Source organism: Podarcis bocagei, assembly GCF_964188305.1.
Source record: "Podarcis bocagei genome assembly, chromosome: 2".
In the NCBI taxonomy this organism is placed as follows: domain Eukaryota; kingdom Metazoa; phylum Chordata; class Lepidosauria; order Squamata; family Lacertidae; genus Podarcis; species Podarcis bocagei.
Genome location: NC_138126.1, coordinates 90604130 through 90891589, shown reverse-complemented (window position 1 = coordinate 90891589; position 287460 = coordinate 90604130). Strand labels below are relative to the sequence as shown.

At 42.7% G+C, this 287460-nt stretch overlaps 8 protein-coding genes and 2 long non-coding RNA genes across 21 annotated transcripts in view; 4 read left to right on the top strand and 6 right to left on the bottom strand.

Annotated features, from left to right (window-relative positions):
- The window catches only part of DNAH9 (dynein axonemal heavy chain 9), a gene marked incomplete at its 5' end in the record, with an annotated part of 196859 nt that extends 137867 nt beyond the window's left edge, over window positions 1–58992 (bottom strand). The window contains 35 exons of the mRNA XM_081183892.1: window positions 3119–3266; window positions 3837–3945; window positions 4584–4711; window positions 8120–8330; window positions 8919–9206; window positions 9739–9877; window positions 11120–11277; window positions 14290–14394; window positions 15902–16058; window positions 16504–16664; window positions 18022–18261; window positions 21545–21670; window positions 24756–24908; window positions 28749–28875; window positions 29751–29881; window positions 30999–31869; window positions 33739–33905; window positions 37238–37460; window positions 38049–38473; window positions 38574–38770; window positions 39253–39388; window positions 39946–40187; window positions 40503–40758; window positions 42828–42954; window positions 43287–43355; window positions 45685–45799; window positions 47489–47639; window positions 48947–49063; window positions 49239–49406; window positions 52152–52385; window positions 53061–53272; window positions 53715–53845; window positions 54171–54329; window positions 55028–55224; window positions 58600–58992. Coding sequence (XP_081040018.1) covers window positions 3119–3266; window positions 3837–3945; window positions 4584–4711; window positions 8120–8330; window positions 8919–9206; window positions 9739–9877; window positions 11120–11277; window positions 14290–14394; window positions 15902–16058; window positions 16504–16664; window positions 18022–18261; window positions 21545–21670; window positions 24756–24908; window positions 28749–28875; window positions 29751–29881; window positions 30999–31869; window positions 33739–33905; window positions 37238–37460; window positions 38049–38473; window positions 38574–38770; window positions 39253–39388; window positions 39946–40187; window positions 40503–40758; window positions 42828–42954; window positions 43287–43355; window positions 45685–45799; window positions 47489–47639; window positions 48947–49063; window positions 49239–49406; window positions 52152–52385; window positions 53061–53272; window positions 53715–53845; window positions 54171–54329; window positions 55028–55224; window positions 58600–58992 — 6971 coding nt within the window. The remainder of the gene's footprint in view (window positions 1–3118; window positions 3267–3836; window positions 3946–4583; window positions 4712–8119; window positions 8331–8918; window positions 9207–9738; window positions 9878–11119; window positions 11278–14289; window positions 14395–15901; window positions 16059–16503; window positions 16665–18021; window positions 18262–21544; window positions 21671–24755; window positions 24909–28748; window positions 28876–29750; window positions 29882–30998; window positions 31870–33738; window positions 33906–37237; window positions 37461–38048; window positions 38474–38573; window positions 38771–39252; window positions 39389–39945; window positions 40188–40502; window positions 40759–42827; window positions 42955–43286; window positions 43356–45684; window positions 45800–47488; window positions 47640–48946; window positions 49064–49238; window positions 49407–52151; window positions 52386–53060; window positions 53273–53714; window positions 53846–54170; window positions 54330–55027; window positions 55225–58599) is intronic.
- Window positions 58993–61695: 2703 nt separating this feature from the next.
- ELAC2 (elaC ribonuclease Z 2) lies at window positions 61696–80960 on the bottom strand. 2 transcript variants are annotated; one of them, XM_081184461.1, is made up of 24 exons: window positions 80658–80960; window positions 79667–79717; window positions 79508–79578; window positions 79220–79284; window positions 78504–78561; window positions 78086–78154; window positions 77043–77195; window positions 76139–76197; window positions 74845–74903; window positions 74685–74757; window positions 74102–74214; window positions 72578–72676; window positions 71707–71845; window positions 71530–71618; window positions 70250–70359; window positions 69200–69296; window positions 67870–68008; window positions 66762–66800; window positions 66495–66604; window positions 65421–65520; window positions 64737–64857; window positions 64514–64592; window positions 63665–63809; window positions 61696–62757 (listed from the first exon to the last, which is right to left on the bottom strand). In XM_081184461.1, exons 1-24 carry the CDS (start codon window positions 80885–80887, stop codon window positions 62515–62517), a joined length of 2511 nt encoding a protein of 836 aa, XP_081040587.1. In that variant the 5' UTR covers window positions 80888–80960; the 3' UTR covers window positions 61696–62514. The 2 variants fall into 2 exon arrangements, with proteins under 2 accessions (XP_081040587.1, XP_081040588.1); XM_081184462.1 differs by having other exon boundaries at window positions 71530–71615; window positions 80658–80959.
- A 1976-nt stretch (window positions 80961–82936) lies between these two features.
- FN3KRP (fructosamine 3 kinase related protein) lies at window positions 82937–90923 on the bottom strand. The gene is made up of 6 exons (XM_081184491.1): window positions 90681–90923; window positions 89417–89568; window positions 87691–87782; window positions 86825–86907; window positions 86113–86235; window positions 82937–85416 (listed from the first exon to the last, which is right to left on the bottom strand). Exons 1-6 carry the CDS (start codon window positions 90819–90821, stop codon window positions 85078–85080), a joined length of 930 nt encoding a protein of 309 aa, XP_081040617.1. The 5' UTR covers window positions 90822–90923; the 3' UTR covers window positions 82937–85077.
- An 8115-nt stretch (window positions 90924–99038) lies between these two features.
- RAB40B (RAB40B, member RAS oncogene family) lies at window positions 99039–115368 on the top strand. Its single transcript, XM_081184493.1, has 6 exons — window positions 99039–99914; window positions 110794–110854; window positions 111462–111522; window positions 111848–111925; window positions 112815–113037; window positions 114283–115368. Exons 1-6 carry the CDS (start codon window positions 99773–99775, stop codon window positions 114552–114554), a joined length of 837 nt encoding a protein of 278 aa, XP_081040619.1. The 5' UTR covers window positions 99039–99772; the 3' UTR covers window positions 114555–115368.
- A 3538-nt stretch (window positions 115369–118906) lies between these two features.
- On the top strand, window positions 118907–131001 carry WDR45B (WD repeat domain 45B). The gene is made up of 10 exons (XM_081184490.1): window positions 118907–119117; window positions 123142–123216; window positions 123969–124070; window positions 124738–124825; window positions 124943–125037; window positions 125788–125978; window positions 126761–126846; window positions 127921–128022; window positions 128915–129036; window positions 129516–131001. Exons 1-10 carry the CDS (start codon window positions 119051–119053, stop codon window positions 129620–129622), a joined length of 1035 nt encoding a protein of 344 aa, XP_081040616.1. The 5' UTR covers window positions 118907–119050; the 3' UTR covers window positions 129623–131001.
- A 3229-nt stretch (window positions 131002–134230) lies between these two features.
- Window positions 134231–166385, bottom strand: FOXK2 (forkhead box K2). 2 transcript variants are annotated; one of them, XM_081184472.1, is made up of 9 exons: window positions 165962–166385; window positions 149181–149375; window positions 142837–142984; window positions 141098–141244; window positions 139681–139874; window positions 137962–138137; window positions 136956–137252; window positions 136569–136763; window positions 134231–135707 (listed from the first exon to the last, which is right to left on the bottom strand). In XM_081184472.1, exons 1-9 carry the CDS (start codon window positions 166357–166359, stop codon window positions 135511–135513), a joined length of 1947 nt encoding a protein of 648 aa, XP_081040598.1. In that variant the 5' UTR covers window positions 166360–166385; the 3' UTR covers window positions 134231–135510. The 2 variants fall into 2 exon arrangements, with proteins under 2 accessions (XP_081040598.1, XP_081040597.1); XM_081184471.1 differs by having other exon boundaries at window positions 136554–136763; window positions 165962–166382.
- A 19568-nt stretch (window positions 166386–185953) lies between these two features.
- On the bottom strand, window positions 185954–189099 carry LOC308581814. The gene is made up of 2 exons (XR_014005303.1): window positions 187868–189099; window positions 185954–186668 (listed from the first exon to the last, which is right to left on the bottom strand). It is a non-coding gene; the product is annotated as an uncharacterized lncRNA (long non-coding RNA).
- Window positions 189100–189129: 30 nt separating this feature from the next.
- WIZ (WIZ zinc finger) lies at window positions 189130–254667 on the top strand. Of its 10 annotated transcripts, none has more exons than XM_081184434.1 (13): window positions 189130–189269; window positions 199199–199659; window positions 221581–221641; window positions 230998–233546; window positions 233792–234157; window positions 242849–243016; window positions 244294–244800; window positions 247516–247998; window positions 249547–250074; window positions 250665–251174; window positions 251863–252318; window positions 252765–252957; window positions 253226–254667. In XM_081184434.1, exons 2-13 carry the CDS (start codon window positions 199281–199283, stop codon window positions 253380–253382), a joined length of 6357 nt encoding a protein of 2118 aa, XP_081040560.1. In that variant the 5' UTR covers window positions 189130–189269; window positions 199199–199280; the 3' UTR covers window positions 253383–254667. The 10 variants fall into 10 exon arrangements, with proteins under 10 accessions (XP_081040560.1, XP_081040559.1, XP_081040558.1 ...); XM_081184433.1 differs by lacking the exon at window positions 189130–189269 and adding an exon at window positions 189884–190082; XM_081184432.1 differs by lacking the exon at window positions 189130–189269 and adding an exon at window positions 190184–190245 and having other exon boundaries at window positions 230998–232052.
- A 2662-nt stretch (window positions 254668–257329) lies between these two features.
- On the bottom strand, window positions 257330–260621 carry LOC308581811. Its single transcript, XR_014005300.1, has 2 exons — window positions 258716–260621; window positions 257330–258104 (listed from the first exon to the last, which is right to left on the bottom strand). It is a non-coding gene; the product is annotated as an uncharacterized lncRNA (long non-coding RNA).
- A 151-nt stretch (window positions 260622–260772) lies between these two features.
- On the top strand, window positions 260773–282474 carry AKAP8L (A-kinase anchoring protein 8 like). Its single transcript, XM_081184470.1, is given in 14 exon segments — window positions 260773–260896; window positions 260899–260934; window positions 266103–266135; window positions 267626–267863; window positions 270691–271150; window positions 271610–271727; window positions 272562–272605; window positions 274004–274058; window positions 276192–276300; window positions 276731–276872; window positions 277258–277363; window positions 278333–278463; window positions 279462–279557; window positions 281266–282474. Coding segments are annotated over 14 exon segments (2037 nt in total). The 5' UTR covers window positions 260773–260787; the 3' UTR covers window positions 281626–282474.
- Window positions 282475–287460: the final 4986 nt, after the last annotated feature.

Sequence of the window (287460 nt, the reverse complement as noted above, 5' to 3'; positions counted from 1 at the left end):
AAAATAATCCCTTTCATCTCATATTTTACATGGGTTTAGGCTACATTTACAGATGTGTGAAGCCTGAAGAGACCTGCAGTTTGCTAAAAAGTAATTATAGTTATTGGAACGGCCGGCTGTACAAAATATACTTGTATTTGGAACCATCGGCTGCTCACCCTGAAATCTCCACGTGAAGCATACACAAGGCATCAAGCGGCCCTTTCCCCCTCTGCCTACACTATTTGTGGCTATAATACAGCCTTACTGACTGTAGCAGTTAGAAAACATAGTGATAACAGCTGCAAAAAAAAAAATCCACACTTCTTTTCAGTCTGAACTTTAGTGCACTTCTAGCCTTTGGTTTTATTGCAGGCATAGGCGAACTCAGCCCTTCAGATGTTTTGGGACTACAACTCCCATCATCCCTGACCACTGTTCCTGTTAGCTAGGGATGATGGGAGTTGTAGTCCCAAAACATCTGGAGGGCCGAGTTTGCCTATGCCTGTATTATGGCCTGGGCAAGTGACTGTGTGTGTGTGTGTGTGTGTGTGTGAGAGAGAGAGAGAGAGAGAGAGATGGTCCCTGTTTTACCGAACTGGAAAAGCAAGTTGTTACTCATTCATCTAAGAGTGCGGTGGAGGAGCCTTTCTGCCATCTGATATTCTTCTGCATAGATAGGCCCTCCGTTTCCAGCCAGGTGATGGCATATATGAAGGATGGACAACCCTATGGTTTGTTGAGAGCCGCATGCCTTCAGGGTCAAGCTGCCAGGGGGCATTTACAAGCAATAAGTGGGACAGCCATCCAAATGTGGACAGGGCTAGGATCAAAAGTGGATAGGTCCACCCCTTTTTTCTCTCTCTCTCATGTCCCCTTCTTGCCACTAGAATAAAATTAAACCAAGAGTCACACACACACACACCTTCTTCAGCATACAGGAACCTTCACATGCACTAGACAAGCCACTTTTTTGGTATTACTATGCCAACTGAATCCCACCTTGATCTGTTCTGCAGATTGTATACACATTTGGTGGGAATGTTATAGAAATTAATTTGGGTCAAGGCCTTGAATCCAATGTCCTACTCAGAGTAGACTCACTTAAATTAAAAGACTTGACTAACTGGGGTCCATTCATTTCAATGGGTCTACTATAAACAGGATAACCTGCTGTAATTAAAGTAATAGAAGAAATCAAGTCATTAGGAAGGCTTGGTGACTAAATTTAAGGGGGGAAATGTAGGAAGTATGTAAGTTTCTGCTCAAAAATCAGAGACAAAATTTATCAGAAACAGCTTTTATCAGTAGAGGATTGAAGGAGTATATGATAGTATAGGATAATATACTATAAGAAAATATGGGAAGGATATGCAAGAAAAATAGATTCATTAGGTTGTTGGTACTGGAACCAGGGAACAAATTATCAAAGGTCCTGTTGAAAAGAGGTCTTGGAAATAATTTAAAGGATTAACATGAGAATAAGACAAACCTTACTGCAATAGCATAATCATTAAAATAGTTAAAAGATAATTGAAGATTTATTTTATCTTTTTTGCTAATGCCTCTGCAGATACTAATTAAAAAGTGGATTCTGTGCACAGTGGTGCATGCAAGCACTCATCTCCTCCCTCCTCCTTTTTTATATAATTTATTTATAATTTTCATTTATATACATTTCAATAGTTTAACCACAGTTCTAACATTTCAAACCTCAACTTTCTTCCTCCTTTTTCTGCGGTTCCTTAAAATTATTTTACCATTTCCTGCATATTCTAAATTAACTTATTCTTTAATTCATCTATTTTGATTATACATTCTTTTGAAACTGCAGGTTATTACAGTAATCCTGCCAATGTCTTTATCTGTTTACAATTTGTTTGTAGATATTCAATAAACCATTTCCATTCTTTTATATTAAAAAGTTTGTTATCTTGATTTCTTATTCTTCTGGTAAGTTTCGCCATTTCTGCATAATCCGTAAGTTTTTGTATATATTCATCTCTCATTGGGACTTCTTCTTTCCATTTTTGGGCAAGTAACATTCTTGCAGCTGTAGTTGCACACATAAATAAATTTCTACATTGTTTGGGTAGTTCTACACCTATAATTGCTAAGGTGGGAAACCCAGCCAGATGGGCGGGGTACAAATAAATTATTATTATTATTAATTATTATTATTATTATTATTATTATTATTATTATAGAAAAGCTTCTGCTTGTTGTTTTTTACAAATGTTATCCTGTTCCTTCTCCTCCCCAATGCTTATTTATGAGGGAGCCAAGGACTTCTTTTTAAAACTCTCTTTCTTGGTATGGAAAGCCTAATTTTGACAGCTCTTACTGCCTCCTCCTTTGGAGAAGGCAATTGGTGGCTTCTTAAAAGGGAAACATTGATAAATGTGAAATGGGGAAGTACATGAATGGATGAAGCCCTGCCCACCACTGGAATACAGCCGCTGAGACGGTCACTCATGAGGGAATGCAGCCCTCAGAATGAAAAGGTTTCCTCAGACTGCTTGTATAGTATACTTGTGCTTGAAGATTTTTTTCTGTTACAGTTAAACCTCGGTTGTCAAACGTAACTGTTCCGAAAGACCGTTCGACTTCCGAAATGTTCAACAACCAAAGCACAGCTTCCAATTGGTTGCAAGAGCTTCTTGCACTCAAGCGGAAGCCACGTCAGACATTTGGGTTCCAAAAAACATTCAAAAACTGGAGCATTTACTTCGGATTTTCGGCGTTCGGGAGCCAAAACGTTCAAAAATGGAGCTGTTCAAGAACCAAGGTTTAACTGTACTAGGTGTCACTGTAGTGCCTCTACACAGCAAACAACCTTAGGGACACACCTAATGGCAAAATATTATTTACTTATGACACTTGTACTCTGCTCTTCCTCCACAAAAGCCTTAGAGCAGCTTATATGATACAAAGAAACATCCTTTGAAGGCAGCCATTCTGCATTCATCTTCTGTGACTGGAAGAAGCTCTCAAGTCCCATAGGTACGATGCTGAACTTATTTTAATACAAAACAAGAAACCAGTTGGGGAAGCTAACATGTAGTACTTAGGACAAATGGTCATAAATTCACATAGGGTAAGCAAACCTGTGTGAATTGTTCAGTGTGCTCGACCGTACCTGGTTCTAAGAGTGTCCAGACAAATTGGCAGATACTTGTCAAACAAAATGGTCAGGTTAGCTCGCTCTGACTGGATTTCTCGTCTGTCAATCCAGCTACTCACGGGAGGATTCCAGCCCAGATCAGCTGGATTGATGTAAAGGATCCCTGGGAATGTGAAATATCAGAAGTCAACAAGAGAGTTACTCAGTTTTTCCACATCTAAGTTGTTAAGTTGTGGGTGAACATATCAGACGACACAGCGATTCTTCAAGCAGCTCTTGTTTACTCACAGACCAGGACAGAACTGAACTGAAGGGTTCAGTCAGCGTGCTTATATAGAGCTCCAGTACAATGTAACTGTAACAATTTTCTAAAACTATCCAATCACTGAACGTCACTTTCGATCCCTTATTTGCATAACTATCTACAGTATCCTCCTGCTGGCCCAGGGTGAGAACTTCAGTACATAACGTAAGTTATAGGTAGTTGAAAGATAATAATCTGGTATGATTATGCAGCGACAGCAGCAACTGGGTCCTTGGACAAGGTGTCTGCCATCACTAGCATTGAGGCCATGCTAGCTGGGGCTGAGGAGGATTGCAGTCCAAAGCATCTGGAAGGCAGCTGGTTGGCTACCCTGGCTCCCTTCATGAATCTTAGGCCAAAGCTAACCCCCATTCACTTTCTACCATGCCAAAATGAAATGCCACCCTCTTCCTCTCCCTTGCCACCTACCTGCTCTAGAGACAGTGGCAGGAGTGGCAGTCCGCAGGTGACTGATTTCGAACAGCAGCCTCATGGTGGGATTGAGAGGAATCCTTTCATTGCTTGCTAGTGTCAGCACCTGCAAAAGGATAGATCCAGTCAGGTTGGGAACACAAAGAGAACTGTGATCTGCAGAGACTTCTCAGAAGCATACTGATTGTATGCAACCCAGGACAGTACCTTTCATGAAACACCAAAACTCTTTATATGGAATTGCAAAGGTTTCCTCTAGTTTTTTCCCGACTGCTCATTTATTTAAAGCATGAGAATAACTCCACTTACATAAAACCCTGTTGATACTATGTCAAAAAACAATAGGGGGCTTGGTTGTTGCTTCTGCTCCTACCAACATCCCAGGAAGAAAGTGTGCATTCTGCATTAAAGATCCTTTCAGTTTCTGGAAACAATCTTTTGACAACTCACAAAAGGCGTAGGGCACCCACCAAGTCTCTACCCTGGACAATCTTCCCAAACTGCATTCAACTAGGTGCAGGAACCATATGTGGGGACTGCACAAATACCAAGCGGTAACATTTTCTGGATATAGGTTTGTTTGTTTTTCTGTTCCTGAAATTGCAGGGTTCCCACCCTCAGATTCTTGAAACAAAAAGAGTTGTGAAAGTTTGGTCCTATGCTTTACATCCGTGTGCCTTTTGGCAAAGGACAGGTTATTCTATGTACCCGAGAACAGTTGTTGCCCTCAAACTTGTGTCTTACCTTATTATCATCCATGACAGTATTAAGAGACTCAATCCACATCGGATCAATATCACCATCCAGCACAATCCATTTGGGGCCGTCATGTGTAATATTAGCTAGGTCTCGCATAATTGATGAGAACAATCCTAAAGAGATCACAGGCACTGATTGGGATTCTCAGAGGACTCTGCACGCTCCCTTTAAAAACGTACGAGTGTTTTTGTCGCTGTCGTTAATTCAGCTTGCATTCAAACAAGCAAAGCGAAATCTAGATGCAGTTAGTTAAATTTGATAATTACAAAAACAACAGGGTATGAATAGAATCTCCTTCAGGAGATAATGCATAAGCGTGATCAAATAATCTCATTGAAAATAATCCCAGACCACTTAATACTGCTGAGAACGGTTAAGGACAGAGAAGAAGAAGCAACAGCAACAACAAAAAATCTCGGCAGCCCATTCAGAACGAAAAGGGGAAGAAGAACTGTGATTATGAAAAGCATTTGACTATGACTTTGCTGTTCTCCCTCTCAAGATGACACCATCTTCAAAGAAAGAACATAACCACAGCAAAAGTTTCAGAAGTTTAGATGACAGTATACAGTGGGCTGCCTTTTTCCTATTTGTCCAATATAATTTCCCTGAAATTTCCCTTATAAATGCAGGTACAAACCAAAGGAAGCTAAGGTGCGTCCGTCCAGATGTAAATGAACTATGCCCACCAGTCCTGGCCAGTATGGCAAGTGATCAAAGATTATGGGATTTGTAGTACCTCTGTTTTAAACAGTTAGGTACTAGCAAAAAGTTACAAATTTAGCATGTACTTGGTTCTGCCCTACACTCTGCTCTCATACTGCAATGTAAAAGCAAGTATACCATGCAATGTTAAACATATTTCCATGTCTCCAGGTCCACATATTAAGTAGTTCAGCACCATAGCAAATTTCTTGTTTCAGAGTATCTTGCAAATATTTTGCATTTCCAAGATAACCCAACTGCCTTTTATGAGTATGAGGAAGATTCCTCAATATTTTCATTGCTAATCAAGGGAGTGAATGTAACACAATAGTATATATATTCTCATAATCCACAGTTGAAAATCTGAGCCACACCCCAGCTCTCAGTCAGTCATGCTCCTGAGCTGCTTTTCACTCACACTTGTTAAAATTATAAGACACATCAGGGATGCCAGCTGGCAAACCCAAGAAGATAACAAAGCTTTCGCCTATACTAGTAAGTCTGTCGCTGAGAACAATGGCATGGTTATATAGTGCTGAAAAGATATACCGTATTTTTCGCCTTATAGGACGCACCGTCCCATAAGACGCACCTAGTTTTTGGGGGGGAAATAAAGGGGGAAAAATTATTTCCCCCCCAGGCGCGGGGCTGGGGCAGCCCGAGCTTCCCCCGACCCCAGCCCCCAAACAGGCAGCTCTTTGCAAGCCGTGGGAGCCCAGCGGTGGCTCCCGCTGCTTGAGGAGAGATCCGCGAAGCCTGGACGCGCTGAGATCAGCGCACGCAGGCTTCGGGATGCCGGCAACTCTCCCCAAGCAGCGGGAACGTTCCCGCTGCTTGGGGAGAGATCCGCGAAGCCTGGACGCACTGAGATCAGCGCGCGCAGGCTTCCGGATGCCGGCAACTCTCCCCAAGCAGCGGGAACGTTCCCGCTGCTTGGGGAGAGATCCGCGAAGCCTGGACGCGCTGAGATCAGTGCGCGCAGGCTTCGGGATGCCGGCAACTCTCCCCAAGCAGCGGGAACGTTCCCGCTGCTTGGGGAGAGATCCGCGAAGCCTGGACGCGCTGAGATCAGCGTGCGCAGGCTTCGGGATGCCGGCAACTCTCCCCAAGCAGCGGGAACGTTCCCGCTGCTTGGGGAGAGATCCGCGAAGCCTGGACGCGCTGAGTTCAGCGCGCGCAGGCTTCCGGATGCCGGCAACTCTCCCCAAGCAGCGGGAACGTTCCCGCTGCTTGGGGAGAGATCCGCGAAGCCTGGACGCGCTGAGATCAGCGCACGCAGGCTTCGGGATGCCGGCAACTCTCCCCAAGCAGCGGGAACGTTCCCACTGCTTGGGGAGAGATCCGCGAAGCCTGGACGCGCTGAGATCAGTGCGCGCAGGCTTCCGGATGCCGGCAACTCTCCCCAAGCAGCGGGAACATTCCCGCTGCTTGGGGAGAGATCCGTGAAGCCTGGACGCGCTGAGATCAGCGCGCGCAGGCTTCGGGATGCCGGCAACTCTCCCCAAGCAGCGGGAACGTTCCCGCTGCTTGGGGAGAGATCCGCGAAGCCTGGACGCGCTGAGATCAGCGCGCGCAGGCTTCTGGATGCCGGCAACTCTCCCCAAGCAGCGGGAACGTTCCCGCTGCTTGAGGAGAGGTCCGCGAAGCCTGGAGAGCGAGAGGGGTCGGTGCGCACCTACCGCTCTCGCTCTCCAGGCTTCAGCGAAAGTCTGCATTCGCCCCATAGGACGCACCCACATTTCCCCTTCATTTTTGGAGGGGAAAAAGTGTGTCTTATAGGGTGAAAAATACGGTAACATCCAGTATCTCTTGATATTAGGGGGTGGAGGGGAGGGACAGACAGAGGAAGATTAGACTTGCAGAGACTCCAGAAGGTCTTGATGCACCATAGATGGTCCTGGAGTTTGACAATCCCACAAAGAAAATAGGGTGTTAGAACCAGGGCAAAGATATTACGCAAGGTTCATTCTATCCTGCTTACACACACACAGTGGGTAAGAACAGTGAAATGGGGCTGGGGAAGCCCCAAACCTCTATATAGGAAGCCTGGGAGGGAACTGGCACGTCAGCAAGTCAAAGTTCACATGTCTCAGAGAGTAGAAAAGAGACAAGGAAGCTCTGGAAAGGCCATTTCCATTTAGATATTATGGGGTGGCCAAGGAACTCCATAACTGAACAGAAGCACAGAAGCAAGACCAACTTCCATGAAAGAGGACTGGGAAACATACCCTGGTAAGGTCGCAGGCTGCTGTGTTCTCTCTCTCTCCCTGGCACCTCAAATTAGATTTTAAAAAAAACATGCCTTGCCTTCTTTCCAGGTCACAAAGGCCACCTTCTTGCAATAGTTACATTTCAGGGGGCAGGCACTGAAAGTGTGGAACCATACAATGCATTCCAAAGATTACATATCCAAAGATCTTTTTCTTGCAAAAAAGTTGAGTAATATGCGGGGGGGGGGTGCTTATGAAATACAAGGAAATTAAGAAAACAAAAGTGCCTCTGGAGAAGTCTGCAAGAAAGTTCAGATGAGAAAAGTACGCAAGAACAATAGCAGCCGTACTGCACAGCACACTAGAGAGAAACACGAGTTATTACTTTTCATGAAAGCCTCATCTATGAAAACAGAAAGCGCTAGAGACATGCGAGAGAAAACGCTGGAAAAGTTCTAATGTGATGAGAAAAATCTCATACCTGCAATGAACTCTCAGAGCACACATTCTGGATTAATTTTTTGGATTTTTTTATTTTTAATTTATTGCAAGTAGCAAGAAAAATGTCTCTCTTCCTAGGTTTTGAAGATGTGAGAACACCCTTACCATCCTTCCACTCTCTTGTAGCAGGGTTAATGATGCCAAAGAGTTCATCATTGGTAACCGCCTTTGGATTGAGGTCCATCCAAACAGGCCGCCGCTTCATGATGTGATAGGTCTTGTTGAGAGATTTCAGCACCTGTGACTTGCCTGTACCTGCATTTCCCACCACAAAGACAGAGTGCCGAACTGCCAGGAGTTCTTCCAGCTGCACCACCTACATACAAAAAAGCCAACAAGATAAAACCACCGCATTGTGGAAAAAAGTACCCACATCCCATTTTACTAACCATGCCAGGCTGCTCCCATAATGTAAATTCAGAACAATGTATATGGTTCTCAAGGCCTGCAAAAGCAGTCATCTTCAGAAGAAAAAGAAAGGTCCCTTGCAATGTGATGTGTGAATGGCCACAAACCAAGAACAGGAAACAGGCAACAAATGATAAAACAGGTGTGGGAAACCTAAGGTCCTCCAGATGATGCTGAACTACAGCTGCCATCAGCCCCAGCAAGCATAGCCAGTGGCCAGGGATGATGGAAGTTGTAGTTCAGCAACATTTGGGGGGGACCAAAGGTACCCCACACATGCAAAGGAGGTGACAAGTGAAAAACCCGAACATGCAACAAAAATGCACCAGGGATGCCTTCATGCACACACACCCTTAGCTAAGTTCCTTTTTACAGGAGACAGAGAAGACTGTTTCACAGAAGCACAGAATTGCAGATTTGGAACAAAGTTAAGTAAAGAAGATCCCAGAGGACTCCTGAAGCCTAAAGCTTGGGTAGATGAAAGCCGCAACCTTACTTTGAGCACAAAGTTGTCCTCTGGCTGCAGCTTGAGTTCCAGCACAGCTTGCTTGACAAAAGATTCGAAACTGAGATCTCGCTTTCTTGGAACATCCAAAGCAGGAAAGAGGTCCCCAATCAGACCCATGAATACTGGCATGTCATCCGTCACAATCTTAGGGATGTTGAAGTCCCGAAGAGAGCGCATCAGCACCTGGTCTTCAGGGCGGTCTGGGTCTCCTCTCTTGAGAGATCCAGCAACAACCAGGACTGACTTAATTGCACGTAAGCCCCAGTCATAGTGATCCTAATGAGAGAGAGGAGGGGACAATGTATTTTTTACTTGGACTACACATCAAACACTGGAAGTGTACCTGCAGATATCAGCATGTTATCAAAGGAACACAAATTAACTTTCCTCTAACTCTGATCCTCAGCTTCGTGCTGGAATGACTTGAAAGTACAGCCTCCCTAGGCAATAAGCAGTCAATACAGAAACAGTCAGGTGGAAGAAGTGAAGTGAGGAGGTGGAAACCCAAGGGGCCTGACCCAGAAATCATGAGGACCAGTGAGGTAAGTAGAAGATCCCAGGTCTAGGAACACCAGGACTCACACTAGCCCATCACCACACATCCCATGCATTTAGCATGGGAATGTAATCCCAGGCAGAAGCCAAATAATAATGGAGAGCAGCAGTTCACAAATGTATATTTGATTGTGAAAAAGGAAGAAAAATGTAGATGTTCATGAGATGCATCATGGAGATGTTCACAAAAGTAGAACATGGCAATACCGTGTGATATCGGATGATAGAGAACAGCTAATGAAATGCAACTTACCTGTTTTGACAACAGTTCTTTGCATAACTGGTAAAGGGTGATGAACTTCCTAGCTAACAGCCGGGCCTCTATGAATCCTTCTGCCACCAGCATAATTTCACAGATCAGCTCAAAGTCTGGCACAACCATTGCACAGGGCCTAGGATAGAAACTCAGTGTACATAACCAAGCCACGCAGGAAGGTGCCTTATACAAGGTCAGGCCATTTGTCCATCTAGCACAAGACTGTCCTAATCCAGACATTGGGTGGGGGGTGTTTTATTTTTGCCCCAAGGGCCTCAGGCAAAGCAACAGATGAAGAGTTCTGCTTTTGTGTAAGAGGACTGCATTTCAGCCATACAAAAGTCACATGCATAGAATCATAGAATTATGGAGCTGGAAGGAACCCTGAGGATCACCAAGTCCAACCCCCTGCAATGAAGGAATATACAGGTGTCTCATACTGCCGAACCTGCAACCTTGGCATTGTCAGCCCCACACTCTAACCAACTGAGCTATCCACACACACACACACACACACACACACACACACACACACCTGACCCTCCATCACAATCTAGGGGCACATTAATTAGTTACGGTACTTATTCATTATACTTATCATCATCCAGTCAGTCAGCCAGCCAGCCAGCCAGCCAAAGAGCTGGTTGTGGGATTTTCTGCCTTAGGGACCAAAGTAACTCTGCTGGCCATAGATAAAGTGCACCTTGACCTTGGGAGGGGGCATTTGCTGCTCCACCTAAGGCAGCAAAATGTTGTGGGCTGTCTAGGCATGGAACTGAGGATCCTGAACAGGAGCACTCAGTGAACCATTTTGTCCCAGGCCCCACTTATAGTGATCACATTCAAAATACTATGACTTCCTATCTCCACCAGCTCCATAAGCACAACTTCAGAGATACTATGCGACTCACACAGGTGTTTCCTGGAATTTACATAGAGAAGCAAGAGCCTTATGTGCTTGCATAGTCAGGACCTGGATGAAAGGCTCGGAATGATATTATATCCTTATATAGCCTGCGTATTCCAGAGCAGCCCAGACTGGTCACTTTCACTCATAAACCAGAAGACTAAGCACTGGGCTACACCTTGGAGGGAAAATACTGTGTCTGGTTCATTTGCCCTTGCCAAAGTAGAATAAAATACACATGACAAAGGGAGATATCATGATGAATAGTGTTGGGTATGGAGCAGGGCGTCCCAGGTACAATTTCCAGTGCAATGACAAGCTGCCAGATTGTATACTGAAAACCTCAGTTGACGGTCCATAAAATGGGAACAACAGCTACTCACCACAAAACACTCTTGCAGGAAAGAATGAGGCAAATGTTTTAACATACTAAAATGTCGAAAGCTAAAAGGAACGTGATCCATATCTTACCTGAAAAGAGCTTTCAAATTCTCAGGCAGCTCCGTACGACCGGCATAGCCTGGATTCATGGTGATGAAAATCCCAACAGAAGGAACTAGTTTAATGTCTTCACCGAGGAAATTAAAATTCTGCTTTTTGTCCCTTATGGCATCCTGTATGCTTTTCACCTGAAAATGGAAGAAGGTGGGGCTTTTCACTCTCCAGCTCCATGGATTTTTTATAAAGCGTGCTTAATAAAACGTGTGCTAAAAAAGTTATGTGATATTATGGTACATACTAGAATCGAGCACTTATCTACACTGCAGCATATCTAAGCAAGAAGATGTCTTCTGTGGGTTGAGAGGGCTGCATCATCTTTTTTAAGTGATTGCTGTTAAAACTGCTGCCACATTATGAGCAAACTGTATCTTTATGAGCCTCTGTACTCCCTTTCCCCCCCAAAAAAAAAGAAGGGGGGAAAGGCTGCTCCATGGCTCTGTCAGTGTAAATTTTATCCCCTATGAAAGATGACCCCTTCTGCGCCAAACCATTAGGGCTCCTCCAATCCTGTTTCAGACAGTGGCTAACTAACTGCATCCAGGAAGCCCAGAAGAAGGGCACAAGAGCAGCAGCCCTCCCTAATTTTTTGTCCCCAGCACCTGGTATCCAGAGGCACATTGCCTCTGAAGAAGATTTTCCACTTGATTCCAAGGTTAATGAGCAATTGATGACCTACCCTTCATGAATTCATCTCATTCTCTTTTAAAGCCATCTCAGTCAGTGGCCATCTCCACCTCTTGCATCAGTAAAGTCCATAAATGAATTATGCTTTTAGGTGAAGAAATACTTTATTTTGTCTGTCCTGAAACTACAGCCAACTTCATCAGGTGGCCCCCAGTTGTAGTGTTATAATGGGGCAGAGTGGGGTGAATAATTTCTCTCCACCCTCTTTTTTTCCATGCCACATGTAAGGTTGCATGAACATTAAATTTAGGCCAGAAAGACCCCTGCCTACTATTGACAGAACCTGACTGTTAATGTGAGCTGTTCCCATGCAATCCAGGAACAAAATTTAGGGTGGGTCATGGAAGCAGGAATGAGGAAGCCTGTGACATATCATCACCTTGCAAACCAGGACTATTCCAAACCAGCCAAGGCAGGAGCAGCTATATAGATTCATTGATACTGGGATAAAAGAAATGAAAACCCTTCATGCCATGGAAAAATGTCTATAGCATACATTTATCCCCCTGTGTGATGGCTCTGCATAGCCAACATCATAGGAATATATTCAAGGCTAAGAGCTAATTAAAACAGAACACCCACTGCTTTGGGCCAACAATGCAATATCTATACATGCTAAGCTATCCAAGGTAGAATTTTAATTGACCTGGAAGTTAAGTGAGATTTTGCGAGTGGCTGCCTTGAATGTTTAATAGCAAGACTAGCACATCTACTACAACATACATGACTTGCTAACTTTATGGCCTGCTTTGTTCTGCTGTGTGGCTTGCACCTCTGAAGCACAGATTCATCGTCTTGACTATTATTCTTTGGAGGGCTTAATGTCAAGAATGTTTTTCCTGTTGTGCTGCTTTCTGAGAGGAAAAACAGATCATCAACGCCATGTTTACTGGCTCAAGATAATCTCTGTATTAACAGGCTGTCTTCAAACACAACCAACACTTGACAAGACACTCAACACTTGACAAGACAAGCATCTGATTAGGGCTTTCCCCACCATCACATTAACATTCCAAATTGTATTTAAAACTATGATGATAACTTTACAGTGGCTCTGCTTATTTTATTTCAGTAGTCTAACTAATGGGCCTTCTTATCTGAGGATACCGTTTCTCCTTTAATCAGATAATACCCTTTTGTATCTTTTCCTGGGCAGTGCACATTAACAAGCTCAACAGTGTCGAATGATCACTACGTGGGCTTTTTACACACACAGCACTTAAAATGCACAGGCCTCATATTTTCACAGAGCGCTTCTGTACACAGCACTTCACAACTGTACATACCTTTGCCAAATAACACTGCCTAAACCAGAAAGGAGGAGAGGCATATAGCTATGGTACAACTGCCATAGAAGCATGATGTTCTCTATTTCTACTGAGTATCCCTACAGCAAGATCAAATGCCCCTCAGCTACTGTTCCTCTCAGTACCCTACAGCTTCCACGTTCTTAGTCCATTTATGACACCACTTCTGCACCTGGAACCAGGCAAAGCTGATATACAGAATTCCCACCTCACCCAACAGCTGTCAAGCACTGGAACTCAACAAAAATAAAAGAGGAATTATGCTTATAATGGGACCGAACTGCATTTCCAAATAATACAACCACAGTACGTTAAAAGCAATATTAAAACCAGTAAACCAAGCCTCCCCCCACTTCTTCTGGATCCAGGTAACCCTATCTTGAAGAAATTTGGTAAGTGGCAACCAGGCATAGGGCTTTTTCTGAGGTGTTGCCCCATTCATGGAATACCCTCCCAAGAAAGATTAACTTGACATTAACTCTTATGTTTTAGATGCCAGTTTCAGACCACATCGTCCTCTCCAGCCTTTGATGGTTACTTGCTTTTCTGCTCTTGTCATTGTTGTCCTTTTCCACTGGATTGTGTTTGTATTTTATTGTTAATCTGTTTTTATCGTTAGCTCTCTTGAAGACTAATCAGTGGAAAGGTGGAAATAGAATGAATAACATAAAACAGTGACCATTTCTGGGCATCACATTAAAATATGGTTTAGCAAGACATAAAGGAGCCTTGCCTCCTTCTAGGCTTGCGCACACTCTCTCCTTTCCATGCAGCCAAGAGGAGGAATGGCTTGAAAGCCCTTGCTTCCACTTTTCTTTACCCACAGCATGACACATTATTTGGACTGCAACTGTGGTTAAGATTTACTATGGTCAGTTTTAACAAGCCTGCTTCAGAAACCGTAGTTTGAAGTCGGCTTATTTTAAATGAACCATAGTTAACGTTGCCCACAGTTTGTCAGTCTGGACACAGCAATAAACCATGATTAATTGAAAGCAGAAACAGAAGGCCATGCAAGAGGGAAGAGAGGAGAGCCCGGGAGGAGGTTAGGCTCATTCATGTCTCACCAAACCATAGTTTTGTGTGACATCCAAATGCAGCCAAGCTCTCACATCCCTGCCTTACACTTCTTTCCTACTTATTACTTACCTGTACAGCCACCACTGACAAGACTTCAACAGAAATTCTGTTAAATTCATCAAAACAGCCCCAAGCACCAGTCTGGGAAAGGCCTTTGTAAATGTTCCCACAGGACTGCAACAAAAAAGGGGAAAGGACAGCAAAATTACCCACCTATTTTGTTTCAGTGAAATGTGTATACAACCTATTTCCAGTCTCATGAGCAATTTGTTCTGTAGGCACTTTCTAAAGAGCAAGGGAACGGAAGGGGGAAGCTAATAACAGCAATGATGAACTTGGATGAGTTTCTCAATTGTACAGTTTTATTACCTATATGCAAACCACCCATTTAAAGATGATTGGTACTGGCTGACAGCACTCCGAGCTCAAATAGATGAAGGAATAATTCTAGGGTTGCTTACTTAGATCAATGAGAAGCAATGAAGGGCCATTTAGACAAGGGCTGGGGAACCTGCAGTCCTCCAGAGATGGTTGGACTACAACTCGCATAAGTCCCAGAAAGCACTGTCAGTAGTCAGGAAAGATGGACATTGTGGATTAGCAGTAGCGGCAGAGGCAGAGGCAAGGGGGAAGAGATGTTCTTCACCCCTGCTCTAGTTTAATGAAATGTTTCTTAAGCTTTGATTTCAAAACAGGATGCCGCATACCTATGAAACTGTGACTTTGTGAGGCTGTTGTCTCAGCACCTGACTTGAAAGTGAAACAGCCCCACCTACTTTTTGCTGTGCTGCTGCAAACACACAATGCTGACTGCATTGAAGGTAGGTGCACTCAAGTCTAGCATTGTCTGTTGGCCACAATATAGCAATACAGTGGTACCTCAGGTTACATACGCTTCAGGTTACATACACTTCAGGTTACAGACTCCGCTGACCCAGAAATAGTGCTTCAGGTTAAGAACTTTGCTTCAGGATGAGAACAGGTGGCAGAGGGAGGCAGCAGGAGGCCCCATTAGCTAAAGTGGTGTTTCAGGTTAAGAACAGTTTCAGGTTAAGTACGGACCTCCAGAACGAATTAAGTACTTAACCTGAGGTACCACTGTAGTAGTTAAGGCAGTTTCATTTCCAGGTCAGATGCTGAGGCAATCCCCTCAGAATGCCACAACTCTGCGGATGGATCCTGAAAGTGTTTCAAATATTTTGGGAACTTTGTTCTTTAAAGCAAAGTACTGGATACAGCCCCACAGCTGATTTTCCCACAAGAGGGAAAATAGTAAGCTTTTGGGAAATGGAACAGAAGTGAACAAGGAGAATAAATCTGCCCTGGGGAAAACTGCAAAGCTTGAGTGCGATCATGCTTCACCACAGCACTACTCTGTTTTTATGCAAATCCCATTCAAATCAATGCAGATTGTGCAGAAAAAAACTTCCCAGTGGGACTGCACCCCAAAGAAAGTGGAATGAAAATATGTCAGAACTAACTATAAATGCAGTTTCTCCAAACAAACAAAAATGTGTAGCAGTAATTATATGTGTTTAGCTTTCTGCAGAGTTTTGGATTTCTAGTCTTCACCATACCTTTGAAGAGAAACTTCCCTAATGAACCAGCATTTAGTTGAGTTTTCTCTCTACATAGAATCTTACTAGTATGCTATTATTCTTGACAGTTTCTTAAAAGTTACCTTGTAGTCCATTTGCTCTGAACAGTTGAAAACATACACCATAATGCCAAGAGCTCGCCCAAGATCCTTGGTAGTTTCTGTTTTCCCAGTGCCAGCTGGCCCTGCAGGAGCCCCACTCATGGTTAGGTGCAAGGACTGGGTGAGGGTGATGTAGCATCTTCAAACAGGAAGGAAAATATCATTATCATTATTATCATCATCATCATCCTGCCTTCTTCCCATATTGGAACTCAAAGCAACTTACACAAATTAAAACAAGACAGGAAAAACACACAAAAAGCCTAAAAACATATAAAAGATAATCATTTTAAAAAACAATTAAACTGTAACAGAAATCAAAACAATATGAAAACAAATATATTGAAATGTAGATAATAAAAACAGCAAAAACAGCAGAGCACTATTAAAAACCCTGTCCTTAAAAAAAACCAAATTCTTTAATAAAAAAAAAAGCCTGGAGCTGCAAAACCATCAAGGCTTTGTGAATTGCACATCAGAAATAGCAAATTTCTGCAAAAACAAAATGGGAGGGTGAGGAGAACAGATTCTGCAACAAGCTGCCAAACCAAAGCTCCCTTGTCTGAGCCCTTCCAGATACCTACCTGTCTGTCAGAGGAGTGATGACCAGGCGGGGTGTGTTCCCAAGGTATTCATAGGAATATAGAAACTGTGCGTCACAAATGTTCGCATAACAGTGCTTCTCCTCATCTTCCCACCTGTGTCGGAGTTGAGACAGCCAAAGAAACACCTGTGCATTGTCCACCTTCAAGAGCAGAGAAGAAAATCAACATAAAACAGCTTATGGAGGGGCAAATGGTACAGCTGGAATACCAAGGTGATCTACATGCTCCACAGCGATCGTGAGTGTACTTGGGGGCAATGACATCACACATCTCACCATTCCACAGTGAGGCAAGTGCCTTGACAGGAGTGCCAGTCAGGTCGGGTAGAAAATTCCCCAGAGCAACACAGTAGGTCCCCCATCCCTGCAAGTGGAGTAGCTACATTCAGGGCAAACTTCTCCAGGGAATGGTGGGCTCTCCAATCAATGGAGCATTAGCAATCCATTCTATGGCAAAGACCAGATCATGGGCATGCCCAGCTACACGGATTGGAACATTAACATACTGAGAGAGCCCCATGGTTTTCATGGAGACTATGACGTCCCAAGCTGGTCCATTTGAGGCAGCTTCAGCATAGATACTGAAGTCCCCCCCCCCTAAAAAAAATCCACTGTGGTAGGGTTTTCCAACACCACATGCAAGACTTCATTCACCAGCTCGGCCAGGGAGGTTGCAGAGCAGTGGGGTAGATGGTACATTAGCGACATCCCTGTGCTGTCTCTTTGGCCAAACATTCACAAACAACCCCTCAAACCCACACACATTGCCAGTTGGTATCCTGGTAAGGACGATGAAATTCTTCTGGATGACTGTAACACCTCCTCCCTCCCCCTCTGACCTGGAATGGTGCTGCACTGAGCACCTGCTGGGTCAGCATAAGCTTCCCAGCGCATCTGCCAAGGTTGAAGTTATGCATGACAAGTGTGCTCCATCATACACAATCAAATAATGGATGATCAATGATGTATTATGGACAGACCTGGCATTTAGCAACTACATGACCAGGCCAGGGGGCCAATTGACCAGTGTCCCCAGATTCTGAAATACAGCAGCTAAAGCAGAGTGGGCAAGGGCTTTGATTTAACTTGCCTTCCTCCCACCTTTATATTTTTGCCCACTCTTACCTGCCACCACCAATCCCATATCCACACTACCTTAGCTAAGACACATAACGCCATTGACCCACCTCAAAGACCCAAATCAAAAACTAGGCGTGACTCACACCCCAGCTCTCACCTGGAACAAGAACCAAACATTCCCTCCTATATCCCAGGATGAATTCAGCATATTACCATCCTAACTTTGAGAAAGCTGGCCTGAGGAACCCTGAGTTAGGATGTAAAAAGGGCAAACAGCAATGACAGCACGGCTTCAAAGTAATCCCAGTGCTGGTTTAGCCAACTACTCGTCTTCCCTAGCAATGCACAAGCTCCCTTCTCAGTAATCCTGAGAAAAACAGTATGGAAAAGATCCGGCTGTTTGTGTTGTGTGACAAACCTTCTGAGCGATCATCTTGGCCACCACATCTCGAGCATGCACATCAATGGTGCAGATGGTCATGATCTTCTGCCTGTCACCCTTTGAGAGATGCCCTATGAGCATGGTGATGAGGGTGTTCAGCTGGGTCACTTGCTTCTTGTAGTACTCCTTCATGGCATTCTCATAGCCTTCTTCCAGCCTGGCAAAGGCAATCCCAACCTCTGTGGTCCACCAAATCTGAGTACAGGTGAGTGCCACCTCGGAAAGAGAAAGAAACTCTGAATACCTTGCAAAGTCAGAAATAAAGGGTGGATTTCTAGGCCACAAAGAGTCTAAGGGGTGGGATTCAGCTAATGAGTGCCGTCAATGGAAGCCCTGTGGAGGGGCTTCTGCTTCAGCAACAGAGTTTTCCTTCCCTCTCCTTCTGCCCCCCCCCCACATTGGAATTGTGTCAGAGGGGTCAGGAGAATCTGTGGAACAGCATATGGGGTAGGGGAGGAGATGGGGGGTTATTCTGTCTAGCAACCCAAAATATTTGCCCTAACAGAGGGATCTCTGTGTATAGGGTGGTATATAAATTCAATAAATAATAATAGTAATAATCTTCTTAGCACAATGCTGAATTCCTCCCAAAATGATTTTTTTTTTCATTCATAGAAGAAGAAACATGTGGTAAAAAATTGCATCAGGAAACAAAGAGACACCAAAAATACATGTGTGGATAATTCCTGAAAAGGCTACAAGGATTTCGTCTTGTGATACAATGCTTTACTACAGGAGTACAGTGGTACCTCGGGTTAAGAACTTAATTCGTTCTGGAGGTCTGTTCTTAACCTGAAACTGTTCGTAACCTGAAGTACCACTTTAGCTAATGGGGCCTCCTGCTGCCACTGCACCGCCACTGCACGATTTCTGTTCTCATCCTGAAGCAAAGTTCTTAACCCGAGGTAATATTTATGAGTTAGCGGAATCTGTAACCTGAAGCGTATGTAACCTGAAGCGTATGTAACCCGAGGTACCACTGTACTGTATTCTGCCATTGTATAAAATTGCTACAGATGAATAAGTCCAGAGATACTTCAGGAATTTTCTCTGAGACATAAACTGGGACAGATTGGTTTTTTCCATCACTACACCCTCTCCAGCATTAACCAGTGTTTCCCAATTTAATGGGCAAATGTTCCCAGGAGATGGCAACTCATCAAATGAAAAATCCACCAAAGGAAGAAGATAAATTGCAATTACCCTGAAGTAAAAAGATGCCTCAAAGGCCATACCTTCCCACAGGGTTATGGCCACAAAAGATCATGCAGTCATGGCCTAGAATAAAACCTGGGATTTAAACATTGCCAATCCCGAAAACATCCCCACTGGCCACCTACATTAGGTAATCTATGAGAAGCCATAAAAATGTGATATATAGAATTATTGCCACTTAAAGGTCAAAAGATAGAAACGGTGGGTTAACAAATATTGCAAGTCAAAATAAATCATCAGGAAGGGGTGCTTTTTCATAAATGAGGGTAAGCAAAAGACCTAGGCCATAAAGCTTTGCAAATGGTTCCGAAGCAAAAATATTTCTAACTTCTTAAAAAAACAAAAACTGGTGAAAATACCACCCATATTTTTCTTCAGTGTTGAAAGTCTTAATAAAATTTTGATTTCCATATTGGAAAAACAACCACCACTCAATATATATATATTTTTAAAAGGCAAAGCCATGTCCTCCAAGCTTCTATTTTTTACATATGGAGAAAATGGATTTTCTTTCTTCTTTTATAGCAAAACTAAAATCCTCTGAGCTGTAAAACCATCTGATAATCTTTAGTCACTGGCAACCCAATTCTTAAAGCACTTACCCAGCTCAGAAGCTATTAAACTGGAGCGAGTGTTTGCAGAGGGTGGAAAATTATAAAAAGTTCAACTGTTAATGCTTTACTGTTAGCCATCGTTTTCTTCCAGGGCAGGCGCTGCCTTTTACACCCAGTTTGCAAAGATCTGAGATATGCAAGCTCCTCATTCTCCCACTGGCTTTACCCCACAGCAATGCTCATGTGCTAATGTTCTTTTCAGACTACAGAAGCCTTTTTTTTTTTCCAGGAAGCTTCCATAGGACTCCTACTTCCCAATGATCCATTAGGCTGCACTTCAATTCTGAACTCTGGTAAGCAATCAAGGCTTAACAACCAGAAGCAGCATCTGATGAGAATTTCACAGCCAGGGTGCAAGCGGATGCCCCAGAGAACTGATAGTGCTTTGAAACTCCCATTGTTCTAGGGACATTTTGCGATAGGGAATTTTGTTAGGGTGAGCCGTTTCTGAGCTCTGGTCGCTGTACTGGCCTAAGATTTCAGATTAAAACTGCGGAGTGGGAGGAAATGAGGACCTGTTTCTGCCTCCCCACTTCCAGCTACTCTCTGAAGACTGGAGAAGAGACCCTCTTAAGAATATTCTAGGGGGGTGCGCAGGGGAAGGACTAGACCATATGAAAAATGAATATTATTTCAGCCGCAGTTCATTCATTTTCAGCTTTGTATTCTGATTATTAAAAAAGTGTGCCTAGACATTCCGTTGTGTTTAAGGTGTCATTTAGCTCCTAGCTTTCATACCTCAGTTTCTAACACTGCCCATCAAATCTGGAAAAAATGCACTAGTTGCCTATTATCTTCTGGGCCTAATTGAAGGTGTTATGGGGTTTAAAGTCCTAAATGACCTAGGTCCAAAATACAGTGGTACCTCGGGTTACATATACTTCAGGTTACAGACTCCGCTAACCCAGAAATAGTGCTTTAGGTTAAGAACTTTGCTTCAGGATGAGAACAGAAATCGTGCTCTGGTGGTGCGGCGGCAGTGGGAGGCCCCATTAGCTAAAGTTAAGAACAGTTTCAGGTTAAGAATGGACCTCCGGAACGAATTAAGTACTTAACCCGAGGTACCACTGTAACTAAAAGAACGCCTCCTCTCATACTGACCTTCCCAAGTTTTAAAATCTGCAAGGAACCTTTGCTGAGGGTCCCTACACCTAATGAGATAAAGACCTGTGAGAAGATTCTCTGTGGTGGCCCCTCATCTTTGAAATGTCCTCTGCTCTGAAGTGTGTCTCACCAGGATACTGCTGTAATTTCAGCAGCAGGTGAAATTTGCCCAGGCCTTTGGGCTTTTCCATTTCTGTCACTGTTGCTTGTTTTACCTGCAACCAAATTCTGTGCAAGCAACTCCCTGTTTGCTGATGTTCAGAGAATGGCTACCACCGGTCAGTTATCGCAAGACTGACCAGGGCTGAATCTACTCATATATTTTAAAAACGCTGTGAAATGCTTAAGAAGAAAAAAAGGAATTCACCATTAGCTCACCATCTAGTGTCACATATGTATAATGCACTCAAAGCATTATATTTGCAGCTGTATAGCTGAGTCCCAGGTGCAGCAGAAATGACAGCTACTCAAGCTAAGAAGGCATAAAATGGGATTTGCCCCAGAACCATGCTTAGCCCACCCTACACACCACGGATTGTTCATCTGAAGAGGAAACAGAGCAGTACCTGTGCTGGGTAGTCAAAAAGCCACTGTTCCCTTGCCTTTTCCTCATAAGCCATCACAGCCTCTGTCATCTCGTGTCTCACAGTGGCCCGCATGTGGTCCAACACACGGTTCAGCCAGCTCTCCACCTAGGGGAGAAGAAGAATCCAGGAGGCAATTACCTTCAAGCGTTACTTACCCTGGAGGTGGTGGTTCTTCCTTCCCTGAAACTACAAAAAAAAGGATTGCTGTTCAAGGCAAGAACCAACTTGTCTTTTCCCCTGTTGTCCCTAGAAGCACCTCACCACCATTCTATCTTCATGCCATGCTTAAAACAGCAATATACAAAGAGGGGCATTCTTCGTTATAAAAACTCTCCCACTGGAAAGTGCCCAAAGCGTGAACCTAAGCACGTTTTAAAGTCTGGAACGCTAGCTCATCCAGCTCAGTATGACTGACACTGACTGGCAGTAGCTCTCCAGGGCTTCAGATGGCTCTACCTGGAGATGCTGGGGTTCAGCCTGGGACCTTTGGGGTGCAAGGCCTGTGTTCTGCTACTAAGCTGCGGTCCTCCTTCTTCTGAAAGACTTGCCTTTTGGGTGGCCAGAAGGGCTAACTTGCAGGATTTATTTTCCTGCTTGAAGTTGACCTCTTGCTTTATTCTATTTATTCTATTACAGTGGGGTTTTATGCTTATTTCCCGCCCACAAAATTGTAACCAGACCCAACCATTCGAGATGAATCGGGTTATAAATAAATTACTTTTAAAAGCAGCCTTTCCTCTTGCATGCTCACCGTATAATATTAACATCAGGGTCACTTCATACATAAATGCATTTTTCTACCAAGAGACAATATCACGGTCGAAAAATACATGTGTATTAAGGGTATTTACATAAGTGAAGAGTTATAGGGAAATTGACTTTATAGATCTAAAGATATGTTATCAGAAAATAGGTTTTTATCAAGCAGCGAAATTAAAAAAGGAGAGTGAACATCTCTCGCGGTTTAAATTTTAAAAAATCAGATGGTTTGTCTGCTTTTCGTGGAATTGCTCACTGGTCAGTTAAAGGAGGTAACATAATTTGAAAAGAGGTTTGATAAACATCTCTATATCCATATTACACACACATATATGTATAAGGTATTATGGAATTGTGGTTAACTGGAGCAAGTAAATGAATATACGGTGTGCTGGGTTCAGGATATAAGTGACAATATTCATAAACAAGTTTCGGAATATTTATTAACAACAGTAAGGAAGCTTTCCTTTTAAGAAGGTGCTACTATTTTCTTGATTATAAAGGCTGTTCATACCAAGTCAGAGAATTAAGTCCACGTAAGTTCAGTATTGTTAACACTGACTAGCAACAGCTCTCCAGGGCTTCAGGCAGGGGTCTCTTCTGGAGTTGGCAGCTACTGCTTTGCAGGGTTTCTGCTCTACTTGGATGGCCAACTCTAGGAGGTTTTGGATAGTACTACCCAGTCCTGCAGACTCTCTGGTGTAGAGTTCAACAACAGTCTATATCTTCTCCTCCTTGCTGCATGACACAGGAGTCCCCAAACTAAGGCCTGCGGGCTGGATAAGGCCCGAGGGACTCGTTTATCCGGCCTGTGGCAACCCCTGCCGTTGCCCGCTCTTACCGGCGCTGCGCTGCGCAGCTGCCCACTTCCGGGTCAGAGGAGCACCAGAAATAGCTTGTGTGCATGCGCAAGCGTTATTTCCGATGCACATCCGGGTCAGAGGAGGCCCGTGCACATGCGCACGAGCTATTTCCGGTGCTCCTCCAACCCTGAAGTGCTCCGGAAATAGCGTGTGTGTGCACATATGGGCACGTGCTTCCCCGCCCTCCGGCCCACCACACAATCGGTGCTGGAGACACAGGCCCAAGGCGCGGTAAGTTTGCTGACCCCTGGCATAACATCTAACATGGAACTGCTGAGTGGGGTAATCTGGAGTTTGGAAGTGCACTGCCATAATATGCTGATGACACATAGCTCTGCTTCTCATTTTCTTCTTTTACAGGTGAAGCTTTGGTTACATTGAACCAGTGCCTGACCACAATAACGTTCTAGATGAAGGCCAACTTACTGAAACCCAGTCTAGATGCTGAGTCGGTGGGTCTTCTGACCAAACGAGTGATGTTCAACTGGTCCTGGATGGGGTCAAAACTCCACCCTGAAGGAATAGGTTCATAGCTTGGGAGCTATCCTGGATCCATTACTGCCACTGGCCTCAGTAGCCTCAGTAGCATGGTGTGCCCCCTACCAGCTTCAGCTATCCTATGAGGATAGGGATAACTTGGCTTCAGAGGTAAACTTGGCTTCTAACCTCCAGGTTAGATTACTGCTATGTGTTATATGCAGAGCTACCTTTAAAGACTGTTTATAAACTGTAGCTAGTGCAGAATGCAGTGGCCAGAGTAATAATGGAGATCAGACAGTATGACCATAGTGGAGTAATAATGGAGATCAGATAGTATGACCATCGATCCTGGTCCAGCCTCAGCAGCTGCCAACATGTTTCCTAGCTCAATTAAATTTAACCTATAAAACCTTATACCACTCAAGACCCCCAAATCATTCATAGCGCCACTCTGACAAGAGCCTGCCCAGACTCAGAAATGATCAGCTGATGTCATGATGATGTGGGAGAGGGCCTTTTCAGTGGTGGCCCCCTGTCTATACAATGTTCTTTCCAGTGAGGCTCACTTGACACTGTCACTAATATATTTTCAGTGCCAGATAAAGACCTTCCCCTACTCCCAAGGCATTTGAAGGTAACTGTTTTGTTGCTCACATGTTATATTCTCTGTTGTGCATAATTCATCAGCTGTTGTAACAAAATGTTATAGGTATTTTGAAGGATACAATACGTTTTAAAATTGCATTGCTTTGTTCTTCTGTTTCAGCTTTCCCGTGCTCACTGTTTGTAAGCTGCCTTGTGAGTGCTCAGGTGTAAGGCATCAAATATAAAAGTAAGTAAGTAATACTGAATCTAATGTCACCTCAATCCATGCAGAAAAGGCTCAAATTGTACAGAGAACTCTTAGGCTGATTGAACTTTCATTTTTGCTTGAATCATGTAACCAGAGTAGGTACATAACAAGGCAACCTGTTTACAGCACCCATTCAGTGTGCCAAATAGGAAATGCTCTGTTATAGTCTGAACAAAAACCACAGGCATAGACCTTGTTCACAGAAAGAACATGGGTTTCTTGACATCACCCTAACCTGTCCACTGCAGTCACATGGCTCGCTGAAGTTAACATATTCCTCCTCTTTGCTGTACATCCCTAAGCCAAGCTTGGTCGAACTTTGGTCTGAATCCACCTGAAATTTCATCTTGGCCATATTATCAAAGAGTTTTGAAAGATGTCGCTGGACCTGCAAAATATATATATGTATACAGTTAGGACTGAGCACCATGCAGCTAGAGAACACAGCACTTTTCCATATTGCTTCCAAGAATAATGGGCCACCGTTAGGAAGACACAGGAGGATACCATCTACGAACCCACATTCTCTTGCTGCTGCCTTTAAAAATAGTACCATTGGACCCCTGCGTCAAAGAGAAAGACATCTTACATTTATTGTTCATTGTCTTTAGTTAATGCTCTTTCCCTTGGAGACCTAAGTTTTGTGCAATGCCCAACAGCCATTATTGGCATTCAGCAGCTTACAGAACCAGCTCACTTCAATCCTGAAAGCTCCTTTTATGTACAAAACATCCCTCCTTCCATTTGATAAACTGTATATAAAGCATTCTCATTCTCTACCAACTTGTCCCCTAAAGCTTTCAATTGCACTTAAATCATTGCGAGTCCAACACTAGGCCCACTAAGATAAAATTGTTGTGTATTTAATCCTCCTCCTGGAATCAGCAGACGGAGCTCAGAGACAACAATGGAAAGGCCACAGGTTTATCCATATTTGATTCTACTTGACATTTATTTTGATTTTACAGCAAATCGTTTTAAATAGGAATAACAGACACAGCTCAAATAATTCCTCCTATATCAGTGAGCTTTTCAAGGCAATATTTTCCTTTGTGTTTTCCCGTGTTTTCTGCTGTGTTCGAGGCATTGATCAAATTGAAGTTCTGAGCCCAATAAGTAGCTGAGAAGGATTCTGCGCTGGAAGAAATCAATGCCTTTTTTTGCTTTTTTCTGTGTGCAGAAGCAGTTAGTTATATAAAGCCTGCAATTGCTTAGAATCCAGTTTAACAGGTGCAGACCTCTAAACGGTGTAGGCCTGTGATATTGATGGTATAAATGTGTTAAGTATGGTGACATTTCACCCAATCCACCATTCTTCTCTCATCACAATACACTTTTTCCAGGTGTACTTTGACAAGCACTAAACAAGTGGTACTCAAACACAGATAGGGCTCACTTGGTATGCTACAAGACCAAATTCCTTCCTTTTTCTTTTTAATATAGTTTTTGTGGGAGAAGGGGATTCGTCCACAGTGGCAAACAAGGAATGGACTTAGGACTCTGTCCTGCATTGTCATCTTGAAGGCCTAAAGGGGTGGAGAACCTCAGAGCAAGGGGTCTTTACCCGACCCTCAGGACTCTCCTCAACTTACACCCCCTCTTTCAAGGAGACAACACCTCTGGTTCCAATCTGCACTCCCCCTAAGTGCTTTTCCCTGCTGGAATATGATTTCCTCAAACTGTGATTGTGCCTCATTTGCTTTGATTAACACTGAAGATGTGTGTGTATTGGGTGGGGGGAATATAGAAACTTTTGAATTTTGCATGTAGCCTACTGTACAAAAGTAAGAATCACATCCCTTGCCACACCCACTTTTTCTCCTCTGGCCCCTATCCGCCACTGGAATGCAGCCTCTGAAAGGCTGCCCTCTAGAGTGTGCAGTGCTCTGGCTGAAGAAGATCCCCACGCCTGTGTGAAGCAGAAGAGACATTCATAGCACTTGAAAGAAACATGAGTCTCAGTTCTCCGAATTCTCAAATATGTTCTGGCTGTTTGCACTGGGTAGCCAGAGAGGCCAGCACAAATGTAACTGGCAGGTCATCTGCCAGGAGTGGAAGCAGTGACTGGATTAGCACCATTGGAGTTCCTTGCCACCTGTATGTCCTCCTATACCTTCCAACGGGTTTTTACTATGTGTGTTCTGCATATTTCTATATGGCAGAAGGAGAGTCACAGCCTGCAGGGACAGAGGCACCATCATCAGTAAAAACACAGTAAAACACAGCAAGCATGGAAGAAAAGGCCAAGGGGCATGGGGACAGTGTTGTATTTTTATTTATTTATTATTATTACTGTTATTGTTGTTATTATTATTATATTATTATTATTACTATTTCAGGGGGCAAAAATGTCATTGGATGAACCTCATGGATATATGTACAATCAATACAAAGAGAGAAGCAATCTTCTGCTCTGTGCAATTCTCCAAGAAGAGACAGCATTTTGTGATGAGCCATTAGAAATTGTTAAAACGGAAGAAGACAAGCAGCCCTTGGGACATCCTGTAAGTACAGGTAACTCATAGCCTACGTGAGGGTTCGGTTCTGAAGGTCCACTAATAAACTCAAAATTGCATAAAGCCAGGAACCCCTGTGTCAGGGAACTGACATCGGAGCGAGAGGCGAAGGGGAGGCTCCCAGATGATGCTGGCGAAGGACCCAGCAGCAGGGGGAGAAACATCTCAGTAGAGGGGGAAGCCAATCAGCGCAACACCAGGGATAAAGGGAGGCAGACGGGGGAAGTGGAGAGAGGGCTCCAGGACTCTTCACTCGACATCAGTGAGGAGAGCCCAGGTCCTCCACTACCCACGCCTTCCCTGCGCAGAAGAATCCCGCGCAATGAGAGGAGGAGGAGACTGGGTGTCAAACAACTTTTATGTTGGAAGAGGTTCAAGAAACGCCCACTGACGGATTCTGCCAGTGACTGAGGCAGCCACGATGAGAAGGGGCTGTGCAGTCAGAAAGGTTTAACAAGGCAAATTAACCGAGAAAGGCACCAGTTTACGCACGAGTAACTCATACCTATTACACCCTGGAACCAGCACCTCTCCCACTCATGCCCCACCCCTACCTGTATGAAGCAGGCTTTGCCCTGACCACCTCAGGGAAGTACACAGAAGGGTTCTGAGAGCGTCCCAGAGCCCCATAAGCAAGGCAAAGGGCTTTAAAAGCTCCTTCCACAACAGGTTTCCCCCACTCTCTTATTTTTCTGCTGCCCGTGTAAAGTTGCAATCGCATAAGTGAAATCAGCTTACACTGCAAGTTACCCTGTACTTTAACTGTTTCAAAATTATTGTTTCCTCTTCAATAAAAGCGCATTGGGTTTTTAAAGGATGCTTCCTTTAAAAAAAAAAATCAAATCAGAAAAACGCCACTCCGAAACTGGATGGAACTGCAGGTTAACACATAGCAAACAAGTCACAAACCAGCTCAAGACCATCCTTGTCTATTCCTTGCTGCTTTAGCGTCTTCATGTTTTGTATTGCTGTATGCTGCATATATGTATTTGTGTAAAGATTCCTTTAAAGTAAATAAATGAGAACAACCATTCTGAAGGGCCACAGGTTTCCCCCACCCCCCCCCCACCCCTCCACCCCTCCATTACGTCTTGAGGGTTCTTTAAACAACAACAAAAACCTTAAACTGCTCTGCTCTCCTTCAATATCTGTGAATTCCTTATTCTTGACCAGGCAGAAGCTCTTCCTACCCCACCTGAAAGGAGCATGAGAAAGCAATGCCAAGGAAGAGGCACCCCCAAAAAGTGGGGATGAGGGAATCACAATGTAATTTCAGCTTTGGACTTTGCTATGTTGATTCTGCTACTTCAGTCTGGACTGGCATCAATCATCAGAAAGATCGGCAGAGTTCCTGTGAGGCTTGCAAGTATTAGGCAGTTGAATCTTTGCACCCAGCACTCAATAAAAGCCTTCATCTGCAAGCATTCTGACACCTGGGTAAGCCCTTTGCCTCTCTCCTTTTGTGAAAAGGATGCACAGATTATACTTAACGGAGTTCTATAAAAACCAGTACAGGATGTAGATGCTGCCATCTAGTGGTGTTTCAAAGACTTGCTGCTTCTCGAAAGGAAGGCTTATATGGTCAAGGTCACAAACTAAGCACTGATAGAACCAGTCTCCTTTCTACAGCAAGTACCTAACAGTTGAATCAAGCACATTCTACCAAAACAAAAGCCATTTCCATAGGTAGAAAAGAAGCTAAGGTGTCTTACCAGCTGCGGGTTGGTGCCATTCGAAAGAATATCCAGTAAGTCGGCAGAAGAAATAAAGTAAAACCTAGGAAATGCCAACCGCTTGGTGTCCAAATACTCTGCTAAAGCTTTTTCACACAAAGACAACCTGGCAAAATCAAGCACAGAAGAATGTGCATACACTTAAAATATATAAAAGTGCAGAAAACTAAGAAAAGCAAAGATACCTTTAGAAGAAGCACATACTTTTGTCTTGCTAACTTTGGGAGGGGAGGCACTTTTTGGAGAAGCTTCACTGCTTTCATGGGTTACAAACACGTGTTTTCTGCCACCTGTGCACATCAGAGCCGCAACCAATCCCTGTTGGCTGGCATATGCACCTTTAATATGCACACAGTGGACTGCTTGAGATGGTTGCACACATATTACTTTCTGGCAGCGCCACTGCATATTTTAAGAGCAGTTTCAGAATATAACATGTGAAACAGCTTGAATGTCCTCAAAATGGCTCTCTCTTTTTTACATTTTTATTGAGTTTCTTTATTACAACAAATTACAAATACAAGTATCCAAATTTTATATTTTACAATCCCCACCCTCCCATTGACTTCCCTCATCTTCCCTTTCTGGTTTATTACATTACTTGTTATCTTCTGCATGTTAAATAACTATACCTGTTATTGCTATCTTTCATCATATTCTACTTAAATAAAGTTGTGAATGTTTATTCAAAGCCTGCCATTGAGTCCATCTCTTTTTGTTGTTTCTGTAAGTAAATTGTAAAGGGTTCCCATTCTTTTTTAAAGTCACTATTGCCCTTTTCATGTAATTTGTCTGTTAACTTTGCTAATTCTGTGTAATTCATCAATTTAATGTCCTCAAAATGGCTCTTAAAGAGATGTAGAACATTTATGATTAACTAAAACCAGAGTTTCCATTACATACATGCAAAAGGAACTTAAAGGATCCATTCCTAACCGGGAATAGCATTTCAGAAGCTTCTGCCATGCGAGTCCTGCCTACCTGCTTTGGATATCTTCCAGTTGCTCATAAAGGCCAGCCTTGTTGGTTGCTTCCACTACATTTGGGGTTCTTTCAGCATCATATGCCAGCTCTTTGAAATCAACATCAATTCCTTCAAAACGCTTGGAATCCTATGGAAGACAAGAAAGACAGAAGGTCCGGCTGCCTTTCCATATATCCCTCAGCTTCCATATATCCCCTTTCAGTAGCCAGGCAGCTAAGTGCAGCCAGTTTAAATTTGGGTAGAGTATAGTGCCCTAGGAAAGTTGATCTGATGGTTGAGGAAGAAGCCCGAGGTCAGATAATAGAGGATTTCTGAGATTCAAAGGCTCTGGGCCCTATGTGGGGCCTTCAAGGGGGGCATGGCTCTCTCCCCACTGACTTTGTGGAGCACTCTGGACAGGAGGGCCAAGGTGGGTGAGAGCAGAGGCATAAAGGAGGCCTGGAAGCAGAGGGGCCTTGTAAAAGACAGGGCAAGAAGCTTAGGGTCACAAGGCTGGTCCAAAAGTTTGTTATGTATTCTCTGCCTTCCTGCATGACTGGAGGATATAACCCAGCATATCTGAATACCTCATCACTCCTCTCAGCCCCGGTCATTTCTCATTAGCACAAGAGATTTCTACAGAACCATTCAACATGGTATACCAACTTTTTTCATTCCCATCCCTTTCATTAGCAGGAGTGAAATACACTATTTATATTACCTTTATGTCACTTCCGTTACATTGACTTCCCCTAAAACAGGGATCACAGGGATAGCTAAGCTGTGCCCCATCAGATGTTATGGGACGCCCATTAGCCCCAGCCAGCAGGGCCAATAATCAGGGGTGATGAGAGTCGCAATCCAGAAACTTCTGACAGTAACACGTTAAGTCACTCCTCCACTAAAGAATCCTGGGAACTGAACTTGGGTGGAGTGCTGATACTTCTTTATTAGAGATCCCCAACCATGACACAAGTATCAGGATGCCCTTGTAAACCAGCCTGTAGGCGGGCTCTCCCCTAAATAATAAACAGCAGCAGTCCAACACATGCTTTTGGGGGTCTGTACGGAGGGGAGGGAACTATTCTGTAATTGCAGCTCACATAATCTGTACTGGGAGCCAGTGCCATGGAGTACCTTGAACAATTATGCAACTGAATAAGCAGGACTCCCAGAACAGCAGCCTCCCTGAGGTAAATGCTCCCTAAAGAATGGAGAATCACCCTCGGCGCTTTCCTGTAGAAAGCAGATAGGATTTTTATTACCTCCGGAAGTTGTGCCCGGATATCTTCCGACCCAATGAATATGCTTTCCAAATGAGACCAAGTCCGCTGAACCTCAAACCAGATGGAAATGACGGAGTCTGCCGTTGACAACTTTCTCTGCCAGAAAGACACTTCCTCCAAGAAGAAAGCGATGTATTTGGATGTCATCAGGTTCTGCAGCTGGACTTGGTTGTCTTCAAGGGTCTCAATGAGCTCCTCGTCAGATTTCAGCAGGGGGACATTTGTGCGGGGGTGAGGTTCGTACTGGAATTCCATGCTGGCCCAGGTTGTCTTCAGCTCTTTCACAACCTTCTCCATGCTCATCTCTTTAACTGCTTTGTCCACTATGCTTCTCACCTCATCCTCAAAGTTATGCAGGTTGAGTTTAAGCAGGTCTGCCAGGGTAGTGTCTGCATCCATGGTGAACTGCACACCTGTTGCTTGCATCAGCTGGTTCCAATGCCTCTCTCGGATGGCCGGATTCTGCAGTTCTGACACAGCCCTCAGAGATGTCAGGATGTTTTTCACTTTGTTGTCCAACCCGGAGAAAGCATCCCAGGCCCTCATTTCCTTATCCAGGCTCCGCGTGTCTTTGGCGAACTTCTTGCACTCCAGCTCCATGTTTTCAATGTTAATATCCCTCCATTTCGTAGTCTCCCAGTCATTCACGCTAGAGATCACTATGGAGATCATATCCCAGAGTTCTTTAAGAATATGCACTTCCCTCCGGCACTGCTTGAGCTGTTTGTATTCTGGAACATTGACTTCAAACAAATCAGCTGCCTCATAAATTGAGGTCATGGTAACTTCCATCTGCATAAGCTCTGTGTGGGATGCATCCAGCATTTGGTAGGGATTTGTTGCGTCAAACCTAGGAAGCAAGTTTTAAACTGCATTCAGTCATGACTCTTTTACACCTTTGCCGCGGCTCCGGGGCGGATACTAGCGAAGGGAGGAGGCGCATTGTGCGCCCCGACACTCCTCACTGTGGCAGGCGCTGTACTGGCTGTGACATCACATGGGGGCGGTGCGTGCGTTAGTCACGCACCGAACCGACGTCACCTTCCCGCCCGCCCGCTACATTGTAAGGGGCATGTACGCTGGTCACTGCATTGAAAGGGGGCATGTACGCTGGTCACTGTTTTGAAGGGGAGTGAAGAACACACACACAAAAAAAGGTAACTTGTTAATTTAACGTTTATTTCTATGAGGAGGAGTAATTCTGAGGGGTCAAACAAAGAAATAATAAAAAAGTGACAAAAAAGTTATTTTTATAATGATGAGTTTTGTGGCTCCCAGTTGTTTTTTCTTCGGAAACGGGTCCAAGTGGCTCTTTTTGTCTTAAAGGTTGCAGACCCCTGCCCTAGACCATAAAATGAGAGACAATAAAAGGCAAAAACAAATTTTAAAAAGGTCACCCAAAAGTGACATTCAGCTTCTATAGTCTCTCATAATCTAACACAGGCATAGGCAAACTCAGCCCTCCAGATGTTTTGGGACTACAACTCCCATTATCCCTGACCACTGGTCCTGTTAGCTAGGGGTGATGGGAGTTGTAGTCCCAAAACATCTGGAGGGTTGAGTTTGCCTGTGCCAGATCTAACATGACCTGAAGCAAGCTGAGCTGTGCTGCTCAACCCTTCTGGTAGGGTTGCCATATTTTAAAGAGCAAAAAGGAGGACCTATTTGCCGGTGCCTGGGGTGGGGGTGCAGTAGAGAAGATGCTGGCCTACATAGCCCTATGGTTTGGTCCTGCAGGATCCTTTGTACGGCCCTGTGGGCTTAGCCTAGAAACTCTAAGCACTGTGTCATGTTGGCTCTCAGCTTAATTGTTGAGATAATCCTCTAAGGCCCTGTTCCTCCTCCATGCTGTGGTTGAGCCACAGGATATGGCAGGCATCCCCAAACTCGGCCCTCCAGAAGTTTTGGGACTACAATTCCCATCATCCCTGACCACTGGTCCTGTTAGCTAGGGATGGTGGGAGTTGTAGTCCCAAAACATCTGGAGGGCCGAGTTTGGGGATGCCTGGGATAGGGGCTTTCTGATGTTGACGTTAAGAAAGGAAGCTCAGCCTCATCACAGCACTCCCCCACCAGCATACTGAATTCCGAGTTTATTGTTGTTTTAGTCTAATTGCATGCATTTTATTGTCTGATACTCTTTTAATTTCCTATCATGTTGTTTGCTGCCTTGATTTATTTTTCTTTTATGGCAAAGTAGACAGCTGTTGAAAATAAGTAACGGAATAGCCAAACACGCATGTCTGAGAAGAGAAAGGGGAAGAAGTTTTTGGCTGAGAAGGCAAAGATGAGGTGGCCGCCAACTCAGGTCATATCATCAACTTAGAATTTTCACTTCAAGCAGTGGCTTGAAAAGGTCAAGGACAGATCAATGTTTTCACCAACAATGCATCATACTTGTGACCTCACTGTAGGGTGCAAAAAATGGCAGTGCAAACCATCCATGCTACAGGCTTAAACATACATAAATATTCCCTCTTCAAAGGCTCCTACTGAAAAAAGGGTAAGCAAATATTATTGTTTTTCACAGTCAAGAGTTGGGCACCAAGGGCACAAGAGATGTCATAATAATAGTATGCTACTGTAGGGAACTGTTCTATTAGTGGCCTTTGTTATTTGGATGATTTTATCTTTCCTTGGTAGCCAAGATGAAACGGTAAACACTGCCACTGAAGAACACACAAGTCCTCTACCTTTTACACCTGCTATCCGCTCTAACCTGAATGGTGCCTGTTGGTGAAATCGTTCCCTGAATTTATGTTGCTCCACATCAAACACAGCACACTTCTTGCGGAGAACGGTCACTTCATTTCCCTGCAAAGGAGCTACATGATGCTTCACAGTTATTGCCAGCTTCTTCACGTGGCTCCATTTTTCTGGCAGCTCCTAGAAGCAAATTGAGATTACAACAAAGAAAGATGCTGGCAGAGAGCAACCTCAACTTGAACTAACCTGTCTCCAGCCTGTTTGTGTATAGCGTGTACACACTGCTGGAACACACCAAATTTTAGGTTTGCAACAGCAAGACCGTGATAATTATTTTGCCAGGATATAATCAGCAACATTATCCCTTGCTAATCAAGACATTGTCCTTATTTGATTATTGTTCCTTCCCCTGCTCCCCTGATTTGGAGACCACTGGTGACATGCCAAAAGAATTATTTTCGTCCTATATGAAGATGAGGAATGTATTTGTCATGGTCTTGAGTTATTAAGGACCATACCTGCATTCTCAATAGTAAAGGGGTAAAGGGGACCCCGACCATTAGGTCCAGTCGTGACCGACTCTGGGGTTGCGGCGCTCATCTCGCTTTATTGGCCGAGGGAGCCGGCGTACAGCTTCCAGGTCATGTGGTCAGCATGACTAAGCCGCTTCTGGCGAACCAGAGCAGCGCATGGAAACGCTGTTTACCTTCCCACTGGAGCGGTACCTATTTATCTACTTGCACTTTGACGTGCTTTCGAACTGCTAGGTGGGCAGGAGCAGGGACCGAGCAACGGGAGCTCACCCCGTCGCGGGGATTTGAACCGCCAACCTTCTGATCGGCAAGCCCTAGGCTCTGTGGTTTAACCCACAGCGCCACCCGTGTCCCCATGCTCAATAGGCTAGTACAATTGAAGCTTCTGAATCCCCAACCCACTTAAAAGTTGTCAGAATGCTAATGGGTGAAAATGCATGTTTCAAGAAGAACACTGAATAAAAATAAAATATTGCATTAATATGTGAAAGCAAGTGTTTCAAGAATAGTAATAGATAAAAATAAAATACTGAGCCTAAGCTAAAATTCAGCCGTGTCTGTACAAAATATTTTTAAAAGCATCTCAAGACAGGCTTAAACAGTGGCATTCCAGCAGCTGAAGTGCAACAAAATTAAATGGACAGCAATGATTTGCAGTCCAATTCTAGGCACATTTCTCAGAAGCAAATCTCACTGATCTCAATGGTACTTATTTCCAAGTAAGTTTGCTTTAGGGCTCCAGACTCAAGGTGTAACATTCAAATTGCTTATTCCAGAATACTTCCCAAATACTTCAGTGGAGCTATTATGTGATGTAATCACACTGAGGTGTGCAACTAGGATTTATTATTTTCATATAAGTACTATTTGGGAGTGCCCAAGCACTGCCTGAGATTGTGTAGAAACCAAAAACTACTGTGTTTCATAAATAGATAATATAATTTGCAAGCTTGGGCCCATCACACCCGAAGTCGGGTAAAGTCATGTTTCTGTCTGCCATCTTGATTCAAAATGGCCCCTGGCATCCAAACATCAACCAAAAACCCCACCCCGCCTCTGGAACCTTTGTGCCGAATTTGGTAACAATATCTTTAGAGGTAGCTGAACCTAAGCCAAAAAACGGTGAAGACACACTAAACCCACATTTCAGTTAGCTATCTTGATTCAAAATAGCAGCCAGAGTCCAAAGAGCTCCACCCTAACCTCAGGAACTCTTGTGCCAAGTTTGGCAATTATATCTCAAGAGATGTCTGAATGTATAGAACACAAATTAATGGACAGACAGACAAACCACTTTACCAAATATATAGTAGACTAGTGAGAGAGTTCAGCAGTGCCCAAGAATTTTTAGAAACCAAAAATTTTAAATGGATTGTATAATTTGTGAGTTTGGACCAGTCATGCCAAAAATTAGGTGAAGTCACATCAAAATTACATTTTGGTCCCCATCTTGATTCTAAATGGCACCAAGCATCCAAACATCAAAGACCCACCACCCACTCCCCACTTCAAGTACTCTTGTGCCAGGTTTTACAACAGTATCTTGGGAGACGGCCAAATTATAGAAAACAAATGTACAGACAAAACGTTTTCCCCCAAAATAGTAGATTATGGATTGTATTCAACAGTGTTCATTCACAAGTGAAAGGGACTTCTACCTATGCAACAAAACTTCCCTTTCTTCTCTCCCTGTGTGCTCTGCAAATATTCTTTGGAGGGTTGGGGAATCCTCTGGAACAGATTAGGAGGGCATGGGAGGAGGGGAAGGTTGTTTTGCACAACACTGCATACACTGTAAGGTAAAGGGACCCCTGACCGTTAAGTCCAGTCGCGGATGACTCTGGGGTTGCGGCGCTCATCTCGCTTTACTAGCTGAGGGAGGCGGTGTTTGTCTGCAGACAGCTTTCAGGTCATGTGGCCTGCATGACTAAGCAGCTTCTGGTGAAACCAGAGCAGCGCACAGAAACACTGTTTACCTTCCCACCAGAGGGGTACGTATTTATCTACTTGCACTTTGACGTGCTTTTGAACTGCTAGGTTGGCAGGAGCTGGGACCGAACAACAGGAGCTCACCCCGTTGTGGGGATTCGTACCGCCGAAATTCTGATTGGCAAGCCCTAGGCTCTGTGGTTTAGACTACAGCACCACCCGCGTCCCCACATACAGTGTATTTCTAGTCCATTCTTCCTGCAGAAAAAAGCTCAGAGAGTTGGTTACTTCCTAACCAGATGCTGATCAGTTCCACCTCTTTATAGTTCCCCCAGTGCTGTAAGATTGAGTCTTCCCTGAAAATTTGCTTGGGTCATGTAAATGAAAAATATGAAACTTTACATTATGGAATTAGACTAGCCCTCCCAACGGTTTCTTGCATCCTCCATCTATCAGAGTAATCTTCCTACATGTGCTGCATACCCAGTGGCGTAGCGTGGGGGGTGCAAGGGGGGCCGGCCGCACCGGGCGCAACATCTGGGGGAGCGCGCTCGCTGCCTCCGGAGTCGCCGAAGAGCCTCGGGCGCAGGCTGTAGCAGAGCCGCATGTCTCGTGGAACCGACGAGCTGTGCGCACGTCCGGGCTGAAGGCGTCCGGCAGGCAGTGGCTCTCAGCCCTCCCCGCGGTCCCCGCGCGTCAGGGCCGCGGAGGACGCGCCAGGCAGCCCCTCCTCACAGCCCCGCCTCCACCGCTGCTGCTGCTGCTGCTGCTGGGCCATGTTGCATTTTCCTCGCCTCTCTGCCCCCCTCCTCCTCCGGGCAAGTGGCGTCGTTTGGGCAGCAGCGCCAGCGGCAACTCGCCTCAGATCAGCAGGTTAGGGGTTAGGGGGGCGCAAATTACTTGCCTTGCCCCGGGTGCTGACAACTCACGCTACGCCGCTGTGCATACCTAAAGAGCATGTGTTCTGAGGATAACTCTGTTCACAGATGAATGTAGTTCAGTTTTTAATCTGTCCACACATTTGCATATTAGCAGCATGTTTCCACCTACCTCCAGCTGCTTATAGACTTCCCCTGGCAATTCCTGCTCATAGATCTTCAGCAATTCAATTGTTTGTTTCAAGGGCTCAAACATCTCATCAGTGCTGGTCTGTCTATCTTTAACGGCCAATAGGTGGCCCATAACTTCCACCAAGCCCTCATAATCTCCACTCTCCACCGTTTTGCTCAAACCAATCTCGGCAACTTTTACGAACTCTTCAAGGTCAGCCAAACTAAAGGCAGTGAAAGAGAACATACACTGAAAACATGTTGAGGATTGTGAATATTAAGCAGCCCTACCACTTAAAAACAGGAGTGGAGAACCTGTGACCCGCCAAATGATGCTGCACTCCAACTTCCAGCGGCTACAGCCAAGAAGGCCAATGGGTGAAGGATGATGGAAATTGTAGCGCAGCAACACCGAGAAGGCTGCAGGTTTCCAACTCCCACCCACAATTTTTAAAATGGGGTTTAAAATGGCTAACTTTAATAACTTCACTGTTGTGTGGCCTTTCTTCTATCCTTAAACAGGAATCACACAAACCCTAAAGACTATTTACCGTATTTTTCGCTCCATTAGACGCACTTTTTTCCTCTTAAAAACTAAGGGGAAATGTCTGTGCGTCTTGTGGAGCGAATGTGTGGTCCCTGTGGCTGGGGGGGGGGGACCCAGGCTTCTCCCGCCAGCCCCACAAGCTCTGCTCAGCACTCCCTTTAAATAATATTTTTTTTTCTTGAATTGCCCCTCTAAAAACAAAGTGCGCCTTATGGTCAGGTGTGCGAAAAATACAGTAAGTGGTGCAACAGCGAAACAATGATACCTGTGAGTCACATGATCAATGAGGTGCTGCTTGAACATAAAGCTCCACTTCTTAATTATCTTCAGAAGGGACACCTTGAAGGGGCGGGCATCAACTTTCATCCAGCTGTCAAATACAATGACTGGCTCCAGGCATCTCACTTCCTCATAGAGCTTCTCGTAAGAGTCTATCTGCTCTTTGAACTGCTGCAGTGTAGGGGGGCTCTCTGGGACGCCATCCTCAGCATGAGCCTCTATCTCCTCTGCAGTGAGGACATGGCTGTACAACAGGAACTGGCGCATGAATTCTTTCCTGTCATCCACATAGAGATATGAGTAGTGGTCAAAAGAGCTGCGGTAGTCACAACAAGTTGACATCATCTTCCGGACGCGATCCATTAGGATGTGGCGCATGTCAGCAAGTTCAGACATCTCCTCCATGTCATCCTGAAGAGAAAAGAAGTACAAAGCTGGGTTATTAAACAGGACTGAAAACAATCACCCAGATGCAAAAACAAAAGGACAACAGCTGGCCAAGGTTAAAGACCTGATAATGGCAGAAAGTGCTGTGGTCTGCAAGCCTGGGAACCAGGGAAGACACTCGATATATATCATGGACAAGAGCCTCAACCAAATCATAAAAACCATCAGAGGCACCAGCATCCAAAGAAGGACGGAATATCATCTCTGGAACAGACAAATCCAGCTGCACTTTGAAGAGAGGAGCAAGGCCTGCCTTGGAATCTGTAAGACAGCATAAGAAGGTGGACTAAGTTTCAGACAGTTCTTACCAACCTCCCCAATGGAAATTACTAATGAATATATAGAAACAGACAGACACCAGCATAATAGCAATGATAGAAACATACTTTTTGGTTTGAATGCATTATTTTTGCCATCAGCAAAGTAAATTAATTTATTTGTGGCATTTCTAGTGAAAGATCCCAGGGTGAGAATACAACATCCTTAAAATGCAACAGTAAATAAATCAAGATGCAGAGGAAGGTCAGCAGCTTTTACAGGACAAATATCTTACTTGCTTTCAGTGATTGTATAATTGTGTCCAATCTCTCTCTCTCTCTCTCTCTCTCTCTCTCTCTCTCTCTCTCTCACACACACACACACACACGACTTCTGCTACTCCCACATAATCCCAATAGCAACAGAACCACCCTCCTACCCTAGATAAATTGATAAGTAGCTTGCGTGAGCAAGGACAAGTTCACCTGTGTTTTCCAAAAGGTACTTCAGTGAACATTCAATGACATTAAAGAATCCATCAAGGACAATCTCATCCACATGCTCCAAATAAGCTTTCCAAATATCAGAAGTTGGATCTGCTGCAAATAGTCTCAAGTTTTCCTAAATATATAGAAGCCACAATCAAATGAAGGTGATCTCAACATTTCAGCATTAACAAAAGGTCAGACAGTCCCATCAGCTCTTTTGGCAGTAATAACCAGTCACTTGTATTTCTCCTGTCGTCTTACATCGTTCTAATATTCTCAGCCTATGTGCAGCTTACTAAGGCTACACAGACTTCACAGTTCAAAAGGTTATTACTATTTATAAATTCTGGGAGAATATACCAGTTCTAGTGCCAACAGCTTGCTGGAACACACTACCTGCAACATCTGGAGAGGAATTCAACATAGCTGCACATATCGGGCATGCCTAAAACAGTCACTGCCTGTACAGACTGAGCAACATGTTGAATGCAGATGTCAATGTACAGTAAGGTGACAGCAATTTAACAGTCTGACTTATTCATGCCCCTAGGGAAAATCAGACAGCCCCTTTGACGCTAGCCATTTATGGCCAATTCTGTAATGATGGAAAATAAATAATTGCAGATAGCATTTCCTGGGAGAATCCCCATTATAATTTATGTCAAAAAACAAAAACAAAAAAAACTCAACCTTGATTAGTAAATGGATCTTATGCCCCGAATCTGTGATGAGTCGATAGTGCTTGTCCAGTCGTTCATGTCGACCATCTAAGTACAACAGAGATTCTTTCTTCCCATCTTTTCTTTCAAAAACTGGGAAGACCCAAGTTTTCATGATATTCTGAATTTCCTCAATGTTGTCCTTGGTTTTCTGGATTCTTTGCTCAAGATCTCGCACACTGTCAACTAGTCGTGAAACATGTTCCCAAAGCCCTTTCAATACCAATGGAGAGAAGGTCAACAAGCATTTAATTGACAACCCAGAAACAAACCAGATAATTTTAAAAGTGTATTGGTTACTGAATTGCCATAGAGAATCCAGGTAGCATTCCTACCATGAGTACACCTACAGGAAGAAGACTGCAATTTACAGCATTCAAACCAGAGTGAATCAGTAGGATTTGGGCCAAGAGATGGCCTAGATGAAGGAAGAGAAATCTGGGCCTCAAATTATTTTATTTATTTGCTTTTCTGTACACCTTCATCCCTGCCAGGTTCCACGGAACCTATTACAGAGGTACTTCTTACCTTCTGTTTTCCAGTTCAATGTTTCTTCTGCCTCTCTCAACTGACTATCAATCTCCTGCAGCTGGTCCTGTACAAGGGGGTATTCCACCTCCAGAACTGTGAGCAGGATTTTATTGTACCAGGTGACCATCAAGTCTAGGTTGGCTACCAGCTTCCGGAAGGACTCCTTGGAAGAAAAGATTTCTGCTGCTGCCTCTGGTATCTTCCCAGTCTGGCTTGGCCCAAGGTAACTCACTTCTCGCAAAACTGACACCAGCTGCAAAACATATTCACACAAACCTTTGGATTTCTTTTTTAAAGAGTCCTCTTTCTTCTTCTTCTTTATAGCACTGTTTCCTTGTCTAGAATTGCTCTAATCTCAAAACTGGAGGAAAGAAAAGTTCCTGCTAGAAAACTGATGTTGATTAGAGATGATATTGGCGCAGCTCTTAAAGCCAGTCTGTTCCTTTAACACCATACACCAGCATGAGAGTAAAACCGGGATGTCTTAGTTACTGGGACGTGAAGGAAGGTTATGCTCTTCTAGATAAATTTATGGAGGATAAAGTGAGGGTGCAACCATGCTCCTTCTGTTCAATCTCTCAATGGTTTCCTGTACCATTCAATAACCATCTGGACTTACTAAGTGGAATGGGTACCAGTGCCACTGTGTGGTAGTGACTCTGTTCCTACTTGAGGGATCATGTCCAGAAAGTAGCAATGGGAGTGTGCTCTTTGGACCCTTTCTGTTTTCACTATGGGGAGCCACAAGGCACTTTTTGTCCCAAATGCTACCCAACATCTGTAACGAAGACAAAGGGAGCAGTCAGTTGAAGTTTTGCAGCAAGCTGTCATCACTATACTGATGATATCCAGCTCTATTTCTCCATTGCATCTGATTAAAGGAGAGACTGTGCAAGTCCTGGACTTGGTGGTGGACTGGATGAAAGTCAGTAAACTGAGATTGAATCCTGGAAAGATGGAGGCCTTGTGGGTGGGTGGTTAACTGTGACCGAAAGATAGGTCAACTGCCTGTCCTGGATGGGGCGGCCCCACTGTCCGAAGAAACAGATACATTTTCAAGGGTACTCCTTGGCTCATCTCTCTCACTAGAGGCCCAAGCGACCTTTCTGGCAAAGTATGTGTGTGTTTTTAGCAGCTCCAGCTAGTGCACCAGCCACTGGCGGAGGAAGGAGGTGCGGGGGGGTGCAGTTCGCCCCGGGTGTCATCCCTGAAGAGGGGTGACATCACCATGCTGCCCCCATGGGATACTTGCCCTGCCCCCAGGTGCACAGCATGTGTGCCGCTCCAGGTGCTGGAGCAGCTAGGTCCGCCTCTGGCACCAGCTACAATCATTCCTAGACCATGACAACCTGACCACAGTGGTCTAAGCACTGGTAACCTGAAGGCTTATTTACTGTAACACACTTTAGGTGGGGCTGCCCTTGTATTTGGTCTGGAAACTTCAACTACTGCAGAATGGCATGGTCAGACAGCTCACAGAAGCAGAATACAGGCAACACATTATTCCACTGCTGAGAGAGATGCACTAGCTGCCAATTCCAGGTTCAAGGTTCTGTTCTTCCTGTTGTTTTGCCAACTCATTTTTACTGCTTTTCAAAAAAATCAAACAAACAAATGAATATAAAATTAATTCAAATTTAAAGGTTGACTTCCCACCCCCTTCCATGATGTTTCTCTTCCCTCCCTTACTCGCTGCTCAGTATAACATACTTTTCCTTATTCCATTTCAATACTTAAAATATTTTAGTATTTTATCATTAATTCCTTTCCCATTTCTTTGAGTCACAAAGCCTTAAACAACTTGGGCTACCTGACTCCTTATGCCAGGCATAGGCAAACTCAGCCCTCCAGATGTTTCATGACTACAACTCCCATCATCCCTCACCACTGGTCCTGTTAGCTAGGGATGATGGGAGTTGTAGTCCCAAAACATCTGAAGGGCTGAGTTTGCCTATGCCTGCCTTACACTCTACCTTGATCACTGAGATTCTCTGACAGGGTACTTGTGGTTCCAGGTGCCCCTGAGGTTTGGTTGGTCTCCACTAGGAATCAAGCCTTTTGTGAGGCAGGCCCTGCCATGTGGTATTTCCTTCCAGCAGAAGATAAGCAGATTATCCCTGCCTTCTTTTAGATGTCTTTTGAAAATGATTGTTTAGATAGGCCTTTGAAATATTATTTTTTTCTCATTTTAACCAATCTATTTTTATTGATGTTTTACCAAAGTTTTCAATCATGTTTTTATGGATGCTTTTTGCCCATTTTATATAAGCACAGGTTATAAATGAAGAAGTAAGTAAGTAATAAAACGCTCTCACATCTTACCTGAGGGTCAAAATTTACAGCAATCAGCTTACTTTCCGAATGCCTTCGGATGATCGGTCGAGTGAGGTTATACTGCGATTTTTCAGACACAGTTTGGAACCACTCCTTATAAAGTTTCTCTTGGTATCTGCCATAAGACCACAACCACCATGTCAGGCTCTGTAAACTGTTAGGTGGCAAACTAAGGCTCGGGGGACGGATCCGGCCCAATTGCCTTCTAAATCCAGCCTGCAGACGTTCCGGGAATCAATGTGTAGAATGTGTCCTTTTATTTAAAATGCATCTCTGGGTAATTTGTGGGGCATAGGAATTCGTTCTTCTTTTTTCCCCAATATATAGTCCGGCCCCCAACAAGGTGTGGGCCAGCCCCCTGCTGAAAGTTTGCTGACCCCTGCTATAAAGCATGCCTTAATAAGGACTAATATATTCTCAAATCATGTCCTAAACAAACAGACTTACTTTTCTAGCATCTCCATCAGATCTTCATACTTTTGCACCATTCTTTTGCCTTCAGCAGAGTCCAGGCAACTGCCAAAAAGAAACATCAAAATAAATATTAGGACTATGTGGTGTAATATGTTGGTTTCTGTGTGTTGCCACTGTGCAGTGCTTGTAGTCACAAGGCTTTGTTTTCCATTCCAGAGATTCCAGACTGTTGGAAGTCTCACGGAAGACAGGAGATGGATGTGATGTTACTGGTTTCCTGTTCCTTTGTTTCAGTTGCTCTCTGCTTTCACAGAGAGAGCATGTCTATTTCTTTTCCGTCTAGTTAGAAATAAAACACTCTTTGCAATGTAGCTCATATTTCTCGGCTCCTTCCTTGCTGCTGGAAACTCTGCGTAATGGGGAAACATGCCTGGAGCCTCATCAAAGGCTCAGGTCGTTACTGTAATCATCGTTGGAGGACTCGACCACAGGAGTCGCTTGGTCAAACGCAAGGTCCAACATAATAGACATTATATGCATTACTCTCTCTTGTTTTTAAGTAGCTTTTTAAAAAGTGCATATCACATTCTAGTCTGAAAGCCCTGAAATGCCTAATTTACATATACCTTTCCTGTCAAATATTTTTTCTGTCTGACCTCTCAATTTTTCTCCTGTTTCTCAAAGCACAGCTTCCTTTCTCTGTAATTCAGAGACCTGAATAGCGGTCCTCATTTTCATTCATTGTCTGGTTTTAAAGACCATGTTTGTTTGGAGCCATCTTTCACCAAAAACTGGCTCCCTCAGCAATTAACAATTGAAATTGGCCTGAAGCTATAAGTGATCAGGTGTGTGTATGTATACTTAGATGCCAAACATCACAGGACATGAACACAGGTGTAGACTTACTATATGTTAGCTGAAATAGGCTGGTCCTCCCATACGGGAAAAAGAGAAGAGAAAGTACAAGGAAATGCCATAAATAGAAAATAGTTTTCTCACAATCAGCCAACCAGCTATTTCAAAGCATATAAAATCCTGTTCTCACCGTTACCTCATCCAAGCATCTTGGACAGAAGTCAATATTCTATGAAGGCAATTGTTCTGTCTGTGCAAGTATTTCAGCTTGCCAGATGGAACAATCTCTCCTCTCCCCTATGCTATTGTGTGGGTGCTCCCAACACCTTTGGGGCCAGTTTCAGGGGTCACGCATGGGGCAAGAGAGGGGGGCAAACTCTCCATTGAGCAAGTACAAGTCCTTCCACAGGCCTTCCACTGGCAGGGCTTATTAGGTGAACTCTGCTTGCTTTGGCTCCAGGACTAGTTGTAACATTTCATCTCATGTCAGCTTCCTTGTTTCTGCCTCTTCCATTCTGGTTCCATTCACTAACCAGAGCAGACCACAGACTAATCTAAAGGGGCTTATAGATGGATCAGGACTAGCCTTAACCACCAGTATTTGAATGATAGTATCTGGAAATTCAAAATATGCTGCACTTAATTCCTTAGGCAGGATATACGCATACAAACACACACACACACACACACACACACACACACACACACACACATCTTTTATTCCATTTATTCTTCCTTCTATCCTGCCTGCTTTATCAGCTGAATTTTTACCAGTGGACTCTTTGCAAAACAGTGGTACTGCACGATTCTTCCTACTGTGACCTCTGACTGTGCACTGGGCATCTATTCTTTACACTCTGTCCATGGTATCCTAGACCTAGTTCTGCTTAGCAAGATTAGATTGTCCTTTAGGAATTATGTAAGGTTTTATCTAAATGCAAAAGCTCTGCAAGCTACCGCTTTGCCTGCCTTATGAAAGCTAAAGATATCCCAGTTCATCCCTAGAAACCACTGTGCAATGTCTTCCTCAGACTTTTGACTCTCTCGACAATCCATTGTCTATGAAAAGCCTGCTTGCATCTTACACAGCCTTGCTAGGATTACCGATGTCAAAACATAGAATTAGGACAAGCCAAGAAACAATTTTCAAGCTTAGCTTGTAACGTTAAGGCCATGGAGACAACCTTCTCAATTTTCCTTTAAGCCCCAACATCTCTGTAGTACAGAAAACAATGCAGCCCACTGATTCACAGGAGCCAATGAAAAAAATAAAATGCTTATATCAGTGGTAGAGAACTACCGACTGGCCAAATACTTACCTTCTTACACCCTCACAGGCCAAGTTTGACACATGGGTCAATATCACAATGACATCAGCTGATTATCAGTGCTTGTGACGGAGCTTTGCAGGCACTGGTGACTAGCAGGGCCTACAAAGCCCCTTTTGTCCAAGTCCTACCTTTACCTGCCCCACAGCTGACATCATGTATGACATCGGGTGTACAGAAGGTAGGCATAGATTAGCTGAAGATCAGAGGTTCCTCACCCCTGGCTTAAATGAAATAAAGATACTCACAGCTGGGTGACATGCCTGAAATTACTAAATGGGATCTGGATCCTGTCTTTTAATTCCTGGGCCCAGCGAATTCCTCCAGCAACCAATGGCATATTCCTGTGCACTGTAGGATAACCTGAGAAAAACAAATTCATCCCAAAGTGAGAAGCATGAACCAGTGTACTGCATGGACCCAGCAACAGAGATTCTCTGATGTAAAACAGCCAACCAAAAAATATGCAAAATACCCCTCCTGGGTTGTACTAGGTCAGCCTGCAAGCAACTCAATTTTTGAATGCTCTCACACTGAGTGGGAGAGGGGAAACTTCTCTGCACAAAGAAAGCCTACTAGAAAGAAGGGTTTTAGCCTCCCAACATGCTATGTTTTTGCATGCAATGGTTTTTTTCTTCCTATGGGCTTGGAAGAGAACAGTCTCCAGCACAAACCATCTCTAGCAGCTCAGCTCCTTCACATTCTGCTCAGGACTCAAGTACAGAGAAAAAGGTTAATAAGAACTCAAATCTCTTTTCCACTCCATATGCAGAAGCTTCAATAGAGGTGGGCAGTCACATGACATAAGAAGAATCTGCTAGATCAGGCCAATGAACCATCTAGAGCAGCATCCTGTTCTCACACTGGTCAGCCAGGTGCCTGTGGAGAGCATCCAAGTAGGACCTGAGTGCAGCAATGCTCTGTCCACTTGGGATTCCCAGAAACTCAGAGGCATACTGCCTCTGGCAGTGGAGGTGGAGCACAGCCATTGTGGCAAGTAGCCACTGATATGGCGTTATCATCCATGAATTTGTTGAATAGTCTTATAAATCCATTCAAGGTGGTGGTCATCACTTCCTCCTGCAGGAGGAATTTCCATTGTCTATTTACGCACTGTGTGAAGAAGTATGTTGACTAGCAGAGAGCAATAGGGCCAGTATCCCAAAAAAAGCATTTGTGATAGATAATATGGCGGCCCCTTCTCAGGTCCGGTGTCTGTTTCTGCCTCTCTGACAGGACTGAATGACACATCAACCATGAGGCTTTAAAGCAGGGGTCAGCAAACTTTTTCAGCAGGAAGCCGGTCCACTGTCCCTCAGACCTTGTGGGGGGCCGGACTATTATGGGGGGGGAATGATGCAAGAGCACCACGAGCCCTGGTGGCTGCTTACCTGTCTCTTGTGAGTGGCAGGGGCTGGCGGCGGGACGATGAGCGGCGTGCGAAAGGGCTCCAGAGAGGGGCTGCTTAAAATGGCAGCCGCTTGAGCGCTGCTGCTGCTGCTGGCATCAACAAAGCCCAGCCCACTTCCTCCTCTAGGCAGGGCAGGGAGAAGCCAGGAGGGAGGGAGGGAGGGAGGAGGCACTGCCGCTGCCATGTGAGGGAGAGGGAGGGAGAAAGAACGTGCGTGCTGGCAATCCATGTGGCGATTCCCAGACCGTCCGCAAGCCAGATCCAGAAGGCAATTGAGCCTGATCCGGCCCGCGGACCTTAGTTTGCCAACCCATGCTTTAAAGTTTATTATTGTAGACGTAAGGGGGCACAGGAAGCTCTCCTTTCTCAAGTTCTGGAAAGGCTTGTAGGTATCGTAACGAAATGACCTAATATGCTGTAATTTGCACAGCGATCTTGCTTTAATTAATTTATTTATTTATTACATTTTTTAAAAATATAAAGAAGTCCATCCTACTTAAACAAAGATTTGCAATATTAATTATTGCAATTATGCAATATTAATTATTGCAATTATGCTTAAAATAATTGTGCACTTCCTTGCTTTCTAAAGGCATCTTGTTAACTGAGCATAAAGCCATTCTGAAGTTGCTAACAAATACCTAGTTCCAACTCCTCCTGAATATGTTTCAGGTAGATCAGTTTAGCATCGTCCAGGTCTCTGTCGAACATTGTGATGAGAAGATGATATTTAGCATAGGCATCAGCTGCTATCAATGGCCGTTCCAATAGACTCCCAAATATGTCTATCAGCTACCATACAGAAAGAAATGGGAAATATCTGTGATTCTGTGTACATGCCTTCGGTCCAAACAAGACCAGCAACCCTTTTCCAACACCCACATATTTCTTCAATGACCCACCTAGTTACTGCAGTTCACCAATCTATCTGATGAATGTATGAAACAGGTTTTAATCATAAGCCATGTTTGATATCAGTTACACATTGTAACGGTTGAAATCAGTTGATAGAATGATTCCAATGATGTATTTCCCATCCCCAAAAGACAGGACTAGGTTCATTCATTATTCCCCCACCCCACTTTTTTTTTTTGCAACAAATACATCCCTTCACTACAATCATTACCAAAGACTGCTTCCGCCTCCCATCTCCCTATGTTTTTATTGTTCTTTTCCTTTCTAACTAAATGTTCTGCATCTCCCACTTCACCCAGTTTTAACTAGTCCGTCCTAAATCTCCGACCTCTTGCTGGTAAGCAGCAAATGAATGCTACTAGCCTTTCCTTGAATAGTGCAGGAACAAGGATGGGGAAGTGAGGGAGGCAACTCCTGCTCTCTGAGATCTAGCAATTTGAGGTTTTAACCTATCTGGTAAATTTCCTTCACCAGATAAAACTGTGGCCACAAATCATTTTATCACAACTTGGAACTAATAAATCCAGGCTAAAAGGTGGCTTCAGGCCTCCAAATCAATGTGGCTCTCCCTCCCTTTGCAAGGGATCCTTTGGAGCAGCATCTAGAACAAAAAAAAACGAGCCAGCACTGTGTGCTTAGCGAATGCAGATAAGGTAAAGGTAAAGGACCCCTGGACGGCTAAGTCCAGTCAAAGGCGACTATAGGGTTGTGGCACTCATCTCTCTTCAGGCCAAGGAAGCCGGCGTTTGTCCACAGACAGCTTTCCGGGTCATGTGGCCAACATGACTAAACCACTTCTGGCGCAACGGAACACCGTGACAGAAGCCAGAGCGCACGGAAACATAGAAAATACATGCAACTTTTTACATGGCCATATATTATTTGTTGGATTTTTCCTTTTTATTATTATTAAAGTAAAATTGTTTGGTTTTATAATCTCTCTCTGAATGCTCAGCAGCTGCAATTTGAACCCATGGAGCTCTACAGCTCTGAAGGTCACCAACTGAAAAGCCTATTCACATGATTAATGGAATGCAACTAACATCTTAAAAGTGGTAGAAAGATATAAAATACCATTAACTGGCAACTTTTCAAGGCATTTGTAAGAAAAGAAAAGCTTTGTGTATAGAAAAATAGGGCACATTCACTACACACTGCATTGTCCTAATACAACAAATACAAACCTTGAATGCGTGCTCTATGCTAGCTGCATCATCGAAAGCCTGGGCAAAAACATTCCCTAGCCTCCGATCCATATCCTCCACTTTCTCCTTGAAGTCATACACATCATCTTCAAATTCCTAACAGAAGCAAACAACAACCCAATGAATTCATGTCACAGTTGATGCAGCAGTTTCTGGAAACAACTCTCCCCAAATACCAGACTCTTCAGTGTTAAGCTCGTAACATCCTCTTTTGGTATAAACGTTCAGCGTGAACGTAAGATGAGTTATTATGGAATCCAGAACCACCTACCATGTTGGCCACATCCAAGCAGTCATATGTACGATCGGAAAACACTTTATAAGCCTCTTGGAACTCTTCATACATGCTCAGGACTTGCTGGCTCAGAGATTTCCCTTTTATGCCACTGAATTCGAGCTTCTCCAGTTTCTCTATGTCCAACGCAGTCACCAGAAGGTCCTACAAATTGGGATAATTAACAGTTATTACCCACAACAGATTATGGCACTGCTTCCCAACAAATGGACTAGGCCAGGCTAGACCCATGACTGCCTCACGCTGGTGCCTGAGACAAAGAGAAGATATAGTTTATTTTTCATACTGTTATAGGTCAACCCTAGCCATACCACCTTCATTATCATCCCTAAACTTAAGACATATATAACTTACATATGCATATTTTTAAATAGTTAAGTGACCAAGACTGTTGTTGAGCTAGTGCTGGTGTGGGGCAGGCGGGGGCATTAAACTCAATGAAATACAAATCGCTAACATCTCTGTTTGCCTTTCTCTCATTAGATCGGCTCCTGCCTAGGCTACAATCATTTAGATTACTTCCTAGCAGGACTTATTGGGAAATATCAATATGGCTTTAAAAAGGCATTGATTATTGCTGTGCTTTCTGCAAGGTTAATTAAAGGGGTGTATAAAAATGCAGCAGGCCTCCCCTCCAATCAATACTACTTTGCATTCAACTGAGATTCTGTGCTTTAAGACAAGAAGAGACAAAAAAAAAATCTAATTGAAGCCATTTTTCAAGGGAACTGGAGCATGTGTCAGCCGCCTATATTATGCTTCTGAAGTCTTTCAGTTTGGGGTAGGAAAGGAATGAAAAACTCGCTTTTATTGCAGCCAACCAAAAATCTTCTTAACCTGTGAAATCCCGTGGTGTTTGAAACTAATGGAAAACCTGACAAGTGGAAAACAAATTGCAGCCAAAATGCTTATATACAAAAGTTGTATAATCTGAGGAAATTGTGAGCCAGGAATTCTTCTTTACATTTTACAGGGAGATTCAGGAGCCCGTGTAAAGCCAAAGAGATATAGAATACCCCACAAATACCACATCTGTCAGCAACAGGTCAGCATTGGGCTTTCTGTCACATTTCACATGTGCTGATTCAGTGCATCATATCCCTGCATGTCTCACACAATTGTGCTAACCTCTAGCAGTCTACATGGCTGACCAACTAAATTGGGGTGGGTGGGGAATGAGTGCTGGTTTAGCATCAGATTATATGCAATTTGACAAGGCTTCCCCACGTAATGTACAGCACATTGACTTCTCAGATCTGATGGGCAGCAGATCAGCATTTGCTTCTTTTGAAACTATATTGTCCAGCATATATTTCACTCTTCTTAACAGCTGACAATGTTGAGACCTACAGAAACGTTCTCTTGTTCTAAAACCACGCAAATGGAACATTGTGCTTTATTCAGACTTGGATAAGCAAAAGTCTGCTCATGCAATGGGGGTTTCTTGACCTCTCATTGTGCCAACGCTTCCCTCAAAAAAAGTCAGAGGACTCTAAATAAAAGTTTGGGATGGGGGCGTGGAGGGGCAAGAAGAAAGTGGTGAAATTGAGCAGAAGGACTTCTGTTGAACATCTCTAGATCTAACTGTTACAGTGGTGCCTCGCAAGACGAAATTAATCCGTTCCGCGAGTCTCTTCGTCTAGCGGTTTTTTCGTCTTGCAAAGCAACCCTATTAGCGGATTAGCGCTATTAGCGGTTTAGCGGCTATCAAAGGCTTAGCGGCTATTAAAGGCTTAGCGGATTAGCGGCTAAAAGGCTATTAGCGGCTTAGCGGCTTAGAAAAAGGGGGGACGGAAAAAAATCGGAACACTTACAAGACGTTTTCGTCTTGCAAAGCAAGCCCATAGGGAAAATCGTCTTGCAAAGCAGCTCAAAAACGGAAAACCCTTTCGTCTAGCGGGTTTTCCGTGGCATTCGTCTTGCGGGGCACCACTGTATATCCTAACTGTCCTTATGCCATAAATGTCATGGGCTACATACCACTATTGTCTCTCTACACCCAATTCTCCATACCCTGGAAATGTCTGTTTTGTACACATATATAAATATCAGAGTTAAATACAATTATTTAGGAAGTTGGCGCATGACTACTGCAAAAAAAAATTTGGTTGGGGGAGGTCTTAATACCTGAGAAAGAAAAGGGGCAATTTCCATGTTATATTTGAAAAAAGAGAATCTGAGCCTGAGAAATTGGGTCATGCCTAAAAAAACAAACAGCCAGGGTAAAAGCTGTAGAACAAGATGCCATTGTAAGAACAAAGCAGATTCTGATTAAGTGTGGGAGGCATGCCCTATAAATGCACACAGCATTGGGCTGCTCTGGGGATCATTTAATCTGTATCTAGCCCCATTTTATCAGTGTAGCCTTAAAGGATGAGGAAGAAGATAACAATAAGGTAACTTGAAGGGTGAGGAAGCCTATGCATCAAGAGCATTGCCATCAGCTCTTGCTCAGAAATCCTGACAGCTTTTGCAGATCTCCTGTGGCAGAAATCTGCATTGGTGAGGCAAATGCCTGAGAATTCAGGAACTCCTTGGGTGAAAAATTCAACCACATATTAAACAGTAGTGTTGTTTATTTACCACATTTGTGTCCCACCTTTCTTCAAAGGAGCTTGGGGTAGCCTATATAAGGTTTATCCCGTTTACAACCCTGCAATACAGAAAAGGCTGAAAAGCAATGGCTTGATCAATCATGCCTGCAAGCTCCATGACTGAATGGAGTGTTGAACCCATGTCTTCCCAAGCTAAATTCCCTAGACACCAGGAATCCTGACCCCCTGGAAGCAAAGAGTCAAGGGAGGGAGACGAGTTACAGTAAATTATTTCTGACACTATATAAATTGTTCTCTATATACATCAACATTTGTAATATTCCATGGTACTTACATTTACCATGTGGAGCCTCTCTAGAAAATTATCCAATCGTGCAAAAACCATTATAGAAGGGAAATCCCACTCCTTTGCCTCTAGGCCTGGCTGAAAGTAAGTGCTGAGATTGTCTCTTCTTTCCTCAAAGGTCTGCTTGAAATAGTTGAAAATATCAAAAGTTGTCTGCACTTTGCCCAGACTTTCTTCAGTTTCCGCTTTAAGCAGATCTTCTGCATTGAGGTAAGTCCTAGCCTAGGTAGACAGAGAAGAGCAACAAATCTTGTCATTTCAGTGGTATGGTTTGCTTGTTTTTTAAAAAAGGAAGCGAAAATGAAACAGGCACAGAAAGACAGAGTATTCAATATAAGAGGCCTAATCCTAACTTAAATTGGTCATTTGGAAAACTGACAATGGTTCATCGGGATTGGTACGCAACCCAATGGAAGGGGCACAACTGTCCACATATCTGTCAATGGGAAGAATAAGGGACATGTGCCTCTTTTATAACATTTCCTACAAAAGCAAAACACTGCCAAAGTGTCTTCTAAAGAAAAGGCAGCATTCTCTGAGATTTTCAGAGAAACAGGGCATCTCTCTGGATTTCCATTTTGCTGCCCCACTTTAAAAGGCTCCATGTATATCCAGGGCAGTTTAACATGAGGTCCTCTCATCATGCCACAGTACTCCTCACTGTCAAGGCACCTCTCCTCTCACTTACCACTGCACTGGAATGACAACTGTGGGAGGTACACATGCCCGCTGAGGGCAACCGAAACCCAAGGGCTGAAGCTTTACAGTGACAAAGTGAGTGCTGCAACCTGTAGACCCCAAAGCATTATTGGAGCCCTCATACTGTGTCTGCGTGCAACAGCAGTATATTATTTTCTCCATTTTGCAGGGGGTGAGAAGAACCACTACATGGCCTACCTGCTGAATGAGGAGACTGCAGGTTTCCTGAAGCAGCACAATTATCCTTGCAGGTGTGCTGTAATATTTGGACGTGGCCCAGATTAAGCACACCACATGAAGCACTCGGTTTAGTAATGGCTTCAGCTCGTTGAATTCCACATTTTCTATTTCCTCTAGAGGGCGCTCTAGGGGCTTTAGGTGCACATTTATATCGTGGGCCTCAACCAGGGCTGTGATTTTGAAAGAAAAAGAAAAGTTTCACACAAGAGAAGTTAGGGAAAGTTACTCAGGAGATCTTAAATACACTTCTGTGGAAACAATTTTGGTTTAATTCAACTGGGCTTATATATATTTCTGAATTACAGTGCACATTAAACTCATTTTACACACCACAGAGCAAAAACTGAAAATTAAAAGTATGACAGAGGAAAACCCTAAAGAATACAACAACACATAAGACAAAATATGGCGCAGCTCCCTCCTTCTGTGACATTTCTGTCGTTCTTCAAAGTCCTTCAAAAGCTCTAAACAACCTTATAAAATGACTGAACCTTTACCCTGTCACATCCACTATTTCGACAAGAACTGAAGAAGCTGATCTCCACATAGGCCAACCAGGAGAGGTTAGTGATCTGTGAATAAACACTATAGCACAAATTTTCAAAATCTCACCTGCTTCTACATCTCTGAAAATGGACCTGAATGCTGGAAAGTAGGTGCTCTGCACTCTGTCAAGAAGCTCCATCATGGTCAAAACCCTTCTGGCTTTCAGCTGGCTGTAAATGCACTGCAGATCTTCAAATCTACAAGAAACACAAAATGGTAAGGCACTGAGCAAGGACACATTTCATGTCAAATATCCAGGCAACATACTCCCCCTTACAGCAAATCCAGGTTATGCATTTGCCAGTTTTTAAGATATTCCTAGGCAAAACAGTTTCCAGGGCGGAAATTTATTTATTGTGCTAATCAGAAAGTTAACTGTTGTACAAGTGACGTCAACAGCAGTGGGGGTTTCCACATCAACTAGAGTCGAGTTCAAACCAAAGTTCTGCAATTGCGCACTTATCGAAGCAGCTCTCGCTACTCTGCTTACATCTTCAATGCAGAATGAAGCTATAAACGTACCTGCTTTTCCAAAAATCCAGCTCCACCTTTGGACTGGGATCTTGGCCTTGCAAAAGTGGTTCTGAAGACTCTCTCTTTAGAACTCCCTGGATCTGGTGGGTCCATTCAATAACAGCTGATTCAATTGCATGGACAATAGATTTATCCACGAGTTCAGTGCTACAGAAAGCAAACATATCAACATATTAGTTTTACCTCCCATCTGACAGTGGTAGATAAAAAGGCAGATCTAAAAAACAAAAACAACATGAAATTCTATCTTGCAATGAAGCAATAGGATGCTTATCACAGTACAATTATGGTTCACTTTACTGACCCACATTATTTCTATTCCTGATGTGCCATACATTTCCACACTTCTTTCTATTACAGTAACTACACAGTGTGAAAACCTTTACATAAAGCACCTCAGTACAATTGATTCAGCACCACATTATTACCAGCAATAACTATCAAAGCCTTAATATGGAATGGTGGAGATATATATTACAGTGCTTTGAACAAAAGATCAAGCAAAAATGACAGATACTAAAGTTTTAGTAAGAGACTAGCTAGCACCTGGTATACCGGCAAGGAAAACACACAATCATAATGTCCAAAATTGCACTGAAGACAAACATCATTTACCAAAAAAGAAGTTCATTCTAACTAGTAAAAAGAACTACCCAACACAAAACACAAAACAAAACACCATGGTTTAAATTGGGTGTTCTGCTAAGTTACAGCAGAAAGACCAGTTGTTAATGAAAACTCAGTTTTTGCTTTATAACACAATGCTTAGAATAAAAGCAATACTGCAGTCACAGAGTACATTAAAAATGACCATTCATGTCAATAACTACAATATTGCTACTTACGTCTTCTCATTGTCAGAATCTATATATGGGTCTCTTTCAGGGTCAGCAGGGAGCGGCAGCAAAGTCTTGCCTTTAATTTGTCCAACAACTACAAAAACACTACTTTTCAGATTGCAGATGTGGTGGACGATATCCTGTGACACCACATGGGGCCAGTTGGGATGGTTTTTCTGGTTCCCCAAGAGTGGCACCACTACCTGGAAGATTAGGTTGAGAAGGAGAGAAAACTTCAGAGCCCCTGGTTTGCCAGGTTACATCAATCACAACAAGACTTAAAAGTTTTACTTGTAAGTTTTATAAGTCCCATATTAATTCCCGAATCCTTGAGAGATGGTTGCTCTGATGTTCCCTGAACTAAAGAAAAAGGGTCAATTTGGAGAGCCTAGAAATCACTTCAAACCTCTGGCGCTCAGATCATCACTGTGAGTCATTGTAAGGAAAGAGGTCTGGTGAGCAAATAAGGCACTTATCCATAAAGAACAGGAAGCTAGGAGTCCATCTACTTTCATTTAATTTGTTTCCAGCATCTCTCATCTCTCACCTCTTTCCTTTATTCAAGGTCAATTTCTTTAAGGTAACAGGAGCTGTAACTATGTTTTTACAAATAACCTAACAAAACACACACAAAACGATGTTGAGAAGCAGGTATGTCATTCCTACAAAGGACTCCCAAGGCATGCTACCAACCTGTTGCAAATATACATAAAGGGATCGATTTTTTTATTTTAAAAATGGCTGAATTTTTCAGACTGCCATTTGTTTCTATCGTTCCAGTGGCAGACGAACAAACTCTTTGTATACTTACAGACATGAGAATCTGTCTTGCACCAAGTCAGACCACACTGGCACATCTATGCCCAGTAGTTCTCCAGGCCCAGGGAGAAGCTGTTCCCATTACCTGGTAACAGAGATCATTTAACTGGAGGTTCTAGGGATCCATGCCTAGTTACGGCCTCTCCCTTTCACAAACAAATTTGGATGGGTGCCATGTCTTCATTTTGCATTTCCTCATTTTGTGGGTTTGGGTTTTGCATTCTTGTTCCTCAGCAACTTTCTGAATAAAAGTGGATCACCTCCTAAGTGTAGGCTAGGTTTATTATTATTATTTCATTACTATTGTACTGTCAGTCACCACATTACTGCCATCAATAAAGGCAGCTCTTTCCAAAGGTAAACACACCATGTTTATCGAAGGTGACCTGCGGTCTCCAGTTTTTCAATGCTGCACTGTTGTAATGTGATTGTTCTATTTTTTATTTTAATTATGTTTATATTTTAATGTTTGCATAACTGGTTGGTATACTGTGTAAACTCCTAATTTAGTTACGTTGGTACTAAACAGTAGATAAATTTATAAATGATAATGACAATTTCCTCCCCTGAGTCTCCTCACAGGGCTGATATACAGAAACTAATTCAGATTCTTTTTACCTTCAACTTACAGAGTATGTTTATATGCTTGTGTCAGGGGTTCAGAGACAGAGGCACAGGTGAGGGGGGAGACGGAGAGCGATGGGGAAGAATCACAGGACAGTGAGGAAGAGGATGACAATGACTTGAGGTCTTCCATGAGTCTCTCAAGTGAATCGGAGGATTCCCAGAAGGGGGCGCCCCTAGTCAGGCCAAGGGGGGGTCACAGGGGGGACCTGCCAGGAGCAGGGAAGCAGCAGGGAAACCCCGAGTGGGAGTGGGAGATCGGGGCCGGCTTCCCAGCAGGAACGAAGTGAAGAGAGTGGAGTTCCCAGTGTGACACACGGAGCGGAGCAGGAAGGAGACAGGGGAAGGAGATCGGGGCAGGACGTCCTGCCAGAAGAGGCGGAGAGTAGTACAGGGAGTAGTGTAAGTGTCAAGAGGAAGGTCAGGGGTAGCGAACGCGCGCCAAGTTCAAATGTGGAGGCGCGCGGAAATGGAGAAAGCCCGGAGGAGGAGCCTGGCCCCAAAGCACGAAGGAGGGGGGAACAGGCATCTGAGGAATCCGCTTCAGGAGAGAGCAGGAGGGAAGGAACCCAGGGGGGCAGAAAGATCCTGCGGAAAAGGAAAGACAGGAAGAGGTGGACTAGCACAAGCCTCTTAAGCTGGTGTAGGGGCGGGACCGATTCAGAGGGGACTTAAAACGTCTAGGCTAAGAGACTCGGGGCTGCACGCCTCGGTTGTGGAACCAATAATGAACTGCAATAAACATCCTTGTATATAAGAAGAACCTGGCGTTGGTCTTTTGTGAGCTGAGACCTGAGGCAGCCCTGACAGCTTGCCTCTCTCTCTTCCCCATACAAGGCACTGTGTAGTTCTCTCTATGAAGAATTTGTGAAGATGAACCCTATATTGCATGAGTTTCAAACATCTGTCCAAGCCCAGGAGCTGAAGTGCTTGGAAAACAGATGACCAATGAGCTAAGGTGGGAGCAGGAAACTCAAATTATACTGGACCTGACAGCAAGGGACACTCCAATACTCACCATGACTGGGATAGAAAAGGAACCAGGCGCTTTTTGGCTAGCTGCTCACCTACCTGGCACTCCCCCCTCCCTTTGCAAACCAGTAATAAAAAGAGGATGATGAATGTTCATCACTCTGATGAAAATTATGATGAAAACGCTTATTACAAAAAGTTGAAGGGACCAGTAGCATAAACATGCAAAGCTACCTTAATAGCAAGCCTGACCCCAGTCATCCAGGTAGCTCCAAAATGTCCACTTCCACAGGCAACAGCTCTCCATAGACTGTAGAATTGTACATTTGGACGGGACCTCAAGATACATCCAGCCCAATGCAAGGCTAGAGGCTTGTTTCCCAGACAGGTTCTCTAAAACCCTGTTAACAGAGGGTGCTGGGGACCAAACCGGGGACCCTCCTGAGGGCCCTGAGTTATATAACCCATTCCTGTTCAGAGGGCCACCCCTCTTCTTACTGCATGCTGCTACCCAGTACTTTTTTCTGGGGGGGACGCAGACCCCTAAACATTTTGTCAATCTTTGTACTTTTGTCCATTTACTCTATTTATTTTCCCCGATTTCAACTATAAAATGGGTGGTTTTCTTGAATCAAAATGAGATTTATTTATTTATTTAGTTATTATTTTAATTATGGATGTTTATATTTTAATATTTGCATAACTGGTTGGTATACTTCTAATTTAGTTGCATTGGTACTAAACAGTAGATAAATTTATAAATAGCGATGACAATTTCCTCCCCTAATTCAGATTCTTTTTACCTTCAACTTAAAGATTATGTTTATATGATTGCCCCTCTCTCTTCCCCACACAAGGCACTGTGCAGTTCTCTCTATGAAAAAAAGCACTGCTGCTATCCTGGGTCTTGCCACTCAAAGGAGGCGATGCCTTCTCGCCTGTCCCCCCTTTTTTCTGTCAGGGTCCTAAGTTTGGCAGCTTCTTGGCAGATCCAAAAAAAAGGGGGGGTCAGCAAGGGAAACTACTCACCTGCTGGACATACAACTAGTATGCAGCTGCTGCTACAGCTACGAGGTGGGGGGGCAATGCCCACCCCCTTATGCCAGACCTCTGACCCGAATTCAGCCCTCCCCAGAGCGCCCGGCCCCTTCGAGCAGCCCTACCTCCTCCACGAGGGCTGCGAGGTGCTCCAGGGGCGCGGAGGACAGGTCCCCATAGAGCAGGTGGCCGGGAGCCGGCGGGGAACGCAGCGGCCCGGGGGCGAGGCGCAGCAGGAAGACCCCCTTGCCAGAGCGACCGGTGCCGGGCGCCAGAGCCAGCCGGTCAGCCAGCGCCAACTGGCCCCCTGCGCCCGGCGTGACGAGCAGCAGCCGCTTGGCCGGGTCGCCGTCGAGGAAAGCGCGCAGGAGCGGCCGCGCTTCGGAGCTCCCCGCGCAACGCTCCCAGCGCTCGGGCTCCACGCGCAGGCTGCTCGCCACGCGCGCGCCCAGCAGCCGAGCCCGGGGGTCCGTCTCGGGGGCGCTCTCGAAGTCTGGTTCGGGCTCCTCGCCCCCCATGCTGGCCGCCGGCACTTCCACCGGCCACTGTTTGAGGGGCGGAGCCGCTGTTGCTTTGGGGACGGAGGACGCCGCTCCGCCGCCGCCTCCTGAGAGGAGGAGCGAGGGGACTTGGCGCGCCGCCTCCTTGCGCTCCGCCCTCCGCTTCCACTTCTGATAAAAACACGGCAACGCAACGGAAAGTGCGAATGGGCTGCAGCTGGCGACGGATTTAGTCATTTGAGCCCCCTGGACTCGGTTCCGAAGCGTCTGCAGCCCATGCGAGGCTGCGTTTTAGCCGTTTAATCTTGAATGCATTTTAAGAACAGGCACCAAAGGCTTGCTCCGCATTCTCGCTTCCTTTCCAAAGCCCTGTTATTAAGTAATATACACCACTCGCAAGCGATAATTTTGAGAATTAAAACCATGAAGTCTACTGAAAGCAACAAGTCTTTCTCTTTTTTAGAAAGGGAACTGCGTGTATGTGTGTTATCAACCCTATTTCACCTTCCTTCCTTCCTTCTTTCTTTCTTTCTTTCTTCCTTTCTCTCTCTCAAAAAAATGTTATAATACCCAACTGACATTTGAACAGCCTAAAGGACATCAGCTATAACCCACTATTATGGCTAGAGGAGGACATGGACCAGTGGGGAAAGCTTAGCGTCACATACTTATTCAAGTTCTACCAGCTTGGCTTGATGGAAATATCCTTGTTAAATGGCAAAAGATGTTGGATGATTTCATCGATGAGGGCAAAAGGTATACAGGTTCAATGGGTTGGAGGTTTAGGGTTTCCTAACTTGCAGTGCTATTACCATGCCTGCCAGTTTAACAAAATGATTCACATGATGAGAGGGGACCATGAAATTTACTGGCGCTCCATGGAAATTGAAGCAGATCAGGAGTATTACAGAGCTCTCCCTTTCTTGAAAATAGCACCAGTGAAACAGAAAACTCTTTCCAACCCATTTTATGCAACCACTTCCAAAACAAGGAAAAAATGGTCTTCACACTGGATATCTTCTCAATCACTGCTACTGCCATTTTTGTTACTCTTCCTTTCAACACAATAATGGTATATTTTAAAACTTGGGCAGCAAAAGTTCTTTATCAGCTGAAAATACCTTTTAAATGATGGGAGTCCTGTTGACAAAGGAATAAATAAAAGCCCAGCTTGGTGACGATCCTCTTATAGTTTTTCATGAATTTCAAATTTGTTCTTTAGCTCAACTTGGCCTGAGACATTGAGCAATCTTGTTCATAAATTTTTGATTTTGTTCTCTTAGCAGGCAGACTAGAAGTAGCAAGACACTGGTGTCACAACACTTCCTTCTCTGCTGGGTCGGTAGTGCAAAGTGTGGGATACTGCTCTAATGGAAAAGCTGACTGATGTAAGCAGGACTGGTAGAGTAATAAATAACTACACAACCTTTAGAAGACACCTGAAGGCAGCCCTGTATGTTTTAAATGTTTTATTATGTTTATATATAGGTTGGAAGTCACCCAGAGTGGCTGGGGCAACCCAGTCAAGGTACCAATAATAAAATTATTATTATTAATGAGTTAAAGAGTCTACCTGCTAACAAATGCATCCGCTTACTGTGTATGCTCTTTGTGCCAGTTTCTCAATTCACGTTTTCCTTTTATTGCTTTTGCTCTGTCACCCATGTATCGTACCCATTATGACAGGCATCCCCAAACTCAGCCCTCCAGATGTTTTGGGACTACAACTCCCATCATCCCTAGCTAACAGGACCAGTGGTCAGGGATGGTGGGAATTGTAGTCCCAAAACATCTGGAGGGCCGAGTTTGGGGCTTGCCTGCATTATGATGCGCATAGCATGTTGTAGCTTGTTACTTTCTTTTGGACAAGCACCTTTAGTAAAAATTTAATGCTTAAAAAAAGGAGGAATATTGTACAGATTGGAAAAATGCAGTACAGTGGTACCTCTGGTTAAGTACTTAATTCGTTCCGGAGGTCTGTTCTTAACCTGAAGCACCACTTTAGCTAATAGGGCCTCCTGCTGCCGCACCGCCGGAGCATGATTTCTGTTCTCATCCTGAAGCAACGTTCTTAACCTGAAGCACTATTTCTGGGTTAGCGGAGTCTGTAACCTGAAGTGTATGTAACCTGAGGTACCATTGTAAAGGGCAAGAGCAAACAATGATCTGTCCTGTGAGGGAAGGTTGGGGGGGGGGGTAAAGTAAGGGAGGACATGGTAAAGGGTACAAAATTATGCACAGTGTGGAAGAGTGGACAGAAATAAGTTTCTCCCTAATAATCCTAGAACCAGGAATCATCCACTGAAGCTGCATGGTAGGAGATTCAGGACAGACAGAAGGAAGCAATTCTTCACACAATGCAGTTAAACTGCGGCCATTGCACCTGCAAGATGTGGTGCTGACCACCAACAGATTTGTAAAGGGAATTAGACAAATTCATGGCGAATAAACCTACAAATAGTTGCTATTTCCAGGATCAGCACCAGCATGTCTCCGCATACCAGTTACAGGTGAACGTTGAGTGAGAGATGGCTATTGCTCTTATGTCATATGTGGATTTGGATGCTGGGCAATATGGGCTTTTGGTCTAACCCACCAGAGCTTTTCTTCTGACATGTTTACTCCAAAATGAATCAAAAAGGTAAGTTTGTAAGTTACAATAGTTCTGCTTCCAAAACCTTGTCATCCAGGACAACATGCGCACGCACACATGTACACAGGTAATTAGTAAATATGATTTACTGGTTCCCTTAATTTAAAAAAATACAAGGAAGAATGACCCACAGCATCAATGCTGCAAATACCAAAGTGGTGGTGAGTTCTGCAAGATGTATCCTAGGTATCTTGCATTACTGCTGCAAGCATGCATAGCGGCAACACATCACATCACATCCTCTTCCATAGTGAGGTATTTCCCCACTAAAAATGATAAATATTTATGAAGTCTCAAAATAGAGAGAATCACCCCGTATTCCAGAGGTCCTATCCCCATTTGTTAAAATATCCTGATTTCCCTTTGTCTAAATCGGTGGTTGCCAAACTCCCCTGCTTCCACAGACAACTTGAAAATTGCTGAGGGTCTTGGTGGACCACTTAGTGATTTTTCTGCCTGTTGTAGCAATTGTAACACACTGTGCTAGACGATGAATGTTTTTTACTGCATTTTTAGAGACGCACCACAGATTATTTGAATGAAGCTCCATGGACCACAAGTTAGGAACCCTGTCATTTGCTGCTATCTGCTTCAAAGTTTATAAAAAAGGAAAAATAAAATATTTCTAGCAAACAATCAGACAAGCCATTAGACTAGATCTGCACGCTGTAGCCAGGAAGCACATTCTGCCAGCTGTGCTAGTCATGTGTCCAGCAGGAATTGCACCTGTAGAAACAGCACAGGTAATTTACCAGAGGCCAACCAAGTTTGGCTAAGCTCAAGTGTGCAGCTGCCTCCCAGAATCTTCCGTGCTGTGCATACCACATGTCATGCATAAGTCACTCTCCCTGTCAGAAAGGCACAATGGCAGCTGTCTGCTGCTGTGCTCAGCTGAGAGTTTTTAGCTTTTTGTTTGGCACTCCGTGAGAATCCTCGGTGTGTTCCAATTTCATTTTGGCTGGTGCCTTGTTCTCAACAACAGTCCGGGCCTCAGAAGCTTTAATTGCCTCTTGGAGAAGACGCAGCTCCCGCTTCTCCCTCCGCTCTTCCATCTCCCCAATCTCATCTGCGAACAAGGCTTTCAGCGGCAGGATCAGTTTTGGAATAGCAGCAAAATCGCCAAAACGCACCTGGTGATGAAGGCAAATATTAGAGCAGCAGGAATTATGCAGTACTGTACAGTGGTACCTCCGGTTAAGTACTTAATTCGTTCCGGAGGTCCGTACTTAACCTGAAACTGTTCTTAACCTGAAGCACCACTTTAGCTAATGGGGCCTCCTGCCACCGCACCGCCAGAGCATGATTTCTGTTCTTGTCCTGAAGCAATGTTCTTAACCTGAAGCACTATTTCTGGGTTAGCGGAGTCTGTAACCTGAAGAGTATGCAACCTGAAGCGTATGTAACCCGAGGTACCACTGTATCTCCCACTCACCCACAGCCAATAATAAACCAGGAATAGCTAACCTGTGGCCCTCCAGCTGTTGTTGGACTACAACTCCCATCATCCTGGATTACTGGCCATGCTGGCTGGGGCAGATGGGAGTCCAACAAACATCTGGTGGGCTACAGATTTTCTGTCCCTGCTATAAACTACTGTAATAGAGGAGATATGTGCATAGAATTCTCTTGGTTGTGGACAAAAATGAGTTCCTTTTCCCAACCTTCAACTCTCCTTGACCTGTGTAGGGCACACGAAAGGAAGGTTCAATGCAAGCCAGCACAGTGCTGGACTACTGCAGTCTCTGGAGCCCCAACATACTTTTCTAATGTAAGTAAGTTGGGGTCCCCAGCAAAGACCACCCAACAAAAGCTGACATATGACTGGTGAATGCTAGGAGCCAGCCCAATGTGGGTTTGATAAAGGAAGGTGAAACAAGCATCTCTGATCCCACTTGCTCTTGTTCTGTATGGTCCGCCCTCTTTGCAGATGCTAAAAGCCTGATTTAGTAAACATTTTCAAGGGAGAGAAAAACTTCTCTCAAATTAGCTGAAAATTTGGAGCTCTCTTATACCTCAAAGCTCAAGTTCTTCACTCACCTGCATGTGATCGAATGCAATTCCAACTTTCTCACTGAAATCCTCACTGAAGAGAGGGATTTTGGCATAGCGCTGGCTGAAGTGATTGAGCATGATGAAGTCTGCATTCATCTTCATCCCAACTCCAATTGCTTGGGAGGTAGTACTATAGAAAGGAATAACAGTAAAACAAAGGACTATACAATATGAATTGCAAAAGGCTCCCCTCAGGTATCATAATAGCCAATACCCAGCATAAAATAAAATACTAGGAGGAGTGGAAAACATATTACAACACTGCAGGAACAATATTTTATGAGCCAAAGCTTCCTACACAGTTTAATTCTTTCAGTTGCTATTATATATAACAAGCAAGCAGAAACACCCATGTCAACATGAAATGAAATGAGTTTGGGTCTTAGTAGTCCATAGCTTCCCTCCTGAATTATGCTCTGGAACAGACTGTCATTTCATATTGTTTGGCTTCAATCTGTGGACATCCTGCCAAAATGCCAAAGCTAATTCTGCTAGAGATTGGGAAAAGCTGTAACTTTTCACTGCAATTATTTACTTTCCCAGTAGAAAGCTGTATTATTTCAAAGCACATAACCCTATCATTCACCCTTTTTTAAACATTTAAGATAAAAACAAGATAGGTCCAGACCTAAATAAAGCCTGACCCACAGAAGTGCCGAAGGCAGAAACAGCCAGTTGGTATCTGCACCAATCTTACACAACTACTAGAGGAACACAAGGTGCCTCTACACATTTCCCATTAATTACTACTTCGATTCAAGGAAGTACTGCCTTTTCATTTCATTTATGCCACTCTAAGAAAATGCCAGTACCACTCCCCCTTCTATAATTTACCTGTGCGTCTTCTCTATAGCTTCCTCTTCTAACCCATCTTCCAGTGTAGCTTCATGTATCAACAGAGAAGCATTTTTCCCTGTAAAAATGATTTGTCACATTTTAGGGGGAAGGGGGAGAAGGAAAATAATTAAACAAAGAGATATTTGGCTTTCCACACAGCATTGCCAACAATTATCAGATAATCTAGGACCATTTGGAAAAAAAAACCAAAATCACTTACCCATTTCGACTAAAGCATCACATGGCATAGTGTCACCAGAATATACTATTTTCCACCCAGATTTGTGAACCATGGAACAAGCAAAGGCATTCTTACAGTGTCGGACCTCACATGTCTGAAACTGAAAAGCACAATATGCTGGTCACTGGGATTCTCCTGTAGAGGAAAGAGCTTGGTTCCCTCACTGGAGGTCAATAAGACAAGGTAAAGTAATCAATCACATTTACTTGTATGTACAAAGTAGCACCCCCAATGCAGAAGTCGCTACAAGGATTCAAATGCAATACAAGCATAGATACGATGTAAAAATCATCAAACCCACCCCTTCATTATGTTAGTTTAACACAGCTAAAAAGCATCATTTAGCAACACTAACCAATTAGCAGCTGACACCTTTTGACACGTGCAATTTGTCCACTTTGTTGCTACCCTAATTTTACAGCAACAGCTATTCAGTAGTGCTTAATCTGCAATTCTCTTTGAAGCTTCTACAGCATTATTTGTTGCATTCCCCAGGCTGTCTTATCTTTAGTCCCTATTCAATCACACAAATTGTGGCCTTGTTTCTTTCAAGCTGGCTGTTTCCAAGAGAAGACAATTTAGCTAAACAATTTAACTCTTGCGCTCTCTACACTCCCACAGGAGCTTCCTTTCTACCCCCATCCCACCACGAACCTGCCTTACCTTTGCAAAGTCGTATTTCTCCAGAAGCAAGCTAATGAAAGCCTTTGCTTTAGGTTTAAATACATCACAATCTTCTATTAAGAACCGTGCAGGAATCAAGCTACAAGGGGGGTGAAAGACGCAATATGATTATGCCAAGATTTTCCCCTCCACCCCACAATGACCAAAAGAATAAGAACAGCAGTACCACCTAGTGCAGTCAAGGAGCAGCAATTAACCTCTTGAAATAGTACACTCCCCCATCTGCCTTCATAATCCCCTATTTGCCACTTGCTCCCAGATTTTGTGAAGGTGGTGATGACCGGAATCAGATGATGGTCAGGGACAGGGGGGGTTGAATCTGGCTTTCTTCAGGGATCAACAGTGTGAACAATTATCTGATTGACAGATAGGCAGTACTTTGGGGAAATGGCCTTGTGGCCTTTCCCATTCCTGTGCTACGGACAAAAATCACTCATCACAGAGTATGCAGTGCTCTCTGGAATATGTAATATATGGTTCTTATTGGCCAATACAAGAGAGAAACAGAGCAAGTGATCAGACTCAAAAAAAATCCAAGCTTTAAGGCCGCTTGCTAGTGGGGCAGAAACACCAAGGAAATCCCATCTCAATAAGCCTGCAAAGAGTTCATCATTTTCACCTTCATGGGTAAGAAAAGATGGGAAGCGTGCATTAATATAGATTGAAGTAAATACATCTTAGCCTATAAGCAAGCATGAATTGCTAGACAATCTGGACCAGCAATAAATCCTTCAAAATGGACACAAGCATCTGCTATTAAACTAGCAACTATGACAGTCTTGAAGGTTTGGATGAATACTTCAACCCAAACTTGACCTCTATCTAAAAACATTTCCCACTTTAAGAAAGCTTAAAAACAGACTCCTTCAGAGGCAGGACAGTGAGACACAGCAAAGGACAGCAAAAAAAGCAAAACAAAAAACACATTTCTGCAGCTGCACACCACGAATTGGGGTAAAGCATGGCAGCAGCTGCATCTGAGAGTAGAAGCAGTGCATCTGAGGGCCCTGCAGTGTTCCATAGCAAAGCAAGACACCTGGTGTATCTACTCACTTGATGTGCCTCAAGATTTCTTGGCAATGGTCATGGTACTGGTGCAGCCATGTCATGATCAATGTGGGTGCAATCAGCAACAGCGGGCTGGAGGGCTGACCCAGGGTCATCTGAGGTAAGAGAGAAGCAAAGGTCGGAGATGTTGCAAGGCTAAGTAAATAGGAAGCATGCATCAGATCAGATACAAGGCAAGGACTGACTCTGTTAATGTGTCAGTGCTGCCACCCTCACAAAGTTGAGCTCTAGCTTTAAGGCTGACATACTTACAAACGCTCGATGTCTCTGCAACAATATATTCAACAAGCCCTAGGAGAGAGGAGAGTCCCATTGTAAATAAGACATCTGGCTGTACACTTGTCCATAAGCAACAAAAACTGAAATGAAGTAAAGTGGTACCTCTACTTACGGACACAATCCGTTCCAGGGTGCTGCTTGCACCCCAAAAAGGCCGTAAGTAGAGCGTTGCTTCTGCGCATGACACAATAGAGCACTCCTGCGCATGCGCGAAGAGCGGTTCTGCACGTGCGGCGAAACCCAGAAGTATACACTTCCGGGTTTGCCGCGTTCACAACCCGAAAATCCGCAACATGGACATAACACAACTAGAGGTACGACTGTACTACACCAATCTACAGTGGTACCTCAGGATGCGAACGGGATCTGTTCCAGAGCCCCGCTCGCATCCCGAAGGGAATGTAACCGTGTCTGCGTGTCTGCACGTGCCACATTTCTGCACATGCGCGTGACGTCATTTTGACGGTCTGCGCATGCACACGTGGAAAACTCCGGAAGTAACACACTCCATTACTTCCAGGTTGCCATGGAGCACAACCCAAAAATGCCTAACCTGAAGCGTATTCATCCCAAGGTATGACTGCATTTGCTTTGGGGGGGGGGACTACTGCTTGAAAAATGAATGGAATGTTGCCTGTAATGTACTTCCAAATATGTAGAGACTGCGCACAGGAAAGATAAAGTAGCTTTGCCCAATTTTAAATGTCAGGTAAGTTTTTTAAAAAATAAATATAAAAAATAACAATAATAATTGAAGTGCACTGCAAATTGTTCTAACTTACTACACCTCAAGACAAGGATTTGCTTTCAAACATTTATTTTATGGAAAGAAAAAGGTCCCTGTAGCATTTCAAAAATGTCAACAAATTGGTTAGCTGCTCAACCACACAGTATCATCGTAACTTCATAATGACTTGTCACCAAGAAAGAATTAGCTACACCAAGCCACCTTTTTAAAGGTTGATAGAAAAAATGAAGGTGCAGAGGAGGACATAGGGTAAAAACTAGACACTTCCCCTGAGGACATTAACATATAGGGGGGGGGAGAATGCTATAGTGCCCATCCCTAAACAATACTCACTGTATGATGGTCAGCATGTATATGAGACACAAACACAGCTGCAATGTTACACAGGATTCGGTCAATTTCATCTCCATAATGACGGCAAAGCTGGCCAAATGTTCCTTCACCACAATCCAGAAGCAGAGACTGGGTAGGGCTAGCAAGAGAGTGAGTGCAGGTTTGTACCACATCTACTAGCATCAGTATATTGAGATATCTGTCCAGCACCCAAGGAAACAAAGGCCAGCAAAAGCTTCTGATGCTGACAGGATACAGCATCCCATGATACAACTTCAGGGATAAGGGCAAAGACAGTGGTTCCCAATTAGCTAAGTACTGCCCCGTTTTTCAGAAGCCAAGCCATAGGCCCCCTACTTTTGAAAATTTTGATATCTCTATGGTAGTTCTTCTTATGTGAACAGTGCCACAGACCCCCTGGGTGGGTTACATGGACCACATGGGAACCACTGAACTAAGGTATCAAGTGAGGAGATGTTGCTGCATGTTCTGGCACCATCCAATTACGTGGTACCTCTAGATACGAACGGGATCTGTTCCGGAGCCCGTCGCTTTTTACCGCTTCTGTGCATGCGCGTGACGTCATTTTGAGCATCTGCGCATGTGCAAGCGGCGAAACCGGAAGTAACGCACTCCGTTACTTCCGGGTTGCCGAGGAGTGCAACTCGAATGCACTCAACATGAAGCATATTCAACCCAAGGTATGACTGTAGTAGGAAAGCACAAAAGGGCTTTCTCCATTGTTGTGCCTAGGCTGCCCTTGGGACATCCATCTGGCCCACTCCTTCCTCATGACTTTTCCATCGTCAACTCAAGACTTTGTTTCAGCAGGCCTTTGGCTTGGCCAGGCCTGACTTTATGCCTATCTCATGCGTCTGTCTTTGTTCCGTTTTTCCAGTTTCTCCTTTTTTTAGGTTTGTGATGGAAGCTGCTTGAGCATTTCAATTTGACACAGAAAGGCAGGGTTCTAAACTGATATAATAAAAGTTTCACACGTGCAGCTTGCTCAAAATGCAACAAGCAGCATGTGCTACAGCACGAAGATAAAAGGAGACTTAGAATAAGCAATTGCTCGTCACATACTAAGGAGCCATCTTCAAAAAACATCATCACTTGAGTGAAAAGTCTCAGGTTAACTTCAGAGAAGGAATGTGGTGGTAAGCCTATAGGTGTGATTGCTGGATACTGCTTGATGGCTACAACAGCTGGGAACACAGTTAAAAAGCGTTTGGGTTTTTTTAGCCCTCGCCACTTGGGACTGGGTGTTATTTGTCAACGATTCCTTATAAGAGAACCTGCCTCCACAGGACACTCATGTGTTTGTACCTACCTAAGGTTTATCAGTGTAGAGCTAACGTTTCGGATTTTCATTGGGACTGCAGAGCCTGTTCCTAAGAAAACAACTTCTGGGTAGGAGCCAGCGGTTCCTAGAAACAGACAGAAAAGAACATGAATCCTGCAGACTCCTGTACTGCGACAGCTTACAATAATTTTATTATTTATACCCCCACCCATCTGGCTGGGTTTCTACCTCTACTTCACCTAGAAAACAAAGCACAGCCCTCCGGAAGGAACAAGAAGTTAAACCCCAACAGTGTTAGAAGGACTGGATTCTGGCCATTTTCAGGTCAAGTGAAATAACTTTCTAGTGAATAAACGGTGTGATTTTAAATGCATTTTTAAACTTTCCCAATAAGCTTTCTCTTTCAACTGAAAACACAGCCCTAAAAACATAATGGCAACTGATATGCTGCACAGCAAATAGTGAGAAGTGGAGGTGTCCACTCTACACCCCACTAGCTGCAGCCCAGCCCAGCACACATTACACCTTAAGCAAAGTTACACTGTTTTCTGGCAAATGCCTGTTGCGGTACAATCAAGCACTGTATCCCCCAACCTTGCTCAATTATTCATTCTGAAGTTTTATCCTCCGCCTTTTCATTTAAATGTTTCTCGAAATGGCTTACGGCAGGCTGTAATTAGACAAAATGAAATCCCACTCAGACACACAATCTAGCAGTCCCCTGACTGTTGGCTGTGGTCATTTGCTGCTAACTAAGCAGTAGACACTTTACAAGCACAACTCAACAAACAGGATCAAGAAGAAAAACTTAGAAAGGGGGCCCGGCGGGAGACAGGAAGAAAACATCCCATATTCCAGATGTTCTCAGAGGATGTAAACATTAAAGAAAATCAAGGAAGTAGGAATATTATGTCTAACATCCCTTCAAAGACAATGGCCAACTTTCAGACATTGTCTTTAAATAGTTCTTATTTGTTGCTGCCTTTAGCCCCCAAAACACATCAGGAAAAAGAAGGTTGTATCACCCTCCCCTGAGCTTTCTCATTAGCCCTTTCCAAGCACAGGCAACCTATTCACCTGATGAGGCTGGTAAGCTCTCTTTGCACTTCTGCACACAGTCCTGGAAGTGAGGGAGTTCCAAGGCTTCAGCTACAAACTCAGCAGGATTACAAGCAAGGACAGCCTCCCTGAAAAAACAGAAAGTCAAAAGTGGAGCAGGGGAGGGGGAAAGAGAAAAATAACAGCCATTAATTTCCCAATCAAAGTACCCAATTACTTCTCCCAAGCATCCCGATTGCTCTTTCCGTTCAGTAAAATTTACCAGCACCAAGAAGGCATTTTTATCTTCCACCTGCAAACCCCAGGTGCTCTGGACCAAATCCTTGGAAGTCCACTCACCAGACGAGCATCAGCTTAAACCAAAGGAGCCCTTTGCAAGCTGCCCACCCTTCAATGCTCCTTGTCTCCCTCGTCTCAACCAGCCTACCTCACAAAGCTTTATTCCCCATTGCTACTGAAACCACTGTCTGAGTTAACAAGTAGCACTGGGGGCAGAAATAGACATTAGACAACATGGAGTTGCCACTTGCCTCTAACCTCACACCAGGGGGAAACCCATGAATTATGTACTACAACTCCCATCAGCTTCTGTTGGTCATGCTGGCTGGGGCTGATGGGAATTGGAGTCCACACTACCTGGCACCACATTGGCTACTCCTGCTCTGGTTTAATATTAGACCAACACACCATTCCACCCCTAGAAGTCAATGATTTGGGAAGGACAGGGTAACTTCCTGCACAATAGTGTTATGTCATGCACTGTGTCAAAACTTTTTTTTTTACTGACTTTAATATTAAAATTAACTAGGCCTTATTTGGAATAGGGCAGAAAAAGAAACGGAAAGGCAGTAGCTCCATGGCTCTCATAGTATCTACTTCTACAAAAGCGAAGAAAGGCAGGATTGTTATTTTAGTATTTAAATATTTAGGGGAGGGGGGGAAATCACAGGATTATTTTTTTAAAAAACTAAGCAGTGTACATAAAATAATTACAGTGGGATCTCGGTTTAAGAACAGTCCTGTTTACAAACTATTCGGTTTACGAACTCCGCAAAACTGGAAGTAGCGTTCTGGTTTGTGAACTTTACCTCAGTCTACGAACGGAAGCTGAACGGTGGAAGGGCACCGGCGGCGGAAGGCCTCATTAGGGAAAGCATGCCTCAGTTTAAGAACAGATTTGGTTTAAGAACAGACTTCAGGAAAGGATTAAGTTTGTAAACTGAGGTACCACTGTATCTGAAAGTAATTTTGAGAGCCTTATGTCCCTATCCAAGGACAAGTTGTAAGGGCTCACCAACCTCTGCCATTCTGGTTTGGGCCTCAGCTGGTACTTGAGGAGGCACTCTCCGCGTGTGACAGGTACATCGAATGTGGTTTCTTCTTCCTGCTGGGCAGACGGGAAAATATAAAAAACTGTGCTACCAAAACAGTTGTGCAAAAGAAAGGCACACTCTGAAATCAAGCAGAAACTTCACCTTGCTATTGTAGCAGGTAAGCAATGGGAAGATCTCTGGGTGGATGAGGTTGAGCTGGGCCTGAATCTTGTGGCTGCGGAGTTGGTGCACCGAACGGCAATTCTCGTTGAGTATCAGGTGCTGAGTACTGGCTCCAAATCTGGTGGGATAAGAAAAACCAAACGCACGGCTCTAGCGGGTCAAACTTGAGGTTACTATTAGAATTTGTAAATGAGGAGGGCTGTTTTGAGTAGAATTGTGCCTTCTTGGTAGAGTCCCTCAATGTTCTGCACACTAACACAGGTCACATTACTTACAATGTATTCATCTTGTCAGGTCTTGCTCCTTACTGTGTTCCCAGTCTGAACACAGTTTCCCTAGGTTTAGCCCTGCTAGGATACTTGACCTGTCTCTCAGGCTACAAGGACAGGGTTTGTTTATCTTGCCTCCCAGATAATTTTTTAATTTTATTTCCCTGCAAGTTGTGTTACTGAATACACACAAAAGAACAGCACAAATCACATCAGCAAGAAAAAAAACCAAACTGGGGAAAGGAGTGCCTAAGAATATGACAGGCTTTGCTTGCAGACAGGAGTTGCAGCTAATTCACAGAATTTTTATCCAGGTAAGATTTGCAAGAGGAGCAGATTTAAGCAAGGAACCTTGAAAACTGATATACTGTAGAGACTTTAAAACCAAGAGCGAAGTGGTTCCTTGGACTTAGAAGGCAGTTTATCTTCCACAATTTAAGCCCAGTTATGTGCCAGCTGAGAGGAATGTAGCTGGCATGTGCACCAGCATCTAGGAGGTGGGGCTGCCCCATATGTTCAGTACCCATGGGAACATCTGAACAGGGCTACAGACAGTATATAATTCCAGCCAACACACATACCTTTCTAGCCACTGCTTATACCGGCTGTCCTTCAGAATACGTTCTGGAGTTATATGAACGACTAAAGCCACAGGAGTCTCCTGTTTTCCTTCTTGATACCTGCAAACAAAACGAACAGTTAAAAGCAGTGGTTCTAGCATGTGGGGACAGACCAACCAACTCACATGGAGCTCACAGGGCAGGGGGTGGAGGTGGGCTCCCAAGGGCTCCAGGGAGGGAGGGGTGGGCTCCCAAGGTAGATGATAACGTCTTATAAAGAGCAGACCTGCTGGATCAGGTAAAAGGATCCTCTAGTTCAGCATCCTGTCCTCACAGTGGACAAGCAGGTGCATCCTCAGGTAAACACCGCTGGCCGTAGGCCCTTATGACAGGGTTTCTGGGAATGGCTGCATTGTTAGTGCCATATCACGCCAGTGTGATTTGGGAAGATGGGAGTTACTGTTTTGCTCTTCTGTTTTCCCATATATGACTTCAGAACGCAAGCAGAGAGATCTAATGCCAATATGAGATTACCATCCCACTCTACAGACAACTGTATGCACATGACTGCACGCAATCATCTCCAAACACATTGGTGGGGCAGATGGCTGGGTAGCAGCCCAGAAGGCAGAATAACTTTAAAGCGTGCACACACAAAACTGGGAACTCAAGTAATTAAAGAGGCACCAATAGAAAGCATCAGCTGCAACATTTCTGCAACATTTCCTCTATGATCAGCAACATGGGGAGCAAAGTGAATACAGTGGTACCTCGGGTTACAGACGCTTCAGGTTACAGACTCCGCTAACCCAGAAATAGTACCTCGGGTTAAGAACTTTGCTTCAGGATGAGAACAGAAATCATGCAGCAGCGGCGGTGGGAGGCCCCATAAGCTAAAGTGGTGCTTCAGGTTAAGAACAGTTTCAGGTTAAGAATGGACCTCCAGAACAAATTAAGTCCTTAACCCAAGGTACCACTGTACTTGACGCAAGCCCAGTGGAAGCTTTTGACAAGTTTCTTCAAAGTGGATCAACTACTTCTGGTCAGACAGTAGAATACTTTCATACCACTTCCAAGATGGCCAAACACAGAAGGGGCCATGGAAGCCACGGGCATCTGTGCGAGGTGCAGTAAGCCCTTAGTTGAATAGCTATTATCGGTAGCCACGGTGTCAGAGCAGAAGAGCGATGCTCACACGGAAATATCCTTCAGACACCTCAGAACAGTGTGCCTAGGCTGTTCCACTCTTACAAGTCCATCTGGGCAGAACCACTGGCTATCTAGAACAGTACTAGTGATCTCCTAGCAGTTTCATATTGCCAGTTCCCACAGAGCACTGGTTTCTAGCCAGTTGCCCACTATTTTGTTCATGTGCACTGCATCTTTCTGTCCTACACACAAAAATTACTTCTTGCTAGATCTCTTGCAAGTCACACGACAGCTCCAATATGTTGTTGGCAGGAAATGCCAACTGCACAGGAAGGCACCCCACCCCCCACCCCACATACTGAATATGAAGGTAGACATGCACATTCTTAACCATACCTTCGCAGTGTGTCGTTTTCACAGACTGCATCTATAAAACCTTCATGAGGACACTCCACTATTATGAAAACTGCTCCTGGGTCTGTAGGTGTGCAAATTTCTTCAGCCAAGATCTGGAACAATCACACATCTCAGTATACGCTATTTAACATGTACGAACAACACAAAATTCAAGGACTATGTATTTGGTGTCCCAAGCTGACAATTTGAAAGCTACACCTAAAAAGTCAAGAGATTGGCATGAAGCAATTCTTGTCATCTATGCAAATACTTCACAGGAAGTATTGTCTTCAGAAAGTCAGTCACTTGAATCCACCATGGTGAAAAGATCCAATGCTTCCCTCCACCTCTAGCCATTTCATGACATTTCTGACGTTATAAGAACAAATCAATACACCCATAACCAGTGTAGCTTCATGTGCTAATCAGAGATCACCAGCGATAAAAGACAGAATGTTTTAGGCTGTGCTCCCTTCAGCCAAACAACAAGTACACAAGTTCAGTTTCATCCAAAAGGCAGCGACTCACAACAAGAAGCAGGGTCAGACCACGCGGGTGAAAGAATTTGTCCTAAGAGCCATACCTCTCTGCCTTCAAATGTGATGTTCTCTCCATCTTTCACGGCTGCTATGATGGGAGCAATTGCTGCAGTGCCCCTAAAAATAAATTATAAAAAGTTAGTCACCTTAATCAGAGGGATTAATATGTGGGGGGAAACTCACTAGAAGCCTTTCTGTACTTACACAGGTAAGCCAAGCTCCTTTGCTTTCATCACCAAGAAGTTCCCTTTCTTTGGATGGAGCTGAAGTTAAACAAAGCACATTTAGTCACAAGTTGTTACATCAGAAAACTCCCTTCAAGACATCTACCTACAAATTGATATTAAAATACAAGGGAATGAGAAAAAGAGACTTGTCTGACATGCCCCCAGGCAGAAACTGGAGGGGTGGAAAGTCTCCTTTGGAATGAAGTCAACATCTGGAGTGAGGTGTATCAAAAAATACTGAATCCTCCAACAGGCAGCCAGCTTCATAAGAAAGCAACCTAAAGCTTTAATCCTAAAAAAACTTACTAGGGAGTAACACCACTGACCACAGTGGGACTTGCTTCCAAGCAGGCAGGCATAGACTTGTGCTGCATGTGTTTTAATAACCACAACTTTGAGGCATTTCACAGGCAAAATTATCCCTAGTCAATGTGAAACATTTCCAAGGAAGCCAATCAAATATATGTTGGGGGGGAGGGGTGTGTCTCGCACACATATAATAAATCCTGGTGCAATACAATCGTAAGAATATCTATTAAGAACTGTGCTTAAGCCTGCAATCTTAAACATTCCTCAATTTTCCATAAGCAGGAAAAGTGAGAAAAGCAAATGACCACTTACTCAGATAGGTCCCCTCGTAATAGCAAAGCACCAGGCTAGTATTCAGCCTCAACTGTTCTCCACTTCTGAGCTGTTAAAGCTGTGACACAAAGTCTTTATCCAGGAAGTCCCAAGTTCCTGGGAAGCATCATTCTGTACAAAGGTGATGAACCTGCAATGCCACTTATGGTGCCCCCTCCCTTAAATCTTCCCCCATTTGAAATAAGGTCCTAATGTTCAGGAAGTGGGAATAAGGGCTTCTTGTGATGGCACACTGCCAGAGGAAGAAAAAGCACCTTTGCGCGGTAAACAGAGGGCTTTCTATCCCAATCTGACACCAAAATCAGAGGAGAGATTACTCTCTTTCTACCTAGCACTGGCATAGGGAGTAAAGACAGTGTGTGTGCTTGCACATATGTGCACAAGAGACTGAAGGCATTAGTGGCGAGAGTGTTCTGTACATGCAAGTGTGGGCTGTATATGTGTTCTATGTGCAGCCAGGTTTGCGTCTGAGTGTGTGTGCTTAAGATACTTTGACCACACTGCTGGCATGTGGCCCTCAAAGGGTTAGCCAAACATCAGTACCACAAAAGGTTAGCTACCCTTGCTGTACATAGAAGCCAGATGTAAAATAGCCATTGAGGCACATTATTATTCAGGGCAATTCTTACCTTACAAACGAATGCAACGACAAGTGATGGGTCCCTCTGACCGATACGCCAGCTACCATCTTAAATGCAAAAACAGAAACTCTGTGTTTAAGATTCAAGTAGTTTGCACAACTTTAAAATAATGCACGTAAATTCTCTGCCAAAATTAACAAGCTAGCATGCCTTGACAATGGGCCATAGCTCAGTGGTAGAGCAACTGCTTTGCTTGCAGAAGGTCCCACGTTCAGAAGGTCCCCTGCATCTCCAAATAGAACTGGGGGAGACTCCCTATCTAAAGACCTGGAAAGCTGCTACCAGTCAAGTGTAGACAGTAGCAAGGTAGATGGACCATTGGTCTGACTCAGTACTAGACAGCGTTCTATGTTCTTATGACCCCATGATATTCAGTTGACATGGTCCCCAATACTGAAAAGCCCAGCTATCTACCTGCCCTTGGAGAACCCAAGGCCCAGTTGCTGCCCCAGGCTTTTCCATTTCTGTTGGAGGGGGCAGACACAACATCAGTGTTGTCCAATCTGGTGCCAGGTTATGGACTACAACTCCCATCAACCCAGCCACTACAGCCAATGGTCAGGGATATTAGGACTTGTAGCCCAAAACATCTGGAGGACTTCAGAATGAAAAAGGTTGTTGTAGTGTAAAGCTCCCCAAGGATCCTTCCGGCTCAAAACAGGAATAATAAAATCAAATAAATAATTAAACTCCAGAGAGAAACACCTTAGCCTAATTTAATATTAGTTATACCAGAAACAATATTTTGCTTTACCCTCTGCTACCATGCAGCTTAAACTTAGTGCTGGACTTAGTGCTCCTAATTTCCAGGCAGCCCTCCTTCAATATATCTGTATCTAACTGGTGGGTCCTGACACATTCTTGGAACCAATGAGTAGCAAGGCTTCCTCACCCATTTTCTCAGGGGATTCTTTACTCCTGCCACCCTGCACAGACTGCTGCTCCACAGAGGGAGATCCCCGTCCTGCGAGGCGCTTTTGTTCAGCCTCACCAGCTGGTGACTCAGGCCTTGGATGTAGTCTTTGCTCAACTTCTGGCTTTTTGCCTGTTCCAGAAAATAAAATGGGGAGAGGGGTTAAATAAGTGCACATGCGCGCGTGCACACACCCACCCTTCTACCCTGGGGACACTATTTAAACTGGAAATAAGAACATATTCAACTGTTTTCATGTATCACTTTGAATATCTTTATGAGGAAAATTGGTACTCAACTTGTTAGCTGCTGCAAAATATCATCAGCCAAAGTTCCCTGCTACCATCCAGAAATAGTCCCATTGATGCTCCCAAAGTATCTGGATTCTCACAACTACCCATTTGACAAGACACCACTTCAATGGGGGATATTATAGGGGAAAGACAAAAGTAGAATACAGGACAGGAAGGCAAAGAATTAACTGCTAGAGGACGTTTTTGTGGGTCAGTCTTACAATTAGGGAGCAAATACTCCCTGTTAAGACATAATGGTGCAGTTTCAACTGACTGGTCCTCTTAGCAGTGCCTGCACAAGGACTTCTGCTACTGCAAAGGGGCTTCCCCCACCTTCCTCCCTTCAAAAAAGAACTGGCTCAGGGGTGCTGGGAGAACCCCCAGAACAGCACATGGATGGAGGAGATAACTGCATTAGGCAAAAAGAAATGTTTGTGCTGTCAGAGCAATCTCCTTAGTGCTACACTAAAACCTCCTCAGCATTCTGTGTGGCCTGGGTAGATCTGTCTCAGTCATGTCTACCCTTTGCAAGGAAGTGTGGAGATGAATGAAATAAATCATTCAGCACTCCATATATTATGGAAGCCATTAAGCAGCAGGAAAGTAACGTTATAGAATGAAATGAAAAGTGCAAAGTAAAATCCCACATAACCCAAACCAGAGCCCCAAGGCCGTTCTCAGCTCATGTTCATTCCTTCTTTACTGTTAAAATTATGACACTGTACTCACCTACCAGGGGAACCTGATATACTGTCATTGTCTCATCCTGATATTCCGGATCAGAATGGGGTCGTACAGCTAGTAACAAAACAGACAAAATACTATTCAGTTTGATGATATTGTTAGTGCACATTCTTTCTACAAATAAGAGAACATAAGTAAGATTATTTCAAAGTTGGATAAAATATGCCCAAATCAAAATCTATGGAACACAAATGCTGTCCTCAGACTTCAGCTGGCTCCTTGCTAGATGCCTCTGAAGATGGTGAGGTCAACAACATGAAGGAAGTTGCTGCAGGGGAATTCAGCATCAAAGACAACGACAAAGATGTGGAGCAGGCTTCTGCTCTAGCTAGACAAGCCTTCCATCCAATCAGACAGCAGCTATTATGTATTTTAAGCACACACACAAACCTGCAGTACCTACCTATGTCAATTCCTTTTAATGGACCAGAAAATACTTTGATTGCCTCCAAGTAGTTTTGCTGGAATATATAGGGGGGCGGGGTAGAAGGGAGTGAAGGGGAGGGAGGGGAGAGGGAGAGAGAGAGAGAATGTCAAAATTACAGCATTGCACAGGTTTTTTCTAGCAAGACAATAGCATGGATTATTCTTATGTTTCCTATTTAACCATATGCACCCCACGCTGCACACACAGCTTTTAGCAGTTCAAGGAATGTAACTTATACAAGTGGAGAAGGGCAGATGGCAAAACTCAGACTAGAATCAACTTAGTTCAAGTTGCAGGTGTTAGGAAGGAAGCCTTATTTCCTGAAAGTAAGGAGTAAGTTTTAAATTCTCAAGTTTGTCCTCCTGACAGTCCACACAGTACCACAAAAGCTTAAAGCTGCAATCCTATACAGATATATTTGGGGAAAAGTCACACTGAACACAATGGGACATACTTCTGAGTCAACATATACAGAATTGCACTATTATACAACCTCAGGGCTCTTACAAACCTTGTTGTTCCCTGTCGCAGAGCACAGCTCTCAGGTGGGATGTGTTTGAGCCCACCATCACCCCTGACAACCAGGTGACCGCAGGGATGCATTAGTTCAAACAGTTTATCCAAGAATACTGTAATGGCAATAAGGGATGAAAGGTCTCACAGGCAAGCACTGTAGGAACAGCATCACTCACCAGCTGTGGTGGCCCAGAAAGCACACACTTTGGAACTCCTGTTTCTTTTAAGGTAAGAATCATTCCTGGAAGAGAGAGCAAGAGCTAGTTTTCAGTAAGAAACTGCAAAAGACCCCTGAATGTTTTGAAACCCAAATACGTCTTCCTACTTCTACTACAGCACTAGTTTACTTTTCAGAACTACTTGCAGCCTAACCATCTATAACATCAGCATTATCCTTCTACTGAAGAGCTCAAAACAGCCAAATTAAAACACAATTAAAACACAGAATCTATAGTTGAACTCACCTGACAAGCCACCAACATTTGCCCAGTTCATTCTGGTGATGAAGATATTGTCTAAGCGAGCCACTTTTAACCTGTGGCGAAGACAAGAATTAGAATAATTTGCCTGCTAGGATTCTGGCCACCTGTGCAACCAACCTCAATCCCAATTATTATACTTACTTGTGTTCTTGCATAAGGCGCTGCACTCCTTCCCCACAATTAAAAAGATACCTGGAATGTAATATTTTAGTTTAAGGAATTTTCAGATTTCTGAAAGCAACAACAAATCTAAAACACCCAGGACTGGCCCAAGAGGTGAAGTATGAGACAGCTCTCCCTACAGTAGCCAACTGATTGGCAGCTGAATCTAACCATGGTGATGAGGCAGCAGATCAGTTTAGAGCAGGGTAGGCAACCTACGGCCAGGGGCCAGATGCGGCCCAATCGCCTTCTCAATCTGACCCGCAGATGGTCCAGGAATCAGTGTGTTTTTACATGAGTAGAATGTGTGCTTTTATTTAAAATGCATCTCTGGGTTATTTGTAGGGCATAGGAATGCTTTCATTTTTCTCTCTCCAAAATACAGTCCGGCCCACCACATGGTCTGAGGGACAGTGGACCGTGGCTGGAAAAGGTTGCTGACCCCTGGTTTAGAGGACCCAGGACAGGCTGCATGGTAGCAGGGGGAGCTCAGAGCAAACAAAAAGGGGACGCTACTGCTTCCCCACAGCATGAGCTGTCACCGAACTCAGGCTAATGAAAGGGCCTAATTGCACCTTGTATCCAAGGCAAAGCCTCGTGAACTGGGTGCGTCTACCTCTGACACGCATCATATGCGGCAGACTGGAGGGGCGCTCCTGGGCGAGGGCTGCGTGTGCCCTGGACGTCTTGCCTGCTCCACCGCTATGCAACTGGGCATGGCCACAACTGCCAGTCCTAATGCAGAGGACGATGGGGAGAGGGCCCAGGTGTGCTGCCTGGTGGGCCACCTGCACTAACTGGGCCGAGATCGACAGAAAAGGAAACGTCATTTAAGGAGGAAGCTGCGCTGGAAAGAACAACCGCGATGGACGAAGAGAAGCGTCGCTCCTCTTCCATGAACTAAAAACCGGGACGAAGGGAAGGATGCGCTTTATTTAGGGGCGGCTCAAGGCCTCGGGACACCACTAACCGGTTATACTCGGAGAACACATAGAGCGCGGCTCCCGCGTCCCGCGTCCCGGCCGCCGCCACTTGCAAGAAGACGGTCCTGGGCCCCGAGGGCTGGAAGGGCCCCGTGGCTCCCTGGCGCTTCTCTCGCGAGCGCAGGTGCCGCAGCGAGTCCTTCGGCGGGCGCTGGCGACGGAAGGCGCCGCCCCCGGACATGGCTCTGGCCGTCACCCGCAGGAGACCCCGCCACATCCAGCCACCACGCTCCGCCGCTGCTCGGGAGACGCAGCCAACTGACGGCTAGCTCCACTCCACTCCGCCGCCCAGCGCACGCTGCCCAGACTCCCCGCCCACTTGGCCGCTCGCGGGCCAATCCGGACCTCGGCCACCGCTCGCGAGCGTCGTTCTAACTCCCAGCAGCCAATAGCCAGAAAGAGAACCTCGCACCATGTGAGGCAGCCCGGCCAGTAGGAAACTAACTGTAACCCGATTTCCTCGTTTCATGTGACGGAGCCTTGGCCATAGAGACTTCGTATATCCTGACAGACAAGAAACCATCGAGATGATTGGATTTTGCTCCTAGTCGCTGGCGCAACACCGCGATCCTTATTGCGTTTCCGGTCTGCATTTTAACTATTTCCGCTCTAACTTCCGGGGTGCACATTGCATCCTGCGCGTATTGAGAATTATGGCCAATGGGGTGTTTGGTATAAAGCCGGAAACTGTAGCAGTCCAATATATTTCTCTCCGTATGAGTGGGACATGTCCCACTTCACATAATCAAGTTTTTTCTCCCTATTTTGTCTTCCATTTTACGAAGGAAAAAGTTTCTTCACACCTCGGAAATACTGAAGCTGTATTTCCTAATGTCAAAACCTGCTTCGTAAATTAAGTTAAGGAAAAGTTGTGAAAACAATACAACCCCAATATAGCTAAACCCCTTGCTGGCGGATTTGCAATATGAAAGGTGGTTACTATCCCGTGTGGAACAGTGTTTATGTAAACAAATTTTGTTATTTATTGATTTCCAAACTCGGCACCCTCACCAGTACAAAAGACCTCTATACAGACCCTATTAATGGGGATAACTCCCAATTTACATAGCAAGATTCTGATAACTCATTTGGGAACAGCTGCCCATTTAGTCATAGCTCAAAGTGGGAAGGGCGTTTGTGGGTGGATGGCATCCATCTGTATCAGGAGACAACAGTTACGTATTTGCAGGTTAAAGTCAAACTGTTGGAACGTTTATAGGGTCTCCTGTACCTGTAGAGACAGATACGGGAGATACATATTTTGTTGCAGCTGGAGCAGATGAAGGCTATGGTTGGGCTGCTGCAGATGCTCTAACATTTTAATAACAGCACAGAAGGCCTGTTCAATTCAAAAGACACACTTCAAAATTCAATGGCATCTGCTTGTGAAATATTTCAGTGGTACAGTCTAGTCCAGGTATAGCCAATGTATTGCCCTTCAAATGCTTCACTACCTCCCATCATCCCTAAAAATTTGCTAAGCTGTTTGGCACTGATGGAGAAGAGTCAAATAACATCCGGAAGGCACCCTGGTCTAGTCCCTTGAAAGCAGTCAAAGCAACTTACAACTCACTGCACTAACAGGTATTTAAGAACCTGCATTTCATAAACACACTGATAGTAGTAGTACCTGTGTGTGTATTGGAGTATAAGCTATTGTCACTCATCTCCCAAATCAGAAAAGGAAAAAGACAGGTGGTGTAGGAGGAAAAGCCCAATTTGTCAAGATTATCAAAGAGAAATTCAGTGCTATTGTTTTACTGTTATGTGACTGTGCCATCTTGGTTAACACTGTACAAGCAGAAACTGTTTTTCAAAATTTGAAGAACTTTTATATTCTATTGGTTCTTCATTGTTTCACAATATTTACAAGCAGAGGTGCTTGAAAGGTTTTGAAGGGAAGGTATCATTGTTTGTAATCTAGGCCACATATAGAGAACCTTGACAGGTACAGGAAGCTTCTTCCAAGAAGACTTCAGTACAGAAAGCAGCAGCAAAGTCCAGCAAATGGGTCAGGGGAAGCTGAGTTTTTAAAGGACACAGAAGAGGGGCAAGAAACCCACAATGCGGCAATGAATTATTTTGTGGCTTAACAAGCCAATTGCAGAAACACTGATTAACTTTATTGATGAAACAATATAGTATGCATTGCCTATTTGTGAAGGCTGATTCACAATGTTTACACGATGCAAATATTTGGAGGTCATAATATTTTGTGTTTACCATTACAGATAGATAATAAATAAAAATCCAAAGAAAACTAATCTGTCCAGAAAATATTTTATTCAACACAACCCAGAAAGATTACCAATTACACTCACGAGCAATGCTTTGCTTTAAACCCAGAACAGCCACGGATACTATTAGTAAAAGTAAAAGTAGCACACACACACACAGCTGAAATTAATAAATAAGTTTATATCTGTTTGTTTTTAGTGTAAAACCAATTGAAAAATATCAGGAAACACTGTAGAGGAATGTTAAGTAAAAGCTAACAGAAAGAATTCAGTGTTTGACATGAGCATGCATTCTAGGAATCATGCCCCTCTCACCTGGTAATATTAGGCATAGTGTTTGTTCATATGTATAATTCCATTGTAATCCCATTATTATTAGACATATCCCAGGAGCTCTGGATCCATTAGCAGAATTCACAAAATGCTGTAACTGAATAATTATGTAATGAGAACAGGAAACTGACATGCATAATGGCCACAAGAGGGAACCTATTTTCCAAATGCAATGTTAAGGAACCTCCAGTAAGAATCCAGGTACATGTATTCAGCATGAGTACCAGCAATGAACCAGAAAGGAACAGTGACAATACCTGCAGTGGACATGTACCAGTCCAAACCACCAAACAAGAAGAATACTAGAATAAAATAAAGTCACTTATGCATGCTACTTTTACATGTGCCTCTTCCTCCGCTTCCAATTTAACCCTGCATCACACAACCAACAAGAGGGCAGCTGCCACCTGGACAGAGAATTAATGCTAGAAGTAAACTCTTTAATATCAGTTAGGTGTGGCAAGTCACTGTCAGGCTGGTGAAAAAACTGAATCGCGTCAGACAGAATTTTACTGCAATATTACTTTGAGAAGGATGTGCTGCAACAGCATTTTGGGTAGAATTTGGTTAGATTTTTTTCTGGCTAGGTTCTTGTGCCTTAACAACTATAGGACACGTAAAAGATCAACAAGAAAACTTTTCCGCAGAAAGATGCTGCACTGAGGAAAGACGCACCATCTTTTTGCCTGACATTTTACACTTAAATCATGAGAGCCCTGTTGGAAAAGGAGTTTGCAATCCAACACAAAAATGCGGTCCTAAAATGGAGAACAGCCTAAGTGTTATGATGCCTTCCTCAAAGTGTGTGTCACATTCCTAAACCATTGCGTAAGGGGAAACACTTTAATGAGAATGCATTTTCACTTCATTACTATCTGCCAGAAGGCATTTCACTTCATTTTACCAATTGTCAGGTGGAGCACAGGAAACTCTTAAGGAAGAATTAAAAGGCAGAGAGTCCAGCAAGCTGCCATAAGAAACTAAGTTTGAGACAGCCATATATGCCTATAAATGCACAGCTAGTTCACCAGGGACTGGAAACACATTATAAGTCAGCAGACTATTCAGGGAGGCAAGATCATGCTGGCTAGCAATGGACTCTAGCTGGAGGCTATAGATGAAACTTAATGGCATGGAAGCAGGTTACCATAAACTGTGTTCCATACAGACTGTTCTGTCCAATTGCTACAGATGTACTAAGACAAACTTGCAATGCTAACTGGGGGGCTGGGGGGGGACTACTGAAGCCACCTAGACTGCAACCCTCTATCTTCCCATGTGGAATGAAGTCCCCAGAGACTCAATATATGCTTCCAAATCTATTTCCAATTCCAGTTTTATTTAGAATACGGCTGCTATATTCCTTTGGTATCTGTCACCAAAATACTAGGTTGAAAGCTAAGCAGGAGGACAAGAAAAATCTTTCCATTCAGTAAGACTGTAAATTTTCCTTTGAATGTATATGTATGAACATAGCTAGCAAGTTGTTACCTGTTCTAATGCCTTGCTTGGATTTCTCCCTCTCTTTGGCATTAAAAATTTATTCCAAACTATTTGCACAGAAGGAATTTTTCCCTAGATCTATGGAACCACCTCAAAACAAAACCTCTTTCGTGCAAATCAAAGGTTTGTTACCTCCTTGGGCATCTCTCTGATAAACTGCAAGAATAGGACACCAAACCCAGGGCACAGGATGACTTGGCCTTTAGCTGTGGAAAGAGGGTGCAAGCTCAGGTTCTATTACAGCATATACACATTAGCACAGTTGAAACCCCATGGTGTGTGTATATGTGTATATATTTTCCAAAACAGGGAAATAAAAGCTACAGGTAGGAATTCACTTGACCAAATTCCTCATTATATTGATAGATGAACCTCTGTACCCTCCGCCAAAATGATTCCAATGGTTCATATAGTGAAATAACTGGTACAGCTTGAGCCGTTTATCAAACCCTGGAGCTTTGGGGATTTTGCTGTGGTAGGCAGAATAAAATGAACCACTGAAGCCACCAAACATCCCAGCAATTGCTAACTCATACTCAGAGTGACCATAGAAAGCTGCAGGGTCAAAGATAACTGGCCCAGAGTCATCTTCAGCTACATTTCCTCCCCACAGATCCCCATGTAGAAGAGCAGGAACTATTTCCATATCGCCAAACAAACTGGGCATCTTCAGCTGAAAAAGAAAGCAGGAGTTGCTAAAGTTAATTGTAAGGGGACTGGGTGTTCTAATTTGTGGCTTTAAACAGTAGACACATCAAATCCTGATACTGTATAGAGAAAAAGAGACAAACCTAGGGTGTGGACAACCTAGGTGCATACGATTCGAATTAAAGTAACATGAACAGTAGGGGGCACATCACATCCAAAAATTAAGTAACAAGATTTTCCAGAGTCTTGTTAGCATTTAAACCAGATATCTGAGGTACTACTTTATCAAAAGGCTTAACGAAGATTTTTAAGCCTTTTGTATTTAAATTTTTAAAAATTCTCAGACATTCCTTCACACATTATATAGCCACATATCAGTGTTTATTTCAAGGAACAGAATGCTTATTTTAGTCTTTAATTGTTTTTAAAAAGTACTATTGTGTATTCAAATAGCTCCTCCTCTCCTTTCAAATATTATTTGGTCTTTTTCACGTGAGGGCTCTTTTATGCTGCTATGGTATTGCTCTTCCACAATTAGTAGAGACCTCAGAGAGATGTGGGTGAGAGGACTCTTTTCCACTAGTTTATTAGGTTCTGGGGAGAAGAGGATCATGACATTTGCACAGAGAGTGTAGGTATTTCAGAAACTCTACACAATAAGAACAACCCCACATATACGAATGTAACAATTCCCTCTATGGTCCCCATGGGACATCGTTACCTGGAGTTTTGCCCAAAGTTCTCTTGCTTCCCTGTCTCCAGAGTTCTTCTCAATCATGTCCATCTGAGGTTGAATTCGTTGCCTGGCAAAGAAAGTCACCCAATCCTGTTGCCAGTCATTCACCTAAACAAGCAAGTAGTCAAAAATTCAGCCAGTTTGTCTCTATGAGAAGATGCCTTGAAAAAGGCCCTCCGATGAAAAATGGAAATAAGACAAGCAATTCATAAACCAATTATGCCATACCATTTGTATGGAGGCTCATCTAGACCTATTTACTTCTCTGGTGCTGAAATAGATTTAAATGGTTTGTGGATGAGACTTTCAGACTTTTACACACTTTACAAAAATATGAAATTATACACTTATATATAAAAAGAAGACTCTTGCTGTGTTAATTAGCTATTAGCTACTGCTAACACAAACTCTTGACGCTGCATAAGGCACAGCAGTTGTTTTCAGGGGCATTCACTGGTGCAGCTGTAAACACCAACATCTACTGTTGTGTTAGCTGAAAGGTGAAGATTGGTTACTAATACCAAAAGTTATGACAGTAGCCCTGGAATCTTCATACCTAGTTACAGTTCTCTGAATTAATATTTAAAAGTCCTCCTATTCAAACATATTCAGCCTTTCCCAATTAAAGGAAAACTAGAAGTGAACAAAAAACTAAATGGTTTCCTCAGTGTGGAAGAGCCATTAGTCCAGATCATACCTGTGGAAGATAGCCACAACATGTAACAGTGTGGAACCCGAATTTATCCACAAACTGGACCCCAGTTTGTTCTTCACCTTTACCTATTAAAACAGAGAGAAGTGGTGACTGTCTGTTCTGAACAGAGTAACTTTCTAAAAATAGGAAACTTTATTATGCTATCATTTAAAAACCTATTCTTATTATTATTATTATTTAATTTATATACCACCCTATACCCGCAGGTCTCAGCTGCTACTAGCATGAGTACCATAAAGGTTGCTCCCCCAAATCTTAAAAACCTTTAAAACACATAGCTCTTACTAAGTTTCTCTGTTTTCAGTTTTCAGCTACAAGAAGAAGAAGAAGAAGAAGAAGAGTTTGGATTTGATATCCCGCCTTTCACTCCCCTTTAGGAGTCTCAAAGCGGCTCACATTCTCCTTTCCCTTCCTCCCCCACAACAAACACTCTGTGAGGTGAGTGAGGCTGAGAGACTTCAGAGAAGTGTGACTGGCCCAAGGTCACCCAGCAGCTTAAGTAAGATTCTGAGAAGTATGCAGTTGCTACTACTGGAGACAAAATCATGATCTGAATCAGGGGTGAGAAACCTCAAGCCTGGGGGCCAAATGCAGCTGCCCAGTGCTTTTCCCCCCAAGGGGTACTCAAGGGTATGCAGTAGCAGCACCTATTTTTATTGTTTAAAAGTGTGACACTTACTGTAACAACTTCATGGGGAGCAATTTTCAGGGAGAGCTGACTTGCCCCAGCTTGTTGGCATTTTAATATCTCTTTATGCATGCAATGACGAGTTTCTAGGGGTTCTGCTACAGAGTTAGAGCAAAACAGCTGGGGGAATTGGCAGGTCATGGACAGCTGGGTACTTTACCAACAGTGTTTGCATCTTTCTTCAGCTTCTCCCCAAGTTTTTGATTGTGAAGATGAAGATCAGCCAACTGTGTTCCAAGTTTTTCTGCATGTCTAGTGGTGTAAAAAAGATACGTTTACACAGCAACAAAAATTTGATGGTTTCACCATGAAACAGCATCTGGAAGGGCACATGTTTTATCCAAACCCAATTTAAGAGGTACCTATCTCTAAAGGACAGCAAGAAGGTTGTCTCATCCAGCACCTCAACACATTCACTGCATGCATTCAAGACACTATAATCCCTTATAACACTAAGCCTCAGTGTTGCATGTGCTGGAAGCCCAAATATGGTGTTGTTTACCATACAGTGGGCCTATTAAGTTACCTTGGACTTTGGGCAAGTGACTATGAAAACTCCAGGTTTGGAGTTCTTGAAAGAAGTAGTATGTGTTGCATCCAACTTTTGACCTGTTGGAAACTCAGCCAGCAATAAAGGAGGAATTTTGGTCCAGTGAGATGTCCCGTGATGACAAGCTGATCTGGAGGATTTAGGTGCAATTTGGCTTTGAGTGTGTGTCTTTGAAGTAATATGGGTTCTATATCCAAACTGATAAATTTCTAACCAAACTGATTTGTTTGATTACAATAAAAATTGATTTATTGCATCAACTCCGAGTTTCCATTCCAAAATAAAGGATTAAAAGACTGTCAAGCTGTTACCAGCAGTCCAACAGAATCACCTACTGGGAAGTTCCCAAGAAAATTATAATGGCACACTTTGAACATAAATCTATGCATTCAAAGTCAATAAGATCCTATACACAAGTAAATGCATGCATAATTAATTAATATATTAACAATGAAATCTCACCAAATTCTGTATATTAGAGAGCAAACACAGTAACTTGGAAAATGTTGTCTGTGCCAAAGTTCATAAAGGAAGTTCAGTAAGATCAGGGTAATTTACCCTCCAATCCATAGTTGTCAACTTTTCCCTTTTCTTGCGAGGAATCCTATTCAGAATAAGGGAATTTCCCTTAAAAAAAAGGGGAAATGTTGACAGCTATGCTCCCATCTGAGACAAAGTTATAGCTTCATTATTTAGAGCAGAACGCAGCTCTCCAGGCTTTTCTGTTTGGCCCTATTTGGACTCTCCTGTCATGCACCTTCCCAGTCCACAACCATGACGGGGCCTGCTCCACACTCTAATGTGCTTTTGCCTGGCTGCAAAGTCCTTGAACTGTGATAAGGCCCCTTGTCCACCTGGAAAAATGGAGAGGTGAGAAATGGTCTGAGTTTTGCATGGCTAGCACATAGCCTACGCCACAAACCTGAACGTCATATCCATGGTTCTACCCACTTTTGCTTCTGTCCCCGGTCACCACTGGCATTCAACCTCTGGAAGGTTGAGTACAATGGAATACAGCTGTCAGGCTGAAGGAGATACCCCAACCCCAATTTAGAATACATGGCCGCATGCTGGTTGCAGCTCAGACTGAAGCAAAGCAATAATAAATTTAACATTTTTGAATGAACACTTGGGTCCTCTTTCTCCTCTTTATAAGTCTTCATAAAACACTTATGGGCCAAAATGTTATCCAACTTTAGTTCACATCACTGCAGAAATGAATAGTAAATATGATTAATTTGTATTAACTTGTTTTCTTCAAGGTGGTTTACATGATACTGATTTTCCTCCTCGAATATGCAAGTAAATCACAGCAAGAAAATGAGACAGAGATTACCTGTTCAAACCCCTCATATCCAAATGCTCCATCACAAACAGATTACCACCAGCCGGGAGATCGATAACTTTTATAGGTTTTGGAACTTTCACAGTCTTCGTTTGCAGGATAGCTGTTAAACTTGCCATTTCTCCATCAAACATTCTCCTTGCCTGTCAGATAAAATAGCGGGTGGGGACTTCTGTAAACACTTTCACATACAAAACTTTCCAGCATATGTCAGATTTAAAAGAAAAATAATAATCTTAGGAGCCTGCATACACAGCACATTTGCCCCTTTCTGGGCACATCTGCCCTTTCAGCACTAAATCAGAGAACAATTCACAACACAGCAGCTATTATGTAGCAAACTGCCAAGCCATGTCTGCTCATTCCTTCGTTAACACTAGCTATCAAAACCTCTGCCAATCATGCCTCACGTGGCCATTTTCTAAGAGGAGAGACAGCATAAAAAGAATGCCTAGCACAAATCCTGTTACTTATGCAAGTTAGTTTCCTAGCGGAAACAAGGCACCCTGCATGTGATCACGGGTACTCTCATTTCCTAGTTCACACGTTTCACCGTGTGTACAAAACCATTGCTTTTTAAATGGGCTCCTAAGGCCCTGGCTCAGATTAAAGCCCTGCCAAGATGTCCTGTTAGACCAGGCATCCCCAAACTCAGCCCTCCAGATGTTTTGGGACTACAACTCCCATCATCCCTAGCTAACAGGACCAGTGGTCAGGGGTGATGGGAATTGTAGTCCCAAACCATCTGGAGGGCCTAGTTTGGGGGGTGCCTGTGTTAAGACACTTCCTCAAAAGTAAACCTCCACCTCGCTGCAGTGGTGGGGCCCACGAGATGGATGGCGAGAAAGCCCCTCTCCAGCTCCGACTTTAGCAAGTCCGCCAACGAACACACAGCCAGGGGCACCACAACTCGTCCGCAGGCACTTTCTTTCTTTCTTTCGGCCGCGACACCATTGCTTTTAAACAGCTGCCTGCAGGGCAGGAGAAGTAAACCATTGACACAGCCTCGTCGTCGCGTCACTGTGACGGGGTACCAGCTCGCTCTGTGCATTTGCGCCTATGTCAGGCCACTTTGCAAAAAAAAAGCAAACAACATGGGAGTGCTATTCAGCAAAGGGGAGTAAACAGCAATTCGCCTTCTTGCAGCACGGCTTTTATTCGACCCTTTGCACTTCACTCCCCATCGCCCACACCCGCCTTCCCCACCGGGAGTACTACCCGCCGGTGCTTTTCCCCTCCGGTTCTTTCCCCCCACCTCTGCGCGGGAGTTGCTTTTCACGAAGACGCGCCCGTGGTCGGTGTGGTAACTCTCGCCGTGGCTAATGCAGCCGCCCCCCGAGTGGCCCGTAGGCCGGAGCGCCGAAGTACCCAGCTCGCGCCGCAGAGCTTCCTCCATCGCGCCGCAGAGACCCGGGGAGAAAGAGGCCGGCCGCTAAGAGGCAGCTCGCCCCTCCCGCCGAACCACAGGCCCCGCCCCCCCGGAGGCCTCCGTGCTCTTGGCCGCCCGCTGAAATGGCGGGATGGTAGCAAGCGCCCACCAAGGGAGAGAGCGCGCCTCTTGGCAGGGCGGCGCCTGCGAAAGGGCGGGTCACTGCCTTTGAGGGAAACGGGAGCAGTGACCTTTTCCTCCCCTTTTCTTCTGCTTCACGCGTGTCGTGTGGGGAGGCCGTATTTTAAAGGAGTGGCTTGGTTGCTATTTGAGGTCTGCGCTTATCTCCGCACCTGTGCTGGATAAATATGTAGAACTATAAAGCGCATGTATATATATATATTTTATTTTAATTGGAAGGTCATATGTATGTATGCCTCAGTCAAACGCATCATTAAATGGACTCAAGGGTGCCACCTTAAATAAAATTATTTGGGGAGGAGCAGGTAAACCTCCCCCTGCATAATGGATCATAAGTCTCAGCCCATGCACACCAAATGCATAGCAATGCCCATCAGCATATGTGGGGCTCAAATATTTTACTGAGGGGGGGCAAGGGACCTTGGACTCTAGGAGTTGGTTTGGGGGGAAATGGAGTTGCAGGCCAACTGGGAAATGGAGTTGTTGGCCAAATTTGAACCAAAATGGTGATTCAGTACAGTTGCAAACTTGCACAGGTAGCCCCCCTAGATCCTGTTGTGTACCCATTGGCTTGCCAGTGAGTTAAGAGATGCTGTGCGGCCTGCCCTCCACTAGTAGGGGGGTATTTGTCAAGCCTTAGGGCTGCTATATATCTGGAATTCCCCAGACATTACCAGGATGTAGTGATATGGGGGGGGGGGTTCTGGAAGGCGGCGGTTTGTCCTGGAGTGTCTGGGGGTGTCTGGATTTTTACTTCTTGAAATAGGGCAACCCTGTTAAGCCCAACATTCTAACTCCTGCCTTACACTTAAATACACACATACACACAGCACTATTCAGTGCTGTGTTGAGCTTCAGATTAATATTTGGAATACAGTCCTACCCTGTCCTTTTTCTACCCTAATGAGGATGTCTTTCTAGGACACAGTGACATTCCAGGGACATCCCTAGTGGTCAACTTTCTGTTTAATTAAGGTTTATTTCTGTAGAGCAGCTGGCTTCCTGGGCTGGAATTATTTGGTGAGTCATCAGTTAATACATACATACCAAAATAAAAAAGGACAGCAGCTGTGTACTGGCTGACAATATCTACCAGAAAAGAGAAGGTAATTGGTATGTGCTGCCTTTCATTTGCTAGGTTTAGATGTATAAATGGAAAATACCTCTTATCTTTTTCTACTGGAAGCACCACTATAAGTGCATGTTCATGTCTCTGGGTAGGTTGAAAGTTAGTTCAGGAAGGATGCAAGCATTTTTACAAGCCATCTCCCAAACCTGCTAGTTTCCTGTGCACAGAGAGCATTCAAACATAAAATCCCCCATCTCCTTTCTAAATTGTACAGTGACATACCCTTTAGTAATGTATAAATCATTATTCCGACCAATGAGATGTTAAAGATCAGTGACTCAGCTAGTTTCTGATAAAAGATAGTCTTGCGAAACGAAAAAACACGACAATAACAAAAAAATGCTGTTTGTATTTTGTGACTTCATGTTGTTCTTATCTGCTTGGATGTGGATCTTTCATTCCAAGTCTTCTTCTCCTCAGTCCCTCTCATGCCTGTTGACAGCACTATTTACCTTACTGATAAGGGACACAGCCTAGCTTCATAGGTTATTTTTTCTTTTCATTTGCTGTTAACATTTGTCCCATTGCCAAGTCTTGCTGCTTCTCTTTTATAAATATGCCCATTCTTTTCAGTCCCCTCTAGCTCATGCTAGATTACTTCGTTCCCTTACTATTGCCAGTTTCTCTTCTCTAGCCTTCCTCTTTCATTCTTCAATTCTTACCTCTAGCCAAAATTCGACTTCCAAATATATTCATCTCTATTGTATTAAACAGCCTCTTCAAACCACTTCTGACTTCTCATACTTATCTGCTATGGGGGTGAAGGCCTTGAGGAGAAGGCCTTGCCAGAAGAAAGTGCCATAAGTGTGTGTGTGTGTTTCATAAAATTTAGTCACCGCTTGATTGTGGGCTTAAAAAAAAACAAACCCCAGAGAAGTAGTTTACGATAAAACAGTAAAATAAAAATTCATAACTATACTTTAAAACGTACAACAGTTAAAATACCAAAACGGGTTAAAATTACCTCAGCTTTCTAATGTTTACTCATTTATCTGCTAAACAGATTAAAATGACTTCAACTTTCTAATAATTATTCATTTATCCGCTAAACTCTTCAAGCACAATCCTGAGGAGATTTGGGGGGTTGGAGGCAGATTGTACTCAGTGAAATTTAGCCGGGGTGAAGGATTAGGGGAGCTGGTCGATGGCTGGCGTCAGTGAGTCACTGCTATTAATTTATTTACTACATTTATATGCCACCTTTTGTGCCAAGGAGCTCCAGGTGGCATCAAGGATTTCCAGGGGTACACATTGTCACATTTATTGTGGCCCTTTGGGCCACCACCACATAAGGAAGTGTCTAGTGATGGACACTGGGGCAAGAGAAATCCTAACGTCTTGCCCATGTTAATGGGTTGGCACTCTGCAGGTGACAGACTCCTGCAGATTTATCAGGAGCTCTGTGCCCCACAGTGTAGTAATCGGCCATCTAGTGTCATGACCCCTACCCTTTGGAACTCCTCCCCTTGAATATTGGGCAGGCGCCATCTTTATTTTCTTTGGCACCCGTCCTCTTAACATAAGAATGTAAGAAGAGCCTTCTGGATCAGGCCCATGGCCTGACTGTTGGAATGTTAAAGACAGTAGGGAAGAATATACAGTGGTACCTCTGGTTGCTAACAGGATCCATTCCAGAGCCGTGTTTCTCAACATGAGCAGAACGCAACCCGCGTCTGCATGTCTGCACATGCGCGGGTCGTGATTTGTCGCTTCTGCACATGCGCGTGACGTCATTTTGAGCGACTGCGCATGCACAGGCGGCGAAACCCAGAAGTAACCCTTTCCGGTACTTCCAGGTCGCCGCGGGACGCAACCTGAAAAGATTTAACCGGAAGCAAATGTAACAAGAGGTATGATTTTATTGAATAAGTATTATCCTTCCTTCACTCACACTAGTAAGTGATGTTGTGGTAGTGGGCCAAAGGGCCACAATAAATATGATAATGTGTACCCCTGGAATTCCTTGAGTGCGCTTCTGATAGAGAAGCTATGGTAACCTGTTGCTTTATGAAACTGAAGATTTTGCAAGTTGCAGGCAGGCCCCCCCTGCCCCCGCCACATCAAGGCAGAAATATAGCTAATATGTGAATCACAAAGATTCAGCTCAAAGCTAGAACATAAGTTGCTACATGGTGCAAATGGCTATACAGTGGAACCTCTACCTACGGACGTAATCAGTTCCAGATGTCCGTCCATAAGTCAATCTGGGTTGCTGGTAGAAGTGCCATTGTGCGCAGGCGCGTTCGGCAGCAACACGCTTCTGCGCATGTGCAGACGGTGGCAGCCACTTCTGTGCGTGTGTAAATCATAGCAAACCCTGTATTTACTTCCGGGTTTGCTGCGGTCGCAACTTGGATCAGGCCCAAGTAGAGGCAGTCGTAAGCAGAGGTTCTACTGTACGTAGCACAGGTTCCCAACATGCATACTACCACAATGTAACAGAATATGGTGGGAAACAGCAGAAATTGCTAGTGATTATTGTGCATGTGTATTAATCATGAAATGAGGTAATGATATAGAACAACTCCAAGTGATTTAGTAATTTTAAAAATCACATATGAAAACAATTCAAACAACAATGATATACTATTCCCATTTTTACAAATGAGAAAACTGACCATGATCTAAGGATCTAGAAGCTTAGGTCTTCGGGATTAAAATACAAGAGCTTTCTCATTAAATTGCACTTGTTGTCACCTCAGGATGATGGCTCCAATTCCATTTACAAACTTTCCAAGTGTATGGTCCTATCTGAAGCCCTCTTCGGGTCCTGCTTGTTGTTAAATAAAAGGACAGATGGAGCAGAATAATAACTGATGTCATAGATATATGGAACCCAAGTTCTGAAGCTTCTAGAACAACCTGGTAGTTATTAGCAACGGAAAGGAAGGAACACATTGGAGGAAGGCAGCCACACTCAGAGTGAAGCACTAAGTCGCAGGGCTTTTAAATATAAGAGCCATTAATCCATCTGGGCCTCAGGATAGTTTTTGTAAAGAGCAGCCCTGAATAAAGAACAGAAGTAGGAAGGAAAAGAGCATACTACTGGAGTAGTTAACAGACACCTTGGGAAACTCCAGAAGGTCCTGCTCTGGAGACTGAACAACATAGCATAGCCATATTGCATCTGGAAAAAGAATGGATGAGCCTGAGGAAACTCTTGAGAGCAGTGCCGCAAATGAAGGTCGGCTAGATACTGAAGAACAGGGAGATAATGATGGAATCAAGGAGGAAATTGTTGAAATTAATGAAGAAGATGCACATGAAATCAATGAGGAAAAGAAACAAAGTGATGAAATCAAAGATAGTGAGGAGGAGAAACATAATGATGAAATCGAAGAGTTGACACCACACCAGGAAAGTGGAGATAATGGCCTAGCAATGGACCAAGATGTCCCAAAGACAACAAGTTCTGATAAAGGTGAGGTAGAGCGACCTGAAAGCAAAATCAGCATTATTCAGCATAAGGAACTGATAGAGGAAAACCAGCAGCCTGACTTGCCTCCTGGCAGCGCAAGTGCTAGCATGTCATCTCTCAAAAAGGAACTTGGTCATGACTCCCATCGTGGCAGCCAGCATAGCCAGCACCTCCCGGGCCATGAATCCCGCCGAGGCAGTCAGAGTCAACCTTTAATAGGCCAGGAATCCCAGCATAGCCAGAAGCTCCCAGGGCATGAATCCCACCGCGGAAGTCAACAGCTCACGGGCCAGGAATCCCGGCATAGCCACAAGCTCCCAGGGCATGAATCCCACCGCGGAAGTCAACAGCTCACGGGCCAGGAATCCCGGCATAGCCAACAGCTTCCAGGACATGAATCCCACCGCGGAAGTCAACAGCTCACGGGCCAGGAATCCCGGCATAGCCAGAAGCTCCCAGGGCATGAATCCCACCGCGGAAGTCAACAGCTCACGGGCCAGGAATCCCGGCATAGCCAACAGCTTCCAGGACATGAATCCCACCGCGGAAGTCAACAGCTCACGGGCCAGGAATCCCGGCATAGCCAGAAGCTCCCAGGGCATGAATCCCACCGCGGAAGTCAACAGCTCACGGGCCAGGAATCCCGGCATAGCCAACAGCTTCCAGGACATGAATCCCGCCGAAGCACTCAACCAGTTGTAGGCCAGGAATCCCGACACAATCAGCAGGTCCCAGGACATGAATCTCGCCGAGGCAGTCATCAATCCATTAACCACCAGGTCCTACAAAGCCATAGACCTTCCACAACACAACCTATAAATGAAGTTGAAGCCAAGGAGGACATGACATGGATTAGCCAAAGGACAGGAAAAGTTATGAAATGCGAAAGCCAGCAGACCAGTAGAATTTGGGAGCCCAAGCCACTCTCTGAAATTCTGCAACCTCTTGGTTACCCGAAAAGTGTAGAGAAAGCAGCAGGAAAACCACCTGCAGTAGCTCGTGTCAGCAGCCAAGAGTCAAAGCAGCAGCAACCGACAGAGGATGGGTCTTGGATCAGCAAAAAAACAGGGAAGTTATTGAAATGCACAGGTCAGCAGACAAGTCAAATCTGGGAGCGAAAGCCTCTGGCAGAAGTTCTTCGTCTTTCTCGCCAACCAGATGCCGATAGTGATGCTGGAGAAAAAGTGAAAACTGCCGAAGAAGTGATTGCTGCTCCCAAAGATTCAGAAGCTAAACCAGTAGCTAAACCAGTAGAAGTGGCAGAGGTTCAGGAATCCCAGCAAGGTGACCAAGAGGTGGAAGGAAAGGAATCACAGGTGGAAGGAAAGAGAAAAGCTTCTAATAAAATGTCTGTAGACAAAACACTGCAGACTGATAGCAAAATAAGCGTTTTTAGACATAAAGAACTGGTGCATAAAAATGAACAGACAGACTTTCCTCCTGACTCTTTACCCAGCAGTAGAACCTCTCTCAAAAACCAGGATGAATCCTGGCATAGTAATCAACAGGCAGAAGGACAGGGATCCAGACGTGGTAGTCAACAGGTAGAAGGCAAGAAGTCACAGCAGGAGAGTCAACAACCAGAAGGGCAGGAATTGATGGATGAAAGCCAGCAACCAGATGCTCAAGGATCTCAACATGGAAGCCAACAGCTAACTGGACAGGAATCTCGGAGAGGCAGCCAACAGCCACAACAGCCAGATGAGAACAAGCCAGCACAACTTGAAAAGGAGCAAGAGCAGCCAGAGGACCATCAGAAACTTCCTGAAGAGGAAACATTCTACCTGGAGAGAAAAACTGGTGTAGAAGTCAGATCTGCAAGTCAACAGACCAGCGAGAGTTTGTTCATAGACTACCTAACAAAAATATATGGCCCTCGATATGGCGAAGCTCCTCTTCCACTAGGTGATCAACCAAAGGCTAAAGAGGATCAGCCCCCAGAGAGTGATGAAATCCAGGGTGAAGCTAAGGTAGAGGAGGAAGAAAAACAAGAACCAGCCCCTGCTGGGGGTGAGGAAGCAGAAGTACAGCAGCCTCCCCAACCAGAGGCCCAAGAGCCCCAAGATACAGAGTTGCAAACAGGTGGGCAACAACCAGAGGGTCCCGGGTCCCGGAGAGAGAGCCAGCAGGCAGAGGGTCCCGGGTCCTGGAGAGAGAGCCAACAGGCAGAGGGTCCCGGGTCCCGGAGAGAGAGCCAACAGGCAGAGGGTCCCGGGTCCCGGAGAGAGAGCCAACAGGCAGAGGGTCCAGGGTCCAGGAGAGAGAGCCAACAAGAAGAGATGCCAGTGTTCCCGAAAGAGAGTCAACAGGAGGAGATGGCAGGGTCCCCAAAAGATAACCAAGATGAGGAGATGCCAGGGTTCCCAAAAGAGAGTCAACAGGAGGAGATGCCCTGTTCTTAACTTGAAAATCTACTTTGACCACACCAAGCTCTTGACCCTGGCTTTTCCTTAAATCTCCACCTATAACCTCTGCTTCTCCAACTCCAACAATCTCATCCAGCCAAAGGTCTCATGCTTCTTTCAATTACATGCCCATTCTTCCTTGCTGCCCCCACAACATAGGGTGAATACATATGCCAGTTGTCCATTCCTTCTAATCTTTCTTAGATCTTATCTTCCATGTGGCCTTTGATTTATCCTTTTAATATACATTCCCAACTGCAACCCAGTTTTAAGTACATGCAACATTTGCCCACACATTTCTCTCTCTCAGTCCTCAGTTTCCTTACTTTCTGTTTTAGATTTAAGCATCTTGGAAGCAGGTTGCTACCTGTGTTATCCATGTAATTATGTATGTACTGTACAGCATGTGCACAATAACAGGGTATTAATAAATAACAACTGCTTCCTTTAAACTTTAAACTTGTGAGGTGTAAATCCATCCAACAATCCTGCCAGGTGAAGGGCATATGGTTTGCCACTATTGGAGGCAGAATTTACGGTAAGTCATGGTTGATCTGATTCTACATTTGTCCTTATGAATGTCATTCTAGAATAGTTTGTTAGCAGAATCATATACTCTACTGCCTCTGAGACCTGCTCTGACATTTCGTTCTGTACGCTGCAGTTCCATCAGTCGTCACCCTTATCCAAAGGCGACGATTTTCTCTATTTTGTAAGCCCCAGTTCGACAGACGTGGGCTGGAGGCTGGACTCCAACCGGAGAGCGCTAAAGCGCGCTCACGCGTAACTGCACAGCAGCACATGCCTCATCCTCCGATGTGTAAACACAGCCGCGCAGCGCCCACCGCCCAGCGCCACAGTGACGGGCGTGAGCGACAGCCAATACCGCGGAAGAAATACCCCAGCAACTGAATTGTTGGTGCCTGAGGGGGCGGGTGCGCGCCCGCCAATGCCTTCGGAGAGGTGGCGTTCGGAAGCCCACCCGTACCAATGGGAAAAAAGGAGTGTGGGGGCGGGGCCCTTTTCTTCCAATGGCAGCGGCGGAGGGCGTGGCCTCGGGAGCCGCGCCCCCATGGGCACAGGAGGGTAGGTGTTGGTTGGAGAGGCTGTCACTGGGTGCTGCGCTGGGAGCGAGGTCGGTCGGTGGGGAGGCGGCGGCAGCGACGGCAACGGCGCCTCTCGAGGGGCTCGAGCAGCGGCGAAGAGTTGTGGCGACGGCAGCCGAGAGGGTCCCCCGTTGCCTTCCTCGGCAAGCACAGATCCTATTCCCCCGTTCCTCGTCGGTCGTGACGGGCTCTCCCCTTCTTCTCTTTCGCTGCGACTGAGCGCGCCCAGCCAGGCAGGTTGGACGGGAGCGGCCGCCTTCGGTTCTCTTGGTCGTCGGCTGCGCCAGCCTAGCTCCACGCATGCCGGCCTCGTGGGTGCGTGGCCGCGGATGGCGCCGTTGAAAAGTCCTCCTCCGCTGTCACGGTTGTGCGGGGACCTCGCGGCGCCCACTGCCTCTCGCCTCCCACTGCTGGCAACGTGAGGCGACCCCCCCCTCCTCATCCTCCTCCTCCTCCTCTTGGCGGCAACCCACCCGAACCTGCTGCGAGCTCCCCCCGCAATCTCTGCTGCTGCCCCCGGCGACGCGCTCTGCGGGGCGGCTTCTTCGAACATGCCTTTGCGCCTGTGCTGCTGCTCGCCGCCGCCGCCCGTGACGCTCTCGGTGCCGCCACAGCTGGTCGTTGGGTGCCTCTCATGGGCGCTGGGAACTGACTCCCCGCAGGGACTTCTGTGAGGCCGAAGGGAGAGAAGGAGGAGCGGGGAGCGGTGGCGAAAGAGGATGAACCACGTGGGCAGCCCTGTGAAAGCTTATGACTTCTTGCTGAAATTCCTGCTGGTGGGCGACAGCGACGTGGGCAAAGGAGAGATACTAGCCAGCCTGGAGGATGGAGCCACTGAGTCGCCTTACGGGTACAATATGGGTAAGCAGCAACGGGGTTGTACCTGCGGCCAAGATCTAGGCCAGCCTCGGTTACTTGGCGGCAGGTAGCTCTTTCTTACACCTGTAGACTGCACGGAGGAAGGTAGTGTTTGTGCAGGGCTGCCTTTCGCGATTACTGAGTCACCACAGACACCTCCCACACCTTGGCAGTTATAGGGCAGGGCTTCCATGACAGGGCATCTGCCTTCCCAGCTGCCTTGAGCTCTCTGGTAGCCTTCTTTAGAAACTGTGCAGTGGCAGGAAAGCCCATCGGCTACTGGCTGACGTGTTGTCGTCATCTGCTTTGATTATGCTTCCCACAATCCACCTTTAGGTTATTGCAAATAATCAGGTTTCACACACCTCCCTTAACGTTAAAAGGTTGCCCATTCCTGTCAACTGAATTACAAGGTGTGAGCACAAATGCACTGTAAAATTTCCTCGTGAGTCAGTAAAGTTTATGTTGTCATGTAGATGTAATGGCCATGGTCAGACTAGCTTGGTGAAACTGAGTGTTCTGTAGACTCAGCAGAGCTACAGGCAGAGGAGACCACAACCCAAAAAGAACCAAAGCACATACAAGGATACAGCCAAACAATTTTATTTGGGCCTCTTAAAGTCATTTAATCCTAGTGCTAAAATGAACTGCTGCCTCCACTTGAAATCATGACAGTGATGCTCACATTCACACCAAATTAAAGGATGCACACTAAGTGGAGGAGATTAACATTTTGCTGTGCATATATCGTTGAAGAAGAGGAACAGTGTAAGTTTGTATTTGGGGTTTGTGTTCTGTGCCAGGCCAGCAAGCTTGTGCTGTACAACTGCTTTGAGAAGTTACAAAGAATACCTCTTGTTAAATAGAGACTGGAAAGGTTTGCTATACAGGTCTTGTGCATCTTTCAGTTTTCTTAGAGTGACCATCGGGAATGCTGAGTATTGGTGGAGATTTTCATTTTTTTAAAAATTAATCACTTTTTTTAGTTCTTGCAGGTAGCTGTCTGCTGTTTTAAAAGTATAAACTATATGACCATATGCAGCAAATTGGGAAACCTTTTTTAAAAAGGTGAGGACCACATTTCCTCAGGGAACAGTAGTCTCAGGCTGCCTGCTTACTGGCAGTAGATACACTGTTGGAGGAAGAGGGGTGCAGTGGGTGCGATTCACCCTAGGTGTCATTGGCGTGGGAGGTGGCATCGCCATTCCACCCCCCTGGGATGCTCACCGTGGCTGCACCCCCCTGGGACGCATGTGTGCCGCTCCGGGTGCCGGAACAGCTAGCTCCGCCTCTGAGTGGATAGGTCTGAAGCCAAAAGTGGCTGGGGATACCTCATTCACACACATCCGCGGTGGACCTCCCTTTTAAACTCTACCTTACATCCACCAACGCACTCATTCATTCATTCTCACACTGCCCCCATGCATGTACAGCTATGCACCTTCCTTTCTCAGCATCTGGAATGCTATCTCTACCTCCACTGGTAGCTCACATGGTTTCCGTGGTAGACACTGAGAAACATGCATTACTTTATCAGCACCTGACAGGGAAATGGTCATGTGATCATTTCTTCCATCAGGAGCTTGTTTCTAGAGTAAGGACCAAGGAAAACAATGTACATTACCCCAATGTAGCATACAGTGGTACCTCTGGTTGCGAACAGGATCTGTTCCAGAGGCCCATTCACAACATGAAAAGAGCGCAACCCGCAGCGGCGTGTCTGTGCACGCGCAGGTTGCGATTTGCCGCTTCTGCGCATGACGTCATTTTGTGTTTCTGCGCAAGCGGCGAAACCCGGAAGTAACCCTTTCCGGTACTTCCGGGTCACCGCAGGACGTAACATGAAGCGGATGTAACATAAAGTATGGCTGTATATCTTCTTGCTGCAAACATGGTGACTGGCTGGCCCATTTTTCTGTCTGAGGTGGAAGAGCAAATGCTTCCAACTCACCCACTGCCAAGACAAGGTGTCTAGTACTCAGAGGTAGTCAATCTATTTTGCACATGAGGCAGAAAATCACACAAGTGTCTCTCCCCTTCTCAGCAGTAAAAATACAGCAAATTAAATAACTTTTGATTTACTACCCTTTCATGACACCCCATAGCTGTCTAAGGCAGCTGTCTCTGCCTAATAGTAGAGCTGGCTCTCACAGGAGGTTAAGCATAGGCTCCGAATGGTATTACCCTAATAAACAGAGAGTGAAGAATTCACATGTATTTTAATCAAGATGATGAATCTTTTTAGCCTGCTGATATGCAAAATATTTAGAACAGTGCAAGACATCTGGACATCCGCCTAAAAGTAATAAAGGTGGATAAGGGTCTGAATTATGTTTTTTTAAAAAGGAAAAGACAAGAATAAGTATAGCACAAGATTATAATAGCACTACCAAGTGTTTCTGAAGAACTGATATGGATAGGATGAGTATTTTTGGCATTAACACTGGAACATTTATTTATAGTTCATTCCTTCATTGAACCTGACAAATGAGAGGCTCAGACCATGTCAGATGCAGCTGAAAATCTGAACCTATGCATCTCTTTAATTTGATTTGATCCAAAGCAAAATAAAAACTTCCTCAGAATATGATTCCACATCAAAAATTTAATGAGTTCATTTTTGACGATGGCTGCACCATCGAATGGCAGACTTGTCACTGACTTCAGTAGCAGCAGGATTGCACCCATGCAGTCCAGTTCTAAACATTATTCAAATGTAATTAATGGGACTAACTTCTTTGTAAATAAGCATGGAATTACAGCATCATGGTATGTGAACACCATGTTGCCTCTTCCCAGGAGAGATGGGGACTCACTTTTTGGTCATTCTTCACAGCATATTTTTATTGTAGCTATTTGCAAATATTCAGCTAATAGTTTCAGTTAATGAGATTCTTGTGAGTAGATTCAGCCTGCCATTTGAAATTGAGTCCTTCCCATCAAGCTGATCTGCCAATTGGTACCAAATCTGCTGGTAGCTGAAAAGGTAGACATTTCAAGTTGCAAACTGCAATAGACTTTAGTTGTGAACAGTTCTAGCTTTCCTTATGTCTGTTGATAAATGGTAAAATGAACCCATAGAAATGGAGCAGTAATCATTGACTCTGCTCAAGGAAAAAAGATGATACAACTTTGTGTGCACCATTTTGCTGATAATTTCAGTCTCCTTTCAAAGTGAAACCTTTTTTCATCTGCTTTATGCTTGAGGGAAAAATGCTGCCTGTGCCATTAAATAAAAATAATTATAACTACTTGGGGCAAAGCTGGTAATTATTTTCTGCATGCACCCATTCCTATTGGGTGCCGGAAGCCTTGAGGCATGGGGCAATGGTAGGGTCAGGGTGGAGATGTCTGAAGAAGAAAAAACACTTCAAGAAATGTGCTGTGTTTCTGTACAACACGGACAGCAAATATGTACATCATACACCGCCCAGTAGAAAAGTTCATCTTGGTTATTTCTGTATCCAGAACAGTGTATTAGGGAGTAGAGAGTGTTCAAGAGATGAACTGATTCACAATGGCTCAGTTTGGATGCCATATTTGTAATGGTTTGGAGAGTCAGGAACATGCCACAAGTTCACTTACACCCTCTCCTTTCTCTGTTGAGCGCCTTCATCTGTTCCTGGTTTACCTCATTAGAATTGATTGGTTTTGAAAAAAATATATCTAAAGACTCTGCCTATCCCTTCCTAGGTACACACGTCTAGTTTTTTTTAAGGGAACAGTAGGTGTAACAGCTATTTTTCCTATTTATTATACAGACTATAGCACTAAAGGCACTGGAAAAGAATGTCAAGCAGTATCACGCAAAGGCTAAACTGTTGTCGGGGTACATGTCAGAAATGTCCTTGGTCTCTGGGTTAGAAACAAAACAAAATGGTCAGACATCACTTAGGCCCATAATGCTAAAGCCTTTTCTTCCCTAATTACCACAGTTCCTTTGTAGATGACTTGCTTTTTTGAACCTAAGTTATGTGGTAATTTTTTGACCGTTATCGGGCCTAGTAAACACAGTGCATTGTCATCAAATGTTAGACTGCATTGGCAGGTTTTTCAGGTTTAACTGTTGAGTAATGTATGGGAGAGTTAAGAAGTAAAATACACTCCTCACAGAAAGCATATTCTTCTTTTGTGTGCAATGGGTTCACACAGGTCTTTTATAATTAGAAGACTGACAATGCAATCTGGTACATGTCTATTCAAAAGTAACTCCCATTTGGTGTATTTATTATAACTATTTTAATAATTATGAATATATTGTCTTCTGGCTTTCCATAAGGACCCTGTGCATTGATTAAAACAATATACCATCCATAAAATAATAAAGACTAAACTAAAAACTAGAAGCCATATGTTAAAATATGTGGGGAAGGGCGGAGAGAGAAAACCAAACTGAAAGACATGGCAAAACAAACAAGGTTTTGTAGCACACTGAAATGCAAATAGATAAGTCAGGCAGGCATCCTAGTGCTGGGAGCTTTATAGGCAGTTACAACTACTTCAAATTGTGCTACGAAACAAACTGGGAAAGAATGCAGAGTTCTGAAAGGGAAATCCTAGATGCAATCTAGGCTGCTGTGTTTTGCACCAGCTGACATTTGCATGGACGGAATGTAAACTACTAGAGAAATGTAAGAATCCACATCCATTGCTATGCCTACTTTTACACCTGGTTCCACCCACCAATGGGGTGCAGCCCCCGCAGGGGACGCATGAGGGAATGTGATCTTCAGGCTGTGAAAGGCTCCCCTTCCTGCAATAGGACATGATCTCACAAACTGTCAGCTTAGACAGGTATCCTTTACCACACTGTGCAGAAAGCAGGATTCTATCCTACACCTTAAAAGCTACTTGATCATAGAATCAGAGAATTGTGGAGTTGGAAGGGATCCCATGGGTCATCTAGTCCAATCCCCTGCAATGCCAGAATCACAGCTATCATGGTATATAAAATTTGTATACGATAGAAATTATCCAAGGCAGTAATTCTGGGAGGGTCAAAGCAGGGTAACTGTTGTCTTTGCCTGGTAGCCATTATGAATTCCCAGAAGGATTCTGAGATTTTAAAAGAAAGCACTGGGCATAGTAACATAGTAACGGAGGGAGCTGCCTTATACTGAGTCCATTTGTTTCAGTACTGTCCAAATTGTCTGGCAGTGGCTGCAAAGGGAGATGATTTCTGGAAACACATGTTCCCCTCATACAAGGGGTATAGAGCCTGATAACTAGTGATTTACTGTCACAGTAAAAGTGAGCTTCTTTCTGGCAGCTGAGCACAGGCATGGGCATGCTATTCTTAATTTTAAAAATGATTTTGCTAGTTACAGCACGAAGCAAACACCTACTTGCTCCTCATTTGTTGTTCTGCGTTGGGTGTTGCAATCTATTACAGATGCAAATTGTCTCATGCTAGGCATAATTGCCAAATGTGGCAGAATTTTGGAATAGGTGCAATGAATCATGCTTAAAACGAGATAATGACTAATAGCTTATGAGCTCAGGGAAGGAAGAGAATAAAACAACAGAATTTAAGTCTGTAAAATCTGTGCACAATATTTGAAGGAAGCTCCATCCTCAAAACATGTCTGTTAACATATTTCAAAGAATGGAACTTGCATCACTGAAAGCCTCTGTGGTTGGTCTGCGGTAATTTTATACCTCAGTAACTCTCTTCTTTTTGAAATTAAACGTTTTGTGTCTATTCAAAACAACTGTTGAAAAGTCCAGTTCTTCCTTCCCTTTCTGATGGCACTTAGAGTCATAGTTATCAAAAGTAAATTTACTTTGTAATTTTTTAGTTATAAAATTATTAACATATGCTCCTAGGCCATTGTACAGATATAAGTCCCTGTTTACAGGTTCAGAAGCTATGAAGAAACAAAAGGGAAGGGAAGTGGAGCTGCACTATCTGAAAGAAGCAAAGTGTTAAAAGACTACAATAATGAACTTTAGGAGTAAGGAAGAAACAAAAAAAAAAATCCAAATAGCACATCAAGACAGAAGTTTTTAAAACTGTTTCTTCATGAGATGAAGGGCCTGGTCAAAAATGTAAAGGGAAAATAGTGCTAGACATAAGAAAGAAAGCATGGGGATAAGAAATATAACCATATAGTAGAGATTTAATTAAAAACATCAGTGCTTTATTAACAGAAGGACCAAAGAGAAAAATGGAAAGCAACAGATAGAAAAAGGGGCAAAAACATGAGCAGATGTAACCTTCATATCTAGTCATATTCTTGCCCCTTTTTTCTATCAGTATTCCTTCCTGTATTGCTTTATGCGAAGTTTAAACTTTTATTAACCTTTAAGAAGTTTAAACTTCATGAAGCCTGTGAAGGGAAATACCGGTATATAGAGAGGTATAAAATGACTGAAGAATTAGGAAAGAAAGCAGAAAAGAGAAAACAGAAATAATAGGTTTAAACTGAGAAACAGGAAGATCAGTGAACAAGACATTTTAGTAGTTAACACAACGTAGGCTGTAGGTCTGAACAAGAATGTTAGCTGATATTAAGAACAAATTTAGAAATCTTATAGAAATAAAATTGGCAGAACTTAGGTAGATATGTGAGCGGAAATAGAAATAGATCAAAGATAACACCAAAACCCTTTAACTATAGAAAAGACTGAAGGTTGGTGCCAATTGGAACTTTGGAAGAGAAGGCAAAGTATCTTTTGCACAGTGACATCCAGGCAGATACAGACAATTTGAAATAAAGTATTGGTAAAGGGGAGGGAAGGACCAAACAATAGCGCTTGAAATCATTCGTATAACAGTGGTACATTGCAAGCCACAAGAATAAATTGGATTGCTAAGAGAAAGCATATAAAGAGTGAAGAGAAGAGGGCTTAGAATAATAATTGAGGAAGACTTAAACGAAGCTTTTATGACACAGGAGTGAAAGCAGGAGTGGATGGTACTGTCCAGTCCCAAAGAACTGTAAAAGAAGCAGATAATGATCACCTGTACCCAAAGCTGATGAAAGTACATATAGAGAATGCTGGTGTATTTCAGAATATAATACTACTTTAGATTTTCCACAGAGCAATCTCACTAGAATGTTTGAGTCAAAAACCAGCTGAAAAGAACCATAAAAAAATAGATGAAAAGAAAACTGTCACATTTAGATAAGATTAAGAGGAGTTGAGTCCCCCCGATCTAAATCAATTTTAGTAAATATTGAGCCCTCACCACCACACACAATTTACCTCTTTTGTTTTCGTCAGGCGTTGTCTCATCTTGCTTTAAAAATGCTAGCTTCCCAAAGCTGGGGGGGGGGGGATATATGTGGACAATTTTATGACTGTTGGAAACTAGCATATTCAAAGCAAGAAGAAACAATGCTTGAAGAAAGGTATAGGTAAGAGAAAAACAAATCAATATTTACTAAAATGGGAGAGGGAATTGGATCAAGAAGATAAGCAGTACATTGAAGTGAAGAAAAAATAGAAATAGCATCAAATGTTCGAAAATGAAGAATAAAACAGTGTCCACACTATACCTTTAAAGCACATTCCCCTCCCTCAAAGAATTCTGGGTACTGTAGTTTAACCTCCAAAGAGTTATAATTTATAGCAACCAATAACAAACTTCAGCACTCAGAATTCTTAGAGGAAAAGAATGTGCTTAAAATGCACTATAAAAGTATAGTGTGTATACTGCCTAAAGAGATACAATAAAATTGAAGGAGTAGGAGGAATAATAGAACAGGAAGAAACAGGAGGTGATGAAGAACAACAACCAACATAAATAACATTTCTGTTATTCGTTCCTCTCTCTTCTTCTGACTGTAATATACCTCCTACTCCTTCCATTTTATTAAGTTACTTATTTGGTACTTAGATTTACTGAAATCATTTAGAGTTGTTTCCAGGGAACTAAAACTTTTAAGACGGTGGTATTGGTGTACTTTTGATCATAGTCTAAACTGTTTGAAATCGCATCATAAAAGGCAAAACCCACAGCATTTCATAGTGCATGTGAATGATTAAACAATACTATCTTGCAGAGAAGCTGAAATTTAACAATGTTCTAATAGGGAATGCAGAACAACTATGTAGTACTTTGGTCAAGCTGGTGAATGTTAAATCTCGAGATCCTTGTATAATGTCATTCCTTGCTAGTTCAGAATGCTGTTGTCTAGCTGCTCTCCCTTCACATGTTGTCTTTCCTTAACTGCTACAGGACAGCCCAGTCCTCGAAATGTATTTAAGCTGGGCCAACATAATCAGTTTGTATGTACATATTTTAATACTGAAACCAACTTGCGTCCTGTTGCTTTAGTAGAGATCCTATAACTTTTTTGATTTGCACAGAACTCATGTGAAACAGAGGTCCCACCCCTTTTGCAAATATAAATATTTATGCTGGAACAGGGAGGCTGAGGGCGTGGGCCAAGTGAGCAGAGAGGAAGGATCTGGCACTATGCGGAATTCTCTGGTCAGTTGCAAAGAACAGGCCAAGCAAGGAGAGGTGGCAGACATATTATCACAACAATCCCCATCCTCCCTCAGTCTTAGCAAGGCCTTTTGCATGTTTGGTATTTTTAAATGTCCCAGGGACTGATTCCTCAATGCCACCTTTTCATCTTCCTTTCTTCATTCCATTCCTTCATGCAACTAGTACTGTGAGATGTGACTGACAGCTCAAAGGACTAGGCTACTAAACCCTACTAGTTCGGGGTATGATGCCAGAAATAAATGTTGTTCTTTTTTAACTTTGCATGCTACAAGCTTAATGGTTGTGTAATTATACACTTTAAATCTGATAGACATACATAACTGTAGTAGAAACAGGTTATCAGAATTAAGAACTGCCCTCCATGGTTCCTGAAAATAATCAGATTGTGGTTGGACGCTTGGCAGAGTAAAATAAACTTGCCAAAACAATTACATTTAATTTCTTGACTTTTAATGATATTAACTGATATGTTTCCACACAGTTGGTTTTTGATGCTTAAGTGTAAGCCAAATAATTTCAGTTAATAACCTGCATGTTTGCCTGATACCTGTAAAACTATTAGATTGTTATAAAACAAGGGATGGAGGATCTGTTACCATGGATATTGAAATAAAATCAGATATTACTTGATTAGCTTCTTAAACAGAGGCTGAAACAATGCCAAAATTTCAACTAGGGGAGGGCTACAATGATTACTTAGTATTGGAAAAAGATGCTGCAGTGCTCTTTAGTTTCCTCCCTAAATGCTACTCCTGCCAAAATGAAAAAATGTGAATATGGAACTATTTGTCTGCCTTGAAGACAGCCACTATCTTCTTCCTTCCTACCCAAGCCCTGTAGCTCTCCGTGTCCAACAGAAAACATGGTAGTTTTATGCAACGTGTTAATTTAATGTAGATAAATTAATGCAGATTAGCCCCTTGCGTAGGCACTGTTAATCCATACTAAGAGACTTAATTAAATGCAGCCTGTTTGGAGCAAGGTTAAATGTAAATGAGCAAACAACATTTTCTCTTTTTTTAAAGAGTATCTACCCAGGACCTTAGATACTTTTTGCAGAGGATTTGTGCCTGTTTGAAGAGAGATACATTTATACAATGTGAGAATAGGAGAAACCAAGTACAAAGCCATTTATCACGCATAAATATCAGAATGTGATATGGAAAGAAAATTATATAAGCTATTACAATGTAAGAAGAAAAATGGAAGGCTTGGCTTTTGCATTTTATTGATTTTAATGATTTACAGTGGCAAAAAATATACAAATCTGAAGATACTTTTATGTAGTCTCTGGGGTCTTCATGAATTCATGAAACCAGATTTTGTCCTTCAGCACTGGACAGGTAGTTTTAAAAATGTGATAGTCAAAGTACTATAAATTATAAACATTTTAACAAGCAGATAAATTAAAAGGTTACATTTTGAGTGACTGTGTATCAAAATCTATGAGTTTTAAATATGCAATTATTACCCCAGCCCGCCCCAAGAGTTTACTTAAGTGTCTCATATGAGCCCTTAATAATCCCTCTCTGTCCCCTGACCTTTACAGGAGGAAAAAAAGGGCCACTCTACTGCTATAGAAGCCCTAGGTCTGAAATTCTGACTCAGTCGCTAAATAAGCATGCAGACAGAATAAAAATGAGTAGTCATCTTGTTCAGAATCGGGGGAGAGAGAGGGGAAAAAATGCTACAGGGAAGAAGAAGAAAAGTTGTTTCCTAAAATAAAGATTAAAAAAACCCAAGAAATAAGAAGAAGAAATAAGGCGATACTGAAACAGCAGCATATTGTGTAGCTAGGGTACTGGTGGGTAGCCTGGTTCTATTTTGTTGTTGTTATTAAAAGAACTACATATGCATTCCTCATCTACAATTGCAAAACTGCTTTAATGATTGGAAGTAGGAGTCGACTGCTTAATCCAGAGATGTCATTGGCACAAGCCAATAGGCAGCTGAAGTATGCAACATTTTGGACAATTCTAATAAGCCCTAGAAATAATCAAGTGCAGTGCATAACATGTAATATTTCTCTCTGTCTCCTCTGAAAAGTTTTTTCACATATAGTTTGAAGCCTGTACAACGAACACTGCAAAAGCAGTCTGACTAAAGCCCTCGTGGATAATCTTAGTAATAATAAAGTACACATGCTATACTACTCACCACCCATTGCCCTAAAAATCTGGTGCCCATTTAAAAAATGGGGTGGGGTGGGGGCATGGCTGTCCCTAGCAGCTTCTGCATGCAAAGTGGGTGCTTTTCCACTGGCCCTTCCCTATATATTGGACTTTTTAAAAAAACAAAAATCGGTTGGTACTATTAAAGTGATTTAACATAGGCATTTCTCGCTTGGTCGCTTTCTAGAGTGAAAAAAATAGGCATGCTTTTAGTATTTTAAAATTCTGCCTTACCTCCTCCCATCCCTAGGTATTGATTACAAGACGACAACAATACTCCTGGATGGCCGTCGAATAAAGCTGCAGCTCTGGTAACTTTGTATTATGTTCTCTGTTTGGATTGTGCCGTTGTGCTTTGAAAACAGTTCATAGTGGACGTAATACTGCTTGTATTTATATTTACTGTAAAGTTGACTACAAATATTTAATTCTTATAACAGTTAAGAAGAGGTCATACTACCCACTAGCCTTTTGTACTAAAGAGCTATAGTTGAGGACAAGGGAGCAATTGTGAAATTAATGGGTTTCTCTGTATATGTGCAAGAAGCCTAAGTAATATTAAATGATTGGTGAATATATTATAGGAGTACATAATCACCCATGTAGATTCAGTGAATGATCCTGCTGAAATGCATGATGTCCATGTGGTTTAGTGGTTAAAGTACTGGACTCAGACCTGGAAGACTAGGGTTCAAATTCCCAGTTACCCATGAAGCTCACTGGGTGATCTTGGACCAGTCTCTGTCTTTCAGCCTCACATACCTAACATACCTAACCTGGACTGCTTTCCCCACTAAGGCAAAGGGTAGAATACTAATAAAGAGAGCAAAACAGAAAGACCAGATAAGAATTCAACAAGAACACTGTTATTCAGAATGGAAAGGTCTATGTATTTTTAACTGTATTTTACCTCCACAGGGACACATCTGGGCAAGGCAGATTCTGCACCATATTTCGTTCCTATTCCAGAGGGGCCCAGGTAATCACAATTCTGCCATCTAAAATATGTCACTGTAAAGAATTAACTAAAAAGAAAAGAGCTACAATAAGGGGTGGGGGAACTATACTTACTTATTGTACTACTTGCTTTCAAGAATTGTTATACAATTTGTTGCTGCTGAATAAAGGGAGCATCCTTTGAGTCACCAGAAATAAATTATTTTAGAGAAATGTTCAGATTTGTTAAGTCCTCAGTCTGCTCCTCTTTTTCCTGGTTAAATAAAGGAATGGTTACACAAAATTGTGTGATGTACTGTGTACCTTATATATGTGTCAGGCTGATCTAATCTTCTTTATTCACTCAGGGCGTGATATTGGTATATGATATTACAAATCGCTGGTCATTTGATGGCATTGATCGATGGATAAAGGAAATAGATGAGGTAAGACACATCTCTGAATGTTTCATATAATGCCTAAGAAAATGATTGAACTACATGATGACTGAATGAGATGGCTAGAATGTGGGTGGCTGAAAACTCATGACAAATCCACTTGAAGGTGGCCTAAAACCCATTTGAAAGAGTTTGCAGTAGCAGGGAGCTTTCTTTTCTGCCATCAAAAGACTGTGTCACCTTAGAGTTGCTGTGGGTGGCAAATGGATACCTAACTGCATGTCTTGACTATTGAGGGAAGTAATTGACAGCTTGCTGTGACATGTGAGACATTTTGCAGATAAAATTGCTTATATCCTGTTTGCCTTAAAGTCATTCCCTTTCTCAAACACTATATTTGGACTTGGATGACACCAACTCTTGTCCAGTTCCTGATCTTCCTCTTATAACATGCAGCAGGTGGCCTGTCAGATGATTCCAAGCATTCCTGGTGCTTATTCTACCTTGATCAATAGCAGTTTGACTTCTGGCTTGGTTTTCAAACTGGGACTGCTGTAGTTGCCTTGGTGAATGATTTTCATCTTCAGTTGGTTGTGGTAACTCTATCAGACACATTTGATATGATCGACCAGAAAGTTTATTCTTGAAACTTTTACATACCCATAATTCTATGTTGAAGGGTTGTTTTTTAAAAAAAATAAAAATTCTGCAACTTATATTTGGCAAAGCAGTACATTTTTTTACCACCTGCTGATTCTGTTTGGTTATTATATTTTCTTGTATTGGGTTTTCTTGATGGAATCCACCTATAGCACAGCACTATGGACAAAGGGAATTAAAGAGTTTGTTGTTACTGTTGTTGTTAATAATCAGTATTTTGTTGAAGAAGAGGGTGAGAGACTTCTAAGCTAACATTTTGCTGTCTATCTTTACTTAGCATGCTCCTGGTGTACCCAAAATCCTTGTTGGCAACCGCCTGCATCTGGCCTTCAAACGACAAGTATCTACTGAGCAGGCACAGGCCTATGCTGAAAGATTAGGCATGACATTCTTTGAAGTAAGCCCACTCTGTAATTTCAACATCACAGAGTCCTTTACGGAACTTGCAAGGATTGTGTTAATGAGACATGGAATGGACCGGCTGTGGAGGCCAAACAAAGGTAAGTAACACAAAATCATTTGCTTTATTGCAGCGGGGCGTCTAACTCATGAGCCAGCTCTGGGCCAGCAAGCCACAGGAAGTGGTCCACTAGCCCCATAAAGCTTTTATCTCCTCATATCAGTGTTGTGACGCTGAGCACAAGATGAGGAGCTAATCTTTAAAGAACAGGCAGAGAGAATTGAAAAGGAATAGGAAGACTTTTGCCCCACTCAAAGAGAGAGTGAGAGAGTGCTGTGTATGTGTTTGCGTGAGAGAATGCTGTGTGCTTGCAGATGTGGTGAGTGTGGTGTATGTGTGTGTGAGAGAGTGCTCTGTGTGTGCACACATGCAGCATAAATTTACATTGGCCGTGCTGGGGAGCTATGTTAAAAAACTAATGGTGTTGAGCAGTATGCAGGTTGTAGATTAGCCACCCTGCTGTAAACAGTATGACAATTGAGCGCCAAACTTGGGAGCACCCTTCCTCCCCACTCGCTTCCCTTGTCTGCTTTAACCATGCTTAGCATTACATCTGTACTAGTACTGGACATGGTTAATATTTACAATTTCCAGAGAGTGAGTCATGCTAGTCTCTTGCAGCAAAAACAACAGAGTCTTGAACAAATTTATCACGGCAAAATCTTTCACTTCATCAGATGCACAAAGGAAACCGGTGCTTCATATTACCTCAGGTGTGATGGATATGTTGGAAAGGCTTATAAATTGATAGCTCTTCTTCTCTAAGGTGGAAGGAAGGAGAATTTCTACCCCTAAATAATTTGAATAAGTACCTGCAAGCTATACATGGGTTGTTAGAGAAAAGGAGGTGACTAAAGTGGATGTTCAAGCACCGTTTACCTAAAATTTACTTCAGTGGGCCCCTGGAATTATGCTGCCATCTAGAGCTGGAGGTTGTAGTATTGCTTCAATTCAATTTAATTTAATTTAATTTATCTATTTATTTATTTGGCTGTTTTTCTTTTCAGGGGGAGGGTTGTGTGTTGTTAGAATTTTTTGTATTTTCTTCTTCCCCATTTTCCCCTTGTTAAATCGTTGCAACATCACCTTTATTCATGGAGGCAAGCCATAGTTATGGGGATTCAAGGTAGAATTAGGAAGGAACTTCAGGAGCAGTGAAAAGAAACAGAACCCGAGAGCTCTGAAAAATACAGTGAAGTCAAAGCTGTGCACTCGTGTCACCTTGTGGCTATTTAGAATCATATTATGACTAATCTTAATTCATGTTTTTGTTTCTTGTTTTAAGTCCTGAGTTTGCAAGATCTTTGTTGCCGCGCCATAGTTTCATGCACCCCAGTGCACCTTGTGGACAAACTTCCACTCCCTGTTGCCTTAAGAAGCCATCTCAAATCGTTTTCTATGGCCAATGGACTTAATGCTCGGATGATGCACGGACGTTCCTACTCTCTCACTGCCAGCAACAACAACAAAAGAAATAGTCTGAAGAAAGCCAAAATTATCCGTCCACTCCAGAGCCCTCCGAAACACTGCACCAGAAATAGCTGTAAAATCTCCTAAGCCTCTGCTTGGAAAGGTTTGGGCCAGAGCCTTTAACACAAGGACTCATAGTCAGGTCTGTTGTATGTATTGCATTACAGAAACAGAACAAAAAAATTTGCTATTTTAGAGTCATTTGTTTTAAATAATGCTGCTTCCAGATGTGTGATGCACTCTGTGCAAACAAAGGGATGTGAAACTTTGCTGTTGGGTTTTTTATATATCATTTTTTTGATGTGCATGAAGACTTTGTGTGTTTTATAAAGGGAATAATTTATCACACTACTCAGCTTTCGATGACACTAAATCTCAGAAGTGAGTTGTTTTAATTGCTCAAATATTGTTTAATCACTACATTTTATTAGCAGTTAAATAGGAATCAGTGTCAGTCTGTAGATGCAGGCAGTTTTTTAAACCACAATGTATTGTATACATTGTAAAAGCTACAAATTCTGTAGTGAAACAATTATTTGTGATGTTGCAGTAGAGCATCTGAAAATGGTTTTGTACTGTTTCCTCAGTGATTTTGAAGCACTGCTTTGAGCTACCAGTGTGTAAATGCAATATACACAAGATTTTCTCCCATCCATGTATAAAATATTTGATAAAAGTTTTGCTATGTTGTTTAGGGATTAATCTGTGGTTTATATGCTTATTTTTCTGGTAAATCTACATTTTTGTAATGGATATTCTAGTGATCAGTTATATTGCAAAATAAGCCAAAGACATCAGATGTATTTGCCACATAGCAGTAAGAAAAATGTGATTTGAAAAGCTGCTTTATCGGGGAAAGGATGCTATTTAAAAATAAAACTCTTTTTAAAAGCTCTAAAAAGTGCTGGAGTGGTTTTTCCTAGTTAAATATTTTCCTGGTCTCCCAAGACTTGAGGTAATGACTTTCATTTATAATTTGTTCAAGACTTAATTAAAGGGTCATCTCCTACCAGTTTTATCTGTGAAGTCAGGAAGATGCTTACATTGAACAACTGCCCAGAATGGTTGGGGCAACCCAGTGAGATGGGTGGCGGCAAATAATAAAATTATTATTATTATTGGCTGATAGTTGGTTTTTAAGTAAACTGGGGGTATTTTTCCACTGCTGTGCTGTTCTGTTTTCAACTTATTTTGTTTTAACATGGTTTTGCTTTTTATTTTATATTGTACAGTTTGATTTGAACTGAAAACATTTCTGATGGTGTATTATTTTATTTTTTTACTCTGTTTTTCCTTTACTTGGCAGAGTTCTCTTAAGAACAACTGCCCTCTGTTACCCCCTTGGTTGCCCCCACCATCTTCCAGGTGAACAACCAGACACCATCAATAACACCTGTTGTTTCAGAGCTGCTACTGCAAGGGCAATATCATCTGCCTATGAATCTTAATTTATTATTGCAATCTACTATAGGAACATAAGATGCTGGACCAGACCAAAGGCCCACCTGTTCTCACAGTGACCAATGAGATGCCTCTGGGAAGTCCACAAGCAGGACATTAGCACAATAGCACCCTTCTTCACTTGTGCTCCTCAGCAATTAGTATTCAAAGGCATACCACCTTATGATACTGGAGGCAAAAAAGGCCATTACATTGATAGAAAAATTATGGAGAATAAGGCGAAGTTAACTCTTAAAGTCATCCAAGTTGGTGGCCATTGCTACATCATACAGTAGCTAATTCCACAGTAGCTAATTTTAATCACCCTTTTTGTAAATTGAAAAGCCCCAAGTGAAGTAAGCTTTCTGCATAGAGTTGTTCCAGCCCCTTGATCTTATTGGTTTCTCTTTTCTGCATCTTTTCCAGCTCTGCAGTATCATCTTTGAGATGAGCAGGATTTCAAGTACAACACACAAGATTTACACTTTCACAGAGTTATCCACCACAACCTCAAATATATTTCCTGCTCAATCACCACCGGTTCAGTGTAAATGAGAAATTAGGGTGCTGTTGTTTTTTTGCTCTAATATACATCACTTTACACTTGCTTACACAGAATTACATTCACCATTTTAATGTCTATCCAGTCTGGAGAGATGGTCGCGAGTTCCTAACAATCCCTTTTCGTTTTTACCAGCCTACACAGTTTGCTGTCATCAGCAAAATTGTTGACCTCATTGCTCACCCCCAATTCAAGACTGAATGTCTTAATTGGTACCCCTAGGCAAAGGTACTCAGAGCTTTTCTTCTCTTGTCTTTTTAAATTAAAAAACCAAAACAAATCCAGCCTTTAGCCCTCCTAGAAAGTAAGTTATGAAGCTGCCAGTCAGTATTTTTAGCCAATGAGTGAAGTCAAAGCTGTGATTGATAAGTGATTTGTTTGAAAACCAGCAATAGGAATTCCTGGAGTCGGCAGGATCTGCTGTTTCTCTGTCTCATGTTTGAAAAGCAGTATTCAAAAATAAAATTATTGCCAAGCATAAGCAAAATACACTTGCCAAGCCAACACACCACACCTCCATGTCACTTCATGTTCCTAATTGTGAAAGTGCTTGATGAAGAAGAAAGGGAGGAAATCATTTCCTAAGCACAGTGAACCACAAATGAAACACCAGAACAGAAATTGTAGTACTGTGTTGTTGTTGTTTAGTCATTTAGTCGTTTCCGACTCTTCGTGACCCCATGGACCAGAGCACGCCAGGCACTCCTGTCTTTCACTGCCTTCTGCAGTTTGGTCAAACTCATGCTAGTAGCTTCGAGAACACTATCCAACCATCTCGTCCTCTGTCATCCCCTTCTCCTTGTGCCCTCCATCTTTCCCAACATAAGGGTCTTTTCCAGGGAGTTCAGGGTCTTTTCCAGGGAGTTGTAGTACTGTATATGGTAGTATATACCATATACTACCAGTGTGTTATTGAAACCAGCAATGTTCTTTGATTATATATGCCTTATGAAAAATCTGTGGTCTGAGCACTTGAAGGTTTATTCCTCAGCACATTGTCTTAAGCACAGCAACATGTGAAGCATACTGTTATAGGTCTTTAGATGCTAAATGCCCGGGTTTAATATATGTTGGAATATAATTAGAACTGGGATCTTAAAATGTGTATTAGGTTCTGCAGACACACTTCAAAGCTCCTGACACTAACATGTGAGAAGCTTAATGAAGGCAGACCCTGTGTGCTAAGTGGGTGCCAGCCATGGCTAACCCTGGAGAATCAACAAGTGTAAAAGTTAATTAACAGGTAATTTCCTTGTGACAAGCCTGGGGACAAGCCATTTAGGCGACACAAAGGGGTGAAGAGGTAAGCCTCATTTGCAAATGTGTGGCCCAGGGCTGGATTTAGGTTTGATGAGGCCCTAAGTTACTGAAGGTAATGGGGCTCTTTATATGTCCAGCTGTCCTTTGTCAACAACAAATTGTTGCTGTTTTTTGTTTCAGGTAGGTAGCTGTGTTGGTCTGACGCTGATGAAATAGATATAAAAAATTTAAAAAATATCCAGTAGCACCTTAGAGACCAACTACTGGTAAGTTAGTTCAGGGTATAAGCTTTCGTGTCCATGCACACTTCTTCAGACTTAACTGTAAGGGGTCCTTTACCTTTAAGGTGCAACTGGGCTGTTTTTTGTGTTGAATATATGCTATATGGTAATTTATGGACCTAATAGGTATCTAAAGTCATTTGCACACACAAATACCTCGGGTTACAAACACCTGCTAACCCAGTAGTACCTCGGGTTAAGAACTTTACCTCAGGATGAGAACTGTAATTGTGCTGCGGCAGCCGGAGGCCCCATTAGCTAAAGTGGTACCTCAGGTTAAGAACAGTTTCAGGTTAAGAACGGACACAAAACACTGTTGCTGTATGTAGGTGCTGTTGTTTTTTATATCTTATATTTTGGAAATGTACATCCAGTCCCCCCCTTTAATCTCCCCCCCCCAAGAGAGGGGGGCCCTAAATTATAGCTTGTTTATCTTATACGTAAATCCGGCACTGGTCGTGCCTCATTCCCGAAGGAAAGACCAACTCTGGAGTAAGAAGCGCGTTTGCAACCTCTGGAATGGTGGTGACTTTACTGGGGGCTTTACTGGGTCCAACGGGTCTTTTGCCTCCTCGTAACCCCATGTAGGATCCCTTACCTCTCTTGCAAGGGCAGCGAAGGCGACACGCGATGGAGACCGTGAGAGGCGCGAGAAGAGAGCGCAGTCCGTTGCCCACCTTTCCCGGTGGCGCCAGCCAGGTGAGAGTCGGGCTGCTGATCGTTAGCTTGGCACTCCGCCGGGCGGCCTGCCTTGAGCGACGCGCTCTGCGCTCGCAAAGAGGGGGACGGACGTAGCAGGCTGGGGAATGGAAAGAGCCAAGCCGAGGAAGGCGGCGGCGGCCGGCGTTCGACAATTCGGCTCTCCTCTGGTCAGCCTGGGAAGGCTCATTGGACGCGCTCGGTGCTCGGCGCGGCGCCTGTCTAGTCCGGAAGGAATCGTGGCGCTGCCGCCCCCTCAGGCCAGTGACCCTCCCCCGATGGTGTGAAGGACCCCCCCCCGTCCGCGGCTGCGGCTGCGGCCTTCCCCGGAGTCCGGCGCCATGAACCTGCTCCCAGCCAACCCGCACGGGAATGGGTTGCTGTTCGCCGGTTTCAACCAGGACCACGGTAAAGACCCTCGCGAGGCGCCGGGGGTGGGAGTCAGGGGTCCGCCTGTCCGCCCGCGGGGGAGGCGTTCGGGCTTGGCGGGTTTCCTTTCCTCCCCCGTGTTCAGCGTCTCTAATGGGGTGAGGTTGGGAGAGGCGAAAGTTGAGTTCTCGCCCCCACCCAAATAATTCCAGGCCTTCCGAGAGGAGGGAGGCGCAGGTCTCGAACCCGCGGCCAGCCTAGACGGATGCCTGGGCACAAAAAAGTGCGGGCGGGGAGGAGGGCTTTACCTTCCCTTCTTGGGGCGAAGAGAGGAGGCTGCCCTCTCCGGGCTCAAACACATCTCTTTCCTCCCAGCAGCTTGCCTTTGTCCCTTAAGTTTGCGTTGCTTGGCACTCTCTGCTAACGTTGATGGGTCCCAATACTTCCCCCTTCGGCCTCGTCTCCCCCCTTTCCGTTTTCCGGCCTCTGAAAACGCGCGCTTGGGTGTTTATGGGGCGCAATCGGAGTCTGGTGTTTTGCAAAATGCGCGGGGAGGATCGGCCTCTGCCCAGAGACACCAAGGCAGGGGAGGCAGTTGCTTCCATTCTCCTCCTTGCCTTCTCAGGCTTCCACGCGGAGCCTTGTTTTGTCCTAATACAACAGTGCTTGGCCCAGCCCAGATGCTTTACCCCTTGTACATTGCCTCATCCTGTTCTCCTTTAGTCTTTCTCTTTAAAAACCTGCATATATTGAGCTCCTTGTTGGGCATGAGTGTCAGGCTTGCCCTCCTACTCAATGCCATTTCCACTGCAACTGATGCATAATTCAACAGTTCCCACAAGCAGATGCCAAAGCTGGACTTAGGGCTAAGATGTGTGTTTTGGCCCAGTTTTGCACTGAATCATTCTATTCCTCAGATTGCCTTGCTTGAATTCTCATCAAACTGCAGCTCTTTCAGAGGTAGCTGCTTTCTTGGGCATATGAATTTGCATGCAGAATTGAATGTCCTGAACAGTTTTATTGCTTTTAATCAAAGGGCACATAGCAGCAACATTATGACCTGCGGTATCTCTTCTGTGTCCCAGTCACAGTAAAGAAGCAAAATTTCTAGATACCCTAAATGACTGTGCCTCTGGTCATGGAACCAACTAGAAAGTCAGCAACCCTGAGGTTAATCTTGAGTAGCGCCCAGGACCTGATGCAAGATGTAATTGTTGTCATGCCAGTTGGGAGCAGTGACCATAGCACTATTAAATTAAATGTACTTTGATTTCAAAACAGGAAACTTCCCCAAAGGGAGGAACTTGGTAAAAAGGAAGTTGAAAGGCAAAGTCAATTGGGTTGGATCACTCCAAATTGCTGGGGACTTGTTTAAAAATGCAGTATTAGAAACTCGGCTGGCGTGTACACCATAGATGGCAAAAAGTATCATGAGGGCCAAGAGAATGCCAGTTTGGTAATGTGCAGAGTCAAAGAAGCCGTTAGAGGCAAGAAGGCTTCCTTTAACAAAAGGAAGTTTTGTCCAAATGAAGAGAACAAAAAGGAACACAAAATGGAGTCTCACAAGAATTGGTATTGGTATTTGTGCTTTATAACTTGTTCACAAATGATCAAGAGTTAGGAAGGGGTGAGCAGTGAAGTGCCCACATTTATTGATGATACTGAATTGTTCAGGGTCTTTAAAATGAAAAGAGATGGTGAAGAGCTCCAAAAGGACCTTTCCAAACTGAATGAATGGTTGGTAAAATGGCAAATGCAACTCATTGTAAATAAATTGTTAGCACTAGGAATAATAATTTTACATATACGCTCATGGGCTTTGAACTAGTGATGACTGACCAGGAATGAGACTTTGGGGTAATAGTGGATGTCAGCACAGTGTGCAGCAATTGTGAAAAAAAGCCAAATTCCACGCTAGGGGGAATTAGAAAAGGAACTGAAAATAAAACTGCCAATGTCACAATGACATACAAATCTGTGGTGCAACCACATTTGGAATATTGTGTAGTACAGTTCTGGTCAGCTCACCTCAAAAAAGGATATTGTAAAGTTGGGAAAGGTTCAGAAAAGTGCAACTAAAATGATAAGGGGAATGGATCTTCAAGGGAAGGTTGCAGTGTTTGGGGCTTCTTAGTTTAGAGAAAAGGTGAATCAGAGGTGACATAGAAGTCTATAAAATTATGCATGGCATGGAGAGAATGGACAGGAAAGCCCCCCCCCCCCATCACACTAGAACTGGTGGACCTTTAATGAAGCTGAATGTTGGAAGATTCAGAACTGATGAGAGAAAGTACATTCACGCAGTACATTGTTAATATGTGGAACTCACTTCAAGAGGAGGCAGTGATGTCCACCAACTTTTGGATGGCTTTAAAAGAGGATTGCACAAATTCATGGAGGATAAGGCTATCGATGGCTACCAGCCATGATAACTGTTTCCCCAGTTGGAGGCAGTAATGTTTCTGAATACCAGTTACTGGAAAGCACTAGAGGGAAGAGTGATTCTGAGCTCTAGGCTTTTGAGTTTTCCACAGGCATCTGGGTGGCTGCTGAAGTACAGGACAATGGACTTGATGAAGCATTGGCTTGATCCAGCAGGCAGTTCTTATGTTCTTACAATTATCCCTAATTAGTAGCAATGACAAATAGTTTGTCATTTTAATTTGATAGGGAAGCTAGTTCAAATTGAGTGACTACACCAGTCATGTGCTTGCAAAATGAAGAGTGTCCTATGTTTATTGTGCTGCTGTTCATTTCATAATTGTTTTTCTAAGAAAATCACACTTGTTTAGGTGCACATTTAACATTTCATGTGTTCCCCTAAAAATACAGTGTGTGAGGCATCCCAAATTGATGTGGCCCTTAGTGAATGAGCAAAAATAGCCATCCTAGCTAGTGTTCTTTTTTTTCTGCCAAGAAAATAGGCTATGACTCACTAGAGTAACACAAGTTAGGGATCAACTTCCTTGTAGTAAACCTCACCCCAGAAAAGCTTATGCTTTGCTGTTCTTTACCTTGAGAATATTTTATTGCAGTAATCTGAGTAGTCACTTCAGTGTAAGCTAGTAAAATGTTCACATTCTATTTGCATCAGAAACTTTATATCATGTGGGTTGTATGGGCTACACCTACAGGATGCAGTTTCCCTAGGTGTTTGTTTATAGGCTAGTAGAGTTGTTGGAATTCCAGCTTTCATCTTGGCAACAAATTCAGATGTGCTGGTTTTGACTTATAAAGCCTTAAACAGCTCAGGACTGCAATACCTCAGGGACCACCTCTCGCCGCATGAAATTATTTGTCTCCTGCGATCATCACCCGAGGCCCTTCTTTGGGTGCCTCCCCCACAAGAGGTCTGAAAGGTGTCAACGCAAGAACGGGCATTTTATGTGGTGGCTCATAAATTCAAGGTTCATTCTAAACCATTATAGTGAATAAAGTTTGAACTGGCTGAAAGGAAAAAAAATATTTAGATTGATGTACTTGATTGTGCTTCTTGGTAAATAAATAAATGGGAAAAATAATATGCAGTTACTATAAATGCTGAGGTAGAGGAACAGAAGGGGGCGGGGAAAGGGAAGACACATTTTTCTCAATAACTGGCATCAACTACAAGAAACAGGAAATGTGTGGTTGACAGAGCTCTCAATTTAAGCCTGTTGTGGGTCAGCCTGTTCAAAAACAAATTACACTTGGCAGAATGAGGACTCCCTAATCCCTATAAACAGCTGTGTAGGTTTGATCCTAAATAGCCAAGAAAATACATCAGGTTCCAGGCATCTTTACAGCTTTTAGTGCCAATTGCTTTACTAAAATGTTCACAAAGCCATTCTACTGCCATGGACACAACTGAACCACTGTAATGCATTGGATCTGTACTTGCAGTTAGATTCCTGTATTGCCTGTTGTGACTAAGAGCATCTCTGGCAGGGAAGAGTCTTACTTGACCCTCTTAATGGGAGATGTCTGGGACTTCTGTACACAGAGCATGTGCTGCTACTGAGCTGTCTTTTTCCTGTTGATACAGAGCATATATACCTGACGTAGTAATCCTCTTCTTTTTTAGGGTGCTTTGCATGTGGGATGGAAAATGGATTTAGAGTGTTTAATGCAGATCCGCTCAAAGAGAAGGAGAAACAAGGTGAGATTCTTCCTCAATATACATAGTTGTTCTGCTGTGCCATTTTTTTCATCTTAAACCACGTGCTGTGCAATCCTATACCCTCAAGTAGCTGTGCATAGAACAGAGATTTCACTTGCCAGAATTTGAGTACAAGTTTCTAAAACTTTGATCCAGTATAATATTGCTGTGTCCATAATGTGTGGTCAGAAGAAGGCTCTGAGCAGGCTTTTCTGATGATGAAGCATTGTCTTGAAACGAGGCACTCCAGGAGTAAAAAGTAAAAGAGGACTGACATCAGCTCAGGGACGCGGACTTATAAAAAATATTGGGGGGGCCCGGGAAAGCTCATGAATAATAAATAAGCTCATGAATATGCAAATAAAGTGGCGCCGCCTCCTCGTGAGCAAATAGGGGAGAGCGTGCTGCGCCTATTAATCAGCTCCGGAGCGGAAATTGGGTGGAGCTTTTGCTCGGGAGGGAGGGCAGGAGGCATGCAGCCTGACCCTGTGCATTTTGGGCTGGGGGAGGGGCGGCAATGGCGCTCTGCTGGAGGGGCGCCGGAGATTATTGGGGGGGCGGAGCCCCCCCAAACGAATTTTTGAGGGGGCTCGGGCCCCCTCAAGCCCCATGGAGTCGGCGCCTATGCATCAGCTGCATTTTAACTTGGAGTCTTTGGAGAGAATCCTCTTGATACACAAAGATGTTACAGCATTAATAAACTTTTCTTTGCCTTGAGTGTTTAATTAAAAATGTCCCTTTTCCCTCTCCAGAATTTCTAGAAGGAGGTGTTGGCCATGTTGAAATGTTGTTTCGCTGCAATTATTTAGCTTTGGTTGGTGGAGGAAAAAAACCCAAATACCCGCCTAATAAAGGTAAAGTATTGAGCAGTAAGTAAGCAATAGCTTAGGGCTGAGTTCAGCACTAAACATTTCCAAGCAGCTTTAATGTAACTGGTGTTCAAGCAGATTTTATTGAAAACCTCCTGGGTAGTTTAAAATTTGAATAAATGTGGACTTAGCTGTCACCTTCTCTAGTTGTGATATGAGGTATCATTCCTTTTAATGCCAGGTGCTAGCTAGAGCAATCTGTGACCTATTGTTTCCCTGTATTCAGGATAATTTGTGTTTTTCCAGATGGTCAAAGGATAAACAGATTTTGATAAGCAGCTATGATACTGCACTCCCACATAAATAGGAATAAAAAGCTGTTGGCAGTAGCAGGTGGGGAGGGTGAAGAAGAGGGTGGACTAAGCTTCAGAATGCCATCATATAAGACTTGTTTGGATGTAGCTGATTCTTCTATTTTCTCCTGCCCCAAACCAATTGTAACTTAATGCTAACTATACAATGTCTAATTTTGAAGATCTGAACTTGGGGTATGATTTTTGGGTTTTTTGCCAAGTGAACCAGTGCAAACTGGGTAGTCTGGGATGCAGTAGTTCCTCATGTAGCTAGACTTCCAAAGTGGCATCTCTGGAAGCACTTTATAAGATTGCAAGGTGTTATTTTAAGACTAATAAGGCCATTTCCATTTCTGCAGTGATGATCTGGGATGATCTGAAAAAGAAGACCGTTATCGAAATAGAATTTTCCACAGAAGTCAAAGCAGTTAAACTGCGAAGAGATAGGTGAGTCTGGTCACACTCTGTTGTATGGAGAGCTCCTTCTGTTTTTTCCCCAGTTTGGAGTTGGACCAGTGTAACTGGACATGATGCTAATTGGCCTGCCATTGCCTTCTCTTTCAGAATCGTGGTAGTTCTGGACTCTATGATTAAGGTTTTCACATTCACGCACAACCCTCACCAGTTGCACGTCTTCGAAACCTGCTACAATCCTAAAGGTAAGTGTTATCCACTACATAAAGTGTAAGAGGAACAAAGAAAGATTCTGTGCTGTTCTTCTTCTGTTTGCTATTGTACTCCTTATGATAACTGATGCTGTCTATTTTGCACACCCTAGGACTTAACTATATAAAAAAAACTACTTGGACCTTTCTCATGCTTTGCAAGTGCTGTGGTGCTGAGCCATAGCATCCTTGTCATCCCCATTAAGTGCAGTGGAAAAACTTATGAAACCATTTGTCCTCCATCTTCCCATAGTTTTCACATTGGATTTGGAAAAAAGAAAAAGCATTGTTGGAAAATGCATTGTTAGAATATGGCATTTCAGGGCTAATTGTCAATTTAGGGTGGGAGTCAACTGTATGCTATGATGAACATTGCATCACTGCGAGCATTGCAGTTTGTCCGACAAAACAGTTTCCCATCTCCTCCCCCGTGTGCTGTTCTGAGGGTTCTCCCAATCACCTTGAGCCAATTTCAAGAGCCATGGAAGCAGGAAAAGGGGAGAAAGCCCTATTGTGCAAACAGAAGCCCTGTTGGAGGGTTTGTGCTGATGGGACTCATTCGGTAAATCCTGCCTTTTGCTTATACAGACATTGACACTCATGGCTATGTGGTAACATGAAGCTTCCTAGCTTGCTTTTTTGAGTATTCCAAGTACTCTCAAAACTTATTTTCAGAAGGAGGGTGGGGAGGACGGAGATGGTAGTAAAAATTCCTATTCCTCAATACTTTAAATTGTATTTCAGGTCTTTGTGTCCTGTGCCCAAACAGTAATAATTCCCTACTTGCATTCCCTGGAACACATACTGGACATGTGCAGATAGTGGACCTGGCAAATACAGAGAAACCTCCTGTAGATATACCAGCTCATGAAGGGGTCTTGAGTTGCATAGCTCTTAACCTACAGGGAACAAGAATTGCCACAGCATCAGAAAAAGTAAGTCAGTGATTTTACTCCACAGTTGGCTAGAAAACAACACAAGAGCCCTTAATGGTTTAGAATGAACCCTGAATTGTGTCATCTTGAGAATCTGCATGGCATTTTAATAGCTGCATTGTATAGTCTTTAATTTACTGTCAAGCCTACTGGGAAGACTGTATCATCTAACACAGAAGTTGAATTTATGAAAGTCTTGGCTTTAAAGTTTATACAGAAAGTTGGCAACCTTTGTGGTTGTAGTGATTACTTTTGAAAATATGCATGCTGTTATTGCAAATATTGGTCAAGAGATAAACTCTGCATTCTTTGGCAGCCTGTAACCTGCATTGCTTCAAATAGGTTCCCTGGCTATTCGTTCCTCACTCAGACCTTTCATCCTGCTGCCTCACTATTTGCGTGCCAGAATCTTCCAAAATATGTAACAAATGTGTTATATACTAGGTTCAGACTACTGTATACGGTATAAATCCAGTTGATGTAGACTTTCTCAATTTTCCTGTCAAAATACTGACTTTAGTGGCACTGATCTTGGATATATTCATGCAGATAAACCTGAGAGGATTTCCAAATATGTGGGAAGGATAGCACCGGATAACAAAAATAATTCCATATGGGAAGGGCAAAGATGTGCAGCTACGATAGTGTAGGGTGGTGGAAAAATGATGGAGCCATCATCTGGGAAGTGAACAGCTGTATCCTAATGTTGTGTTCTGGGAAGTACTTGTGTTGTTTTTGAAAGGTTCCCCTCACATCTTTAATGTGTGCTGTTGCTTTTCAAGGGGACCCTAATAAGAATATTTGATACATCATCTGGGCATTTAATCCAGGAACTGCGCAGAGGGTCTCAGGCTGCCAATATCTACTGGTAAGGTTTATTGTTTTGTTAATGTGTTGGGGGGATTGGAGGAATCATGCTTTGCCTTGATCATCAGCAAGATGAGGGAGTGGCCGTTATACAAATGGGGGTTTCATGCTTTAAAACTACCCCCCCCCCATTTTCCAGTTAAGAGACATGAACTTCCTGTGTGTGAATAATTTTCTTCCATCTGTGACCTACTAATCATACAGCTGATACTGTCAGCTGGCTTTTCCACATTAGCCAGTTGAGTGTTATGTGTAGCACATCAGACAAATATAAACATTAGCCTTGGTATCTGAAAATTCTTTGGGGGGAAATGTGACATCACATAGGTAGAGAAATCAGCAGCAGTACAGTTCAAGAGGAATTTAATCCAATTGAGAGTTGAGCATTGGAAAAAAAGAGAAAAAAATGGGAGTGGGGGTTAAGTCTGGGAGGTAGCAGTGTCTGAGATATACGATAAAGCATCAGTTCAAACATGTGAACTTTTCTATAGCTTTAAAAAGTTGGGTAAACAAGGATCCCTTAGTTCTATGTCCATAGGATCTTTGATGTCTGGACCTTTTCTCAAACTCAGAATGAAAACTCAGAATTAAAGTAGCATTCATCCTGCAACTGTGTTCTGTGTTGGTTTATGGAGGAACTAAGATACTAATTAAGAAGTAATTATGCCTCACCAATATCTGTGTGCCCTTTTCTTCAGCTACATGTATTATGGAGGAGTTAATGCTTTTTAAAGGTGTGAATATATTTCCCTTCCTCCCGTCTATGTCGTTTACTTCTGGGGTGAATGCTCTTTCACTTTCTACCACTTCAGTTGCTGATGCTGCTTCACTCTGCATCAACACCTGCTGATAAAAGGTTAGCATCTTGCTGGGTATATTGTTGCAAGGTGGCATTGCTTTAGATAACCTCCCCAAAACCTACAGTTAGAAACTCTTGTTTTTAAGATACTTGGGAAAGAGGTTGGCTTATAGTGTTTGAAAAGTTGCAGTATATACACATAGGCATTTCTTTAAAAAGTAACTTATTCCATGACAGTGGTGATATAAGCAGACTTGTTTCTGACTTCTCCTTTAGCATTAACTTCAACCAAGATGCTTCTCTCATTTGTGTGTCAAGTGATCATGCCACAGTGCACATTTTTGCTGCGGAGGATCCTAAGAGGAACAAGCAGTCGAGGTAAGCAGCTGGGACCAGAGTGATGATCTCTAGGCAAAAATGATTAGGTAACTTCATACAGGAAGAATGTATCAGTAGCTAAAATAAATAATTTAAATAATCACTGACCTAGCCACTGTGATCCACGTAACGGTCACCTCCAGACTGGGTTATTGTAACTCGTTCTACGTGGGGCTGCCCTTGAGACTGACCCAGAAACTCCATTGGATGCAGAATGCGAGACTTCTTACGGGGTCCTCGCTGCGGGATCACATTCACCCAGTGCTATACCAACTGCACTAGCTCCCGGTGGAGTACAGGAGCAGGTTTAAGGTGCTGGTATTAACCTTTAAAGCTCTATATGGCCTAGGACCCTCGTACCTACGGGACCGCCTCTCCTGGTATGTCCCACGGAGGATCTTATGGTCTTCAAACAAAAACACCTTGGAGGTCCCGGGCCAAAGAGGTTAGGCTGGCTTCAACCAGAGCCAGGGCTTTTTCAGCTGTGGCTCCAATCTGGTGGAACGCTCTGTCACAAAAGACTAGGGCCCTGCGGGACTTGACATCTTTCCGCAGGGCCTGCAAGACAGAGCTGTTCCACCAGGCCTTTAGCCAGGGCACAGCCTGACTCCCTCCTTCGGCAATCTTCGTGGAGCTCTGGCCCAATGGTTGCCATTAATCTGATTTGAACTGATTTTATAATGAAATGATTTTAGAATGTTTTATCATTTTACTGTTGTTAGCCACTCTGAGCCCAGCTTTGGCTGGGGAGGGCGGGATATAAATAAAAATTTATTGTTATTATTATTCAAATAATTGTGAACCTTAATACGTGCTGCTAGGAGTCAGTTTGCTTCAGTGCCTGGACTACCGGGTTGAGATGATGCTGAAGAGAGCTTTCTTTCTTTTTCAGCTTAGCATCAGCCAGCTTCCTGCCCAAATACTTCAGTTCCAAATGGAGTTTTTCCAAATTTCAGGTTCCCTCAGGCTCTCCCTGCATCTGTGCCTTTGGAACAGAGCCGAATTCTGTCCTAGGTAAGAATTTCAAGTTGCACCAAAAATCAAACAAGGCCCCTCACTATGCATATCCCAAACATAGCCTATGAATTCAAGCAGCTGTGCTCACAAACAAGCTTTTTAGAGGAATCTCCCTCTGTCCTTGATGGGAGTGTGATTTATATAAATGGGTTTTAACTCCAGATTAATGTCATATGATTGCAGCCTAAGATTGTAAAAATGTTTAGATTACAAGGAATGTTGAACGCTCAAGATTGTTGCTTGAGATCCACACGGAGGGCAGCTTAATGATTCATCAAGAACTATCTGGGATGGGGCAAGCCAGGCGCTAGAATTGATTGGCGTATATAGTGCAGGTCTTATAGGAGAATGTTTCTTAGCCTGCAGGTAATGTGGCGTCTCTTGCTGCTCTCACAAGCAAAAGCTGTGCAGTGAAACACAATGTGTAAGCAACTGACTTCAGTTGCCAAACTGAAAACAGTATCTTTCTCTTGCAGCGATCTGTGCAGATGGCAGCTACTACAAATTTTTATTCAATCAAAAAGGGGAATGCTCCAGGGATGTCTATGCTCAGTTCCTAGAAATGACTGATGACAAACTTTGACTGAACTGATGGAAATTTGTAGGTAGGGGGGAAGGAGATCTGGAACCCCGTCCTGCTTATTCTCCCTTTCCTGAAGAGATGGCCTCTCACTACCTTCAGTCAACTGTGCTGCTCAAGATGGGACAGATGACTTTAAGAAGCCCAAACCAGTATGGACAGAGCAAGGCAGAGGACTACTACGTTAACTGTCAACAGCTGGTTTTAAATGTTAAGTTTTGGCTGCTGTTGTTCCTTCAATTTCCCCCCCTTTTTTTTAAAAAAAATGTTTCAATAGCCTGTGCCTATTGGGTTTCTCTCTGTAATTAAACTGTGAAACTTAGTGCCTGCCACTCCATAAGAGTGAAGGGGCAGGAAATTACTAAGGTTTAAACAGTGAATGGGACATGTCAAAAGTACATACAGATTTGAGTTCTAGTACCGTGCTTAAGGGGGTGGCAGGAAATCTATACCAGCAGTTTCTGCCTTTGTAAAATGTCCTTTTTCTCCTATCTTCTAATACACAGAAAGGAATATTATAGCAAGTTGGCTCTTAGTTGCACTTGCTCTGACATAGATAGAATGCTCAAGGTCCTTGTTTTCATGCTGTTATAAATAGATATTAACTTGTTTGTCATTTGTCAGAGGCGCCAAAAGAAATCCATAGCAAACATCATTAAAGTACTGTTGGCCTAAATAACCATTCTGCAGAGCAGGAAGTGGCATAGGACAATGTTGAGATGCTGGGAAAGTGACGGCAAACAGCTTAGATATTGGAAATAACCATTCCAGACACTTCAGTTCTTGATCCATTGGTATTTGCACTTAGGTTGTGCTGGGGAAGTTCTACAAGTACAAGATAATCTGTAATGGCCAAGAGGGTAGTATACTGAACAACAAGAAGGGGGAAAGTGTGATCCTCCAGATGTTACTGGACTTCACTGCCATCAGTGCTAGCCAGCATGGCCAAGGATGATGAGAGGTGTAGTTAAACAGCTGGAGGGCTGCAGCTTCCCCACCTTATAGCCTGTAAGAAATCCCTATCATACAGCAAGCTTATTATGTGTTCAGAACAAACTAAGCCGCTGTCTCTCTGAACACTAAGTAGTACATCAATCACAACACTATATTTTGGGAAATGAGGTATTTGGACACATAATTTGAAGTTACCAATATCATCCCCTTAAAACACAACTTCAGTTATTAGCTCCCTTGATTTCATGCATACTTCAAGATTAACTGAAGTCTTGGTTCAAGTTGAAAAGTATTGGAATTTGTCATTTAACTAAAACCTATATACAGATGTCAGTTTGCATGTTGCTTTTAAATGTGTATTTAATCATGGAAATTGTTTTGCACACCTTTTGTAATTTTCTTTAATTAAAGTGACTTAATTTGCTGTATTCATTTTATGGTAACAGAAGTTCGGTACAGTGGTACCTCTACTTAGGCACACCTCTGGTTACGTATCCTTCGGGATATGCATGTGTCAAACCTGGAAGTATTTTTCCGGGTTTCGCCACATGCACAGAAGCGCTCTACCGCGCCACAAGCATGCGCAGAACAGGGACCTCCAGTTGCGAAAACCTCGGGATCTGACCGGAGCTCCGGAATGGATCCCATCCGCAACCGGAGGTACCACTGTATATGGGTGCTAGTTCTGTTCTTTGTTTTAGTTAAATTGCCTAAATAGCTCAAGATCAATTAGGAGTAGGATGCATGTAATCTATGGCGCTAGTAGATTGTATCCAAGAATGTTGCTGAGATTTTTAATTAGTGGACCAGTGAAGGGAAACGTGTTTGTTGAGTCTAAGTGGACAGTCTGTATAAGGTAGTTTTCTCTTTCCTATCTGTGTCTCTGGCCAAATCCTTTGACACCAACTTCCAATTCTTATCATTCCCTTTTGTTCTAGGGGTACACTTTTATCATATAGTTTTTAAACAGTAATGTTATCTTTAAAAAACAGAATAAGGGGGGGGGACATTTTGAAAAGTGTTGTTTCTTTGCTGAAATCCATCACTGCAAGTCCCTTGCAAATCTCATAAAACTCAGGTAGAGAAGTAATGTTTGCTGAATTTTTCAAGGAGGATAGGTATGCTGAAGCAAAATAACAGGAAGTTCAGTTACATCACCCACAGGTTGAAGTAAGGTAACATTTTTTAAAAATCCCAGTAGTTATTATTAACACTAGTTTGTCAATTGTAACAGCATTTACTTCACACACATTTAAGAGTTAAAAATGCTCAGTCTTCTGTATTTCACCTTCCATGACCCTCACTGTTATGCATATTGTCTATAAGGATAGTGTGTGTGTATACACACACACACACACACACACACACACATGCCTACCTCTGCCAACCCTAGGATAATATTATCTACCAAAGTAGACTTGTTTGAAAGCTTATAATGTAATACACTTTTGCTCCACCATCCTATGAATGTTCAGGAAAAGAAACTTAAATGTAACATTTGTGTGCATGCATGTCTCCTTTCTCACCAATGCCATATTCCCACTTGACAGATTAATCTTCTCCTGTCACTGTTAAAATGAGTTGAGAGATCTCCTCCAACAGCACATGAAACAAGATTGGATGGACCTTCCTCTCCAGTAAGGGCTTGTCTGACTGGTTTTGAAAGAAATGCCGATTAGACTACAGTGGTACCCCAAGTTAAGTACTTAATTCGTTCCGGAGGTCTGTTCTCAACCAGAAACTGTTCTTAACCTGAAGCACCACTTTAGCTAATGGGGCCTCCTGCTGCTGCTGCTGCCGGAGCACGATTTCTGTTCTCATCCTGAAGCAAAGTTCTTAACCCGAGGTACCATTTCTGGGTTAGCGGAGTCTGTAACCTGAAGCATATGTAATCCGAGGTACCACTGTACTTACAAACACAAGTACAACCTAGAACAGCTATTAATAGTTAAATGCATAAGCCATTTCTCTGCACCTGAGCCTTGGCCATGGAAAACACTAGCTAAAATCACAATAATTCATGCGTAAAGGAAAGTCAAATTCTGATGAAAAATAAGCACTGCTCAGTGCAGAAACAACTTTTAGCAACTATAGTAATGGTAGTATAATCCAAACACTAGTAGGTACATCGGCTAACTACAACATTGATATGGTAAGAGACTGTGCCATGCTGCTCAGAAATTACCCAGAGCTCCTTTTCTGTGCAACACCGTTGGGGAAATATATAAACCCAGATGTTGATAGATAACTAGCAGGCATTTGCTTATGTGACTCAAATTGCTCCGGGGGGGGGGGGGATAGACTGATTTTGCATTAGCTATTTCATCCAGACTATTGCCCACTTGGTCCAAGTGCCTTCGGAAACCTAAAATGGACTTGTATGAAATTTTCTTCTGCAAATGACATCAGCACCGGTCTCAAGTAGCAGTCACACAAGGAGACAGCTGCAATGTCAGAGAGCCGTAATATACATTTCAATGAAATCCTAGTATTTTTGTGCAATTACTTGTTTACAAAGGCGACTGAAGTAAAAGCTTCACGTATTACATATAATAAGGGAAAGTGAGTAAGACAAGCAAAGATAAGACACCACTGGCAGACAGGGTAGGGAAGAATTTCTGTATTTGGTAATACTTTGTTTATGTTACTACTTCCGATGCCTATCCTACTCATGCCCTCCTGTTTCACTTGTCTGAACCCTGGCAATTGGCATTTTGACACTCTAAAGTTATATCTAAGCTTTCCCCAGTGCTCAAATAGCATAGCATTACTTAACCAAGTTTATGGAATGGAAATGCAAGCGTTTCTAGAGTACCCTGCCCATGGAAGAAGGGGTAGGTCAACAGCAGGTAAGTTCAAAGATTCTTATATTGAAGGCTATCATTCTATGCACCCTTACCTGGAACCATGGCATTCTGACAGATGTGCATAGGACGGCAATGTAAATCTTGCTCCAAGATTCTGTGTCCTACACTGACTATATTGGGTGCATAAGAAAACTTCCAAGTGTGAATAAATTTTGACTGACTTAAGAATTTCACCAGATTTTTTTATTCAAAAACTTGCAGCAGTTTGCCTAATACTCATGAAATAGTAGGTTTATAACCAAATGTTTTGCCAATAATTCAGTTTAATTATTTCTAAATTAAGTGACCACAGCACAAAAAGTAGAATGCTGCAGTTACATAAATTCTTTTGCTTTACCCAGCTTATAGTGGCTGTTATAAATCCAGCTAGTGTACAGCATTTTTTCATAATCTTTTAATATGTATTATCCAGATTGACACTGTGACAGCTCTACTGTGTGGGTTAACATGATACTTGGTACAGATTTCTCATATTTGGTCTTCAGATAAACAGTTTTCAAAAACTGACTAAATATAAGCCATTCCAAGCCATTTCAGTCCATCATGAAAATACAGATTCTTCTCAAAATGAAAAAATATATATAAATAATGGTATTGCCAAAAAAGGGCAAATCAAAGGTTCAAGCCAGTCTTTACCTTTAACTCACCTTAATATGAAGGGACAAGACAGCATGTGAATGAAAGACAAAAAACAGTCTTAGCTTTTAGTTCAGTTCTGAAATGTAAGGTGGATTCTACAATCACAACTCTGAGAAGTATCCTTTAAAATGTTCAACTGCAGAACACACACTTTAAAAAAAACCACATTTATTATAGTATGGTAGCCACTGTTAGAAAACCTCAATAGCTACTCTTAATGCAGACCCCAGAAGGTCTGTGCAGGACATCAAAAGTTAAAGATAAACTCATCAGATTAATTTCTACCGGTGGGCGCTTATGCTGAAAAATATTGGATATACCTCTGACAAGTTTTTTTTCTCTTTTTAAAAGGACTTGTGATAAAGAATTTTCTCTTTTCTAAATGAAGAACAGTCTGCCATTTTAAACATACACAATATTAAGCGAGACTCTTGTTTTACTTTAGACTGGAAAAATAAGCCAGGGACAATCAAAGTCAACACAAAGTAACAAACAGCAAAAGGTAGCAAGAAAGAGAAACAGATAAGTGCAGCTCTGGTCAAATTCATCATAGCAGTTCTTTAACGTCAGTTAACGGCTCATTTACACTGTATTTCTAATCAGTAACATGCAAGCCCAAAGAAGCATTTGATCACTACACAAGGTAATAAAATCTGATTAAATTTTATCAGGCAACTGCTAAAATATGAAAATTTGCAGATGTAACAAAGTAGCTTTATCTGAACTTTAACAGGACAAAATTAAATCATTCCATTGGTTAAAAAACCCTACATTCAGTTTTACCAAACAAAATTTCACATGAAAAGTACTGTGTGATTCCAAAGTTTCTGGAGTAGAAATGGAGTGATTTGAAATGTCAAAGACCCCATTATTTTGAAAATAAAATGAAAGTACACATCAAAAATTTCTAATTCCACATGTGAACAACAAAATACTGCATATCTACCAACAACTGCATTGGGTAGGTCATTATGAAAGGCTAGCTGCCAAGATGTAGGAAATGGCTCCTTGCCTCTGTTCCCTTTGAGGAATATACAATCGTTTGAAATCCAGTCACATGAAGTACTTATCATGCTGTGATATACTGAGATACTCAATCCTTAAAGTAATCAATCCAATAGAGCTTTTTAAAGTTGCAGAATTCCAACTTTTGTATCTCTCCTTATCTATAAAGAGTCACTTCAGAACGGCAAGGAGGAGTGGGGGGAAAGGGGTCACAGCCTCTGGAACAAGATGTTGGACAGTTTGGTTTCGATTTTTAAATTAAGGAGTTCTAAGGCCACCTGTGTTTTTTTTTCTCAGTGCTGAAAGTTGAAGTCACAGGGCCCCTTTCCCCACCATGTGAGAACATGTTCAATAGTTTAGGTGTTTCAATGTCTCCTTTTGGCACCACGGAGCATCATTCTAAAAAGAAATATTCCTCTTAAGTTCCTAGTTCTGGCTGCCTTGTTCACTCACTGCCACAGGTGGAGTTTCCACATTCACAGCTATGACTATGCTCTCTCCATCCTCCGTTTTGATACGTTTCAACTCTTGCTGATCAGACTGGTCTCCGTTCTGACGTTTTGTTGGAAGAGAAGCTGATGCAGATGCATGGGTTGCTAACATGTGTAGGGGACTTGCAGCAGCTGTAAAAGAAACAAATGGAGAGACATTAAACGCAGGCAAGGCAAGAGGAAGCCCAATTCCACGAATGGCTTTAGTATTACATGAAAGCTTGATGCGGCACACATTCGAGAACGACCCTAGGATGTTCTTGCATGGGTGAAAATATCTGCAGTGGCTGACCTCATGGCTAAAGAGGAAGAAAAACATTATTGTGATAAAGGGAACTTCCTGCCAGAAAGTGTGAATAGGATAGCAGTCTATATTCTACCGGGAGCAGATGGTCCCAAAGGATTGTGAAACGACCAAGAAAAAAGCATGAGTAAATATAATATATTGTAAAGAACTGCATTTTCAAGGTTCAGGGCAGCATGTGGGGGGAGAGAAAGAAATAAAACAACACCAAGATAATTGAGTATCTAAAGCTTAATTAAACCATGAATCAAACCAATGCGGGGATCAAAAGAGTTACTTTAGGCATGCCCAAAGCCTTGAGCATAACTAGTGGGTGTTTCCCGACTCTCCCACAGAAGAATTCCCTAACTCTCAACAGAAACATCCTTTTGATTTTAAAAGCAGACTGCTATCTGGGATGGGGAGCTATTCCTCCAGAAATACTAATGCACAGCACAGTTACACAGGTCTTTGTATCACAGATCAGTTCCTAACTTAACGTGAAAGGGAAAGGATGTAGACTAAAAAACAAACAAAAACCCCCTTAATTTTCCAAGGTAGTAGTTACCTCAAAATAAACTAAAGAATTAAGCACAAATCTGTAACAATTTTGAGAATCAAGAATCCACAGATACTGGACATCACTGTGACAAAAGAAAATTTGTGACACTAAAGACACCACTCCAAATGCTTACCAGTGTTGGCCTGACCTTGGATTGCTGTGGTGATGGGTACTAGATGTGTTCCATTCTGAGTTACAGTTTTTATTGGTAGCTGGTGTTGACCTAGAGGTGTCTGTTGCACTAGAGTAACCGTCTGTAAAGGTGCCGTCTGAGATGTCTGAATGATCCGACTAGCAGCTCCTATGGTTGTATGGCTAACGGCAGGTATAGGCTCCACTTTAACTGGGGGCGGGAATAAAAATAAAAATCTGTTAGAATAAGTTTGAAAGCACTGAATAATTCATGGTTAAAGCATCAAAATTAGCACTTCTTAAGAGAAATCAGTATCATGTAGTTGTTTTCTCTACTTGCAACAAATGCAAATAAATATTTGGACTGTATTACTTCCAAGGGGAACCGGAACCAAATTCTCACCTTTCGTTTCATTGTGGTCTCCATTCTCTTGAGGTTCTCCCTTAGGTTGGGCCACCATCGCTGCCTGTGTGACCACGGCTTGTCCAGCTACAGTGAAAGTATTTGCTGGTGCTAATCCAGTCACATTTGTGACAGACACAGCTGGGATCTGATGAACAACATGAACTGTCTGTACTACAGGCTGCTGGGATGTTGATGTTGTCACAGGAGTTGCAACAGTGTATGTGACAGGTTTCATAGTTTGTGGTAGCTGCCTCTGTACAGTAATTAAAACAGGCTGGCTAGATAAGGGTGATCCTATCAAAAAAAGGCAGGGGGGGGAAATTAGTTAAATCATCCGCTTTCCAAAAGTCTATGAACATATTGTTTACTTGAATTTTTAAAAAAGCCTACTCCTTCCTTCAACAGTTTCTTCAGCTATCCTAAGAGTAAATCCAGTTAGTTCAGTATTACTGACACTGTTTTCAGCAGTAAAAAAGTAAAAAAACACACGTTGCTGTGCCACAAGGAGAGGGTTGCAACTACTGGCAACACTAATAGTTAACATAACTACATTTCAAAATAAAAACAAAAAAATGGAAGTGTTGTAGATCCATAGTTCAGTGGCTTGAACACATTTTGCAGGAAGTCACCAATGTAATCTCTGTGCTCCTATGAAACAATTTGGTTTGCTTTCCCCTTTGGAGACCTCCTAACACAGCATTGGGGAAATCCAGAAGTTGTTAGACTCCCAACTTCCATCAACCCCACCCAGCACCATCAATTGTCATAATTTCAGCATGACAATTCCATTCAACCCCAACTCATAAATCTTAAAAGTATTTGGAAAAGGGGGTTCTATTAGCCCTTCACAAAGCATAGAGTACTTATATTTTTAATTTTCATTCATAATTTCTTTCTGCAAACAAACCTGGCTTTTGAAGTGAAGCCTACATTATACTTTCCATTAGTTTGGTACAGTTTTAATATGCATATTAAATACATGAACACTATATGAATATTTCACCTGGGGCACTCTGTGCAAATCGTGCTTCTTGTATTACTGCTAATTTTGGCTGGATAGTACTCGGCTCAGGTTCCATTGGGACAGGTGACCCTTCCCTTGACAGGCTCTCTGGGGTCTGCACACCACTGGAGTGAGCAGATAACACTCCAGAGTGATTAGGGGAAGCTGGGGCACTTCTGCAAATGAAGAACAAAAGCAGCCACTTTCAGATTGAGAATTGACAGCTACGATGAGTAGTCAGCCTCAAAAACCATTTAATACATATACTTTCCACAAGGAGGAGCTCTTTGACTGAGAAGTACTACCAATTCCTGACTTCACAGACTTTTGCAGAGGTAATTCAAAAGCAGACTATGGTTGCTATAGTAGCACAGAACAAGGAGTAGGATGTGGGGGGCATTGAAACAAATGTCAATAAAAATGAATGAGTTATTCAGCATGCCTTAATTTAGAGGTTCAGTGTGCTGAAGCCCCTGTGTGGGCACCAAAGCAGACACTGGCAGGCACACAGGCACCCTAGACGATCAAAAGTTATGGAATTCCCTAACCTTGATCTTTGTTACTCTGTCATATACGTTCTCCTTGGATTTCCCTACTTCTCTAACACACAGGATCTGCTTTAAATATTTTTAGATACATCATTTTTGAGACAATACCTAAAAAATGAATGGAACTGTTAAAAATTTACATTTCTGTGATTTCCATCTTGGTTTAAGCAGCACCAGAGTATCCTCTCTATTAGGAAACTACTAACTGTTCATGCTCTATTCGGAAATGCATGCCTAGCCACTATGAATTTTAGTTAAATGATGGAACACATGAAGCTCTTAAGGAAAACTTTCAAAATCTGTGCTTAAGTTTCTGCCCCCTGCGCCACCAATACAATCCCTGTGGAACAAGGGAAGATTTTGGGGGGAGGGGTGAAAGAAGTCCCATTGTACAAGCAGAATTCATTGGACAATTGGGGGAGCACGGCTGGGTGTCACCCATTTAAAATATTATATAATGTATTATACACACCCAGATTTAAGCAGAGTGGGTTAGGTCCAAAAGGTAAATGGATACTTCTCCAGAAGGCTCAAGCCATGGGGCAAGCCAATGGTTTAAAAAAATGCAATCAAAAGAGCTGCTTGCCATGTAGAGCTGATTGCTAGCTAGCTACTACAGAAGAGTGAACAGATTGAAGGGAAAGAAGAGTGTGCCCTTGCTGGGCATTATCCCTGAGCAGCAACTGTGGAGCAAGAGGGCAGCTTGGCAGGTGTTATGTTAATAATGCAAACTGACAACATTCAATGTGTGAAAGTCGATTCTTGTGACACTACATTACCTGCACTGTGTGAATCTAGCCCTCCACAGCTATTGTTTTGAGGTAACTGCAATGCACTCGAAAGGGATACAACTGAGAAGGAACAACATTACTAGCCAGCCTAAACTTTGGAGGGGGGGATTTCAAGCCCCCAAAATGGCAACAGATCCTTAGTATGAAGCAAAACCCACCAAGTCTCCTCAAGAAGAAATTTTAATGGCTCCTTAGTGCAGTCAATTACAATGAACACCCGTTCTCTATTTAGGAAAAGTCCTTTATAATTGTTATACATATAGCTCTAACAACATTGCGATCACTTAGGACTGCGGTTACCCTATGCCCAGCAGAACGAGTCACACTTAAGGTGAAGCCTCTGAAAGTGTATTTTTAAACCCTCAACTTTGATTCCTTACCTAGAAGAGAGAGGTCCCAGTGGGGTTCTAAAGCAAGGTACTCCTCTCGGCCGCCTTTTCCTAAAAGCCTGCTCTATTAATTTGCTTTCAGAGGCAGGGTCTATCCTCCAGAAGGAGCCTTTGCCTGGTTCTTCCTGGGAACGTGGTACTTTGATGAAATAACGATTCAGAGAGAGATTGTGACGAATTGAATTCTATGGAATATAAAAAATATATAGAAATCATCCATCTCTTCAGCATCAAGCAGGAATATGGCCTAATGCAAAGGTTTCCGCTCCTTGTGAAACCAGTCTCCAGTCACCACATATTCATTTGACAGCAGTCACCCTTCCATCATAACCAACTTTTTCAGCGGTGGAACTATCACTAATATAGCCCCACATATTTAGGTCTTGCAGTTTCTCCCTCTTTAACACATGGTTTTGCCTTTTCCTGGTGCTTCAACTGTATTTTTACCTTCTGTCACCTGAAATACTTCAAATTTTGCTTAGTACAGCAGTTTTAAATTTTACATGCTGAAAAGTCATTTGACATTCTGGTGGCCTTCCCTGACTTGATCTTTCAAGCTCTTCACATTACACTCCTAGGATGTACTGAACAATGCCTTCTAGTTTCTTAATAACCAAAACATGAATTTTCCTTTTAAAAAGCTTGGAAATATTCAGGCAACATATGCTGTTCAGGCATGAACAAATACACGAGGATGGCCAAGGATTTTGGTAATAAAGAATTCTCCTCAAACTTCACTGTTTCTCTCCCATTCCATGTCCTCTTTTTTCCTCCTCCTTAAAAATTCCTGCCTCTTTTCCTCTCCCATCCCCTGTGTCTCTCCAGGCTATACTGGAATATCCCAAGTTCTGCAACCTAACAATAGCCTACAGACTACATTATAAAAACTAAAGCACATGTTCAAGTTGGTTTTATTAGATGAAGAGGATAAGTAATCCAGTTTGGGGGTTTCTGGAAATAGCATTTGGAGAAGCTGGCACAGAATTTGTGACTCCTACTTAAACTGCTTTGAGGTTTTTTACAATCAAGCGATGTATAAATTTTATGAAATAAATAAATACATACATACATACATACATACATAACATTCATCTACCAGACATTTAGGGATTTCTCATTTCTCAATTACAATTTTGAAAAACCCTCATCCATTACTACAAATACATCCCTTACTAACCTTTCTATGTGGAAAAGGGTCATGGGAAAAGGGTTAGTTTTACTGAAAGAACCAGTGTACCATTTTAGGTTACTGAAACAGCTAATCATTTTCAAAGCTCCAAAAACCTATTTCACAAAGTTAAACATATAACCAGGGCAGGAGGGGGGCTGTGAAGTCCGTGTCTGAAGTAGTAACTAAACTAAGTTGTTTTCTGTTTATTTTACTTAAAACAATACTAGTTGTGTTTACCTGCCAGCCCTTGTCTGCTGTCCTGTAGTAAGGATAGTTTTTAGTTATGTGCGTATAAATTCCATTTAGTGTAAGTTGCTTATCAGGTGCCATCGTAATTGCTTGTACTATTAGTTGTGCATAGGAATAAGGTGGCTTTGAGTCATCCTATAAAAGAAGATGAAAATGAATACAGTAAAGTTTTCTACAGCATCTTATCCATTCAGTAACGTAAGAAATACATCAGTTGTGTATTACAATAAAGCTTGAAAATATCAGACAATTCTGGAATAGATTTGCATTGGGAGATATTATGTGTTTGAGAGTTGGGACTGATGTTGATCACAAGTGGAACTTGAGTCAACAGTGTGATACAAAAAAGGCTAATGTGAATATATGCTACATTAATAGTTTCCATAGTTTCCAAGTCATGGAAAGTAATCATTCCATATTATTCTGCACTATTATTATTCAATCTCAAGTGGAACACCATATCCATATTAATAACAAAACTGGAAGATACACTGGAAGTCAGCCCCCCACTCAACGTAGGATAAAACTACATTATAGCATAGCTGACAGCTGACCATCAAGTCTCTGCTTAAAAACCTCCTGCAAATAAAAGCCCTCTTCAGACAGTTATATTCCATGATTAGGTAGTGCTCGCCAGTAGAAAGTTTCTGCAATGTTTAGCAGACTGCATTCTACTTCCCTGCAGTTTCCATCGATCGTTTGCAGTAGTGCCCTCTAGAGCAACAGAGAACAGGTCTGCCCCATCTTCTGCATGACGGTCCTTCAAATATTGAAAACTGCTATCTTCTCTTTTCTTGGCTAAACAGATCCAGCTCTTTCAAGCATTCCTCATAGGATGGTTTCCAGACATCAAAATTCCATTAGCGTGCACACACTCAAGCTTGTCAATACAGCACCCACAACTTTAAACTACATTACTATGGTGTACTGAGATGTTTTTAAAACGAACAAAATATGAATGAATGAATGATCCAGTACAGAAGTGCTCAGAACAGTGACTTCCCATGATATATAGACATATTGGAATGAGTTCAGAGGAAGGCAACAAATACAGCTGCTGCTTTGGAAAACAAGTCCTATTATTATAAAGAAAGGTTGAAAGAACTTGGCATGATTAGACTGGAAAAGAGAGGACTGAGGGGTAACAAGATAGCACTCATTCAGATACCTGAATGGCTGTCACACAGAAGAGGACAATGACCTGCTCTCTATTGCTCCAAGTGGGCAGATCTAGGAGGGGTAGTGGGCTTTTCTTCACTGAAGGTCTCCAAGCAAAAGCTAGACAGCCATCTGTTGAGGATGTTCTAGCTCTGGATTTCTTGCATCAAGCAGAGAGTTGGACTACATTGCCTACATTGCCTTTGACTCTGTGGTTGCATATTTGATGCCTTTCCTTTTTGAAACTAACTTTTATAGGCTTTAGCATTTTCAATATTCCAACACACAGAATGGATATAATTTGAAAGATATTTTAGAAAATCACTTGACAACAATAAAGAAAATTGTGAAAGTATAATCTTCTAGCTTTATGATACTTTCACAGCATTCTGTAGCATCCAAACTAAATACAGCACAGATATACAGGATACATGTTGTTTTCTATTTCAAACTACTAAACCACATATAGTTATTATTGCTACTTTTGCTTTTTCCAACCAATACATTTCCATTAGTGTAACACAGAACTCAAGAATCAATGTTACAATATTGATTCCAATCAAACTTACCTTTGGGCTATCTCCACCAGATGCTTCTTTGTCATTTTCTGACTGTGAATTGTCAGCCACTAGATGTAGGTCAGATGGTATTACACGGCCCATTTTGTACCCTGAAGAACCTGCACCACGAGGGCTAGATGGGCAGGAATTTGCAGCACTGTAGAATAGGAAGAGTATATCCATTACAGAGTATATCCACCCACAAATTAAAAATATCAAACACCCCTGGTTACAAAATAAATCATGCAGTTAAGAACCTCAATCATTTCCACAATAACCCTTATAAGTCTCTCAGCATTATGAACTTTAGTAGTTATGGGGGAAGGGATCACTGGGATCCCTATTAACCGCTATTTTATGAATGTGATGTTTCTCTAACGGAATGGAACTTACATGTAAACATTTTTAGAAAACTGTTCTTCGGAGTCTAGTGCTTTACTTGTGTCTACAACAGTATATATGAAAATGGATGGACAAGCCTTAAACAAGGATGTGGCATCTCAAAATGTAGAACTACACAAGTAGGACAAGAAACTGCTCAGTTGAAACACACGGAGTACAAAATTCAATGCGGTGAGACAAAGAGCCTTGACAAAGCCTGGGTAAAAAGATCACACTGTCAAATCCAGTTTCTTTTATAGGACATAGTGCTTGGAAAAAGATATGGAGGCTAAATTTGCCAATTCACTGGTGCCTTGATGAAAATACTCCATGTAAACAGTGGTTACATCACAAATCTGAATGCTCTTTTTGAGGGGAAAAGAGAGGGGTCACTCACCAATGAAGGCAGTAGTGAGTGACATATGGAAAGAAGCAGGCTTTACTTTCCTGTTACTATTAGATTAGGAAAATGTTAACATCTTGGCAGAAGTCTCACATGCTCTCAATATAGCGAAAACAATCCCTCTTAAGGTCAAGAAATGTTTGATTCTACCTAGTTTTTCAAAAAATGTGGTGCTGCCCTCTAGCAAGTGTGAAGAGCAGCCAGCCTTCGTTTCAACTTGGAAGCTGCGAGGTCTTCAAGCAACATCTTCCAACAGCACATGGGAGGCTTGACAGGTTGAGGGAGGGAGGTAATTATTGTTTTAGCGGTAAAGTGGTCCAAATGCTGGTTTTTAATGCACAGCTGCATCCTCCTGCATGACTGAAAGACTGTAAAGAGACAGAAGAGTCTCCAGGCTGCAATCTGGCAATCTTGCTAGATGCCAGGCTTGCTTGTTAAATATGGAAGTGGTTGCATATAGGTGCCAACTGTCACATATTAGTTTGGAATAGATATCTGTACGCGTAGGCAAATCTCTCACATCTGTCCAGTGACTACAGTCAGATCAAATGAGGAACTGCATTCAGGATGGTAACTTTAGGAATGCAGAGAATTGTTTTAGGTGCATATCCCTATCTTCAGTAGATTAGATTTGAGGTAGCTGAGGACACACCAGTAATGCACACCAGTTACAAAAGAAACGCTACAATGATCTAAATCCTCTTCAGGATATAGTGGGCAATGGTGAGAAGGGCAGTAAACCAATCCAAAAGATTTCAAAAAAAGGATGATATAAGTAAACATATAATTTGTTTATTCTTCACAATGAACAATACCAAAAAATTTGTTAGATCAGATAATACAACAGAGACTAAAGATCAACCTGTGGAGAAAAGGGAACCAACTGACTCCTGAGCTACGGTTGTTAAGAAGAAGAAGAAGAAGAGTTTGGATTTGATATCCTGCCTTTCACTCCCTTTAAGGAGTCTTAAAGCGGCTAACATTCTCCTTTCCCTTCCTCCCCCACAACAAACACTCTGTGAGGTGAGTGGGGCTGAGAGACTTTAGAGAAGTGTGACTAGCCCAAGTTCACCCAGCAGCTGCATGTGGAGGAGCGGAGAAGCGAACCCGGTTCCCCAGATTACCAGACTACCGCTCTTAAACACTACACCACACTGGCTCTCGAAGTCTGTTTTGCTGCATGCCCACAATAGTACTGGCTTATAGGCCTATTTCAGCATTTCAAACTGAATACCTATCAACTTTATTTGTGGAAGTTTTCAGAATGAACTTAATTTTTTAAAAGCATTCAAAATGTTGACTATATAGCTTCTAAAATGTACAACTGATAAACAAATCAGCTTTAGAAAAGCACCTGCATGACAAAGACACACCCACCCCTGAACAGGATCACTATCCAGACAACAATCAACTATTGCCAACCCAGCTATTAGATGGAGAATAAGCCCACATAATGGCTCCATCTTCCATTTAATTTTCAGCAAACACTATGGTGAGATCCAAACACACTATCTACAGGTGTGAGTGGAAAGAGCTTCCTTTCATGTGCAGGGGGAAAGGCAGTATCTCCGTTGACAACAGTCCCTCGTGAGATTCTGATCCAAAAGATCTTCAGCCTTTGGATGGGATTTTCTGGGTGGAGGCTGACACTTAATGGAGTGGAAAGCTTAAAAGTTCCTGTGTGCAAAAGGAGCAGGGCTTTATATATATTTTGACCCTTGCCTACAGGTTCTCAATAGGGCCTCCACCCAATTAAAAGGAAATTAACAGCATGCGATTTTAAATTAATTAAATTTGTCTATGACAACAAATAGTTTTGAAGAGAACAAAAGGTCATTTGATGATACATGTGCATGTCATAGAAGATAATGTCTTAGAATATTACGGTAATTCTTTTTATGTTAAACAAAGAAAATGAATGCTTTTTCTAAGATGGTGCCTGCCATGTGTAGGTGGTTTTTTAAAAAAAGTACTTATATATAATTATTATTTTTACATGTGCTGCCCATTTAATAAGGGCACATTTTAGTCAGCCAATTTAAACTTACCTTCGACAATTTAGCTTAGTTTTTAATATAGATCTTATCTGGTAATATAGTTGGAGTCAATAATTTATGCAGCTCCAATCAGTACTGTGAAGATGCTGTAAGGAGGAATCTTAAAAGCCTGATTTACACTTGATCTCTCATAATTAATGCATTTTGAGTCTTTAAACACAGAAGTTTGGTATCAACATTGGGGGGAAAGTTCCATGAAAAATATTTGCATCTCTGGGTCTTCCTTTTACCTTGTTCATATAAATGTGCAGGGTAACACACAGAAGTTCTAGTCAGTTCTCCCTTGAGAAAGATTATATGGTCACAATTGCTTCTCTTGAGATATGTTGTTTATGTTTTGTTCTGATAGGAAAGAATTTGCATGGATGAATGTTTGTTTTGATACCAAGAATCAACCAATGTGATTTTATATTTATGTGCCTCAGAAGCTGCTGGACATGCTTTATTTTGACAAAGCAACTGGAATAAAATGTGTAATGTATTATAATTTCCCAAAAATAACACATGCACAAAAATGTAATTTAAAATAAAACTCCAGGGTGCCTGTAAGCAACCACACTGTGTGATTCACATTTTAGCTACAGAACCTCACTGCCACTCCAGCTCCCCATGACCTCCAGGAGTAGCTTTTTCGGAGGCAGGGCAGTGATGAGAGATTGTGGTAAGAAGAGGAGTTGGGAACACACACAAAAGTCACAGCATGTGCACAGAATGCTGCATGGACAATTCTTTAGATTTCAGCATTTATAATGTAGTGCCTTTCCTAAAAAAAATTCAAAGCAGCCATGACTATTATTTTTAGTGCTGTAAAGCTGAAAAGCCTTGTAATGTTTTCGAAGTTATTTTGAATACCATTTTTAATGCTATAAAGTTGAAAAGTCCTCCCTCTCCTCCCTACAATCTGCTCTGGAGTTTTGGGAAGAAACCCAGAAAAGGTATGTGGGGTGCACAGGAGCACATGGGGAAAGGCAAGGCAGGGGAAATTCTACTGCATGAACAGGGATGATCCTTTAAAGTCAATGACTTCATTGGATACAGCCCACATACTCTAGGCAACACAAAGACAACTGTAATAGATCTACAGAAGCATTTTGATTCAATACTTGTTATGTAGACACAGCAGTCTGAGTTAAAATCAACCACACACATTTTTCACTGAACATACTACTACACACAAATCATGATTCCAAAGTCTCAGCTCAAGTCACAGTTTTGCCACCTTTGTGGTGCAAAACCAACTTAAATATTCTTAAATGTACTCTGCACATTCTAGCTGCTTAAAATATTTTGCAAATGACATCCAAATTGCCTTTGCATCCTTGGTAAAAATGATTTAGTTAAATTGCAATTAGAAATGCCTGTATACCCAACTTTTCTCCCCAAAAGAGATCAATTCTTTGCAAGTGTTCTAAGTGAATGCTCACAAAGGATCAAGACCATACAAGCGATCACTTTCAGCTCTTGCAAGGAACCAGAGTCCTCTGCCATCTCATCCCCTTTTCCTACTTTAGGGTCTCAAAACTTACCCAGGGCAGGGATGTGGCAGACATTTTCCCACATCCCAACCCAACCTCCAACTGGAGAAGGCACTGAGGGTCAGGGACACTGAGAAATCCCACAGAACAAAAACAAGAAGGACATGCAAGCTGGAACTAATACAGTGGTGCCTCGCAAGGCGAAAAGAATCCGTTCTGTGATTCTCTTCGTCTAGCGGTTTTTTCCTCTTGCGAAGCAAGCCCACTGAAGGATTAGCGGATTAGCGCTATTAGCGGCTTTTAGCGGCTTATCTGCTGATCGGTTCAGCTGATAAGCGGCTTAGCGGCTTAGAAAAAAGGGGGGGAGAAAAAAAACCAGCAGGAACTCGCAAGACATTGTCGTCTTGCGAAGCAAGCCCATAGGAAATTCGTTTTGCGAAGCACCTCCAAAACGGAAAACTCTTTCGTCTAGCGAGTTTTCCGTCTTGCGAGGCATTCGTCTTGCGGGGCACCACTGTACTTTTCTTAATCTAATACTTTTGATTTTAGTATTTTCTTTTTGAAAGTGTTACCATAAAACACAGCATTGCACTGCATCCAACTAAGTCACTGCTTAAACAGAATGGCACAGTGGAATTTCCCTTCCGTTCCTCCCCCATGTGCTTCCCCTTCAAATCTCCAGAGTAGATTTGGGGGTACAGGGAAGACGGAGAAGTTCAGTTGTATTGTTTGACTCATGCAATTGCTTAACTGAATTCATAATAAAGATGGCTTATTAGAGAGATGGTCCATGTTGTTAAGTGACTTTGAGCATGCCCACCACCCATATAAAACCAGCTATTAGGTTACTACATAGTCAACATTTATCATGGTTCTTAAACTCAATCTAATGTTCCCAGGAATCCCAGCAGGTATGAATCATTGGTTCACAAAATGTTCCAAGTCTGACAATTTCTAAACACTCACATATTGAAAGCCAAACTAGACACAACAGCAGCAGACCTCTCCTTTTACATGCAGATTTCCCCCAATCATGTAGTTTAGGAGCAAAGGGGGCATGTGAGTGGGAACTGCAGAACCTTCCTTCCACTTCCACCATTAAAACTCCCTGCTCTCAACCATTCCAATTGTTCTCTCAGCCAGGCTCCAGTAGCAGAAGCAAGCCTGGCTGGGAGAAAAAGCACTGGAGGGTAGTGGCTGCAGGAAGTTAAGTGATCCTGGAAGGTATTCAGACCACTCACCAGCATGCCTCTCTTCCTCTTAAAATTGAACCATCTGTCAGCACCCACACTCTTGTTAGCGTCTTCCTAATCCATCAAACTAGCAGATCCAAAGTAAAGGTGCTGGAGACTGGCCCAGGCCACAGTGGTTTAGATCTGGCACCCTTGAACCAGAAATACTTGGCTTGGATCCTCCAGAGCCTGAAACTCAAAAGCCTGAACCCACCCAAGGAAGTAACTCTCTTCATGACAGGAACCCAAATCACCATGTTGGCCCACCCATCACTACAGGCAGTTAGCCCAGAGAAAAGTGTTATGAGTGGAGAAGGAAGAATGCTGGGCTTCAAGCTAAGAGTTCTGCTGCTTTAAGGTCTTCTACACCTTAAGGAAGAGAAAGTGCTTTGGAAGCTGATCTGCAGACATAAAAAGATTTAGTTCAATCCTAGCTTTTGTAGTTAGTTTGCTCACTTGGAGCTTTCCATGGTACTGTCTTGCCCCATGGGCGTACTATCAAGGTAAGCAAAGGGCATCCTCTCTTACCTACTTTATATATAATTGGGGCAAACCCACAATGAAAAATATGTGTCTGAAACCATCTCCTCTAGTTTGGCCTTGAGTGATCCATAGTACTGTAAATTCAAGTAAGACCAGCACAATTAGGTGGCTGAAGAGAACGTGCAAGTCTACAGTTTATTCCCAAGTTGAGCTGAGCTCCAGGTTTTATTGCACAAATGAAAACTTCAAGTGATGTATTACTTCGTATTAAATTCTGTGGTCCTATATTAATTGTGCATGCAGTATCACAATGTCTAAATACCTGATGGTTCCTGTGGGAGAAGGGAGAGGGCTGATCAGGTGAGCCATGTTGTCTGGAATGTTTATTGTTAGGGGAGAGATCTGGGGTTGCACAGGTTTCACTGGGGACTGCGGGGACTCCTGTTTTTCTCTTTTTTCATTGGATAAAGCTGTAAATGTTATCTTGATGTTTGTGCTGGGAAACCTGAATGTACATCTGCAAAATAAAAACAAAATGCACTTATTAATTGGAAGAGTATAAATTTTTATTTGCATAATTTCATCAGTATTACTTTACTCTAATAAAATGTTAATTGTAAAGTGTTATTTCAGGTTACAAAATGAGCAATTACTATTTGCAGTTTTTAAAAAGTCTTAACACAGAGAACTGAACACACATATAAAGACCAAAACTAGCATTCACAGAAATAGCATAGTATCATGAAAAGCTAGGTTTGAATCAAAAGCCTTAGTCCTACACACTGACCTAAAATTGGTTAGGAAACGATCCATACTTCATAAAAGGGCATACATTAAAAACCTCAAGAACTCTTCTTTTTCTTTCTTTTTTTAGGTTACTGTCCTTTTCTCTAGTTTCTGGAGAAAATTTCAAAATGCAGTACATAGCGTCTTGGGGTGTGTAAGTTATATTCTGGGTGGAGGGGTAGTGTGTAAAACTGAAATCACATCTAGTCAGAACAACCCCCTAGAACCACTTCTACATGAAAAATCTTACCTGCCAGAGCCAGTGTGAGATCTCACAGGGTCACCTGAGATATTGCAAAAGCATCCATAGCCCACACAAGAGTTTCCCAGAGTCTAAGGTTGAGAAATTAAAAGCTTTTTCCATGCAGGAAAATTCAGCAAGCAAACAGCTTTTAAAATCTCGCCTCACATGCATTTAATTTGTGTGATATCAGCTGGCCAGCTGCCAAGCACATAGAACTGTGATTGTGCAAGTTAAATGTGTGCAAGTTGTGATCCTACAGTATGGCAGGATTCCAACCAACTTGTTCAGCTGAGATAACTCTGACAACCAGGGGCTGCTTCAAACAGTTGAATGTCATGGGGTGGAGGAAGAAATAACTGTATAGAAATGCTGTGTTCTTTATTCCTGATACATTTTGAAATCTGCTCTTTCAGGGACATAAGCCTAGTTTGTTAAAGCTATAATTAATTGTTATCCACATTAGTCAATAATATAAATATATATTACACAGTTACAAAGGTACAGAAATCAGAAATCAAAACAATCCAGTGATTGGAACACCTACGAAGGTAACAAATAATGAAAAGCATACCCCACCCCCCAAAAAAATCTCCTTCTCATAGTACTAGAACTCTGGGTTACTCAGTGAATCAGGGTAGGTTCAAGATGGATGACAGTGCTTTTCACAGTGCTTAACTACGGCAATGGTAATACTGTGTCAGATGGCTTTAAAAGGGAATTAAGACAAAATCGTGGAAGTGAAGTCTATAAAAAGATATTAGCTATATTTTCCTAGTGGTGCAACAATAAAGCTGCTAGCACATTTGCAAAACCAGCAGGGTTGTGAATGTTTTCAAATGGGATGGGGGACCATGTGTTGAGATTCCTGCATTGCAGGGCGTTGGGCTAGATGACCCTCAGGGTCACTTCCAACTCTACAATTCTATGATTCTATGACAAGCATACGGACTCAGGTTCAGAGGCACTATACCGGATGTTGAGGACAGGCAGCAGGGAAGGGTAGCCCTAACTGAAGCCCTAACTGTGAGCTTCCTAGAAACATCTGGCCTCTGGAAGCAGAATGCTGGACTAGATGGAGAGTTGGAGTGATCCAACAGAGTTCTTATTTAGACTGAAAATAAGATGGACAACCAACTCCTCCATAGACTGGACCAAATTTCCTCCCTACACTATATGTATTTATTTTTACAAGCATTGACACCCCACAAGTTTCGCTTATACCAATTTTTCAATAAAAATAATTTCAGGCCAACAGCAACTAACACCAATTGAAGCCACTTCTGGAAAACATACTTCACTTGCAATTACAAATCCTACCATACTTTGCAACATTAAACCATATAAAATTTAAACCTCCAAGGCTACCAAAGAAAAGAGCTCTAAAGAAACCAAACACAGCATCCTTGCACAGACTGAAAGGAACCCTGAAAGAAATCTGCCTGCAGGCAGTAGTTACTGTAGAAACCAAGCTCTTCATCGTTTTCCTCCAAGCAGAAGACACAAAAGAGCTGGAAAGCAGGGATCGATGGGAAGCAGCTTATAAAGCTGCTTGTCACATCAGCTGCAGGAAAACCAGACACTAATTCATTAAAACTACCCATGTAATGCCTCTGGAATTTGAGGCTCCATCGTCTGCGAGTACAAAAGAAACTCTGCCTATGGAAATGCTGCACTTTTAAGTATTTGGCATCTTTCAACACAAAAGCGAAACACAGGCTGGTTGTGTGGTCTCTAAATTTCATCTTCAACCTTAAGAACATGAATGAATATAATTTGTCTGGAAGAAGACTGCATGTCTACACTTGCTTCAGATTTATAAATGGCTGTTTCAGCATCTTAAACAACTTACGCCACTTTGAAGTAATAGAACAGTTGCTTCAAAATCAAGCCAACTTTCCCCCTTTCAGTTTATTATTATTTCCTGCTGTTAAATTAATTCATATTGTAAGCAGAAAAGGATTTTCTATTCTATAACCACTGTAAGTATCTATGTTTCCATGTGAGAAGGTCAACAAACAAAAAGCTGTGCCCTTCTATTAGACCCTTACCCAACTTTTCATTCATATGCAAGCAGGTAGGTGTCTCTTTGGTGTAGTAACATTTAGCCCACATCACACCATTCAACAGCATACATTTCAAGCAGCCACTTGTAAGTTTTGACTAAATTTCTGGATAAACACTTTTTTCTGTCAGAAAAGTTCTCATAATACCAAAAAGAAGACAACAAGCCAGATGTTTTTAGGAGTATGAAGGGTGCATATAACTTGGCATCTTCACCTGAACACAAAATTAAGGCTATATACTGAGATAATGTGGCTGTGTTTACTGTGATTTGGAGAGTACATTATTTATACCCCACCTTTTTTCCATGTATGACATACATACAAAGCATTCATTAGTCAAAAAGTCATCTGAGAGAAGACTTTTTTCCTTTTGGTATCTGTATTTTATCTTTTAAAAAAATAGTGATCAGCCACTATTTCTTGCCAAAGGCATCTCAAAGCAACTTACAACCAACCAACCAACCAACCAACCACCCACCCATATAGATACGTTAAAATGAAGAAGAAGGAAATACTATTATACACTACCCTAATTTTCAAGCAGTGAGAGATTCCAGGTTACCCAAGGCTTGGTTTCCTGGAAATAAGAGACAGCAGAGACTGCGGTGTCTTTAGGGTATTTGGTTTATTTACACATATATGCAACCTGAACATAAGCTGGAGAGGCTTACAGCATTAACAACACCCCAAAATTTATTGTTTCTCCCATAGTCACAGGCTTGGATTCTAGCAGAAATCAAGCATGTCTCTCTCCCAGCTTCTGCTGCTGCCAGGTTCTGCCCGTATTGGACGTAAATTGCTTTTATGTATCTGCTGGTGCTTTAAATTGTTTATATATATGCGGTTTTAATTGCTTTTATTATAAAAGTTTTATAATAAAAGTTTTATACATGTAACTGTTCTGGTGTGTTTTATACAAGCAATTGCTCCACATGTTTTTATTGTATTGTAAATTGCTTTGGGGTGTGTCATGGGAAGTGTTCACAAATGAAATAAATAATAATTAAAAAATAATGAACACATCAGATTTCAAATGGTCTCCCATCCAGGCACCAGCCAGATCCAGACCTGCTTAGTTTTGGATGCCTGCCTTGAGCGCCTTTCAATTAGTGATTGAAAGATCAGTCTTTTTCCAGTCAGTATCACTTTCATATGTATTCAATCATAAGTCCATTCTTTTTTTAAAAAAAAAATTGCACTAAAATCCATTGACAATATACATTTTGTGTGAATTTTTCTGAACCAAAACTGCACTGCAAAATATGGCAAAGTATGCAATGTTCTGATTCATGTATCAGTGAAAGAATGGCAAAATAGGCTGGTTCACTCTGAAATGCAGACCAAACATAATTCTCCCCATCCAACTTCCAATGCATGTATAAAATGGGAACATAAGAAGCCAAAGGCTGGTAGGCTCATCTGTTCTAACTCTTGATGCTAATTCCATCTAGCCCAATGTTTTATTTAGACATGCTTACTGTAGCTTCTGAGGGGAACAATAAAATTAAAAATCTGGACTATACTTCAAAATACTGTGATTCTATAATGTGACTATATTGAGCAATTCTTATGCAAGCCATTTTGAGAGCCTTTTCTTACTACAAAACGAGATATATCAAATCAAAAAACACACTGTTCAATTCATGGAATTGTACATTGTATGCACTCTTACTTCTGAAGGAGGAGGAATCTATGAATGATGCAAGCTGCTGCAGTAGCCAACATAACAACAAAGCAGTGTTGTTTTCAGCAATATACAGCACAGGTTATGGCCTAATTAATCTGTAACCTTTTAGTTCCACACTCTCCTAGACAAGCCCAGTCAGCATATGGTCCAACAAGATCAGCATATCACTTAAACTTAACAACCCATGAAGCAGTGCACCTAAGCATTCTTCAGATTAACTATTAAGAGCATCTACTTTTCAACAGTTTTCTAAGCACATCATTTTTGACATTTTCCTGTAGATTTGCTACTTTGACATACTATACTTAAAAATTGCCCCGATGAAATCTGATTAATGCCTGACAATAAGAGCAGATGAACCACTCATTTTCAATAGCCACTCAAGTCCTATGCCACTGTCTCCCAAACCTTGATCTTATGCCACCCTCGTGAGCTTATTCTGTATTCTACCCTCACCCCAAATCCAGCATTATTAAGTCTGTTCCACAGCTGGGTGTGCGGAGATCCCTGCATACAGTCATGTACATGCAACTTGCTGGTGTTCACAAAAATCTGTGGACTGCGGAACTAACTGATTACTAGCATTAGAAAAGATAGCAAGCCACATCTGATACTTCCTAAAACAGGAGCAGGCAATGTGGTGCCCTCCAAAAGTTTTGGACTCCAACTCCCATCAGCCACAGCTACATGGCACAAACGGTAAGAGATTATGGCTACTGTAGTCTACAATATCTGGAAGGCACCACACTGGCTAGCTCTGTCCTAAAACCATATATATTAGAACACCATTAGAACAAAGCAGGTCATTAAAGCAGTCAGAGGGGAAGCAGCCATCCTCACAAATCCAGGGAGAATCCTCTAAAAGCTCTTCTAGCATTAATAATATTAATACTACTACTACTACTACTACTACTACTACTAATAATAATAATAATAATAATAATTTGTATCCTGCCCATCTAACTGGGTTGCCCCAGCCACTCTGGGCGCCTTCCATCTAATATAAAAACACAGTAAAACATCAAACATAAAAATCCACCCATGTCTTGACACTTTTTCCAGGCCAAGCCCACATTGGGAGAATCACTGCTTTATGAGGCAGATAATATCAACCAAAGCACAAGAACCTGCTTCCTTCCCTGCTAGACCTCCACACCAGCAGGTGTGCTGCTAGTGTGGCAATGGCAAAATGCAGCTGACTGGAAGTGTGGCTGGCAAAGGATAAAGCAGTGTTTCCCAACCGGTGTTCCGCGGCACACTAGTGTGCCGCGAGACGTTGCCTGGTGTGCCGTGGGAGGGAGTCGGGCGAGTCGGGCGGCGAGAGGCGGGGCGGCGGCGGCGAGGAGAGGCCGCCCAGCGCGGGGCTCTCGCCGTCTGCCTGCCTGGCTGCCTGCGTGGCGCTGACATCACGGGGCTGTAACGTGCCCCACATAGGCACACGCGGGGCGGCGAGCGAGCTCCCTCCCACATCCCATCGCTGGCTCTGCACCAGGCGGTAGAGCTCGGCGAAGTCGCCGCGCTGGAAGGCCAGCAGCGCACGCGCCTTGGCCAAGCTCTCGCCCGCCTGCGCCTCCAGGCACGGCGCCTCGGCGTCGGGCGGCAGCGAGCCCAGGAAGCGGCCCAGCCGGCCGGGGTCGCCCGCCTGCAGCAGCGCCTCGCACACGCACGAGACCTGCTCCTCCGCCGCCGTCCTCTGGCTCTCGGCCGGGAGGAGCCTGCGGTGACGGGGCGGGCGCCGAAGTTGGCAGAAGTTGGCGCGCCTCCTCGGCAGCGCCTTCGTCCTCCTCCTCCTGCCTCTGCTCTCCTCCGGCGGCGGGGTGCGCCGCCCTCCCCGGCCGGGGGGCTCGGCGGGGACCGCGGGGAAGGAGGCCATGTTCGCAGCGCGCGGGATCGCGGCCCGCCTCCGGCCCGCTCCCCTCCCCCTGCGCGCTGCCCTAGCCGTGCGGGTCTCCTCCCCCTGCGCCGCCGTCCCCTTTCCACATCCTAGGAGCCGCGGTCCGCCTACCGCCCCCGGGCCGCGGCGCGGCTCCCAGCCCGGGCTGGCCTCCGCCTCCTGGGACGCGCGCCCACCCCCGCGGCCCCCCAAACTTCGGAGCAACTCTCCAGACGCTTCTCCCCCACCTCGGTCTCCCTCCTTTCCACTTCTCTTCCCCCCTTCCTTCCCTCTTTCTTTCTCTTTCTCTCCCACCCGCCTTTCCTTCTATTAACTTTCCTTTCCCCTCCCTTCGTCCTTCCTACTTTTACTCCTGGGCTCCTCCCCCCTTTGCGCAGCCACAAATCAATCTCTCTCTCTTTTTTCCCCTCTCTCTCTTCTTTGCTCAGACGCAAAAAAGCGCCGCTTTTTGGAAATCCGGACTGCTGTCCCCGCTGAAACGATACTTTAAAAAAGGAAGAACCCACTGGCTCTTATTTCTGTTTAAAGCAGTAGATCCCGAACTCTTTTGGCCCACTGCCCCCTTGGTTCCACATCCCCCAGTGTCCCCTATGCTTACTCTATAGAAAGCATTACAGGGGTTAACGCGGCTCGCTAAGGAAGATATTAATAGAATTCTGCATTTGGGGGGAGACCCTAACAGTCATCTACCATTACCTTCTATGCTGTTACTATTTTTTTATTTTTTTTTACATAAGTAAAAAGTGACCTTTCCCCATCTGGCATGGTGGTGTGCCTCGAGATTTTTTTCATGAAACAAGTGTGCCTTTGCCCAAAAAAGGTTGGGAAACACTGGGATAAAGTCCTACCTTGCTGAAATGGCAGCTTTGTACCTCTAAGATGGTACAAAGACTTACATTCAGTACCTCAAACTGCTGTCTATACAAAGGATTGGTGTGCAAGAATCTAAGCACTTATGGTTAATGTTAACCAAGCATATAGTACAGTCAATGAGCCAAGTTTTAGGCTGCCCCAGAAAAGGGGGTTGTATGTATCTAACTTATTTATGTTAGAGAGGTACAAGGTACTCACTGGAGAACTATCCAAGGTTTAACATGAGAATCCAAGTAGAGAATGTAAAATTACTTCGCAAAAAACAATTGAAATTTCAAGTAAACAGTGCTTACATTTATCTTAATGACAACTTGTTGAAACAAATGAGGAAATCAATTGTTATTTTTTTAAAGAAAAAAATCAGTGACACCATCTACATTCTGTTAAGAAATACAGATGGACATCTTATGTAGGGTTCAGTTCCAAGAGATTATAGTTAAGATTAACCAAAATTTGTCTGGGTTCAGACAAAGCCTAATAAGCTAATAAAAGCAAACAACCAGGGACAGCACCATAAAAATCCAGACACAGTAGGCAAATAAACAAAATTAAAATGATATTTAAACACTCAGGAAAACAAAAGGGCCTTTGCTCCAATTGAAGATAGGCACAAGTCAAGCTTCCCTGGAGGTGTGATTCATTGAACAGGGCACAAAAGTAACCCATTCTCCAGTTGCCACCTACTGCATCAGTGACAGCAGAACTACCCCAAAAAGGACCTTAATGATGACCTTAAGGCATGAGCATGCTCATATTGAATAAAGGTAAGCATCAGTACTTTGACTCGTGTCCAGTAAGGACAGGGAACCAGATATATGTCTCAGCATCAACAAGGTTTCAGCCCCAACACCTGGTTTTCAGTTAGCACTCTCATAGCAGTATTTTGCTCTAACAGCAGTTTCTGAATTCTCTTCAAAGTCAATGTTATGTATAATGCATTGTGATAGTCTAACCAGGAGGTTGCCTGGCATAGTTAACTGAGCTAGATTCCCTCTGTACAGGAAGAATTCAAACTTGTGTAAGGCACTCTGTGCCCCTGCCTCTCCAGTTACAAAGCTGGATGGAGGACCAGAACACAAACCTGCTCTTTCAGAAGAAGGGAAAGTTCACCCAGAACAGTTTCTACATCACTAAACTGGACAAATGAATCACCTACCAACAGCACCTCCATCTTCTCTAGACTGAGGACCATATTAGTTGTGATAGTTTCAGCCAGCACAATGAGTTCCAGTAAAGCAATGAGGCTCTCCCCCACCCCCTCTGCAAGACCCCAAAACCAGCTCTTGGGGGTCAGGAGAACAACAAATGGGGGGGGGGTTGTTCCACTTGGCAAACAACATTGAATTCCTCCGAGATTGTTTATTGACTCTCATTCAGTCTATAATCAAACCCAGATGCTGATCTGGTACTTACATTGCCTTCCTTGAATCAGCTGAAAATGAAAGTAGTGCTGGGTTTCACTCACTTATTGATGGCACTTAATATATAAAACAGCATGTGGGACAAGATGGAACCCTGCAGGACCCTATAACATAAATGTCATTGAACCAAGCTGTAGCACCTCAGCCCCACTTTCTAGAACTAGCTGTTCAGATAGGAATAGAAACACCATAACATTGTATCCCAAATTTCCAAACTGACAGTCTGAAAAAAGAAATTGATTTCTTTTTAAAAACATAAACATAACAGTTTTTCTGGAGGAAAGAAATGTAAATGTGGCTTCATTGAACTCAGTGGGACTTTGTTTCTGAATCAAGATGCTTAGGATCATGCTACATAGTTTCTTGGATTATTGAAACAAGCTTAAACAGACTTGCATTCCACAAAGCAAACTGCTCTTTGAATTTGCAAAATTCAGTATGTGATCATCAGAATGTTGTTGCTTTCACACAACTGAAACTATAGATTTCAAGACATACAGAAGCAAACACGTTAGGGAGAAGTCCGCAAAGTATGGTCTGAAGACATGTGAGGCCAGTACCTAGCTGAAGCTAAGGTCAGTGCCTGCATGGAAGTTTGGTGATATATAAATGCAAATAGGGAAATAAAAATTGTGTCTACATTTTTGTTATAGTATTCACAGAGTTGATAGCAAGTAGCAATACCTACCTTTACCTTTATAGCATGCTATCTATAAATAGAAACCCAGGACTGCATAAGGAATGTTGAGATAAGATGCAGATTCAACAGCTTCTCCTTTCAAAATCACCCCAAAACCAGAATCACTATTTTCTTCTTTGGAGGGAAACTACAATGACTACAAAGATAGCTTAATAATTATTATCTCTTCATTCACTATGCAGTCTGTGTGTCATCTACTGATTATTATGTGAATGTCAATGTCTACTCCTCCCATGCAATGCTGCAAGTCATTCCAAGACACAGAGGCAAGCCCAGCAAAACTATAGTCAACAGGTATATCCCCACCAATCTAAAGAGTAACTGGAGAGAAAAATTAATTTGATGGAAAGAGAAAAGAAGTATGCTGCCACTATATTATCACTCATGCTTGTTTACAAGCTCTGTTTACAAAGTTTCTGTTTACCAGAAACAACACAAACACATCCATGAAAGTGGCTGCAAAACTAAGTGGGACTATAGTTGCCAATGCTATTTATTGTATTTAACAGAAAATTTCTGCTCATGCTATGTGACATAGTGCAATGGGCAGAGCTACAGTGAAGGCCGCCATCATGTAACCTCTCCTATAATTTTCAGGATCCAGCTACAAGCATCAAAAAAACCCAAGTTCCTCCTTTTAGTAACACTTCCTGCTGCTGCTTTTGTTGCCCCAATTTTGTTTTAGTACACCAATCCAGCATTAGTAGCCTCAGTCATTACCCACAATAGATTAAGTAAGGTGGTCGTCTGTAGCTTATCCTCCACCCTTGTATGTTAATAGGGTTGATGTGAACCCCAGCAGCACTTTGAAATATTTGCAAAACATCTTAGCAAAACCTGAATCACTTTACAATCCATGCTGCCTTCATCATGACTTAGTTAACACTCTTATAATGCAACCCTGTAACTCTGGTTTCTTATTTATAATACTTTTTGAGCGGGTGGGACTCTGTTAGGCTACTGGGATACATTGGGTCCCTTCCATTACAATATTTACTATGTAATATTTCAACTAGGTATCTTTTGTTTTCTGTTTTATTTTCTTTCCTGTTAGAACTCAGTGCTTCACCAATGCATCTCTTTTGTTTTCTCCTCCAGGGCTCTCTGATAGCACAATAAGGAATTTAAATTAATATTGTGGGGTCCCAATTTACCATATGTCTTTGAAAATTGGAAGCTCATAACATTTGTTTATAGCTAGAAGCTGAAAATGAGTCTTCTGGATCCCGATAACAGATTGATATATTGTATAAGAAAGAAAGTAAATAGAGGTTTAAACTATACTGTGAATGAAAAACTAAATAAACCAAAAGGAAGAAAGACAAGGAGGCACCAGAACAGGAAACCAAGAGAAGAAAAGACCTCAAGATGCACAATGATGCCCAATGCATTTTAAGTCAGAAGAGCTTTACCTTAGAACAACTAAAGCAGTTTCTTCTGAGGAACTGTTTAAAACTGTTTAAAAGAAACTTGTTCAGTTACCATTAGGAAAATACTCTTGAACTGAAATCCACTGGACTCAGATTGATTATAGCACACCCTTGATGTCAAATCTACCGGTATTCTTCATATGCTTAGAATGTAAGTGGCATATGAAAGGGCACAGAAGTCAGTTATTGCAGTTTGTAGAATACATGCAATGGCAATGTATTAACCAGCAAGCATCTCCTATGAATTGTGCCAGATGTCAAAAAGTAAAAGCATTTTATTTTTTTTACTATTTAGTAACTACATTTTAGTTGATGCACAGCAGAAGTTATTCCATGGGATTCATAGTCAGTTACAAGTTTTTGATCTTGTTTATAGCAGTTGAACACCAATGCTGTTCTACACATGCTGTTCTGTCTTGGGAACAAAACTGATGCCTAGTGTTTTAAACAGAGTATTCACTAATGGGTTTAGATCAGATCTCTTGCCTTCTGTAAGTGTCTAATGTTCAAGAGCAAGAGGCTATCACCAGCTGTTTCTGTTTTCAGCATGATAAAGGTTTCTGTTCTCCTGTATTAGAAACTTATTGATGTACTACTCTTTGGGAATCCTACATTGTATTTGTTAAGAGTCAAGCTACACATTTATACTGGATTTTTGCGATTGATTTTTCTTTTTTAACTGAAATGAACTTACAACTACAAGTTCATTTTGTATAGAGTAGCATGTGTGTTCTTTCAAAGGGGTGTTTAAATCTTCCCTTTGTAATTTTCTCATAATACCCACTCCTAAACCCATCGCTGCTGTTTATCCAATAGGGGTTGGGGGCAAATTAGAAGCTCCCTGCAGCTTCATTTCATTTTTAAAAACATTTAATAAATCAGACATGGATTTCCCATTTAACAGGTGGTTTGACCCCAAGACAAGTAGTAAATTGAACCTTTCTTCAAATTCTTAAGCAATCCGTCCTAGAGGTTCTATGGCTTACTATATCACAAGATTAGAATTCTCTGTTCATACTACCTATGTTGAACCAAAACAAATCTTATCTCAGAAGGAACCAAATTTTAAAAATCTGCCACAGTATAGTAAGATTTATTAGTGATTCACTGGCAATTGTGCCTCTTCCTTTTCTCAATGAACAGAATTTGGAAGCTAATAATTCATAAACCGACTCAGGTCAGTTTGTTTACATACAATATTGAACAGACATGCTAGTAAGGGCTAAATCAGAAGTTGTCTACAGTATAGAACTGGATTAAACGAAGCAGGGTAGAGACTCTTCATCTGAAAGAGGTACATCTTAAGCTAAGCATTTCTAAATATTATTATTCTTGAAAGACTCCTTATTGTGAAAATATTATTGCTATTTGTATTTACTGCTTAAATGTATACGTTTGCATGTATTTAAAGTGATAACTACTCCTAAAGATAAGACACAACACATCACTGAGACTTCAAATAAATACCATCAAAACCAAGAAGCAATCATTGACATCATTCTTTTATTCCAGAAATGTGTGTTTATTCTGAAGACATGTACTGTATAAGCACACAATATTTTAGAGACTGAAACATGGAACACCAGTTTCTTATTTCTACTAGAAGACTACACATAACAGTATATATAGTCTGACTTGGACCACAGCTTTGTAACCATCTGAAAATCCACTCCTAAGCACTGGGGAAGCCTCTGGAATAGTATTGCATCTGGACAGCAACAGGGAACTAACTGACAAAAATTGAGGGGAAGCAGAAGTGCTGTCCGCCATGTTGCAACTTGAGATCCCAATCTCTATCTAATGTTAATTCTACAGCAGTCAATAGATATCAATCATTGATGTTTTTATTACTAATGCTCAAAGCAGTGATGGCCAACCTTTGGGGCAAGTGTGTCTAAAAGTCCAGTTCACAGTATAAGAGAGTGCTACTCTATTACACACTAATGAATAGATGCAGTCCTCCTGGACTCCAATATAATTTTGATTCTAAACTACAGAGAAACTGTTGCAAAGAGGAAGCTGGCTGGAGTGCATATGGCATAATCACACTTGCAATCTTTCTGCTCCTGTCCAGGTGTGCAGATGTCTGCTACTTGAGCCACAGGTTGGCCACTTCAGCAATAAAGGATACAACTTTAAACAATTCATTTATAAATAGAAAAGTGATCAATGTGTATACCTATTAACTGCAAGGCCTCCACCTTAACTTTTGCTGTGCAGTCAACAACTACTTACCATACTTCTCAATACTTACACATTTTAGATATGTATATGGATTGAAAGAAGGCTTCCATCTTTCTGTTTTAAACTATAGTTTCAAAACCTAGAATGAAGACACCCCAAGCTGTGTTTTAAAATTTTATTATTTCTAAGCTGACTTAACTGCTATGAAAAATTAATCTGAGCAAATTTTAAAAAATATTTTAAGTGGCCAATACTGGGTTTCTAAGGTATCCAAACAGGAGGAGGGAAAACACCTGAATTTGCAATAGGGATTTGTCAGATTGGGGATTTGCCAGTATACAAACTGCTTCCTCAAAACACAAACACTAAGCAAGATAAACGCCACGGCTTGTGTGTAAAACAACTACAGCTACAGTCTGAATCAAAATTTTCTGTTTAAGATAAACAAAACCTGCTATGTAACCACGATAAGGATACATGTAACTCACAGCTAACTATCTCCATTATCAATTTCTGCTAGTATTCCGGCAGATAGAACAATTCCAGGCTACTCATTGGTAGCATACACATTTGAAAATAAGTATTTTTACTATAAAGAGTAAAAGCAACTGAGTTAGCCCAATATGCTAACCAATATGTCACAAAATAGATTTTTACTATACCTTCTTTAGGGTGTGGGACAACCATAACATTAATTAAGGTCAAATCTCTGAGTGTCAGACCAAAAACTCCCAAGAAAAAAGGAGGATTGGTGGAACAACAACAAAATAAAACCCCCCAAACATGGAATGTAACACAGAAGGTTAATGTGAATTTCAGATACGTAACATATGAAAAATATACAAGCTAATTTAAAGCTCCCTAGTTCACAATAAATTTACAATGTGTCACTTTAAACTGAATCTCAAAGCAGGATTGCTTGTCTACAAAGAGACTTCAAGTGCGTAGTACACTAATGTAAAACATTGCTTTGCACTGTGCACAAGTTGCAAAATGAGCTGTATGACTAGAAGTAACGAGAATTAAAATCCAGGAGTTATTTCTAAGTAAACATGGTAAGAAGCAAGCTACAAAACATAATTTGGAACTCTTGCACAGCTAAGCTATTCAAGCTCCATTTTCATAGTTTTTAAACCAATGATTATTAGATTTAAACAAGATCTATGTCATACAACTTTGTAAAAACCTTATTTCTTGGCAACAGAATTCAAGGTTTCTTTATATGCCTTCACATTATAAAAGGATTTGATTCTACAAGCTGAAACATGAGGTTTACTTTCCTACTGAAATGAAAATAAGTTTTGATCAAACCACCAATATTTGTAAGCACACTCTTTTTCAGCATCAAGATATAAAGACATTAAAAGCTGTTGAGCCTAAATGAAAGCTGGACTAACTACTCATAGCTAAACAGGCTTTTTCAAAGTCTAAGTAAACACCACTGATGAAACCCTGGCAAAGCTCCTAACTGACTTCAGTGGGGTGGAATTTCACTCCAGGTCCCTTGGTAAGCAGATCTCAAGATTACCTAAGCACTCATTCTGAAGTTAAACAAGATTAAGATCCCTTATTATTTACAATATTCTACAAGTCTGTCCAGTACCACATAAGAGACTTTCAATGTTTTATTGTTTTGCCTATTGCCCTCAATCCACTTTGAGTAACAGAAAGATGCTAGAAAACTGCTTAAAAGTGATGAAAGGATCAAACAAGGAAATTGCACACAGGCTGAGCTGTTCAAGATGAACATAACTAATCACACACCAGGTTACTGGACCAGACCTTGATTTTAATTCTAAGTCCATCTACTTGAAATTTTGACTGAAATCACCAAGGCTTGTATCCAATTAAATACATTTGGAATCAAGTTTATTGGGGTGGAGGGAGTTAAAGAAAGAAAGAAAGAAAGATGAAAATCTCAAATAAACTATTGACAATAAAATCAGCTGTAAATTCCACATAATTACACATTATAAGTTAATAACTAGTTATTTCACATAAATATAGCATTATCAGTGTGCTGCTTAAAACGGAATCAGTCTTAACATTTGCATATTATTTCAAAAATTATTTTGCAAATGGTAACTCAGTGTAGGTGATGAACTATGTTACACCATTCTCAGACACACCACAGATTGGAATGCTGTGACATGTCACTAACACAGCTAGCTACATCCTGAAATTAACATTTTAAACAGCGTTTTTTTTCCTTGAGGGTGATCTAACCATTTAATGACTCTGAACTTTCCCAACTTTGGGGGGGGGGCTTGCTATTTGTGCATATAATGCACTGAAGGAAATCATGACAACAATAACAGATGTAAACACAGAGCAGTCTTATTTCAAACCACGTGTTACCTGACTTCCTATATTCCTAGATTTGTAAGGTCTTCTGAAAACTATCACAACCCATTAAGCTACAAAATTAAATAAAGTATTCTCTCAAAATCATCACAATGAACAGACCAAGTTCACAAATGTAATGCTTAAGAGAATTTTCCTCACAAATGAATATTCAGATTCACAGTGACAAATCATCAGGTGTGGATTGGAGGAGAAAGTATCATTTCAAATTTTAAAATTAAAAGTTACCTGCTCCCATCACTCATTATAAAACTGATTTTTCTTTTACATTACAGTATATTAAGTACATGAAGCACAGCCATGGTTAAAAACAATGTATTTGTGCCTTCCTAACAGATTCCTTTCAGTTTCAACAAAATAACTCAACAAGGCAAAGCAGACTATTTGCTTTGCTTTTCTGCATCGTTGCCAACAGTATGAATGGAAGTCACGGTTGACAGAGGTCAAACAAGTCATTTAACTGTATTGACAATACAGCATTATACACAGAAACATAACTAAGCAATGGTAAAAAGTATTGAAGTGCCTAAAAAGAGCTGACTTAAAACAAGTGTTGCTGGGGCTTTTTTTTATTTAGAAAATTGGTTAACAAGCAGTATTATTTAAATACCTCCGAAAGCGATTGTGTTTCAAAAAGGGTGTTCCATTAATATTTCCTAATCGATATCATTTCAAAGCAGCACATTTCTAAACCATACCACACTTTCTGAATTATTATTATTATTATTATTTTTAAACCCCGGAGTGACATTTTAGCCACAAGGCTTTTGTATCACGAGGCATTCTTGTTCAGAGCACGGAATGGAGGTCTGTAGTGCTTCGTTTTCCCCTTGGAAGACACGGAGCCTCCTGTAGCATCGAGGGAAATACAAATCGATAAGATGACAGATGTGCGTGGCTTGAAAGGAGGCTCTCGCCCCGATCAACGTTGCGGGCAAAAGGGGTTATTTGGTCGAGGGCTGTGCAGCCTTTACGACTTAAGCCTCGAACCAACACGAGTTACATCCAAATAAATACACCGCCCGGTGGTGGAGGGGGTGGGGGCTGGGGTATATATATATAAATCATCACGGCTCCAAAAAGCGCTAGGAAACCGGGCGAGCGACCACGCGCGATGCCCACGCCAGCCGGGCAGAAAAGAAACCGGGCTCAGGTGCGGCTGCTGCTCCTTTGCTGCAGACACCCTTCAAGCCTCCTTGCCCGGGTGCCGCGGCCAGAAAGAGCCTTAAGGCGTGGTGCCGTCCCTCCCTTTCCTCCGGAGCGCCTGGCGGAGAGGCCTGAACCCGCCTCTCTCACGCCCCCCTGACTGACACACCGGGAACGGGGAAAGGGGGGGGGGGAGAAAGAGAGAGAAGAAAAGAAAAGGAGGTCACAGTGGCGCCGGAGCGCGTGTTTCTTCCACCCGTCCACTTCGCACGCACCGCCCGGTCGTCCCTCCCTCTCCGCTCCGCACTTACACTCGGGGCAGCTGCAGCGGCGGCGCCCCCCGGCGCTGGAACACCCCGTCCACGAAGACGCCGTTCTTGCCGAGGCAGCGCAAATAGAAATCGCCCCCGCCGCCAGACTGTACAGGGGCGGCAGGGGTGGCGGCAGCAGCACCATCGGGCTGGGGCCCGGTCCCATCGGCGGCGGCGGCGGGGCCGGCAGCGCTGTTGGCGGCGGCCTGGGCGGGCGGGGCCGTGAAAATCTCGAGGTGCCTCCTGGAGATGAAGCTGGAGTGGCCCATGCTCACGTCCACCGAGCCTTGCGAGGAGTTGCGCCCGATGGTCACCGAGCGCTTCTTCATGAGGTATTCGAACTCGCGGCCCTCCAGCCGGGCCACGGCCGCCGCCGCCGCTGCCGTCCCCGCCGCCATCTTGGCCGAGACAGCGCGCGGGACCGAAGGGGGGCCCCCCTCCGTCAAGTCCCCCCCCCACCCTGCGCGCGCGCGTGCGCGCCCCCCTCCTCCCCCACACGCCGCCCGCCGGGCCGGCCCCAGACACCGACAGACACAAGCAGCGGAGTGCTACCGTGCAACGCACACTTTCACGCAGCCCCCCGCGTCCGCCCGACGGGCGGCCGGCTCGGCCAATGGGAGCGCTGCACGCCCATGGAGCTATTCCGCACATGCCAATCGCAACCGGCGCCGGGACCAAGCGCAAGGCAGCAAGGTAGATTGTTCCTCAGAACAGACAAGACAGCCAGGCAGGCGGTAGAAAAACGCGGAATGGATTATATATGGATATATGCACACTATATGTTTTAATTGCTTTGAGCGGGCGGTGGGGAATCAGATGCCTGTTACTCCCTGCTCCGGGAACTGCTGTCCAGAAAGAGTGAATAGTATCTTACGCTTGTAAACAGATATATAAATTCTAGAGACAACTCATATCATCTTCAGCACTGTACATACATAAGCATGCAAATCTGAAATAAGCAAAGGAGGCAACTTTCACTGTTTTCTTACTCAAAGGGGAAAGTCCCATTCATATATATTTATATTTTTGTAGCCTTCAACTTCATATACACTACACCCTGACAAATGGGATGCCTACACACAGTGTCATCTCCCCACCACCACCACCACCACCCACTGATTATTATTATTGTGGGAAATATAAGGGCAGCATTTGTGTGTCACCCTCAGCTCCATTACCATTCTGATAGTTCTCAATGGAGGCAAATAACCAAACAGATTACGGTATTGGTGTCTCATTATACACCGACTACTGACAACATATTACCGTTCTTCTTTTTCAACCTACTAGAGATCAATTCTATTTCAGGCTAGCTGTAGTGGAACGCATGATTGTCATGCAAAAAGGTCTGAAGTTCAAGCTAATGTGACCCTAGAATGTGCCAGAGATCAGGCACCTATCCCAGGTCACTCACTGCCTGCTGTAGCCGGAGGAGAAACTTACAAGAGAGAGAGAGAGGTTTTGATAAGGGTCTTAATAACGGCAGATGCATGCAGGTGGTGATTGTCCTTGAGCTATGCTGATCCACTCCTAAACCTTTTGAATGTTAAAATTTAAGACTAGCACCTTGGTGATGAGTTGTGTTCCTTATATACCTAACCGCCACTTTAGTCTCAAACTTGTAATGTTCTACATACCATTAATACCGAAGTTTTAAATAATTTTCTCACTCATTCGAACACTTTCTCTCTGCAGGTTGCCCAAGTGTAGCACATTTTCTGTCAATATTTTATTCAGCAAATAAAAATGCCTTTTGAACTAAATTTGCTTCTAAAATTTTTATATTTTGTAATGGGTTGTTTTAATTATTTTTAGCTTAATGCTTAGTTTTTTATATGAACCCTAAACCAAAATACTGAGGGTTGTTGGGGTTTTTTTTGCAAAAATAAAAGAATCTATCTTCAAGAACATAGCTGTGCATTTTAATAGCTCTCCAACCTGACTGGGTCTACAGAATGCATTAGTGGAACATTGGTAACACAATCCTAGCAATGCAATCATACACATGTTGACTCAGAAGTTAGTCTCAATGGGACATTCCCAAGCAAGCAAGTTTAATATTGCGACCTATTTCTACATAGGATTTGGATACATTATACCCTGTTGAATTCCATAGGTCCTAGGCAGGAGATCTCATTCTGAGTATTTCCAGGGCAGCAGTGTGATGTTGCAATCCGAGGCATACTTCCTTAGAATTGAAATCAATTTAACTTACTGAATTCAGATTGCCTTTACTTGCAAGGCCAATTAAAAGGAATAGAGTTGAATCTTCCCTAAATATTAAAAACAATTCAATTAAAAACAATTCAAAGTCATATTACTGAATTCCCAACACCTATCTCCTTTAGTATAATGGAAAGGATGTTTAATTGTGGGTTTAGCTCAAACTAAAAAGAAAATTATACAGCTCTTGTGTATTCTAATACAGTCATACCTCGGGTTACAGACGCTTCAGGTTGCGTTTTTTCGGGTTACAGACCCGAAGTGCCAAATAGCAACTCACACGTGCGCAGACGTGCCACTGCGGGTTGCGAACGTGCATCCCACACAGATCACATTCGCAACCAGAGTGTCCACTGTATACAGTACAAGCAAACATTTCTACTTCCCTGACCAAATAATTTTCCATCCCCAGGCACACTGTTCTGGGGGTTCTCCTGATCCTCTGCAGCTGATTTGGGGTGGAGCACATCAGGAAATAAAAATAAAATAAAAAGCCCTTTTGCATTAGCAGAACTCCTTGCACTGGCACCCACTAGTGCAACTGTTTTGTTAAATCAGAGTCTAGAGATGCTGTGACTCAGTTCACCTGATTTTAGAATTTCATCAAGGTGTCTGAAGTGTCCCATGATTTCTGCAAACTGAACTGGAGCTCATAAAGTGCTCTCGCTCAATCCCAAAGACCAGTTTGAAATATTCTGAATAATGCTAGTATTCCCAAAAAGCCATTCAGATTTTAAAAGCCTCACAAAACAATCTGCTTTGGCGCTGTCATTGCACAATTATAAGTTAGTTGTATGATCTAAGGATTGCATTTGCAGGATTTAGGTTGCAGTGAGCGCTGGGATATTACATTATATTAGACAAGCTCACACCTAGGGAGAAACCTACCTGCTCTGTTTTTATGTTCTAAGAAAGGAGGAACCACAGCTTAAAAGTATTTGTATGTGCAAGAGATTAGTCTCAAATATGTTTTAAAATGGGGCTCTTTATCAAACATGGGCCATGTTTGCCAATAATGGGATTCAAAGGGCTTTATCCTGATTTGTTTCCACAAAGTTTGCATGGAGGCTAGACTGTGTCTGGTCTTTATTGGACATTCCTTTTAATTTGTTTGCAAGGCAGATATATAACGCAGCAATCATCCTGATTTGCTTGTGAGGTACTTATTCATCTTCTCTGTAATCATTCATTCATCCGTCCCACACTTTATGGTGCTTTCCCACTCACTTTCCTAACTGCAAAAAAGCCTCTCTCTGTATTTTTTTTAAAGTTTATTTGTTGCAGTAGGGTGACAAAGCACATTGGATTAAATTGCACAAACCTAATTTTCTGATGTAGGCTTATATCCTTCCCACAAAATAGTGACAGTCTGGAGATACCAAAATATTATGGGGGACAGGAGCAGGAAAATAGAGCATATGAGACTTTATACTAAGTCAAACTACTTCTCTATCTAGTGCAATAAGGACTGGCAGCAGTCCTTCAGAGTCTTGGGCAAAGGCATTCCAGTCACCTTCACTACATGATCCTTTAACTGGAAATGCCCGGGATTTTCTGCATGCAAAAGCGTGCCCTCTGCCACAGAGTTGTGATCCTTGACCAACCCAGACTGTAATCATTTGGTATGTCTCTATATAAACTGTAGAATCTCTTATTGATTCACATAATGTACAACCAGTTTATTAATAAAATACATTACAGATTGTTATACGTATGTTCTCTGTCACATCCTTCGTTTCACAGTTATCTTTGTTGGGCAAATTCCAGTCCAGTAGTCTGAAAAAATCCTTGCCTGTTATTTTGTCCAACACAAATGTCTGCAGTTGGTTTACAAACCATGCTACCCACAATGCTCTGGGCGTCAAGCTGCTTATGGAGGTTGTAACACGCCGCCGTGAATAATCTCCGATTAACTAAATTATATAGTCTTGGCGCCCTGAATAATATACACAAGTCAGCTATTTCGCTTTCAGGAAGCCCCCTCCTTTGCTTCCTGTTCAATCTGCACTTTACACAGCCCCCTTCTGGGAGGAATTAACAAACCTCGATGCTGCAGCAAGACATGTGCTTTTGAGATGACATCATCCTCAGTGTCTGGGCAGTGACCTAGGCAGAGTGTGTTTGTAAATACAGAAAAGGGCCTTGGGGGTGGGGCAGGCAGAACAATTGGTACTGGAACATAGGGCTGTTAAATCAATGAAATGCCATTTCAGGGACTAGATTAGGCCATTTTGAGTTGACAAATGTTTCAAAGGCAAGACTTTGCATGATACAACTGAGCCAAGGGCAGGTTAAGGAACAGCCTCGACTTGAAATCCAGGCAATTTAAAATAATTGTTGAAGTCGTTTCATGTGCCGCCCCTATTATTAATATGGAAATTGCTGTATGTGCTCTACTAAGCAAACGTTTCTTTAAAAAATTAAATACAACCGTGTCTCATTTTTTGCTTCTAATACATATGTGAAGAATAACGATTGATACACATCACCACAGTGACCTCAGGAATATCCTTATTTGTTCTGAAATGTAGCAGGAACCCCCCCACCCCAATCATTCTGTTTGTACAAACTTCACACACACTCACACTCACACACTACATATGCCACATTTCTCTTATGAATTCATAGAAAATCAACCATACACCGGATTTGCACTGTTCCATTTTATTTTAATATCAAAGGGGGGTGCTTGGTTTCTGGTCAGCCATAATCTCTTCAGCATACCAGCACATCCACAGGAGCCCTGCCCAGTTGCTATGTCAACCCTGATAATCCCAGACAGAAGACAATCAAAAAATCACAAAGAACAGTGGATTCACCACAGGCTGAAACAAAGGACAATGATCAGATCTTCCCTCTGGGGGCAGGAAACTGCAAACTCCCCATTGTCACCTGGAAAGTACTCATGGGGAGGGGGAAAGGAGGAACCAGCCAGGTGACAGGACACTCAGGTTACCACCACAACTCCTCCCTCATCACCTCCTTCCTGAAATGTATGCATGATGTCAACCCCTTCTGAAATGTATGCATGATGTCAACCCCTTCTGTAATGTATGCATGATGCCAACCCCTCCTTTCTGTAATGTATGCATGATGTTTCTGGGGGTGGGCTTGACCTAGAGGAGGGGAAATTCAAAAGTTTTTATAAGGTCTTGCAGCCCATTGTTGGGGGTCTTTCCTCTCTCCTGCAAGTGAGGGGAACACCCTGATGCATCAGTTCAATAAAGGCCAAGCCTACAGGCTGCTGTTTTGCTCCAAGTTATCCTGGTTGGTGTCTTTGTTTTGTCCAAGAGAGCCCTCAGATTTTTCCTATAACAGTTGGCGACCGCGACTCAGGGACACTTGGTTCTCCTGTAAAGGTGAGAGGGGAGATAGAAGGGATCGGGCGCCACTGGGCAACCTTAGCCCAGGGATCCTTCTTCCTCTCCCTGCCTCCTCTTTGCGGGCGGTAATCAATCGTCACCAAAAGCTCAACCAGGGGAGCAAAGGCGAGGTCAAGCCGGCTAAAAAGAAAAGGATCCTGGGATTTGCGGGGGGACATCTTCGAACGTGAGTATGGTTTGAAGTAAATGCATTGGGAGGGGGGTGGAAAAGTAACGACCCCACGACAGCCAGACTTTCCTTCTTTCATTTCTGGCGTAGCCCCTCGGAGTCGGCCGGGTGCGCTCTAACTTTACCCTTTTCTAACCCGATTCTCCCCTTCGGAAAGTGGCCAGGGAGATCGCGGAACTTTACTGTGTGGCGCATACCTCTCGGAGTCGTCTGGGTACGCCAAAACCTTTCTCTTTCTCTCCCCTCAATTTCTTACACGGTGTGTGCCCGGGGAAATTGTGGTACCTTTTGCTGTTTTCCGATGTTCCCCCCCGGGGTCGTCCAGGAACATCTTAATCTCTCTATCTCTTTTCTCCCCCGTTTTCCGTCTTGGAATTGAGTCCGGGAAAGCGTGGCTCTTTTACTGTTTCTCTGACATCCCTCTCTCGGAGTCGTCCAGGGGAGTCTTTCAAGTATTCTCTTACTCTCCACCTACCCTAACTCTGCAAATGAAGCTGCCCCTCCTGCCTGGCGACCTTTGTTAGGGATGACCTGGGTATGTGAGAACGCAAGGTCGTTTGCTCCCCTTTCAAAACTTTGTTTTCTCGGACCCCCAATCTGGCACTGCACAGCGCAGGCGTCCAGTAGGGAGTTCCAAACTTAGTCTCAAAGGCTAGGCAGGAGGCTGTCGTGGAGGGAAGAAGGGGCGGTTCACGAGGTGGGGCCCCGCACTAGGACCAGTTGTGTAGGCAGTACTGCAAAAAAAAAAAAAAATTCCAGGATCCGTGCTTGTGTATCGGGTGAAGAGAGAGACCCGGAGGTTTTGAGGCTGATGAATGAGGTTTATTGAGGATGATTTGATCATGGTTCAGTGGTAGGAAAGGCCACGTTAAAATAGAGATAAACAGAGGTACCTTAAAAAAAAAAAATTACTGAAAGAATACTATTTTCTCTACCCACTTCCTCTCTTTGTGTTGTGTTTCTTGTTTTCTTCTCTTTGTCCGTCCATCTTTAAACTTTAGTGCACACCGCCTGCGAATTACCCCTCTAAATCACAGAGTAATGGGGGCCCACTCTTCTCAACACTCTGATTGGACTCCTCCTGGCAACAAAGCTTCCATGAAGCCTTTTTGCCCCAGAGAGGATTCTAATATGCCCCTCCAGCTTGTCATCTCCAATTAGAGAAAAAATAGAAATAAAATAAAGGGGGAAAAAATGGTCAAGTTTGTGTTGTTAAACTGTAGCCTAGAGCTAGAACATGAAACTGTAAACTTAATGGTGCTCAGAAGGCAGTAGATATAATAACAGCCCAGCATTAGAGATCTTAGTTTCTCTTAAAATAAATATTTCAAGGGTTTGTATTTACATTGGCCTTGGCATCCACAGACTGTTCTTAAATGCACATAGTTTTAAATTGCAAGCTTGCTTCAAAATTTTAAATCTATGGAAGCCATGTTGCGCCTTATCGATCTTAAACAAAACAAAATGGAAAATGGAGTGTGCAAATGTTTGTTATTTGAGAGAGGCTCTAAAAGAGAGTTTCCCTCCCAAGTGGTGAAATCCTGTACACGTGCTACTTGTGCTCTGAAAGGGGGATTACCCCACCTCTTTCTTCTAGTTTTAAGTGAGGAGGGTGATTCTAAGTCTAATGGCAAATGATGTTTGTTGTAACTTTTGAGTTTGTGAGAAGGAGAAGTTAACCTAATGTTTCTGCTGCAAAAGCCTAGTTGAGCACAACTGCTCTCTCAAGCTAAAATGCAGTGTATGTATTTCATTAAGCGTATGCCTATAAAAGTATGGTGTTCATTCTAAGAAAAAATATTTGAGTCCAGTTTTAACTTCGATTTGATTGGACAGAAGAGTTATTGTAAGGCTCCTGATACCAGTCTCTATAAGACTTCATGGCCTCTTTTGTTAGAAAATGCCCCCCCTCCCCCTTGTTTCACTCTGCCTCTTTTAGTTGGTTTCTCCCTTCTTACTTCTGTGCTAGGTAAATTTACTCCCGAGCAAGCTTCCCTTAAAGGAAACTGCAAAGAGGGGAGGGGGCAACACTTGTGTATTCCCTTTAAAAAAAATCAAATCTAGGGCTGCTTTAACTGTGCTTTATAAGAGATCCTCTCAGGAGTATAGATGTTTCCTTTCCCAGCTATAAATCTGTACTTAAATGTGTATGCCTCTTTGGTAGTACAAATCTTGCTGTGAAATCTTGCTGTGAACCCTATATTTTGGAGGGTTGGACTAGATGACCCCAGGGTCCCTTTCAACTCTCCCAATTTGTGGCTGTGTGGAAGACCATGTGTCTGCAAGCATTGGAGGGTAATTCTTAAATTCTGGTGTGGTAATGGAGTTGAAATTCAGCCTAGCTTTGCTTTTTAGTTTTAAAAGGTGCGAGATGAAGCCATGATGTTTTGAAGCACAACTGGTAACATCAAGCATTTGGGTGATTACAGTGTTTATCATTTTGTCTACTATTTAAAAATCAGACCTCAAAATCAACTCAATACATAGACGCCTTGACCATCCATCCTGTAAATAAAGGGCAGAAAAATTTGTCTGCAAATGGTAAGGCTAAAATGACTAGGAATGTTAAAAAATCCTATGAATTCTAACTCTGGCCATTTTTACTCATAAATAAGAGAGCGGTTGATTGTTCCGCGAATGGCCAGAGGGATATTAGCCCTTTCCTGTACATAAAGGAAGCAGTCTCAGTTTGCTTGGGCTGAAATTGCTAGCTTTGGTGAATACTTAAATTGCTGAGTTTCTCTTTTTGGTTTAAAATCAAACCCTGTTCTCAAAATCTACTCCTTACCCTTCCCTTCCCTTATTCAAATGGTAATTTAGCCAAAGGATGCAACATTTTCAATAGTATAAAAGGTTTGCTGAGACATGAACTCTGCACATGCACAGAGGCTAGATCAGCTAAAGAAGAGAGAGAGAGGAAGGGGGGAACTGTAAGGGGGGAGAGGAGGTTTCTTCCAAATGTAAAAGAAAACTTGGAACCACTGAGGAACCATTGAGGGAAATCACCCTTAATCTGTCTTTCCTCCAGGGGCTACTTAAGACAAAAGGCTAAAAAAAAAAAAAAAGCTTTCCAGGTTCCAAATCTTAACATGCCAAATTCTTTTCACAGGTAAATATCAGAGCATTCCCCCCCCCTCAATGGGAATTTTAGGAACAGCATTTCCTGACAGGCTTCTCACATGAAATAATTTTCCCTTTTAACAGGATATGTGAACCCCGATCACAAAGTGTTTGTCCCTTTTTCCTCCCACAGCAACTTTCTTTCTGTTCTGTGAAACAAGTCTGAATCCCTGCTACAGTTTGACTTCCATCTCTTTGTGGCTTTGATACTTTTTTTAAAGTTACAAATAATCTGTTTTCATTTATTTAATCTGTCTCTCCATGATGTCTATGAAGTTAATCGAAGCACAACCAAACATTGTTTGTGGAATGGTATTTGTTTACCTTTTTGCCTGAGCATTTCTTATTAATTCTGTCATTTTGGCTAGTGCAAGTTATTTGCACAACTTAAAAATTGCCATTCATTTTTTATTGGTATTAACTCATTTCCCAGTATTAACATTACAGCTGATGTTGTCACATCAAGAAACACTCTTTTATTTTCATTTGGGATGTTAGAATGCCAAAACAGATTACTTCAGGTTACTTATTGTGTGCCTTAGCATTTATTTATTTTTGGTTCCTCATAGCTCATTTTGTGTGCGTGTTTTACTTTGGGGACATGTTCATCACATGTTGAAAGTCAGTTTCATGAAGTTCTTTTATCAGATAGCACATGGTGAATTTTAAGTTTTCCCCCATGGTTTTCCCTTTTTTTTCCAGTCTAGTAATAATCTGCGTGGTTTTGATAATATATTTAATAATAATTCTTTTCTAAATCTGATGTCTTTGTGTCAAGTTTGTTTTCATCTGACTGGTAATAACCTTTGTATTTTCTACAGTTCTCTTTCTCTCCAAAGTGAAGGAAAGCAAACGAGCTTGGCAGATAATAACAGTAGTTATAGGAAAATGTAATAATAATATTGGAATGAATGAAACGCTTAATTCGCTAAGATTTTTATTATTTGCAGCTTCCAACAGAAACCGAAGGACATCCTTTTTGCCTTTTGCCCCCTCCCTTTTCTAACTGTCTTTAAGCCCCAAAACCCTGCCCCTTACAGGATATCACCTATACAGATGTGCAATGATGAAAAGCAGCAACAACCCCTCAACTCAGTTCTTCCGTCATCACAAGACACCAGAGTTTTCAAGTGCCCACAGCTATCTCTTTCAAAGGATATAGACTGCAAGGGGGGTGGAGTTGACTTGCAAGGACATCTTTTCACTTGAACCTCAAGCCTCTGTGCTCCAGGATTCAAAAGATACATGCGTAAAAGATCACAATTGTGTCAAGATATGCAACTGATATTTAATTAGTTTGTTTTGTATTAAGCGTTATTATGTAGGAATGTTGAAATGTGTCTGACAGTGTGTTATTTCCACAAGGGGGGTATTTTTGTGTGTAATTTTATGTTTAATGTCTTATTGCTTGCACACCAATTCTCATGCATTTTATACTTTCTGATAGCTCACACTATTGTGTAGTCCAATGTTTAGATAACCACATTTCATTGTCCCACCTGGCACTCTGCCGACTTTCCCTACCCATTTTAAAATGTGCTAAAACTCGCTTTACCAAAGAGAAGCTGATAAGATACATGAAGGTGCATATGCTTTGGTTTAGCAGGAATGATCCCTTATAGAGTTAAATTGTCTTATTTGGACAAAGTGCCCTTTTAAGAACGGTTTTCCTTTAACAGACTGGTTTGAAAGGTTGAGAACCATGGGCACATAAATTCAAATTGGACTCAGTTTGAATTGGGCAAGTGTATCCAGGCTGCAATTAGCTCTCTGATCCTTAAAGTGCAAGTGAGCAACTCCCATGACTGCAAGACCAGAGCCTGTAATAATAATCAGAAATCCCATGGATTTTGGCCAAGGCAAAGACATTTCTCTCAGGACGTGTCCGAAACCTGTGCCAGCTGTGGTGGGTACCAGGCTACATGATAAATATGAAAGCCCTAAGTGGATTCACCAGGGATTGCCACTACTGCGACACCATGCCGATGTGAGACCACAGAAGAGCTACCTTGACACCTGAGAACACACAAATGGCGGGGGGGAAGCAAACTGCACTTTTCAGTCATTAGTGGACCTTCCTGCCTAAATGTAAAGCATAGATCACTATTGAGAAAATATTTCTTCCAAGGTGCTAGAATACCACAAGTAACTGAGCAACAAATTATTAATTTACGTGATATCCTATGTCTAACTATGTGCACTGTTACACCATTATATTTCTATGCAAATATCCTTAAAGTAGCATGATATCCAAGTCCCTTTCAGGTTCACATGGACACACACATCTGGGACGGAGAATACCAGGTTATTATTTACCACCTTAAATTGTGCGGAGAAAAGGATTGCAAAGTAGCCACCTTTGCAATCTTATCTCCGAAGGGGGGAACTGTAGCAGGAACCCCCCCACCCCAATCATTCTGTTTGTACAAACTTCACACACACTCACACTCACACACTACATATGCCACATTTCTCTTATGAATTCATAGAAAATCAACCATACACCGGATTTGCACTGTTCCATTTTATTTTAATATCAAAGGGGGGTGCTTGGTTTCTGGTCAGCCATAATCTCTTCAGCATACCAGCACATCCACAGGAGCCCTGCCCAGTTGCTATGTCAACCCTGATAATCCCAGACAGAAGACAATCAAAAAATCACAAAGAACAGTGGATTCACCACAGGCTGAAACAAAGGACAATGATCAGATCTTCCCTCTGGGGGCAGGAAACTGCAAACTCCCCATTGTCACCTGGAAAGTACTCATGGGGAGGGGGAAAGGAGGAACCAGCCAGGTGACAGGACACTCAGGTTACCACCACAACTCCTCCCTCATCACCTCCTTCCTGAAATGTATGCATGATGTCAACCCCTTCTGAAATGTATGCATGATGTCAACCCCTTCTGTAATGTATGCATGATGCCAACCCCTCCTTTCTGTAATGTATGCATGATGTTTCTGGGGGTGGGCTTGACCTAGAGGAGGGGAAATTCAAAAGTTTTTATAAGGTCTTGCAGCCCATTGTTGGGGGTCTTTCCTCTCTCCTGCAAGTGAGGGGAACACCCTGATGCATCAGTTCAATAAAGGCCAAGCCTACAGGCTGCTGTTTTGCTCCAAGTTATCCTGGTTGGTGTCTTTGTTTTGTCCAAGAGAGCCCTCAGATTTTTCCTATAACAGAAATAAACACAGCCACCAGCACAATATGAAAACCCAGTTTACATAGCAGTTGTATTCAGTGAATGCTGTTTAAATGGTTAATAGGAATCACTGCTTTTTTCCGTTTTGCATAAGTAGCAGACAAGTCTGGGAGCACAGAAGTGGAAGAGAAACTGCAGCATTTTCTGAGATTTGATCATTGTGACTTTTCTGCTCTCTATATTAGCAGGAGTCATCTCCATCCCAATCTGCCTTTGACCTGAATAGGAGTGGCTTGTAATTTCCTTTAATCAGATCTGGGCTCCTGTGAATTTGTAGAATAATAGTGTACTGCAATGTCAAAACTGAAATGTAATGGTGGCAGGCATTATTTGCTTAACCTTTTAACAGTTCACCACTCTGCTCTACAATTACATTAATTTAAATAGAATGTATATTGTTTGCCTAGTTTTTAAAATGTCAGAAATTGAATAACTGCATGCTCTTGTTTCAGGGGCCTGATCTTTTAAGAGTTATCACCAGTCTTGAGGTTGCCTAGCTTTCTGCCAGTGTTGAAGTGGCACCGCTGGGGAAATACATCACCAGAGAACGTAGACCCCAACTCTCAGGCAGAACTGCCTGCCAGAGGGCACAAATTACTTTTTAAAATTGTGCTAGTTTAGAGTTCAGAAAGCACAAATATAATACTCAGTAGGAGATATCTTTGATGATTAAAGCAGATCCTTAAACAGTAGGTGAAAGAATCTAGCAAGTATTTCAAATGAACTTTTCGCTATGTACATTTTGTGAATTAAGCAGAGCTCCAACAGTTTATATAAGCATATACAAAATGATCACATGCACATTCTATCTCCGTACGGATTGTTGAAGGCCAGCAGAAAATGCAGAAAATCTTGGGCTGCATCATTGGCATCTCCTGTTAAAAGGATCATGTAGTGTAGGAGGAGATTACACTATCAAAGTGTGGCAAACAGACTTAAAGTGATGTGTAGATTCTTTAATTAGCCAAAGACCTGGGAGAGTAAAGGTAAAGGGACACCTGACCATTAGGTCCAGTCATGGCCAGCTCTGGGGTTGCAGCGCTCATTTCGCTTTATTGGCCGAGGGAGCTGGCGTACAGCTTCTGGGTCATGTGGCCAGCATGACTAAGCCGCTTCTGGCGAACCAGAGCAGAGCATGGAAACGCCATTTACCTTCCCGCCGGAAGGTACCTATTTATCTACTTGCCGGAAGGTACCTATTTATCTACTTGCACTTTGACGTGCTTTCGAACTGCTAGGTTGGCAGGAGCAGGGACCAAGCAACGGGAGCTCACCCCATCGCAGGGATTCGAACCGCTGACCTTCTGATTGACAAGTCCTAGGCTCTGTGATTTAACCCACAGCGCCACGAGGAAGGTTTTTGCCTGATGTCTAAAGATACGTAACAAAGGTGCCGGGGAAGCCTACATGGGACAGCATTCCACAAGTGTGGAACCACTGCTGAAAAGGCCTGTTCTTGTGTTGCCCTCCTCCAGATTTCTCACAGAGGAGGCACACAAAGAAGTGGCCTGGAAGCTAATTGTTAGCCAGTGCAGTTGGGCCAGGATTAGTGTAATATGCCCAAACCTTCTTGCCCAGTGAGCAATCTGGCCACTGAATTCTGCACCAGCTGAAGTTTCTGAACCACCTTCAGAGGCAGCCCTACACATAATGTGTTGCAGTAATCTAACCTAGAGGTTACCAGAGCATAGACCACAGAAGTTAGACTATCCATGTCCTGATAGAGGCGCAGTACGGCCACCAGCCAAAGCTGATGGAAGGCAGTCCACACAACCAAGGCCACCTGGGTCTCATGCAATAGCAAAGGATCCAGGAGTACCCCCAAGCTACATACCCGCTCCTTCAAAGGGAGTGTAACCCCATCAAGTGCAGGCAACCTCCTACCTTCAGTCCTATCTGGATTGAGCTTCAGTTTGGTGGCTTTCATCCAGTCCGTTAGTGAGGCAAGACAACATTCCAGCATGTCCGCTGCCATACCTGCAGATGCAAAGGAAAAGTAGAGCTGTATGTCATCAGCATATTGCTGACAAGGTACTCCAGAACTCCAGATGACCCCACTCATTGGCTAATATGGGAAAGATAAGTTACTATCAAAGACTGCAGGGCTCAGCTGGGGCCCCCTGTTATTGCCCAACAAACTTCATGTGTTTGGGTCAGGTTAGGTGATCAGATGTACAGTATTGGAATTACTGTGGGTCAATGGAAGACCACAGGTTCTGCGTACAAAAGCCTAGGTTTAATCCCCAGCATCTTGTGGTAGAACTGGGAAAGGCTTCTGTCTGAGACTCTGAAAAACTGCTGCATAGTAGACAGTTTTGAGCGAGATGGATCTGTGGTCTGACTAGGTATAGGAGATAGCTTCCTATGTTCCAATCCCACCTCATTTACTACTCTTGAGGTTTGCCATACATCCTTCTTCTGAGCAATTTATTGTTGAGACAGACTACAGGCTGCTGCTTTGCATTTACCAGACTGCTCCTCTGTCTTCATTGACACTTGTCCCTCGTTGTTGTTGTTGTTATGCCGCTCATCTGACTGGATTGCCCCGCCACTTTGGATGGCTCTCAACCAAAAACAGTAAAAAGACAATAAAACATCAAACACTAAAAACGTCCCTGAACAGGGCTGCCTTCATATGTCTTTTAATAGATAGCTTCTTGGTCTGTTATCTGACTTGCCCACTCAAGTTAGAGCATGCCCTCTGTCTTAGAAATGAAGGCTCTAGTCATGGTTCCTTGCTTGTTCACCTGAGTGCCTTCCTTTCTCAAGCCACCTGAAGTCTTACCAAGCCCTCGATTACTCATACTCAGTGCCTGACAATGATTCAAAAAGAGCTACCACAGCTTCAGGCTTGAATTAACTTACTATTGTACCCACCAGCTGTGAGGATGGCTACCTGTGGCTTTTGAATTGGAAACACTACATTCTATAGCCACAGGCATTACCAAATGTAACTAAATTTTTGCCTCACTCCTGCCTGAAACTCCGGAGAATCACTGCCTGTCAATGTCAACAATACTGTGCTAGATGGACCAATTGCCTTACTTGGCTTACCACAGCTATTTCAAGTGTCCCATCTCAAGAGCACAGAGTCCATCACAGCAGAGTTAGGCACTAGATAATGTGTTTTAAATTTACAGTACCATTACAATCCACTCTACCACTATGATCTACCAGCCGATGGATCACGTAGCTTGCTAAATATGTAGTACCTGTGAGCATATTGGATTAGAAAGGGGTACATTGCTCCCCTGTTATACTGGTGCTTCACATGGGATCTCTTTATATCATCAGTAACCTTGAGATGGCAAGGGAGCTTTCCCTGATCACAGTGTCCTTGACTCTCTTATCTGTGGATTTGTCCCATAATTGTATGAAAAGAATTAAGGTATTAATTAATTAAGATAACTAAGATAAATCAGAGCAATTGGCCATGAAAATCAGTCTCAACTCTGCAGATACCATCAAACCCTGAGGTGACATTGTAGGATTAGGATATGAAAACTGAAAACAAAACAGCCGCACAGTATTTCCGTTTCAGGACAGGATATGTAAGTGTAAAGCCCTTTGGGCAGCCACTTGGTGGCAGCATAACTGTGTTTACACCTGCAAAGAGCTGTTGTTGCTGCACCAGCACTTGTACCTCCTCTCCAAGTCAGCATCCAATGGCTGTTTATCAGCTTTTTGATCATGTAGCAGAAAATATAGGACTGGGCTGTAACTTAAACAGAATGGACAGATGCTGAAAACCTTATCAGTCTTCTTCCCTTGGTTCTGTGCTTACTAATATTGCAGCAAATGAGACAATACTACGGCTATGCTTTCTCCCTTAGTGGTTTTCATATTTTTAATGCCTTTTTTTTCTAGATCAAAACATTACTTTAAAAAGCAATAAAGAAGATGTAGTCTGTATGGTGTCAGTAAGTTGATTACCGGGGCAAAGTTTTCAAGTTTATATAGGGTTGCAGGGGCAATATGTTCAGCCCCTTGATTTCATTAAGTTGTCCATATAATGTACACTATAGAAAAGGAAGAAATAGCACTGTGGAATTTCAAGAGCCTCATTAATGAACTTATGTGTATGTGTAGTGTGAGGCTTTGTCCCTAATGCCAATTCCTCTCTCTAATTAGGCTAACAGGTAGCTGTGCTCTCCTTCTGTCCTAATTCCAAATGCTCTAAAAAGGTGAGACAGAAGATACATGTGTTGCAGACTCAACCAGCCCACTCCTATGCATGTTTACTCAGAAATAATTCCCACCGAGTTCACCAGGACTTAGTCTTAAGCAAATGTGCACCTAATATGCCATGGGAGCATATTCATCCAGTGCTTTTCAAGCTGCACTGGCTCCCGGTGGAGTACAGGGTCAGATTTAAGGTGTTGCTTTTGACCTTTAAAGCCCTTCACGGCCTAGGACCCTCGTACCTACGGGACCGCCTCGCCTGGTATGCCCCACGGAGAGCCTCAAGGTCCATAAATAACAACACCCTAGTGGTCCCAGGCCCTAAGGAAGTTAGATTGGCTTCAACCAGAGCCAGGGCCTTTTCAGCACTGGCCCCAAGTTGGTGGAACGCTCTGTCTCATGAGACCAGGGCCCTGCAGGATCTGATCTCTTTCCACAGGGCCTGTAAGACAGAGTTGTTCCGCCTGGCCTTTGGATTGGAGCCAATTTGATTCCCTCCGCCCCCTTTTTCTTTTTTCTTTTCCTTCTCCTGCAATGAGGCTCCATTTTAATATTTTAATGTTCCATTATTTTAATGTTGTATTTTATTTTTGTTTTTAAGTTGTAATCACTCATCTTGTTTTTATTATTGCTTGTAAGCCGCTCTGAGCCCGGCCTTGGCTGGGGAGGGCGGGGTATAAATAAAAAATTATATTATATTATGTAATACATAAATTGACTTTCTGAAAGTCCTAGAATCATAGAATCATAGAGTTGGAAGAGACCAAAAGGGCCATCGAGTCCAACACCCTGCCAAGCAGGAAACACCATCAGAGCACTCCTGACATATGGTTGTCAAGCCTCTGCTTAAAGACCTCCAAAGTAGGAGACTCCACCACACTCCTTGGCAGCAAATTCCACTGTCGAACAGCTCTTACTGTCAGGAAGTTCTTCCTAATGTTTAGGTGGAATCTTCTTTCTTGTAGTTTGGATCCATTGCTCCGTGTCCGCTTCTCTGGAGCAGCAGAAAACAACCTTTCTCCCTCCTCTATGTGACATCCTTTTATATACAGTATTTGAACATGGCTATCATATCACCCCTTAACCTCCTCTTCTCCAGGCTAAACATGCCCAGCTCCCTTAGCCGTTCCTCATAAGGCATCGTTTCCAGGCCTTTGACCATTTTGGTTGCCCTCCTCTGGACACATTCCAGTTTGTCAGTGTCCTTCTTGAATTGTGGTGCCCAGAACTGGACACAGTACTCCAGGTGAGGTCTGACCAGAGCAGAATACAGTGGCACTATTACTTCCCTTGATCTTCTCCTGAGGGAGAAGTCTGTATTTGCGGGATGCGTATGTACCAATTATATTGAGAAATGTAGTATAGAGCAAAATTTAAACCACTGGATAGATATATCTAAAAATATAGGTTGTGAGGGCTTTGCATCAGTCTGCACTGCAGAAGATGTTGGAAAGGTACATGACGTGAATCGCTTTTTTCAGGTTATTTCCAGTGTGATAGCCTTTCTAAAAAGTGCCACAAAGACCCTTTGTGTACCTTAGGAGCTATTTAAATAGAGATGACAGAGGGTGACGTTTGAGGGGGAAATGGCATATTAAAAAGTTATATATCTGGAGCTTGATAGCATTAACAATATCGTTTTTAAATCTTCATAATAATGCATTATTTATGAAACCAACGAAAATGTGTTAGGTGCTATATGTAAATAAAATACCCATGGTCCCTGCCACATGCTCCTGATCTAAAATTAAATAATTCAAATCTAAGTACAGAATAGAAATGTTATTATTTAAAATGTTAACACAAGAAAATATTACGGGAAGGGTCAATTTCAGCTCAGATTATTACTACTTGGTAAAGTATTTTTGAAATCTGAATGTAAACTCTTACCAGTCAGGACTATCATACCCTACAGTGCAATCTTATACATATCTACTCATATATAAATCTAACTTTTTCCTGCTTGGCAGGGGGTTGGACTCGATGGCTCTTGTGGTCTCTTCCAACTCTATGATTCTATGAACTTAGTTTCAATGGAGCTTACCGCCAAATAAGTAGGTATAGAATTGCAGTCTTAGCCAATTAACTATATGGCTTTTAATGAATAAGTAATTAGATGGTTATATTTACCAAACATTTACACATGACATCTAATTAAAAAGTAATACTGCATTTTTAAGGATTCTAAAAGATAATGACTATGCATTAGAAAATTTAAAGAAAATCTAATGACAAGTATTTTATGGAAGAATGCCTTTTTTTGACTATTTAATGAAATATAGAACAGTCGTACCTTGTTTTTCGAACAGCTTAGTTCTTGAACATTTTGGCTGCTAAACACCACAGACTGTTCTGGTTTGTGAATTGTTTTTGGAAGCGGAACGTCTGACGGGGCTTCCATGGCTTCCGATTGGCTGCAGGAGCTTCCAGGAAGTCAAATGGACTTCCAGAACAGATTCTGTATGAATTCCAAGGTACGGCTGTATGATGAACTCACGAGCAGGATTTGAGCTATGAGCAACAGAAGTGATTAGATTAGGATATTGTGGTTATGATTTAATAGATTGAAGACGTGGGGGAGCAGAAGGGGAGAAACAACAACTTCATGGAAAATGGGGTGGGAAGTCGATAAAAATAAGAAAAACGAAGAAATTGTGTTTTGATTGTATATGTTAAAAATGTTGAAACTTAATGAAACATAATGGAAAGAATAGAAAACTTAAATTTAAAGATATTTAAAAAACATTACCTTACATTGTTTAGAGAAACTTTATTTATTTGATTAAATGCACAACATATTGAATGTACATCTTTCCCACCCGACAAGCCGTTAACTGCAGTTTATGTTCTAGAAAGGTTCAAGCTCCAGTGATTAAAGATTGCTTCTCTTTCTGCAACAATTTCTTATAAAGAGCTTTCATGGAGCTGTAACATTTTATATGACACGTGGAGGGAAAGGCTAAAGATTATTGTTTGCTGGGTTGGATATAAGTTATATAACAACCGCAGACCGCACCACTTGCACTATGCAAGTCAAAATCATTGGATTAGTGCACATGAGAGCTGTCCTCAAGAAGCTCATTTGATCCATTTGGTCAGCAGACAAAGATGTTTAATGAGGTGTAGGGAAGTATACTTATCAGATAATTACTGACAGACTCTAGCTTTGACAAGATGCCAAGATCTGTACAATACACCCAGGCAGCAGCTTTAGATCACCCACCATCTTTTCTTAGAAAAATTGTGTCCTGGTGTTTGTCCACCAGCAATATATTAAATTATGATATCTATGATAGTCATTGTATGTAAAATGTAGGGATCCCTTTGCCTATGCTAGCAGGCAGTCTGCATCTAGAGGTTCTGAGTTCAGATCACTGGATGTTGGAAGGAGATGAGGAAAAGAACATGAATGTTTCCTAATGATGAAGGCAATGTGCCTTATTATCGAAAAGGAAACACAGACCCTGGTAAGAGCGCTGATACCCCTGGAATCTTGCACTGTGTGTAACATTATGTTCATACTGGAAGAGCTTCAGAAGGAGTATGCAATGCGAGACCAGAGGAGTGGACAGTGTAAAAAGAAACATTAATTTTAATAACCATTACTAAAAGAACATCACCAAAAAAAAGAGCAGGTTGTAGACTATTACATCATTGTCAGTTGCACAATAATAAGGTTATTCTTCAAAATGCATGCAATAGCACTGTTTTTGAAGTGGAGGTTTCAGGCAGGAAGGAGGGTGAGGCTGAGTGAGTGCTCAGGCAATTGCAGTTAAGGGAGAATACAGTGGTACCTCAGGTTACATACGCTTCAGGTTACATACGCTTCAGGTTACAGACTCTGCTAACCCAGAAATAGTACCTCGGGTTAAGAACTTTGCTTCAGGATGAGAACAGAAATTGTGCTCCGGCGGCGCGGCAGCAGCAGGAGGCCCCCATTAGCTAAAGTGGTGCTTCAGGTTAAGAACAGTTTCAGGTTAAGAACAGACCGCCAGAACGAATTAAGTACTTAACCCAAGGTACCACTGTATAGAGAAAGAAAGCGTGGGGCAAGGTAAAAGCAGAAATTTTGAGTGCTGAGAACACATAATAAATCAGGGTAGATGAAACTCAATGATTAAAATGTTGATTTAAATCAGACTTGTTTAAAAATATCATGCTATAAATTTGAGTGCAAGCAAATTTTAAAACTAAAATTTAATTGCTCTCTTACCAGATTTATTAGCTTCACTCCAGGTAATGTTGAGCTGCAACCCTATACACACACTTACCTAGGGATACACAGCTGAATTCAGTGGTACTTATAGTATTTCTGAGTAGACATGCATGTGGTCTAAATCACATGAAAAGCAAAAGGGTTGTGATTTTCTTTCCATTGCTTTCAAAGGTCCTTAGTCATGACTGGCTATAGCTGGAGCAGAGTCTGTTTTTCTGTGTACATGAAGAAACAGTTTGCTCCGTTCTCAGATTATGAATGTTTAACTGCTGCCTACCAACCACCCACACATTTGGCCATTTCCTTTCACCTTGTGAAGATAAACTGATTTTCTCCAGTAATTACCCACTTTCTTTTCTGGATGGTTCTGGGTCCTAATTTACCTCAACAGAATGCTATGCAATAAATGATTTTTTTTTAAGTGTACCCACTTTATTTGAATCTCTTTGAATCTTTATTAATATTTAAATGCATATGGTTTTATATATCAGTAGTGTGCCCCAAATGACCTCACACAGCAGTGCAGAGGCACATCTCAGTGGTGGACAGCCCCCGCCCCCTTCCCACCTTGTGCATCATATTCACCACCAGAACTGCACTATCCCCAGCCTGCCAAACAGCTGCTCGGCAGGCTGGGGAAAATCTTATATACTGTATATGGAAGCCCAATCATGGCACAGAGATAGCAACATTCAGCAGTAAAGGCTGCTTGGTCACCTATGCAAGACACACTTGAAGGCCCCCAAGGGCTGCATGTGGCCCCCAAGTGGTGAGTTGAGCACATGAGGTCTAAAGACTTATTTCATTGTCACAAAATGGGCAGATTAAAGCTATTTTAGGTTTATTACAAATTATATAAATACTATAAAATACAATAAACTATTTATAGATACTGTACAGCTCCGGCCACTATGGCCCTAACAGTTACTATTTAGTTTGTAACAGTATGGAATGGGGATGTCAGTGGTATAAAGACAGCAGAGAGTCAGGCCAGTCAGTGACCTGCGGCTACAATTAACAGACTCCCTTACTGACTTATTTTGGCATTTGCCCTTGCACATTACTTTTAACTGAACCAAAGCACTGTACTATAGCTATGGAATTGCCTCTGAAGATGGTTTGGAAACTTCACTGGTGCAGAATTTGGCAGCCAGGTTGCTCACCAGGGCAAGAGGTTTGAGCATATTGCATCAATCCTGGCCCAACTGCACTGGGTGACAATTAGTTTCCAGGCCCAATTCAAAGCGCTGGTTTTGACCTATATTGTGAATCACCTTGTGATCCTTGGCTGAAGGGCAGTACAGAGATATAATAAATAATAATATCTTATTCTGACAAGTATCAGCTCTTCTAAGGTATCAAGCATCTATGAGGTCTTTTTAAGCACAGCAGCCTGGGAAGCAAGGTCACTTACATGGTGTGAATATCAGTTTACTTTGCCAGTACCCACTGAGCGTCTTGGGCTTGCTGGTTGGAAGGTCAGCGATTTGAATCCGTATGACAGAGTGAGTTCCCGTTGCTCTGTCCCCGCTTCTGCCAACCTAGCAGTTTGAAAGCACACCAGTGCAAGTAGATAAATAGGTACTGCTTTGGCAGGAAAGTAAAAGCGTTTCCATGTGTTACGGTGTTCCATTGCACCAGAAGCGGTTTAATCATGCTGGCCACAAGACCCAGAAAGCTGTCTGTGGACAAACACTGGCTCCCTCGGCTTGAAGCTTTGACTGGACTTAACTGTCCAGGGATCCTTTACCTTAACACTTTGCCAGTGTTCTTTTCTTTTAATGACTTGCCAGACTGTCTGAGGGAACTTTATGATGACAATGCAACCCCATATTGTAAGGGCAATTTGGGTCTCTCCCCCACCCCCCTTTTCCTGATGCCGTCTTTCCAGTCCAATTACTGGAGACATTTTCAAGGAGAGAAGTCACAAAAAGTTCAGCGGGTGTAGGATTGTAGCGTCTCAAAGAATTCAGTGGGACTTCTGAGTAAACCTAAATAGTATTGCAGCGTGGGTTTCATGAGGATCATAGAGAGACAAAATAGGAGATTGGAATCATGGGCTAGATGTTTGGAAAATGCTGGATGGTGTAATAATGTTGGAGAAATGTACAGAGGGGAGATCTGCTGACTGGAACAAGCCCTGGTAATTTTATTATAGGAATCACAGTCTCTTGGTTGTGCAGGTTTTCATCTGGCCAGGCTTGCTTTTTGTTCTGTTAATACTAAAGTTGTAATCCTATAATTACATAAGAAGCTGCTGGATCAGGCCAAATGCCCATTTAGTCCAGCATCTTGATTTCACAGTGCCTGTGTGAAGCCCGCAGGCATGCATACTTGGCAGTCAACTCTGATGATCTTTTATTTTTATTCAATTATTTCTGGATTAAATGAAAGCAAAGTGAAACAAAAAAATATATCCAAAATTAAGAGGGTGGCGTTAATGCACAGCTTCAAAGAATGAACGTCTAGTTCCTCTGGTCGTGGAGAGTAAATACGTTTTCATTATCAGTATTGTTGATTGGTGTTTACAAGGGTGGGGTGAGCTGTCCCGCCTTCACTTCGGAACACGGACGTTCGCCTGCGTGGCGAAACATCCACTCGCTCTGGATGCTTGGGCGCCTGATGGGGCCGGATCGCTCCCTTTTAGGTTTGCCACCCAGCTAAACCCCACTCATATCAAAGGCTGAAGAACTTGTATGTATGGGTTCTTCTGGCGCCCTTTCGCTTTGATTTCGGGACGCTGAGGGGGTTAGCAATAGGACTCTCCGATAGGGAGCGCGCCTCCTTCCCGCCATGCGTGCTGGACCACGTCAGAAGTAAGTGTATTCGAGGCTAGCGCTTCTGGACGTCGTGTGAAAGGAGTCATGCAGGTTTCCCTCCTTCCTTCCTTCCTTCCTTCCTTCCCTCCCAGGGCGACTGTCCCAGCCGGTCTCCTCAGGCGTAACTCCAGACAAGAAGCGCCAATACACCTGCCCTCTCTCCCTCCTCCCCAATGGCCACGGGCTTTTGGACATAACGTGGCCCGCCCCTGGTTCTCTTTTCCGGGGACAAGTGGCCACCAAGAGAGAAGCCACGTTGCCACAGTTCGGAGGGTATTCGCTTTGACCCTGGGCAAGTTGAGTCACCACAGCTGTCCCAGTGCCCCGGCCCGTTAGCTAGTTCAGACACCCCACCCCAGCCTGCCCCGCGCGCAATATAGTTGCCTGAGGCTCTGGCCTCGGCGGCCCCATGACGTCATCCCGTGGGGGGGAAGAGTTCGTTTTGCCTCTCCCAACATGGCGCCGCTGCCGTCGCGTTGCTAGAGACGCTCTGCGGTCGCGACTCGGAAGGAGGAGATGAGAGGGGAGGGGGGCGCGGCGGGAGCGGCGCAGGCAGCTGGGCTGGCCGGGTAGAGAAAGGGAGGGAGTTGGTGGGACGGAGCGGGGAGTGGTGGCGCGGGGGGAGAAGCTGAAAGAGAGGAGGAGGATTTAAAGGAGCCATGTCCCCGGCGCGGCGGCCTCGGCTGCTGCTGCTGAAGAGGCCGGAGCCGGGTGGAGGGCAGAAGAGGAGGGTGCAGCGGGGCTGCCGAGGGGGAACGAGAAAGCCCTGAGCACCCAGCGCGGGGCGGCGGCAGCACTGGGCGCAAGATGGTGAGTGCGCCCCGGCGAGGCTGGGAAAGGAGGACCTGACCGGAGGGGATGGAGCCAGGAGGGGACGAGGAGGCGGTGCCTAGGAGGAGGGCAAGTGACAGGGAAGGAGGGAGGAGGAGGAGGAGGGAAGGAGCGCCCGTGAATGAGCCTTGCTGTCAGGGAGGTAAGTGACAGGTAGGCCACGAGCCGGGCGGGAGCTCCGCTTCTCTTCCCCCCTGGAGCGGAGTGGGGAGGGGAGGTCAAGTGGTGGGGAGTCCGAATGGGGCAGGTGGAAGGTGGCAGGTGCCCGGTCTCGAGGAGGCTTGGGCAGCGAGGCACACCCGAGGGGCTTGCAGGTGACTGGGTGGAGGCTCCCGGGAAGGCGGACAGGTGCCGGGGAAGGGGGGAGGTGTCCGTCGAAGGACTTCCGAGCGGCAGGCGGGTCACAGGTGTGCGTGGAGTGATGGGCATCCGGACCTGGCATCAGGTGATGAGACTGAGTGGGATGCTCATGAAGGGACACACACCCTCTGCGTGGGTGAGTGGGGTGGTGGTGCTTAGGGTGGGGGCATGAATGACTCCCGGGGTTCTTCAGCAAGCCGGTAAGTCAGTGTTTCCTCTGGGAGGAGAGCAAATGAGCCTCGAGGTGGGTGGGACAAGAGAGGACACCTGCCTTTTGCTTGACCCAAAGATCCAAGAGTTTGGGGGCTTCATTGTAAAGAAGCCACAGTCTTCTCCTTGGCACAGTTCCTCTGTGTTGTCATGCGCTGTTACATGAAGTTATACTTGTGAGAGAAATGGATGTGCTTGAACTAGTGCAATACACGGAACTGCTGCACCCATTAGGATGAGGGACTCACAGACATAGGTCTACTTTGTGTCAGATTTCTGCCTCTTCTCCCCCTCTTTAAGTTGCTGTACTTGATTACCTGACAGAGTGAGCCCCATTGCACTCTGTGGGACTTGCAACACAATCCTATACATGTCTACTAAGAAGTAAGTTTCCTATCCATTGATAGTGGCAATTTATTTGGTGCGTGCTCTCACTTGGGCAATTTGCCAAAAGTTTGCTGCTGCAGCAAATCAAAGAATCAGTTAGGACAGTGCTTAAGACTATTATCCTAAACCTACATACTTGGAAGAAAGACCAATAGAAATTATTTTGACTGTGCTGAGTAAGCATTGTTTCTATCAGGTTGTGAAATATGAAGCCTTGGACAATATTGGTGCACTTTAAAATGTTTTGAAGTTAATATGGGGTGAGGCATTTTTTGCTTAAATTATTATATTGTGTTTATCTTTATCATACCTGGATGTCTTCCTGTGTTAAGTGGTTATGTCATTTGCAGACCTTAGTTTCCATATTTTCAGCTGGCACTGTCCTTTGGAAAGTAGTGGGATGCTGAAGGTGAAATAGAGCAGGTAGTGCCAGAACTGTTGAGAGTACTTGGATGCATCTTAAACCTGTGTACCGTGAGAGTGAAAGGCTGGATGGTGACGGAGATAGAAGAACATGCAAAATGAATATTTTGTTGGGGAGGGGGGAGAGGTTGTTCGTAGATGTTGAGATTAATTTTTGGGACCAAATGTATATGCATTGTGTAGTAATGCAGTGAGACAAATGTAATACCTCTCTTATAAAACAAAAAAGACTTAATAATCTGCAGCAAAGGATTGCTTTACTGAACATGGCCAGAAGAAAGGTTCAGTGCTGCCTGTTGGAATTTGGAAAAGTTATAACATTCAGGATGAACTATTTGAACCTTAAAATATATAGTCCACCGCATTACATGCGTTTGCCTATGTAGTTTTAGATGAGTTTCAGGGGTATGGCCATGTTAATTTGTGGCAGCAAAATCTATGAATAATCTTGTGGCAATTTAAAAGACTAACATCTATTATAGCATAAGCTTTTGTGGACTAGTCCACTTCATCTGACCAGTCTCTGATGAATATTCGTTGCCATTGATTAGTTCAATTAACCAATTAATACTTGTAGCTGTGATAGCTCAGGTCGGTAGAACATGAAACTCTTCATCTCAGCGTCAGAGGTTTGAGTCCCACATTGGACAAAAGATTCCTGCATGGCAGGGGGTTGGACTAGATGATCCTCATGATCCCTTCCAATTCTACAATTCTGTGATTCTATGATACCCATATAATGCTCAGCTAAAAGACACAGTGACCTGGTTTAAGCCAAACCATGACTTAATGTGATCATGTAGGTGTGTCGGCTTCCAGAGAAGATAATGTGACTGCCTTGCTGCTCTTCCAGTCTTCCTGCTGCTATGTTGAGCTAAGCCATGGTTTAGCTTAGTGTGATGTGCAAGTCAGGCCAGTGTATGAGGACTGCTGTAATCCTAAAGGAATGAAAACTCTTAAAAAGAACTAAAACAGGCCTTTACAGGGCATCCTATATGTAAAGGTTTGTCAGTGGTGCCTTTTTAATTACTCCCAACAGACTGATAGTGAAGAGTGACTCCAAGTCTCCCTTACTGCAGGCATGTAACTGTTTGCCTTTCTAGAAGTTACAGATTTGGGTCAAATAAGAGATGAAAAGTCCAGCTAGGGCTTAGAGTTTACTAAAGCTATCAGGTTCCTTTGCTCTGCTCCTAGCTTTCATGTTTCTTATAGAGACGCAGGCAGGAAAACAAGTAAGCTGTAGGGAGTCTTTTAGGAATAATGTGAGATGAGATGAGTGGTAACTGGAGAGAGATCTCTCTTGGTTGGGGAAGCCCTCCACTTATGGAGTTCTCTGCCAAAGAGTTTTGTCTAGTATGGATATTATTATTTCTGTTGGATAGTTTTGACACTAATTGTTTTTAGTATATGGTTATTTTTATTGTTATAAACTAACTTGTGGGGGGAATAAACTGAAAAGCAGTACTGTATAGAAATATTAAAAGATAAGTACAGTGGTGCCCCGCAAGACGAATGCCTCGCAAGACGAAAAACTCGCTAGACGAAAGGGTTTTCCGTTTTTGCGTTGCTTCGCTAGACAAATTTCCCTATGGGCTTGCTTCGCAAGACGAAAACGTCTTGCGCTTTTTTTTAAAAGCCGCTTGAAGAGGCGCAGTTGCGACGGACCGTGCTTCCCAAGACGAAAAACATCGCAAGACGAAAAGACTTGCGGAACGAATTCTTTTCGTCTTGCGAGGCACCACTGTAAATTGGTGGGGACAGGTAGAAGCAGAGTTTACTATTTGATTGCACACCTTGGATAGTTGCTTGTTGCCTCTCGTGGGTGGTAGATTGCTTGACTGGTAATGGAAAACGGGGCTTCTTTTGCCTGCTAGTATTCCCTAGGCCTCTAACAGTTGCTTATTGGTTCCTCCATGATGTGTTACTGCAGAAATGTATATAATGGGAAGATCTGCTAAGTAATAGTTGGAGGCTCATATGTATGCATGCATTTGGCACTGTGGAATTAACTTCTTTTAAAAGGCTTGTTTTTTATTAAATTTAGAACTCAGTCTGCTTGCATGTTCAGGCAGTTGTTGATTAGCTATGCCTTGTGTATTTGAAGGCTTGTGATTGCAGCTGAAAGACTGAATGCATGGTATTTTCATTGTGACCAAGTTATTAAAACGCTTCATAACATTTTACTGTAATAGTAGCTCTGTTAATTGGTTTTTGATGAAGATGGAAACCACAGGAGGGGAGGATGCTTTGTGCTTGAATCCTGCTTGTGAGTTTCCCACGGGCTTCCAGTTGGCCACTGTAAGAATAGGACGCTGGACTAGGTGGGCCCATTGGCCTGATTCAGCAGACTCTCCTAATGTTTTGAAGATGAATTTCTGAGCTGAAATGCAGCAAGGTATAGAACAATATAGGCAGGTTATTTAGCCTCTTCAGAAAAATAATATATGTGGAAGGGTTTCTGTGAACATGGCCCTGTGTATGGTGCCAGAGAAAGAGAGCCCAAAGAGCACTTCTTTGTGTAAATTATCATACTTTCAGAGGGGAGAGACCACAGCTCCTGAAAAGATTCTTTGGAAACTTTTCTTGGATCTGTTAATAGTCTCTCTCTGCTCACCTTGCCTAAGCCACAATGGGAAAATTCAGATTGTAATTTCTCTGGGGTTGAGGCATATTTTCCCAGAGTAATGTCTGTAAAGAAACTTGTACATGGATAGTGTTACTTATATAATTTTCCTCAAATTCTTCATCAGATTGATTTTTCTCTTTCAAGTTGCATTGCTTCTATATACTGTACCAACAAAGTATCTTATCACTAAATTAAACTGTCTAGAGGTCACTTGTGACAGAAAGTGGTACATAAAGGCATTCAACAAGACATGACAACTGTGGTCTGCTAACCAGGAAGTTTTACACACAAACACACACGCACAAAGTTTGGGCACTAGAAACAGAAATATCATTCCTAGGCTGCAATCTTGTGCACTCTAACCTGAGGAAAAATATAACAGGCCTAACTTCAGAGTAAGCTTACATGCTATTGCAGTTTAGTTTCATTTAAATGGTTTTGATAATTGTACTGCTCCAGCACGTTTTGGTGGATCCAGACTATAATAATCTTAAAATTGTGAATTTGTATTGCTGTGTGAAACCTTTCTGTGGAACTAATCCCATTCTTTTTCATTTTTTGTGTCTGTGTTTTTCTACAGTATCTGTGGCAAATGATGAAGTTTCTGTATTATATTTCTGAACGTAACCCTATAAAAGGCTGCTATGGCAATTTTGAGTGCCTGAACTGTGCTTTTAATAACTGCCACTTTAGAAAAATTAATTACTCAGTAACTGCCAAAATAATTTCCTCCTTGAGTAATTTGCTCTGCTTTCTCCTGGCAAAGGTGCACAACAGAAGGAATTCTGGCAGTGCATCAGTCCACCTTGGCCAGTATTTTCTGTGCAATGATAGTTATCAGAGGTAGCTTGTTGGTGGCATGGCCTGTTTAGTTCTTCAGCCTTAAAACCAGAAGAAGTACCTAATAGGGCAGGCAGTTTGAGAACCAAATTGCCTCTGATGATTATGATGATGATGCTGGGCAAAGTATTTATGTATATAGACCTAATGTTATTGCTGCTCTTCTTCTGTAGCATCTTTGTGAACTAATATTGGGTTTACAAGGTCACTCCTGGCACATGCCAGGAAGACATGTTGGGAAGACATGTTTCAGGGTGATTGTTGTGGCTCGTCTGGTGAATGTTTTCATCCAGGAACAGCCTGTATGGAAGAAAGGTGCAACAAGTTTGTCACCTTAAGGAAAAAGACTTGCTAAGCTGTTGTCTCCTGTATTTTATCTTGCACCTCTCATGCACAAGCCACATGTGTTTACTTAGATTGCCATAGCCTCACTTATCACCACTTTTGGGCATCTATCTCCTCCTAGTGGTAACTACATTTGTTGCTCTGTTGCTTGCACTGGTTTGTGCACACTCTTCAGTGCTCACTGCTAAGTTACAGCACTTCTTGAGGTTCCAAATGGGCATTCTGCATCTTGGCTCTAGATTCTAGCTAGTACAGTACAGTAGAAAGAGAACAAATCTGGGCTCTATAGAAGTAGCCAATAAGATAATAACATGATGCCTGTGGACCAGGCAACATGTAAGGGCCTCTTATGTCTGCTCTGCTAAAATATTATTAAATGAAGATAGTTCTCTGACTGATGAATTCATTTTGTTTTGTAATTAGTTAGTTCTTTCTGATTTGGGGTTTAAGCTTTTGAAGCATACTGTGGTCACTTCTTTTCCATTGCTAAATTTCTGGCTTGAATTTTAACCTAAAGTTCTTTCACAGTTTCATTAAGTGTATTTTTTTTTGGGGGGGGACCCTCTCTAAGTATTGGGAAGCCTGAGAGAAAAAAAGTCTGTATAGAATTCTTAGCTGCCACTGTATGCACATGTATGTGAAAACCAATGTCTACTTAGAAATACAAATCCCATTTCAAAGGAGCTTGTTCCTAGATAAGTGAGTATAGGCTTTCAGCCTGAGGCCCATTTACCTGTAAGCAAGCCGCGACAGGGTGAGCTCCCGTTGTTCGGTCCCAGCTCCTGCCAACCTAGCAGTTCGAAAGCACGCATTGCAAGTAGATAAATAGGTACTGCTCTGGTGAGAAGGTAAACGGCGTTTCCATGTGCTGCTCTGGTTCGCCAGAAGCGGCTTAGTCATGCTAGCCACATGACCCGGAAGCTGTACGCCGGCTCCCTTGGCCAATAAAGCAAGATGAGCGCTGCAACCCCAGAGTTGCCCGCGACTGGACCTAACGGTCAGGGATCCCTTTACCTTTAGCTTTAAGTCGCGGTGAACCCAATGGCTTGAATACAGAGGAGTTCCCTTCTGCTGGTAGGATCATCCTGTGATTAGGGTTCTTGCTCATGAGACTCTCTTGCAGGTGGATGAGAGGTAACCTTTGCTGATTTCCCTCTGAACCCTCTACTGAAGGGTTGGGGAACTACCTGAAGGAAAATGGGAGTGGGAAAGATACAGACAGACCGACAGACCAACTTCGTACTGCCAGCAGAAGACATCCTGGATCAAAAGCCTTCCGTGCATGGAAGGGACACTTAGGGATTTGAGCTGATGGGTCCCATATAAACATGAAATGGACTTGGCTGTTAACAGTAGATTCCCAAATACTGTGATTCATTGACATTGTCTTGTTTGTTATGTGTCCTTTACCTGAGGATTGTGTGTATGTGGTAGTATATTTCATATTAATTGCTGAGGAAAGTTGTGAGGTAATCCAGAATGCAAAATAATGATTTTGAAATTAAAGTTTTATAGAGAGCAAGTTGTATGTTCATGGCATGTGTTCTCCCCAGTCAGTTTTAATGTAGAATGACATTGGAACTGATAAATTTGGACAAAAATAATTTGTGTCTCACTGGTAGCTAGTTTAACTGGTCAGGGTGTGGGGTAGTTGAAGAGATAATAGGACTCGTAAGAGGGGCCCAATGACAAGAGCATGTAGTGGATGTGCGTGAGAGATAATATATACACAGCCAGTTCTAGAAGAAAGGTGGTTTCTGTGCTAAGAATTAATTGGGATCTCTGAAACAAATAGGAGTTCTTGTTAATAAATATATAAATATATTTAAACTAATAGGACATATCTAAAATGCATTAATGAGTTCTGTATTTCTTGCTGTGTATGAAATTGGTTTCAGCATATTATTTTGTTCAATGTGACAGTGCCAGTTTGAAGGAATTGCCTGAACCCACAATGAACTCCATTATGTCTTGCTTTAAAATTTGTTTTATGAGGGTTTAGCTCAGTTCTGTAGGCCTGAAACTAGAAAGAGCAGCGTTGATAAGAAATGGCATAGTAGCTATCTGGAAAACAGAAGATTTCACATAATTCGATAACAAACGGTGTAAATCCTGTGTGTAGGCATAGTCATTATGAGTATATGGAGGAAAGTAAAGGAAAATTCCCAAGAGCACATCCCTTGAATTATGATATCCCAAAGGTGGATTGCATCAATATGCTGTGAATGCTGTTTGGGGAAGCTTTTAATGTTTGATGGATTACTGTATTTTAATATTTTGTTGGAAGCCGCCCAGAGTGGCTGGGGAAGCCCCGCCAGATGGGTGGGAAATAAATAAATAAATAAATAAATAAATAAATAAATAAATAAATAAATAAATAAATAAATAAATGTTCCATTTCTGTTGATGTTGATCTGAGTTGGCTTCATTGTTGCAGACCAGCCCACAATTCAGCAGATTCCTCTCTTTCCCATCACCCCATGATGGTAATGTCTTTTGCTTATTTATGTGGAACGCTTTGCCCTTGCATCTCATTGCAGCTGTTGAACTGTGGATCCTATCAGGTGTCGTGTAAGGCAGTGTTCTCTAAAGTGAGGTCCCCAGATGCTGTTGGACTACAACTCCCATCAGGGTTGGTGGGAGTTGTAGTCCAACAGCCAAGATAAAAGAAAACTGTTGTAAGGGAAGTAGGGTATCCCTATAGACCTGGTGAACTTAAGTGTCATACAGTTACCCCTCCTTGTTTTCACTTGCACTCAATGCAACCATTCTCCTCTGAGGAGATGACTTGATTTGTGAGCATAAATTGCAGTGGTACAATTTAATGCTTGTGCTGCAGCACTATTAGTGCCTCTAGTTCCCATTCAGAAACATCTTGGCAATGGCTAAAATGTGGTTAAGACACATTTTTCATTAAGGATGTGGAGAAGTCTATAGAGCTCATCCCACTGTTATTTTATAGTGAAGGTGTGGACCTACTCTTAAATCCCAAACTAGATAATTCATTGTGGACAATCTTCCTGGCAAGTTCCAGAGGGATAGTCATGCTAGTCAGTTGTAGGGGAAAAAACCCCTATGACTCTTTGATTGTGATAATAAGAACATTTAGAGATCAGCTGGATCAAGCCAAAGGACCACCTAGTCCAGCACTCTGGCCAAACACAGGGGCCTATTCTGGGAAGTTTAGACTCAGGATCTGAGTGCAGTAACGCTCTCCCCACCGGTGGTTCACAACAACTGACATTCAAAGCATACTACCTCTTGGCAGTGGAGGTAGAACATGGCAATTATGGCTAATAGCCACTGTTGCCAAATAAAGAGAAAGCCCAAAGCATGATATAATACCACTTAGAAGTGGTGTGAGAAACCTGTAGGCTTCCACATGATGTTCAGGTGCCATCACGGCTAGTGGTCAGAAATGAGGAGACCTGTAGACAAACCACATTTAGAGGCCCACAGGTTTGCAATCCCTCACAAAGGTTATAGTGGCTTCAAGGCTGCTGAGTCAGGGACTGAGCTGGCACCGCAGGACTGATTCAGACTTGTTACTGGGTCATGGCCAGACCTGACAGCCTTCCTGTCCAGTCTGGGCATGCTACAACCTACTACTACCTGTTTCACATGCTGCAGGTTGGCCACCCTCTGTCCTACAGTGAAGTTGAGGTTAATATGTTTTCCATTTTTCATATTTTTCATTTTCTTGTAGCATGCTAGTCTGTTGAAATAGGAATTGCTGTGCTCCACACCAGAAATGTGAGCTGTTCTTAGGCCTTAGCTACAATTTTTAAAGCATTTGTTATATAAATTCAGAAGCTGTTGAGTGTACTGCATCTTAACCAAAATGTCTGAAACGGGCTTGTGTGAAATTCAGTCTTTTGAACATTTTGTCACTTTTTTATTATAGGTTGTCTGGCAGTAATTGATGCAAATCCACCCAAAGCCTTGATGTTTGGTTTGTCAAATTGACACGGTGAAATCCACAAGGAATGGAGAAAGCTATTCCCACTACTTTATCAGAACAGCAGAAAGAGCACAAGGATGATGGAGAAAATACTGCGCCAATGTCCCTGGTGTCAAAAAAAGAGGATTTTGCTGCCCTTGAGTGCCCTCAAGGTGAAGAAAGAATAACTGCCTTTATTAAAGATGCAAAAACATCTCTGGAAAATGTGGCTTTGGTGGGGGCGTCAAAGGAAGGGGGGATTGTTCTCAAGAAGATGGTCCCTGGTTCTTCAGAGAAACTAGAAGCAACGAGTAGAGAGGGGAAAGTGACGGATGAGATGTGTAACCGTAAAGAGGAGCCCAGCTTTTTGACACCATTTACTCATCAACAGCCAGATGCTGCTTTGGAAGCCTGTAAAGTGACTGGTAAGTCCACTGCATTGTAATGACAGGCACTTTCTTAAAAAAACAAACAAAGCAAAACAACTTTTATAGGTTTGTTTCTTTCAAAGTAGATAAAAGGTAGAGGCCAGGCAGGCCTCTGAGATGAAAGTGAAGAAATATCAGCCTAGAGAATCGTCTGAAGCCACTGCGAGATGGTTTTGTTGCCGTGACTAATTGCATCCAAGTAGAAGACTGTGCACTTCCTTCAGTGCAATGTGTGAAGTGGCCTGTAATATGTTTGCTTGTGACATATAGGAAGAGGATGAAAATGGATCTCAAGAGTTCAGCAGCCTAGTTGTAACTTGTGAGTTCAGCACCACAGACAGGGGTCTGAATTTAAGTGGTGCATGGCAGAAAGCCCTAGCCCATTAACTGTTTTATGCAGACTAATACTCTGAAGTATTTATATCATAGGTTTGTCAAAGCTGTGATGCTAATAGTATCCTTTGACTTCATATGCCAACTGTGCAAGTAAAAATGGCTGTTTTGCTGTTTAGCCATTTGGGCATGCATGTTTTAACTGATAGTCCTCTTTATGCCTATTTAAGGTAATAGCCTCTAGCACTGTGCAGTGGTACATTCCAAGGAAAACTGTGAAAAACAAATGTTTAAAAGAAGTACATACAACAGAAATTGTCCTTATCCCGTGTATGTAATTGAGACTGTGAGAAGGCTGCAACAGGTGCAATGCTTCCTGCTCCTCCTGAGCTTTGCCACTTTCCTCTCTGCTACAAATGGCTGATTTGCCATTTTCCTCTGCTGTTGTTTGTGTTGTTCTTTGTTTATGAGACACGTGCACAACATAGGAATATGCTGAGGTGGCATCGGACACTTCTGTAGTTCCACAGGAATGCAGGAGAATCTGCTCTCATTCCGACTGCATTCATTTTCTAAAAGAACTTAGACATTGGAAGCACTTACTTACAAAGAACAAACATACTGTACAGTAAGTAAACGTGACTCTGTAAACACAGCATTTCCCCCCAGAGAGTGCCATGAATTGCTGTTGTGACCACAGTGCGGAATGTGTCAGAGGCATTCACTGAATGTTGTTACTGATGAGCAGCATAACGCCTTGACATCCACTGCGCCTGCTGTTTTGTGAATCATTGAGTTCGTTGGAGGCTGGGTACCCATCTGTACATTTGAAGTGCTTAAAAGAAAATCAAAACTCTGCTCAAATGTTCCTTGTATTGTATGCCAAGGAAAGCTGAATCCTACATCTTGTATGAAATTCACAAATTTGGTGGTGTTGGCTTATTCTTGGTTCCTAGCTTGTTTTGTTTCTGTTAGTCATGAAGGAGGACAGAGAAATATGTATAGCATAAAATAACAGCCTCACCTCAGCACTGTACAGTGGTACCTCTGGTTAAGAACTTAAATCGTTGCAGAGGTCCGTTCTTAACCTGAAACTGTTCTTAACCTGAGGTACCACTTTAGCTAATGGGGCCTCCCGCTGCTGCCACGCAGCCGGCGCGCAATTTCTGTTCTCATCCTGAGGTAAAATTCTTAACCCGAGGTGCTACTTCCGGGTTAGCGGAGTCTGTAACCTGAAGCATTTGTAACCCGAAGCATCTGTAACCCGAGGTACCGCTGTATCTTTTTTATTTTTTTTGTCTGTACTGTGGTTGCTCTTGGGGGTGGATTTTTTTTGGGGGGGGTGCAGTCAGTCCTGTGGGTTAGGAGTGGGTCACCTCTGCACAAGACATTCTGTTTTTGATACTTCAGTTTTATATCATCTTCTTGTGCTATACAGCAGTATTACCTAGCGTGGACATGGCTGATGCTGTGACCTGCTCTTTTCTCAACAACATACTGTGTTGCACCACTGGCATTTGTTTGCTAGGAGATTGCCATGTTCATAGGTTCCTTTCAGGGATAAATATTGTCAAGGTCCCGATGATAGTCAGTACTGCCATCAGTGGTGCAGTGGTAAATGATGAAGTGCATTCCCTTCACAACAATCCCTGTAACCAATGCTGATATCAATTCCAAGCTAGCTTTTTATTCGTAACCACCCTCCAGTCTTATGACAATTTCTGCTGGACTTGGAAGGTTCCTTGCTATTTTATGACCTACCAGTTGGCTATAATGAAGGGACTTCAGGATTTTCCAAAATAAACATGGCAGCTTAACCCTTAGATGTTTGTGCTAATACAACCCACCTCTTTCTATGCTTAGTTTCTTAGTTTCTGAGAAGACTAGAGTGTATTTATTTGGCGTGCAGAGGATTGGCAGATACTGCCCCAGGAGATGATATCGTCATCCCTGCTGTGACATAAGTGGCAGTGTTTTTGTCCTTGCTCCACTACACCACTGACTGCCACCCTGGTATTTCAGTTATAACAGATATCTGTCATGGATGGTATCTCAGTTATGACAGATGAGAATTAATCTGAACACATTAGATGAGTTGGGCATTGGAGAAGAAAACAGTAGGCCAGTTGTGCTTAAACAAAATATCAAGTATGATGTGAACCCTCCAGAATAACAGTTCTAGGAAGGAAATGGTCACTGGCAAAATAAGGCATCTTAACTACTGAGTGTTTGGTGGCCTGCAAGAAGCAGGTTTGCCTGGTCATTATAGCTTTTGCTTTGACTGCTCAGTAAACCTGCTGGGCATGCTGTGGAGTTAACTGCTAGGGCTTTGAAGTAAGGCAAGAAACTTCAGCACTCCATACAGGTGACAGCATATGCACCGAGTTGGGTCACACAAAGGTGTGTAGCGTTCAGCCTTTAGTTTCATTATCTTTTATTTTTAGGCTTGACATATTTCAAAAAGTAATGATCTTGTTACCTTTGCTAGTACCTTTCCCGGGAAAATCAGAGGCTCACTATGCCAGGCTCCTATTGGAAGACGGGACAAACGCTAGAACATTAGCAGTGGCAAAGTTTTTATCGGTGGTTGCAAGAACCAATGATCCCTATCTTTAAGTCTGAACAAAATGCTTGTTTAACCTGGAGGTAGGCTGTCTGAATTGTGCATTGCTTTGTAACGATTTGTTGGGTCTCTAGACCGTAATAAAGATTGATTTGATTTGAAAAATCTGGACATCCCCCCCAATACCCACCCTGGATTCCCTGCCTTCCCACTTCCCTCAGCAGGCACGTCTCGCCATTCCTTCACTTGCACATGAGCCTATGTTGCCTCCCTTTTACCTGCAGGAGACAGTGGGAGTTGTCGGGAGGGGCGCTCGCACCTTGTGGCTGGGTGGGCAGGCTCAGAGACGTAAACAGTGGGTCCAGGCCCCTGGGAAATGCACATAAGGTGCTGGCACTGCGGCCACAGCAAGAGCCCACTGCGCTCAGGACACTGCGCCACTGCCGTCTAGTGCACCACCCACGCCTCAGAGAAGCAGTTCCCCGACAGGGCAGCCACGCACAGCCAAACAAGGGAGGCAGCAGGCAGTCCCAGCAGCAGCGGCACCATGGGCAGCTGGAGCCCTTGCTGTGTGCCCTGCAAAGAAAACCCAGGAAAAAAACCCCAAAAAATTGCCCCAGACGCCATTTTGGGCATCCGATTTCTGGGCATGTTCTGGGCATGTTTTCTGGGTGTATGGCAAACCTATTTATTTCCCCCTTTTCTCTCCAGTGATGGGTCTGGTCATTTTGTCCCCTGTTCTCTCAGTGTCTTTATTACCACCATCTCTGGATGAAGTAATTCTGTAGAATTGTAGCCTGCTTTCAGTAGGAGTTTCTAAGCTTTTGTTGAGAGGGTTTAGAAAAACCTGATCTTGTTGTCTCACTAGTATATTAAAACCAGCAAATATTTTGGGAACTGAGTAGCTTCTCTGGCAAATTGCCTTGCCCCTAAATATGGGTTTCTAGTAGTAATTAAAATTAATAAATTTACACGAATATGCATCTATATAATATAACTCAAAAAGGTCGGTGGGTGGTGCATTGATTCTCAAAATTTAGAAACTCTTAAAAATGGCTATATAATTTCCAGAGCAATACTGTGGCTCTGAAGTCTTTACACAAGCAATCAATTTAGCTAGGAATTTTCCAGATAAAATAACTCACATGTCCTCCCTTGAGCTGTATGCATCATGTAAACATTTAGAAAAACACATCACAAGCCTGGCTGTTGTGTTGGGGACAGGAAATGTAGTGATTTTGAAAATCCTAATCCTACTCTTTTCTGGACGGTTACATTCAACAGGACTGAGCAGTCACTCATACCCCTCCTCATTTAAGCTTGTTTCTCGCAGAAGCTCTCATTTAACTAAGACGGGCATACTCTAACTTTGACACAACTAGCTATTATCCAGTCACTGGAGTGAGCCTCTGCCCCTGCCCCACCATAGCACAGACCTCACTCTCTTCTCAGTCTCCACATCAACCAGTCCTGCCCCTGCGATTTCCACATCTGCCAGAAAACTTGCAAAATTGCTGACCTGGATCTGGCTCCACTTGCAAGATTGGGTGGGAGATGAAGAAAGCCAGTGGGGAAAAGAGGTGTCTGCATCTTTCACCACTCATCTCCCAAGTAAAAGTGTTGCTGCCTGAGCCAGTGCTCCAACCACTGCCACATCTTCCTGCCTCTGCCCCATGCTTACAAACATGGAGCAACAGCTAATCAAGGGACAAAGTGGCATCACACGTAACTTGCAAAGAAGGAAAGAGTTGCCTAGGCAGTGTATTACAAATCCCAAGTGGCCTCATGAAAACTAATCTACATCTCAGAAAGGAATCTTGCACATACATTAGTTATAAGAAAATTTAGGACTTTGAGAGGGGGAACATAGTAATTTCCAAATGACTTTCATAATTATCAGCCAGTTTTCCAGCTTAGGTTCCCGTCTGTTTCGAACTGTGGTTTGCAAAAAATGAAAATCTGGCCTCTTTAAGAGGCATACAGATAGTTCGTATCTGATGCCAAGTATACGTGGGTATTTTTTTTTAAGGGGGCGGGCAGTATTGTGATGCTGCAGCAGCACAGAAAGATAGGGTTTTTACAATGAACACACAAGCTAGCATATTGCATATTCATGTTGTCGTTTCTTTCCTTTCATGCAAGTTTCTAGCCCTTAAGACTGCAAAGATAGGCTCAAAAATGTGTGTGAGCAATGTCTGAAATCTCTGGAGCCAGAGAGAGATTAAACAGCACTTCCTGTGGACACAGAATGACTCTGCTATATATAGCTTCATGTCTCTCACCAGATATACCAGTGTCAGAATAAAACCCAAAACAAGAAAATAAATACAAATTTGTTCAGTTTGCATAGGCCGGGATTCAAAGAACAACTTTAGGGATGTGCCCAGTGGCATTTTTGTTTCCCCATCTCTTCTTTGAACAGCAGGCATCCATGTCATACCACAAACTCTGGCAATTAAGCAGTATGTAAATATATATTTTTTAAAAAAATTATTGAAAGCCCCTTCATCTTCAGAAGGAATTTGTTATGATGTCATTGATAACAAAATGCCAGTCCATATTTTTCCCCACCCATGTAATCCAGATTTACCCTTTCTGAATAAATCCAACATTTATTTATTTTTAAATATTGCCAATAATCAATTTGTGATATTCCATGACCCATTTACAATATTAAGCCCCTGTCTGGAAGCACCATTATGAAGTTCCCTTATGCCAATTTAGGCAGACTGGAGATTTCTACTGCATAGCTGTGGTCAATGAGAGTTTGTAATTAAGAGGTTGTTTTATAAAGATGGCAGACAATATTCATCCTTAGACTAGCCTTATAACTAGCTTGAAAATGTATGGTCAGCTTCTGTTTAATTGACTCAGAAACTATAGTTGTCACTGGGGTTCTTGTCTATCCCCATATCCTTTAAAATGAAATCTCATCCTGTCTATAGTGGTTGATGCCATATGCATTTATTGGCAAGCCACTTTGTGAAGGCATTTTGCCTTGAAAAAGCAGGATGCAAATACCAAAATAAAATGGTTTCCCCCTTCCTGGTGTAGCACCACTACCTACCATAATTTTTAGTTGTGTTTAAACCCCAAAATATTGTTAGCAATAATGGACTTGTGCTTGGCATATCCTGACAGCAATATTCGTGTTCTATTTACTGTAGAATTTGATATCCTCTGACCACCTCCACCCTAGGTTGATTGAGAGTAAAGATTTTGGCTCAGCTGTACCTTTCTATAGACTCAAATGGTCATTCAGTTGAGTGACTACCTCTGCTCCAGTTAATTTCAGACAAATACTTGGAAAGTACAAGATGGCGTGAGATGGCTCCCTCCAAGCTCATTTTGTAAAAGCTTTGGGAGTCATTTAAAACAGTTGTTATTATGTTGGCAGACAAATGTGAACAATACTGATCCAGGGTTGGATTGCACATTTTTCCCAAATAACATAGGAAATGACTTGTAGAAACTGGTGGCAAATCTGCTCCTCCAAAACACGATCTCAGTGGGAGTAGGTGAAAGTAGAAGAGTCTCAGTTGCCATCTGATGGTGAGGGAGGTATTCAGGTTAGCTTGCTGAAGTGAAAAGAGTGGTCTTATAATATGTGTTCTGCTGCCTGAAAGAACTTTTTTTGCTTTTATCCTGATGTCACACTGAGTCTGCTTCAGATCTGCCAGCCTCTTAAAGACTCTGACTGTCAGCGCACAAAGGTCTCTTTCATAAACTCACAGCTCTTTCTTCTGAGCGGCTGTATCTGTAGCTTCCTTCTGTGAGGAACTTGCCATTATGTTTCTGAGTTTGTTATGCTTAAGTTTTAAATCTGACAAAGGATGTGCTCTTTGACTGTGGAGCAGCAGGAAATGGAGAGAGCTCTGGATGCCAAAAATCACCAAAATGTTCACTTGAAGTTGGTGACCAATGAATGTTGAAGCAAGCATTCTCAGGGGTCCAGAATGTGAAGCAACTGCCCCCTAACATTTAGGCCACATCTTTGGATCCAATTCTGAAATCTTACAGGCTTTGTAAAACCAACAATGAGGGAGCTTGAGATCTGTGGGCTGAGACAGTGGATAGAAGGGATGTTACTAATTATTTGTGCGTCTGGTTGTTCAGTTTGTCCACACACTTACAGTACCCCATGTCTGGCACTATTGTGGTGGTGTTGTTTTCATTGGGGTCATAGCAATGTCTCATAAGCACACCACACAAGCTCCAGGAAATGGACTTGTGGTTTTGACGTGCCTTGATTATGAATGGTTGGGAGCCCCACCTAAAGATGATAAAGCATTTAAGCTTGCAATTGATTACTGCAGTGTTCCAAGACCTAATGGTTTCTGTGTCGGCCAAGTGTGAGAAGATGAACAGTAGACCCATCAAGCTGGAATCGTAGTTCAGTAGGAATGACTGCATGATTGCAATAGCGTTGTATATTTATAATGCATGCAGCAGCACTCGTAACCGTGTTTTAACAGTTTGTGTTTAATGAGCTCCACTGAGATGTTATGGAGGGGATGGTTCAGTCCTATGAAAGAATGGAAGGAGTTTGGGGAGTTGGAGCTTGATGACCCAGGGAGGGTCCCAGCAGGTTGGAGGAAGCAAAATTGTGCTCCCACGAAATGTCATAATACAAGGAAGGGGCCCGTGATCCAAAGAGTAAGCATCTGGATCCAGAGGAGATATCAACTGGGTTGACAAGGAAGTGTTCCTCCCCTGTGGTATCTGATGCCTCTCGTCAGACTTCTCCTATTGTGGAGCTGCCTTTGGTGCCGCCTCCTGTCAGTGAAAAGCTTCCCCCTTCTATGGAAATGACTGAGAATAATTCAGGTGCTGTGCTGGTGTCGACTCCTTTTCTGCCTCCATGGAGATGCCAGCACAGACAAGCGTTGAAGCCCCAACCCACTCATAGGAATCTGAGTGCCCATTTACTTACCCTGTCCCAGGACTGCAGCTGTTTGCTGTGCTAAGAACTGTGTTCACCTTGCTGTTCAAAAGGAAGATGCAAGGGGCACATTGCTTGTTGGATCAAAGTCTTAGCTGGTGCTTAACCATGTCGCTATAATTTCCTTGCACCTGCTAAACCTTGTAACCAGTGCCTTGCCTATGTACCAATCTGATTGATGACTTTGGAAGAAACAGAGCTGGGAGTGTGATTTCTTTGACTGTCACTTGTCAGTGAGGGCCAGGATGTTTTCTATTCGTTTCATGTTTATACATTTCATGTTTATACCACTTTATATTTTTATGAAAAAAACTCAAGGCGGCTAACAACGCATTAAAACATCAAAGTATACATTCAAGGCAACATAATTAATAGAAAACTAAAATATTATCTTAAAGATTTCAAAATAAAACATTGCAAAGGAGGTCAACTACAGAATGCCCATCTAACACAGCAAAGATAACAAAAAAAAAAATCAAAAGAAAACATTACTAAAGGAAGCCAAGTATAAAATGTGCATTTAAAACTGCATAGTTAGCAAGAAAATTAAATATTTTCATAAGCATAGAACATATCTACTGGGCCGTGGCTGTGGAAGCTCAGGCTCAATGACCTGGATCTGCACTCAGAGACAGCCAAGATACCATCAAAATCACTGCAAGTCATGCTCGATCTCCTCATCCCTTTTAAAAGCTTTTAGTTGCATATATCTGGCACATTTCTGATTAATACAAATATTTCTGATTTTCTGCAAGACTTATATCTTTAAAAATCCTTATGGTGATGCAACGACGCCACTGGATGACCTTTTGGTAATAGCTTTTTTGCATGCATTTCATGACATTTAGAAAAATTATCTTGACCAAATTTTAGCTCTACTCACAGAAAAAAGTTAATTCAGCAGAGAGAAGAAATACCAACTTGTTCCCACCAGTATTTTTGAAGGCCAACACTTTCAGGAGACGCTAACTCAGAATGCCTTGACTTCTGACCTATAACACCAGGCAAATAGGTTTCTTCTGTAATTCCAGACATGCACATTCCAGAGATGTTGTGACCTGTTAAATCTTCAAATCTCAAGGCTTATCCAGTTTTCTGAGGCGAACTGAAAGTGGTTTCTTACATTAGTTGTTGTATAGGATCCAGGTGCCCTCCCTCAAAGAGCGTTTCTGTGGGGAAATTATATTTTCCCGGTACTGCATTTTCTTCATTGGGAAAATTCAATCTTTTTCTTTCTACCCCCATCAGACAACTAGTGATGTGTAAACTGCCATCGAACAAGAATTGTAGACAGCTGTTGGATTGTGACCTTGACTTTACAAATGAATGTAGCACAAGTTCATCTAATACCTCCCCTCACTATTTTGTCTGCACTTTTAGTTTCATTTTGCTTTGTAAAAGTGCTTGCGTCGCCTTTTTGTTGAAGATTTTCTCCTGACTTTGTAGATTATTGTTATGTCTGAGTGTTCCCCACTTCTAGGGCTGAAGTACACAGCCTGCAATTTAAAAACAAATCCGAATCCTGCCCCAACCTTGGCAAGGCTTCTTTCCCTGCTGTAAGCCTGTTCCTCCCTTAGCCAATCTCCTCCATCCATTTCGCTTGGCCAATAAATGATGCCATTGTCTCAGCAAATGGCCAAATGTAGCTAGAGCACATTTTGAATGATTATTTGGATATGTGTCTCCTTTGATCACCTTTGCAAAATAGAGTCTGGCCTGAAGATGTCCAGATACGCTCAGAGAATAAGTACTTCATGCAAATGCTAAATATTCTTATTTGGTCAGAAAATTAGTGCCTTTGCCATCGCCATTACCCTCAGAAAAACCCTGCAATTTGGATTTTCTTTGTGGTCTGTAGCATTTCAGGTGCTTCTGTGGTCATAAGCATTTAAAAGGTAAAGGGATCCCTAACCGTTAGGTCCAGTCACGGACAACTCTGGGGTTGTGGCCTCATCTCGCTTTACTGGCCGAGGGAGCTGGTGTACAACTTCTGGGTCATGTGGCCAGCATGACTAAGCCGCTTCTGGCAAACCAGAACAGCACACGGAAATGCCTACTTGCACTTTGGCGTGCTTTTGAACTGCTAGGTTGGCAGGAGCAGGGACCGAGCAATAGGAGCTCACCCCATCACGGGGATTCGAACTGCTGACCTTCTGATCAGCAAGCCTTAGGCTCTGTGGTTTAGACCACAGCGCCACCCACGTCCCGAGCATTTAGATCATACTTAATCAGGGTAGTTGTCTACTCTTGCCTTCTGGCTTTTCTCTTTGCACTGTCCCTTAGGCAGGAAAGGTGTGCTGTTACAGCTGAAAACCTGAATTAACAAAAATTGCTGACCGGATACTTGGCACCAAGCCTAGCTCGTGCTTTTGACAAACACCTGTCCCCATATTCCCATGTGGTGTGTGTGTGTTTTTTTTTGGGGGGGGGGGAGAGACATTGTTGTGTTTATGATTTGTCAGTACAATTCTGAGTGCCTAATCAGTTTACTAATACTGTACTAATCTGAGCCTTCCCATGCTTGTGCACAGGAGAAGTACTGTCACAGAATTGAAGTAACCCAAATATACAAAAAAAATCGGGGGGGGGGGCCTCCAAAATAGCCCAGTAATAAGTCAGTAGCACAGAATGTTGAGAGACTGAGAGAGAGAGGGAAATTGAGAAAAGAAGAGTGAGGAATAGATTACCTATTTATTAAGCATTCACCCTTATTTGCTCATATAAAGCTGACCCAGCAGTTAAATCTGGGTTTTATTGAGCATTCATTCTGATTTGTTTGTGGTGTAGTTACACAACAATGAACATTCATCCTGCATTTAACCTGACTGCTTGAGGGATTTCTCCGTCATTTGAAACCTAAGCGCCAGACTGGTTTGATAGTGCTCTCATCAGAAGCATTCTTTATGGTTGGTCCTAATGGAAACCTGCAGTGTACCTACTACTCCAACAGCTTTCTGGTTCTGCAGAAGACCTCTGGACTCTTCTCTTTTTTTCCAATGATCCATTTTAGACAACTAGACAAGTCTGCACATTAGAGAGTAGCAGGGAAGTTTCTCCAAGATGAGGAACCAGAAATAAATCAACCCTTGTACACATGACTCCACCCCCCCACCCCCAGCCAAGCGAATGGAAAGTGACCTAATGTAAAGTATTCCTTTAAAACATAAATAATGGACAGACAAGATCCTAGTAATTATCTAAATTGTACATTCACTTGGTGGATAAAAGATGTAGGCCACAAATATCTGAAAGACCATTATGCGGTCATAAACTGTGTCTGGCGGAAATCCAGATGTATGGCAACCCATGTCGCTCAACAGCTTTCCCAAACGTTGTTCAGATTTTCACTTTTTGAAATACAGTGGTATCTCAGGTTAAGTACTTAATTCGTTCGGGAGGTCCGTACTTAACCTAAAACTGTTCTTAACCTGAAGCATCACTTTAGCTAATGGGGCCTCCTGCTGCTGCCATGCCGTCGGAGCACAATTTCTGTTCTCATCCTGAAGCAAAGTTCTTAACCTGAAGCACTATTTCTGGGTTAGCGGAGTCTGTAACCTGAAGCATATGTTACCTGAAGTGTATGTAACCCAAGGTACCACTGTATGGCAACCTCACCCCTTCCAGCCCTACAGACCTTTTAAGATATGCAGAAGGGGCTCTCATGGGAGTTCAGTCACTCTCAGAAGTGCAGAATATGTGGCCTGGGACAGGGCTTTCACTGTGGCATCCCCTAAACTGTGGCACTCCTTTCCTACAGAGGTATGTCTAGCACCTTCATTGTGTAGCTTTCACTGCACCTCTTTACTCTGGGCTTTGACATTTAAGATACAGTGGTACCTCAGGTTAAGTACTTAATTCGTTCCGGAGGTCCATACTTAACCTGAAGCTGTTCTTAACCTGAAGCACCACTTTAGCTAATGGGGCCACCTGCTGCTGCCACATCGCCAGAGCACGATTTCTGTTCTCATCCTCAAGCAAAGTTCTTAACCTGAAGCACTATTTCTGGGTTAGCGGAGTCTGTAACCTGAGGCATATGTAACCTGAAGCATATGTAACCTGAGGTACCACTGTATTTTGTTTTGTGGGACACACCACTTTTGCTGAATTTATATTGTTCTGTTCTGGTTGGAATGGGTTTTCTTGTTTTTGTAATTGTAACAAATACAGTCATACCTCGGGTTAAAGACGCTTCAGGTTAAATTTTTTCAGGTTGCGTTCCGCGGCGACCCAGAAGTACCGTAAAGGATTACTTACGGATTTCGCCGATGCTCAGATTGACGTCATGTGCAGAAGCAGCGAATCGCGACCCACAGACGCAGGATGCGTTCTGCTCAGGATGCAAACGGGGCTCCGGAACAGATCCCGTTTGCATCCAGAGGTATCACTGAATTGTTCTACCTCTACCCCACCTCTCGCGAAACTATGGTGAAGGATGGGTAAGAAATATTAGAAAACATTGAAAAACAAACTAACAAATGATACTTTCACTTGTTAGTGGATGATAGAAGGTAAAGGGACCCCTGACCATTAGGTCCAGTCGTGGCCGGCTCTGAGGTTGCAGCGCTCATCTTGCTTTATTGGCCGAGGGAGCCGGCATACAGCTTCCAGGTCATGTGGCCAGCATGACTAAGCCGCTTCTGGCGAACCAGAGCAGCGCACGGAAACGCCGTTTACCTTCCCGCCGGAGAGGTACCTATTTATCTACTTGCACTTCATGCTTTTGAACTGCTAGGTTGGCAGGAGCAGGGACCGAGCAACTGAAGCTCACCCCGTTGCGGGGATTCGAACCGCCAACCTTCTGATCAGCAAGTCCTAGGCTCTGTGATTTAACCCACAGCGCCACCCGCGTCCCTAGTGGATGATATAAGCCCTTAATTAAATGGAAGTTAGTTTGCTTCATTAGATTTTCAGTGATGTGATCTGATGCTCTCCAAAGAACGCCACAGCAGTGCCACATCAAGCTGGTTTCTTTCAGCAAAAAAGTAATTGGTGCGACTCCAGCCAAACACCAAAGTCAGAACTTTTCTTCACAAGCAGCTTATTACATAATAAATGCACATTGTTGTTGTTTTTTCATTGCACACAGGTCCACATCTCTTCCCTCTAGTCTGTGTTTTTCCATCATGGAATGTCATATTATCCCAGCACTTGAAACTCAATATTTTGCAAAGCCTCCCTTCAGATAGAACATTAATTCCTAGCATGATTGCTCTGCCGCTGTGGAAATGCTGCAGGCCTCTGTTGGGTCGTAGTTTTTGTGATGTTTAGAATGACAGATACTAACTTTTCTTTCTCCATGCCTGCATTATTTTTATTTTATTATGTATTTGCAAGAAGGCTTGTAAACATATTGCACAAAGGCTTTAGGAAGGGCCTTGAGGAAGTTCTTGAGTTTCATATCAAAGTTATTTTGGCATTCAGAGTACCCAGGGACCAGATCTGCAACTCAGCCATTCAGAGCTGCAGTGTGCCATTGATATGCTTATGTTTAATTTCCTCCGTTCTGTCAAATCCTGAGTTTACTTGAGGTTGGGACACTGTGAAGCACAGATACCTGTTGTAACCGGTGGCAAAATTGCAGTGACTGGTGGAATCAATAGCTATGGCTTCCAGCCAGATGGCCATAAGCCCATGCCATCTTATTGCCTAGACAGGAGCTGTTCAGAGTACAGCGGTACCTCAGGTTACAGACGCTTCAGGTTACATATGCTTCAGGTTACAGACTCCGCTAACCCAGAAATAGTGCTTCAGGTTAAGAACTTTGCTTCTGGATGAGAACAGAAATTGTGCTTCGGCGGCGCAGCAGCAGCAGGAGGCCCCATTAGCTAAAGTGGTACTTCAGGTTAAGAACAGTTTCAGGTTAAGTACGGACCTCCGGAATGAATTAAGTACTTAACCCGAGGTACCACTGTACTCCAGCATCAGGTGGTTGCATGGCAGCTGTGTATATCTGGGGTTTGCAAGGACTTTTGCCCCTTGTGGTGGCATGGAAGGGGAGTCACACCCATGCACAGTTTATCTGTGCATTGCACCCTAATTACCTCTCTAAGGTGCATTTACATTTAGATAAAAGGCTTGTGTTTACAGCAGTTTACAAGAAGTAATCAAAGGCATAAACCTATATTTTAATAATTGTAGAAATATCATACTTCCCTTGTCTTAAGCTTTGGCATATAACATCCATAGTCTTGTCCCTGCCTGTACGTCTTTAACCCTTGTTGTATTTTATTGTGTTTCGGTTTTTGTGTGTGTTTTTTTAACCATTTACCGGTACAGTAGTTGTTTACTGTTTGTAAGCCCCTTGAAGTAGTGGGTTAGAAGTTACCTTTGAATTAGGAATAGTGCAACTGCCCAACTGAAATGTAGCTGGAAGCACGCTTTGATTGGTCGTCTGGATAAATCAGAAGTGATGTTGTCAACTGCTTGCCCCTTATGTTAGGGATGGTTAAGTGCTCATATTCACTGCTGAGTGAAACATTGAGTAGTGTGACCCCCCCCCCATCCAATGGTGGATCCTACTCAGAGTAGGCTCATTAAAATTAATGGACCTGAGTTAGTCATGGTCATTAATTTCATGGTGTCTACTCTGAATAGTACTAGCATTGGATAAAACCCAATGAGTTTATATTTCAGGCTGAAGTTACTGTTGTGGAATCATCCTGTTAAATACAAGCAGATATTCCCCATTGGGGAGACAGATAAATTCTGTGCCTGCTCATGCTATTTATTTCTGAGGCTCATAATTCTGAATTAAGTCTCCCTGGTCCAATGTGCCATGCTTTGATTGGATAGAACATTACCTGCACATTTTCCTTTTTAGTAAGCCAATTGCCAAGAGCCTTGTCTTTATACCTTTACACCAGATCTTCTTGTGGCCTGTTTTGTTTAGTTTTAAAACACAGCACACCAGATGATCTGGACTCAGGAAAAGATAACCCATGTTACTAATTAACTCATTTTTTTTGCATTTAGCTCCATCGTATTTTTGGACACAGTCATGTGTATTTAGGTGAATAGAGTTCCCCAAAAGGGCTGTACACAGGGCCCCACAGACCAGAAATATTTCACTGAATCCATTACAGAGCTTTTCTATTGGCTAAACGTGGCTCTTTTTTTCTTTTACACAATAAACTAAGTTAGTGAATGTCAAATGACATACATGGGTTTGTGAACTGCCCTTTCTTCTTTCTTTCTTTCTTTCTTTCTTTCTTTCTTTCTTTCTTTCTTTCTTTCTTTTTTTCTTTCTTTCTTTCTGCAACATTTGTTTAAAATGTGTTTGTTCTGGTGACATGTCCAGTATTATACATTTGAAGTGTATCCCATTTCTATGACCCCATTTTTGAGACTGTAGTTTTCTAGGTTATCTATAATTGCTTGTGCTGTTGCTGGCTATATAAATATAGTATTTATCACATTTGAAGTCACGACACCTTTTTTCCTGGTAACTAATAAAATTGTTTTACTTGCAGCAAAATACTTGACTTTTCCTTGTGATTTACGGAAAAGGTTTTTTTTTCATTAAGGCTAAATCTCTTGGAATGAATGGCATATTGTCAGATTGCACTTGAGGAAAGCCAATGTCCTGCAGAATTTATAAAAGCTTGGGGGGAAAGAGCGGGTGCCAAATGACTACTTTGAGTCCTTAATCTATCGTCTCCTCTGTTTTTATACGTAAAAAGGAAAAGACAGAATGCCGTCGCTATAGAGGCATTTTGTTATTACTAACAGCAACAAATGATATGGTGCAGCAGCAGATTCCCTTAAAGAAGATCATGCTGATATGCCCAGCAAATGATAGATTAGGCCGAACTAGATGTGACAGCAGCCGTTCTGTACGTTTAAACCTGGAACAGCTTCAGTCACATAGAAATAGGGGGTCCAGTCTTAAAAGGAGAAGGAGCAAGTGGCTTCTCTCCTCAAACACTTTTCTCTTAGCGAGGGCAACTTCTAATACCGGAAATTCTGCTGGGAGAAAAGTTCCCAAAGGGACAGTGCAGGGTGGTAAGCTCTGTGTTTTGGTGGGGTGAGGATTCAGTAGTGTTCATTCATCCCCCCCCCCCTTCATCGCTTTTAAAACCAGATTCTCCCACCCACCCCTCTTTCCATGCCATTGGGCCTGTCCTGTAGTCAAACACACAAAATTGTTGATGTCATCTAGTTTGATCTTCTGGGGTAGCTTTCCAAAGTTCCAGTTAGGCTTGGATGTGATCTCTCTGTTGCCATCTGCTCTGATATTTTATAATGTGAACAGTTTATAAATCTTTTAAAATAATAAAATATATCTTATGGAAGAAGGACAGTAAGGTAATATGCCAGTTCTTTTGAGCATTTAACCAGTGTTTTACATTTTATGCTTTTAACATATGTTATCCAAATATTTATTTATTTATTTATTATGTTCAAGGCATAGTATTTCATGTATCTTCATGTAATAATAATGGTAATTCATGTCCAATGTGTTTTGCATGAACCTCAATCCTGATCCTTCATGTATCAGTATTAAAGCTGGCTTTAGTAATTTTATTTTCAAAAAATATACCTAAGAATCATAAAATTGTGGAGTTGGAAAGGGACTCTAGGGTCATCTAGTCCAACCCCCTGCAATGCAGGAACCTCAACACACGGTTGCCCGCCAGTTTGAAACCTTACTGGATCCTGCTTAGCTTTGTAAATCTGCTAGCAGTTTTATTGCTGCACCACTAGGAGGATGAATGAAGTATAAATCAGAGGAATACCCTCAACCCCACCCCCACACTAGTCAGAGTAGCTATAATGGAGATAGAGTTATGTGTGTAAAGTGAGGAAATGCGTTTCTTGTGTTTGCAAAATGTACAGTGGTACCTCGGGATGCGAACGGGATCCGTTCCGGAGCCCCGTTCGCATCCAGAAGCAAACGTAACTAGTGACGGCATGTCTGCGCACACACACATCGCTTTTTGACGCTTCTGCGCATGCGCGTGACGTAATTTTGAGCTTTTGCGCATGCACTAGCGGCAAAACCCGGAAGTAACGCGCTCCGTTACTTCTGGGTTGCTGTGGAGCACAACTCAAACGCGCTCAACATGAAGCATATTCAACCCGAGGTATGACTGTATGTGAGAAATCTGAAGGAAGATATTAAATCAACTACGTATACTTAAAAGGAGTAAAGGGTTTAAACAATATATATTTCTAATAGGATCAATCATAATACATGTTTAAAGAAAATGGTAGGCTTGAAAGTGCATCCCAGCAACATTCATGTACTCTTAAACCACATCAGATTTTATGGTTATGAAATAAGTGTACAATTGGAGGGAGCCAAAGCAACTACTGGCCATTGAGAATAAGGTTTTGATTAAAATGTTGCATTATCAGGTTTGTAAGATCGTGATAATTTCCAGCTCCTTTGTGAAAATGGAGAATGCGAACCAGTTTTTTCCCCCTGGGTGCTTAGAACCACATGAAATGAATGCAGGTTGATATAGTGTGAGCTGAACGGACAAAGTCCAAAGCAGTGCAGGCTGTTTTTCTTGGTTAGAGGAAGGTAAACTTGGAATTGTTTGATGCGTTAGTGTCTTTTGAAAAGAATATAAGGATTACCAATACAGTGGTACCTCGGGTTACATACGCTTCAGGTTACATACGCTTCAGGTTACAGACTCCGCTAACCCAGAAATAGTGCTTCAGGTTAAGAACTTTGCTTCAGGATAAGAACAGAAATTGTGCTCCGGCAGCGCGGCGGCAGCAGCAGGAAGCCCCATTAGCTAAAGTAGTGCGTCAGGTTAAGAACAGTTTCAGGTTAAGAATGGACCTCCGGAACGAATTAAGTACTTAACCCGAGGTACAACTGTATTTTCTTAAGCAACACAGCTCTGGATCTTATGAACAGCTCAAGACTCTGAACCTGATGGGGGCCTGGTAGGGTGGTTTGTGCTAAGCATCAGAGCAGACTAGAGGAGAGGTCAGTTGGAGGACTGTAGCTGTTACTTGGTTCACAAAAAACAGTAAAGCATACACCAATATAAATGGCAGATAAGATAAGTAGCACTTCTGCATCATTTTAAAAACTCGATTGCTATATCTATTCTTTCATTGAAAAAATGCATCGGATTGTACTATTTAGATTATGAGGATGCTTTGCTAGCTTTGAAACTGTGGCTGTGATTAAAGGGAAAATCTGCTGCCTGCTGTGTGTGTGTGTGTGTGTGTGTGTGTGTGTGTGTGTGTGTTGTTTTTCTAAAAACCCACGACTCCCATTCTTGAATATTCAGAAGCAAAGTTTATTTTGGATTACCAGAGAGGTTAAAATGTTCACCTCCTAAGATCAAGACATTAAATTCCCTCATCTCTTGCTGTTTCCAAGAAATGAGGTCTTGCAGCACCAAGTACAGTTTTGTGCTCATCAGTAAGAAGATAAATCGTTCTGTTTTTCCTCTAAAGGAGATGGTTTCTAAAAATAGAAATGCTAGAGTTCTCATGAACAAAAGAATTCCTAAGATCCACCTCTGCCATTGTCCTTCTCTCTTTATCTGTACTTCTACTGCTTTTTCCTTAACAGCTCCATATTTTTAATACTTCAAAATTTACCTTTCTTTGTCCCTTTATAAAGATTGCAGTTCTCTCCAGCTTCTTTTCTCCCTTTCAAGTGAAACTAGCCTACTTGGTATCTTTCCCCCCTGAACAAACAGGACCCTGCTGTTTGTCCACCAACATATTAATTTCATTTTTTTGCTCCCTTGCAAAACACTCTAAAAAAATGCGAAGAACTTTTGGACAGGCAGTGTTCTAAAACTTCAGAGATGTTATCTCTTTTGGCCTGGATTTCCATCAGGTTTGTAACAGAAATCTGGAGATACTCCATGTCTTGGCATGAAGATGGTGTATAATAGAGTCTTTCATTCTCTTTCACGGACGTACTGAAGCAGAGGCTGTTTGGAAAAGATACACTTCCATCCAAGTTACGGCATGGCTGTGCATCTTGAATCAAAGTCTGACAGTGATGATAAATGTATTATATGCACAATTGTTGCATGCATGTCCTGCTCGTGGTTTTCCCATGGACATTTGGTTGGCCACAGTGAGAAGAGAATGCTGAACTAAATAGGCTTTTAATGTGGTCCAAAAGAACTCTTTGTATGTCCTCAGACTAGTGGGAGAGCACTCGGTCTGTTCAGTCCAAACATAACCGTTTCTCCTGGGACAGGTTTTGGAAAAGTGTTCCATTCTGCAGTTGTTCAAAGTATTTCCGTTTAAGTGTGGGAGAGAGATTCATCTCTGGATGCCACTGATTGCCTTGTACACACCTCCTTTCCAATTCTCAGATTAGTTTTCCTATTGGTTTGGGTGGTTTTTTTTTTAATCTTTGATCTCTGTTTTATCTGTATGTGCAGCTTCTTCTTTTTTTAAGGGAATAGCCCACATGAAGCATAACTGGCAAGGCTGAACTTTCTGTTTGACTGGCTGTTATGTGTTACATGTGTATACCAGGCAAGCTGAGAAGTTGGCCTGAAGGCAAACTCACACTGATAAAATGCTACATCTGTCTTCGGCCCGGATTGGCATGGGCAACTTTTCCTTCCTAGGGTCTTTGCAAGTGAATATCACATTGAATTGTAAAGCTTGCCTACATTTAGTACAAAATACAAAACCTGCTGTTTTATTTTCTTCTCTTTCATGTTCATTGCACTACAAATGTAAACAATGCCTGATATAAATGGGATCCCGTTGCATTTCCAGTCCATGAAGGCATTCAGGTGCAGGAAGGAATGTACAAAGACTCAGTCACAAAAATGGACGGTGCAGATTCAGGCTTTTTCAGTTTCAACCTGATACTCCTGTCCTGTGCTCTCCAGTAGCACTTGGTTGACCCTGTAAGCTCTGGCATTTTGCCAAATGTACCTCTTTCATTTAGAGCCACATATTAACAATATTTTTATTTGTAGCTAAGTATGTCAGCAAAAGGGACGCGGGTGGTGCTGTGGGTTAAACTACAGAGCCTAGGACTTGCCGATCAGAAGGTCAGCGGTTTGAATCCCCCGACGGGGTGAGCTCCCATTGCTCGGTCCCTGCTCCTGCCAACCTAGCAGTTCGAAAGCACATCAAAGTGCAAGTAGATAAATAGGTACCGCTCTGGCGGGAAGGTAAACGGCATTTCCGTGTGCTGCTCTGGTTTGCCAGAAGTGGCTTAGTCATGCTGGCCACATGACCTGGCAGCTGTCTGTGGACAAACGCCGGCTCCCTCGGCCTATAGAGCGAGATGAGTGCGCAACCCCAGAGTCGGTCACGACTGGACCTAATGGTCAGGGGTGCCTTTACCTTTACCTTTTTATTTGTAGCAATGTATGTCAGCAAGATGCCACCATTCCTTCCACCTGCTGGTACTCTCAAAACTGTAAATCCTCTGCTGAGTTATGGCCAAACTCCAACTCTTTTTCTCCCCAGCACTTGTTCCCTGTCAAAATAAATAACAGCGTCAGAGAGCAACTTTTCTTAGAATTACAGCAGGGGTAGAAAGGGTTAAACTCCCAATCTGTGATCCCAGTAAACCTCCCCCCCATGCTATTTGTTGAAAAACAAAACAAAGCCCTGTCCATTAAATGTGAAACACATATTCAACATCATGTGTAGTTTGGGCGTTAGTGTTATAACCCTAGTGCTTCTGAGTTCTGCATTTATTAAATTGGTTCTGTTTGCAGTATCATCTCCATTTTATTTGACTAACATCCAGGTATTGTTAAATTCTTATCATCAGTTGAAAGTTAGTGAAAACCCTGATGCTCCACCATTTGGGGAAAAAATGGGTATGAAATATACATGCCAAGTTCGGTTCTTGAATCATGTTAAAACCACCTTTAGTTAGTACAGTATATGACTTCTGTAGTTCCTCTCCTTAAGCCATTTTATAAGCAGTCAGGTTCTGGCAAGGAAAGGACTCTTTGGGGAAAGAGCCATAGCTCAGCAGTAGAGCATCTGATTTACACGGTGAAGTTTCCAGGTTCTTTCCCTGGCACCTCCAAGTAAGGCTGGAAGAGACTCCTGCCTGAAATCCAGGAGAGCTGCTGCCAGCTAGTGTAGACAATAATAGGCTAAACATACCAATGGTATGACTTGGTATAAAGCGCCATCCTATGCACTGTGGCTTCAGCAGCACACAGTTTCCGACCGCAGAGCATCTTGCTGGGAATTTTGTAGAATTAAGCCAGATTACATTGCACTTTGGCATAGAATTGGGTCCTAGAGCTGTGTATGGATTCTAACAAAAGAAAGGGTTCAGTGGAAGCTTTGGCCAGATATTGGTGGGTGCTTTCTTTTGCCAACGTAACAGAAGATTGGGATGAATCAAGCCTGCATTCCACACAGAACTGGAAGTGCCTGAGTGTGGGCAAAGTTTGAAGCATTCTTTGCAGACCTAGCAGGTCAAGATATACTATCATAATGTGTGCTTTAGCACACCCTCCATGTGTTACCAGGTGTTAGCAGGGCTGTGTGTCTCTCACACCCACTCCTGTTTTCTGCACAAAAGAAAGCCAACTTTCCAGTGTGGAAACACAAATTTCCAGTGTGGTGGTCCAGTTTGGCTCAAGAGGTGGTAGAGGTGGGTTGGTGGGTAGGGTGACTTTAACTGTTTGTCCACAGCTATGATATCGATTCGGATCTGGCCATCTGCACCAGCAGTTTGTGTGGGGTGGGGAGGGGGAGAGAGAGAGAGAGACTCCCCTTTGCTTCACTTGAAATTATCTCACTTTGCAGAGGAGGCAAATTTGTATTTTGATACTAAGGCACTATAATGGGTGTTTGTTTTTTTACTACTTATAAGATGGATTCTTGGACATGCTTTATTTTACATCTATCTTGTTTCATTTTAAACTGCTTAACTGCTAGAATGATTATATATCAAATTGTTGGTGCTTGGGATTAAACAGTGTGGGTTAGAAATCCCATACTAATCCAAACCCGCCCTGAGGAAGGGACACAAACTGGGTGGGTTTAGCTGCTTGGAAAGCTTTATAGCTATAACATTACACGTTTTGTAAAGTACACTTGAAGCCCCGGTATGCTCACAAGTCAGGCATATGATGCTGCCTTTTCTCTCTTGCAGATGAGCCCAATCCTTCTCCTTGTGCTGTTGTCTCAAACACAACTCGCAAGAAGGAAGCCTGGTAAGTGTTGAAATTGCTAGAGGAAGAATTACAGGGCTTGGCATTTTTAATCTCTGTGGGCCAGTTCCCAAGGTCTTTCATTTGTATTGCAACATCAAGCTTAGTATAATACCATTCAATATAACATGTGTGCCTTCACTCATGTAATCCTTCCTGGAAAATTTCCCTGGGTTCTCGTTTTGAAGTGGGTCATAGTCAAGTCAGAGAAGCTTGCTGTTCAGGCCATTGGATCAATTGATAGAACATATACCTGCCACTTGATTATTGATCCTGGGACTATTCAACGCTGAGTGATGAGCAGTTGGTTATAAACATAACAAACAAACTTGAAAATAAAATCTGATAAATCAGTGAGACTTGTTGCCTAGCAAAGGCACATAAGACTGCAGTGTGAGCTCAGTCTCTAGGCCTTTATGTTGCATGAAGCTTCAACCGTTCATTATCAGATTTCTCTACTTTTCATTGTTTTTTGGGCTTGGCAGAGGATATGTTGGCTCGATTAAGTGCTCTTGTTTTCTTTCCCTGCCATCTGGGATGACCTTGGCCAAGGAAGATGTTGAAAGTACTTGCATTATGGAATTCCGATGAAGTGTATAGTTCATTTCAGACAAGTCTGTTTTTACTTTAGCCCAGAGAGAAAACAATCCAAACATAGCTTCTGCTGAAAGAAGTTAGCATCCAAAAGGCGCAAGGCGTCTAAAATGAATGAGTACAGAGATTCAGTGGTGTAAATTGAAAGTACAAAAAGTAAAACGATGATGGAACAATGGCTAGGAGGTGGGACAGCTTCAGATCCAAGTGGCATGTTACGTTAACCAAACATTTTTAAAATCATGGTTAGCGCTGGGCATTTTCTTCCCCCTGCCCCAGAAAATGTAGAAGTGTGAGTCTCTAATCTGGATCTGGACTGTGAAGCACCTCAAAAGTAGTGTTTACTGCAAGTAGTGCTTTTGGGAAGCCAATAGCAGATGGGGAGAACAGGTGTTTTGTTTTTTTCTGGCAGAAAAGGCATGGAGAAAAGAGAGTTAGAAAACAAACCTGCTGTACAGCTGCTTTTTCTAAAAAAAAAAAAAAAAGAAGAAGAAGAAGAATCTGGGAAGTGACAAGCATGTTTAACATAACTTGTAGTTTGGCCCTGTGACTTTGCTCCAGAACCATCATGGCAAATTTTATATCTCTTTAATGAGGTAAATGGTAGAAAACAACAGCAACAAAAAACACTGCTGATGAATATGGCTCATGACCCAATGGCAAGTACTACAGAGTCGCTTAGCAAAATTAAGGCTGTTGCCAGTGCTGGAAATGAAAGGTTTCTTTTGGATAATTGAACAATAGTAGAAAATGGGCTTGTTATGAAGGGACAATGTAAAGTTTAGATAGCATTATCTAGTTAGAAAGATATATGAAGTCCTGTCTCTTTATGATGATAAAGTGACTAAAATTGGCTTTGAGGGGTACAAAAAAATAAAATTGTCACAGTCTCTGCATTCCGGTTTAAAATCTAAAGGCCATACTATGAAAAGAGAAAGATATATAATGAGGGTAAAATAGGAGAATTCAGAAAAAGCCAATTTTAATACAAAAACTTTCTGGTTACATAGCAGCCAGATAGAATAGCTACTGAGGGGAAAGTGCTAAGAGAAGGGGATCCAAATGGCAGTAGCCACCAGCAAGTTGAGCTGATAGAGTAGGGCTTTGAGGTGTTGTGTTGCCTTTTGTGAAGAGGAATGATTCATCTGAGAATGTTGTTGTTTGAGTGATGGAAGTGCACAGGGAGATGTATACAGGCATTTGAAATGTTTCACGCTGTTGTAAATAAAAATCTGCCCTTTTCCCTTATGGGGTATCCAAGAGCCCATATAGAGTCCTTACATAGGTTCCCTATTGGTAGGAGAAAATAACAGAGGCCAACCAGAGAATATTGAGAAGCAAAGCAGCTAGTAAGCTTGATCTTTATTGATCTGTTGCAACAGGGTACTCCCCTCACACGCAGGAGAGGAAGAGGACCCAGAACAATGGCCTGCAAGGCCTTATAAAGACTTTTGAAATTCCCCTTCTCTAGATCAGGACCACCCCCAGAAACATTATGCATACATCACAGAAGGGGTGTAACCTAAGACCACCCCTCAGATACATCCCACCTACATCGCAGAAATTTAAATGTTGTTTTTCTCTTGTCCTTGTTTATCTCCTGTCTAGCAGGTAACTTGATTGGATTTTCTGGGGAGCCTGGCCATTCTTTTGTAGTGCTAAAATACTTATTTCCTGGGCCAGGTCACAGGCTCACACCTTATTCAAACACAGATTAAAGGAAGAGACAATGGGGAGGCTTTTCCATTTTTAACCTTGCAGAGAAAGGATTTGGTCAGTTTAGGAATCAAAATGGTTCCTGTGCTGATCTATGTATGTGCAGTTATGAACATTACTATATATCTAAAACCATAAAATTCCTATCACAATATTCCCCCCTTTGGGGCTAGAATTTTTCTTAAAAATTTTTGCCCCACAAATAATAACATCGTATGTTGTAAATGGATGTGTTTGTATAAATATATCATAAAAATAACACATGTTGCGTTTTGCTACTAAATTACTTGTGGCATTCTAACACTTTGGGAGAGACCATTTACTCAATAGTGTTCTATGCTTTACACCTAGCAGGAAGGTAAGGTCCACTAATGACTGAAAAGTGCAGTTTGCTTCCCCCCCCCCGCCATTTTTGTGTTCTCAGGTGTCAAGGTAGCTCTTCTGTGGTCTCACACTGACATAGTGCTACAGCAACACATCCCTTCTGTTGAATCCCCTCAGGGCTTTCATTTAACCATGTCGCCTGGCATTCACCATAGCTGGCACAGGTTTTGGGCATCTCGTGAGGGAGAGGTCTTCGCCTTGGCCTTTAGCTATGGGATTTTATTATAGGCTGTGGTCTTGCACTCGCACAATGGGAAGTTGCTCACTTGCACTTAAAGGACCAAAAGCTAATTGCAGCCTGGATACACTTGCCCAATTCGAACTGAGTCCAATTTGAATTTATCTTGCCCCATGGTTCTCAACTCTTCAAACCAATCTGTTAAAAGAAAACCATTCTTAACAAGGGCAGTTGTCCAAATAAGTCAATTTAAGTCTATAAGGGATCATTCCTGCTAAACCAAAGCATATCCACCTTCATGTTTCTTAGAAGCTTCTCCTTGGTAAAGCAAGTTTTAGCACATTTTTTTAAAATGGGTAGGGAAGGTTGGCATAGTGCCAGGTGGGACAACGAATTGTGGTTATCTAAACATTGGACTACACAATAGTGTGAGCTATTGGAAAGTATAAAATGCATGAGAATTCTCCACTGGTGTGTAAGGAATAAGACATTAAACATAAAAACAGTTACACACAAAAATTGCCCCCCCCCCCTTTGTGGAAATCACACTGTCAGACTCATTTCAACATTCTTACATAATAACACATAATACAAAACAAAATAATTAAATATCTGTTGCATATCTGGACACAATTGTGATCTTTTACGTATGTATCTTTTGAATCCTGGAGCAGAGGCTTGAGGTTCAAGTGAAAAAATGTCCTTGCAATTCAACTCCTCCCCCCTTTGTCAGGTCCACTCCCCCCTTTGGCAGTCTATATCCTTTGAAAGAGATAACTGTGGGCACTTTGAAAACTCTGGTGTTGCAGGTCTTGTGAGTTGAGGGGTTGTTGCTGCTTTTCATCATTGCACATCTGTAGAAGTGATATCCTGTAAGGGGGCAGGGTTTTGGGAAGACTTAAAAACACAGTTACACAAGAAAGGGGCAAAAGGCAAAAAGGATGTCCTCCAGTTTCCATGGGAAGCTGCAAATATCACATTTCCATATAATTACAGTTATTATCTGCTAAGTTTGTTTGCTTTCCTTCACTTAATTTTTGTTGTTGTTGTTCTTTTCATATTATAAAATAAAAAATTACTCCACATGTATAGAAAGAGAACTGTAAAAAATACAAAGGTTAAAAAATAAAAAGGAAAGCAAAAAATTAGATTACCAGTTAGATGAAAACAAACTTGACACAAAAACATCAGATTCAGAAAAGAACTATTATTAAATATATTATCAAAACCACGCAGATTACTACTAGACTGAAAAAAAAAATACAAAGGTTAAAAAATACAAAAGAAAGCAAAAAATTAGAATACCAGTTAGATGAAAACAGACTTGACACAAAGACATCAGATTTAGAAAAGAATTATTATTAAATAATACAAAGATATTATCAAAAACCGCACAGATTACTACTGGACTGAAAAAATGGGAAAACAATGGGGAAAAACTTAAAATTCACCATATGCTATCTGATAAAAGAACTTCATGAAACTGACTTTCAACATGTGATGAACATGTCCCCAAAGTAAAACACACACACACAAAATGAGCTATGAGGAACCAAAAATAAATAAATGCTAAGACACACAATTAATAAGCAACCTGAAGTAACCTGAAGTAATCTGTTTTGGCATTCTAACATCCCAAATGAAAATAAAAGTGTTTCTTGATGTGACATCATCAGCTGTAATGTTAATACTGGGAAATGAGTTAATACCAAGAAAAATGAATGGCAATTTAAGTTGTGCAGGTACCTTGCACTAGCCAAAATGACAGAATTAATAAGAAATGCTCAGGCAAAAAAGGTAAACAAATACCATTCCGCAAACAATGTTTGGTTGTGCTTCGATTAATTTCATATATATAATGGAAGAACTGATAAAACGAACTTAATAAACGAAAACAGATTATTTGTAACCTAAAAAAAATGTCAAAGCCACAAAGAGAAAGAAATCAACCAATATAGCAGGGATTCAGACTTGTTTTGCTGAACAGAAAGAAAGTGACTGTTTGGCTTTAAGTGAAGAAAGACAAAAGGAAAAACAAATGCATTTACTTTTTATAGAGTATTTAAATCACTGTTTGCATCCCTTCATTATCATTTGTGCTGTGGGAGAAAAGAAAGGTCACTCTGTTAAAAGGGAAAATTATTTCATGTGAGAGGTCTGTCAGGAAGTGCTGTTCCTAAAATGCATAGGCATATACACACACACACACCAAAAAAAAAACAAAAACAAAAACAAAAACTTATAAAATTTAAATTCCATTGGGAGGCGAACCTTTTGTTAGCCCCTGGGGCAAGACATTAAGGGTGATTTCCCTCAATGGTTCCAAATTTTACATAAGGAAATTTGTATAGGTTTCAGGCTCTCCAAACCTTCTCTCTCCCCCCTCCTTTCTCTCTCTCTCTCTTTTGTAAGCTGATCTAGCCTCTGTGCATGTGCAGAGTTCATGCCTCAGCAAACCTTTTATACAATTGAAAATGTTGCATCTTTTGGCTCAATTAGAATAAGGAAGGGAAAGGTTAGGAGTAGATTTTAAAAATAGGGTTAGATTTTAAAACAAAAAAGAGAAACTCAGCAATTTAAGTATTCACCAAAGCTAGCAATTTCAGCCCAAGCTTCCTTTATGTACAGGAAAGGGCTATCATTATTGGTCATTTTATCTGGTCATTCGCGGAACAATCAACCGCTCTCTTATTTATGAGTAAAAATGGCCAGGTAAGGAGTGGTTTTTTAAAATAGGGTTAGATTTTAAAACAAAAAAGAGAAACTCAGCAATTCAAGTATTGACCATTCAGCCCAAGCTTCCTTTATGTACAGGAAAGGGCTAATATCCCTCTGGCCATTCGCGGAACAATCAACCGCTCTCTTATTTATGAGTAAAAATGGCCAGAGCGTTAGAATTCATAGGATTTTTTAACATTCTCAGTCATTTCAGCCTTACCATTTGCAGACAAAAAATTATTATTATTATTATTAATATTATTATTTTCTGCGCCTTAATTTACAGGAATGGCCAAGGCTAATTGTACTTGATTATTCATTTGTATGTGCTTAAACTTTGAATTGACTTTTAAGTTTGATTAAAAAAAAATAGTAGACAAAATGATAAATACTGTAATCACTCAAATGCTTGATATTACCAGTTGTGCTTCAAAACATCATGGCTTTTACCTCTCACCTTTTAAAACTAAAAAGCAATGCTAGGCTGAATTTCAACTCCATTACCACACCAGAATTTAAGAATTACCCTCCAATGCTTGCAGACACATGGTCTTCCACACAGCCACAAATTGGGAGAGTTGAAAGGGACCCTGGGGTCATCTAGTCCAACCCTAAAATACAGGGTTCATAGCAAGATTTGTACTACCAGAAACACACACATTCACCTCTCACCTTTAAAAACAAAGAGCAATCTGGGCTGGATTTCAACTCATCAGCCACAAATTGGGAAAGTTGAAAGGGACCTGGGGTCATCTAGTCCAACCCTAAAATACAGGGTTCATAGCAAGATTTGTACTACCAGAAACACACACATACTTATGTACACAGACACAACTGGGGAAGAGATCACAAGCCATGCGCCTATCATGTACTAAGGAAAAAGAAAATAAAAGTACCCAACCCTTTTAGCAGATCTTGAAGCTAGTTTGAGTGAGAGTTTACTTCCTTAGACTAAAGAGTGCAAATTCCTATAGAAATTATCTTTAAAAGAAGATTGAAGTTAACATTTTTCCTAAGATAGGGAGAGGATCTTTTATAAAGCAAAGTTTAAACAGCCATAGATTTGATTTAAAAGGAATACAAGAGTGAACAATTTTTCCTGAACTTGCAGAGGAATAGTAAGCCTAATCTATGCCCCCCCCCTTTTGCAGTTTCCTTTAAAGGAAGCTTACTCGGGAGTAAATTTACCTGGCACAGAATAAGAAGGAGAAGGGGAAAAAACCCTGAAAGAGACAGAATGAAACAAGGGGGGGGCATTTTCTAAGAAAAGAGGCCAGGACGTCTTATAGAGACTGATACCAGGAGCCTTACAATAACTCTTCTGTCCAACCAGATCAAAGTTAAAACTGGACTCAGATATTTTTCTTAGAAGGAACACCATACTTTCATAGGCATATGCTTAATGAAATACATACACTGCATTTTAGCTTGAGAGAGCAGTTGGCTCAACTAGGCTTTTGCAGCAGAAACATTTGGTTAACTTAGACTGGAACACAGGTGTGCTTGCAAACTCAAAAGTTACAACAAAACATTTACCATTAGACTTAAATCGCCCTCCTCACTTAAACTAGAGGAAGGAGGTGGGGTAATTCCCCTTTCAGAACACAAGTAGCACGTATACAAGATTTTACCACTTGGGAGGAAAACTCTTTTAGAGCCTCTCTCAAATAACAAACATTTGCACACTTCATTCTCCATTTTGTCTTGTTTTTAAGACTGATAAGGTTCAACATGGCTTCCTTAGATTTAGAATTTGGAGCAAGCTTGCATTTTTATTTTAGATGGCATATTTAAGATAAGCAGCTGCTGGATGTTACCTATGTACAATTTAAACACAGGAAAAACGTTCTTAAACACAAATTGAAGGGGACTGTCAGAGTCCAGGCGGGAAGTAAGCACCAACTGGGCTTCTTTCCCATCAGGAGTCTGTGGGTTCATTTCTTTTGATTGAGGTGCACCCATTTTAAGAATTTTAATAGCGCTAGCTTTTACTTTTATACTGCAGTCGGGGTTTTATCCCCACTTTTCAGGAAACACAATAAATAACCCACAGTACACTCAATTTGGACAACTCCGAGAATTAGTACTGTGACACACCGCCGTTCGTCTGGCCTGACTTACTAGGCTGGTACAGCTGTTGGCCTTTCCTGGCTACTAAGCTAACAGTGCGGTCAGCGATCTCAACCCCCCCCCCTTTGGTCATTACTCAGCCAGGGAGCCCACAGCAACCTCCTGCCTCTTACAATCTAACCTGAGAGTTCCCTACTGGACGCTTGCGTAGCGCAGTGCCAGATTGGGACTCAGAAATGACAAAGAAGGAAAGGAATCAGGTGCCCTTGCTTTCTCTGCTCACAGGTCATCTCTAACAAAGATCGCCATGGCAGAGGTGCGGCTACACCTGGGAGTTAAATAGTTTTCAGTACAGAAGAAAAAGCACGACCTTTTTCTGGGCAAAACTCCGAAGGAATAGGTCGGCATATAGACTGTAGAAGGGAAATGAAAGAAGTCACACACAACTTTTGCCTGGGCATACTCCGAAGGGCTAGGGCTGGTGTTGAGATTGAGGGGACAGAAAGGAGAAGGCAATTTTTAGATGAGGAAAAAAGTAGAAATTTTAGATTTGAAGGGAAAAGGGAGAATTAAAGAATTTTGGTTGCTGTGGTTTAGAGACCCCAACCCACTACCCGTGTTTCCTACTTAATACTCACTTCCGCATGCGCTGTTCCTGGTGATCCCACGATGTCTTGACTGGTTGTTTAAGGCCGGCCTGATCAAGATTTGCTTCCTCTGGTTAGCCCCGCTGAAACTCCAAGTTATTGCCAGACCCTGGGACCGATGGAAGACTGGTTATTCCTCCTGGCAAACTGCCTGGTGCGCGCTGGATAACCAGTCCTTCCTCGTTTCCAGAATCCGGGTAACCAAAAGTCCCTTCGTGCGTGGTCGCCATCTGTTGTAAATAAAAATCTGCCCTTTTCCCTTATGGGGTATCCAAGAGCCCATATAGAGTCCTTACATAGGTTCCCTATTGGTAGGAGAAAATAACAGAGGCCAACCAGAGAATATTGAGAAGCAAAGCAGCTAGTAAGCTTGATCTTTATTGATCTGTTGCAACAGGGTACTCCCCTCACACGCAGGAGAGGAAGAGGACCCAGAACAATGGCCTGCAAGGCCTTATAAAGACTTTTGAAATTCCCCTTCTCTAGATCAGGACCACCCCCAGAAACATTATGCATACATCACAGAAGGGGTGTAACCTAAGACCACCCCTCAGATACATCCCACCTACATCGCAGAAATTTAAATGTTGTTTTTCTCTTGTCCTTGTTTATCTCCTGTCTAGCAGGTAACTTGATTGGATTTTCTGGGGAGCCTGGCCATTCTTTTGTAGTGCTAAAATACTTATTTCCTGGGCCAGGTCACAGGCTCACACCTTATTCAAACACAGATTAAAGGAAGAGACAATGGGGAGGCTTTTCCATTTTTAACCTTGCAGAGAAAGGATTTGGTCAGTTTAGGAATCAAAATGGTTCCTGTGCTGATCTATGTATGTGCAGTTATGAACATTACTATATATCTAAAACCATAAAATTCCTATCACAACGCACACCAGTTTTCCATGCAGCAGCAAAGGGAGGACTGTGTAGAATGCATGATCTCAGCTGTGACTTAAGAGTCAATAAATAGTTAATGATTATAAATGCATATATCTTTTTAGAGCAACAATTCAATACATTTCCTTTAGCTGATTTTTGTTGACTGTTCTTTTCAGCACCAAGGCAGAAGACCGTTTAAAATCCAGGAAAGGCTGTTACAGAGCAAAATCTAGGGGCTCAGCAGATCAAAGAAGCACGACTGCCTTGTGGGATTGCTCTACACGGGAGACAATGGGTAGTGTCTCCAAAGAAGAAAGCACTTTAGAAAGACTCCCTGGTTTGAAGGATTTAGCAAGCTCCAAGGAAGCAGCACGGAAAAATAATTCTTATCCAAAGGAACCCACTTCTGCAATGGAACTTAACATTATAAAAACTGTGCAAAGGAATACGGATGATCTAGAAGGGGAGCTTGAGCCGTTAGACCCTGGCAAAGCAGCAGTGGAAACTTCACCACCCCCTCCTGGAGCACAGACTGTTAGTGGGGATGAAAGACACCATAGCAATGAACCAAAGCAGCTAGAAGCCTTCAGCAAAGAGCACTTAGACAAAAGGCAAGGGTTGGGAAAGAAGGGCTTTCGGAGGCTTGACTGGCTTTCTGAGCACAATGAGGGGCTAAGGCCTCCCTACAGAAATGTAAATAAGCCAACAGATGTAGCAACAAACCTGGCCGTTAGGGGACAGTCTGCACGAGAAGCTTCTTTGTTAGCTCTGCCAGTATTTAGAAAAATGCAAAATCCTCACGCAAGTAAAGCGAGGACTGTTGAGAGTGCACTCTCCCCCAGGAAGGGGCAGGCAATGGACTCCGATTTAGCCGAAGTAAGTTCTGCGAACACTGCTGAGTGGGCATTACAGATGTCGGGGCATCAGACAGCCACGGACCTTTCTGTCCGCAAACATGCTTGGACTGCTAATGCCGGAGATGTTTCGGAATGTGTTCCTCTGAGATCTGTGAAATCTCCTTCCTGCAGCACCTATGATGACACAAGACCCTATATGTGCAACGCCCTGGTGGAGGAGCAGGGGAAAGATGGCGCCGCGCAGGAAGAGGACCCAGCTGTGTACACATGCATTGAATGCAGCATCTATTTTAAGATGAAGGAACATTTGATGGACCATATGCTTCAGCATAACAGGGGACTAGGGCTGGATGAAAGCAGAGAGGGCATTGGAGGTCAGTGTCAGTTGACCTGTAGTGAATGTGGATGGGCTTTTGGGGACATTGGTTCTCTAGAGCAGCACAGGAGACTCCATCAGGAGTCCAGAGAAAAAATCATTGAGGAAATTCAGAAGCTCAATGAATTCCCAGATGAAGGCCGTGATGCCAGGCTACAGTGCCCAAAGTGTGTGTTTGGAACCAACTCCTCTAAGGTGTTTGTCCAACATGCAAAGATGCATGTCAAGGAGAGGAAAGATCAAAGTTTGAAGAATGTGAACTTGTTTGGCAGTTCCAGTGGTAGTGATCCACGGGACCGCTCCATGCACAACATATATAGTAGACATTTCAGGCCAAATGATCATGTACCTCAAGTGGCGCATGCACACAGTAGCAACAAAGGTCTTAGCACTTGCATGCTTTGCAGCTTTCCAGCCCCAAATGAAAACATTTTAAAAGAACACATGAAATATGCTCATTCCCACTTGTCCTGGAACACGGAGTCTTTTGAAGCAGATGTAAACCAGCCTGGAACTAGTAGGGATGCCTACAGCCCTAGCAGGTCAGGCCGATTTTCAGAAACTGATTATTTGAGCAAAGCAGGCAGACATTTCCCCCAGTCCCACTGTGAAACCACGTCCCACTATGAATCCCTTCATGGCTTCACAGTGGGCCACCAGAGACTTAATAAAAGCAATGGCACTAATAAAAAAGAAATCCCAATGCCTGGGTTTCGGGCTAGGAAACGAGCTCCCTATAGCTCTTCACATAAGATCTTGTCTACTCTTACCTCAGCGAAAGCTTATTCTCCGCATGCCCTGAAACAAATAAGGAATAAAAGCACAGCACCGCCACTTGAGACTGAGAGAGAGAATGCCAAAAGCCACCCAGGTGGGCTGGAGGAACTCCAGCACAAATGGTTACCCATAAGCGATATTAGGAGTATGGAAGAAGAATTCCCTTTAGCAACAGAAATAGAGTTAGCAGAGAATAGATATTTCAGGCCTGTTGCTATTCCTCAATCTGCTTTGGACCTCAAAAGGAATTTCAGGGGCACTTTGAAGGCAACAGATTATCCAATAGCATCAGCGGGGCAGCAGCATCAGTTGCGTCACATGGTCCCCATTGTTCTTGTTGATGAGATTAATATTTATCCCAGAAAGATGAAGCGGCCCAAGATGAAGATTCTCAAGAAAAAGATGTTGCCTCCTTCCCAAGAGTTTGGAATGGATGAATCCCTTCCCTTAGGCGTCTTCCTATTAGATTCCTCTTTAGAAAGCTCCTTAGAACTGGATGATCTTCTGGATGCAGATTCATTGATGCTGAAGAATGAGGAGAGGAAATGCCCGTACTGTCCTGACAGGTTCCACAATGGGATTGGCCTAGCCAATCACGTGCGGGGCCACCTGAACAGGGTGGGTGTGAGCTACAATGTCCGTCACTTCATCTCTGCAGAAGAAGTGAAAGCTATTGAGCAAAAATTTTCCTTCCAAAAGAAGAAGAAAAAAGGTAGTATGTATTCAATTTATAATTTTTTCAATTTTTCTAATATTTTTCATTCCTTGAAGATGGGTATGTATATTCCCATATTTTCCCTCTCAACAATAGATGTTATAGCATCTTTGCAATGTCTAGTTTTCATAGTTTGGTGTTTTTTTAAAAAAAAATCATGTGATCTAGTGGGGATTCTTTGAAAGCATTTATTGCCTGTTCTTTATGTTTTAATATGACACTGATTATTATCCCCTCTTTCACAGTTGCAAACTTTGATCCAAGTACTTTCAGTTTAATGAGATGTGAATTCTGTGGGGCTGGCTTTGACACACGTGCAGGATTATCCAGCCACGCCCGAGCTCACCTGAGGGATTTTGGAATCACTAACTGGGAGCTCACCATCTCACCAATTAACATTTTGAAGGAGCTACTAGCCAATTCATCAGAATACCCTATGCTTCAGTCTGCACTAGGAACAGATCCTTCATCGCCAAATCAGGAGAGAGAGATGCTTGGGTTTGGGCCCTGCAAAAGCACGACCCCCATATCTGAATGCAGCATTTCACAATCACCTTTCTCCCCGTTCCCTCCTTCCTGGGGAGATGAGCCCATGCAGCCCTTCAGAGATGGTAAGCAGAATTTCAGAATTTTACATGCATCCTGGAAACAGTACTTATATTAGTAAGCGTGCTACCTCCTTAACCCTGCCTGGTGATAACCTTTACAGAACAACCTGAAGGAAGTGATGGTGATTATTATGAACTATAGTGATAAGCAGAGGTAAAACACAGGATTCAGACATTTCCTAGGAGCCCATGGACAGGAAGACATCTGGATGTTCCAGGGAGAGGATGGATTCTGATGTCCATCTTTCCTTCCATTAATGTGTTGAGTGTCTAATTGAGATGTCATGCAGCGGCCCAAGTCTTCCCAGAAGTCATAGACTGGTCTAAGTCCTACTTCAGGGAAGGCTTTTTGAGATAAAGAAGTGTATATATAAACACACACATGTCTCAATAAAAGACAAAGTGTGGGAGCAAAGAGAAGGAAACAAGTGTCAAAGCCTAAAACTGGTGTGTGGGTGGGAATGAGAAAAATATTGGGTGGAAGTGAAGATGAAAGAGGAACAGAGCAGAAAAAGATTGAGTCAAAGAAGAATGTATAAAGGGGGGGGATCGAAGAGAAAATAAATAATGATAGTTTGCTAAGTGAGAGGATTGATTCTATGGGAAGTGGATGTGTTAACCAGGACCACATAGGAATGCATATGAGTTGGGTAACATTTTTCTTCCTGACCTCCTAGGCAAATCACCAGACCAATTTTTAAAGCAGCCAGTCATAACTGGGTGCTCAGGTTTTGCACCCCTGATGAAAAAGTAAACTGCAGATCAAAAGTAATGACTAATCTCTCTCCCATCTGTAGTAGGAAGTGTTCAGTTATTTTCTCCAGTCGTAATATGAAGTTTGCCTCAAAATCTGATCTAAATCTAAAACAAATAGGAAAATACATCATGTTGCCATGTCATATCCTTACCATCTGGCTACATTTCAGGCCAGCCTGTTCTGACCTAAGTTGTCTCACTGTGACAACTTAGGTTCTTACTATTAGATTTTTGTCTGTACAGCCTGTCTACTCTGGGCATGGTTCTGAGGTTTTCTCACTGGAAAAACTTTCATGGTGCAGAAAGAGACTATAATAAAGTTGTCATGATGTTACTTAAACGATAAACCGCTTCACATACACAGTTCTACAAGGGTATAACTACTTTCAATCTCCATCCCATTCCTATTATTTTGTATTCTTTAAGCTTTATATAACCAGTATTAAACTATTTTCGGCCAGTAGTCTGAACTTCGTTCATTGGTTTGAAGAATTGATGGATACTGTTACATTGTAGGCGCATGGTATTTAGCAAGTGACATATTTGTGATCTGTAATACCAACTAAGGTAGAAAATAGATTTCTGCATAGTTTCTTCTATAGGACTTGGAATGTATTTCTGATCCCAAATCCCATCTTGTCTATGCTGTTTACTGAAGTCTAAAGAAAAAGGTGTGAGTGTGCATTGCCACAAAGTGGCCTTGGTGTTAAGGAGCCGATACAAGTCCTCCTATCTGTGGAATGGCATTTAGCTAATGCAAGGAATGCCAAATGGCAGATTCAAAAGGAATTTTGCAGGCATTGCTACACTGTGAAATGAAGAAAAGTTGTATGTTTGGCTCCAGGAATGGTCTGTAGGCACATAATGCCTATCCACAGTTCTTGCCCTGTGAGCTGCCTGGATGAGAGACTGCTTGGAAGCCATAAGTAAGTCACCCTTTAGAAAAGGAGCAGGGTATAAATGCAATAAATAATCAATTAACATGTTTACTAGCCCTCAATATATCATTCATTATATACAAGCTGCCAGATGGATGTTTCTGCAAATAAATGTTTTTATCTAAAAAGCAACGGATGGGAATAATGGTGTGCATTTCTAACTCTTATGAGGTAATCTATACTAAGAACTGTGAAAAATCAGCAGTTGGCTTTGCAAAGTGGAGACATCATGTAGCTAGAAAATTTGCCTAAACACACAAACAACTGTCAGAAACTGCATATGGTGTCATCAGCATGCACATACCTAATAATTTACCTATCAATTTACTTAACATTCTTGCAGTAATGAGGACAGCAATACAGCTTATAGGAAATTATGGTGGAGACTGTAACGGAAAGCTGACTGCAGAAAAGTATCATGCTGTGTTATGGGAAACCAAACATTCATGGATTTCTGTTGCTAGTCAAATGCATTAAGGTTAGCAGTGACATGAACAGAATCTTTGATGCCTTGTCATTCTGGATGCATTCAGAAATGAAATAAAACAGCTTAATTGGCATTACTTACTCAGCTTTAAGTTCTAGTAAGAGAGAAGGGTACTGAAAGCAAGGTAGGGAACATGGACCAAAAAATGGATGGCTTCATAACCTTTTCCTGATTTGTGGAAGAAGGATTGCAGAATTCAGTGGTGCCAAGATCACTATGATATAAAAAGAAAAAGTAAAACCTCCAACAACTTCCCTTGATGGAAGACTTGCAAGTCTTCATCTCAAAAGGTGGTTGCATTTGTACATCATGAAAGGAACAGGTATTGGGTGCTAGACAAAGGTCAGGGGATTCTCAGATCTGTGTATGTCAAAGATGTGTGGCTCTTCAGATATTGCTGGACTATAACTCCCCTAATCCCTGACCTTAAAGGTAAAGGTAAAGGGACCCCTGACCATTAGGTCCAGTCGTGACCGACTCTGGGGTTGCGGCGCTCATCTCGCTTTATTGGCCGAGGGAGCCGGCGTACAGCTTCCGGGTCATGTGCCCAGCATGACTAAGCCGTTTCTGGCGAACCAGAGCAGCGCACGGAAACGCCATTTACCTTCCCGCTGGAGCGGTACCTATTTATCTTCTTGCACTTTGACGTGCTTTCGAACTGCTAGGTTCGCAGGAGCAGGGACCGAGCAACCGGAGCTCACCCCGTTGCAGGGATTCGAACCGCCAACCAGTGGCGTAGCGTGGGGGGTGCAGGGGGGGCCGGGCGCAACATCTGGGGGTTAGGGTTAGGGGGCGCAAATCCACGGGTTAGGGGGCGCAAATCCATGGGTTAGGGGGCGCAAATTACTTGCCTTGCCCCGGGTGCTGACAACCCACGCTACGCCACTGCCGCCAACCTTCTGATCGGCAAGTCCTAGGCTCTGTGGTTTAACCCACAGCGCCACCAGCGTCCCTATCCCTGACCTTAGGCTATGCTAATTGAGGATGATGTAAATTGGAATGCACAGCATTAGGAGGGAAGGCCAAAGAAGGAGTGGCTGCAGCTCTGTCTCCTGTAAAAGCTGATTCCTCCCTCAGAGTGAAGCTGTAATCAGAAATAAAAGCTGCCAGTCAGGAACATGGTCATCTGAGGACATATCTTTATATAAAACCTTCTGGTGCTTCTGCTTTCACTACTATAGGCAGTTGTGGAAGATGATCCTTTAAGAACAAGAACTATGTATCTCTGCTGCATACTGACAGCCAATATAGAAAGTAGTTTAGCCTAACCTGACTACAGTACAGAGAAAAATGGCAGCATTTTCAGGCAGCAGTTACATTATAGCTTTATTATGTAAAATATGGAAATACAATGAGACTAAAGTGACTAGGAAGATGGAGTCTGATGTTAGTGAAGAAAGCAACTCTAGAATGTTTTGCTTCTCCTCATGAAAAATACTAGGAATTTATTCTCTTCTTCAGCTCAGTTTTCAGTAATATGTTGAACAGTTGGGTTTTCTGTAGGCAAAATGGAGATCTAGTTTGAAACCAATGCCAGCCTGCAATGAGAAAATTATAGCTCATCCTTTACAGATCATTATTTATCTTAATGCAAATGCCTTTTGCTTTAAAATATTATGAGTAGTACTCCACTGAACTTTATGCTCTCTCTAATTTATCTGTATTCATAAAATACAGACATCTCTATATTTTCAAGGCCTTACTAAGCCAAGCAACACCACAAAGAACAAAATATATATTTTTTTTTATTTAAGCAAGTAGCATTGGTTGATTAGATTTCTGGCAGGCTTTTATGTAATTTGGAAGTCTGGGGAAATCTCCCATTTGGATTAACCAATTCATTATAAATCTCGGGATAAAGTGTTCATTGGATTCCTAATTCATGCCCAGAGTGTATAAACCCTAGAAACATGGGGAACAATGTTCCTCTTCTTAAGAAGTGGTTTCTTGTGGGCTATTTTTGTTTGTTTGTAGATGGCGAAGGTTTTCAAATATAGACGTTGAGAAAGTTCAACATTAAGACACTTCTTTTTGGAAGCTAATTGTTCATAGGCTCAAATTCATTTTGTAACCTTAGCAAAGAAAAAGAATGAATTTGTGATTTTAACCATTCTTTCCCTCCTCTTTGTGTGGCAAAAACACAGACCAGCATTGTGTCACTCTGTCTCTATCTCTGCATTTTTTTGCCAACCACTGGAAGGTCATGTACAATGAAACTTAACTGCCATGCTTTCTTACTCCCCAACCCCCGGTGACCTAAACCCTTCATGGATATATTTTGAGGCATGTATTTCAGATATTCCCTAAATCTGCATACATAGATGGCTGGGTCTCTAACTCGTGCAAAGTCTGTAGATTCCAAAGAGGCATGGACCTTGTTTTGAGTGGCATGTGGGCTAAAAGCATCTTGGTCATTTTTTATTTTATCATCTGGACTTCCTATTCTTAATGCTGACCCTAAACTGTAGCATTCTGGTTTTAGATAATTTCATCTAACCGAAGCCAATTAATCATTTTTACCTCTTTTTTCAGGGAGGGTGTCAATTCTCACAATGAGATAATATATTTTCTAGAACTCTTGAGTTGTTACTATTGATAAAATCTCTTTCTTTGGCAACAGGAAGTGAATCAACAATTTTCATAGCTTGGTAAAAATGTTGTAACAGTGCTGAAGACCCAAGAAAACTACAGAATACAAGGTTGGATCAGTGCTGTTAAAACATATATGGTCTATGAGCCCAGCCTGGCCCACAAAGTATATTCTGTCCATTCTACAGCTGCTAAAAGCATATGCCATTACAGAAGAAGGAAAGAGGACCCCTTCCTAACAGTTTTATTAAAATCAGTTGTCACTTTTTATGCACCTAGTGCTGGTGAAGAAAATGCATTATTTGCCTGCTGAAAGGCAGTTCCTTTTTTTCTGTCCCTAGGCATTTGCTTAGTGATGAGTTCAAGCCCCAACTCACATTACTGGAGATGAAAAATATATGAATACAGTTACAGAGAAATGAAAATTTAAATATAGGAATAGAAAATTTAGATAAATGTGAAATAGGGCTTACACCCAGATAAGTGGGATTATGATTGCAACAAAAGAGAGGCGATATTTGCATTGCATTTCACTTTCAGAAAAATGGTCTTCTGATTGAAATATTTCTCTCCCTTGTCTTACGGCTCAAAAGCAGCTCTGCTCATCCTGAACCGATGGAGAGGATATTGGATTTTAAGCACACTTTAGTGCATATTTATTCTTTTTGACATGGTTCATCTTTCTTAATCTTCAGAACAGAAGGGAAGATCTGTTTATTAGAACAGGTGCAACTGAAGCAAGGAATAAAAAACCAGGATGGAATTTACTGTCTTCTATTAAACTGTCAGCTTTCTTTGTATCTATGATCTGGGCCCCTCCATTACAAATGGGTTTGGACCTGAAAAAAGCCTAACTGCAATGCAAGGAAGTGTCCAAAGTGCCAAATCTGATTGGGATTTAAGGGAAGACAGTCTTCTTTAGGCAGTTGATCTTTATAAGTGGATCTGAAGGAAACCCTGTTTTCTCAGCCTTGAGATAAAAGGGGGCTTTTCATAAATTACAACTTATTTTAAAAATTACAACAGATACATAAATATGTTGTATTTCGATTAATCTGTTATCTTGCTTTGCTACCTACACAGGAGCAATTGCTATTTAACTAGTACTGTATATAGATTGAGGTTGCAACTGTGACAGCTATATCCTCCACTACTTCAGTGCACTTGAGTCATTTTGTAGTTTGGGGCTAGAAAACTGTGGCCATTCAATTAAGTGGTTTTCCAAATGAAGAAACAGAAAAAAAATGTTTTAAAAACTGTTCCTTAAAGATTCAGAGTGTTTTTATACACCTCACGTTGCTTGTCTGCTGTGAAGCTCTTTATCTCTCTTTCAGCAGTATTATTCTGAAGGCGTTCTGGCCACAGAGTGCATCTTCTTCTCTCGGTTTTTTGTTTTCCCCACCTGCCCGCTCGCAAACTGGCCCCCTTTCCTTTTCTGCCTCCTCCGTCCTAGCTGTGGCCAGGAGAGTTAGGTGCTCTACTGCTCTCGTCTGCTGGAGCCTTGCGCGCGCGGCTTCCATCCTTGCTGGCTTTCCCTTAATCTGCCGTTCGATGGTGGAGTAGTTTTGCCTGGACCCGTACCCTGATCGCTTCGTGCTTTTCGCTGCATCTCTCTGAGCCTGTGGATTCCTCCTGGTTCGGCTGGGCCGGCTTCTCTTGGGTGGACTCGGCGCTCGACTACTCCACCTGATCGCACTCAGTTGGAGTCTCGGCGCTCCGCCGCCCCGCCTGGCTGCCGCCCCGCATGTGCCGGACCCAAGATGGCGGCCTCCACCCCCTCGCAGCCCAAAGCGACAAAAGCGGTGGCGGCGCCGCGGCCCCGAGAGGATGAAGCGAGCGCGGGTCCTCCGCCCGAGGCCGGTAAGTCCCCGGAAGGCGAGGAGGAAGACCTGTCCGTTAGGCAGGAGGGCCGATCGGGAGGTGTCATGCTGGAGACCTGCTTTTCCTTCCTCGCCCCCCCCCCTCGCCCGCCGCCTCCGGGGCAGCCCGGTCTGCGCCCTCAGGGATCGCGGCGCCTGTCCCTTTCTGGGGGTGGCGTGAGGTCGGGTTGGGTGGCTGGCAGGAGGCAGCGCCTTGCTTCTCCGAGCCGAGTCCGTGGTAGCTTTCCTGTCAAGGCCTGGTAGCCCGCGGCTCTCCTCCTCCTTCCCCGCCAACGGGGCGCCCGGGTATCTCGGCCGTGCCTTCCCCGCTGGTCAGCATCCTTTCGGCCGCCTCCCGTTTAGCCTCTGCAGCACCCGGAGCCACTGGCCAGCGCCTGTCACGTCTGGTCCGCGCCCTCCGGCAGCAGCTGGTAATCGAAAGTGAGACATTTTTTTAAAAAAATAAATAAAGCATCTTTTGTCCGCTGCGAGAACGGGAATAATCCACATCGAGGCAAACCGGCTCTCGTTTCTTTTGACTTTCTTACCTCCCTTGTGGATACATATTATTAAAGTGAATTTTGAAAATCCTGAAAAGAATGTTACTGACTCTCGTCTAAAGCCCAAAGTAAGACCAAGAATGGGTTGTATTGCAGTATGAGAAATATGCATACCTAAAACATAGGTTGGAAATTATTTATTTTTTAGTGCAATAAGTTATCTCGTGTCTGTTTTGGCTGTCCAGCACTCTGAAGGTCGGAATGGCTGGCTTCTGTCTTTTAATCTCGCCAGAGATTATAAACAATAGAAAACAGTAATTCTGCTTTAACCTGCGTTTCTGATTGCCTATTTTGTTGTATACTTAAACTATTTTGAAGAATCAAAAAAAAATGTAGCTGATATAATCTCTGAATTATAGTGAATTTGTCCAGAAAACAACAGTTGGGATCAGTCTTACTTAGGCGAAGATTCCCTATTCTGCTTATCTTCCCCATCCCTATTTTTTTTTTGCAGTTTGAGCCTATGTGTGTCTATTCAGAAGTAAGTTATTTATTTATATTTACATATAGTATTACAATTATATTCTGCCATTTTTCCAAGGAGCTCAGGATGGCATACATGGTTCTTTCTCTCTCCACTTTATAAGGCTAGTTTAGGTAGGCCAGGCTGAAAGAGTGTGACTGGCCCAAAATCACTGGGTAAGCTTCGTGGCTGAGTGGAAATTTGAATCAGAGCCTCCACAGTTTTATTTGGACACCACAATCCCATGCTGATTCTCTGTAAAAATAGCTCTTCCCAGGGTAAGGGTGTTAGGATTGAACCTTCAGAAATTCTCATTGTCTGTTTTGGGCTAAATGACTTTTTGTAATGCTGCTGTAGTTCTTTTCACAGTACTGTATCTGTTGTTGGATCAGAAGAGATTAGTTTACACTTGACTCCTTGTCGGAAACAGTTTTATATAATGTTATGTCACTTGCTCTGGCAAAAAATGTTTCCCTGTATTGAAAATATTTATACCCATTTTCTTTTGTTTGTAAATACTGGTTTCTTCTTCAATACAATTTCCCCCTGCATCTGTTCTGGGTTCTTGTGTGTATAACTACTGTAAATGCCACTCAGTGTGGTGCTTTGTCCTGCAACTGAAAAACCCTGCAACTAGAAAATAACTAATTGGTGGTTTAGCTGATGTGTGACTATTGTTATTGTATTAATCTAAGGAATTTGCTTAGCTCATCCAACAGACAGCGAGTAACCAATGTTTTCTGTCTTCTTATCTAGCAAGACAGACTTGTTTATTATAATCATGCCTTAAAATGATAAAACCATTAAAGGCCATTAGTGTTAGTTCATTTTTTAGTGAATTAGTCAAATTGTAATCCTAGACACACTTAATCTGGAAAAAAGTCTCATTGAACTCTGCAAGACTTAATCATTTGCAGGAATTAATCGTTTTTTGCTTTTCTTAACTGGCACTATGAGGCAAATGTAGCTTGTATGGTGCTTAATCTCTTTGCATTATTAATTTTCCAGCTCAAATCCCATATTCTCTTTTATATTTTGGTAGTTATGGCTTCTGAGGAAGAAGAAGAGATGGTCACTGCAGAGATGGGGTCACCAGCCCTCCAGAAGAAAAGTTCTCTGGCTGGGTCATTAGACCATATTCCTAACAGAATAGGAAGCTCACTGTCTCCTGAACCTTCTAGCAATAAGGCAGATTCCCAGGATTCCAAAAGTGAGTCTGTCTTCTGTTGAGGTTGCTGCTGAGCCTTGTCCATGGTGTATGTGATGGTGACAGTCCCATTAGGTGGCTTTAATGCAGATCTGAACCCTTTGATTATCACTTGTTTTACAGAGTGGTGTCACTGCTTATAATTTACACTGTCTCTTGGTGAAATAATTTGAAAGGTTTCATGACTAACAAAAGTATTGTTCACATGAAAAAATAGCAAAAAGAATTCAGTGTGTTTCAAAAGTTTGCAATGTTTGTGTTAAATACTGACAATTTAATAAAATGTTTCTTTTCAATATGTGGTGAATACAGTATACAGTATTTTCCATTATTATTATTTTTTGGCTTTATGTGAAAGTACATTGTGAGGAACAGCAATGAGCTTACCAAATAGCTAATTAATGAACATATTCAAATATGTACAGCTGTACAGAATATATGCTGTGAGGGATCCTAACTTTCTGAGTTAATATTGTAATGCTTTTGAAACCAAGAAGAGGTAAATATTTCTGATTTCAGCTTTAAAATGATCACAAGTAGCCACTTGGTATAAATATTATTTAAAGCATTTTTACCCTACTCTGTGGCTGGAAAGGCTCACAGCTTACAGTCTAAAAGACACAATACCAAAGGAAAAATGAATGAGGAAGGAAGAGAAAAATGAGGAAATTCAGGCATCAATTCTTAAGGTTACATTGTAGCTCTTATAATGACCAGCTGAGATGGAAACAATTCAGGGAGAAGAGGGGTCTGTCTCTCAGCAGACAATCAAATGGCCCTCCTATATTTACCTCTGCTACAGTCTGATGGAATAGACTTCATTGTTTTTGACTGTATTTGGGTAGGAGAATCAGGCCGTGATACTTGAAATGTTACTGAAAATAAGAATTATAATGTTTTGTGAACAAGGAGACTAAAGGGGGTATTTATAGTGTGGCTTTCACCGACTTAGCATAAGGCGCATGTCATCAATTTTGTGTGAGAACACAGGTCAAAGTGATGGTTGCAGGGCGGACTAGTAGTTGTGATGCTGATTTTTGCAGAAGGAATTTGACCATCAAGCACCATTTTTTACTAAAGCTTAGTGAAGTCATCTGTTGCAAAATAAAGAGCCAGTCTATTTAGCGAGTCCAATGCTAAACTGATGATACCTGGCTTGTTTATGGAGCAGGGTCCAAATCAAGATAACGTGGTGTGCGCTTGTGCTCTACTGACTGGTAGCAAAGGCAGTGTGGGGTTAAGCTTAACCTTGTCTCAATAAGTCACTCTCCTCTTTCCAGCACCAAACCTCACAACATGTGAGGTCTGTGGCGTCTGCTTCGAGACCCGCAAGGGCCTGTCCAGCCATGCCCGTTCTCACTTACGTCAGCTCGGTGTGGCTGAGTCTGAGAGCAGTGGAGCCCCCATCGACTTACTCTATGAACTGATGAAGCAGAAGGGCAAAGTGGACAGTGGCCCCATCTCTCCAAGTCTTAGCAAAAAATCTGCTTCTCCCAAAGAAGGGACTGCAGGGTCCTCACAGCCGACACTGCTGCCTCCCAACAAAGCTACGGAACGGCCGCAAGAGGCACCTATAAACAAAGCAATCAAATGCCCTCCAGGTTTCACCCCCAAGAATGTTGCCCAGCCAGGATCTCCCATACTCAAGAAAGTGACACCTGCTCTGCCTGGTTCTCCTCTGCCAAAGACCCCCGAAGACAAAAGCCCCAAGCTACCGCTGAGCCCTCTGCAGAGTTCTCCTAAAGCACAGTGGTCACAACCGGAGGAAGAAGGCCCCTTAAATCTAAGTGAGTCTGTTTGATGCTGATCCTGCTTGTGAACAGGAGAGCTGGCTTGCAGTTTGCTGCTGCAGGGAGCTCTTGTGTTTCACATTACCTTGTAGCGTGAAACAGTGTAGGGCTGCCCACCCCAAGGCACATTTTACACCTATTGGCTCTGCACAGGCTGCTTGCTTCATTCGCACATACGGCATCTTGCATACACCACAATAAAGGAAGGGCATAGAGGACTTATTGCATAAGTTTGATCTCCTGCAAAAGTGTCCCTTCCTATTTCTTGAACAACTGATGAACTTTCTTTCACTGTGATCCTTTAGTGTTGTCCCGAAGGGTTTCTTCCCTTCTCTGAGCTGGGTGAGCAGGAGTTTTTAAAAATTATTATTCCTAGGCACCTTTTTAGTAAATCTCTTTTCCCAAAAGCGGACGTTTCCTCAACTGGCTCTTCCCCAAAACCCATCTCTAAGAGGGTCAGTCATATTTATTTTATTCATTGGATGGGCCACAAAGCCTTCCCATGTGTCTTTTTGATTTGTGCCTGGAGATTTTTAAACTCACTAGTGAAAGTAGGGATGTTTATCTCTTGAAGGGAGAACAACTATAGACACTATATGTTTCTTTCCAAAGCTCTGAGTGAAACTTTTTTCAGAAGAAAAGACTGAGAGACCCTCTGAGATCTTCTGCATAGCTGTTCATTTAAAACCAAAATTCTTAGCAATCTTTCAGAATAAAGAGTGAGGAATTTAGTGCTCTCAGGACCTAATTAAAAGCAATTTCTGCTGCATCTGAGTCATTGCTTCCCCTGTTGTACATTATCTGTTTGCCCTTCTTCTCAGGGCCTATAGTAAGGCTTGTGGACTTGCAGCTGATGTTGGAGTTTGGAGACTAACATAATCTATGCTTCTTTTGGGCTATAATATTCAACAGTGTTTTCTATTAAAGCTGGCAGAAATGGCACAAGCCACCCAGTATCCCTGCTTCAGTCTTGTACAGTGTTCTCTTGCATTGGAAGGAAATAATAGAAAATCAGCACTACTTCTGCCATTTCAGTCCTTTTTAAAAGCCGTTTTGCAGCTGTTGCTGGCGAAGGAGTAGTGAGTTCTCACTTGGTGTGATGAGGCAGAGGTAAGGAGAATCGTAAAGAGAGGGGAATTTTCTGGTGCGCTTGGCTCAAGGTACCAAGGCCAGTCCTATCTGGGGGTGGGGAAAGCTAACAGTGCACAAGGTGTGGTATCGTCTATTGATCCAGCAGCAACAAAGTCTTCAGCATTAGTTATAAGGAAGTGTTGGATGACATCCTGACCTGTCCACCCCACAACTGAGTTCCTGCTTCTTTCATGAGGGAACCTTCAATTTAAAAGCCCCTTTTCCAAGTCCCGTTTGCCTTCTTCTCTAACTGCATTGTCATGGGCCGCAGATTCTTAACATAATATTGTGGTGTCAGTTGAGCACTGGAGTCCTTAGATATGTTGTGATTCTTCCTCAAGCATACAATTGAAAAACAGTTGCTGAGAAAGTCAACACCATTTATACAGCTGCTTCCCATTCCCATTTTGAGGTGCAATCCATTCCTAAACATAACTCTTTGCCCCAGGCATTGATATTTTACCTGCACTTCATATTTTTGAAATTGCTGCGAGAATCTTTGTTTTTATTGTTCTTTGCTTTTATTGTTTTTTGCTTTTAGGCTCTGCCTTGGCTGATAAGATTTTGAACTGTTTCATCCGGTCAGTTGTATATGAAAGTGGAGGTTTATAACCAACAAACTTTGCAATTTTCTAGATAGCTTACATGACTTCTTTGAGCATTCCTGGGAATTTGAATTTGCTTGTGACGGAAATTGGCATAAATCTTCATGAACTAAAATAAATTCTTAAAGTGGCAGTTCTGCCCTCATTGAGTAATAACAGCTGTCAATTCTGGGTTCAACCCATTTCTTCCTAATGGCTTATACCACATGCTGCTGGACTTTGTAAGAGTCATAGCACTGAAAACATCACTGCTGTCCATCTTTATTTTGAAATCAAACCCAAAGCTTAATAGCGGATTGAAGAAGCCTCATGGACCTTACAGGCATGAGAAACAATTACAGTTTGGAAACTGTTGTATTTAACATTGTGCCATTGTTGAGGATGACCATTTACATTAAGATTCTTCAGTCTGAAGGATTGAAATGGTAGGCAAAAATGCAAATGCTTTGGACCTCTTAAATTGACGGTTTAATTTTTTAAGTCACTCTTTCTGTTTGCCACATTGCTTTTCCAGCATGAACCCAGCTGGCAGCCTGAAGTGTTGCTCAGTCTGGGACTAGGGCTGTCTGACACTCTGCAGTTTTTGACATTGCTGTTTTCAAAAGTTACTGGTGTCTGAAATGCCTGATGGTTTAAGCTGAGATGGAAAAGGCTTCAGCATCATGTTTTCAGGAAAGAGAGTGTTTGAAAACTTGACCTGGGCCACTAAAAGGAAATCTGGTTAAATGCAAGTCTTTTGAGAGAATTTCTGCTTAACTGTTAAGCCAGCATCAGTGGGTACAGGTGAATAACTTGGCTTTCCTTTAGGGCTGCTTGCTAAATCCTACTAGGAAACCACTTTACCATTTCTGGAGTGTGAAATGGGGCCTTTAGAACAAAAAAAGGAACAAGATCCTTTTCAGGTTGTAACGGGTACTTGAGACACATCCGTTGTGTGATCGTATCTATTGTGATCAATGTGTTCTTTTTTCCGCAGCTGTAGATAGTGACTCGGGCAGAGAAATTGACTGCCAGTTATGTGGTGCCTGGTTTGAAACCAGAAAAGGGCTGTCGAGTCACGCTAGAGCCCACCTGAGACACCTGGGAGTGAGCGATCCAGATGCTAAAGGATCTCCTATTGATGTTTTAAATGATCTCATCAAAAGCGAAGACTTCAAAGGCCGCCCTCCCTCTCTCCTCCATAGCGAGAGAGAAACATTAGGGGAGACTGGGAGCTCTGATGGACCCAGCCCAAAGAGCACAGCTACAGCAGCGCCTGCCACAGGCATGAAACAAGCACACGCACCAAGGCCTTTGGGCAAACAGCCATCTGTACTCTCACCTCACTCCCCTCCACCATCCAAGAAGTTGAAGCCACATGGCCACAGGCTGTCAGCTGCGGCCAGCCTGCAAAGGAAACAGGGTCTTTCTTCCAGTGCGTACTGGGCAGCAGATGCTGAGATGGCTCCACTCAATCTCTGTAGGTTCTATCAGCACTGGCTCCTGTCCCCTCCTCTTCCTCTCCCCCTTCCTAGTCTTGTTTATGTGACATGGAGCTGTACGCTTAGAAATCCAGGCCCCTTGCCATTTCCTGCCACCATGTCCAATAAGCAGCAAAGGGTTGGGGAAGCAAGCATTTTGGCCCACATGCTTTTTCTTGCAAAGCTTTTTCTGAAATGTATAATGCAGCTTTCCCAGCTGGCCTGTGCGTGTGCTGAAGTTAACTCTTCCCTGTCCGGGTATTTTCTTCACGGTTAGATCTTGCTCCAAATGGATGGCATCTCCCTGTCCCAGATAGGAGAAAGCTATATGGTTGCTCTTCAGTTAAGAGTATCACAAGACAAGTGTGGATTCAATCTGATCTGCTGCAGATGGAAGGGGAATTAATTAAGCAGTTTGAAGGGAAGAGTGTGCAATCTTACATAGCCTGAGCCCTTTGGTGGCCATTGGTTTGAAATTGACTGCTGCATTTTTTACAGCACTCATTGGCTTTGTTTAGCGTCAGCAAAATGCTCAGTACTGATATGTTTCTCCATGGCATTTAATGTCTTAGCAGTTACAGAGCAAGGAAGATTGCTTCTGCCAATTACAATTTTACCAGGGCTTTAAAGTGGCACTGCGACCCATTTCAGAGATGGAGGTGACAACTGCCTCAAGGTGGTGGGATTCCAGCTATTTCCCTCCCTCAGTGCAGGGAGAGTAGATGAGACCAGTCAAAGTGTGATCTGCATACTGCTGGCTTTAAAGCTGTTAAATAGCCATGGGCACCCCATATGGAATGGTGTGTTTCACCCCTTTGCACTAGCTGTCCTGCATTACCTAAAGGAGGCTGCATGGCTCAAGCTTACGGTGGCAAATACAGAGCACTTGGTGGTTCTTCCCCTGACACACATTGGGAAATGAGTCTTCTCTGAACTTCCTGACAGAGAGAATTAAGGCATTGAATTCTGGGACGGGAAAAGGTATTCAGCATTTCTCATTGTGGGATTTCCTATTCAGCTGTACAGCAAATGTACTTTCATCCCGACGGGTGGCCCTTCGTTTTGAAGGAGACAGTGGGATCATGGAGAAGAAACTGGCCTTCATGCCCGATTCCTTGCACGCACATGATCATCTTCCTTTGAAAGCTTGATCAGGGTGCGAAGGAAAGCACACAGCTTCTGGTATACCTCCTCGCTAATCTCATGACATAGGACCAGCCATTCTCAGCATTTTTTATAATTTGGCAGCACCTGCTCTTCACTGTCTCCTGTCATGTATCCAGTGTCCCCTGCTCTGACCACATCCTACCCCAGCTTTCATGCTTCACAGGAATTGTTGGTGGTTTATTTTTTTTATTTTTTTCCCCTTTGGCCAATCTTGTTAAGGTATCAGCTTTGTCTTGTGTGAATTCCTTGTGCTATGTGCCTGCTTCATACTGCCTTGTAAGGGAATAACCTAGTTGGTGTCCACGTCACATCCTGCTCCCTGCCCAATCCCTTTTTCAGCCTCTGTAATGGCCTGTCTCTCCTTTCCTCTTTCTCCTCAGCCTCTGGAGCAGAACCTGTGCGGGATATCAGGTGTGAGTTCTGCGGTGAATATTTTGAGAACCGGAAAGGGCTCTCCAGCCATGCCAGGTCGCACCTCCGCCAGATGGGGGTAACTGAGTGGTATGTGAATGGCTCTCCCATCGACACCCTCCGAGAAATCCTAAAAAGGCGAGCTCAGCCTCGGACCAGTACCTCCAACTCCCCAGCACAGGGTCAGAAATCACTTGCTCTGTCTGTTCTTGGAGGCTCCCTGGAGTCACGCGGTCCAGGGGAGAGCCATGTGCCTCCCATGCCTAAGAAGGCACAGCAGCCAGGGAGCCCTTTGGGGCACTCTCCTACCTCTTCTCCCCCAACTGCTAGAAAAATCTTCCCTGGCCTTTCTTCTCCCTCTTTGCACAAGAAACTGAAACAAGATCAGCTGCGTATGGAAATCAAGCGGGAAATGATGTCTGGGGGACTTCATAATGATTCACATCTATCTGATAGAGCTTGGTCACCACGAGAGGAGATGTCCCCACTCAATCTCTGTAAGTGTTAGCAACAGGGGCTGTATGCATAAGCCTTTGGTGATGGGCAAAAATCATGTTGGAATGGGTGTGAAAGTGAAGAATTGGGAATTAGGGCTACATGATTTTTTTTCTCAGTAAACGGTGCTGCTGCCTAGTAATCAAGATCTCAGGTAGCATCAGCTTTATGCTCATGCATTCCTGCCTGAGATTCTGAGAGCTTGTGACCATGTTGTATGGATTCCTTGTAAGATTGTAATTAGCAATTGGCCTTAGTACAGTGAGAAACTTTCTGTGTTTCCTGATTGGCAAAATAAATGCAAATATTCAGATACTCCTGTCTCCAAATGTGCAGTCACTCTAGACCTAACAGAGTGCTGAGAAGCATGCTAGCTTCGGGCATGAAGGACCCAGACCTGGAACCTGTTCAGCCTTTAAATTAAATGGGTGGCTTATCAGATATAAGTGAGATAAGTAGTTCATTTTGTCTGTCTGTTTTGAAAAGCACTGCAGAAATAAATAAGAAGGTTGTGAGAGGTGCATGACTGGTTGCTAATTACTTGCCTTTGAGTGTAAAGCATTCTCTGTGCATGTTGATTTGTCTTTTGCAGCCTCTCGTGCTGACCCCGTGCGGGATATTCGGTGTGAGTTTTGTGGTGAGTTTTTTGAGAACCGGAAGGGGCTCTCCAGCCATGCCAGATCTCACTTGCGCCAGATGGGAGTAACTGAGTGGTCAGTCAATGGCTCCCCCATTGACACGCTGCGAGAAATCATAAAGAAAAAGAACAAGCCGTGCTTGATCAAGAAAGAGCCAAACACAATGAGCATTGAGCTTCCGCAGCCCATGGGGGAGGATGGAGCTGATCCTAAATCCCCTGGGAAAATGCTGCAGCCCATGGCCTTGTCCCCGCTGGGCGGGAGGACTGGGAAACCACACCTTGGTCGGGAGGTTAGTCTATCACCACTCAAGTCACCAGAGGGCTTCTTGGCACCACTCTCCACTAAGCGCCCGCTGCCAGATGAGCGGCTGAGCAGCCACAGTGAAGTGAAGCAGAAAACCTACATCCAGACGGAATTGCCATTCAAAGCCAAGCATGTGCATGACAAGCCCACTCATACATGTAAGTGCAACCCCAGAATGGGGGAAGGGATAAGGTTGGGATCCTGATAAACCTCGGTATTCTATTTCAGGGCTTTCCCTTATGAAATTGAGTTGCTTTCAGGCTTGTTGGGGGTGGGAGGGTAGAAGCAACAGTGTACATATGGACCTTATATAAAAGGTATTCCACTACAGCCTTTAGAAAAACCTTTTGATGCGAGGCAGCGTCCTGATAGGTAGGGTTTTTTTTAACATGTAGTGGGCTTAGAGTTAGCCAACAACCCTGGCGTAGTACGTTGCCTCTTCTCCTTCCCTGGTATCAGCTAGCCTTTATGCATCCTCTGGCTGGTAGAGAGTTATTTCATTATCTTTAGGGATTCAAACATTGGGCAAATCAGTAAATGGTGTAAACTTCCATGTCTTCAGCCATATGGCCAAAGTGGGCAAAGGTATGCATCTTGCCTATTTATGGGCAAAGGATTCTGGGGTTTGGTTTACTTGACTTGTGGACTACAGGTGATGGCAGTGCTTAGAAGTTTCAAAGTGGGCTTTTCAGGCTGTTGGTATCGATCCCTGAGGATCCTTTGTGGGGAAATAAGAGTAGTGCCATGGAGCAAATAAGTCCTGGTACTCCACACTTGAACTGTTACTGCTTAAGTCCTTTACTGAAGGTTTTGCTCAGTCTAGCTCCCTGCCATTTCTGCTCCCAGCCACCGAAGCCTGCTGTGAACTGTGTGGCCTCTACTTTGAGAACCGCAAGGCGCTGGCCAGCCATGCTCGTGCGCACCTCAGGCAGTTTGGAGTGACTGAATGGTGTGTGAACGGCTCCCCAATCGAGACTTTGAGTGAGTGGATCAAGCATCGTCCCCAGAAAGCCGGGGCCTATCGCAGCTACATCCAAGGTGGGCGGCCCTTCACCAAAAAGTTCCGCAATGCATCTCACGTGCGCGACAACGATGCTTCTGGGAAGAGGGCTCCCCTGAGCCTGCAGGCAGGCAGCCCTCCACTGGCGAACAGAAGCCTCGGTGGGGAGATAGTGCCCAGTGAGCCTAGCAAAGCTGTGGATGGTGGCAGTGGCAGTGGCGGCAATGGGGGTGATCGACCTGCAGTCACGTCACCTCTGTCGCTGGTAAAGATGGAGGAGCATCAGCAGCATAACATAAACAGTGAGTCATTTCTTTTTCAACACAGGGCCCATCTGGGTACAAGGCTTTCTGGGCAGTCGGGAGGCCTTCTTGAGGCGGCGGCTGTATCTTCCTGGGGGGTAGGAGTGGTGGCAGTGAATGTTCAGGCACCAATCTAATTTCTCAGGGTTCCCAAATTATTCATTGGCCCCAATGCTTTGGGTAGCTTCAGCTAAGGGCCTCAGAGAAATTCCTCAACAGACTGGCATGTAAAGATCTTAGTCATGGGGAGATGCTTAGCATGACAATGCTATTCCTGTAGCTTCCCCACTCTCCCGCATGACTTCTAGACTTTCTCCTGCCCCACCTTTCTTTTTTTCATAAAAATGTTTTCACAAAGTTCCTTTTTCATTCCAAATACAGCACAGCCAATGCTGTTTCTATATCCCAACATCCTTTCCGAAACAAATTCCCCCCCTGTTTACTAGAGTTTGAACGGAGGCAGGCCAAGCCCGTTGAGGCTCCTCCACCTCGAGAAGAGGAGATTGCTGATCTGCAGCAGAAGGTTGAAGAGGTCCGCCAGCCACCTCCCAGAGTGAGACCTGTGCCCTCCTTGGTTCCTAGGCCACCACAGACCTCCTTGGTGAAGTTTGTGGGCAACATCTACACGCTGAAGTGCAGGTTTGTGCCATTGTTCCATTTTGCTAATCCCCTTTTCTGCAGTGAAATTTGAATGGCTTTATAGTGTGAGCAGTTTGCTCTTAAACCTGTTATAGGCAACAATCTTCTTGTACCAGGCCTCTTGGAGGCAGGGCAAGAGATGGGCCGGCAACCTCAATTCCCACACACCCCTTTCCCACATTCTACTTTTGGAGGGTTTCCCTATGAGCTTCGAGATGAGCAAATCTTCAGCTTGGTTCAAATAGACTTTTGTGTTCTCTTTGTGCAGGTTCTGCGAAGTGGAGTTCCAGGGGCCCCTCTCCATCCAAGAGGAGTGGGTGCGGCACCTCCAGCGCCACATCTTGGAGACTAACTTCTCCAAGGCCGATGCTTTGCGAAGTGGGACCGATGTGCCTGCGGCACCACCTGTAGCCGAGGCCCAGTAGCAAAGCTCGTAGGAAGCACCAGCATTCCAGGGTTTCTCTCTTACCTTTCCAAATGAACAAGATAAATGGTTATCAGAACGGGGGTGAAAGCAGTATTTGACACCCCCCACCCCCACCCCGTGCTCCACAGCTTTGCCCGCCTGTAGACTTAACTTGGATTTTGGGTGGGGCGGAGAGTTCGCAGGAACAGTCCCAGAGTTTGAGCACTAAATTAACAATGCTGTTTTTAATGGAGATGCTCCTTATTGATGGAAATGGTATTCCAAAATGGAGCTCGCTTTTATCTGCACAAAAGTAAAACGGAAATTTTCTTGTCCTTCAAGTGAATGCAGGTTTCTCCAAAGACACACACTTGTTACAGGGAGGAAACATGGACTTGCTCTGTTGCAGTTCAGGCTGTGAGAGATGTGGTGGTGAGAATTGTGAATATGAGGTTCTAGTGAAAGTTGTGAACATGAGGATTTGTTTGAGGTCAGACACAAGCAAGTTGGGAGGGTAGACACAGAGCACTTTGTTCTGTGGGGAAAGCTGTTGATTCTGTATGTGACTCTAGAGTTAATGTATGTTTGACTCCTTAGGTGACAAGTCTTTAGTTTCTGTAGACGTTGGATCCTGTTGTGCATGTTCACGTTCCCTAACTGTGTAATGGAGGGCCTCAGTCCCACCTGCATTGAAGGGGAAATCATGGACTCTTTGACCCATATACATTTCCCCTTTCCATAACTTCCCAATGTCACCTGGTTATCCCCATCTGTTTCATGTGGGACCCTGTAGGGAATTCAGCTCTGCCACATTATGGCAATGAGAGTTTGGCAAAGGAATATGGATTTTTCCTGTCTTTCGCCTTGGGCTGAAGAAAGGGTAATGATGTCCCATAGATAACCTCTGCCTGAAATCAGGGATGACATGTCCTTCTGGACAAGCAAGTCCTTTCCAAGGGTACCTGAAGAGTTTGGACTTCTTGCGGGTGGAGGGGCCTCTATGTTTCTCCTTTTTTAGCAAGAACTTGGTGCAGTTCCCAAACCAGCAACAGTAGGTCCTACTGGAATTTCTGCTTCCCTGTTATTTCTCACTGTTGCTGTCCTCGTCTCTCTTCATAGAACCTCAACTTTTTAAACTCTAGTTTTGTGTAGAAATAACAAGCATTCGTTTTTATTTGGATCCCAGGCTGAGCCGAGTCTGGAGGCAAATTACCTTTTAACTTTTTCAATGGGCATATTCTGGTTATTACTGTACCTAGGAATATGTATATTAGATTAAACCTGTTCTGGAAACAAAAGGAGAATCCTGAGTGTGTGCTTTTCTGGTTGTATACTTACATGGAAGGTGGAGAATGTGTTGTGGTTTCTATAGAGAGGTGTCCCAAGAGCTGCCAGTGGATGTGGAAGCTGTTTCCTGGAGAAACCTTAGGCTCTATCACTCCAGGATAAACTGAAACTAGCAGACTCACTGTCTTGGTAAGGTGTACTTTAAAAGTGTATTGGTGTATAAGCTTTTTTAAAAAATTGCTTTAATTTTCCCGATGTTGAATGTATTTCCCACATCTCACCTCGTCTCTGGCAATACAGTCTGAGACCCAACCCATACAGGACTTACATAGAACAGGTACTGAAATCCTTGTATCAAAGTGTGTCATCACTGTTGCGGGCGCCTATTCTCCCCTGTACAACTTCTTCCTCTGTTTCTGATTTTTAAAACCATTTCTTTTTATTTGCTTTGGTCTCCCATAGCAGGCTGAGCAGCAGTCATGTTATGAAACCAAAGTCACAACTCTAATCTTTTTTTTATTCAGCACCTATAATACAGAAGAATGTCCCAGCACAAGACAGTGTAACTGCATCACCATTTGTCGCACTGGGTTCCTCTTAGACCAAAGCAGGGGTTTAAACCTTGATTTCAGTCCAGGCATTCAGTATAAAGGTATGTGGAAATCCTGCAGCACAGAATGATGCATTGGTGAGCAAATTCCTCACCATATATAACTGGGCCAGTTTCCAGAGCAGGGACTAATATGACAATATAGTTCCAAATATTACATAACTCCCTGTGCTAAGAGCTGCCTTCCCAAAACTGTGTGTGGAGGGTGTTATTACACCTGTCACTACTTTAAATTAAGGGGTAGCAATAGCACCATAGCTTTCCAGCTAGCTTCATTCTGACTGTCCTGAAAAATGGAAGGAGAAGTGAGTAGCACAGTGTGTCTTGCATGCAACCATCCCTATTGCTTTCTTTTAATCAAAGGCCATGAAGGATGCATGCATGGTTGATTCTGCCTTGTTTCCATTCCCTCTCCCATCTGAGATGTGTTCTTCCTTAGCATCATATCTGATTGAAAAGTATTCCATAAGAGTGGTAGCAGGGAAATGCTGCTTGGCAGCTACCATGTGCCAAATACTATCCATGTTCCCCCTGTCTGTTAACTTACCAGGAAAGCATTACACCTCTGCTTTTCATTGTACAGTGGTTTTCACTTTTAAGTGCATTAAAGGCAACTGAAAGCACCTAGCTTAAATAATTGGCTGCTTGGTTCAAATCAATATGTATAATCCAGCTCTCCCCTTAGGATTGTCAGAGTGCTGCAGTGCCCTTGGTCACCCCAACAGACAGATTCACCTCTAAGGCAGTCTAGTGACAGTGTCCATTAGCCATCTTGTCTCCTGACCAGGCTGCGTAGTACACCTGTCTCCTCCACCTCCTCCTGATCTGAGATACCGTCCCTCCTGCATACAACTCCTGATCCTAAATATTGTGAAATTTATTCAGAGTTCCCTCTATGATTGGACCTTTGTGTGTTAAGTTCATGTCTCATCTCAAGTCACTTAGCCTTCCTTCAAGTTCTTCATTGTCATTCACTTCCAACTCTGAGCCTTACCTTCAGCATTGTAGCCTCAGGCCTCCCTGTTCCTCAGATTTCTTGTATCTTGGGACTTCTGCTACCACCTGTCCCCAAGGGAGGTTCTACTCTCCTCCAAACTGACAACATCCCCCTTCCTCACAGAAGTAGCAATGCAAGCTGTTTGGTTCCTTGAACAACTTGAATTGTATGCTGCCACATTAACCCAACCAATTAATGCCAGAGGTTTCACTGTCTAAAGCACAATACAATCAGTTTGGTTAAGCAGTTGCAGTATTTTTAATCTACTGATAGGTTCCCCAGTAAATTGGTTAGCAGACTGTAAGGGGAAAAGCGATACTTTTAATAATTAGCTTAGAACTGCAGGCAGCAAGCACCATTTTATAAGAAGTATTCTCCCTTATGACCAGAAAGAATGCTTCTTTTAAGATGTTTGATATCATGAATGTGTGCATCATCTTTAAAACAAAGCATGCCTTTTGCTTCAGGGATATTGTTTTTACAAATATGCAAATTTTCATTAATTGATTTAATCAAGTAAAACTTGTATAGCCAATTAGTTTACATTTATTTAATTGGGTTGCATTTGCAACTTTGGAATCTTTCAGATTGATTCCTCCCTTTTGCCAGTACTCTTGATATTCTTTTTTTGGAGTTGTGCCAACTACGTGTTCCTTTGAAAGGGCCTGCCTCACTAATAAAGTTTGATGTTCCAGTAGGAAAAGATCTTATTCCTGTTAGAGGGTGGGGTTTTTTGGTAATTATTATACAAGCTGGCCTTTATTATGTTTGTTCCAGGAGGCATTGCATTCAGCCTTTTATCAAATTATCTGTAGATGGGAATAAAACTCTTGAATGCCTTATCTTAAAGGGGGAAAGCCCATAAATTATGCAGATTTAAATAGCTGAGAAGGGAGATCACAGGGAAATATGGAATTTTCTGTGAGACAGTTCAGGACCACATTTTTTTCTGAAAAGGCTGAGTCTGCACTACTTACAGGTGTGGGGGGCAGAGAAGTTACAGCATTATGTTTGTTTAGCCAGGGAGCATTATGCTCATTCTGTCCCTGCAATCAGATATTGATATAGCCTGTTTCAGACCATTTCCGATGGGTCTTTAATAACAATTTCACCCTCAATTGCACCGTAAAATGTTGGACATGATGTTTCCATTTTCTCCAATCTTCAAACAAAGGAACAGACATAGGAAACTGACTTAGACTGAGACCATCTAGCTCAGTAGTGTTGTCTACCAGGAGAAACTTGGAACCTTTTGCAGGCAAAGCAGATACTCTACCACAAGCTAACGTTGTGATACGAATGTTGTGTTTTTTCTTGTTAAATGAAGTAAAAACAAGGGTGTTAACTGAGGTAGAGTAGTAGTTAATGCTGCATTGTGGCATGGTAGGAGACAATGTTAATATCACACTCTAGCAACTTACATGATTAGCTATACTTGGAAATCAAACTCCTTAATGAGTCTGTGGCAAGGTCTTGGTTTTTTGCTAAGGAAATCTGAGAATATCCCTTCCCTGTTGTCCTGATGGAGATAAAGATCTTCAGTGAGCCTTAGCTTAAGCCCTCTTCAACACTAAAGGACCCACATACTCAAGAGGCTCTGCTCTTCTTTGGGTGCAGGAAATTTCATCAAGGATGCCAGACTCCTGGAACAGTAGAGTACTTCACCTGAGAGAAAAATTCCTTGTAGGCTGAAGCTAGAGGCTCGTAGACACAATACTGTACAAATTTCTGCTATAATCTACATTAATGGAATAAAATATGAACATAAACCAAGGGACTAGGAATGACTTGCTTGGTCTCCTCCACTGGAGTCAGGCCATTATGGCATTTGCAGCAGCTCTGAGACCCTGCAGGAGAAAGATGAAACAAAAACCTGTTCATACTAACGGAGCCACGAGGCAGGAGGTCTTGCAACAGCTTAAACATAGGCCAATTTGTTTTTAAAGCTTTAGGAATTACTATTTTCTTCAGCATACCAAGGACAATAGAAAGGCTGAGTGAATGAAATAGTTTCAAACAATTTAAGGCTATTCATAAATTTGTTAGTTCACTGTTGATACTTGGCTGTACAGAAGAGGATGAAGTTGGGTTTTGTAGAAAAGAGTTGAAATTGGCACAGCCTACTAAAATACAAGGTAAAGGTGCTAGCATGCATGATTAGAATTGTGTTCCAGCAGTGGTGCCAATCTAGTAATGTAAAACAAATATCAGAGTCTAGGCCGAAAGGATTAAAGTCAGGAAATCTGCCCTTAGAGAAAGCCACCAGTAGACTGATAATGTAAGTAAAGCAGGATTTTGTTTAGAAACAAAATACCAGTATCTGAGAGATTGCTTCATACTATGGATCAAGCCTAGAGCATACTCAGAAGTTTAGGATCATAAGCAGGGCAACAGCTCAAATCATGCCATGCCAACTAATGGATTCTTGGAAAGTCATGATCTAGAGTTTGTTACTTACCCAGGGCTGCTTAATAGTGCCTACAAAAGTGCCTTGCTATGAGTATTAGCATCATGTGGTAGATGTTTTATTCTTGTCCTCAGCATTATTCTGTATGTGCAAGCTGGTGCGAATGAGACACTGGTAAAAATCTATCTATTCAATTTGTCCTTTTTTAATAACAAGTGACTGTAAGCAGAATAACTATTTTTCCCTGTGGAAACATTCATAAATCAAATTGCGCCATCAAGCAGTTATCCACTTTGTAGCTTAATCTTTTGTCAGTTCCTCTATTCTGACCTTCTGGTGTCCAATTTTTGAGTTTATGAAGCAAACCTAGTAACTATATTTTGAATGTCTAATCCAAGAAGCTGAGATGGTTCCAGTACTAGCTATGAAACACCAAGCATTTTCAAATAGGGTGACAAAAAGGAACCCTCTCTGGTTTAGCTAAGTCCATAGCATTTTAGCTTTAGATGTTTATTAGCAATTGGAAATCCAGCTGTTATGCAAATATAACTTTTAATTATCAAATATTTATGGGTTAGAATCATAGAGTTAGAGGAGACTATCTCTGTTCTTCATATTTCTCTGAAAATTAAAAAGCTGACACTTTGCCAAGGGCTTATGTTCAAGATAAAGTACAGTACTGATTGACTAGGTGTTGGTTCTAATTCAGAATAATCGGACATGGTGTAATATACATTATCAAAGGTGATAAGTGTTCAAAACACTTGGTTTCAGTAATGTGGTAATCTTGCAAGATAGGCTGATATTCATATATTACAACTGTAGCTCTGAGGTGAAGCAAGAGCCAAGGAGTGAATTTATGGCTGAGGTGAGAAACAACTGTGATATTGCAGCTTGCCGCTCACGGCTTCAGGCAACTCACTTTCCATTTGAATCTTGTTCAAACCAGAATCTCTCTTCAAATGGTTTCTCTTCTAGAAAAGAATACTGCATTGCAGCAACCATAACTTAAAAGTGTAATGAGATGGTGGCAAGAGGACTTTTACCTAACCTCTGATACCATCCTTCATGGAAGAAACTGCCCAAGCATTGCCTATATTCAAGGTTTGGTATTCTGAACCTCATCAGTGAAGAAGCACCAGCTTCCACGCTGGTTTGCATAGCTTTGGGTATTGGTTTGCATAGCTCTGTTTTTACCACCTTTTCAGCAACTTTAGCCCTGCCTTCACATCCCGTTAGTGTATGTCAGTTAGGTCCAGTTTGATACGATGCAGGTGGTTGCACTGGCTCCACCAGTTGCATTGGCGGGATGTCAAGTCATTATTATTTTGTGTGGGTGAGAGGGAAATCTAACCTGATCTTTCTTTATTTCTATTTAGAAGAAACCGTTTATGTGCTCGATCGTACACTGATGTTTTTCACTGAGAGGAGCACAATTGCTACATCAAACTTTACATTTGGGGAAGCAGGCTACACCATGGTGTTGTGCCCCTCTTTGCTCTGCCCCCCTCATAAGGGATACGCCGCCATAGCAGTTCAGGCAACTGACACTCGAGCTGTCCTGCCCCCTCGGTATTTAAATTCCGATGCCGCAGCTTGAAGACGTGGGGAGGGGAGACTATTAATAACAAGGCGCTGCAAAATGGTAGTCGTTGTGCCTCCTGAGCTTCCGTAGCCCGTCAGATTCGGAAGAAGTTGAATTCCTTCCAGTTTATCTCGTTGATTATTCCCCCGCCCTCAGTCACCCCCCTCCCCCGCGAGATAGAGACGAACTAAGCTTCTCTCTCTCTGACCAATAGGAGCAGCTGGTTGGTCCCGCCTCCTGAAAGGTGCGCAACAAGAGAAAGCGGACGCGCTGCATACTTGGGGACAACGAGTACAAATTAGTGCCCGCCGTTGCGCCGCTCCTCATGAGTGATAACCGCTTAGACCCAATGACCTCTTGGAAATCTCTAGCCGGTGCTGTTATTCGCTGACGGAACATGATTGGCATCCGCAATTGCCTTATAGGTTAACCGAAGTGGTTCTGATCGATGCCTCCCGCCTCTAATGAAATACGAGGGCTCCAGGCCTCTGTTCCCAATAGCGTGCGAGAGGGGCGGGACTAACCGCCGTTACCGCCAATGGCTTACCGGCTAGGTGAGCGAGCGCGGCCAACAGTGTCGGGAGGCGGGGCTAGCGAGCTGCCGTTGCCGTCTGGCGCAGGAGGTAACGGGTGTGAGGAGTGTGGTTTTGTAGTGGAGCCTCCACCGCCATCATGAGCTATTCAGGTGAGCGTCGGGGGCCGGGTGAGGGGGGGAGAGAGGGCGGCCGCCTGTGGGGCGTGAGGGGGGGGGCGGGTTCCTCCCACCCACCGCGAGTGGGCCAAAGGGAGCGCAGGGCCCGGCCCTATGTCAACATCTCGGGGGTGGGGTCAGCAGCGCTACCTTTCCCTTCTCTCCTGGCAACGCTGTGGTGACCCCCGTTCCCCGCGGGGGTGGGTTGCTGAGGTGTTTGCCAGGCGTCGTTTTCCCGTTGCTCCCGCCAAATAAAGAAATGGCGCGTGGGGGGCGGGGAGGTTCTTGGACGGTTTCAGGCTGTGCGCGCAGGGTGCGCCGCCCTCCTCAGCCGCCCGCCCCTCGTTGTGCGAATGGGATCGGGGAAAGGTGAATGTCAGCATTCCTCCTCTGCGCCCGCCGCCTCAGAATCGGGGTGGGAGGGAAGGAAGGAGGGATGAATCTTTGCGTCTCTGCCGTCTTTGCACACGCGCACCCCACTGCTTGGTATCTGCGAGCGGTTATAATAGGAGTGGGTGTGGGAAGGTGGCGCAGGAAGGGGAAAAAGGGGGGGGAACCTTCCCCCGTGTCCGATCGGTTATGGCTTCCCTTGGAATAACTGCCATTGTTTCCCCCCTGCTGAACCACCACTTTGGGATTTAGAAAGGCTATTTGCCAAAGAGGAGTTGCTTTCTAAATAAAATAAAATAAAAACGCGAACGTGGCATGTCCACTTGAATCCTAGCTGCCCGCTATTCGTTTAGGTTTATGCATGCGCAATGTTATACGGTTATCTGAACTTGCGGTGTCAACATTTGCCTTTCTAGCCCTTTGGTTATGTAAGTGTGGAACCAAATCTATTTCATAAAATATGAGGTAGTCTCTTCATTATCAGTATGGTTGCCCAGCTACAGATGGAATTATATGCAATTAAAATAGTCTGGCACCTGTGCCCCAGTGCATGTTAGTGCATACTGAAGACAAACCTGACTGATTTTTGTCAGAAAACTTAAAAAACTCATTTTTGTCTGAAAACTTAAAAAAACAAACCCAAACAGTTTGCTGGCTGCTTTGGACAGCTTTGGTGCACTTAGAAGTGATATAAATTCTTCAATGGATCACTTGCTAAGTCCCATATGTGACAGTCATGCAGGTGGTATTCATTCCTTCAGCATGTACCATGGTCAATATTTTTCTCAGACATTAATTTTATCAAAGGTAAAGGTAAAAATAGAGTATGGAGTTCTCTCTTAAAGGTACCGGTAGTTCTTAACCCTTACCACCCACATAAGATAGTAGCTTCTCCCAGTTCTCACCTGAGATCTTTCCTTTCTCCTCCCAGCCTCTCACTCTGGGAGACCAACATTTCCCTGATCAATATTTTTCTAACCTCAATTAGTCATATTTTTGGCTTCAAATGTTTGAGTAGGGACTTGATACTGGAATGTGAGAAGCATGGGTTCTGTCCAGCTGCATGTCTGGAGTTCTACTTGCACAATGGGACTTCCTCTGCCTCCACATCTTCAAAATCTACTCTGGAGCATCCTCTGGAGGAGATTCTGAGGGTGGGGGGATTGCAGGGGAGAGGAGGGGGAAGTTCTGGTGTGCAAGCAGAAGTCTACTGTGCTAGTGAAATAGCAGTACTGGAAATACTGTAATACTATATTTCTGTGAAGTTTTGACACATTATCTTTGTTCTGAAATAAAGATACTTTAGATTTTAATGATATGCCTAATTTGATGGTTATCTGAGGAGTTAATCACTCCTGTTTTGATTTCAAATGGGTTATGATAGTTAAATGGAAAAATTTATTAGTGAGCAAGGTGCCGGGCTTACTTTGCACCAGGAATTGAACACCAGGAATACAAATGGGTGAAAGCATATGTAGTGTGTTTCTCACTGTGAACAGAGTGCTCCTGAGTAAAAGCAGTCATCCCCTTACTTGAACAAATTAAGATTGTGGGCAAAAATGCTGAGCCACAATCACATACATCAAGTAAAGCCCATTGAACTCAATAGGTTTACTTCTGAGATGTGCACTGTTAGTGGCCGTTTGTAGTGGCTATACAAGTTACTTGTACTGATTCTGATGTACTATAGGCAGTGGCGTAGCGTGGGGGGTGCCAGGGGTGCCAGCCGCACCGGGCGCAACATTGGGGGGGGGCGCGTTTGGCCGGCCCCCCTTGAGGAAGCAGGAACCCCACTGTCCAGGTGGAGAGACCTCCTCCCGCCGCCAGCCTTCGGAAGGCTGCTCCGAAGCCTGGCGGTGGGGCAGAGAGCAGTGGCGTAGCGTGGGGGGTGCACGCCGCCTGCCATGCCGCCCTGGCTGCTTCAACCGCGTCCGACAGCCGGCTCGAGGCTCCTTCCGGCCGGGTCTCCCGACGGGGCGCTGCGGGCGGAGGCTCCGGCACCAAGCGCCACGCCGCCCAGGCTCGGGTCGCTGTCTGGACGCGCGCAGCTCGCCAAACGCACCATCTGCGGCGCTCTAGTGCCTGCGCGCCAAGACCGCCCACCCGCCCTGACGGGGCCCCCCCTCACCCGCGCCGGAGGCCGGCCGACGCACTGGCCCCAGAGCCGCCCCCTCCCCGCGCCAGAAAGAAGCCCCCTCCCCGCGCCAGAAAGAAGCCGCGTCGGGACTAGCCGGGCCGGGGAGGGGGACTGAGAAGGCTGCGCCGCGACGCCCAAAGATGCGCGTCTTGACGCAAAGGGGCCCGCGGCACCCAGACGCGGAAGGGACCCTCTCCCCCTGACCCGCCACTGAACTGCAATTTCCAGCTCCCTTGGCAAATCCCAGTCCCCAATCCCCAAGATGCTTTATTTGAGGCAGGGGTCCTTTAATTGCAAAAACAACACCACGGAGGGCAGTAGTCACCACGACGTTTGCCCCAGAGTAGAGCCGTCAGTATTAATGACCATGGTTAGGGGTTTGGGGGCGCAAATTACTTGCCTTGCCCCGGGTGCTGATAACCCACGCTACGCCGCTGACTATAGGAGTTGTATTCTGTGTCCGCTAAATGGCTACAAAAGTTCTTGTGCCTCACAATATTGCTGTGTCTTCTGGAGAAGCGCAGGTCCCTTAAGGTCTAATTCATCTTTCAGTAAATATATTTTTGATTAATTATACAAATCTAGTTGTTCAGAATTGGTGTATTTTTCATCTTTAGCAAAAGGACTGTGTGCTAGGTTTCAGAGGACTACTGTTCTGGTACTAGTTCAACCTCTTTATAGGAGATTGTAGCAGTGATACATGCTTTACAGCTAGCTGTTGTAGCTCTTTGCTCCTTGTGGACTTTGATTCCTTTTAGAAGGGTAGTGTTGGAGTTAAAAGGCCTTAAGCAGCAGAGTTCTGAATTAGTACCTAAATAGTAGTTATTGCTGCTTCAAGGTCAGTGCATTGTCATTTATAGTCTTGGTTTATGGAGAAGAGGGTGTCTGTTTATGTGCTCCTTCACACCTTCTGCGGGAATTCCCTATTATCCCCTTTTACCATGGTTCACTATTATGTGATTGTTAGTGATTCTGCTAATGGATGTTCCAAGGAAATAATGCTTAGGCGCTCCCTTAGTAACAGTTACACAAAATAAATGAGGGTAGAGAAGGGATGATGTGTGAGATGGGAGAGACAAGGAGCATGTGATCCTGTGGCCTACTTCTGATCTCTAAACTATAGTTGTACGTTGCATATATACTGGCCTACAAATGATTACTCACTCCCTAATATTCAAAGCTAATGTAAATTAGCAATACAGTGGTGCCTCGCAAGACGAAAATAATCCGTTCCGCGAGTCTCTTCGTCTAGCGGTTTTTTCGTCTTGCGAAGCAACCCTATTATCAGATTAGCGCTATTAGCGGTTTAGCGGATTAGCGGCTATTAAAGGCTTAGCGGCTAAAAGGCTATTAGCGGCTTAGAAAAAGGGGGGAAGCGGGGAAAAATCGGAACACTCGCAAGACGTTTTCGTCTTGCGAAGCAAGCCCATAGGGAAATTCATCTTGCAAAGCAGCTCAAAAACGGAAAACCCTTTCGTCTAGCGGGTTTTCCGTCTTGCGAGGCATTCGTCTTGCGGGGCACCACTGTAATCCTTTTCTTATTTACTTCTGGTCAGAGTGCTTTGAAATGGAGATTTCACTGGATGCAGTTGAACTTGTAATCCTTATGCTATTGATTTAAACAGGATTGATTCATGACATTATCTTTGAGCCTATTTTTGTCTGTGTAGTAGTCCCCACCATTTGGGCAGGTGAAGAAGGTCTGAAGGGGATATTGATATATATTTTCAGCAATGTCATTATGAATGCTAAGTAATTCTGTCTGAGCCTTACTTTTATCAGACTACAATAAAGTAATTAAAAACAATTATCCTAGTGTTGTGCCAGTTTGAGAATTTTCATGCACATGAGTATATGTGTGCTGTAGAATGTATAAGAGATTCATGACAGAAATGAAAGAGAAACTTTTAGATAAAGTTGGAATACTGAGGGCAATGTTGACAGGAGGCTGAGGGATGAAAAATGTGCATTTGAAATGGCTTAAACAACCTTTTATTAATTGATAGTTTTTTTAATTTAATAAACTATAAATTGAAAAATGAGATGCCATAGGTTACTAGTGGGATACATTCACAAGATGTTGCAGGCTGATAGGTCTCAGTAGCTTTGTAATGTTTTTGCTTTGTATTGCTAAGGTATACGAACTTTGTTTGGATGCTTCTTGAACCTTCAGAAGTGCTGGATTCTTAGGATTCTGCTATCTCAAAATACCATACCACCCTTTCCTACCCCCCCATGCTGTCTATAAACATAGCCTGGGATTTCCTTTAAGTGGCAGTGCTTGCCATAGTTGTTTAAGTCTGTGTAACTCAAGGTTAGCCTATCGTTATTAGCAACAAGAGTACACACCAGATGAAAGGGTTCTACAAAATAATATTGTAGACTGCAGGTTAGACCATGGGCAGTGAAGATAGCACATTCCATCTGTCCACAGATCAAAAAAATGTCAATTACAAGCTGTCAAATGAAATGAAGTTAGGTCAATTTTTGTTAAACTTTTTTCTTGTGATTTAACTGTCATTCAATGAATATTCATGCCAGGTCTGCTTAGTATTTTGAATAGTACTTTGGATAGATTGATAATAACCTTAAAACTAACATGATTTCTTACCTTCGGGGGGTATCTTCTTTCTAGGTTATGGAAACTGGAACTCTGGCACAAATAGAGGCAAGTACCATAAAATCTTAATTGACTGCCCATATGCATAACAGTTAAATCAAAAAGTAAATTCAGAACTAATGTTGAAATGTAACGGTTTTCACAGTTTTGATGTATTTCCTCCTTTTAATATCTTCTGGCACTCGTGCTCCTTTTATCCATCAATATTGTTAAGTCAGAGTTTATGTTACACTTGCTAGCCCTGTCAGTGACACTACTGCAGATTCTTACTTATGGCTGATATTTGATCATCTGTATGTTTAATTTGGGCATTAATTTATCTCCTTCCACCTCCCACATGCTAATAATCATATTCATGTTAACTCAGAAATAGCCCAATTACTTCATTGAGATTTATCACAAGAAATGTGCATAGCATTATAGCTGAATTCTGCTTGCTTGCTAGCTCTTTTCCAAATGTTCAAAGAATAACAAAGCATCATGAACTTTCATGGGAAGTTCAGCTGCAATACTATATAGAGTTTGGGGGGAGTACGCCCCACTAAATTAAATGAGATTACTTCCAAATAACCATATTTAGGATCACACTGTTAAGCTATAATTATATAAACAGCAGGAATTCAACCCCTTGGAACAGAACGGGACGATTTCCAGTAAACATGTATAGGATGCAGTGTTAGTTTCAAATTATGAAGTGTGGGCATGGAGACAGTAACAATGGAGTATATAAATCATGGAAGGTATGCTGGGGATCCAGTTCTGCATTGTATTCTGCAGTCCAATTACTATTGTAAATGGCTTTGGGATGCCTGATGGGAAGCAATTCATAAATGAAATAAATTATAAGTAGTCAGTACTATTAGCTTGAATAACTTTATTTTACTGGATGTGATGAATTTTCATTTCCACCCTTAATCGGTTTTAGTACTAAATTTGTGTCCTTACAGTATTGTGTGAAGATGAAATATGGTGTCTTGCAATTAGGTTCTCTTCTTATTGACACTGTTGTGCCACTTGCTAGAATTTTTTAAGTGATTTGAGAATATTTTATTGGCTAGCCACAAATTCAGCAGATTTCTTATGTAAATGAATAATTGTAGATGCTGGGGTAGGAGCTGAGTGTCTCTCCTGAAAACTCTCCCTTCCCCCGTCCTAAAGAGAGGTGGATCATTATCCAAGGTAAGATGTGCTGTTCATGGAAGCTGCCACCTTGGGCCCCTCCAGCAATCAGGATGCACCTGATCGTATTGTTAATGGTGCTATAGTTGGAGGTAATACCAATGCTGTAGCAGCTGAGCCCTTTTGCAGATGAGATAAAAATGAAGGTTGACTTTAGCAGGAAATTTGCTATGTACTTTTTCCATAGGTAAGAAGATTAATATTTGGTAGGAGTTACAGAAAATGTTTGTCCAGACATTTTAGACACAGCTATATCCTGAAGAGGAGCATTCTTGACGGTGATAATCTTGCATTAGATGCTTATGTATGGCAGGCAATCTATGCTTACCAAAAAATTCAGTGACTGCTTCTCATTTCAGGTTACGAGGACTATAATTATGGATATGGATACAGTCAGGATAACTCTGGCAATTATGGGTATGGTATGGCCACTTCAAACTCTTGGGAAATGCCTAATTCAGATACAGACATGAACTATAACGCATCCACTGGCACCAGTGCTGATGTAATAACAAAATTTAACAAGCGCTTAGATATGGTGTCTCATCTAGAAACTGACACGATGCAAGGAGGACATTATGGCTCAGGTGGAGACAGGTGAGTGTAGAGACAAAGGTGAAAAGGTTCAGTAATAGTTATAGATCAGGGCAGTTTCTGAAAGACATGTTGATCTAATGTGCTGTTGCCTAAGAGCTGTTCCCTTTGTTCTCCGACTGATAGTATTGCTCTTTGCTTCATATCTTTGCTGTTGCTTACAGAGCTGGGGGGTGGGGAGGAGACAGAATTAGCCAAGTTGTACTTCCTCTGCCTTAGCTTTGAAAATAAGGTGCTTGTACAGTGGTACCTCGGGTTACAGACGTTTCAGGGTACAGACTCCACTAACCCAGAAATAGTACCTCAGGTTAAGAACTTTGCTTCAGGATGAGAATGTAAATTGCACCGTGGCAGCAGCAGGAGGCCCCATTAGCTAAAGTGGTACCTCAGGTTAAGAACAGTTTCAGGTTAAGAAAGGACCTCCAGAACAGACTAAGTTATTAACCTGAGGTACCACTGTACACATCTTTTAGTGAGAAAAGTTTGTTAATACTGTAACAGTTGATAAATTAATTGTAATGAAATATTCTGAAAGAATATCAGGTTTTAGAAACCTCATATAGTTTTGGATAGGTCACTATTTTCACAGAGTGTATGTCAGGTACCATCAACATTAATGGGATATGTGTTTAGTTGGTTAGCATAACTTAAGATTTTGCTTCAGCCAACTGAAGCAGAAAATAAGTAAATAGAGTATTCTGTAGAATCTTTCCTCAGTATATTTCTCATCCCTAGAAGTCATTAATAAATTGCTTAAGTTATTGTTCATACATAAGGAAGTTTACTTTGGATTGTTGAAGTGATTAGTGCTTATTGCTGTTAAGTTGGATATATGGTATAAAAAGATGTCAGAAGTATTTGCTTCACATTTCTACCTGAGATTTTAACAGTTTTAGAGACATTGATTCCCAGACAGTTGGTGCACTTTACTAGAATGGCTATATTTAGGGTTTTATTGGTTGACAGTCCTGTTTCATGGATGCATTTCTAGAGGTCAGGTGAATGAACTATGCCTAAATAAATTGTATGTGTCATTCCCTCTGGGAAAGGTGTCAAGGGGCCACTGTATTATAACCTGTTTTGTGTACATTCATGCAGCTTAGTGGAATCAAAGCATAGTAGTTTAACTGTAATGGGTAAATTATGCATAGCATTCTGTATTGCTTTTCTCTGTGTTGTCACTGTTTGTTTACCAGGTTCTAAAAGTAGCTTACAGTATCATAGAGCATGTTAATATTTTTTATTTTAAAATACCTTCACTTCTCCTTAATATTTATCTTACTGATATTGTGTCAGTTTTTAATTTATGACATTTTCATAAAAATAGAAGATGCAGGAGATTTACAGAAATCCTTAAGGGATTACATAGTATCAAATGTGGTTTTGGTAGTGTATGCTCTCTATTTCCACTCATTAAAACAGCATCTCTTGCCTAAGAAAGGTAATTGTTGTAGATAGTTTTGCCAAATAGTATTTCTTTGTTTAAACTACAGATTTCATGTGCTGGAAGAGTATAAAAGTTTAATCTCCCCTTTGCAGATACTGACTCAGGTTGTCAGGCTCTGCTGAAGTTGCAACCCTGTGCACATTTGGAAGCCAGTGTGATGCATCTCCTTATTTTCAGTTCTATCATACTAGGTGAATATTAACCCAGCACTGTTAATTCTCACTTGAGAGCCTAGGTGAGCATTAGAGACTAAATAGCAGGAAACTGAAATAGATTTATATTTTGGAAAACAATTTCATAGAAGGCTCAGTTACAACAGTGAGTAGTGCTATGTTATAAATTGGCACAAGAGCTTTGGGTTGATAGATGGAATATTTGAGCTTACCCTGATAGCTTTTAGAATGACACTTTTCCTTCAGAGTTAGTTTTTAAAGTCTCCTCCTCAGCCATTGTTTCCTTTCCATGTCCTTGCTTTCAGATCCTTGATACAAAGCTTGACCGTTGATTTTTGCACTTGTGCCTAGTACTGGTTTATTAAGTGCAACATGACTTTGTTTTGGTCTGCCATAGCAATTGAAACAACATGCTTTCAGGAATAATGTGGATTTTGGCATTCAACTGCATCTTTGTCTCAGAGCCTCTGTACTGTTTTACATGCAGAGTATGTAGCTTAAATTTAAAGTTCTTCTGCAGCTTATGGAACTTTCTTGTGAAATTGTGCTGGTTCAAAGCTCTCCTTTATAGAAACAAGTCAACTTGTTTGTCTCAGCCACTCATTATTGTGAGCATAGAAAATGGAATTGTAAGGTGTACTCACATATTTTGCCTGCACTGAGCTTTCCTGCAGGCAAAATGTCATGTATAAGCATCTCTTAGTATATAGATGATTTCTGCTTTCTTTTCTTCTTACTAAAACCACTTTATTTTCCAAACTGCTAATAATTTGTGGGAACCGACCTTGCATCCAGTGACTTCACTTGTTTTGCATAGCTGAACACCTGAAGTGATTGGAGTGTGAAACCAGTAAAAGGGAAAAATTAAGAATTTGTGTGACTCCTCCAAATTGAAGATATGTTTGTCAATCTGATCAGAGTGCTATGCTCTTTCTATGATTGACTGAGGCTAAACAGAACAAGAATTATATGTAGCCTTATGCTGATTGCCCCCTCTATGTCCTTCCCCACTGCTATAATGCCCAAGGGAATAATTCTCATACTGAGTTAAAACCTCAGTTGAGCTTTGTTATTACCTTGACTCTAAAACACTTATGAGAGGTTGTTTCCTTTAATGTGACCTGTTTTACTGCCATTTTTGGCAGACACTTTAACATGGTGCTCTATATGCTACTGATTAGATTCCTTGCTTGCTGTGCAATTCTTGCAGGTATGATACATATGAGTCCTACGACTCAAGGCCTTCACTAAACGACCGTGATCTGTACAGATCCGGCTATGATTACAGTGAAGCTGAACATGACACCGACAATGCCTATGAAGGCCACTATGACAACTCCTATGGGAACCGCAGGGACCAGTACCACAACAGAGCACGTGACAACTTTGGCCACCGGGGTCAGAACTGGGCCAGAGACAGGCGAAATAACAGACCCATGGCTTCTGCATATTCTGGGCGCATGGGCGGACAGTGGAATGAACCGCCAGTGCCAATGGGAGGACGGGGCCATGGCCCCAATAGGCCCCCATCCCTTTTCTCCCACAAACTATTCCCTGAATACAACATGTTCCAGGGAATGCGAAGTTTCTCTGGCAACATGCGCTTTGGAGGAGGCGGCATGAAACAACGAATGAGGAGAAACTGGAAAATGTGGGATGCAGATTTTAAAGTAAGTACCTATGTGATCTTCTCCCACCTGTTTTCTGCCCCATTTTTAGGGACATTGCCCAGCAAGAGAACTGCCTAGAACTGAGTGCAAAGGAGTCTGTTTTGTAATTTAAACTGTTTTATTATAGGGGACATTTTTCTTCTCTGTCTCTTACATCTGCTTGGCACATCTTTATTTTAAGCTGTTCTTTAGGAATCTCATTGTCTTCAGTATGCTGCCTTAGCACCGAAAAGATTAATCACTGGATTTTAGTCATATCTAGGAAGTGTGACCTGGGATTCATTCATTCGTTTCGTATAAAATAGGTCAGGTCTTAGGTGTGCATGTCTGTACCTGTTGAAATGAGTTTTCTTGAGTGTAGAACTTAAAATGTGAATGAATGAACATTTCTTGGTTGGTGATAAGAGAACTTTTAGACTGTGCGTGTGAGTAAAAACAGTCTTTTCTTTCAATTCATAGAAAAAAAGAATAAAGAATGAGCCTTCTGCTAATAAACGAAAACAGGCTAACAGTTCTGATGAGCCTGACAGTAAGGCAGCAAAAACTGATGGCTCTGACAACTCTGACTCTGATAATGGTAAGAGCAAGTCACTGAAGCCTCCTGTCTTGTCTTCTTTTCATTGCACCTTAGTTTGCCAATATTGAAACATTAAAAAAAACCTTTATTTTAACTGTAAGAAACCAATGATTACAGGAATATAATATAAAAGTAAGCTTCACATCATACTTTGGTTGTTCAGGAAAAGGGTGCATCAAGACAACCAGATTTCCCTCATCAGTGCAGGCAGCCAACTTTGTGCACCAGTACTAAGAGTATAAGAAATAAAGTCCTTCCACATAGCATATAATTTTCAGGGTCTTCTGAGCCATTAGAGACCTTTAAATAGTGGGTAATCTCTGAAATGGCTGTTTGTCCTCATACATTTGTATCAAATGGTGTTTTTTCACCATTGTGTTATTAAGATTCTGATTGCAGGTCTTTTGAGCATGAATTACAGAAGCAGCCATCCTAGAGATTTAACTGAGAAACTTGGTGGGGCCATTACAATAATACTTTCACATATATTGGACTCTCCCTATAAATGTTAGTCCAAAATTTAGAAACCAGTGGGCATTCCCACCAGAGATGAATAAAGGTACCTCTGCCCCCCCCCCACAAGCGATCTGGAAAGAGTCCAGATATTCTAGAAATCTGTATCAGTGTCCGATGCCATGTATGCTATTTTTTATTAATGTTCATTAAAACAAAACTTTTTGTGAAATATTTCAGGCTTGCAACCCTATACCCACTTACCTGGGAGCAAATATAATTGAACTCAGTAGAACTTGCTTCTGAGAAGTCATACATAGGGTTGCACTGTTACAGTCATTTTATAGTCTGTATAGTTACTTAATATGTTGTTCTTTTCAGAAGAGGGCCCTGAAGGAGAAGCTACTGAGAAGGGTTCTAAAAATGTGAGTCTGAATTTAGTTTTGTTTCAAAGTTTTATAATCCCAGTGTCTTATTCATATATGATAGGAACAAGAGTTACAAATGATGTCCTGCCATGCTTGCCTTTCTGTTTAGGGAGAGACCATGTACAGTTCCTTTTTTCTGTTGTTCAGAGACCAGAGGCTAGTGTGACTAGGTGATGAATGAACGTTTAAAGAACAAAGCTGACTCAAGGCACTGGTGCCCGAGGTGAACACAAGCTCATTCCCCAGCCTCACTACAATAAGTAGTATAATAATTTAAATTGTTGATAATTGGCTCTCCTTTAATGATTCTCATGATATATAGATTGGGGTAACTCATTCACTTTGCTTTGTGTCAGGTCTGACACTGAGAAGACATACTTGGTGTTTTTTCAGTTATTTATTGAAGATTTAATGTATAGATCTGTACATCTGCTTCCAAATAATTACTAACATAATCTATTATGTTGTGCTCAGATATAGGATGGACAGAAAGTGTTAGTGTACAAATAGAGAGTGAACCGTATACGGATTGCATTGCTGGCTATTCATTGTAGGTGATTGGGATTGTGGCAGCTGACTCTGCTCTCATCTGATGTTAGTGCATGTTAAAGTTGGGTTTTATGTGCATATAGCTCAATATATGTAGGTCTGATTTTTGTAAATTGTGTTCCCCAAATGTGAGAGATCAGATCTGGCCTACATGCATAAGGCCCCTTACTGTAATATGGCATTCCTTGCACTGGTGTCAGGCAGATGTAGTGATAGGATGGATGCAGCAAAAGGGGGTAAGGCCAGCTGACAATTCCCCACATTTTAGCTATGTTTGTGTATGGCTAAGAACTTAAGAAGGCATAGAACAGGAGTGGCCCTCCAGATATTGGTGGACTACAACTTACATCATCTCTGACCGTTAGCCATGTGCCCTGGGGCTGATGGGATTTAAAGTGCAACGTTAGAAGAGCCAAAGGTTCCTTACCTCTGGCTTAGAGTTTGAGCATAGAGTTATAGTTTGATCAGTGCAGAACTGAACAGAGTCCTATTTGTAGTTAGTGTCAATTTTCAAATTTTAATTGCAGATCTTATGATTTTGAGAGGTTTCTTAAAACATGAAATTCTTAAACAAATTCTGATGCAGCTACGGGTTTTTTCATTGCTCATTGTTGCAGAGAATTTAAAGGATACTCACAATCACAGCCTACTATATTGGTGTTTCTAGCAAATGGTAATTTTGTACTGTGGTTATGAACAGTGGCTGTTTATTGTCTAAGCCCCAAAGCATCTTGGTAGCTAGCAGCACTCCTGATTACTTGATGTAAAGGTAATTTCTACATGTGTTGTTACCTTGCCTGTAAGCAAGTGCAGCTCTATGCTTCAGTGTCTTTAATTACATTTTAGGAGGGAGAGGGAGAAGGAGGTGAAGATGAGGAAAGAAAAGGAGACTCTGAGAAAGGTAAGTTCCAATGTACATGCATTAGGGTACTTCTGGTGGTTATGTTATTTTTTGTGACAAGATGTGTGGAATATTGTGCAATTTATTTCTGGGAACTTGGTGTATAGAATAATCAAATCACTGTTTGTATCCTTTGAATAATTTGGTGTACTTATTAATTTCTTTTTTCTTTTTCGTTTTTATTTTCCTTTTATATTTATATTTTTCTTGTTTTGTATTTTTTCGTTTTAGTTTTGAATATTTGGATGTAATGTTTAATATATGCTTTCTTTGTAATTTTTAAAAATGCAATAAAGATTTTTTTAAAAAGATGTGTGGAATATTGCAGGAGATACGCATTATTGTATTAGAGCCATTTTATAAACCATTGATAAATTCCAAGTTTCAGTTTTTACATGTTGGTTCAGAACTAACCTAGCAAGTATTCCCTAATAATACATGTATCTTGAGTACTACACAATTAGTTAAATTTACAATGATCAAAATACTCAGGCAGAAGAGTTTTACAATGTGATAATGTTAATTCTAGCAATTCCCTAGACTATTTGTGTAGGTAGGCTATAACTGTTTTGAGCTAGTTTCCAGTACCAATATGGCTATGCCTTCAGCATTCACAGCAGATCACTTCCAGGCAGTGAAATTATTCAAAAATAATTGCTCCCAGAAGCAATAAAAATCTGTCAGTTGGCTATGCTGAATATTGTTGCACATCATCCTAATCTCCGAGTGGTGCAAGATTATAGAAGTCCAGGCACTTACCCAGTGTTTGTGTTTCCCTTGGAAATGAGGCACAGCAAAGACTGTGGTTTCTTGGATATATGGTTTATTTACATATGTATACAACCTGAGCCTATGGTAAGCGCTTATAGCATTACAAGATGTACTCGCTTCATCCCACAGTCTTAGATGCCAGCAGAAATCAGCCATGGCCCTCTGTCACCCTGCTCCAGTTTGCTGCCTTTAACAGACTGCCACCTTTTCCCTTACATCATTCCCAGCTGCAATCCTATACCACTACTCTCCTTCCAACCCTGGCCTTTGTCCTGCAAGCTAGCTATGACTTGAAGGAGAGGCTTACACCCATTAGTCCTCCAGCACAGAGTACAGTCATACCTTGAGTTACAGCCGCTTCAGGTTGCGTTTTTTGGGGTTGCGGACCGCCGAAACCCGGAAGTAACGGAACGGGTTACTTCTGGTTTCGGCAGTCACGCATGCGCACCGAATTGCAACCCACGCGTGCACAGACGCAGGTTGCGAACGTGCATCCCGCACGGATCATGTTCGCAACCCGAGCGTCCACTGTATTTGCTTTGTTAATCGTCCATTACCTTCCTTTTGTTTTCCTTGATGGCTCTTCTCTGAGGTTTTTTCCTGAACTTGAAACTGTTTTGGCCTGTACTACAACCTTTTGCTAAATCCAGTGTTTGGCACCCATGTGCTAGAACCGGGGTCCAGGAACCCCACAAACTCATAATATAGAAGGAGGGGTTGCTGGTTTGTTTCTGTTCTTATTTTTTATTATATTTTTGTGCTGTTGATGCTGTAATTCTATTTTGTGGACAGCACTGAGATCTATGAGTATAGAGCAGTATACAAATGTAATAAAAAATAATAATATAAGCAGCAACACTTATACCTGGAATAACCTGAAGAGAATTCTTCTGTGTGGGATCAAGCTCAGAGTTCGTCTAAACTGTAACTCACACTTTATCCTTTATCCAATGACCAGGCAGATTCCTATTTAATATGTAGTACTTTCCAATTAACCTGTGAGGCAAACTAAATGTTTTTCTTCTCATATAAACCATCACTGAACAATTGGTTTTGTGTATCCCACAGTTGTGTCTCCCAACAATTATATTTGTCTTAAAACTTTAAGTAGCAATTGTGCTTCCAAGTCTGATTAAACTCCAGGAAACTAGCACTTTGTGAATTATTTTATGTATTCATTTAGAAAATTTACAGACTATTTTATTTTAAAAAAACAACACGATTCAAGTGGTGTACAGATAAGTTATAGTATGGCCTCTTCATTGAAGGTAGATTAGGAACCTGGAGCCCAATCTTATCCAGGAGTTCAGTAAGGTCCATGAGTAGATATTCTTTAAAAATAAACTGATCTTATTCATGTAGGAGCTATGACCATTCAAGAAGAGATCAGTCAAATCAAGCGCAAATTGCAAGCTGGTAAGAAAACTCAAGAGAGGCAAAAAAAGAGGTATCGTGATCGGATGGTGGAAAGGTAAGTCCAACAAGTTGTTGGAGGTTGATGTTTCATGTTGTACTTTCAAAAGTTTTTCAAAGGTATTATAACATTTAAAAACAAGCAATTCTCTGTTTAAATAATAATAATAAGCCAATGCCCTTCCAGTGCTCTACATCACAGCTGTACTGAAGTTCTGTGCAGTCTTGGGGATTGCTGGTAGGGTTAGAACAAGAAGTTGGAGGGCTGATGGTCTCACGTATTCACCAACAACAGTTTCAGGATACATGGTCTATAAAGAGTTCAATTGGGAATAGGACAGCAGTGTTGCTTATTCAAGCACACCTAGTGTATTGTAGTTCTTTGCTATAGAAACTATATCAGCTTGACTACATAAAGGAAACTGGAAGTTTTCAAATTACTGCTGTGCAGATAAAAATATTTTTCTTTATTTGATATGTCTTAACAGGATTCAGTTTGTATGTTCGTTGTGCAAGTATCGCACTTTCTATGAGGATGAGATGACCAACCATTTGGAGAGCAAATTCCACAAGGAACACTTTGCATTTGTTGGAACCAAGCTGCCCCAGCAAACAGCTGACTTCCTCCAGGTCGGCTTTTTTTCCCTTTGAGCATTCCATTTTCCTTTAGATATTAACATGCAAAGCTAGATGTGGCACTTTGCTTCATTTTCCCCAATCCCTCCTTGTCATTTGGTTTTTAATTATTTCAAGTGGGGCAAAAAATGTACTTTTGGATGACTGTCAGAGTAGAAAACATCAGCATCTCTCAGTTCATCTGTGCTGCTCTTGCATTTTTCAGTACACAACACATCCACACCATTACCTTAGTTCTTGCTTTTGAGAGAGATGGGGGAAAGGAAAGGAAGGCATAGCTTTGATTGTACTGTATAGTAATCCTAGCATGTTGTGCATTGGGCCAGGCCAGTATGGTATTATGCACTATTGAGTATTCATAAGCTTTTCTGCAATGCAGGAGTATGTTGCTAATAAAACAAAGAAGACAGAAGAACGCCGTAAAGCAATTGAAGATATTAATGCAGTTATACAACAGATCTACAAAGACCAAGATCTTACCCAGGGTAGGTGTCTTAAAAGCCAGCTAAAAAGCAATACATACTGTTGTTTTCTTGGGTAAAAATATTCAGTTTTCATTCAGAAAAATAGGATAGAGAATAGGAAGCAATTCCATAATGTTCTGTGTGAGAGAAAGATATCCCTAAATTAACTTTGCTATTAGCTGAGATGGATATTGAATACCCCACCCTCCCCACATTTTGTTCCTTTGGTACAGTCGAGGGGGGTGTTTATGTGTGCAAAACAGTCATTGTGTGTACGGTAGGATAGGTACTTTTTTAGAGAGAGAATTTCCCCCACTGCCCCTGAGGAATGGAAGTCTGTTATTTCACCCTCCTATATATTTTCCTGCTATCAAAGGTTTCCTATAGGAATCTTATGGCCCTCCAGACGTTGCTGACAGTGTTCGCAACTCCCATTGTTCAGGCGCATTTTGCAACAGAGAATTTCATTAATGCAAGCAGTTTTTGAGCTCTGGGTACAGTACTTGCACCTAAGATTTCAGATTAAAACTGGAAGGAAAGGAGGACCTTTTTCTGCCTCCCCACTTCCAACCACTCTCTGAAGACTGGAGAAGGGACCCTCAAAAGAATATTAGGGGGGCAGGCAGGGGAAGTATGGCTTTGTTTTTGCAGCCTTCAAATGAGGACTAGACCATGTGAAAAATGAACATAAGATTTTAGCTGTAGTTTATTAATTTTCAGCTTTGTATTCTTGTTATTAAGATTTTAGCTGTAGTTTATTAATTTTCAGCTTTGTATTCTTGTTATAACCTAGGTTTAAGGTACCATTTAGCTCCTAGTTTTCATATCTCAGTTTCTAGCACTGGTTACTGAACTACAGTGCTCATCATCCCTCACCATTGACATGGTTGCTGGGGCTTATAGGAGTTTGTGTTCCCACAGCAGATGGCCATGGGTTTTCCATATGCGTTCTACAGTCTGTAATATTATGACTTCTTTAACTTTTCTCAGACATAGGTATGGAACATTTTGTAAAAAAGGTGGAGGCTGCTCACTGTGTTGCTTGTGACCTCTTCATTCCGATGCAGTATGGAATAATCCAGAAACATCTGAAATCCCTTGATCATAACCACAACCGCAGAGTAAGTGGATTTGTTGAATTAGCTGTTCACCACAAAAACGCACTGGAGAAGCTTGAACAATCACTACATCATTCAACTTTATAATGGCAAAAGCAGATGAAGACTAAAGCAATTGAATAATTTAGGGGCTTTGATGCTTATTTTAACATAAAAATACTTTAAAGAGCATGCTTAAGAGACTATAGTATCTATTTTAAATATATATATCAATATAGTATAGCTACTCTCCTGGCAGTAACATAGCCATTAATGGCATCCCATTATTTCCAAGCAGTTCTTTGACTGCAAATGTAGCTCCTGCTTGGTTTTGTTAAAACACACACATACCAAAAACCTGCTTCATTAAATTTTTTAAGAATTTGAGTTGCAAATTCACTACCCTTAAGCTAAAGAACTTTAAAAGTGCATTGGCCAATAAAAATTTTATGTAGACTTTTTGATCTGTTTTGTTAAACACTAACTTATGAAAGAGAGATGTGTATATCTTGCTTCACACAGTGGACATAGGTTGTGGACTCAGTTGATCGCTGCAGCTCAGTACATGTCTCTTTCTTTTGTGCTACCCAGTGTTTACTGGGAGAGGTGTGGTGCACATGCCACAAACAGACTTACACTGCCAAATATAAATTTGCCCTTAGATGTTTGGTTGGATATTAAGGTTCAGAATTAACAGTGGATAGGGTCCGGTGAATTGACAGGTGAGAAAGCAGTTTTTTTCCTTCTCAGCTTCCACAGTCTAAGTCTAGAGTGGGGAACCTTTTTGGCTCCACAGGCCTGATCATTCTCAGGATCTGCCTTGCACACCAAATTTGACCTGTCAAAATCAATTTTGCTTGGGAAGTAGGAGGAGATTTGTGAGTCTCCTTCCCACATTAAATAGTTCCTGATGAAAATGTGTGAAAAGTTACTGTATTTTGGAAGGTCTGTCTTGGTATAAAAAATAACGAAATGTAGATACATTTTGTGCAGACCATTTATTTATGTGTTTTGTCTTCTAGGCTATGATGGAACAGTCAAAAAAATCATCATTAGTAGTTGCAAGAAGTATTCTTAACAATAAACTTATCAGCAAGAAATTGGAGCGATATCTGAAGGTAAAACATATACACATAAGAACGGCCCACAGAGGGGTTATGGGCAGAATCCAAAGTGGCATGAGCGAACTTCATGCTTGCACTGTATAACTTATTTCATTCTACCTGCAGCCACCATGCATTCCTGAAATCTGCTCTAGAGGGTACCCTATCCCTCCAATGTAAATTTTGAGGGTGCATGGAGGGCTTCAGGGAAGAAGTGTGTGAGGTGAAGTCTGTTCCACTCACACACATGTTGCATACAACTCACCCCCCCCCACTTAAAAAGAGCCATATTGCTATGTTAACAATGGAAAAGCTTTTATTTTCTAATATTAACTGAGTTTTAATGTATTTTCCACTAATCTCCATTTTCTGTCTCTACTTCATAGTGCACCCTCTCTTCTCTGTGCCTTACTATAAGGGCACTCTCAGTTTCTAAGTCTTAATTTCTCTCTGCAGACCACTGAACCCATTCCTTTTTCCATTTCCTCATCTGTACGTGTGTGCACCTCCAACTTCTTAACTTCCCTGTGTTTTCTTACTACAGTGGTACCTCTAGTTACAGACTTGATCCATTCCGGGGTACCGTTTGCACCCTGAGAAGTCCGCAACTAGAGCGCTGCAATAGAGCACTTCTGCGCATGCGCACATGGCGAAACCTGGAAGTATACACTTTCTGGGTTTGCCACGTTCGTATCCTGAAAAAACGCAACCAGAGACTGACGTAACAAGAGGTACAACTGTATGCAGTTCTCTGCATCTTGCAGTGTTTTTTTCTGTTTGCACCCAGTTTCTGTATACACTTTAAAAATCACCTCTCTCGTTTTGCTTTCTTTCCTATTGTGTTCCCCCTCAAAATACTTTATTGAGAGTGGCAGCAATAGCCCCAGGAAATCCACCCTAGTGAAGGGTCCACAGATGCAGGTGGACCATGCAGCATGCTTAGTACGCTGCAGCAGGCTTGAAAGACATATCTGAATCCAGGAAGAGGAAGTGTTCTATAGGCATTCTCTCATTTCCAGTCCAATTTGGAAGGGTTTCAGTAGGCATTATATGTTCTTGTAAAGATGTGGGAAGGGGCCACAAATGATGGAATGTGGAATTTCCCCAAGTAGCTGCAAATAGAAGGGAGGAGACCACAATCAGTCTGTGAACTGGGCATTGGGCACACCTAGACTGTACTCTATGGAGAGTTTTAACAACTTTTGCAAAATGAACAGTAATTGCTGTGTAAATTGCAAGATATTTTTAAACTCTTTATAAATTGATATGTACCCACCCACTGGAGTGGGATGACTTTTTAAATTTCTGTCACATCCTGGAGGTTAAAAGAAATGAGTTTGCTTGTATAATGGAGAACACATTCTTGTTTTCAAAAAGATTATTGAGACACTTGTTGGTTGAAATGCCATAGTCCCCCCAAAAATGATCAGGGATCTTTCACTTGTTTCAGAGACTTGATTATATCTACTAGTGAAAGAAAAGGAATGAAAGTGTCCTGATTTCTTGTAACTTTTGTATTTGATTTTCTTCAGGTTCTGTAGTTTAAAGCATACCAAAAATAAATAAATTAGTGCAGTAGTCAAGGCCTTAAAATTATTTTTATGTGATGGCCCCACTCAACAACAGAAACTTGCTTACCCAGCTATATATTGTAGACGGCTCAGTTCCTTAAAGTGTGTGGTGTTTAATGCTGGGTGTCAGGTGGTTCTGATTTGTTTTTCAGGGGGAGAATCCCTTCACAGATGATCCTGAAGAGAAAGAGGAACATGAGGAAGGTGAGGCAGGAACAAGTGGAAATATGGAGGAGGGAGCAGCTGAAGGTGAAGAAAACAAGGTTGAAGAAGAAACCAAAGGTGGAGACAATCTGGCTGAGGAAGACGTAGTTGAAGAAGGTACTGCAGAAAACAAAGGAAATGATGATGAAGAACCACCACCAGGACAAATGGAAGAGCAGAATTTGAACACATCCCAGGAATCATTTGCTGCTGAGCAGGAGCAAAAATATGATGAAGAAAAAGACAAAGAAAAAGAAGAAAGAAAAGGATTCATACCTTCAGAGGATATGGAACCACCTGATGAGTGAACTTGCACAGAAGGTTGAAGCATTTTGAGACTCTGCATTAAAACTTTTTAAACCATAACTGTATTTGTGACACTACATGGCACGCAGCTTTGTTTCTCATTGACTACATTTTCACCTAGTTACAGCACTTGAAAGCCTTTATCTGTAAAGTGTTTTTGGAAATAGCTTTTTTTAACCAAATCTTCATTGTATTAGCTAGGTTTTGTGCAGTACAATTTTTAGGTGGCTTTATACTAGGAAAATACCCCCCCCCTCCTTTTTGAGTAAATAACTCAAAACCAAATTGTGTTAATTGGCTTCCAACTTTGGGGGGAGGTAATTGTCCTCTAATTTTCTCCCCCCTCCCCCTTTAACTTTGTATATAGTTGAAGATGTTTTTGTTCCCTAGCCAGCCGTGTCTGGATATGTCAATAGCAGAATTCTGGGTTTTAAATTCTGCACGATCGGAGTAACTTCCATGCAACTGTAGCATTCTTCTACTCTACCTTTTTACTTTTAATATGCAGAAGTAATACTTGGGGGTCAGCACAATAGTTTTTCCAGTGCTTTTATTTAAGGATGAATTCTTCCAGTGGATTGAGATAATATTAGGATTACCTGTACATGTGGGTTTTTGGAAGAAGCAGCCACATGAAGGGTGTGCAGGAAGCCTCAAAAAGGGATAAATGCATCCCAGCACATTCGTAAAAGGCAATTCAGCATTGCTCCTTTTGAGTTTTGTCCTGATGTTGTTTAGGGGACATCATTTATGCTGCTTGCCTTAGACTGCTATTCTGTAAATGAAGGCTATGGTAGCCCATATGAAAGATGAAGAGTGTTACAGAAACATTAAATATTCCCTTCAATGCAGTTCTTTGGCAGTTGTCTCATTCTAAATCATCCTGCAATCTCAGCAATGTACTACTGCTTCTCTCTCTCTCTCTCTCTCTCTCTCTCTCTCTCTCTCTCTCTCTCTCTCTGTGTGTGTGTGTGTGTGTGTGGATACGTGTGTGCTTTTTTACTACAACCCAAGGTTTATTTTGGTTACACTCTGCCCCATGAAGCAATAGTGCTACAACTACTACTGCTCTTGTTCATCCTTCATTTATTATCGTGTGTTTCTCTTCAAGTACATGTGTGCTTCCTACAGTGAAACTCAAGTAGTGGACTGGACAAGGTTTTTTGATCCTTTGTTTCTGCTTTCCTGCTACATCAAAGGAAAAGGGTGAGTGAAGTAATTGTTGCACCACAGGATGCAGGCCTTGCTGCCATACACCACTCCTGCTACCTTAAGCCTTTGAAACACCTAGCATCTGGAGCTATATGGAAATAAATATTGCGAGTAAATTGCAAAAGTCATTACATTTAATCAACAGAAATAGAAATGTTGAAGGAGGCTTCAGAGTACAGTTTTTCTTTAGGAATGTGTAATGACTCAAGTGTTTAGAACAGTATGCTATGTTTTGTACCTTATCAAGTCTTAGATGTTCCTGATAATGAATTAAATGAACATTGGGTGTACAGTACTGAAATTATAGAACTAAACTCTTTTCTACATATCTGAGCTGGCATCTTGAAATGAAGTGTGTGCTCTGTAAGTGAAGAAAATTTCTGCAACAGCTGTTAGCGAAGGATAGTAAGTTTTAGAAGTATTATGGCAGTCACTGATTGTGGTATAGGTTTCTAATCTTTAAGTAGTCATTGCTGCCTTCTTCAAGCCATTTTAGGTATTTGCCTAAATGATAATAGTACAGTGGAACCTCGGGTTGTGGACGTAATCCGTGACGGAGGCACGTCCACAACCAGCAGCGTTCGCATCCTGAAGGGCCACGTCTGCGCAGGCACCGGCACAATTTGGTGCTTCTGCGCATGCGCGAGCGGCAAAACCCAGAAGTAACCCATTCTGGTACTTCCGGGTATCCTGTGGTCTGCAACCCGAAAACATGTAACCTGAAGCATCCATAACATGAGGTATGACTGTACATGTTAGTAGTAAAAGTGTGAGTTGCACAAAAATGTTAACTGTAGTTAGGGACAGCATGTCCCGTTCTGCTGCTTGAGGCAAAACTGGGAGTCCTGCCCTGCCACCCCACCGCCTTTACAACTGGCACTAAATAGGTATCAACTTTTCCACCCCCACAGGGGCTTCTTCCACCTAAGGTGGTGGCATCACCCCGCCTCATGGGTGGGCTGCGCCAGACTGTGGTACCAACTTACTTTGTAGCCATCTTTTTATCAGCTGGTTAAATCCAAAAGGAGTGGTATTCATTTTAAAGCTTATATATACTTCTAAAAACCTCAGTAGCCTCGTATGCATTCCATCTTCATTATTGCACTAACAGCCCACACATAAACATGCTTACTTGCTTGTTTGGAAAGGGGTGGAATTCACCGTAGTGCTAAGTGGGATATGTATGCACAGAACGAGGTGTGCTCACACAAAAAGTCTCTTCCCTACACACACCTTCCCTAAACATGTTCTTTGGTTCCTCCCAAGCTTCCAGAGCAGATTTGCGGGGAATGTGGCAGGTGAATGTCCTGTTGAACCAGTAGACCTCATCTGTGCATGCAACAACTTAGTGGAATCCTGCTGTAAGTCTCTGTAAGTGCAGTGGGACCTATTTTGGGATAGATGTTTAGAGTTGCAGGCTCAGCATGGAGTCCCCATGTTTGTCTCACAACTCTAAAGCAGGGGTGGGGGCATATCAGGAGAAAACTGACAGGCATGAGGTCTAGATGGCCTAGGGTCAAATTAGGTATGATGTTGAACATGTCTATTCACACACCCACTCCCTGCAAAGCAAGTTGCAGCTTTAGGTGAAACGACACAGAAGGAAAGGTTAAACAGAGCAAATCTCAAATTTAGCAGTTAATCAGTAAAAACAAGAATAAAAGGGGATCCGGATCCTAAAACGTCTCTGCCATGTTTGACCCTTAATGGGAGGCTTTTATGGATTAACTTAATTCAAAGCCTGTTAAGCTGGAGTCTGAGGGGCATCTCTAGAGGTTCCACTGTTATTAAGATTCTGTGGGGATAGCTGGGCTATCAACTGCTATCGTAGAAGGGTAGTAGAGGAAGTGGTGGTGGCAGCAATTATCCTGGTGCTAAGTGCTTCATCTGGAGGAGGCTTTGTTGGGATTGAAGATCTGAGGAAGAGCCTTAGATTGTAAAATTATTAAAGGTTATCTGAATCCCTTATTAAACTTCATTCATTCATTCATTCATCCATCACACTCCATTACTGCTATTTACTAGTGAAAAGGAGGATAGATTGGTCCTTTTTGGAAATGTAAGGCGGCAGCTAACGCTCCAATCCTATACAGTGGGCGCTTGGGTTGCGAACGTGATCCATGCAGGATGCACGTTTGCAACCCGCAGTGGCGCGTCTGCACATGCGCGGGTTGCAATTCGGCACGCATGCGCAATTGCCGAAACCCGGAAGTAACCCGTTCCAGTACTTCTGGGTTTCGGTGGTCCACAACCCGAAAAAACGCTACCTGAAGCGTCTGTAACCCTAGGTATGACTGTACACACTTGTCCAAGTAAGTCCTATTGAACTTTGGTATCTACTCAGAAGTTAGCTCCACTATCAGATTTTACCGTAAATTCTAGGCGAAGCTAGACAGTGAATTAAGGACAATGCCATAACATTGTATCTCTTTAGGGGGATGAATACCATTTCTTCACCTATACCATACTCCTGGTTCTTCTCAGAAAACATGGAAAACATTTAAGAATTTCACAGCAGGGAAAATTCCACCATGTATAGCTTCTTCCACTGCAACAGAGGTGGAAAACTACCTGGTGAAATTACCCCATCTATGCAATTCTTAAAAGCCTTTTAGTCTGGGCCTGGCACCTGTTTCTCTTTAGTATTGTTCATGATATATGTACGTCTCTGTTTCTTTCTCTTCAAATATGTACCAAATAGCCTCCTGCTTGAATGTTATTGACTGTGTTGCTGTACCAAATGTCAATTTTGTACATCGGTTTTAGAATTCATTATCCTTTGTCATGAATTACAGTGTTCTGTCTATATAAAACTAAACTAAATCAAGTTGTGATTGCCCGACAGTGATTTTAAAAAATAGCCAGAGCATTTGTTTTAATTGCAGCTTTGCCATGTGTGTGGAATTTTGTAAAGCTGCTGCTGAATCTGGAAAGCAGTGATTACTTTCACTGAAATGTGTACTTGGTAAACTGCAGGAAAAGCTAGACTCCATTTCTATATCTACTCTCCTGTATATATAACTACTTTGTAAGTCCTGTAGTGTTTCCCTGTATCATAGATTTTGTTATTTTCATAGAATTTAGTTCTCGTGTAGACTAGAGATCAACTTGTGTCTGAAGTGCCAGGTTCATTTTGGAGCAATTGGCTTGTGCATGCTCACAGCTAAATTTCTAGGTCCTCGTTCATTTTAGCTTAAATTTCTTCAGCTGCTTTTCCAAAGGAGATGAGCAAGGTCCATAGCAGCTGTCTAACCTACTTACATATACAGCCTCCACTACTGCCTAGTGTAGTTTCTATCAATTTTGTTTGCTAAGGCGAACAAATCACACAATATTTTTTGTACAAAAGAGCATACCTAGCCATCATGGATTGTACAAACATGGGGGCAAAGGTTAAGAGTCATGTTCCTTGCTTCAGTCACTTTTGCCTCTGGCCCCACCTGCTCCTAGAATGTGGCCCACTGTCTGAAAAAGGCTCACCATGCCTGATTTACAGGGAGAAGTGGGGAGCTCCAAAACTGGACATCATAACTGAAAAATGTACTTATTTCTTTATTTCTGCTGTTGCAAATAACAAATAAATGGTTGTTCATTTGTTCCCTCATCATGCTTATCACTGAGGATGAATGTACTGATTTGCACAAAGTACACTGGACAGTGGGTGGAAAAACCCAGGATTAAATATTGAACCACTATGATTATCAAGGATATCACAAACTTTGATGCTTTTTCTCTGTATAGTTGGGGAAATTGTGCTTCTTCAACCAGTTGGTTTTCACTATAGCTATGCTGTGCTATCACAGATCTGCATTGTACCAAATTCTGTAAGTACTGGTGCTGTTACAAATGAGTTAAACTGTTAGGATTGCATCCCATGTTACTGATGCTCTGTGCAGTCCCACTGAAATTAATGGGCAAGACTAATTTAGGGCCATAAATTACTGGGGATCTACTCTGGGTAGAACCTGGATATAACACAAATACTCCAGCTCAGGCTCGCCATCAGGTCATCATTAAGTGGTTGTGGAAAGGTTTAGCAGTCAAGGCCCGTACTGTTTAGTGAGTGTGTCTCAAGATTAGGAAATAGAGCAACAGCAGGTTTACAATCTTTGTGCCTGTAACAGCTGCATTATGGATAGTTTCTCTGTTGGAAATGAAAGAATGGCTGTGCTAGAGCACATGTTTTGCATGCAGAATGACCTCAGGATAAACACCTGCCCTTTCCAAGTAGTACTGAGGAAGGATTCCTGTCTGAAATCCTGAAGATCTGCAGTCACTGTAGATGATACTGGACAGGACATATAACGTATCTTCCTCTGTTCCCAAAACAGGAAAGAAGGTTGAGAGGGGGTCTCTGCATCCTTGTAAAACAATTCAGCAATGTACAGCTATTTTTAAAAATAAAGTTCCATGCAGACCTCTCTTCCCATTCTGTCAGAAATGGGTAGGCCAGGAGTACTGGAACTGTAATAGAAATTAATAGAATTCCAAATTATATTATATCTGAGGCTCTCTTCCATTGCAGTGCTTTGAAATAGTTATGCCCTTTACCCACAGAAACTTGTCGGGAAAAGTGCACCTTAATGATAGAGAATCTAGTATTATTAAAATACTATAAAACATGT

Bases quoted from the DNA above. Each gene is read 5' to 3' on its own strand.
- ELAC2 (XM_081184461.1), bottom strand. From the start codon at position 80,887: ATGTGGCGGGGTCTCCTGCGGGTGACGGCCAGAGCCATGTCCGGGGGC. The intron at 74,904-76,138 runs GTAAGAATTGCC...GTTTAACTTCAG, and splicing joins TCGTTGCATTCGTTTGTAAG to CTCCATCCAAAGAAAGGGAA. The intron at 62,758-63,664 runs GTGAGTGAAGAA...CTTCATCACCAG, and splicing joins TTGCATTCGATCACATGCAG to GTGCGTTTTGGCGATTTTGC.
- FN3KRP (XM_081184491.1), bottom strand. From the start codon at position 90,821: ATGGAGGAAGCTCTGCGGCGCGAGCTGGGTACTTCGGCGCTCCGGCCT. The intron at 86,236-86,824 runs GTATGATCTGGA...TTGCTTGTTTAG, and splicing joins GTTGTGGCTATCTTCCACAG to GTGAATGACTGGCAACAGGA. The intron at 85,417-86,112 runs GTAACGATGTCC...TTTCTTTTTCAG, and splicing joins AACTTTGGGCAAAACTCCAG to CTGAAGATGCCCAGTTTGTT.
- RAB40B (XM_081184493.1), top strand. From the start codon at position 99,773: ATGAACCACGTGGGCAGCCCTGTGAAAGCTTATGACTTCTTGCTGAAA. The intron at 111,523-111,847 runs GTAATCACAATT...TTATTCACTCAG, and splicing joins CCTATTCCAGAGGGGCCCAG to GGCGTGATATTGGTATATGA. The intron at 111,926-112,814 runs GTAAGACACATC...ATCTTTACTTAG, and splicing joins GGATAAAGGAAATAGATGAG to CATGCTCCTGGTGTACCCAA.
- WDR45B (XM_081184490.1), top strand. From the start codon at position 119,051: ATGAACCTGCTCCCAGCCAACCCGCACGGGAATGGGTTGCTGTTCGCC. The intron at 123,217-123,968 runs GTGAGATTCTTC...TTCCCTCTCCAG, and splicing joins CAAAGAGAAGGAGAAACAAG to AATTTCTAGAAGGAGGTGTT. The intron at 124,826-124,942 runs GTGAGTCTGGTC...CTTCTCTTTCAG, and splicing joins GTTAAACTGCGAAGAGATAG to AATCGTGGTAGTTCTGGACT.
- FOXK2 (XM_081184471.1), bottom strand. From the start codon at position 166,359: ATGGCGGCGGGGACGGCAGCGGCGGCGGCGGCCGTGGCCCGGCTGGAG. The intron at 141,245-142,836 runs GTAAGTTTGATT...CTTCTTTTATAG, and splicing joins CTGGTGGAGATAGCCCAAAG to GATGACTCAAAGCCACCTTA. The intron at 138,138-139,680 runs GTAAGGAATCAA...CTTCATTTGCAG, and splicing joins CTGGGACCTCTCTCTTCTAG to AAGTGCCCCAGCTTCCCCTA.
- WIZ (XM_081184434.1), top strand. From the start codon at position 199,281: ATGGAGAAAGCTATTCCCACTACTTTATCAGAACAGCAGAAAGAGCAC. The intron at 244,801-247,515 runs GTGAGTCTGTTT...TTTTTTCCGCAG, and splicing joins AGAAGGCCCCTTAAATCTAA to CTGTAGATAGTGACTCGGGC. The intron at 252,319-252,764 runs GTGAGTCATTTC...CCTGTTTACTAG, and splicing joins TCAGCAGCATAACATAAACA to AGTTTGAACGGAGGCAGGCC.